Source organism: Cydia splendana, chromosome 1 (assembly GCF_910591565.1).
Source record: "Cydia splendana chromosome 1, ilCydSple1.2, whole genome shotgun sequence".
NCBI lineage: Eukaryota > Metazoa > Arthropoda > Insecta > Lepidoptera > Tortricidae > Cydia > Cydia splendana.
This window is the reverse complement of record NC_085960.1, coordinates 11850641-12094433: the sequence shown is the minus strand read 5'-3', so window position 1 is coordinate 12094433 and position 243793 is coordinate 11850641. Positions and strand designations below refer to the sequence as shown.

Below are 243793 nucleotides of genomic sequence, written 5' to 3'. Positions count from 1 at the left end.
TCTAACTCTAGAAGTTTTTGCTACAATAATTGTTTTTGGGTATTTAGGGGTTGGGTAAGGGTCGGCAACGCTTAAGTGGCTCCTGTGATGTTGCTTATGTCCATGGGCGACGATGACCGCTTCCCATCAGGCGGCTCGTCTGCTCGTTTGCTGACTATTACATAAAAAAATACAATATTTTAGACTTCGTAAGTATTTTACGTTGTACTCTCGCCATGTTGCTGATTTATTTTACTGGCAAGAACTGTTCTTTGAAGTCAACGTCATAACGTCATCAAAAGCTGAAATATATAAACAGATGGCGTTCAAATCGCGTATCTTGTAAGAAATGTGATGAAAAGTTTAATAGGGAATATTAGGCAAAGCTCTGCGTAGGTGGCACAACTAGCACATACAGTAAACAAACATCAATGACACATCATGCGTCACTACGTCAATCACATGGCCTACCGTGAAACACGACAATCGAAAGTTCGGTTTATGCCTCTCTATCACTCTTGCTTATTAAATTCGAGCGATAAAGAGGCAGATATAGCTGCACCAAACAAAGTCTGCAGCGGATTTGATAGCCCACGCAGTGTAAGTGTTATGTATACGTCATAATTTCATAGAAGTTTGACGTTTAAAATGACACTTGCACTGCGTGGCGTCAAAATCGCTGCAGACTTTTTACGGTCTGACTATAACTAAATTTCGATTTTCGCGTTTACCGGTAGGCCCTTGTTAACAAACCGCCTTGATGCATCAATGTCATATTTTATTGTCTGTGAAAACTTGTCAAAAAACAGTTTAAGGCACAGATGTATAAGTTAGTCTATGAATTTACTAGAGTCGGTAGTGCTGCACTCTGGCGGCAGAACATTGCAGTAATATCCCCTATTAAATGAGCAATTTATTTCAGAATAGACAGCAGGATTGAGTAGTGCGCCAGTGTCGTAAAATGATAATTGTTTTGTTCGTTGCATACACAAAGTGAGTTTGTACGAATTGTATTTTTTTTTCAGAATTAATACTAAATTTACAGTAAGTCTGAGTAAAAAAACCCTCGGTCCTTATCCTTAAGAGCGCTCTTACAAGAAAAGTCGAAATAATGCAAAATTGATGATACTAGTCGACGAAATTCAGGACTTTGCGCTCATTATTAGAAACAATGAGTACGTGTTCCAGTAAAAGCGTCTTCTTATCTTTATAAATATCGTTGTAAATATTAGAAAAAGGACTTATTAAATTAGTAATGATTTTTTTTCTGATGGTCGTTTCCGAAAAACCCCGTGAAGCACTGAATGGCGAGCTCTTATTTGGAAATGTTGAGAATTTTACTCTGCTAAACCTGGCTATTTTGTATTACTAATACCCTGTACTTTAGGCATATCAAACTATATTTTTCCTACATACCTTTGAGAAAGAGAAAATCAAAGTAAAACGAACTCGATTTTCTCTCCGAAACAAGTGTCAATTCCTACGAAAATCTACTTAATATCGAAGTCATTTTCATACTCAAGCAATCTGCAACGTTTGCTTATACTGTTGGTATACATTAGTGTTTATGAAATTCTACTATAATTTTTTGGCAATTTTTTGAAAACTACTCTATATTACCGATGACGCGCGCTGCGCCAGCTCAGTGCCGCGGCAGAGCTTGTAGAGGCAGGACGTGTGTCGGTCGGCTCCGCACATTTTCAACGGCGACGACGAGGTTTTTTATCATTGTGTGCGGCGGGCGCCGTGTAAAACGCTATACTGTGTGCGTGTAAACCGCAACGAGAGACTTTGATCCTAGCACCGTTTTTATAGTATTATAATTTATAATGGTACAGTTAGGGATTGCAATCCGGTCCGGCGGATCCGGTAATCCGGTCGGATCCGGCACTTTTTTGGAGCTACCGGATCCGGTTAAAATCACCGGATCCGGACCGGATCCGGGAAAATAGAAAAAAAGACCGCACACAGCACCCACTGTGCGTTTTAGGGGAGATAAAGGCGACGGATGGAAGAAAGAAGTTAAACAGAATAAAAAACGAATGAAAAAGTCAAGATTTAGTAAAATAAGAAGATATTTAATATGACGATGATTGAAAACAGAAGAGGATTTCCTCTTCTTTCATGTTGGTGGCACGATACGATGATTACTTAAATATGTACTTAGAAGTAAAAATTCAAGGATGGAGATGTCATGGAAGGCATTTATTTGTAACGACCGGTCTGGCCTAGTGGGTAGTGACCATTCAGTGACCCTACCTATGAAGCCGATGGTCCTGGGTTAGAATCCCGGTAAGGGCATTTGTGTGATGAACACAGATATTTGTTCCTGAGTCATGGGTGTTTTCTATATATATAAGCATGTATTCATTAATATACTATAGGTACGTATATATATCGTCGGCTAGTAGTATATACTACCTAGCTAGCTAGTACCCATAGTACAAGCTTTGCTTGGTTTGGGGCTACGAGTAGGTCGATCTGTATAACATTGTCCCCAAATATTTATTCATGAATTACTTATTTATTTGTGATTTAGGCTATAAAACTATTTTCACGGATAAAAATTAAAGCAAGATAATATTGGAGCGCATTTCATATAATTTTGGTTAAAAGTAAAATATCTTGTTACTGTAATGGAAGTCAGCGTTACAAATAATTCCACCAAAAAACAGTTTCGAAAACTTGTCCTTTCAAGGAGTTCCGATTCCCATCCCATAATTATCCCATTAACTTCAAATATTTGTTTTATCAATACATTTGTAACCTTTGTTTCTCATATAACGCATAAAACTTGAAAAATATGTCATTTCATTAACTTTAATAATTTTAATATCCTTATACCTAACCGGATCCGGTCCGGTCGGATCCGGCCGGATTGAGGCCAAAATCCGGCCGGATCCGTCCGGATTGAAAATCAATCCGGTTTGCAATCCCTAGGTACAGTTTAATAAACTACCGGACAGGATTAAAAATATTTGAAACGACCTGACATTCTATATGTATTTATTTGACTCAAGATAGTTTGACTCAGGGTCTGATGATGGAGCCGGAAGGTGGTCACCGGTATCAATCAACCATGCAACTAAACCACTTCGTGTTTAGGCTCGTTTTATTCATCTCAACAAGATCTTTGACACAAGATAGTACTCAGGGTCTGATGATGGAGCCGGAAGGTGGTCACCGGTACCAATCAACCATGCAACTAAACCACTTCGTGTTTGGGCTCGTTTGATTCGGCTCAACAAGATCTTTGACTTAAGATAGTACTCAGGGTCTGGTGATGGAGCCGGAAGGTGGTCACCAGTACCAATCAACAATGCAACTAAACCACTTCGTGTTTAGGCTCGTTTTATTCGTCTCAACAAGATCTTTGACTTAAGATAGTACTCAGGGTCTGATGATGGAGCCGGAAGGTGGTCACCGGTACCAATCAACCATGCAACTAAACCACTTCGTGTTTGGGCTCGTTTGATTCGTCTCAACAAGATCTTTGGCACAAGATAATACTCAGGGTCTGATGATGGAGCCGGAAGGTGGTCACCGGTACCAATCAACCATGCAACTAAACCACTTCGTGTTTAGGCTCGTTTGATTCGTCTCAACAAGATCTTTGACACAATATAGTACTCAGGGTCTGATGATGGAGCCGGCAGGTGGTCACCGGTACCAATCAACCATGCCACTAAACCACTTCGTGTTTAGGCTCGTTTTATTCGTTTCTATAAGATCTTTGACACAAGATAGTACTCAGGGTCTGATGTTGGAGCCGGAAGGTGGTCACGGGTACCAATCAACCATGCAACTAAACCACTTCGTGTTTAGGCTCGTTTGATTCGTCTCAACAAGATCTTTGACACAAGTTAGTACTCAGGGTCTGATGATGGAGCTGGACTGTGGCCACGGGTACCAGTCTACCATGTAACTGAACCACTTCGTGTTTGGGCTCGTTTGATTTGTCGCAACAAAATCTTTGACACAAGGTAGTACTGAGGGTCTGATGATGGATCCGGAAGGTGGTCACCGGTACCAATCAACCATGCAACTAAACCACTTCGTGTTTGGCTTCGTTCGATTCGTCGCAACAAGATCTTTGACACAAGTTAGTACTCAGGGTCTGATGATGGAGCTGGACTGTGGCCACGGGTACCAGTCTACCATGTAACTGAACCACTTCGTGTTTGGGCTCGTTTGATTCGTCGCAATAAGATGTTTGACACAAGATACTACTCAGGGTCTGATGATGGAGCTGATGATGATAGACAGGTACCCGTCGCCACCTTCGCGCTCCATCATCAGACCCTGAGTACTACCTTGTGTCAAAGATCTTGTTGAGATGAATAAAACGTGCCTAAACACGAAATGGTTTAGTTGCATGGTTGATTGGTACCGGTGACCACCTTCCGGCGCCAACATCAGACCTTGAGTACTATCTTGTGTCAAAGATCTTGTTGAAACGAATAAAACGAGCCTAAACACGAAGTGGTTTAGTTGCATGGTTGATTGGTACCGGTGACCACCTTCCAGCTCCATCATCAGACTCTGAGTATCACCTAGTGTCAAAGATCTTGTTGAGACGAATCAAACGATCCTAAACACGATGTGGTTTAGTTGCATGGTTGATTGGTAATGGTACCTTCCAGCTCCATCATCAGACCCTGAGTACTGTCTTGTGTCAAAGATCTTGTGGAGACGAATCAAACGAGCCCAAACACGAAGTTGTTTAGTTACATGATAGACTGGTACCCGTGGCCACCTTCCAGCTCCATCATCAGACCCTGTGTATCTTCGTCAAAGATCTTGTTGAGACGAATCAAACGAGCCTAATCATGTTACTACATGGTTGATTGGTATCCGTGACCACCTTAATCATCATCAGATCCTCAGTACCAGTTCGTTTTTAAACCCTCGTTGATACAAACTTTACAACCTATAGGTACCAAATGCAATGACGAAACATGTAAATAAGCGAGTAGGTACCTATAATTTCTTTCGAGTAATATACCTTCATAAGTACAAGTATGGGGCTATTCATAAATTACGTCGTTTCAAATGGGAGGAGAGGGGGGGGGGTCTGGACATCGGATGATGGTAACATGACGTAGGAGGAAATAGATTCATCCGAAGCTTGATTTTTGGATGATTTGAGGGGTGGGGGGGGGGTCAAAAATCGTCAAAAATAGATGACGTAATTTATGAACAGCCCCTATGTACATTTGCACTGCATTTAGTATTTTCGTACTTACCAAATAACAGTTTTAGAACTTTAAAAGGTAAGTACAGTTAGTGTTGTTATGGTTGATTTCAATATGCTTCGCGAAGGATCAAGAATGTTTAATCCATCATTGTAGTGCGAGTGTGGTAGAAGGGATCGGCGTACTGAGCTCGCACGGCCTGCCGCAGCGCGTAAAATACCTAAACTCGCTCAACGCCGAAATGTAATAGCGCTCTTAATCTCCAAGCTCATCCAAACATGAACCATGAACAAAATACGATTAATGTAGGCACGTTCTATGATTCGCCCCTTGAACTATTTATAGTTAACGATATCCAATTGAAATCAAGTGATTATGACTAGGCCAAATGTATTTATAACTGAGTGATTCGAGTATTATTTTGATGCTTCTTTAAAACACTGGTAATCGTAACATGAGGCATGTGAAGGATTCTGCCTTTCGGCTTTGCTCACACACACAAGTTTAAAGTTTAATAAGAATCTTTTTGGTGTAGATATTAGTTATGGTTCCTGCGTCATTAAATCGATGTTAATACAAATCAACAAAAGAAATTATTTGTTTGAACAATTTACTTACAATATCTTTAATGTAAAAGATCCTGCGGGATTAGTAAAATTAGAACAATTATAGTTGAATTATCGAGAAGATGGAATTGCATTTGTAGTGGTTGTATGCTGAACAGAGAACTGAGTGGTTGTGTTGTACAAGAAAATAGAAAATTCAAATATAGAATGCCTGTAAACAAACAATACTACTACATATGCAATTCCACGCTCTCGATGATTCAACTATACCAATCGTTGCAGGCGGGGAATAGGACAATATTTTTCCATTTGTTACCACAAGGTTGCTAAGGGACGGGGACACAGAGGAGTACACCACTTTCCATCACTAGAGCAGAAACGTATCACTTTCTGCACCCTTCATAGATCAACAATGACCTAATTTCAGAGCATGAGATATGAAAAAGTTACTGCAGCACTGTAATATTTCTTTGTAGGATGTATATATGCAACAAGTAGGCTAAGTAGGTTACAGAATTTTTTTACTAACTTTTATTTGGTAATATATTAAATATATAAATATATATTAAATATTTAACATTACCCCTTAGCCCCACTATATCTAGAATTCTAGTAAACCAAAGAAATATACACCGATCGACGATTATTTATATCATTATTGCACACGAAAATAGCCAGTTTTGATTAATGGCCGCGGGAATACGAAACTGGGCTATTTTCAATGCTAATGATATCGGAAGTTCTATTCTAAATGTATTTTAAACTCAAAGAGTTCAGAAAAAGAACGGAAGGGCTTCCAGATACTTATTTAATCGTTATGGATTTAAAACTTTTAGGAGGAGGTACAGTCAGCTAATTAGCGGATCAAACTACGCATCAAGAGTAAGCTTCAAGCCCGTTACGCGTCAAGACCATTATCTAACAGCTCGGAGTCTGTTCGGAAAGAGAACAGTCGTCGACCTATTGGGCCCCATTCATTCCACGACTCTTCTGTTTCCGAACTCTTGCCTCTAACAAAAAAAAGATATGTCTGTATGTATACCAATTAGACTGTGGCAAGTACTTTAATAGAGCACGAAATGTAGAGATTTATCTCTATGTATTTAGAAAAGTATTCCTAGGGTGTCAGATACTTTTGGCGCGTTATTTCGTCCTCTACTATTGATGCTGACTGTACCGGTCTCTCTTTTAGGTGTAAGTAGGTACCTAAAGACAGTAAACTACAAAATTCGGGCATGCATGGGGTACCGTAGAGTTTCGTATAATCATGTAAAAAGTTTATCGTTACCGGGTCCAAATCACCGTTTAAAACTGAAGTTAAAACACTGGTTCAAAAAAACGTGTGATCAGTGTCACGAAAAAACCCCACTAAAGTTCAACTGTGTGAAGTTAGCCGCAGATTGTTCGAAGAATGTTGATACCCGTGAAAAATACTTTGTATTTAGCAGTTTTATGTAAGGCTTACATTAGAAACATTTTGTTAATGGCAACTTATGTCAAACTAGGCGAAAATAGGTAGCGCAGGCAAAGATACGAAACTCTACGGTATATCTTTTTACCGAATATAATCTGTAATTATAGTACTGTCTACTGAAAATATAACAATAAATGGGCTTCTGTGAGTTTTCGCTGAATATAGTTATTCTATCATACCTTAAAAAAAATTGCAGCGTTTTTTTTGCGTCAAAAAGATTTTTCTTCTACTTTTTCTTAATCGGAATACGATACCGAATATGCCCTTGAACGGATCCCCACTATTTTTGTTACACCTTGTATAATCAACCTGAAAAACACAATATTGATACCTACATCATAAAATGTAATTTTCCTCATTTCCACGAAACCTTTCCATCTACCGCCTGGAGGTAAAATACGAGAAGTCTGGGCGGTGGTACGCTCTTATACCGGCGAAAACTGCGCAATGTCGTTACCGGAAAACACATAGGAATACCGACGAGGGGAGTCTGGGGCAACGTGATGAAAAAACCTTTTTCCAAGAATTAATTTCTTCGGCTTAGAAACCTGTTTTCTTCGTAAGATATTAGAGATAAAATGTATAGGTACACGCAATGCATATTGTATAAACATACACATAAAAATATATCACATAAAAAGGTACACTTTCAAATACCTACCTACTCGTAGGTAGGTATATTTTGTAATTTATCTCGTCAAAGGTAGAAAGATATATATACCAGTGAAATGAAATAAACGTATTTCATTTCATAAGCAAGCCTCGGAAAAACGCCCGTCATTTTGAAAACATAACCCTATTTCGTACAAAAGAGACTTCCTTAAACCAATGTCAAAGATTAAATAAATATGTATGCTCCAATGACATCCTTAGACTGTGAACGAACATTTTCGTGTCATAAATGGGTCATAAATGGATATGTTTTCAAAATGATGGGCGTTTTTCCGAGTCTTGTTTATAACGGATTCTATCGCGGATAGGTAATGAATTTAGAACACATTCCGATGTTTTGAACAATTTATAACTTTTCATGTTTTTATTGTTTATTAATTTTGATATCCCAGGTAGCGTTGCCTACGTTATACATGCTGCATGGCATTTTGTAGCGCGTAGCAGCATTATTCGTTTGTTTACCTAATTTCAAATATGAAATTGGTTAATTAAGAACAGGTAAGCTTAGAATTTTTTTACATTACTTTTGTAATTTACGAAGTCATGAGAAAATATTGTATATTCCTGTACCCACAAGTCCCGCGTATCCCCGCCTCCTCTTTGAGTTGTAATCACGACCGACGGACAGACGTCAAGTGACCGCCGGAGGCATATGGCTGACTCAAGTAGCTTCACTCCGGTTTTCTTGAAATAAACTGCGTTGGTATTCTTATAGATAATGTGATATCAATGGCGTATTATGTTTGAACCGATAAGTTCAGGAAGCTAGTCATTCCAAATAAATTTACCTGTAATACCGGTCTGAGAACCTAAACTCTATATCTATATTAGAGTTAGTTTTTAACCATAATGGAATATAGTTGAGTGATTACGCAATAGGTACCTACTCAGACTTTGTTACATTACGGTTGTAATTGTTTTGTAATGTAGTTTGTCTATTTTGCACAGTATTTTTAAACAGTTTTAATTCAATTTGTCCCGTTGGTGATAACATCCAGATGATTTGATGATGGAGACCGAACGTGGCGAGGTACCTAAATAATAATTCAATCTCGATATGTTTGGGATGACTGTTATGAAATAAAAACTTTTACAAAAAAAAAGAAAACCGACTTCAAAAAGGATGAAATAAAATATTATCCGTTTTCAAGTATATGCGTTACCAACTGATATGTTTGAAGTCGGTGCCAAGCCAAATTTGAAGCATACCATGATTTTAGGGTGACTCGATAAGAATATGGCTATATGTACGTTGGATTACCTACCTTACACCACACGACAGCAATGATCATACTTTCTGTAGATACCTAAGAACACACCGTCAAGCCACCTTGGCGCAGTCCGTACCATGTTTGTCGGTACATAGTATAAAACCAATGCGATTGCCGATATGTTTTTTAAAGAGCAATTTTTACAAATTTTCGAACAGTCCATAGTACTCTGGTGTGGGATTGGGACTGAGTTATTTCCCGCCTCTTATCCAGAAAACTTGATTTCAAAATATAAAACAATCCAAGGACCATCTACAGGGCTTTAACTTTTTACCTGCATGGCAAATTTCACCAGTTTACATGGCAGTTGTTTAGCCGAAAAGGTGACAAAGAGACAGAGAGAATTAAGGCATTGTTAAAAGCTTATGAGTGACGTGTGACGCACTGACGCATGAATGAAAAGCATAATAATGCGTATCACTAAATTCGAAATTATTCCTGTTACTACACAAACACAAAATCCATCCTCCGCCCAATGACCTTTTATTTATGTAGACGTGTGACGTTCATAGTTGACAAAACTAAAATTTGATCCAACGATTTTGACAACTTGACAGGTTGGCGTCACCCATACGACTAACTAAATATAGGTTCCGGAACCAATATTTAATGGCTCACGATCGTGCGCCTGGTACCATATCTACCTCAATTTACTTACATCTATGCCTCCGCCCCGCCACTGACCCAATCCCTCAACCCCCCAATCCCTCAACCCCCCGATCACTCAACCTCACAGCACATCAACCCCTGATCACGGAACCCCTCGACCCTGAACCACCAACCTTTCAACCGCCATTTCCCGACTCCTCAGTAGCCTTACCATAAGTCTTACACTGACATATTCGCTAGCGTGTGCGTAACTTACTTTCTATGCGTCGTGCTGGCATCCTATTAGTGCGAACGAGATGTATAGAAAGTAAGTTACGAAGACGTTAGCGAATATGTAGTAGTGTCAAACTCTTGGTAGGGCTACAGTTGTACTTCATCAAATTGGTGATTTTCGGGGGGAAATGCTTAAGTTACTATAGAAAACAACGATGTCGCCATACTCGTGACTTTAAAAATTGAGGAGCTCCCTCATTTCCTTATGAATTCCGTCATCAGATTAGAACCAACAATGTTATGAGAACACCTTAGAGGTAACTTCGTTCAAACGAAAAAAGAATTGCTCAAATCGGACCACGGGTTTCGGAGTAATCTACATTTATAAAATCATCATTATTAACATCAACAATCATCATCATCAGGTCCACTCTATCAAATTAGTGATTTTCAAGAGGAAATGCTTGATTTGCTTAAGACAATACCCAAATTACCATACATGTGCCTTTAACAATTGAGGAGTTCCCACAATTCTTCATGGATCCCATCATCGAACAGCACCAGATTGATGTGGGACCACCTTGGAAGTACCTTCTTTCGAACAAAAAAAGAATTGCTCAAGTCGGACCACGGGTCTCGGAGTAATCGCTGAACGTCCTACATTTTAAGAAATCGTCATGATTATCATCAAAACAATCATCATCATCAGGTCCACTTCATCAAATTGGTGCTTTTCGAGAGAAAATGCTCGAGTTGCTTAAGAAAACACCCAAATCACCATACATGTGCTTTGAAAAATTGAGGAGTTCCCTCAATTCCTCATGGATCCCATCATCAGAACAGCACCAGATTAACGTGGGACCACCTTGGAAGTACCTTCTTTCGAACAAAAAAATAATTACTCAAATCGACCCACGGGTCTCGGAGTAATCGGTGAACATACATAAAAAAAAACATAGCCACAACCGAATACAGAACCTCCTCCTTCTATGAAATTGAAGTCGGTTAATAAAAATACAGTCAGCGATAAAACCTTTTATCAAAATACTATAATTTGTCAATCAATCAATTATTTTATTGCAAGAACATCTTAATTAAATTACATAAGGTGATGAGTACATAACCGCTTAAAAGCAGTTATCTACTCGATAAAATCGATAAAATTACAAGTAAGTTTCATAAATTGTACAAATGTAAGCTACCGCTTTTTAAATGTCAATTGCAATTTGCAAGCTTAGAACATGTACCTAAACTTAGAAATGCTGACTGGGCACTGTACTATTTAATGGTCGCGCTTTTATTACTTACTCATCGATAAAGATAGCCGTTGTTACATTCCAATAAGTAGGTATAGTCAGTGGCGGATTTGCCCTAAGGCACAGTAGGCTATTATGGCAAGATATTTAGGGGCGGCATATGTAACAAGAAATTCGCTGATGATAACAAGAAATAACTCAAAATGTAGTCAATAAATCAGATGGGTGTTGAGAAAGGGGCGGCTACAGGGTCTGGGCCCTGGGGCCTAGGGCGGCAAAGACTGCAAATCCGCCACTGGCTATAGTACATGCAAGTGCACTATTTTTAAGTGCAAAAGTGACGATCCTCTGCGGTAAGCGATAAAACGTGATATTGAATTGTCGTCAACTCGCGCAGCGTCCTGAGTTATTTTAATGTACCTACGAGTGAATTGCAAAAAAATTGTACGTAATTAAGCGCAGTTAAGAAGCTGTGATTAGTAGGGTGGTTCACGTTTGTATGGGAAAAATCCAAACTCTAGCTAGAAGAAGCGGCACCCCCTCATTTTGTTACACTTATATATTATATTGACAAAATACGCCAAGTTTTATAATCTTATCTCAACTAACTACAAGGGGGTGCTCAGACACTTTGAATTTTTCAAAGTTGTATGAAATCCAAAAATCTCCTATAAGATAAGTCTACAGCATACGCTAACGCACTGTCATGCATCTAACTTAAATAGAAATGGCTTAACTGTGGTAACACAATGGAATCGATTAACTTTAGACTAATTACAGGTGCTTAACTATGTAAATTTTTTTCACATCACCTATTCGAAAAAGGGCTTTTTCTTCCCTGCTAGGAGGGATCAAAGTGGCACTAATCTTCCCTGCTAGGAGGGATCAAAGTTGTACTTTTCTGTTCTAGGACACATTTTTTTTTTTTTTCATTTTTTAAAATAATATTTTTTTAGCTTAAATAGTGTTTTGATACATGATAATTTCCTCATTTATTTATTTTTTATTTTCCTCATAGTTGATGTGAAAAGCAGTATGTGTCACACGGTATCAAAATTATTTCGTCTTGGGCGTTAACACTTGAATCCCTCATTACGCTCAGGATTCTACTTTATTGTAGAATCCATCGCTTCATTCAGGATTCAATGTACGCCCTTGACGGAAATATATCATTTTGATTCCTTGTAACACAAACTACTATTGCAATTCACTCGTACGTACTCTACGTTTTCGAGAAAAAAATATTTTACAATATTACCAGATTGTATAGTAGTTATGATTCTAGTGTAGGAAAACAGATTTCAGCCATGTTTAATAGACTCGTATTTTGGACAATATTAGAATATTCTAGTTAAAATATTCTAGTACACTAAAACTCTGATATCGTTTTGGTAACAATCTAATAGTAACAGAGTAAAATATGCATTTAGCATACAACACTTTACAATAATTGCGATGTTTACAATATTTATTAATTCGGTTCACCATCATCTAGTTTAACACACCAATAATAAAAGTGTGTATTACAAAATCTTTGTTTAGGGTCCACCTTATGTAATTCATTTATAGGTACTAGATTTTCTCGTACCTGTTAGCGGATTTTTAATAGCTATTACTTACTCGAAATTTCTTGATTACTATGAATATTTTTACACATAACTAGAGAACATACGTTCTCTGTTGTCTAACATACTCTTTTTAATGATAACAATAAAGAGTGGTTCCAGCAACAATAAAAATTGTTGGCATTACAATATTATTGCACACTAAACAAAATATTATTTGCCTGTAACGAAAAACTGTTCAGTCCACGATATGAGCTAACTGCGGCCCCCCGCACCCCTGCGCCGCCGCCCGCAGCGCCCAGAACATTCTGTCATTTTCACCGAAGTCCGGACAGAGTTCATTTCAAGTGTCGCCAATAATAAATGAATCAGGTTGCATTCCTGTTTAGATCACCGGTTTTAGCAAATAAAAGTGTCTGTGTGTAGTGAACAAAGGCGGACGAAGCGGATAGCGGTTTAATTGAAAATTTATACATATGTTGCTACTAGTGATAAGGTTATATTGGAGTGTTCTGTTTGTGTGTTGTGTTTGCTACCAAAATTATCTCTGTGTTATATTTGCCATACGCTCACTAAAATCGTGGCCGATAATTTATGTTATGTACTACTAAAATTAAAACGAATTTAAAAAAAAAAGTTTGTTTTTACTTTACTCATAGTAATTATTTAGGATTGAGATTTTTCTGTTTATGTTTCAGGCCACCACACCTATACCACAAACATCATTATTGCGGACTAAGCCAATGTAGGTACTTACTGCCAAGTTAAACAGAATAATGTTAAACACCTTAGGTAAGTCTTCGTCGCAACAAAAGCATGTTAAAGCGAAGACTCACCTAAGATATTTAACCTAACTCTGTTTCACTCGACAGTATATTACAATTTCAGTCCGCAATAATGATTTACTGAACACAAATATAAAACCCGTTAAACTCTACAATATATATAGTAAACAGAACATACTGTTTATTTCATGCCACAACAATTATATTTAACACAAACATAAATCTGGTATTCTCCAATACTACATATAGTAAACAGAAATTGTTGATTATTTCAGTCAGCTAAAATTATACTTAAAACTAATAAAAAATCTGGTGAACACTAATGAAATATCTGATAAACTCTACCCTGTCATATAATGATGGCTACAGATAGGTTTTGTATACTACACAAAATTTATTTTCGACGATACTAGGTATGTGGGTAATAGGAACTAGAAATGATGTTTTAAAGAACTAGAATTTTCTATTAATGTGTAAAAAAGTCTAGTTGTCACATATAATACAATAAAATCAAGTTAAATTTACAATATTCTGGTAAAGAACACTAGATTTTTTTCTCCGTGCAGTAAGAATATAAACATTTGCTTAGTGACGGCACCGATTAAGAGAAAAAATTTAGTATTTTTGATATTTCAATGGTGGGTACAAACAGGTATCAGACCTGTAAAATACTGAAAATAATTAACCAATTAAATCTTATTTCCAATCCTGGAAAGCTTGGTGCAATTTCTTTTAAAAAAACCCTCATTAATTAAACGTCAAACTTAAGCTCTAGTTATAACTCTTGTAAGGTGGTTCGCTTTCCATATAGTACGGCTACCACCAGTTTTGACATTGACATAACGCTCACGTTTACGTAACTTACTTTCTATGCATCTCGCTCGTACTCGCATATGCGAGCAATAGTGGAAGCGAGATGTACAGAAAGTAAATTACGTAGACGTGAGCGTTATGTCAATGTTAAAACTGATGGTAGAGGCTCAAGAAACAATTGCGTTATATTAAGTAATTACACACTATTACTCTACATATAAATATGTGCGCATCTATCTACTTTCGAATGTTTATTTGCGCTAAATTGATAGTAAAACTTTGTTTTATACAGAAATCACGTAAAAAACGTTATTTTGGTATTGCATTGATAAAAATTAAAACGGTTTTTTGCGTGATTTCTGTATAAAACAAAGTTTTACTATCAATTTAGCGCAAATAAACATTCGAAAGTAGATAGATGCGCACATATTTATGTAGTAATAGTGTGTAATTATTTAATATAACGTAATTGTTTATTGTATGGAAAGCGAACCACCTTAAGGTAAAATATTGCCAGTGTTTAGAAACTGATGTAAAATATTAATTTTACAGAATTTGTGGATTGGGTTTCATTATTGTTGCCACGTCCATTATAGAAATAGAAATAGAAATTTGGCTAACGCAAATTTGAAACTTTTATACTTATTGATTTTTTGCACGTCTGGTCCTTAAACACGATCTTACCACAATAAGAAACATTGTTATCATCTGCAGCACCAATTGAGTTCCGGGAACCTGCTCGGCGGGTTTTCTGTTCGTAGTCGCTTTCCTCTACAAAGCGGGACAACGATGGAATCGCGTACGAGCGTAGCGCTTTTAAAAATGGTGGCAGTGAATGTGTTAATATATTTTAAAAGCTTAACGTTTAAAGTTTGCATTTTATTATTAACAAATATCAATCCAATCCAAAACCTTAAGTTGTTCATGGTCCTAAATATTCCTAACAATATCGAACCCGCATCGTCCTCGAGGAACCCAACTATGCTACCCACGTATGTCCAGTCCAATGTAAGAAACGTTGTTTTAATTTAATAACGGGCACGCGCTCTCTTGAGAAATCCAGTGGAAAACAGAACAAATGAGATCCGCTGTGACAGCCCTCTGGGCCGCCGACTGCCCACCCCTTATAAAAGCAGCCGAGTTACCGCTGACCCGCAGAAGCACAGCCCTGCTGCCAGCTACTGGACGTTACTATGGTCCTGATTTGACGAAGTTCGAAAAACTGTAAGTATTTACTCATCCCTTTTTTCTGTTTTCGCCAACTGCCGGCCTAGCCAAGGTGACAATCGCTATCGCTACGACAACGAAACGCTTTGTGTCTCTCTATCACTCTTTCATATTAGTGCGACAGTGACAGTTGCGTTTCGATCGCTACGGAGTGTAAGCGATTGGCATGTTGGCTACACGGCCTGGTTCTAATTGAATGTCGATTTTTAAGAGCCCATCAACGTGCTCACTAGCACCACTGGTAAATAATTGTGATTATTTAAATTTAACGATAATTATTTAAAAAAGGGGGCCACAATGACCTACTGTATTTTATATACAAGTATCTTTTGAATAAATTATACATAGGCTGCCTTTTATATTTCGGGATTTGAATAAACTATTAGTGCTGCCATCTGCCAACTGAGGTTATAAACGTGAAGTTTAAACATTTTGGCGGCAATATGAAGAAAAAAAAAGTTATGACTCGACCGTGTTTTGTTTTTAATTGTCATTTGAAAAAATATCGCATCGGCTACCATGGAATTGACTCGCAAACATTTTTGAGCGATTATTTTTTTATAATTTTCGACAAGGCCTCAGTCAACAAAAGTGCATTGATGAAATTTTTTCGACTTTTGAAAATGAAGTACTATCAAGGACGAGTGTTTATCGTTGGTTTGAAGAGTTTGTTCGTGGCCGTAGTTCGCTTGTGGACCAGTTTCGCAAAGATCGTCCAAAATCAGTGGTTGTTCCGGAAAACATTGACTCTGTGTGTTAATTAATATTGCAAGACCGTCACGCGACTTATCGAGAGATTGAGGCGTCCTTGGGCATTAGTGGGACCAGCATACAAACAATATTGCATGAACATTTTGCAGTCAAGAAAGTTTGTTCGCAATGGATACCACATAGTTTGACCGGTGCTCAAAAACAGGCTCGCGTGGATTGATGCAAATACATGCTAAAAAATACAGCGGCGGGGCTTCGAAAGATGTGTATGATATTGTCACAAGTGACGAATCGTGGATCTGCTCGTATGAACCGGAAAACAAACAGCAGTCGACGGTATGGGTCCTTCAAGGTGAACCAAATCCAACAAAAGTGATTCGTGCACGAAGTACTGCAAAACAAATGGTTGCCTGTTTTTTGGAAAAACTGGGCATATTGCAACCGTTCCTTTAGAAAAACGTAGAACAGTTGATTCTGAATGGTATATAACCATTTGTTTGCCAGAGGTGATTGAAAAGGTCAGGGAAGCCAATCACCGCAGACGGATTATACTGCACCACGATAATGCGAGCCCCCACCAGTCGGCACAAACATCCCCCTTTTTCTCAAGGTCATAATATCTATTTAATGGGTCACCCGGTGTATAGTCCTAATTTGGCCCTCAATGAGTTGTTTTTGCTCCCGCACATCAAGGACAAACTGCGCGGTCAGTGTTTTTTGACACTAGTACGGTTACCATCAGTTTGTCACTGACATAAACGCCGTCGAGAACGTAATTTACTTTCTATATATCCCGTTTGCACTAATATGCGAGTGCGAGCGAGATGTATACAAAGTAAATTACGTTCTCGACGGCAGCGGTCGATGCGTTCAAAACGCACGTTTTACAGATGTCCTCCTTGGAGCGGTTGAACTGCTTTAAAAATTGCTTTAATCGAATGAAAAAATGCGTAGACCTCAAAGGAGAATATTTTTACAAACAATAAAGCCATTTTTGTTGTTAATAATTTAAAATCCCGACATATAAAAGGCAACCCTCCTCGTAATAGTTTTTACGTTGCTGGATTCGACAATATATGCGTCCAAACTCCAAAGTGAAAACGGGCGTTTTTGTTTTGAGTTCATAGACCGACGAATCCAACAACATAAAAACTAGTTTGATGTATTCAAAAGGTACTTAAATACAAAATACAGTACGTAGCGGCCCCCTTTATAAATATTAATCGTTAAATTTAAATAACCCTTCAAGTGGCGGCGCGGATTTGCGCAAAAGCAGTCACGTGGCGGGGCCCCGATGGGTGGTCAGCGCAGACTAAAAGAATTTTACAAAATCCTCGATTTAAGCTTTTCTATGTTTCAAAGTATGTATATTAAATCACATATCGTTATAATCAGCGTTAATTACGCTATTTGAATATAGCAATTAAATTGTTATAATCTTTATTATACATTTGGCCAGACCTAATCAAACTCCGGAAGAATGACAGTTTTCCAGTTTCCTTGTTAAAAATGAATACCACCATAAAACAAATTGATGTTTGGAGGTGATTGCTATCTAATTATCAAATTAAGACTTTAATTTTTAAGATTATATCATTAAAAGAGACCTAACATACAATTTATTTTACAAAACAACCTCTTAAAAATCAAGACTGAACTCGGACTAGGCGGTCGCTCCCGAATGAATGGTCCTCACCAACAAATTCTATACCAAAAGTATTTGTGTTTCTTACGGTATGCTAACCTTGTCTAACTCGCTACCTAATTTTGGGCGCTAGAAGAGCGTAACTATACTTAAATGCGTTCAATTTCACCTCTAAATACGGCAACACCTCATTAACCACTCCCTGGTGGCCGACAGTTTACTGGTTTTCGCAACGACCCGTGAGTGGTGGGCCGCCAGTTTACTACTTTTCGATCCGACCATTAACGGGTTGACCGCCACTTGAAGGGATAGTTACAATTATTTAGCAGTAGCGCTAGAGAGCACGTTGATGGGCTCTTAATAACATGCCTTACACAATATACGTAGGACCATCCTTTAAATAGAAAAAGAAGTTCTCCAAGAAAATTGTGGGATTTTCTAACAAACTACTACACGTACTTTCTCAATGATTTTGTGAAGAGAATACTCATGTTTTACAATTTCCAAAAAGCGGATAAATAAATCAACTAAAAGTGATTTATCAGGATTCAATCTTACTTACATCCCATCAGCGGATATGAATGTAAGAACATAGAATAGAAATTTACCTTTTATTTTTTGATGCTATTAGAAAATTTTATCGAAATTCGTTAAGATTTAGCTGCGGGTGAATTTAGTTAGTATACCTTATGTTTTTAACACACATAGGAACATATTTTAAACCTATTTTAAGGTTTAAAATTTTAAACATTTAATAAAACAATATGTTTTACAGTTGCATGAAAAATGCGGAAACGGCTGCAAATATTAGTCTTGATCGTCCTTATCCTGTCAAGTAATGCATTTGGCGGCGGGAATAAAACAAAAACAGCAAAAACTGCCCAGAAAACACATCTCAAGGAAAAAGCAACCGACCGCATTAAAAGATTTGCCGATAATGACGAAAACGATGAACAATTTTGGGCTAATAGGGGAAAGAGACAAGTCACTCATAAAGATTTAACTAAAGAGTATCAATATCAAGAAGTAAATAGACAGTTTCCAAATATAAAGAATAAACTGATGTATAATGAACCACCTTTTTGGGGTAACCGGGGCAGGCGTTCATCTGAAGAAAATTACAATGATTCCGATCTTGTTTCTGGTAATAATGATTACTACAGTTTTACAACAGAACAAAAGCTCAACGGGCATCCAAGTTTAAAAGACAGAAGGGAAACTACGCTTCCCTTTTGGGGTAATCGAGGGAGGCGGAATTCAGATGAAATACCAGTTGACAATGATGTTGGTCCATTTTGGAGTAGCAGGGGCAGACGACAAGAGGAAGAACCATTTTGGGGTACTAGAGGACGAAGAGAAAATAATTTACCATTCTGGGGTGACAGGGGAAGACGAGACAATGAGCCATTTTGGGGAAGCCGAGGTAGAAGGGAAGAAAATGAGCCGTTTTGGGGTAACCGCGGAAGAAGACAAGATGAAGAGCCTTTTTGGGGCAACAGAGGAAAAAAAGAAGATGAAGAACCATTTTGGGGAAATCGTGGTAAAAAAGAACTTGACACTACTGAACCTTTTTGGGGAAATAGAGGCAGGCAAAAGGAAAATCTTAAAGAATCTATAATGGAAGCTATCAATAAAGTTGAAAGTGATATAGACTATTTATCCAGGCTTAAAAAAGACACAACAAAATTCAATGGGCGTTTCTGGAAAAATAGAGGAAGGGATAGTCAGTTAAAGTATTTGTTTGATAGTAATCGAATGAAAAATCGGCATGGCGTTGAACGAATCCCTTTTGAGTTGACTGTGAAGCCATCAGTCTCCAGTACTCTATTCGACGATCGAATATATGCTGATCAACCAAGTTATATTTTAGTAGAAAGAAACAGTCGATCATCAGCTGAATCCCTAGATCCCTATTTTATATCCCGAGGCAAAAAGAAGTACTTTAAAACATCAAGGGGTAGACGCAACGCTATCGAAGAAATAGTGAAATCGGTACGAAATGATCCTTTTTATATAGCAAGAGGCAAGAAGGATTTTCAAGACATGAATTTAACACACCCAAAAACTCATGATGGGTTTTTAAAGGCTAAAGAACTTATCTGTGCGACTATTGAACTAACATTAATGAATAATGAAGGCAAAGATGTGAAAAGGGAAATAAATGAAGACAGAGACAGAAGAAACATTCTGAAGAAATTAGCAGCTCAGCTACAAAATGATCCGTATTTTGTTAGTAGAGGCAAGAAAAATGAAAGCAAAGAAAATGAAGTCGAAGAATTCATTAGTCAAATAGCTGCTATGTGTAACTAAAATATTTGAATATGTGTCTGGGCTCTTATTGACATAAGTGGTACCACACAAAAAAGAAAAAAAAATTAAGTGGAATGTAAAATAAATATATTAAGTTTCACAGAAATATACTTATATAATAAAGAAAAGTAATTATAGAAATTGAAGTGAGATAATGGTTTGAATAAAAATAATAATTAATTAATTATTTCATCCTGTCATCCTCACAAATAGTACCTACATTCAGAGGCCGGGAAATGGTAATTCGTGGATATCGACAAAGAAGACGAATCCACGAATTGCTAGTCCTGCTGAGGCATATATAGTGCTTTTCTCCAAACATGCGAGGAAATAAGGTAAAATAATCATTATTTAAGCCAAAGAGCATATAATCACTACGTTGTATTTTAAGCATCCATCATCACTCAAATCGAACCTTCACATCAAAATCACAATGTCCCTCTTATTTTTTTTTTTTTCAGTTAAAGGCACAACTGATAACACAAGGATTAAACAACTTCAATCAGGTTTCTAAAATTACTAACAGGGGGGCTATTCATAAATTACGTCATTTCAAATTAGAGACCCGGCCTGGACATCGGATGATGGTAGCATGACGTAGGAGGAAACGGGGTCATTTTATGCATGATTTTTGGATGATTTTAGGGGGGGGGGGGGGTCAAAAATCGATGACGTAATTTATGGACAGCCAACCAGGTCGAAAATGCAATATTAAAATTGTAATAATTTTTGCACAATAGCTAGAAATATGAAAATTGCTTCTAAAATGTGCAATTTTATTATTGATTGATGATGCGATTAGATGTCTCGCTCACACTCAGTAAGAGAAGAACCCGAACTCACGGCGCCGTAAATTCATAAACACATTGTTTTTTTTTTACTTTATATCCTGCAATCTGTACTCACGAAAGTTCACCTGACAGCTGGAACCTAAACGATTGCAGCGCCAGATGCTTAGATGACGCAGATGCGTTAAGCTTGTCTCATTTACCTTCATTGCTCATTGCTTTTGTTGAATTAACTATTATAGCCACGTCAAATTAAGCCGAAATTGGGCAATCTGCGGAAATAATTCGTGTAGTTTTGAAAATTGGTACAGGCATACCTTGTGGTGTCCAGATAAACATACTAAAAGTCCTCGAGGGTAGGGGGTGTGCTGAGGGTGTAGGGGGTGGTTGAAGGTACCTTTTTTCATATTTTTGCTCATATCTCGAATATCTGTACGAATAGCATTATAATTACTTTGGACAAAAATTTTAACATTAAATTTCCTACAAATTTGGTTATGTTTATTTTTACTCTGCGATCAATACTTTAGGAGCTCCAGGGTGTTAAAGTTAAATAAGAGATAAAAAATAGACGGTTTAAGAAAACGTCGTTTTTTCGTAATTGTTCATCATAAATAAAAATTTTAGTTTAGAATAAGCAAGCTAAGCAACCTGCTGATAAAATATAAAAAAAACCGGCCAAGAGCATGTCGGGCCATGCTCAGTGTAGGGTTCCGTAGTTACCCGTCCGTCAAAATAGACTATTTGCAAAAACTCAAAAACTGCTAGACCGATTAGGTTCGGTATATTTTTCCTTGAAAGTCTTTATTAAGCTTTACTTGTACGATTATTTTCATATTTTTTGGACCCATGGTTCAAATATTAGGGGAACTAAAGTGGAAAACACAACTTTTTTTCTTTCAGATCGATTATTTCCGAAAATTGATTAAGTTGATCAAAAAATGGTCCTTAAAGACCCTTATTCATTTTAAAAGACCTATCCAACAACACCCCACACTATAGGGTTAACGCGAAAGTTCTTCAAGAACCATTTTATGATCAACTCAATATTTTCGGAAATAATCGATCTGAAAGAAAAAAAGTTGTGTTTTACCCTTTCGTTCCCCTAACTTTTGAACCATGGGTCCAAAAAATATGAAAAAAATCATGAAAACATAGCTTCGTAAAGACTTTCAAGGAAAAATATAGCGAACCTAATCGGTGTAGCTGTTTTTGAGTTTTGGCAAATAGTCTATTTTGACAGACGGATAACTACGGAACCCTACACTGAGCATGGCCCGACATGCTCATGGCCTGTTTTTTTTATATTTTATCAGCAGGTCGCTTAGCTTGCTTACTCTAAACTAAAAATTTTATTTATGATGAACAATTACAAAAAAACGACGTTTTCTTAAATCGTCTATTTTTTTTCTCTTATTTAACTTTAACAGCTTGTAGCTCCTAAAGTATTGATCGTAAAGTAAAAATAAATATAACCAAATTTGTAGGAAATTTGATGTTAAAATTTTTGTCCAAAGTAATTATAATGCTATTCGTACAGATATTCGATATATGGGCAAAAATATGAAAAAAGGTACCTTCAACCCCTCCCCTACACCCTCAGCACACCCCCTACCCTCGAGGACTTTTAGTATGTTTATCTGGACACCACAAGGTATGCCTGTACCAATTTTCAAAACTACACGAATTATTTCCGCAGATTTTTCTAATTTGCTTAGGCTATTACTTCGATATTAAACTCGGGAAGATAATTAATTATAAGTAAATAAATAAATTTTACAAGAAATAAAAGACCGTATTAAGTGTGTTTTTTTATTACTGCAATATAATAATATGTGATACATCCAAACATCCTATTTTATTTAAATCTGCTCACAAAGTAGATCTGGTAAAGTCCAAAGATTTTGAGCAATCACCTCAAAACAATATCAATTCGTACTTTAAATGTTTTAGAATTCCATTTGCATGAAAACAATTAACGTTTCAAAATGGCCGGTTAACATAATGATGCAAACATTTCAGTTACTTACAACTGAATATCTACATTTAAGTAGGTAGGTACTCTAGATAACTATTTATTTCTTGGTTCATTATGGCCGCTTTTAAGGGACAATTATAACACTCGTCTGATATGGCTATTACCATGTAAATAACTCTAAAAGACCTTTTTAATAATTATTATAAAATGTCTATAATAAGGTACTTGGGTCATCATTTTAAAACGATGCACGATCATAACAATTCAGATTTTAAAAATAATACTGTTAAAAATGTTAAATTACCATTAAAATTTTCGATTATTTGGTAATCAAATTTTGTATACATTTTATGGCCGCGGGATGACAGTGACATTTAATGCCTTAACTAAACGTTAATAATCTCATAATACTACATTTACCCACGCTCACAGGCGCAACACATTTTTTAACGTTTATTTATTATATTATTTCATTAGATTAGCGTACATCAATCTAAATTATAAGCTGGAATAATAAGATTCATTCAAAAACATTTTTAACATCAGTAGGCTCCTTATTACGTGTCTTCAAGACTTTACGATAAATCACATTCGAAAACACTTGAAAACGTCAATTCCGAATTCTCCGTGACGCCATTTCGTGAGCGCACGGATTCAAGTCAACGCCTTCTTTTAGCAGGCCTTGAAAATAATTGTAAACCCTGTAGGCCTAGAAATTCGTTCAGACTCTCCACAGCAGGAGATGATTGGTCGAGTCTTCCCTGCCCGCATCTTCAGTCATGCTCGAACTCCTGAAGTCCTCATAACCGTCTCCTCCCGAAATGATTAAAGTTTCCTTGTTACTCTGTGTAGTCTCCGCCTGTTTGTGTAGTTTCTCCGCGTTGGCTGACCGCCTGGTCAAGGCTTTCGTCTTAAGGCTTGCCTGCGCGGGTTTCGCTGGTTGTTTCTGAGCTGCTGGATTCTCTACGATGGTCAGGAATCTCACATGGCCAGTGTGCCCGTAGGTTACACCTGTAATTAAAGAAATACGCTTTAGACCCAATTACAGTATTTAGTTAGAATAAAGTAGGTGGCTAGAGTCAGAGCAAGAAAAGTCTGCAGCGGATTTGATGGCCCACGCAGTGTACGTGTTATTTTAAACGTCAAACTTGTATGAAAAAATGACGTATAAATAACACTTACACTGCGTTGGCTATCAAATCCGCTGCAGACTTTTCTTGTTCCGACTCTATGAGGCTTTATAACGTTGGTAGGTAACTTTTAATATTCCCTTCTAAAATACGCAGGCCAAAGTGTAGGCGTAGGTATATTGACGACAATGACACTAATAAGATGAATCGTCGTAGTCCACAGTTGTTGTTAGTCGTCGGCACCGTGAACTGTCTCTGTGTCAGCAGCGCTGTCACCCATAGATAGGTTAAATACCAGAGAGTAATCATTAGACACTTGTACCTGTGAGCGTAGGCACAGTGAACTGTCCAGTGCGAGCGTTGGGCGAGTTGTGCAGCGGTGCAGTCAGCAGCACGCCGGCGCTGGTGCCCACCCATAGCGTATCTCTGTGTGCCAGCAACGCCGTAACTCGCAGACACGCCGCTTTGTGTTGCCGTATGATATCGTCGCAGCCTGCAAAATGTACGTAACAATGAATCAGTAGGATGTCTCTGTGTATACTGACCGCTCTTCAGAGCATCAGACTCGGAGGAAATTCTACGAGTACCGTCTGGCCTTGTCATACGTTTCTACAATCATGCACTTACTTTCGTTTAGCTTTTAAACAAATTACATTTCACGCAAATTAGTTTTTTACACCCAAATAAAACGGGGTGATTATGTAAATGTTCAAATGTAGAAAACAATTTGAGACTGACCTAGAAGCAATGGGGTTGGCAACTGTCAAAGGTTTGCATAGATGACGCCATCATATCTTGCCCCTTTTTCTACGAGATTTGGCTTAAAGGGCTGGCATCAGCGGGCTCAGCACGGTTCCATTTTTATCGACTATCACTATGCGCGTCCCTTTCGCACTTACATACTTGTTAGAACGTGACAGGCATGGTGACAAGGGATAAAAACGCGACCGTGCTAAGCCGCCTGGGCATAAAATTCCATTAAAAAAACAAAAGTTTGACACAATTCTAGGGATTGACAGGGCAAGCTATGCTGGCGCCATCTGTTAAATACTTAGACCGGCCAACCCCATTGTTTTGTATTTGAATTTGGAGCCCTTATATACTCAAATAGATTTTGGAATATGTACAAAATTTTGAACGCAGAGTCATAGGAGGTTAACTGACGTCATAGAGAAATATACGACTGACGTTGATTTATACTCGTTTTATCTGTAACGAGGAAACAATTACACTTTTATAATTTACTACACAAATGTTAAACGTAAAAGTCCGCCTGGGATTCCTCACCTTGCAGCATTTTGGTAACTTGTGGCGTGATGTTGATCTCAGCGAGCATCTCTCTGGTGGTGGCATTGTAACACCTGAGCTGGGCGGCGTTGTCCAGCGACAGCCAGATCGAGCCGCCCGCCACCGCCATGTGACTGATTGGCTTCGTTTCGGAACTTATTTGGAATGTTTCGTCGACCTGGAATGTTAGAAATTAATCATTGAAATCTTTACGACGTTAAAAGCCATTGGTTGGCGGGTACAGGCTCTTGTGGCGTGAGTGTTGGGGCTACAGCCCTGATGCTAGCCCACGGCTAGTTTGAGGATTAAAACACTCATTTGAATTGCTTTACACAAGTATGCAAGTTTCCTCACGATGTTTTGAATTTGGTAGGTCATATACAGAGCGTATATGACCAGTAAAGAGACTAAGGCCCACTTGCACCATTGCACTAACACGGGGTTAACCGGTTAAACCTGGAGTTACCATGGTTACCAGTACAATTTGAACTGAGTTAACGGTTTAACCGCATAACCCCGGGTTAGTGGGATGGTGCAAGTGGGCCTAAGGGGTTGATTTGTTGGGCGTAGTTAAGTACCTTACCTACAGTCAGCTTTACGGCTCTGCCACGACATCGAGCGACTTGCGACGGCGGCAGCGATAACCACAGGTTGGATAAAATACTATTATGCAACCGTTGTTTAAGAGAGGTCAAAAAAGGCGAGTGGCGTGAGTAACAATTTGAGGCGAAGCCGAAAATTGTTAATAAAGACGCCACGAGTATTTTTTGACTCAGTTAAACAACGTTGCATACAATACTTTTTCTACGACCAAGCACTTACTTTGAAATAAAATTGTGAATTTAACAAATATTTTTAATTCAAGAAGTAGCAAAAATGGAGGGTACGGGCGGGAAAAGAATGAATGAACGAATGAAATTTAAATAAAAACTGTCTATGGTTCACTTATTTGTCAGAGATGACATTTAAAATACGGTTGGCAACACTGTATTTCATTCAATATTTTTTATGTGGTCATTACACGAAGATCGTAAAATCGCCAAAAAGATACTGCGTGTATGCACAAATTCTTTTTTGGGGAATAGACTAAAGACTTGTTTTGACAACTATAAGGTAGGGTTTTAAAGGTGTGTGCACGACCCTTTAAATGACAAATAAAAGTACGGGAGTAGAAAAAATTTCATTCTGAAACTCCACCAAGAGCGCTATCTGTGTATGATTTTGATTATGTAATCTATTGCACAAAATTATATTATACTAAAATTTTCATAGTTTTTAAACTTCAAAAGACAACGATTTTTACTTGTCATCACATTATAAATACCCCAACGTTACCCCATTAACTTGTGAAAACTCAATTAAATTATTATTTGTATTTAAAAAAGAAAACTCAGGTGCAATAAACCTAACATGTACTTCTTCCTCGGCTTGTTAACTGATAGACGACATGATCTAAATGTGAGTACTGAGTAGGTACTTATTACTTTCAATCAAGAGATTTCCTAAAACGAACCTGCAACGATTGCGGGTTAATGATCTTGATGGACGAGTGCGTCGCGCACCACAGCTTGCCGCCGGACAGAAGCATGCTGGTCACCGACGTGTTGCCCGTGCCCACGGGGATCGTGGAGCGCTCGCTCCAGGAACCGTCTGGAAACCAGTAAGAATTTTTGGTAAAAAAACAGACTTATTTTTATAGAATAGACCGAGGGTGGACCTTGGGGAATACCATACATAGTTTCTACTATTTATCATTTCACTATCACAACAAGACTTTTGATGTTAGTCTAACGGTCGGTTGCACGTTGCACCAAACCGTCTGTCACCGTTAAAGCGTTCGCAAAAAAAAATTGTATGGGAAATTTCACAGACTTAAATATACCCTAGATGACGCAGTCGCAAATGCATCTACTTCGCGTGTCCGAAGCCCGACCAAGCGTCGAGGTCGGCCGTCGCTATTGACATTCCACGCGCGCCAGTTGTTGCAGCCGGTAGTCCGTAAAAAATTAAAAAATGCCTCGTTGCATGATAATTAACTGCAACAGCCCAAAAATTGCAAGCACCCAAGGGCAAGGACATATTTCCTATCACAGGTATAGTACATTATTGTCGAGGCTCGGAAGTAGCTACTTGCAGGCTGAGGATTCGTTTTAAACGGACGACCTTGGGAGTCCGTTTAATTGAATCCGAAGCCAGCAAGTTGCCTTCCAGCCGAGTCATATATAGTGCTTTTCTCAAAAATGGTGCAAGAAATATAAATATAATAGGAATATTTTACAAAAGCAACGTTCTTACGTATATATTTTCACAGAAAAAAGTAGAAACAATTGAAAAAATTAGCTTTGCCGCCTTTTTATTTTGTTAATAAAAAAATAGAAGTGTATTTTTCTGCCGAAAATACGTCAACCTATTTAAGACAGCTAAATAGTCGCGGTACTAATCATCTGTTTGGCTGTTTAATGGGCCTGTGCCTTCATTTGATATGGCCATTTCAACTTTTAAAAAGTTTGGAACTTGACAAATAATGGAATTTGTATGCAACATTGCAGTCCCAAAATTGAGACTGCAATGTTTTTAACTTTTTAATTTTTGACTGACCATAAACTAAGCGCTTCGAGACCTATTTTTTAAACGGCAAAGTCGACTTTGCCGTCCATTTTTGAGAAAAGTAATTTTAAAATGATATTATGCGTAAATTCATTTTAAATAATATTTTAAGTATTCCAAGTTGTGATTCCAATAATATACCTAAGTAACTATAGATTAACGTTACAAAACTGTATTTACTTTACATTGCGCGTTTGCTGTGAGCGATTGATCTGACGTTGTGAGTTAAGAGACGATGAATATCGGAACTAGCGAACCTGTCGCGCATCGCTTCGACTTCGTGGTACAGGCCGTTTATCATTCGTCTGTCAAATTTAGCGAGTAGTGTTGTTCGTTCTACCGATCGCTTCTAATAAATTTTTTTAATCGATATCGGACAGATGAATGACATTAACTATTATGAAAAAAAAAGAGTAGTTTTTGATTAAAAAAAAATTAATCCTAATTTTACACAACACCTTTAAAAACAATGGGTAATTTAAACATATACGATTACATGTTTATACGTTTAGTATCTTTATAAATTTCTATTGTGTTAAAAAAACTTTAATTATTTTTGTTTTGCACATGATCCAGTCATTGATTTTGAAAATACCAGTTTCATTGAAGGGAAAAGTCGGGAAGAAGATCATTCGTCTGTTTTTATCATTCGTCTGTTTTTATCTTTCGTCTGTTTTTATCATTCGTCTGTCTTTATCATTCGTCTCTCAGAAAATCGATGTCATTCATGACAATCGATTTGTGATTTTAGGCGTGGTTCGCGGGGGAGCGGGGAGTGAGCGAGCGAGACCGCAGATATAAAATCTATGAGTATGAGCAAGACAGTTGAAACGTAGCGGGGCAGAGAGGGGCATCGGTGTCTTTGAATCGGTTAGGATTTTCCATCACTAAATTGCGGCTGTGACGTCACAGTAGGTGGTAAAAAGTCGGCACAAATACAAATCGTGATATTTGCTTCATCTATGGTATATTTAAGTCTGTGGGAAATTTCATACTTCTTGCTGTTTGACGTTAATCAGTCTGTTAAATGTGGTTGGTGCAACTGGGCCTAAATCTACAAATAGTTTTACCTATATCTCTGCAATATACCACGAGGTCACCGTTGCCAAGGGCAACAAACACCTTTCCCTCCATGTACCTGAAATTGTTAACATTATTTTGATTAAAGCCCAAGAATGACAATGCCAATTATGACAGCTACACCAACAGTTCTAGAGATGTCGGTATGAAAAACCAATGCTTTAAAAATATGGAGTATCTCCAATATCAAAGACAAATTTAAACATGAAAGCAACCTAACTGAGGGGCATTTCAACAAAACACGAATTAATAGTTTAGGTTCCATAGTTAAATCATGGAATACACAGTTGTGCTGTAACTGGACTTCGTTTTTCTTGATGCGTTTTTTATTTAGGCAGTTGTAGACGTTGACGTAGACGCTGAGCCAGTAGACTGTTCTCTTTAAGGTACAGACAACATTGTCTGTGTTTTAAAGATATTTAAAGAACAAGAAGTACACTTACACTATAGAATGCACCCCCGAGTTGTGCTGTAGCTTCACTTTGTTTTTCTTGATCCGAATATTATCTAGGCAGTTGTATACGTGTATGCAGCCGTCCTCTGTGCCAAGCCACATAGTAGGCTGATTGGCGGTCGTGCCGCTGTCTTCTGAGGATTGGCGACTGGCGGGCGATGAAAGGGTACCTGGTTGAAGCAGCTAGTTGAATTACGTGCTTAAGATAAATAACTTAAATTAATTCGTGTAGGAAGTATAAAAAAATTTGTAGTAGCAGGTGGAACTGGAAATATTTCGAGAGTGCGGTGCAAAAGAGACTACCTAATTTGCTGACGCTATAGGACAGGTGTAAGATCGATTTGTTATTGCATCTTTACGATAATGGTGAAGTGAATTATTTTATTCTTCATTCTATTTATAACTATTGCATATTTTTAACAAGTAACAACGAATTACTAAAGCGGTAGGTACTACTTAATAGGGTACTGAAATTAAATAGTGTGCATGCAAAAGGTTTGGAAATATCATACCCAGAATGGAACGTCCTGAAACTGAGAGCCGATGTAGGAAGGTTAAAGGTTAGGTCAATATATCATACATTTATTACGGGCATGGTACTGGCAAATAAGGTAATACTTAATACAGGTAGGAATATAACCATTTTTGGACCAACATACGCTACTACGATAAAGTTGTGCATGTCAGTAATCTTTGTCTATCATCATATCAGAAAGAAACATCCACGCGAATAATCGAAAAAAAAGATGATTGCCTAAGTGCACTTGTATCGCAGTAGGTAGGTGATGAACAAGTAATACTTACCTACTAATATTATTACTTACTGATATTTTATACTAAACACAAGAGGGCAACAATTAAAAACATTAATTACAACAATACTGAGGTATTTATAAGTAGCATGGACAAAGGAGGAATTAGGCAAGGAGACTATTTGTGTTATTCAATTTGATAGGCTTTTTATAAATATATTGGTTGTTCAATTTAATTTAGATAACCCTAAAGTACGTTACCTACCACTTAACGCATTCACTTCCAGTGCGAGCTTTGCGCTATGTAGCGTTAGCGTGTTTCCGCTTTGTAGCGAAAAGCGCCTACGAACGGAAAATCGACCTAGCGGGTCGCTGTCAGTGAATGTGTTTTAATTGAGATGGTTGGTTAAATTGGATAAGTGGTTGTGCATTGGTTTTCTAGTTGAATATAACTTAGTTTATAATATGTATCTGTATAATTATTACTGGTTAAAGTGGTTAGTATACCTAGTAGGTACATATAAATCATCAACTTATTTTTATTACTTAATATACTCAAAGATCCTCAACTCACATGTCGTGATCCCCATAGCCTGCTTATCCACCGCTGGATTCGAGTTGGACTTCATCACAGGATGCACGGGCATATTCTGCCCCGTGTAGGGGGTGCTCAAACTCTTGCTATGGTTGGGGGTGAGCGTGGATCTGTGGTTGAGGGACGCCGTGAGGCTCCCATGCAGTCGGAGGCTGGCGGACTCCTGACTTCGCTCTGATAGGGCGTCTTGGTTCTCGCTGGTCGATGAACCGTCGTCGTCGTCTTCGCTTGATGATGAGCTTTAAACATTTTTTTTTTTAAACAGGTAGCAAAATGAGTACCTCTTAAGACATATAATGTTTGATAAAATAGATGACGCTTTTAGTTTAGATGACGAGTACTAAATTTTATTTATGTTTTATCCTTTTCGTACAAATACATAATAAAAAATTTCAGATTAAGTTAAGACAAACGATTAATAGCTAATTATTGAGTATTGGATTATGAATAACGCAGATAGTGTATGAGCTAAATAGACACCAAATTAGCGTCCGTGTTTGTACCTACCTAAGTAAAATCACATGCACATGTAAACTATCACTATTTTTAAGTCTTTGTTTTATATGAATGTATCCATGCAATACGTGTTTTTTTTTAATAATTTATGTTTAATGATATGGAATGGCATACCTACTATGTATGTAAATATGGCATGGGCATACCTGTCTAATCGTATGTTTTTGCAGCTGTCATCAGGGTCGGATATGCTAATGCCTGGCTTCACTGAACTCGTGCTGTTCAGGGAGCTCGAACTTCTAAAATAACAATTCGGAATTAAGTTTAATATGAGCAAATTGAATGCTACAGAAATAAAATCCCACCTAAATGAAAGCTACAGAAATAAAATCCAAAAAGGGGTTTAGAGTATATTTGGGATAATATCTGACTAAAATATATTTTTTTATTCGATGTGTCTTCGATTTTGGTCATAGTGTCAACTAGCAAAAATAGACTTAAGGTTAAATAATATTAGGCACAAAATCCATTCAAATGAGCAACATACTTACGGTACCAGCAACTGTCTGGTGCACAATAAGCACAGATGCAGGCGGTATACCGTATAAAACGCTCGCGTTGCATACGCCATTGCCAAGACGTTAGGTAACTTGTAACTTTGCAGAAAGCGTCAGCACGCATAAACTTGACTGAAGTTTAAATTAGGCACCAATTACATATATGAGAAAGATACTTACGGTAAACCTGCAAACAGTTAATTGCCCGACAAATTTAATGCAAGCGCAGGCATACTTACATGCCTTGAAAAAGTTTCGCGCACTGCACACGCCACTGTGACGTCACTTACGGCTTAGGCGAGATTGTCAGAATGCACAAACTTGTCTGAAGCTTAGCTTGGGCATGAGGTTACTTATATGAAAAAAATACTTACGGTATATCGACATTTTGTTGCCTGGTAAGCGCACAGGCGCGGATGGCATGCACGCGACGCATAAGATGCGCGCCATTGCATGACGTTGCTTATAATTTTGGCAATAGTGCCAACACGCTTAAAATTGAGTGTCGTGCTATCGGCCAATAGAAATTGAAACACTTACGGTATATCAACAGTATGTTGCCTGGTGAGCGCGGGCGCGGGCGGTATGCACGCGACGCACAAGATGCGCGCGTTACACACGCCGTTGCACGACGTCACTTGCGGTTTTGGAGTTAGCGTCAACACGCACACTTGCCCCACGTAGCCGTCGCTGTTGCATACCTGGAATCGAGAGGGAAAGAATATGAAATTTTAGACTAGACTCCTCTAAAGTGAAGGTGGCACTAACCAGAACGTAAACTGTGGCCTCTACCCCACTTACTCGTAGACATCAAGGCATTAAGTTTATGCATCTACGTATCTCACTTACACTAAACTATAGTACATTGTAGGAGAGGACGCAAAACCGCTAAAAGATGGACGAGTGCGTTTGAGGGCCGACACGTTAGTAGAGGCCCCCAAATAATACGAGTCCATCTTTAGCGTTTCCGGCCGAGGCATTATATAGTGCTTTTCACGACTACTGCGAGGAAATAAGAAAACATTTGCATAACTATAAGTACCAGCCCGCGATTTCTCTGGTAGCAAATTACTAGCCACTACCTGTGCTGTCTCTTGAATTTCGGTAGGCGTCAGCGTAACAATATCATTTTCTTCACTAGAAGAACTCATTTTTATAGCGAGCGTGACGTGTTTCTTGTATTTTTTAGTCAAACACTATTTACCAAGCTACAAAAGTAAAAAAGTCTTTAAGTGTGAACTGAATGGATAATTGTTAAAAAAAAAACGAACTGAATGGTTTTGACATTTCTTGTTTTTTAACAAGAAATTGGTCCTATAAATAAGCAAATTTTAGTTTTGAAGGAAAAAGTTGCGCCAAAAAAGACCTTTAATTGATTTTTATGTTTTAAATGATACTCATTGCTGTAACGAACCGTCACCAATGACAGATGATGATAACAATGAAACATTGTAGTAGTGGTGGTTCAGGTGCTACAGCTATTGCCTACTTTCCAGCTTGGTTTTAGACCATCTATTGCCACATTTCCGAACAGTGGCGTGAAAAATCATTAATCAACAGATGGCAGTAGTACAATAGCGCTAGCAGCTGCAGGCAAGCGGGGACGCATGGTATGGTCGCGTTCATAATTTCTTAATTATTTCTCTTGTATTTATTTTTCTTTGGTTTTGTTTGTTTTCTAAATGATTTTTTCTGAATATTTTTTTTGTACTTATTCTGTTTTCTTAATTGTTCCTTTTATGTATTTTTGTAATACTTTATTATGTATCTTTATGTGTTATCTGTCGTGGCATTCCCGAATGGGCCCTACGGAAGACCAGCGGCGCTGGCTTTATATTTAGCTAGCATTATGCTTAGTTGGGTCCATTTTGTGATGCAAACTAAACTTAATAATTTCTTCTTTTCTTGCTGTTATCTGTACATGTTCGTACATATTTTGTGATCGTCACGAATAAATATCTTATATCCTAAATATCTTTATCAATAGCTTACCCAAACGTCAGGTGCCTGCCCTTTAGGCGGTAGCGTAGGAGCAGCGCACGTGAACTGCAGCCCTGCGCGAGTTTTCCTGATCGGCACGGGGGACAGGAACTCTGGCGCAGTTCTCTCCTGACCATATACACCTGCAAATATATTACATTCAATAATAATTTACTTATACATACTTGAGCACATCTATAACTTTTGGATTCAGAAATGAAGGCGGGAAAAAAACTAGAAAAACTACAAGACATACAAATTAAATAAAAATGGAACGGTTATCAAAAAATCACATGAAGCTGAAATACACTAGAAAATTTAAAAAGAAACACGTAGGATGTTGAGGACGTAAACTAGGGAAGAAGTCTTACGTAACCCTAAAAAGCGAAACGTAAATTTTGAAAGTGATATACGAGTAAAGTATGTGTTAATATTTTAATCCGGTGATCTAAGGACAGGACTAACAATCAAGACTAGTTGTGCAAAATACGCCGTAGGTCAGTTACTCGTACACAGTACCGTTTGTTTCCGTTCGTAGTGAATGAACCGCGAATGAACTCATTTGCTTTCCGGTCAACATCCGGCTTATTGTGTTCGTTCACTTGTTTCCGTTCACCCTTTTAACTTATTTATAATTTGTACGCGGATATAAATTCGATATAATTAACGATAAAATTGTGATATAAAATATCTGACCTAATATACAGGATGTGGCCTGTGACAGGAGTGAATAATGAAAAGGTTGATTTGCTAAATAATCATAAATTATTAGGTAAGGTTAAATCGGGTAAATGTATATTTGGGTTAATTGCGTCTTTTTCGTATTTCTCGAATACGATTGATCGGAATGCCATCTACTTATGTTATGTTTTCCTTCCAAGTAGCTCAGGCTTATATCACTAAGTAGATGACGGGAGCTCTTGTAAATCACATTTTTTTTTTAAAAGAACTCAAACAGAAGCAATAACTAAATAGTTGCATTTATCTCGCTTTAGTTTCATTCAAATTTTTGTAACATGTTAATTTAATAAATAAGTGAAAACAAGTTACGGTTTTGTATTATTTTCCAAAACAAAAAAAATATTTTTATTTTTATTTACTAGCTAAAATCTATTTGAGCTACTTATTAATTTATTTTATTAAAACCGCTGTATATATCTTGTTTGTAAATAAATGATTTTTCAGCTTTTTACGACATTAAAGAATCTAAATCCGAAAAAAATGCAAACGATAAATCTTGTAAGGGGCTATTCATAAATTACGTCATTTCAAATTAGGGGGGGGGGGGTCTGGACATCGGATGACGGTAGCATGAAGTAGGAGGAAATGGGGTCAATTGAAGCATGATTTTTGGATGATTATAGGGGGGGGGGGGTCAAAAATCGATGACGTAATTTATGGACAGCCCCTAAGTATCTAAAAAAGTAACACGAATGTAGATGCTCAAATTGACGATTGTAACTTTTAAGTTTACTTCGAATCAAGATTTGATAGAATGAAAGAAAAAAAAATAGTCTTAATATGGTCACTGTGGATATTCTAAGATATATTTAATTATTCTCTACTGTTACACGTCACACCCCGTATATCTACGACTACATTACTTACTTCCAACAGACTTTATAGATAACCTAAGTGTCCGTCCTGGAAAAATGTAAAACGTTTCAAAACATCACACATTTGTCAAAAATATCATCACCACCAATCCTTTCGTCATCAGTCGACTAAAAAGAGACGAAACTTTTATAGACATTATAAAACATCCGACTTTTTTTAGGACAAATGCGGTCATGTGACACCAGACTTGAGACGAGAATTAATTTACTTACATAACTTTTGTTTGGTTTCGTTTATTAGTTCCTCCCAATTGCTTCTCTTCTCCGTCTTTGGAAATATTAAAGTAAGATTCTCTGGTCCATTCCTGAAATTTTACAATACCAATTAATAATGCGTCCAACGCAAAGTGTACCCCAGTAATTTGTTGCCAGTAAAAGGAGTTTTAATTTTGAAGATTTCTGTTTTTGATTCGGTATTATTAACAGTTACATTACAATCATTATTTATAAGACATCAAAAATAATAGGTTTTATTTTTATTTACTTTCCTCCTCTTCCTATAGCGGAATCGGAATAAAAATTGAAATGTATAAAATATTGGACGGTTTTTCATCCTATTTCGTTCGATTGTGCTTCCTATTCTATGTAGAAGACACATGCAAGATGTTAGCAATTTAATATGATTCAACTATATTAGTGTTGCGCGGTTTTTTAGGACTGGCTGATAAAATAAACTGGCTGATGAAATACATTAAGGTACTTACGAAGTATTTAAACTAATCTCCATATAACACAGTTGCGTATCACTATTTTGTCGCTCCGACAACTGCCTGTTCATCGTGTGAAGCATGTCTCTCACTATTTCCTCTAAGTGCGAGTGAGACATGTGCAACGCAGCCACGTGTTCAGATATTTGTGTCAGCGTCTTTACGTCTTCTGTTAGCGTTTCCACTTCGTGCATTACCCTTCGGAGATTTTCGTCCTTTGCTGAAAGTTTTGATGAAATATTTTTAATGAGTGAAATTCATATGACACATTTATGAATGAATGAAAATTTTTATTATTTATTTTAATTTATGTTAATATCTACTATTGATATAAAAATAGTTAACAATTCAATAATTAATTTATGATGTCTGTTTTGGTTCGGACAAGCAATAAGGAGATTAATGCAGGATTCACAAATCCTTTGACTTAAAAAAAATTGACTGCATCATTTTAATTTTTTTTTACTAAGTAATAGGTAGGTACTTATATAATGCAACAACATTCGAGGTTGGTATTTACTAAAACAAAACCAGTATTTTTAATAAACTATACCTAATGGTACTCACCTTTAACAATTTCGAGATCGGCTAATGGTATCCTCATCAAAAGTTTGTACTTATTACCTTCCATCTGACTTGCTATATTACTTTGGTATGTTCTGTAATAATAATTAAATAGGTTTGATCAAATCAAATCAAATTAAATAATATAACTCATAAGAACTAGTCTTGAAAACAATTAAACTTTTATGTACAGATGTAGTGCGTAATTTAATTAATGTAATTATTTTCCATCGTATTTTCACGGAAACGTACGAACACTACGAACGTGTCTTTCTATTTCAGTCAGACTCGGAACAAAAAGTACTGAGGTTGACTGATGTAGCATGGCAAATACGAACGTTTCCGAGAAAATACGATGGAAAACAATTATGCACGTACATCTGTATGTATAAACTTGTAATATTTTTTGATAAAACTTTTAAAATGATGTTTTGGGTAGAAAACTCAAAGCATTATTTGCTTATGGGTTCTAGCTTTTTTATTTAATTACTTAACAATATAATTATGTACTTAACAAAATTTACTCACGGAATGGGTTTTTTCATAGTCCCTGTCCGTCTCTTAACACTCGTTATTAACAGAGTATCATTGAAAAGGAACAGGGCTCTATCTTTAATGGTCCCTTGTGCAGACAACATTGAAACCGTCTCGTGCCTGAGAAACGTCCGTTCCGCTGCCGCCAGGTTATTGAGACCCTCGATCATCTGCTCTAGGTCCCTTAAAGTTTGTTGTTGTTGTTCTAACTCTAAACTTTCTCGTTCTGTGCAATTTATCAGTTCTAGCAATTCGTGGATTTCCTTTTGAGCCTCTAGTAGCAGTTTGTGGTCGGGGTGCGACTGATCTGTAACATTAAACACGCGTGATTTAACCTTCAATTGAAAACATATACTTACTCATAACCTTTTTTATTTTTAACATTGAAATATTATAAAGTTTTATAAATATCATACTATCCCAACCTTATCTGGAAGGTAGGAGTTATGTACTTTTATAATCATTAGGTTTTTGATAATTTAATCGAAATCTATCAAACTAGACATTATAGGTATGCCAAAAACATTTGAGCTTTTATTTATTTACAATAAAAACTAATATACTGACCTGTATGTTTGATCAACCTCTGTATCAGCAGCTTGTAGCTCGGGAACTTCTGCACAGGCTTGATCAGCAGATTGTCCAACGACCACTTCCCCTTATGGTCCCTCGCCATCGCGTCCAGGAACTTGGCGAACGCTGGCCGTGACGCTGCAGCAGTCTTTATCGTCTCTTTCGCCTTCTTTAGGTTGTTGATAAAGGACATGTACGTGTCCATGACAGCGGGTTTAGTGAACTGAAAGAAAAGTTTCATGTTAGTCTGTTCGGAAAGAGAAGAGTCGTGGAATGTATTAGGCCCCACCCATTTCACGCCTCTTCTCTTTCCGCACCTATGGTACTCTATGTGCTGCGACTGACGTAGTACATGCTTAAGACGAAACAGGAGCTGAGTTTTAAATATTTTAGGTAAATATACCCGTCTCGCTAACGGAAGCGGCACCTAAAAGTAGTACGATAAGGACAAGGCGAAAAATCCTGCGTAAAAATCTCAAAAATCGAGGTTTCGTACTCCTCTGTTTCCTCCTCCAAAACTTAACCAATCGTAACCAAATTGGGAAATCTAAATGATTATGAAATTGTCTGTGTCGGACCGTTTTGCTTTTTTGGCTAATTGATATCAGTTTTGAATGCCACGCCTCTCATTGCGGCATAGTCAATTAGGCCATTTTGGCCATTTTTGAAGGGCTCTAGCGCCTTAAAAAAATAAAAATATCAAAAAAAGCAAAACGGTCCGACACAGATATTGACAATATTAATCTGTGTTGAAAAAATCATTGCTCTAGCTTCAAAAACCACGGAGGTAAACGAGGAGTACGTTTGTATGGAGAAATGACCACTCCTGTTGGCTCTTAAGGTTGAATCACGCTAGACCGGGCCGGGGCCTAGGGTTGCCAGATCGAAAGGCGCTATTATCGGGAAACAATATAAATTTTTCGGGATTTTGGGACTTAAGTCGGGAAAAAAATACATTCAAATTAAAGTAATTGTATTAAAAACAACGATATTTTACATTATTGACACTACGTCAGCTCGCTCGCTCGACGACAGTTCGGAACTTGAAATTATTGTTTTATAACGTGAAGCTGTTTTTCGGGACAATTTTCACTTTATCGGGAATCGGGAACACATGCTAAAAATCGGGAGAATCCCGCCAAATCCCGACCATCTGGCAACCCTACCGGGGCCGGGCCGGAGCTTTCGGCGCGTCGTTTTTTGATCATCAGCCGTCATAGAAAATGACATGTCAGACGCCTCGGCCCGGGCACGGCCATTTCTGGCGTGAGTCATCCTTTACTTAGTGTATTTTGTAATGGTTGGTGCATTACAAATAGGGTTTCTGGTTTCTCGGCCTTTTTTATTTCTCGAGGCACGGGAATTCTCGACCAAAATTACTCGAGTTTCTCGAGTATCTCGAGAAATTTTGAAAGTTTCAAAAAACACCTTCTAATTTTCAATTGTTTGCTTTACTACAAATCAGACTCGTAGGTGTAGGTGAGATCAATCGATCGCTTGGACAGGTCTCCACGGAAGACCAGCGTCAAGATACCTGAAAGGTAACTTGTCATCAAGCTGAGGGGAGACCTATTCAGTGACGTTTATGTTTTAACTTATAAAAGTGTTGTATTAATTTTAAGCAATACTGTAAGCGTCCTGAATAAATTTATTTTCTTTCTTTCTTTCTTTCTTTCTTTCTTAATCAAACAAATGGAAAGTTTGTAGTTACCATAAATTGCACTTAATAATCGAAATTCAATAACAAAAAAACTAAAGGTGCATGCGTGCCGGCGATGTGATATGCTATAGTGTATTTCTTTAGGTATTTCACAAAATTTAAACAAATCACAATAAGGTATTTTATCATCAAGTTTTTCTAAGTAATATGAATACTTACATAGGTACTCAACGTAACAATGAAGCTGCTAATATTGTGCTATTTTGCTAATAAGAAAAGATTATCGGGATGATTTGATTTATCAATAGTAATTTAGTTTTGCAATATTTGTTATTACAAGGCCCTATAATTCGGATTTTTTTTTGTATTAGAAAAAAGATAAGCGATCTTGTCGTGTCTTTTTAATGAAAAACACTTTTGATAAATTAGTCACGGCAAATATGTAACATTAGCATAATATATACGATCATTTATGTTGTTTTGCTTTCATAAGTAAAAGTTACTAATTTTTTTAAGCGTTTTTCAATAAAAAGACTCGTCAAGATTGTTGACCTTTTTTCTAATACTAAAAATACACTAGATTATAGTCACACATTAGTCACATCACGTCTCTAAATGCGTGTTTTCTGGTTACTTATCACAAGAGATTTATTTCTCGAGTTCTCGAGGCATTGAGAATTTTTTTCCCGTCTCGACGAAGGACAAATTTCTCGAGATTTCTCGCCTCGAGAATTCTCGAGCAGAAACCCTAATTACAAACAAGTTTTTTTTTAGATGAAATATATTCTTAGCAAATATTCTGGAGACTAATTCATATAGGAACGAAAGAAAAGGGCGGTGTGACCGAGTCTAGTCCTGTAGCATGTTATGCCACTGTATCTTATTTTTCAACGATAATTGCCTTCATGTCACGATAACTTGTTGTTATCTAAACAGAAACCGAGAAATCATAGCCGTACATAGCCCATTGAATTAAAAATAAAAAATACAATCCTTTTCTGTATCAACCCTAACATTAATGTTATACGTGAAAAAGTCGTTGCGAATGGGTTGAGACACAATAAAGGAGTCGTTGCCTTGTCCCCAATAACAGGAACTTGTGTCAAGGCTGAAGTAGTACATTTTGTATTAGATTTACGGCGATGATGCTATTAGGAAGTAGAGGAAAGGGTAGGTTGTTGTTTTGTAGGTTATCTCAGCCGTGTAGCGGTCATTGACATTACCCCGATTTTTAAAAAGTAATTAGATGGGTATCTATGCGATTATTTGTCAGAATAATTATGTAAATCCTAAAATCTAACAGCAGCGGAGTCTTCTGACACTCTCCCTTTCTGGGGGTGCGAGGGGGCCATTTCAGGGCAGAGCCCTTTTTGGCTGCAGATGTGAATTTAACAGTTGAGATAAACCATTTTTAAACTGCGCGACCATCGAAGCACGCCTAAAGTAAACTTTTTGGGTTCGTTCACGCTAAATTTCCACGCCATATGCTCACGACATACTTGGCGCTCCCTTACTGCTAAGTCGGTGCAAACATAGCGTAGATGGACTCTAGACTTAAGCATACAAACATTGCGTCTTTAAGTTTGAATTGGAGGGCGCGCAAATTACAAATGGTTTATGTCTACGAAACTCTCATTTATAGACTGCGATATCTGCTCAATAACGGGCTAGTTTATGCTTGTCCATCGCTCTTATAAAATACAAACTTACCACTTCAAGAAAGACATCTCCAATCTTCTGCTGCAGGTCCCAAGTCTCAAGCCGCCGCCGGAGTTGCTCCAGAAAAACCTGGTGCACGTTGAGTATGCTCGGTACTTGGTAGAAGATCTCATCCACGAGGAACCCGTCCAGGAGCGTGGCATTCTCCGGGCTCTTGAGTGGTTGGAAATATTTCTGAAAATGAAAAATGTTTTATAGTCAAAGGAAAAAATGTCTGCAGTACATTTTAGTAGCTTTCCTAATAAACTACTATTTATAATTTTCCTAAAATACTATTTATTTTATGAAGAAAATTTAATCTTATTAGAAGGACATCCTGGGGCCTTACCATGATGTCCTTATTGCGATTCTGTTTAGGACCTAAACTGAATTGCTAAGAGACGGATTTATGCGACTTATATAGCTCCGTCCTTTAGTAATTCAGTTTAGGTCCTAAACAGAATCGCTATAAGAACATCATGGTAAGGCCCCTGGACTACATACATTATGAATTGAAATCCATGCCCTGGGCCCTAAAGTCGTGGGGGAAATATATAGCTTTTATAGGATAAGTCAATGGAATGATTAAAAAGAATTATGAACAACCTACTCATTAAATCGGTAACAAGTACTTAATACTCGTAACGTAACACTATACTGCGCCATCCGTTCCATCACATATAACAACCGGATGTGACATAAGCAAACTATAATTCTAGTTTACTGCACTTTACTGGGAGAAAATATGGTAAACAATTGAAGATAAGTTTTCGAATGTAACAAATTTTGAACCTGCCATACTCCCGTTATGGGACTATAAAGACAAACAAATCGGAACTAAAGATAAAAGCCGTAAATATCTATTAGCACTCCACTAAGCGTAAATAATATACCTATGCTTTAATTCAGATGTCTTACTCAGCAATAAATCATAACTTTTCCCCGAAGACAAGCTCGAAGCACTTCGCAACCATAACAAGATGTAAAGTGACCAAGTCGAGTTCGGAGACTGGGGCACGATGGACTCCGAGCGCAACTTGGACAGTTTGGCAACCCTACTCATAAAGAAAATTGAGTTCGTGAGGAAATGTTTACGAACTTGTTTTTCGGGATTAAGGGTGCTTATATTTTATGGATATGAGGTGGAATAGCTTTAAAGCTGTTTTAACTTTCGGGAGCTAGCTTAAGCGTTTTTCTTTTATTTTCTTCGATATTTTTATACCGATACTTTTGGTGTTAATTATTATTTTACTTAAAATAATCGGTGCAGTACATACAATAAACATCCGAATCTCATGTAGTCATTTAAAATTACCTATTATTTATTTTAGATCGTACTTTAGATATTATTAAACGAGCTTGTTTATTACTCATTTAATTAGATAATATTTTTTTTGCGTAAAACATAAGTAAAATGTTGCATTGGTATAATGTTTTTAAATTAAATCTACCAATAAAGAGTAAGCGGTACATCGACTAAAAGTCAGTAACACGTAAGTATTTAGCAATCAAGCTAAAGGAATTTGACTATATGTGTTTTGCATATAAAAACTCATCATACACTTGAGCAGTATTCAAGTTTGATAATCCAAATTCCGCACCGCAGGGTAAGCACGGTCACTAATTAGACTATATCTGTCGTCAATACAATATCAAAAAGATTTTCGTACCTACACGAGGTAATTGATCCTGTACAGATATGATGGTCGTTCTTGTCTACGTGACAGCGTGATAAAACGATGTCCGTCACTTTCTCTCCCGCGATGTTAAAAAGTAAGTTATTTTATCACGTGGATAAAACCATCCATAATACGCCGGCTGATGATCTACATAGATAGGCATATTTTCGTAATGAACAAGCATCAGGGTATTTAAACTATTCACGCGGCCATTTTGTCATGAAATTAAAAGCGAACGTGCCAGACGGGTGAGGGGTGGGAGATTCACTGTCGCCCTGTAGGGGGAAGTGGAAAATTTGCAAGGAAATCAGGGCTGGCGGCGGAAAATTGTGGAAATAGTGTAACTTGACGTGATGAAGAATGACATCTAGTTGACGATTCTAGGTGGAGTACTCATTTATTTTTATCACTATGCAAATGACTTTGATTAAAGTAGTGATGTTTGCAATGAATAAAGCTTCAGTTATAGATTCTGAATTAGGTTTCAACAAATAGAGCGAAAATTGTTTTACTCAAAATACTAATGATCAAAATTTAGGAAATTTTTCTTTAGAACGATCAATTACTAATTATAGAGGTCTCAAAAAATATTTTTTATCAAATCCGCGATATAACATAATATAACCATTCAATGTATTTATGTCTTACAACTATTTTTAAATGAATATGTATTTTTACATACGTACACGATTTCGTGACAAAAGCTATCTCTCTGACTCGATTCTTGGCTCATCTCATAAGAAATCTCGAAAACTAAACTGGATATCAAGACAATGCCTGTCGTCAACCTTAAGAGTTGAATATCCAATTTTATGCAGACAAACTGTAGACGACAGTAAAGTTATATATGTATAACCGTAAAGGCACTCAAAAAGTGCAAAGTTTCTAGCAAATAAGGGTTGCCATTATATTGAAAATTTATATAAATAGCAGGTTAATGAACTTATTATTGCAATTATACGGAGGCGTGCTGTATTCATAACAAACTGAATTTTATAAGATATACACTCGGTAACTAAACATTATTATTTTATGTACCATCACGCTCCGCGATTGTTGAGTCATTTAGGGTCCTAGCTAAATTGGTTGTTCAATACTTACGCTATAGAATTTATAATTTAGCAAGAACCCTAAATGGCATTAACAATCCGGTGAGTTATAGGCCTCTTTTTTGTTGATCTCTTAAACAGGCTCATCTCTTATGCAATAACCGTTTATTCTTCATAACATAAATAAACTAAGTCATAAATGTCATACTCGTAGGCCTATGGAATGGACTGATTAAACATTTTTGAAGAAACATCCTTTGGTCCAATCAGATAATTATTCCAAACAAAAGAAGTCTGGTAAAAATCTAGATTATTAAACCTAGTGTCTAAAAATATCTATTCCCAAGCTAACCCTAGATACAGATGAGTACCTAGAGTAATTAAAGTTGGGCTCTTGAGCAAGTTAGCGGCGAAGCAGTAAGACAGGAAAGGGTTCACACTTCAATTTAGGTTCATTGGCAAATGTCATTTCCCTTCTAAAAAGAGTAGGGCGAAAGGGTGCAAATCGCAAATTACTTTCATATAAGTTTCTGGCATGTGTGACACATTATCTTATCACATATCTAACCTATCTATCTAATACCTTTAAACGAGTAATTCTTGTTTATTTATATATATATTTCGGGGATCTCAGAAACGGCTCTAACGGTTTCGATGATTTGGCTATATGGGGGCTTTCGGGGGCGATAAGTCGATCTAGCTACGTCTTATCTCTGGGAAAACGCGCATTTTTGAGTTTTTGTATGTTTTCCGAGCAAGATTATTACGAGATATGCATGAGTGTTACTATTTGCCGAGAAAAACTAACAGTATTCTGAATAATGTTTATTGCAAATTTAGGCAGCTATATTAGGTTGTTTTGAATTTTTAGTTAAAGCAAGTAAGAATATGAATAGGCTGACTCCCGTAAATCGATTATAAAATATCGATCATAATTAATTAATTTCCTCACAGTAGCAGTGAAAAGCACTTTGTAATGACTCGGCGGAAAGTGCGATAGGCGGACGAGCTAGTTTCAGGACCGACCCGACAGGGGAGTGTACTATTGTTATTTTTAAAGGGATTAAAAACCCTACCATAAATTACCTAATGAATTTGGTGCGCTGAGTTTCATCAGTGTGTGGAAAGTAAAATTGTACCTAATACAGTCAGCAATGCTGACTCAGCAGCGATAGTATCCGATGAAACAACGCACCAAAAGTATCTGAAATATTTTCTCGTCTTTTCGTACAACAAAGTGTTTAGATACTTACTTATAACCTCTACATTTCGCGTTCAATAGTATGTATGTATGTATGTATGTATTTACTTTATTGTACATAGAAATAAAAACACGAGAAACACAGTTAAAGAGTCAATTAAATACAACAAAGGCGAACTTATCCCTGAATGGGATCTCTTCCAGTTAACCTTTGAGGAAATGAGTAGGACAGAAGTAACGATGAATGACAAACAAAAACAAAAGTGTACAATACTATGAAGTATTTGAACAAATTAAATTATTTTTCAGAAAATATTTTAATTTGTTTATTTTTATTTGTATTTTTGTGTTTGTTTGTTTGTGTGTTTGTTTAGGGGGCGCCACAAGCCTTCAGTAGGAAGTGCATATACTTGGAAAATTTGACTAATGTCGCTGTGGCCCGGTGGCCGAGTGGTTCAGGCACCTGCCGCGATAGCAGAGGACGCTGGTTCGATTCCAGCCTGGGGCACTGGAGGCCTTGGTCACTTTTTCTTAGTATATGACATTTATTTCAGTTTAAAAGTGTACAATCCCTAAAATAAATGAAATGCAAGTTTTGAATACACGTTACTCCAAATATACATAAATAGAAATATAACAATACACGAATACAATAGTATGTCAGAATCTAATTGTTTGACATATATACACATATCTATTTTTGTCAAGCTAATAAAATATCTAGATACTTTTGACCCGTAGTCTGATCTGCTACTTTTGATGCTGACTGTACCACCTGTACGCTAGACCGGGCCGGGGCCGGGCTGGAGCTTCCAGCGCTTCATTTTCTATGGAAAGCACCACGTGTCCGCCGATCATCCGGCCCGGTCTAGCTTGAATCATCCTTTACTTTCTAGGATGAGCTAGAAATAGAATGAGAGAGAAAAAACGAATGGCTATTATACTGTAGGTATATGTATAATATTTATACAAAAATATCAGACTGCAAAGAAAAAACACAATATACGGCGATACCAACCCTAATTTTCACCTTGTCGGCTCAAGGAGAAAGTTTGCACAGAAGCAGTAAACAACACGTACTCGTTTCCTCGAGCTTTATATTTCAGTGTGGTAGTCATTCGTGTGTGTTTTCAAAGGGACGCGTTCTTGTACACTTTGAACAGTAATTAAGTAGCAAATGTGACTTAAATTTTTTGGGAAGCAACGTTTGACTACACTTATATCGACCGTGATTACCTTTTGTAGGTATTGTTTTCGAGCTCCCGATATTTCGACGCAGTTATCATGCGTCTTGTTCACGGGTAAAGGTGACAGTTAATTTCCAACGACAGCAGTACTACCATTCATTTTACTATGGAAATTGACAATAACACCGACGCGTTTGTACTAAGTAGTGCAGCTGCGGTCAGAAATGGAATGTTACCCTAACTGAAAATAACGCAACGTTTAGCAACGTTTGATTGTTTGGGGACCTTAATTAGGTAGTAATTTAAAATCTTCTTTAATAAGTCGCTCTGCACGACCCCGCGTAACACTCTTTAGTAGAGTAATATTTTCATATTAAGTAGGCGTATGCTGTATGGATATGATCTAACAGTGTCAAAAGTGACGTATCTTCAACCAGAAACATCAGCATCACTTTTGACACTGACACATTGTGGTCGCACATTCGCTGCATAAATTGGCTATGTCAGTCATCTGAGAGTGCACCAGGAATTCTCAGTGGTAGAACCACTGGGTAGAACGCAGTCGCTGTGGCCGAAAACGACTAGGAGGAGATGATGATGAAGATGATAGCCATAAAAAAAACAAATCAAATTTATAACCTATTTTTACAAACTGAATACGCCTCCAGATATAATAATACAATTCCTGGAAATTTAAAGAAAAACCAATGCAATTAAGCTTGACACTAGTTAGAATTAGAAAGTTCTAAGAAAAAAGGAGTTACTTAAGTAGGTAGGTAAGTACGAAAACAAATACCACAAGCTGGCTTTTAATTTGTTTGCATGCATTCTGCGATAAATGTGTCAATTTATAATGATCGAATCTACTTATTTATATAAGCAGCTTACGATGTTACACCTGGCGAGAGCGAAGTGTAATATGACGTTTCAATTCGATTGCCCAGAAAATCGCAGAAGTTCTTATGAATTTTCGATATATTAATACAAAATTTGTACCTATCTTGTTATTAGTAAGCGTTTCACTAACTTGGATGAAAGTTTTGTAATTTGTGCAGACAGAGTGCACCTTCTGAACTACCGCACTGTGGCATGTATTCAACAAAGTAGTCCCAACACCGTAAAGTTCTGATGCACTTCAATTACTTACGCTAGGCTTCACTGTGCAAGTGTGCATTAAACTTCCTTGAAGAATCCTAATTAAATGTTAAAGTGTGTAAAGGTTCTAGAGTTTTTTATTATCCGTATTCTTTTTAATTACATAAATAATAATTTGAGAAATACATTTTTACTGCCATTAAAACTGCCGTACTGCCGTTGTGCTTCTCTTCCCTTCCCTTTTCTCTAGTCAGATCCGGTGATTTATAAGATTAACCAATATTCATTTTTATTTATTTTTGACTTTTATTTTTGTGTTTACAAAATTTTACGTTTAAATTACGTTCAACTTTTTCTTCGAGGTTCTAAAGAAAACAGACAATAAGGAAATAAAACTCGATAAAAATAAAAACCTTACAAGTGTACATTTTAAGTACATTCATGCTTTACTTGATCATATTTATCACAGGAATATTATTGGCATCATCATCATCATCATCATCATTGGCCACATCATCTGTTGTAGATGTTTGATGCGGCGCTTGTGTGTTTATGGGGTCCCGCATCGCCGTTGATGGCTATATAGTCCTATAGCAGCGCGACATTTCTTGCCACAACGATCGCACACAAAACGCGAGTCCGCAGGAGGTGGTAGAGAACGACGAAGGTTAATAACAGGACAGGAATAGCTAGAAAAAAGTCGAACAACAAAAGAGTCAACGATCCAAAATTCCAGGATCGCCAACCCTATAATCTCGCCACATGATCCAACCGCAAATATAATGAATTTGTCACTCGACAGTTAATTTAGAGCAGATGAACGGCCGAGCTGAGTTATTAACATAATTGCAATAAATTAAGGACGTGAGCGAGTTTGTGGAAGCGGCGCCAATGAGGAAAATTAGGGGAAAGGTAACGTTATAAAGGAGCTGTAGGAACAAAGGTTGACTTTTGCAGGATTAATGTATGAAGCTCTAAAAGATTTCGTGTAAAAATAATTAAGGTGCCATTGGAACAAAAGGTTTACTTTTACGGACCATTTAAAAGAAAAGATTTAAAAGATGAGTATGAAAAAGAGTTAAAAATTCAACAAGAATAGGTGACTGTCCTTTTGTTATTCAAAATTATACCAGCCTGTTGTATAATACAGTGCTGGAGGGCGAATTACGAGATTCTTTTCAGCTATTATTGGCCACTTTCAGAGTCTGTTTAGAACAACTTTTGTTCTTTTTGACATGAGATTGCTTTTAAATTACTTCTTCCGTACTTAAATAGCAGATCAAAAGGGATACATGAGGCAAAACTTTGTACAATATAATCAGTTAGGAAACATCTGACAAGAGTATTTTCGGGCATCCTCTGTGTAGGGTTATTACAAAAAAATACCTACCTACTATTTTGAATCCCGATTGGTTTGGATATAATAATTAATAAATAATATTTTTGTAGAAGGGGCTCGAGGACAATTGACTCAAATTAAAATGAAATGGCGTTTCTGTTCGCTCTGCCGTTCCTATTCATTTCGAATTTTGTACTTGCGCACCGTTTTGCTATCATCACGCTTAGCTTCAGTAAGATGATCAATTAATGCATACCCAGTTTGTTTTTCCCAACACAGTGATCCATATAAGCCATACCTTTTGCGGAAAAGATTGAAGCACTTTCAACCAAGCTCCGTACAAAAACAGAACAGACCAATGAAACGAACCTTCACAACACGATTATGAACCTTTTGAAACTGTGCATACACTTAATATCACCACGATTACCATAAGAGCGTATGTAAGTATCAGCTTCAGTAACATTCAGCTATTATCGGTTATCATGGGGCCTGGGTCAGTACCCTTATCAAACCTTCCTTAATTGCCCTCGGGCCACATCTTAATTAGTAACAGGCCCTCGAGATGATGAACAGTAATGGTATTAACATATTCACGACGGCTTTGTATCCTTTGGGAATTAAGAAAGGTGTGATATGAGGATTTTAGTTGAAAAGCCAAAAGAGGTGTCATGCATATTGCATGTGTCAGGATGGAATGAAAGGACATGATTGGAAATCTTTAAATCTGTCGAAAGAGCGGGCTTTATAATTACATTTTCGCCTTATTTTTGCTAAAAAGCTTAAAACACCTGCCACGTGTTACGTCTGGGCGGTTAAAGCAAGGCTTATGCGGTAAATGAGTAGAGACAGACGGCCCGCTTCGAACATTAAGATACGTCAGTTAATAGATTTAGAAACAATCTTAAAGTCCGAATCGGGCAGAGAGGCTTGTAAGGTATCTAGCGAAAATATGATGGAAATTTGATTCCAGGCACTTACATTGAAATCAATTTGGTATCATACGTATTTTACTTTTCTGGGCATTCCATATTAATAAGAAGGTAGGATATTGTATAAAATCATAAGACTCTAAACTCACCTTTACTAGAATCTCCAAGGCCTCAACGTAGGACTTCTCTGTGTCGTACAACTCGACGACGACGTGTGTCCGCGTGTCCTGAAACAACATTAAGCACATATATGAATATTACAACTTTGTTCTTAATTATTAACACCATAGAAAAAAATATACTACGACATGAAAAGTGATGCAAAATGTTGGACCCGCAAATTTCACAACGGGGTCGAAGTAACTAGGTTGTAAATTGCTAACCTACGTGTATTAAATAATAATCCTGTGACGGCTGTGACTAACGAATTGGATACTTCGATTATTCCGAAATGTATTCCTTAATATTTCTTAAACTATTTAGTACTGAGTCCAGGGTCGCGTTTTCTAAAAGGCGTGTAACCTGCAACAATATTTGGTAGGTTGCAAACAATTTAGCTTTGGAAAGTACGATACCGTTAATTAACTTGAAAGCTTTAACAGTGAAGTTACTCATTTACACAGCCTAAGCCAAACTCGTCACTAAAGAAACAAACCAAATTGGTAAGTTCATTGGCAGTCCCTTCTGCAAAGAGCCAACGCTGATAGTAAACCTCGAATGACTGCCAAACAAGTAGTCACCACGTACACCCACCGAGCCGCAAAATTCCATCGCCACTTTATGAATAAATTCTTTCATAATGTGCTTATGCAATTGTGCAGTTCGTTGTAAAATTGTTCTAAGTAGGCGCGATATATGTACATCTCCCTATATAAAAAAGTTCCGTCACATAGAAACTTATAGACAAAATGCAGCTTAAACCGATTTTTAATAAGGTAGGACCTTAAAATTTGAAGCATATTCTCCAAATGAAATGTAAAGCTTTCTTTATATCATGATATTATAAAATTCAATCCCTAGGTGAAAATTTTAGCGGCCTTTACACGCAAAATAGTAGTGGGAGAGGCCACCTTCTTAAATTAGTGAGCAATAATAGAAATTAGAGTGCCAAGAACATGCTCGTATATTCGTACCTTATTTCAAGAAATTGGTCGATCGATGTAGCGTGTCTAAGAATACTAACTTTTGTCCGTCTAGGTATTACAGAACTGGGTTCACCCTGGGTTCACCTATGAATAGCTGTGACCTAAATGTCTGAAATATTAAATCCTGGGCATCCAAATGTAGTAAATAGTCTTTATTATTTGAATTATTTCTAACTTTTTCAAGAACGGTGTAAAAAGGTCTTAGCCTCATTTTTTTTGTTTGACGATTTGGCACAGATTAAGTAATAGCAGTATTTGATAATTCATTTTTTGTTGCATCACATCGACGAAGAACTAACAAATATCGACGGGTCGAAACCACCTGAACAAAATATCAAAATCGATTAATTGTAACCATTCTACTCATAAATTCACAATATTGACTCCTAAACAAACCCCAAACAGAAGCTTGGCACAAATATTTATGTTCTAAATGAATTTTAGTTTTGTGTTATATTTTGTGCTAATAAACATTTCTTATTCTTATTTTGAAGATCCATTGTGCTTCCGTGGCACGTGGGAAAATCATGTTATGATGGGCTGCCGGTTATCAGCGACCTCGTGCCGGATCGATAACAACTCATTACGGCTACTGGCCGTATTAGCTTACGATGTATAATATTTATACGAGTATACAGGGTGATTCAGGAGACGTGAGCAGGACTAACACTGCGCATTTCGTAAATTATAAGCGACTGTTTCGTATCAGTATTAGTGAGGTTAACGTTAATTTTTTTTCGTTATTAATTTATTTACGACATGCATGGTCACCCTACAATTAGAATACTAAACTACCGATATTCTGTGTCAAATTGAATGTCATCACTGTCATCACGGTCTGGTTACTTTTGAAAACTCGTATCTCACTCAAGTTTGACAGTTTCTTTCTTCGTAATCAAAATGCTGTCATTACGGTTAAAGAGGTTTTATGTTTATTAATTAGGTCTTGTAGGGTGACTATGATTGTAGAGAATTAAATTTGCCCTCACCAAAAAGTTAAAAAAAAGGAAAAAGTATGTTTGTTTCACCTAAATACGACGGTGATCGATCAATTATCAGTTACTGAGTGTGCAGGATTAGTCCTGCTCACGTCTCATGAATCATCCTGTATACATATCTTTATAGGGTTTTTCTGTAAAAATAATGTTTATTTAAGATTTTTTTGGAAGATTCATGTCTAATACAGTTCAGAAGTTGCTAAGCGGGCGAAGTGTTCAAATTTACCTTGACACGCTCTTATCCTATTAAGTATTAACAATAAAGTCGCGTCTAGATCATTTTGATCACCTGGCCCGCTTAACAACTTCTGCTGCTGGCTATACAGGTGCGTGCGTTAAGAATAACAAATCAATAATAATATAATTTTACGCAATGAACAACCTCGTTTGTTCTAGAAACTTTTTCTCCTGTCCATAGCTATTCACCGCGGAAATATAACGAGCGTCATGTGCACCTTTGCACCGTGAGCAACTAGAAGTCATATTTTTGTTTAGTTGTAATGTTTTAGGATATTTTATGTGCTTTATTAGTTTTATTAAGCAATAAAAAGTCAACAAAATATAACGGTCAATAAATAAGCTACTAAACTAGTCCACTTACGTAATAATATTAATTACACTTTAGGAAATAATTGCGGGTAGCAGCGGGGATAAAGCTTTTATACCAAGGACGTAATTAATCGCAAGGAATTGACTAAACACAATATAAACACCACGCAGTATATTGATGTTTTACCAACGTCCGCCAACGTTGAACATATCTGTATAATTCGTACCTAATTATGCACTCGAGATGCCGAAGGTTCAAAGAACACAGTTTTCTAAAAACAGTAGCGCTTTTTTTTTCATTTATTAAAGTTCTAAACATTAAATGAATCGCAGAGTTTCATGTTTCTTAACTGCTAAGCCAAAAATGGCTTGTTTACAGCTAGAGTTCGGACTAAATTCGTATAGGTATGTTATAATATTGTACACATGTTACATTAAAGTTATTTTTTTATAAAATATACTCGTATTCATAATTACTAGATGATAACAGGTATTTTTTATATCTTTCGTTGATTCAGGATTGGTTAGGTATAAATCACAATACGGTTGCCAAAAATATCCGGTATCCTGGGCAGGTAGAGCCAAAAACCTGAACCTACGGGGCCTTATAAGATTATGACATGAGTCACACACGTATCAAGAAACTAGTTGGCTTTTTTATTACCGATTCAAAACAAGGTAAGTAGGTACTTGTAGTTGCTAATATGTTTGATGTATAGGTATCGCGTACCTACCTGTATAGGTTCCATTTCTTTTTATTATATAATAATAAACACCTACATGTCTCAATGATTTGTGTAAGATTTAAGGAGATAAATTACTGGTGTGAATATTAATTGTTGTGGACGAGTGACAATGGAACTGGGTCAAGTTTTGCCCAAATACATAAATGAGTATTGAAATAAAACGGATTATATCACGTATATTGAATAGGGATGATGATACTTGTTGAATTTTATAACAAAATCTAGTAAAATAGATGGCAAATGAGCAATTTATCACAATATTGTGGATATTAAAATAATATATGGAAATAATACAAAAATACAGCACCTGAAAGTTTCAAAATGTAAGTTTTTTTTTAACTTCTAAAAACGAAATAAGTAAAGATACCATTCGATTACTCACATTTTATCCAAAAAAGATCGTATGGCAATTATATACATAAACGCAATATTTCACCGACAATAACGCAATTTTCTTGTTTTGTTCATACTTCAAGATGGACTCTCAGTGACCTTGACGTCACGTTCACTTATCGTTTTGTTATAGTGGCAGCCGTACGACCCGAATTTCATAGAAACACTGCAAATCGATGTACAGGTTAGCCATTTGGCACACGCATACTAGACGTCAAAACAAAATTTTTGACCCGCAGTTCCTAAAAGAATTTGTGTGTGTGTGTGTGAGTGCCGAGTCATTTTATTTTTTGTATAGGAAAAAAAATTTTGGAAAGCGATTCTAAAAATATACCACATCATTACATTTCAGCCATTTTTTTTAAATTAAACCAAAAATAATTTTCAAAACATACCAAGTTTGGGCTCCTTCAGATACGATATGGCTGATTTTTTTTTTGTACAATATATCGCAAATGATACGTGATATCCTCATATTTAACCCTAATAAAGCAATTTTGAAAATAATTTCATTAAGTTTTTTTTTATATTTTTCAATTTTACTAAGTGATACAGTCCTACCTCAGTACCTATTTTACGAGACTTAATGGCACTGTAGTGCAGATATGGTGTATATTAATCATAAAATGATATGTAATATCCATATATCCAACGGGGAATACCTCTTTAACCCTTTTACTGCGCCTTTTCATCAGCTGGTATAGTTTTGTATGAAAAACTAAACAAACTATACCAACTGATGAAAAGGCGCAGTAAAAGGGTTAAAGAGGTATATGGATATTACGTATCAATTTATAATTCATATTTACCGTATCTGCAGTACAGTTCCATAAGTCTCGTAAAATAGGTACTGAGGTAGGACTGTATCACTTAGTAAAATTGAAAAATTAAAAAAAAAAAACTTAATGAAATTATTTTCAAAATTACTTTTTTGGAGGCCTTGGTCACTTTTTCTTAGTATATGACATTTATTTCAGTTTATAATTTATATAGTAGTGTTTCTACTTGATAAAAACAAATTAAAATATTTTCTGAAAAATAATTTAATTTGTTCAAATACTTCATAGTATTGATTGGCAGCGCCATCTCTCTCGCTAGCTCGGTATCATCATGAGAATGATCCAGATAGAAGGTTCGAACCATACTGTTCTACCTTAGAGATGGCCAGGGGGCGCCACAAGCCTTCAGTAGGAAGTGCATATGCTTGGAAAATTTGACTAATGTCGCTGTGGCCCGGTGGCCGAGTGGTTCAGGCACCTGCCGCGATAGCAGAGGACGCTGGTTCGATTCCAGCCTGGGGCACTGGAGGCCTTGGTCACTTTTTCTTAGTATATGACATTTATTTCAGTTTATAATTTATATAGTAGTGTTTCTACTTGATAAAAACAAATTAAAATATTTTCTGAAAAATAATTTAATTTGTTCAAATACTTCATAGTATTGATTGGCAGCGCCATCTCTCTCGCTAGCTCGGTATCATCATGAGAATGATCCAGATAGAAGGTTCGAACCATACTGTTCTACCTTAGAGATGGCCAGGGGGCGCCACAAGCCTTCAGTAGGAAGTGCATATGCTTGGAAAATTTGACTAATGTCGCTGTGGCCCGGTGGCCGAGTGGTTCAGGCACCTGCCGCGATAGCAGAGGACGCTGGTTCGATTCCAGCCTGGGGCACTGGAGGCCTTGGTCACTTTTTCTTAGTATATGACATTTATTTCAGTTTATAATTTATATAGTAGTGTTTCTACTTGATAAAAACAAATTAAAATATTTTCTGAAAAATAATTTAATTTGTTCAAATACTTCATAGTATTGATTGGCAGCGCCATCTCTCTCGCTAGCTCGGTATCATCATGAGAATGATCCAGATAGAAGGTTCGAACCATACTGTTCTACCTTAGAGATGGCCAGGGGGCGCCACAAGCCTTCAGTAGGAAGTGCATATGCTTGGAAAATTTGACTAATGTCGCTGTGGCCCGGTGGCCGAGTGGTTCAGGCACCTGCCGCGATAGCAGAGGACGCTGGTTCGATTCCAGCCTGGGGCACTGGAGGCCTTGGTCACTTTTTCTTAGTATATGACATTTATTTCAGTTTACTTTATTAGGGTTAGATATGAGGATATCACGTATCATTTGCGATATATTGTACAAAAAAAAATCAGCCATATCGTATCTGAAGGAGCCCAAACTAGGTATGTTTTGAAAATGATTTTTGGTTTAATTAAAAAAAAATGGCTGAAATGTAATGATGTGGTATATTTTTAGAATCGCCTCAAAAAGCCCTTTCATACAACATCACACACGATAGGTTTCTAAAAAAAAAAATATTTTTCCCATACAAAAAATAAAATGACTCGGCACTTACACACACATACAATTTTTTTTAGGAACTGCGGGTCAAAAATTTTGTTTTGACCTCTAGTATGCGTGTGCCAAACGGCTAACATGTACATCGATTTGCAGTATCTTAAAGTGCACAGGCTAGACTATTAGGGGCGTTTCGCGAGTGAAGTACGACTGTCGGACTTTGACTATAATTTCTGACTTTTGTATTGCTTTAAATGCAAAGGGTCCCGTATAGACATTTGATCCTAAAAACAAACCTGATTGATTGATACCATAAATGAAAACTTGTCATCTAGCCTATTCATCCCCGACGTTTCGAACCCTTTACGCGATATAACCCGTTTCAATAGTTTTATTTCATGAGTAGGTAACTATCGCGGTAACCGAAGACAATATTAAATGAGTATTATTTTAGCCAAAACGATTAGGGAGCACTCCGTCCTTGTAAAAAATAATGTTTCTTTTGCCACTTACGATGAAAAATACCTATTTATTTTAAATTAAATCATCATCAGCATCATCATATGGACCCGGGTATGTCCTTAAACTACGTCCAAGACCACCGGTGGACGGGCAGCAGCGTCCCTCAAATTCGGTGTACTCGACTGCGATCGCCAACCCGCCTGCCAAGCGTGGCGATTATGGCATTCACCCCCCATCATGATGAGCACAATAAAACCACGGTCCCGAGGTTCCGGCGACCCCCGGTGCTCTGGCTATGGTAGCGGTCAGGGCATTAGCGGGGTCAGGGGTGCTAAGAATCTCCGGCAAAGATCCGGCTACCCGCCCCGACGACGACTGGCCCTGGTAACACACAACATACGCACTATGAGGACTGGCGAAAAGATCTGCGAGCTGGAAGAGGAACTGAGCAGGTTACACTGGGACATTGTAGGGTTATGCGAAGTCCGTAGAGAGGGGGAGGACACGACAACTCTGAAGTCTGGTAACTTGCTCTACCACCGGGAGGGCGACCAACAGTCCCAAGGTGGTGTCGGGTTTCTCGTTCACAAGTCCCTCGTAAACAACATAATAACCATCGACAGTGTGTCGAGTAGGGTGGTATACCTAATACTCAGAATATCCAAAAGATATTCGCTGAAGGTCATTCAGGTATACGCACCGACCTCGTCACACTCCGATGATGAAGTAGAAGCTATGTATGAGGACGTAAGTAGGGCCATACATACTTCTAAAACCTACTTTACTGTTGTTATGGGGGACTTCAACGCAAAGTTGGGCAAGAGAAGCGGGGATGAGTTGAGAGTGGGGCAATTTGGGTATGGGCAACGGAACCCTAGGGGTCAGAGGCTGGCCGACTTTCTGGAGAGAGAGGAACTCTTCATGATGAACTCTTTCTTCCAGAAGCCGCCTCACAGGAAATGGACCTGGATGAGTCCTGACGGTTCCACGAGAAACGAGATAGACTTCATCATGACCGACAAGAAACGGATATTCAGTGATGTCTCTGTGATCAACAGGGTAAAGACCGGTAGTGATCACCGAATCGTAAGAGGCACACTGAATATCAATATTAAACTTGAAAGGTCCAGCCTGATGAAGTCTACGCTCCGACCTACTCGAGCCCATGTTCAAAACCCCGAAAGCTTTCAACTCGAGCTCTCTAACCGCTTTGCTTGCCTAGAGAACTTGGCTTCAGTGGACGAAATCAACGACGGGCTAGTGGAAACTGTCCACACAGTAGGGTCTAAGTTTTTTAGACCCCGCCGTAAAGATAGACCTCAGAAATTGACCGAGCAAACCTTAAACCTCATGGCTGAACAACGCTCGCTACAGTTGCAGTCTCCCGATGACGCGGAGTCATATAGGCAGCTCAATAGACGTATATCTAAGTCCTTGCGACATGATCTGCGTCTCTTTAATACTAACCGTATTAAAGAGACTATTGAGCGAAACCAAGGCTCCAAAGTGTTCGCAAAGGACAAGTCTATTGGGCAAAGCCAGCTGACAAAGCTGAAACGGGAAGATGGCAGCATAGCGTCGAGCAAAGCGGAGGTTTTAGGTGAGATCGAGAGGTTCTATGGACAGTTATACACTTCGATCGCAAAGCCCGTTGACAGCTTGGTAGGAGATCCAAGAGCCAAGCTGTCCCAACATTATACCGAAGATATCCCGGACATCAGTCTGTACGAGATTAGGATGGCCCTGAAGCAGCTTAAGAACAACAAGGCGCCGGGCAAAGACGGAATCACTTCAGAGCTTCTGAGAGCGGGTGGAACACCGGTACTTAAAAGTCCTCCAGAAGCTCTTTAATTCCGTCTTGTCCGAGGGCATAACGCCTGAAACATGGAATAGAGGCGAGGTGGTGCCGTTCTTCAAAAAAGGTGATAACAACCTATTGAAGAACTACAGACCCATCACGCTTCTGAGCCATGTCTATAAGCTGTTTTCAAGGGTCATCACGAACCGTCTCGAACACAGACTTGATGACTTCCAGCCTCCCGAACAAGCCGGTTTCCGAAAAGGCTATAGTACCATAGACTACATCCATACGCTGCGGCAAGTTATACAGAAGACCGAAGAGTATAACTTGCCATTATGCTTAGCGTTTGTGGACTATGAGAAAGCCTTCGATTCGGTGGAAACATGGGCGGTGCTTGAGTCTCTTCAGCGATGCCATATTGACTATCGGTACATCGAAGTGTTGAAGTGTTTGTATAGTAACGCCACCATGTCGGTCCGAGTACAGGAGCAGAGCACGAGGGCGATTCCATTGCGAAGAGGCGTAAGGCAGGGAGACGTTATTTCTCCGAAACTGTTTACTGCCGTAATGGAAGACGCCTTCAAGCTCCTGGAATGGGAAGGACTTGGCATCAACATCAACGGCGAATACATCACTCACCTTCGGTTTGCCGACGATATCGTAGTCATGGCAAAGTCGATGGAGGAACTCAGCATGATGCTCGATGACCTCAACCGAGTTTCACAACGGGTGGGCTTGAAAATGAACATGGACAAGACGAAACTTATGTCAAATGCCAATGTTGTGCCCATCCCAGTCTCTGTTGGGAACTCGGTACTCGAAGTTGTTGACTCGTACATCTACCTAGGACAAGTAGTCCAATTAGGTAGGTCCAACTTCGAGAAAGAGGTCAACCGCCGAATCCAACTCGGTTGGGCAGCGTTCGGGAAACTACGTAATGTCTTTTCGTCCGACATACCTCAGTGCCTCAAGACGAAAGTCTTTAATCAATGTGTGTTACCAGTGATGACTTACGGCTCCGAAACGTGGTCTTTCACTATCGGCCTCATCTCAAAACTCAAAGTCGCTCAACGAGCTATGGAGAGGGCTATGCTCGGAGTTTCTCTACGTGATCGAATCAGAAATGAGGAGATCCGTAGACGAACTAAAGTCACCGACATAGCCCACCGGATTAGCAAGCTGAAGTGGCAATGGGCAGGCCACATTGCACGCAGAGAAGATGGCCGATGGGGTCGAAAAGTGCTCGAGTGGAGACCACGGACTAGCAAGCGCAGCGTAGGACGCCCACCCACAAGATGAACAGACGATCTTGTTAAGGTCGCCGGAAGACGCTGGATGCGGGTCGCTTCCAACCGGCACGTATGGAGATCCAAGGGGGAGGCCTATGTTCAGCAGTGGACGTCTTATGGCTGAGATGATGATGATGATCATCATATGAACCAGAGGACGTCCACTGCTGGACGTAGGCCTCCCCCAAAGAGTGCCACAATGACCGGTCGTGCGCCACCCGCATCCAGCGGACTCCCGCGACCTTTACCAGGTCGTCAGTCCACCTTGTGGGGGGTCTACCCACGCTGCGCCTTCCGGTACGTGGTCGCCACTCGAGAACCTTTCCGCCCCAACGGCCATCGGTTCTACGGGCAATGTGCCTCGCCCACTGCCACTTAAGTTTAGCGATTCGGAGGGCTACATCGGTTACTTTGGTTCTGCTGCGGATGGCCTCATTTCTGATGCGATCACGCAGAGAGACTCCAAGCATAGCCCTCTCCATTGCCCTTTGGGTGACTTTGAGCCTTCTTATGAGGCACACAGTAAGCGGCCACGTTTCAGTTCCATATGTCATCACTGGCAACACACACTGGTCGAAGACTTTAGTCGCGGAATATTGGACAAAAAGATGTGCCGTAGCTTCCCAAACGCTGCCCAACCGAGTCGGATTCGTCGATTAACCTCTTTCTCGAAGTTGGACCTACCTAACTGGACAGTCTGTCCTAGGTATTAACATATAATCGTCTACAACTTCAAGTGTAAAGTCTCCGTTAAATTAAATACATTACTACAAAACCTACATATTTTAAACTTTTTGGTTTTTACAATTTGTAATGCTCGGATTCGGAATAATTGATGTCGGATGAAAAAAAAGCGTACTGCTTGACTGATGGTAAGCGGATTGCGTAGCTAATGAACGCTTGCAGCACCTGTGATACTACGTGCGTATACTGACTCTTCAAACATTTATGCTAGCCCTTTTTTAAAGAACCCATAAAATATTTGCTCAAGAAAACCCCGGCAAGGAGTTCATTCAACTTACGTTAAGCTTATTAGACCTGTTATCTGTCCCTTTCACTCATTATCGCCGTTCTTGTCACGAGAGTCTTAGATATAAGACATTGATATTTAAGAAACGGAAACCTGTCACTTTGTACGAAAATTCCCGTAGATTTTTCATTTTTAGGGTACGGACCCGATGGGTAAAAACGGGATCCCGAAGGGTAAAAACTAAAGGGGCCCACTGATTAACAGTCCGCCGGACGGTATCGGCCTGTCAGTTGTTCGGAACTGTCAAAATTTTGTTCTAACTGACAGGCCGATACCGTCCGGCAGACTGTTAATCAGTGGGCCCCTTTAGACTCCTCTGTCCATCTGTCTGTCTGTCCGTCAGAAATACTAAAAACAGAATAAAATCCCACACAACAAATGTGATTTTTCTGCCGTTTTTTGCGTAATGGTACGGAACCCTTCGTGCGCGAGTCCGACTCGCACTTGTCCGGTTTTTAGGGTTCCGTAGCCAAATGGCAAAAAACGGAACCCTAATGGATTCGTCATGTCTGTCTGTCTGTCTGTCTGTCTGTCTGTCTGTCTGTCTGTTTGTCCGTCCGTATGTCACAGCCACTTATTTCCGAAACTATAAGAACTATAGTTGAAACTTGGTAAATAGATGTATTCAGTGAACCGCATTAAGATTTTCACACAAAAATAGCATAAAATAGAAAAAAAAACCAATAAATTTTAGGGGTTCCCCATACTTAGAACTGAAACTCAAAATTTTTTTTTTCATCAAACCCATACGTGTGGGGTATCTATGGATAGGTCTTCAAAAATAATATTGAGGTTTCTTATATCATTTTTTTTCTAAACTGAATAGTTTGCGCGAGAGACACTTCCAAAGTGGTAAAATGTATGTCCCCCCCCCCGCCCCTGTAACTTCTATTACATTGTTGCATAATTTTAGTCCCACTTCAAAATATTCTTGATATTTTCAGTAGTCTCGGGAATATTCTAGAATAAATCTAGTGTATAGTAGAATGTTCTCGAATCTTTCACGTAGGGTATATTATAAGCGCGGGCTTGTTACAGGGATTTAGTTAAAATCGAAAAAATGGACCAACAACATCATCGAGTGATTTACTTATACGAACACCAATTGGGAACCAGTTCGAGGGAAACAGCAAATAAGATTAACACTGCTTTTGGCCCAAACACTACTACCGATCGCACAGTACAAAATTGGTTCCAGCGCTTTAATGAAGGAGACACAAGTCTTAAAGACATTCCTCATACTGGTCGCCCCGTCACGTTTGACGAAGAAGCATTGCGGCGCGAGCTTGAGTTGCATCCGGATTCCACCACCAGGGATTTAGAGAAAACTCTTAAATATCACTACAGTACCATAGATCGCCATCTGCAGTCGATGGGTTACCGTAAAGTTTTGTCAAGATGGACGCCTCATGCTTTGACCGATGCTCAACGTGTATTACGAGTCAACATTTGTGAAAGTCTGCTGTTGCGCCCCCAAAGAAAGAGCTTCCTGGAGTCGATCATCACTGGAGACGAGTCCTGGGTCTTGTACGAGAACGTTACACGAAAAGCCTTTTGGATGCCTTCCAATAAACGGCCACCAACACAGCCGAAAAGCAGTCCGCATGGCCAGAAACTTCTCCTGTCAGTTTTCTGGGATTCGCAAGGAATGTTGTTGTGGGAGTTACTGGACGACCATCAGTACGTCTACCATCAGTTTTGACATTGACATAACGCTCACGTCTACGTAACTTACTTTCTATGCATCTCGCTCGTACTCGCATATGCGAGCAATAGTGCAAGCGAGATGTACAGAAAGTAAATTACGTAAACGTGAGCGTTATGTCAATGTTAAAACTGATGGTAGAGGCTCAGACTATCAATGCCGAAGCCTACGTGAATCAACTACAGAAGCTGGCGAACGCTGTTAAAGAAAAAATGCCAAAACGTCTCGAAGTATCATTACTTCATGATAATGCAAGACCACATACGGCGAAAACGACCTGTAAATTTCTAGAGGAGCTCGGTTGGACAACAATACGTCACCCACCTTATAGCCCTGATCTAGCACCTTCCAACTATCATCTTTTTCGGGCTTAGAAACAGCATCTTCGTAAAAAGAAATTCGAAAATTCCGGCGACCTAAAAAATTACCTTGCCAACTTCTTTGTCTCTCAGCCTTTTTCATTCTGGGCTAAGGGTATTGAAACTTTGCCTAGCAGATGGTTACATGTTCTAGATAATGATGGTGATTATATTGTCGATTAATTGTTTCAATAAATAATTGTTACAAAAAAAATAGTTTTATTCCAAAGTGGGAAAAGAATTATGCAACAACCTAATAAAATAAGAGAATGATAACACAAAAAAAGAACAACGGGTTGCACTCCGGGAGTGCCGACAGAAGTGAAAACTCAGTGACTAGTCCAAAATGTCTGCACTTCTGCAGCACTATGTATAATTGACCCATCCTCCTTTCTATTGAAAAACTTTAGTTCCGAAATTGCTGGTCAGTGAACTTGTTTAAAATTCGAAATTCAAATATGTAGCGTTAATTGTTTAAAATTCGAATAGAAATTGTAAAGTTACCTTGCAAACCTCGCATATAAATATATTTGGTCATGATATTTTGAGTTTTATTCATCAGTACTAGAGTTCACTTTTATTAGCGATTTCATCAAGATGTAGCTTTATTGAATTATATTTGAGTGATATAAAGTTAGAATGTAACTGTGAGATCCTCGTATTTCAACCCGTACAAGATTAGAACCTTTTTCATGTAATGTCATTGAGTTTTTCTTTATTGATTTAAATGCCATATAAATGAGTGGCCATCTAAACGTTACGGTCACGTGATCGCTGTCTCGAGTTTATAATTTTTTCCCCACCTCAAAAAGTGCCCAGCGCCGCTAAAGAAGTTTTCACTTCAAAAATATATGATGTACATTACCATGCAAACCTCCACAGAAAATTGGTTTGAACGAGATCTAGTAAGTAGTTTTTATTTAATACGTCATAAATCGTAAACCGCAATTTTATTATGTTACTTGCTGCTACGGAACCCTTCATGGGCGAGTCCGACTCGCACTTGGCCGCTTTTTTCTTTCTTTATACTACACTAGAACATTTTGTACCCATACGAAATGGTAAAAGCTTGTGAAAAGGGCAAGTCACTAACTTACGCGTTGGTAAATCCGCAATGCGAGCCTCAACATTTCCGTAAGCCTACTGAAGGTCGCATGTCGCATGTTAACATAAGGGACACGATTCTACCGTAACCCGAAAACTAGGTGGGGGATTAACACTTATCTCAGGTTCTTCTTGGAAGAACGTATTTGGGTAAGCGAGACGCACTGAGAGTAATATTAAGATTGTATTTTTGTATCTAAATAAGTATGCGTCCCGGAGACTAGACATCTGTGCCGCAACCTTGACCCTTGTTGAAACGAAATACATATTTCAAAGATTCGGTCATTTTCGATTGTTTTGCCAGTGACTAACTCGCATGTATTTTTTGTTTAGGCACTGTAGCTAGTCTGTAGCGAGTCTGGAGAACAAATCTGTCAATCATTGTTAGAGGAATTAGGCGCCGATATGTTTACGGACAGGTTATTAACAAAACATTAGTGTGTAAGTGTGTGGTTATTTTCTCCTTAGTCGTCTGAGTAATTAGGTACAGTTTTAAATTATTTTACCTTTAAGTGCCTCTTAAGGGGCTACCCCACGCCAATGACCTTCGATCTGAATCCCTTAGTTTTCTAATGTTTTTTGTAGCTTATTATATTAACAGCAACGGCTTTAAGCAATATAGTATCCCATATTTACTTAATTGTCTTCGAGATATTTGGCATCAAAGTTGAACAATTTTAGGCTAAAAAACTGGTTTTCTGGCCATAACTTATGTGTTAATTAGTGTAATAAAAATTCCTTCTTCCATAACAGCAATATATTTCCTGATCACAATATTCCGTTACAGTTCAATCTCCAATCACCTCACTTCACAATCGTCCTCCCTTCACCTCTGCCCGTAACCGAATGCCCGTTAACCGCCATGCCAGTCGTCTTTTATTCTTTCTTCCAACTACCTTCTATTTACAAAGGTCAACTATCAATCACGTTACTTTTAAATTTATTAAATTATAGAGATTATTCAACAAGTAATTTTAATGAATCTTACACTCGCCCATCCTGACATTGTGCATGTCCTCATGCACAGTCATACTAATCGCGTCTGTCATCTAATCTTACACTCGGCATGTCAAATCATCGGGCATTCAGTAAGAAGGTTATTAATCCTTCATTACCCATTTAATACAATTTCTTTGTCTGTCTATATACATTTTTCTTATTATTTATTGAATTAATCTATATCTTCACATAATTATTTCAAATCCAATAAATCCATCGAAATATTTAAGTTTCTATTCAATAATTATACAACAATATACAATAATTTTTATGCATCAATACATATAAAGTACATTACTTAACATATTCGATTGCTATGTTTTTTTTTTTACTCATTATTTCTCGTTTTTTTTTTTTTAATCACTCTCATGACACAAACGTATCTCACAACATACCATTTTTTTAATCAAATTTTACGTGTAGCACATTATTTCTCTTGTTTTTTGATTCCATTCTAATTTTTTTGATGTGCTACTTACTGAATCACTCTCATGACACAAACGTGTCTCATCACAACATAACATTCTCTATTTCCGTCTTTTTTTTCGTCCAATAATCCAATAATCAATAATTTAATAATCCAATAATTTAATAATCCAATAATCCAATAATTTAATAATTTAATAATCCAATAATTTAATAATCCAATAATTTAATAATCCAATAATCCAATAATTTAATAATCCAATAATCCAATAATCCAATAATCCAATAATCCAATAATCCAATAATCCAATAATTTAATAATCCAATAATCCAATAATCCAATAATTTAATAATCCAATAATCCAATAATTTAATAATCCAATAATCCAATAATTTTAAAATCCAATAATTTTAAAATCCAATAATTTTAAAATCCAATAATTTTAAAATCCAATAATTTTAAAATCCAATAATTTTAAAATCCAATAATTTTAAAATCCAATAAATTCAAAATCCAATAAATTCAAAATCCAATAATTTTAAAATCCAATAAATTCAAAATCCAATAATTTTAAAATCCAATAATTTTAAAATCCAATAATCCAATAATCCAATAATCCAAAATCCAATAATCCAATAATCCAATAATGCAATAATCCAATAATGCAATAATCCAATAATCCAATAATCCAATAAACAAATAATCCAATCATCCAATCATCCAATAATCCAATAATCCAATAACCCAATAATCCATTAATCCAATAATCCATAATCCAATAATCCAATAATCCATAACCCAATAATCCAATAACCCAATAACCCAATAACCCAATAATCCAATAAGTCAATAATCCAATAAGTCAATAATCCAATAAGTCAATAATCCAATAACAAAACTCAATAATCCAATAAGTAAATAATCCAATAACTAAACTCAATAATCCAATAACTCAATAATCCAATAACTAAACTCAATAATCCAATAACTAAACTCAATAATCCAATAACTAAACTCAATAATCCAATAACTAAACTCAATAATCCAATAACTAAACTCAATAATCCAATAACTCAACTCAATAATCCAATAACTCAACTCAATAATCCAATAACTCAACTCAATAATCCAATAACTCAACACAATAAACCAATAACTCAACACAATAATCCAATAACTCAACACAATAATCCAATAACTCAACTAATTAATCCAATAACTCAACTAATTAATCCAATAACTCAACTCAATAAACCAATAACTCAACTCAATAATCCAATAACTCAACTCAATAATCCAATAACTCAACTCAATAATCCAATAACTCAACTCAAGAATTCAATAACTCAACTCAATAATCCAATAACTCAACTCAATAATCCAATAACTCAACTCAATAATCCAATAACTCAACTCAATAATCCAATAACTCAACTTGACAATCCAATAACTCAACTCGATAAACCAATAACTCAACTCGATAATCCAATAACTCAACTCAATAATCCAATAACTCAACTCAATAATCCAATAACTCAACTCAATAATCCAATAACTCAACTCAATAATCCAATAACTCAACTCAATAATCCAATAACTCAACTCAATAATCCAATAACTCAACTCAATAATCCAATAACTCAAATCAATAGTCCAATAATTCAACTCAATAATCCATTAAATCAACTCAATAATCCAATAAACTCTACTCAATAATCCAATACTCTACTCAATAATTAAATAAACTCATCTCAATAATCCAATAAACTCATCTCAATAATCCAATAAACTCATCTCAATAATACAATAAACTCATCTCAATAATCCAAAAAACTCATCTCAATAATCCAATAAACTCAACTCAATAATCCAATAAACTCAACTCGATAATCCAATAAACTCAACTCGATAATCCAATAAACTCAACTCGATAATCCAATAAACTCAACTCGATAATCCAATAAACTCAACTCGATAATCCAATAAACTCAACTCTATAATCCGATAACTCTATAATCCGATAACTCTATAATCCGATAACTCTATAATCCGATAACTCTATAATCCGATAACTCTATAATCCGATAACTCTATAATCCGATAACTCTATAATCCGATAACTCTATAATCCGATAACTCTATAATCCGATAACTCTATAATCCGATAACTCTATAATCCGATAACTCTATAATCCGATAACTCTATAATCCGATAACTCTATAATCCGATAACTCTATAATCCGATAACTCTATAATCCGATAACTCTATAATCCGATAACTCTATAATCCGATAACTCTATAATCCGATAACTCTATAATCCGATAACTCTATAATCCGATAACTCTATAATCCGATAACTCTATAATCCGATAAATCTATAATCCGATAACTCTATAATCCGATAACTCTATAATTCGATAACTATAATCCAATAACTCTATAACCCAATATTTCTATAATCCAATAACTCTATAATCCAATAACTATAATCCAATAACTCTATAATCCAATAACTCTATAATCCAATAATTCTATAATCCATTAACTCTATAATCCAATAACTCTATAATCCAATAACTCTATAATCCAATAACTCTATAATCCAATAACTCTATAATCCAATAACTCTATAACCCAATAACTCAATAATTCATTAACTGATTAATCCAGTAATCCAGTACCTGATCAATCCAGTAACTGATCACTCCAGTAACTGATCAATCCAGTTACTGACCAATCCAGTAACTGATCAATCCAGCAACCGATCAATCCAGCAACTGATCAATCCAGTAACTGATCAATCCAGTAACTGAACAATCCAGTGACCGATCAATCCAGTAACTCATTAATCCAGTAACTCACTAATCCAGTAACTCATTAATACGTAACTCATTAATACGTAACTCATTAATACGTAACTCATTAATACGTAACTCATTAATCCGTAACTCATCAATCCGTAACTCATTAATCCGTAACTCATTAATCCGTAACTCATTAATTAAAATAATCCAGCAATTTTATAATTCGATAATATTATACTTATCATCATATGTAGGTATTATCATCATATCGTTATATTACTTGCCACTTAAAGCGTCAGTTGCACCAACAACAATTGACGAATTGATCAACAGCAATCAGCAGAGCTTTGCTTGCTACAATAACCAAGCTAAAATATTTAAAATGCAACGAACTTCTTAAAACCAAGGATACTGAAAGCGAATCAATACACGGTTATAATGAATACTTTACTAGTGTAGGCCCAACCCTGGTTATTCAATCAACACCGGCCAAAATGATCCCGCCAACATTATAAGATTTATAAGATTGAAAAAAAATTCCCGTCGATTGAAATTATTCTAATAATAATTAGAAAATTGTAGATTTCCCGGATACGCGGAACTGTCCTGTCAGGCCGCACACATGTGTTAGGGTTAAAGAACAAGTCGGTAATTTTAAACAAACAACTTTACATATACTTGGATTAACTTTGTTTCTAATCTACATTAACGACTTGACTTTCTTGGATCTGACCAATGCAGACGTTGTGCTACGCAGATGACACGGCAATACTATTTCACGGTGCTTCCTGGGATGCAGTAAGCGCCTTCACAGAAAGCGGTCTAGCTTTGGTGACGAACTGGCTTCAATACAATTTGTAACTCTAAACGCAGACTAAACGAGATATGTGTGCGTGTATAAAACAGCTGCTTCCGCCTCGTGGTCTCTAAATGTGTCAAAAGTTTATTCATATATATTAGTTACCACTGGTACCTACCAGACGTCATGTAATTGTAAAACAATAGAAAAACTTCGTCTATAAAGTACTTAGGTGTTATTCTGGATGAGCAGACTGACAACCGACAGAGGAAGATGAGAAACTCAACTTTACAGCGTACATTCAAATCACAGTTAAATAGTGTCAGGAAATAACCTAACACTCATACCACAGCGCCAATCAACCTATATTGCCCTAGCTCAACCCATTATTACGTAGGTAAGTACTAATATCGGTGTATAGCGTATAGCGCTGATAGCGCATCGATCGTTATTGTTTTTTTTTTTTTTTTTTAAATATACTAAATTATGAACAAATACTGAAGAAACGTAACTTAGTCTTTCCTTTACCAGCGTTAACGTCACATTTTGCCAAAAGAGGAAACAACCAAGATCAAAACTTATAAATTAGGCTAACGAGCCCCATACAACTAACTTGAGCGAACTACAGGACACCACAGCATTGCCTGGACAACGATTCCACCCCCATAATCTGTGAACCCGTACCTCGAGACAACTTTCGTCTATACAAATAACTTTAAGGTACTGTACCAAAATATTCGCAGTTTAAGCAATAAACGACATCTATTAAAATCTACAACTGAAGACGACAAAGATATACAAGCCATCAGTTCCTGTTCTGTGCGGCTTCCACGTGAAAGCAATCCTGGCCGTGTGGTCCTTCCGTGTTGATCTTCGAAGCCACCTCTCTTTGCCTCGGCCGTGTCTGCCGCTGCTGCGGCTTCGCCGGTTGCGACTCCGTCTGTTGTTCCTCGGGGACTGGCGGCGGTTGCGACTTCGGCTTCGACGTTCTTGTCCATCATCAGATTTCGATTTTCGGTCACGCTCAGGAGTTTTCAAGCGCCGCCTGGATGTTTTTTTCCTCATGGTCCATAGTCTGGAACTCGAAAACAACACCAACAATGGAAGAGTTCTAAATCTTTGGATTGTTAATAGTAGACAAATATAAATTGTTCTTATTAAGCTAAATTCAACTGTTTTATTTATTTATTTAATTTACGTTACTGCTTCCGGGGTAGAATGCGGGACGTTTAAAACAGATCTTAAATCCAAAACAGATCCGTATCCCGGTACGGATCCGGAACACAGGCTTTTCGAAACGAGAAAATTCTAAAACTGGTACAGAAACGGAATCTAGAACAAATTCGGGATCCAGCACTGATCCGATACCAATCCGGCACGCATCCGGTTCAGATCCGGCACGAATCCGGCAAATGATATACATGCGGTATTAATCCGGCACAGATCCGGTACCAATCCGGCACGGATCCGGCACCAGTCCGGGACGGATCCGGTACGAATCCGGAACTCATCCGGCACAAATCAGGTATGCATCCGGCACGGTTCCAGTATCCGGCACGGACCCAAATCCAGGAACGCGAGATGGATCCGATATTCGAAACGGGATCCGGAATACGAAACGGGCCGCGTAGCCAAGATGCCAATCGCTTACGCTCCGTAGCGATCGGAACGCAACTGTCACTGTCGCGCTAATATGGAAGAGTGATATAGATACATAATGCTTTTCGTTGTCGAAGCGACAGCGATTGTAACTCCGGCTAGGTCGGCGGGTCGGTAACTACCAGTAAAAGTATCATTCCTACTTATTTACAGTCTGAGTAGTTTATAATTTCGAAAACACTTAACCCCGCTATATAATACTGACGTATTGATAAGTAATATATTGAAAATATGGTAAAAGTTGTAACCAAATAAGCGGTACATACATAGACTAAAAGAATCCGATCTACACCTGTAAATAATCATAAAGGTATCCGAACTATTCAAAATAAAACGGTGTTCCAAAGGTTTCACGCTACCCGCGATGTAATGAATGCTTTAATTATATTATGGATAGTCATTACAGCAAACACTAAAAAAACCTAACTGTTGGTCTTGAAGAGAAAACTTGCAGTATAATGCTCTCGAGTGAACGACTAGGCCGAAATGGGTTTACCCAATTATTTTGTTCTTGATAAAATTAACGGTGTCTTTGTTTCTAAGCGCCCGTTAAACATAAACTTCCTAACATAGGATATACGAAATGATAATTAATTTCAACTAAACAACAACCAATTATAAGTGTTACTAATATATGTATAGGTATATAATTATAATAATTTTACACCACTGTTACTATTGTAACAACTTAATTGGGCAATTAAGATTTAAATCAATCAGTTCTAATATTAATACCTACATAATATAATACATTCAGGAATACCATACTGACTTGTAGGTACTTACCACTTCTGATCTGTAATAAAAATTCCTTCTTCCATAACAGCAATATATTTCCTGATCACAATATTCCGTTACAGTTCAATCTCCAATCACCTCACTTCACAATCGTCCTCCCTTCACCTCTGCCCGTAACCGAATGCCCGTTAACCGCCATGCCAGTCGTCTTTTATTCTTTCTTCCAACTACCTTCTATTTACAAAGGTCAACTATCAATCACGTTACTTTTAAATTTATTAAATTATAGAGATTATTCAACAAGTAATTTTAATGAATCTTACATTAGTTTAAAATTAAAAACCTGGACACGTTTTTCGAGACGTCAAAGACGAACTCAAATATGTAGATTTCGTACATGTAAGATCCTTCACTGCAAACTAGATACGAAAAAAGTGTTTTTTTAGACAATGTTTAAAAAAAATCATAAAAAAATAAGTTTGTATTCACTTTTTTCAAAATCCGGTGGACAAAACCGGAGATAAAAGATTGAAAAACCGATAACCGTTTGTCTTATAATTCTATCTGTGCAAAAAAGGAGATACGATTCAAAACTTGTCAAAAATCGATGAAAACCTCAGGTAGCCCCTTAACGTAAATCCTAATAAACGTTTTATCTTCCATAGCTTTGTAGTTAATGATAATAATGATGCAATTGCGGTAATTTCATTATGCACGAGCGCGTCCTGAGAGATTCTTCACAAGTCATTAGGTGACTGAGAAACCCCCGGGATGATACACTTAATACATACATTCTGTACATATTACCTATAAACTTTATGTATGTCATAAGAGCCAAATGGTGCAATAAAAAATATCTAAAATCTTTATTTACACTCTTTGATATGCACAGACAAGCCAATGTATCACTTAAATATACAGTTCAATTCAAAGGTTGTCTCAAATAGGACTTACCCCGTTTAACCCGTGCTATTCAGGAGCGAGATTTGACCTACGAGAGTGACGCGTTACCTTAGAATTTCCGCTTCTTTCGGCGGGTGATTCTCTTGCGAGTGACTGATGGAAAGTTGTATTCCCTTGAATTAAAGCAGCTGTTGAGGAACTTTCAGGAGAATCAACCCGTTGAAAGATGAATGTAACGAGTCCCCAGAATGCAAAATGAAATCATTTGTTCATGGCATATAATACTATAAACAAAATACAATAAAAAATAAACAGAACATTACCCCTCATCATGGTGACCAATTGACCGACGCTGATCTTCCGTCGCAGCCATTTGTGACTTGTGACTGACGCACGCACTGCGGCACAAAATCAAATAATCATACAAGGTCATATTATCGCGACTCAAAGGAATGGACTAGACGGAAAATCTAGCTTGAATAAAAGCTCTTTGGTTTATCCCATGGTATAATAATATACTCCGCCTGGTACTCTCTTCCGAGATTCGCGAATGACCTAACTGACACAGGCCTACGTCATCATGCTGTTTACAGGTTCTCAAACTTTAAAATGTGGGAGAATTTTAACCAACGGTGAAAATTATTTTAACGGCATTAATTTTAAGTTATTCATGTAGAAACATAGTAAAATAAAACAAATCTAATGTATTAAATTAAACTTTATTTATCTATACAAGACAAACGTTTGAAAAACTAATTCACAGTTACACATTAATTACCAAGCTTACGACGTGAAAAGTTTGGAAAACACTGCGACTGCTGACACTGAGCGAGAAGGAAATAACAATTAACACGCGTTCGACAAGGATGACGGTCAGGGCATGAAGTTATCTAGATCCGAACTGTCAAATGTGACAGCGCTATCCTGTGTTGCCAGTAGTGTAAACAGAATTACCCGAACGTCTGAAATTTCTTTCGTGAATCGGAAGATATTGCTAACGAATATTTAAAAATGACGTGTTATTGTAAAATTTAAGATAAAATACATATAAATGAAAATTATAAAATTATAAAGAAATATTTTAACTTATTAACCATAGGTATAATGTACCCATGTAACATGTTATGTTGAAATAAAGTGGCAATGTTATTGTGACGTAGGCCTGTGTCACTCTGGGAAGAGAAAACAATGTTTTATTAGACCATGGTTTATCCTAAATTAAATATTTCTCTGTTATTTCCACGTCCCGGGTTATGGGTTTTGTTTACACGAATGGGTAACGATCGGGCCAAATGTTGGAACCATACTTTCCCGGACACGTAAATGCCTCAAGGGCGCTTTTATTTAAGGGACAACATTGATGACATAGCCGAAAGGAACGAATCCTTGCCTTCTGAATCATCTCGTTATATAAATGGGTTTATTAAAATAGATGGAAATATTACGATATAATAAATGTTGTTCATTTATTCCTGACTCATATACTTAAGTACTTAATATGTGCGGATATAAATATAATATTGTGCGTTCTTCAATTTTCATAGCAGCAATAGAAATATGGCTAGTGAACATTTCAAGTTTCTATCAATGACGGTTGATAAGAAAGCTCACTGAAAAACGATATTCTTCACCCGAAGTTTCACCTGAAGGACATTACAATCAAAACGTTGGTGTTTTATTTTTCACTTTTGAAAATATGAATAAGAATAAGAAATCGATGATTAAAGTTTTCCCTGATCAATATGATCATTCTACGACGTATTTCCCACAATACAAAAGTAATGCGCAACGGTTAGTCGATGAAAGATGTACTAAGAACGAGCAATGAACCCAATACACATTAGTAACTTTTCCGAAATCTTATTTCTCGTGACATATTTATACTGAAATCGACCTTATTTCAAATACGCAAGCTTTAAACTCTAAAGATTCGTGGGAAGGGAATAGGAGTTGTAACAAAACGCTCTTGTATAACTAAAGCATACTCGTATTTGATGCAGGCGTAATCCAAAAAGCACTTTATAACGGTGACGCAAAGTATTCATTTCAGGTGTGCAAATCATAATCATACGAGTACGTGAGTGTTGCTGGCAGATAGTGTATATTGTATATGTATTGTTTAGTTCGTATGGCGAAAGCTCTAGGTATTTTTGATTCAAGGGCATTGAGCAATGTTTTCAACCTTAACCGGGTTTTAAATTGACGGCTCGTTTTCTGGGTAGTGTCAGTTTTTGACTAAATATACTATATTAGGAGTTCTAAACAATATTCATATACGTCCCTACTTATCTATCTGTCAAAAGTGTATTTTTTTTTAACTCTATGTTTTTCAGTCATTTAATAATTGTAATGCCCCAATCAGTTGGCACTTACAACTGTTCTGAGTATTAAATATAAGACTCAAAAGGATAGGAAGGCCTAACTGATAACAAGGACTTAACTAACCGACGATCTCAAAGCCACAAAATACTTTTGAATGACATCAGCGCACGACCAGGTGTCATGGACTTATGAAGGCCCATGGAGAGATTGCAGAGACCTCTGAAGTGGGCGTGTTTCGATTGAAATAAATAAATAAATATTAGGGGACTCGTTACATTTTCACTCGGACTTATTTCTTTTAACTTGACACGTTCAGCATCCCAAATGGAGCATTCCATGAAATTGTCTACCGTTTGTCCCGTACAAATGCGAATTTTCTAAAGATTTGCAGGTATAAGAGTTTCCTTTTCTATGACAAATGGTCAAAAATATGCACAGAAAAATAATCGTCTGCTTTAAATGCCCAAAAAAAAGTCGCAACACAGGAAATAAACTACGTTTGTACGGGACAGCCCGTGGAATGCTCTAAATATCAAAATACCGACTAAAAATGCGGGAAGCGATAATCAATAAATCCGGTAATTTCCAGAGACATGACCAGTGTTCGGCAAACTTGGTGCCACACGGGGTTAATGACCTCAATCATTATGCTAATACGGATATGCCGTGGGAATTCCGGGATTCGTGTTGTATTACTTCCTTCTACAATGTTTCTAATAAGTTAATGAAATAAAATTATATTACAGTATAATAAATATAATAATGAACAGGGGTGAAGGTTTTACAATAGGTACCTAGGTAAACACTAAGCAAATAAACTTTAAATCACAACATGCGAACTTAATGGTCCGAGGAATATAAATCAACATATTTTCTACTAGAAATGAGTTCTCAACCAATTCCTTATCATTAAACTAGAAAAGAATAGAATTAACTAATAAAGCGACACTGTTTGCCGTCTCTTTCGTCCTAGTTTAGTTTAGACGCAAACAATAGAAAATCCAACTGTGATCTTCGACAAGCCAGGTGGTCGGGTAAATGGTTGTTTATTTCTTTAGATAAGTACATATATTACAATACTATATTTAACACGGGTGCAAAAAATAAGAAGTATGACTTATAATTTATACGGGAAATTGAAATAATACTCGGTTAAAGTGTATCAATGTTTTTAAATAATAATGATACAATTTATGCGTTTATTCAATGTTTAAACGTCTATTTATAAATAAATAACACTTAATATTTTAATACTCAAATTACTTTTTCGACCAAGATCGCGGCGTTTGTGTCATGTCCATATTAAGATTTCTAGTAGGAATCCCGCGGCGTGGCACCAAGTTTGCCGAACACTGGACATGACCGTTACCGACTTTACGAGTAAGTGCACCCTTGACCCGGTTACGAAGAATTTATGCTCACACGCATGTTTAAAATATGATTTCCTTTTTATCTGTATTCGTACGTACGTACGTAAAAAAAGGCTTACTCACCTTTTTTTTTCTTCAAACGACGTTGTATGTATTTATATTTCTTAGTCAGGCTTTTCAGCTCAACAGACTGTCAAATAATAGTACATTTAAAACATTTAGTAACTGGAGACGCCTTGGCTGTCATTATGGCTCTCCAAATAAGATCGTGTCAGATATTTTTGCGGGCGTCGTTGTGTAACATATTATTGCAGGTAACTGTTATTGTTATAGTTTAGTTACTTACATATTTCCTTTTCCAAAATGGTACCTAAATTTAATCCCAAAAAACAACGGACAACGCACTGTCGGGTTTTGTGTATTCAGGACATTATGATATATGTATGTTATTTTATGTTAAAAGGACCTCCCTTTTGGAGGAAAGCATTACATTTAATCATAGACGGCTTACTTGGGTACAATCTCTGCGCATTACTCACGGGTCGCATTTTCCTAAACCATCTTATGCTGCGTTTACATGAGCTTTACTACTTTTAATATTAATCATGAGCACTAATACTACTCGTAAGTAGGTAAACATAATATACCATAATTAGTACTTATTATCAGTGTAACAACTGCTAGTGCAAGGAAGCATCAAGGGGCAAGAGGCTAAGCTACAAGCAACTATTTGTGTCGTTTTCAAGCAAAAGGTACCACATTAGCGCTTGCCATAAGGACGCTCTGACAGGTTATTCGTATAAAGATACAAGCAAATGTTCTCCTGGTAAGCGACAATGTGGTATTTTTTGCTTGAAAACGTCACATTTACTGCTACCTACTTATACCTACTATGTCGCTTGTTGTGGTTTGAATTGGCTCATCAAATGTTACTAATTATAAAAGACATGTTACTATTGCCATTTTCTATAACCAGGGTGTGAACTGCTAATGGCGAAGTACCTAAATACCGAATGAGTAATAATCACATAGCAGCACACTAAGTGCGGCAAAAATCGAGTAGGTACCTACCTAAAGTAATATCAAATCTACTGATGTGATCGAAAAGTGGGCAGTACACATTCAACACTAAATAGTAGATTTTTTAACACCGTCATAGTTTAATGATGTGATGATACTCAGACATACTTATCTGGCGTAAACCTAGCATTAATGTAGGGATATCTGCTCATCAACATTGGGGTCGAGCGGAACTACCCAACTGTGTAGCCCGATAGGCCTATATAGCATATGATAGGCATATATATTCGGTCGGGACATAAATCCGGATGGCAGGAAAACCCTGCTGTACAGGTTACCTAAGCTTTACTCTTCTTCTACCTAGCGTTATCCCGGCCTTTGCCAGGCTCCGCTTTCCTAATTGCTTTCCTCCACTTTGCGCGATCCTGGGCGTCGTCTCGTGTGAGCCCGTTTACGCTCATATCTGCTTTCACAACATCGAGCCCTCGCTTTTTTGGTCTGCAAGGTTAAGGCATATGTTTCCTACGTAGTCAGCTGACCTGCGACAAACGTGGCCGAACCACCGGAGGCGACATTCTTGGAGCTTCTCTGCTACGTCAGCTTTACTATCGAACAAAAAGTGACAGTTTCACAAAAATTACTAAAGCTTAATTTTTTTGTTTTTTTTTTTATTATAATTAATTCATCACTTAACAAGTACATGCCGAGAAACGAAATCGCTGCTCACAGCAATTCGAACGCGAATCATACCAATGGCATTTGGGCGTCGCGTCGGCATAATAAAATATTGGCAATTTTTGGAGCGTGCTGGCGATAAGCGAACAAGACGGAAAAATCTATAAACAGATTTTCAACACCATATCCTGACTTTATTTAATGGATCGGATTCATAATTTATGGAATTCATTATCGCGGTTCTTTCTTCCACTCTGTAAATAAGAAATTGAAATGCAATTTTGACATTACATTGATAACCAAACAAAAAAGCTTTTAAGCTTATTTAATGTTTTATGTTTATTTAATTGTGTGGTAATAAAATTAAGTAATTAAAAAGGTGTTTAAGGATGAATAATAGTCTTTCAAGGCGCAATATCATGCGGAATGCGCAATATCAATTTAAGCGGAGTTCTGAGTACTTAAAAAGCATAAATTTGCTCCTGGAGGCCAAATTAAGAACGGATTTGTAATAGCAGCTGAACGACTGACGAGACAACTTCACATTTATGCAATCTGCCGTGTCACGCCTAACTCCGTTAACTCGAGTTACATGAGTTACGGATAACCAGTCTAAATCGTCTTAAAAACCATTAAAGATATATCTTCTAAAAGAACATTTTGAAAATCTTCATTATTTACTGAGAAAAGCATATGACTAACTCATGTAACTTCATTTTTTTGCCGATGGCGTCAGGCACGACTCAGTTAACTTGAGTTGCATGACTGACACGTCTGACACAACCAAAATATCACCATCGTTTCTTAAGTTGCCGGAGTTAGGCATGACTGGCCGAGCGCTTGGTTTATACGACAACAATATTTGTCAAGTAATACGTGTCACGTTTGATCACGCGTATGTCATGTAACTTGACTTACATGACTTCGTGTGACCACTATAGTATGGAAGAGTTGATCATGCGGAACCATTTAATTCGAATAAAATGAAAACTATTCAATTATGCGAAAAAAAAATTAAAGGGCCTATTCTGTGACCATATTTCCTACATGTAGAATAGAAAAAATAAAAAAAATACGATGAACCGTCAACGATAACAGCATTTGAATCTTTAAAACTTTAAACGTAATTATCTCGAAACTCAAGTTTTAAAGTTACATGAGATGCGCGTGACACGGCAGCAATAAGGCTAAGATAGTTAATGGAAACGTAGGAGATTAAGGCAAAGTGCGAAGCGTTAACGAATGATGTTATCGTAACTACGTTACATTGTAACTTTGAACCAGATGGTTAATTAGATAACCTAAGTATCGGAAGGATCCAAGAAAAATCATGGAATCGGTATTTGTGGAGATTATTGAGACAGGCCTTTGACCAGCTATGGACTTTTGCGACTAATTCACCGATTTTGCGCGTTGAAGAACATTATTGACAAAATACAAATACAGAAAATGTGTCACTTCCAAAGTTAATTAATAAGGTCGTTTACACATTATACCGGTGCTTCTATCGATGTCTTAAACTGTCCATTGAATCTAATTTTAATCAAAATCAGTAAGTATCTACAAAAGTATTAACCAACAAAAAACATTTCAAAATCATGTCTGTTTGTGCAGATGCGTCTTTTTAGCCCTGAACATACCTAAGTAAATTGGGAACCCTCATTTTCAGGAAACCGCAGTACATGCGCTGTCTATACAGATTTAAGTCTGTGTTAGCATTGTAAGTTGAAACAATGTTGGCGACAAAGCGGAACTCTTGTTTACGACGCCGTAATCGATCCTTTATGTTATTACAACTGTAAAATTCGCCGTCGTACTTACGATCCGAACGAGCTCGCCGTTATTAGAGTTGTTTTGGCATAATTGAATTATTTGTATTGTTCTACAATATGGTTGGAAGAACTTTTCTTCTTAAATTCACGCAAAGATAAATAATTATTTCGTGGAAGAGTATCTTTTAAGAATAGGTATTTATAGAGATTAATGTTGTACCCTTTAGCCATTTAGAAAATCTTTATTACAAATATATTATCAAATATATTACTAAGACAAAGTATTGTAGCACATAATTTTCTAACAGGACACACCAAATTGGCACACAGAGAGAGAGAGAGAGAGACAGCCTAATTAGAATGTACCTACCTGAACAAGGTGAATAAATTTTTAAGACCATGCAGATAATAAATATTTATTTACATTATTTAGGTACAGTCGACGTTATGTTTACATTTTTCGCCTTATCACAAAGGCGTTTGCAATATTTAATGCGGGTATAACCGGGACGGAGCAAAAGCAAGATTTATGAACAAACGTCAGCGGCATCGAAATAATATTAGGTATCTGCTATTTATTATTCGATGAGGAAAAGAAATACGCGTAGGGACTTTCACAAGATCGCATTTGCTCAGTGAATTATTTGCAAAATCAACCTTACTCTGTGCAAAATACCGACCCTTTTCCAATAAACTAAATGTCGAAATTGGTGAGCATCAATTTGCTTATGCCACATCATCTTTATTAGCCATCTCAATTACGCTTTCAGTACAATGCGGGCACGTGGACACGTGTATTTCTTTAATAACAATCTTAAACTGAGGGCCAACCAAGAAATAAAACGCAATCGATATCCAAAATACAGGAATACGGAAATTCACACACAAAATTCTTTTCATTGCTCTTGATTGTGTTTTATGTCCCGAAGGATTTTTACAATAATAATTTTCTCTCTCTACAGTCTACCTTTCAAGGTAATTTGAGATTTTTGAGAAGAAACGAACATTATTATTTTTACGAGTAAGCACTATACAATCTAATCTATGGTATTCATTGCTAGAAGACATTGGTTCCCAATCTATTTTTTTTTTCTTTTATCTATTTTTAATTTCGAAATACTAAAATGTTTAACTTCAGTCTCGGTAGCGACAAACGTCGCACCGGTTTCATACGTTCTTAGAAACATCTGGGATTTATAAACAGAGTTTAGTGCCACGAGTGCTGCGACATAAACATCTGTGCCCGTGACAATAAAAAGTTCTGTGATGACCTTGACACAGTGACCTATTTGGAGGTGACCGCCACCGCTGTCGGTATCTCCCCGAGCCAAATCTTGCGCGCACGCTACGAGCTTTAACGCTTTAAGAAGAAAGGCGATCTCCGAGCATTTTAAAATCTAGGTAAGGTAGACGCCCAAGCGCTCGTCAGTGTCTCATCTGTAAACCAGTACATGCAATCTTTAAACTTACGTCATTGGCAATAGAGGTGCCAACAGGGTGTTAACAATTGGGCGGATGTAGAGGACTAAATATGTAGAACGTTTACCTTATTTATTCAAATATATTGTGATCTACGCGTTTGTTTGGTAACTGGTGAAATAAGGATAATTAAATTAACTCACCATGCCAGTCTGGGCTTTTTTATAGTAATTAAGGGAGAGGGGGAAATGTAGACGAACTGAGTAACTGTGTTTGTTCAATTACTACTCTTAACCACAGACAAAACATCCTAGTCTATGCTCTTAACCAAAGAGTTCATGTACCATGAGGTAATTTCTATTGAGCAGATTAATATAACAGAGGACACAGAATCATTTTAAATGATACTTTAAAACTAGTAAGGGGAGACACCGAAACGGGAAGATTGCAGAAATTTGGGGCTAGAAACCTAAGTCCCTGCTGTGTTTCCTGGACGGCTCCGTGCTCTCGTTGTCCGAGTCCGACGCGTTGAAGGACGAGTTGATGGACCCTGAGCACTAGTAAATTGGTACGTAAGTGTTACAGGGAGGCATCACGTCGAACGTGGTTCGCGGTAGGCCCTCTGGGCTCGGGTCGCTCAGCCTCGACAGATTCCTGATGCCTTTTCAAGGAAGTCTACCAGGCAAAAATAGAAGTACACAATACTGACTGATACTCGAAGGTTAGCTGGAAGAGATCCCTTATAAGGATAAGTTCCTACTTCCATTACTGTAATTTATTTTTGTAAACCTGTGTTGTGTACAATAAACTGATTACTACTACTACTACTGACCTGTTTAGAGGTAACAGCTGGAGGGCAGCTCCCTGTGGTATTTCCTTGACCGCTCCGAGCTCTCATCATCCGAGTCCGACGCGTGGAAAGACGAGCTGATAGATCCTGGACTCGGGTCGCTCAGCCTCAGTTTTAAGCAGCCGCGTCTGGTCAGATTCCTGATGCCTTTTCAAGGAAGTCTAACAGGCAAAATATAAATTGAAGTACAAAATACTGACCTGTTTAGAGGTAACAGCTGGGGGCAGCTCCCTGTGGTCTTTCCTTGACCGCTCCGAGCTCTCATCATCCGAGTCCGAAGCGTGGAAAGACGAGCTGATAGACCCTGGACTCGGGTCGCTCAGCCTCAGTTTTAGGCAGTCGCGCCTCATTTTCACGTTTCTTCCGCTTTTGTCAACTTGCATGGTTTCACTTTTATACTCGAATCATATTTAGTACTTATTTGGTTAGGAATGTTATGACTAGGTTTTTGTACTTTGTTTTTATTTGGTTTTAGTTATCATAGCTGCTGGAGTAAGTGATTTTGTATTAGGTGTCATGGCATGGCCGGGCTTGTTTAGATAATATGCAATCAGTTTGAAATCGGTTTTTCGGTTCGGGACATGTTGCATTACGTTAACCTTGATTTTGAATCTTACAGAATTTTGCTTATTATGTTATATATTATTTCTTCAGCCGTAATATCAAAGCTATCACTTATTTTCATATTTAACTGTAACTAAGTAAATTAAACAACAGATTAGTATTTAGACTAGATATCCAAAATTTAGAATTTCCCAGAATTGATAACCTACCAAATTATAAATACAGTTCGTTGAGGCGTGGTTGAGGCGCTACTGTAATAACTTTCAATAAAATTTGTATGAAGTAACAGTAGTTCCTGTTTTGACCGCCAGCAGAGATAACTTTGTTGCATACTTGGAGCTGATCGATGCGATCCATTTAGAGATAACAGACGAAATATTGCTCAGTATATCTTAAGTTCAATGACCGGAGTTACGGCCGGGTTTGTAAGTACTGATTCAGCAAGTACCTAGTACAGTCAAATCTAAGTGACCTATTTGTCAAATACATACCCTTACGTGTACACTACCTTAATACTATAGTAATTAGGTGGTGTGCACATATAATAAGTTAATTTGGTCGCATATACCTATTGTGAAAAGTGCAGAAATTACAGATAATTGATTCGATATTAAATGGATATGAATCATATCGCATCCCTATCGCATTAATACATGAGTACGAAGTACGAGAAAGATGATTCAGAGCTGGAAGAAATCAATTTAATTCTCATGTCTTTATGGCAGTACAAAAGAGTAAAGTGCCGAGTAATTGTAAAATACTTTTTTGCAAAGAACCATTGTAACGTTGTGCGTGAAATCATAAACTAGTTATCTATAGTTACTTGCGTTCAATCATGATTAAACAGTAGAACTATTTTAATTCAATATTTTTTACATATCTAAGTATATACAGACTAAGGTACCTATGTCTGCAAATTGAGTACACAGGAACACTCTAGTAACTAGTTAATTAACTCATGAAATATATGCCGGCCTCTTAGCCTAGTCGGTAGTGACCCTGCCTACGAAGCAGGAGGTCCCGGGTTCGAATCCCGGTAAGGACATTTATTTGTGTGTTTATCACAAATATTTGTTCCAGAGTTATGGATGTTTTCTATGTATGTATTTATATGATTATATTATATATTATATATCGTCGTCTAGTACCCACGCCTCACACACAACACAAGCCTTATTGAGCTTACCGTGGGACTAGGTCGATTTGTGTAAAGTTTTCCTATAATATTTATTCATTTACTATTTATTTTTATTTATAAAATATATCCGCATAAAGAACTTATGTAGACAGTGAATGCGACGTACTTCCGGTCTTTAGCTTTACCAAGGACTTTGGTATCTATCTCGTTTAACTGAGGCGGTTTTTTATTAGCCGTGTAAGGCCCAATGCGTATTACAATGTACTTGCTATCTGTTTCAATCTAATTCAAACCTTTCAAAAACTACATAAGGTAGCATTTCTTTTGTTTCATTGTTTTCTAAAACAAACGAAAGTCACCCTAATCTTAGTAGCTACTTACCCCCTTATTCATAAACGTTTACTAAAGTTGACAAGACGATAATAATCGTTTGTCCCATTCCATCATACCGATACGTCGGAAAGGGACAAACGATTATTATCGGCTTGTCAACTTTAGTAAACGTTTATGAGTAAGGGAGTTAGTAGATTGTATAATTACAACTAGGTTCAAATTAAAAATAGGGAAACTTTGTATGGTGGGCCTTTCGAAGGTAGAAAATCACCGCGCAACTTCTTTACCAACCACCTAAGATAAGACCTCTCATAACACAAATTCTAAACTATCAGAAACAGAAAAAAAAAAGTTTAAGTTGTTCTTGACCCAGATATCGAATTTGTAATACTACAGTCTGATTATTAAAAGAGGACTTTCAATTGTGCTGACGCAGTAACGCACGAGCGAAGCCTACATTGACGTCACATTGATGTGTCATTACATCAGACATCACACTACAAAGTCCTTATAAACAGTCTGTAACTACGTAAAAGGTTTATATGGAAACTTGCACAAAACGACGCCCTCAAGGCCGGGAGCTCCTATTCCTTACCGCACAAGAGTGAGTAGAACGCCGGGAAAACTAGTGTATAATCACAAAATTAAATAAGTAGTACTTCGTATAATATATAATACCTCCTCCTCATCCTGGGAGACCGAGCTTTGCTCGGAAAACATATAAAAACTCAAAAATGCGCGTTTTCCCAGAGATAAGACCTAGGTAGATCGATTTATCGCCCCCGAAAACCCCCATATAGCAAATTTCATCGCAATCGTTACAGCCGTTTCCGAGATCCCCGAAATATTTATTATAAATATATAATAAATAAATATACCTACATATAAATAAATAAACAAGAATTGCTCGTTTAAAGTTATTAGATAGATAAGCCCCTAGTTCTTATTATTTGATATTTTACAGCCTGGATTAGAAATTTAAAAATGATTCTCTAAGTAGACCTGAAGCGCTCTTTCACAAGTTAATACAGGCAGTGTTGGCCGAAAGTTAATGCGAATTGAAAATGTTGGCCATTAACCATTATAAATTGAACCTTAAACCGTAACGGACGATTAACTTTCGGCCAACACTGAATACAGGTGTAAGGCCACGTTTCATGCGTCCCCCCCTAGCCTTACTGTAACACTGTTTCAGCAATGAATATCGAATTGACTAATAGTGAGAAATAAAGCTCTGTATTCAGTCTTTAAAAGGTGTTGATATTGAAATCACACGATCGCTCGAGTTTAATGGTGCGCGCGAAATGCACTGTGAGTCTTGCAGGCATCTCCCTCGCCGCACTTATTAATTGCGAGCCAGATGTATTGCGAATCTTTTCAATGTCATCAACAATAACAAAATAAGTTGATATTAAATTTAAACTTAGAATGGGCCTCATAGTCACGTTCTGATCATTCATACTGATCGCCTGAGGATTAGATTGGAGGATAGAGAGGCGGTTGGCGCTTACGCTATTATTAACGCCGCTCCAATATTATTGCGGCCGCCATAAGGTACCTTTTGCAGTGGAACGTCACATATCTTTACTATTTCATATCTAGTGAATCTCTAAATTCATTTCCCGAATCGCGCCGTCAGTAAGCAGTTGCAATAACAGCGAAGGAGTCACGGGCACTTGACAGGTAGCCGTGTACGTGACGACCGGTCCCTGACAATGGAGGGTGTACATTGACAGCACAGGGCCGCCTCCGGTTACGTCTATGGCTGGCTATGTTGGAGCGTAACGGAATCGTGGTTTAGATAATATGCATGTTTTGTTAGCATTTTCAGATAAACTAATAGTACATTGTACAACGAGGGGGTAAAATATTAGAAACGAGGGTGATAAATTTAAATCCCGATTTTGCAATGTTCTTACCCCCGGAGTTACACACAATGTTTTTCATCACACTTTCAAAGAAAAAACTAACTACTAACAAAGTTGCACTTTGCTATCAGTAATTCATATGTGAGGCAAAGTAATCAAATGCAAATTTTGAGTTGTTTTCTTATGTTTGCTGGGGGCCGATTTTTAGGGTTCCGTACCCAAAGGGTAAAACGGGACCCTATTACTAAGACTTCGCTGTCCGTCCGTCCGTCCGTCCGTCCGTCCGTCCGTCCGTCCGTCCGTCTGTCACCAGGCTGTATCTCACGAACCGTGATAGCTAGACAGTTGAAATTTTCACAGATGATGTATTTCTGTTGCCGCTATAACAACAAATACTAAAAACAGAATAAAATAAAGATTTAAATGGGGCTCCCATACAACAAACGTGATTTTTGACCAAAGTTAAGCAACGTCGGGAGTGGTCAGTACTTGGATGGGTGACCGTTTTTTTTGCTTTTTTTTTGTTTTTTTTTTGCATTATGGTACGGAACCCTTCGTGCGCGAGTCCGACTCGCACTTGCCCGGTTTTTTATTGAACTTCGAACGCTATTTCGTTCAATAATATCTCCACTACTAGGCATTTAAATTCTACTAATAGAATTGAAAACGAGTGGTCAATACCACTCGATTCTAAATTTCCATCGCTCGTATTTCAAAAATTAGCATTTCGCAGTTTTCCACCGATTTTCGAGTGACGAAATCGAGCGATCGAAATTCAAAACTCGCCCCCCTGGTAGAATAGGCCTGATGACAAATTTTGAAAACCCTTAAGATTTCACATAGATAATTGCATTTTATTATAGCTAGTTTAAACTTTGCGCGAAAACGCTTCGCATGCCATTTGTGACGTCATCATTTAGTTGATGGTAGGGTGGTAGATATTGTTTACATACTTACAGTTACGAATTTCCCTTGAATCCGAATGATATTGTTAATTCAGCAGCATATATTACGATTAGGGATGATAAATACATTACAAAAATTTATCACAATAACTCATTTTACACAAAAACTCTCACACGGTTGCAGTTTAAGATGAATTATTTAGATACATGTAAATTTTGAGTGAAAATCACCGAACGCCGGTTTTACTTTTTAATTTTTCATTTTTTCTAGTTACGACAGCCAACATGGCAATGATAGTTCCATTCAGCCAAATAATTAAAAAAGTTCGTTGTTGAAATATCGTATTATTTAGCATTTTATTTAAATAATAACAAATAGATATCTACTTTATATCGTGTAATAATATTTTTTGGACGTAATAAATGTTTAGTGGCGAAATAACATTTTTTTTGCACCTTTCGAACTCTTTGGTGCCCACGTATAGATTTCGGTCAATGAGGTTGTCTATGTTGCTCTAAGAAATATGTTATGGATTGATGACGTCACTGTTTAAAACGTTTCTGATTGGCGTTTCAGTAAAAATGGCCGATTGGAGAATTTTGCACTTTTATTTTATTGAATATATTAATAATCCTTCAGTTTATAGTGAGTTTGGGCCATTTTTTAGAATCATATTAACATATATGTTTCGTTGAAACCATTATTTCCATGATTCTTTGTTACTTGCAACAGGCCTATTGACTTTTAAATGATGACTTTGGATGATAAATATTTAATAACATTTATTTGAATTTGATTTGGTTTGATTTTGTTTGATATCTTACATTTAATATTTGCTTCGGGTTGGTGTGGTGAAAAATTTTGTTTAACCCTCGTGCTTTGAAACCCTCGCAACGCTCAAGATTCCATTTTTCGAACCGCTTACTCGGGTATCAATATTAGCACAACAAGCGGTTAAACAACAACAAAATAACCAAATACCTACAAATACATGTGTAAAACAAATAACCATTCTTGAATATCTTTAATGAGTCAAGTTAAAACGACAAAGTTGTAAAACGTGCCAAAGTCTACTGCTGATCAGAAATAAAAGGCGACGGAGGTAAAAAGGAGGACCAAAACAAACTCTGCTATGCAGAAAATAAGGATTATACGATAAGACGAGGAAGACGCTATCTACTAATCCAAATGATTGTTATTATCCCAAGTAATTGGCTTAAAAGGAAACTGGAAAAGACTCGTTCTAGGGAAATTTCCCCTTTTGTAACTGCTTTATTTGAAGTATTATTTGTAACTTCGCGCATGTCTCTCTTTAATGTCCATTAAACAAAATCAAAGCAGAATATAACATCAGGAAATTGTATATTAAGCCCTTCACAGTTACTAAAAAGGAAATAAACTCACTCTTTGCTGTCGCGCCACCGAACCGGTAAAAAGCTTCAGACTGTTAATATCGTACCTAATTTTTATTGTAGAGTTAGACCAAGAAAAGTCTGCAGCGATTTTGATAGCCCATGCAGTGCAAGTGTCATTTTAAACTTCAATCTTCTATGAAATATTTTAGATATGACATGTTTTAGTTTATGCCACATCTTTTTTTTGTTTCAATTATTTTCCGATTACGGTACGCAATTACGCATACAGTACATAATATTATATTTGTAAAATAATATTTTTCTGATTTCGATCAACATTGCTATTAGTTGAGTTGAGTGAACTTTAACGCTACGCTTATTGAAGCCAAAAATTTCACCCGCTCTACTATACAATATTCGCTAAAACTAGACCCAAATAGTGAAAAACTCATTATAGCAACAAGCAGAAACATGAAACACGTAGTTTCCGAGAATTCCTCATTACATCGTGGATCAATACGTCATTAGACAGCCAGTAAACAGGGTTATGGGAAATTGAGGTGTTCCGGTGTGCGGCACATGAATAATTGAATATGCACCCATGCATACATATCAATGTACGAACTGTGTTTATTGTAAAATAGTTTAATCCCTTGTTCTGATTGATGCTAAGATATTAAATATTAGCTCCTGGTTTCAAACTAACATATACGTATATATGTACATTCTATGACTTAATAAATATAGTTGGTCAAACCAATTTGTCAGTCAGTAAGAACTAGGAAAACTATACTCATCCTTTTCTTTTGGGTGCTAGTACCTAACTAGTGTAAGACAAAGATAGTATGATTCTCTCTGTCTATGGTTTAAATGAGACAGTCCTTTTACAAACTATAATTGTGAATTTAACGTGAAAAAGTAACATTAACAAAACAGTTTTAAGCGATTGCCTACTTGCTCTGAAGAGCAATAAAACCTTAGTTAGTATTATTGAATTTAACGTTTAATGAATATACCAAATATAAGTATCGTTGCTATTGGTTCCCGAATAAATAATAGATAAATTCATCATCATCATCATCATTTCAGCCTATATACGTCCCACTGCTGGGCACAGGCCTCCTCTCATGCGCGAGAGGGCTTGGGCTATAGTCCCCACGCAGTCTATGTAGTATAGATAAATTATTATTTTATAATTTACCATTTTATAGTTTGAGTTAATACAAAAATATATACTTAGTTTAAATCAAATTTATGGTGATTCTATCTTTAGAACTAAAAAATGTTTCAGTAATAGAAAAAACAATTGGAACCAACTTTCAAAACCGCTAGAGTTTTTCATTAAAGGTTTTTTCCGTTTATATTCCAACAGCGGCGAAAATTTTAAGTCAAAGTACTTACTCTAAGAATCTATGATCACAATAAATTCAGTCAGTCACTAAGATACCACAAAAAAGGTAAATGCTTTTTTAAGTCCTGTTCCTCATCTTTTTAAATTGTATACCTAACCTAGGTAGTTACATTATTACTGCTTTAGAAAAGCTTTTAGAATTCAAGTACCTATGTAAAAGTCTTAATAATAGAATAATACACGTTCCGGATCTTGGACTGTCAAATCAATATCGAATCAAGATGAAATTTTATGTTTGAATACCAAACGTACGAACTAAAACGAACGTTACCGCTATTTGCATCTCTGCGGCCGACAAAAGCGAACCTTACCGTTTGACAGTCGGACTGACAGGTAACGATCTTCAATGGCCAGTCCATCGATCAGCTGTCAGCGTGACAGAGGGTCCACCGGTAGGGCAGCGTGGCCCAGTTTACGATGGGCAATATGAAACTCGTATCCGATATTATTTTTACCACTCTTTGTAGTATAAATAAGTAGTATATTGAAGCGCTGGTGGCCTAGCGGTAAGAGCGTGCGACTTTAAATCCGGAGGTCGCGGGTTCAAACCCCGGCTTGTACCAATGAGTTTTTCGGAACTTGTGTACGAAATATCATTTGATATTTACCAGTGGCTTTTCGGTGAAGGAAAACATCGTGAGGAAACCGGAATAATCCCAATAATGCCTAGTTTACCCTCTGGGTTGGAGGGTCAGATGGCAGTCGCTTTCGTAAAAACTAGTGCATACGCCAATTCTCGAGATTAGTTGTCAAGCGGATCCCAGGCTCCCATGACCCGTGGCAAAATGCCGGGATAATGCGAGGAAAAAGAAGACTCTATGTAGTATAAAATGAAAAAAAAAACATAAGTATAGAAATAGCAACAAGGAATACTTAGTTTTAGATTTTTCTTTATCTTATGGTTATAACACCAAAAGCCGCTGTCGATCTTTTGCGCCAGTATTTTTACTGGTGGTATTAGCATCGTAAAAATCACCGTTTTATTCGATAAATAGCCAGTGTTATTATAACAACCATACTGGCCTCAGCGATTGATATATTCGATGAATAATATTATGCCACAGTTTTAAAGTAAACTCGAGCTGTGTTTAAAAAAAAAACATGGTACAATAACATTCTAGATCTTGCCTAAGGCCAGGCTCACCAGGCTGCACATATTTCATTTCACGAACTTTGCAGACGCAACACTTAACCCTTTGTTAGTCTCTTGAACATTATACTAATAGATAATTCTAATAAAATGTATCCAAACTAATCAATAATTTATTCAATTATTGTTTGCTAAAATCAAGTAGCTTTCTACCTAATACGAATAACGAAAATCAACATCAATCCAATCAACAATAATCGCATCAAACGGTAAATAGGTTAATAATATTAATTACAAATCATTTAATTAACAAAGCGGAGCCGCAATAATGCGAGACAGCTACAATTAATTACCAATGCATCAATCGCAGACGTCATTAATTAGTTTGTATCGAGCTCAATTTGACTAGTAAACAAATGTAATCTTTGTTTATACTACAGTAATTAATGACGTGCTACAAATGCAGTTAATATATATTACGCGTTTTCTCTAAAAACGGGTTTTTATTTTAACATATTTACTCTTAAAACTTGCTCGAACATCAAATTATTTTATTACCAATACATAACACTTAAACTTCAAGGTGACCTCGGTCCTCGACTATTATATCTTTGGATTCTTCGGAAATATCATTTGACAAAAAATAAAACAAACTTATCACATTTCCGATATTAACACATTCAATACCACTAAGTGCTACGGGTTACGCTCGTAGCGCGTAGCCACGGTTTCGTCGTATGTAGCGCGTAGTCGCTACGAACAGTGTACCCGACAGTCGGGTTCTTGGTGTTGAATGTGTTAATAAGCACACTTAGACAAAAGATAGGCTCCGCGAAGCATCTTTCAGTAATATCCACATAATTAACCAGTAACACAATACGTGCTTCACGAAAGGGGCTGAAGCTAGAGATTCGCAACAGGTATCGATATTTTTAGGTACCTACCTACTTTAAGCGGTATAGATACTTATAGATAGTCTAGATCATTTTTAGCTGGAAAAAGCAATGGCAGTTTTAATAACAAAACTTCCGTGAGACACAGACATATTAAAATACGTGAGTGACCCGTTTTTAATATATTTAATAAGCAATGGCAGTGTTCAGTAAGTATATCTTAGAGCATTTAGTAACTGGAGATGTCATCGCTGTCATTTTCTTTACGAAACAGTCTGCCGATTTTTGCGGGGAAGGGGACGTCAAATGTATTGCTATTTCTACATGATTTGTACGTAACGTACAAATAGCCATGTCAGTCCATACTAAAGTTTGGACAATTGTGCAAGTTTTTCGGCAGGGGGTAGGCTCTTAATGGCCACTCCAGTTATTAAATGCTCTAAGAAGTATATGTGATTCGGTCAACACTCACTGGTTTCCCCGATTTCATGCACTAAATTAAACCTGCTGTAGAATGACAAGCCAGTATAACGATCGCCAGTATCTGCCGTTTAAGTAGCAGTTGTTTAATGCCACATGAGGGTGACAGAGTTGGAGACAACTCATTAATTGCGATACTATTCGTATGTCGCTATAGCCATAAATCGCACAATAATTATACTTCGGTACAACTGCAGCAGAAGTTGCTAAGCGGGCGGGGTGTTCAAAATTACATTGACGCGCTCTTATTCTCTTAACAATAAAGTCGCGTCAAGTTCATTTTGAACACCTCGCCCGCTTAGCAACTATTGCTGCTGACTATACAATTGTATCGTTTTTTATCGTTTCTGGCCTTTAATAGGACAATTACCCTAAACTAAAAAAAGAAGTAATGTTCTATTCAGAATAGAACTTGATTGATTGGTTACACATAAGTGTAGATACTCCTACTTACTTAGATACTTTTGTTTCAAAATACACGAGGCTTCGAGCTATCGAGTATCGATACTTTAAAAAATTTGCCGATCCCTAAGCCTCCTCAATCTACCCACTTTGGGGGTAGGCGGGTGATGGCGGGGGGGGCCTTCATTTCGTTTACTGCTTACCGTAATGTACTAGATGCTTTAAAAAGCGTTTTTGAAAGGATCGAATCATCTCTCGTTCCCAACTGATAAATTGATAATGGTGATGGATTTTACTTAGCTCATCCTTTCACATTTATTATCTTTTAGCGTTTATGAATTTACCTTTTTTATGTTTGGATAGGGACTGTATAATGTAATACACTCTAAAGGTAAGATGTTTCTGAGAATTTTCATAAAAAAGGTGGCTTTATTGTTCTTGAGTGCGTTATTGTAAGGAGATGAAAGTTCTTGTTAAATATGATTAATTAATTTGTTTGTTATTGTTTTTCTTCCTTCCCAATATTTCGCAAAAGTGGCCATATCATGTCACTAGCTGTAATTGAAACAAGTTAAATTGAGTCCCAAATAACGCTCTTAGTAGGAACCGCAAGAGAAGGTACATAATTAATTAACTGTTTAGTTATTCATTACGTTGTAGTTAGAGTGGTATAATATACTTATTCGTACTAGATAGCTGTTAATCCTCTAGATCTCCAAAAACTGTCTTTATTTTACGTTATTTAAACTTTGTTGCACGATAAAAATAAGTACAAAATGTCGGACTTAATGCCATAAGGCATTCTCTACCAGTCAACCATAGGGCAAAACAGAAATTGTTGAATGTACCTGGGTGCAGTGAGAAAAATATTTCAGAAGACATAACAACTCTGCTTATAAGCAATTTTGGACGTTGACCACATTATTTACAATGTTATATTTGTACTGAATGGATTTCGTCTATAATTATCATAGGGTAATTACCAGTAACTGGCCACCTGGCCACTGGCCATCCTAAACTAAAAATGAATTCTATTCACCTATCGTGGTACCTAGATCACCCTAAACTAATAATTCATTTTTAGTTTAGGGTGGCCAGTTATTGGCCGGTGGCCAGTTACTGGCGAAGTAGCCCATACAGTTTATAACCTTGAAAAGGACATTGTAGAACAACGAATACTTAGGGACCATCAATAATAGGGCTTAATAAATTTTGTCTGAAGAAATGTAACTCAGAGATGTCACATTCTGGACAGAGCAGAGGAGTCACTACCAACTACACTATCGTTTTCCCAGACAAACAAACAATTAAACATTGCTTGTTCTGATAAAATATATCGGTACAGTCAGTTACAGAACATTAAAGTGCCGGTATTAGGCCCTAGAGAGCAGTAAAATCACGTTGTAGGATGCGAATGTAGGGAAGAATTTACTGCAAAAGGTTACAAACGATGCAATTCTGTTGTAAGTACTTCAATAAAAATCGAAGGAAAATCTCATTCTTCTTGCCGTGTTAGTTTTTTTATTGCCGATACCTACTCTAAAATAGAATAAATGGCTCATATACCTGTGTTGCGGTAAAGGCGAAGAGTCTTTAGCTCATATACTACCTGTGGTGAGGTAAAGGCGAAGAGGTTCCGGCAGAACTTATGCGATTGAGAGATACTACTGGGACAGGTATTGTAGTCCCAGCGCCGGTGGTCCCAATGCAACACTGCTCGTCTCATGAAATATCCATTCCATCTTACCCGAACGTACCCTACGTAACATAACGCTGTAAAATGTATTTATGTTTATATAGATAAACATGGCATGAAAAATAAAAAGTTATAGACTGTTTCAGATATAAAAAAATAATGTAAATGATAATACTAAAAATAAAATGTTCATGAATAAAATTAACTTAAAAATATTTCCAAAGAAGGAGTCTCGAAATGTTGCCCCCTATTAGGCAAGGTGCACATCATGGTGCCCTACTTCTTTGTGTTTTCAGGGCACCCAAAGGGTAAAAACAGGACCCTACTATTACTACGACTCCGCTGTCCGTCTGTCCGTCTGTCTGTCACCAGCCTGTATCTCGTGTACCGTGATAGCTAGGCAGTTGAAAATTTCACAGATGATGTAATTCTGTCACCGCTATAACAACAAATACTAAAAACAGAATATAATAAATATTTAAGTGGAGCATACAACAAACGTGATTTTTTTCCCGTTTTTTGCGTAATGGTACGGAACCCTTCGTGCGCGAGTTCGACTCGCACTTGGCCGGTTTTTTATAATATTGCTCTGCCGTTGGTATTTTTTTAATAATTTACGTAATGTAACACCCCTTGAGTGGTTTTAGGTCTGGATGTTACGGGGTCAGTGAGGTCGAACGGCTCACGTTAAAATGTAATCTCGTCGTCTCAAATGGGTTTAGCGGCGGCCGCTCCTGTGTCATTTTACTACCCTCACCTCGGCCTGACATCCGTGCTAATTCAGAACATATTATATCAATTCAGAAAAGGGTTTGGTTTGAAAATCACATACAGCGACTTTCTGCCGTATTCGAACTCCAAGATATTCACAAGAGACGACACGTGCTAGATCCATTCTAGATACGTTATAGTTTAGATATCAACTAGTTCTCTTTTGCAGCGCAATTCGGGCAACCAATGTCACTTTTACGTTAGATAGAGTAAGATATCTATTAGATGTGAATTGGATCTCTAAGTCATATCCTGTGGAAATCGTTCAAGAGCATCACCAGAATCGCGCAAATGTCAAATTTGACAGGTTAGATCTTAAACATATCGTTATCGTATCTTGGTGATGTCCAAAAGATATCTAATAGATGTCTATTTCAAAATCCGAATCGGGCCCTTTATGGGATTTTGATGGAAGAATATTTCTACATTGATATTTTGATGAATCTATGCATCCACTCGTACAAATAAAGGATGACTCACGCTAGATCGGGCCGAGCCCGGGATGAGGCGTCCGACATGTCATTTTCTATGACGGCTGATCGGTGATCACGTGGTGCATTCCATAGAAAACGAATCGCCGGAAGCTACGGCCCGGCCTCGGCCCGGTCTAGCGTGAGTCGATCATTTTTAACAAATTTTGCCACCCTCACCACCATGTATGAGCCTTTTGTACGTAAATCTATTGGATTGAGCTTCAAAGTCACCTTGAATTCACTGAAATCACTCATCATATTAAAATGCACATAGTTAAAACTACTATCCAAAATCGAATATAATGTGTACTATAGGTATTGTGTCTCGTGAATTTGGCTTTAATATAACTAGTTCATTACTAACATGTTTTAACTCTGCTCTCGGCCCGATTCGAACTTTAAGATGTGTCAATTAATAGATCTAGAAACGATATGGTTTAGATATGTCAGTGTCAAATGTGACGTTTCTTCAAACAAAAACGTCACTTTTGACACTGACACATCTAATCCATACGGTTTCTAGATCTATTAATTGACGTATCTTAAAGTTCGAATCGGGCAGTCTGTAACAACAGAAAAAGGAGTACCGCGACTATAAAAAAACCCTTTCAGTACAAACTTTACTAACCTACGTCAAGGTTCAGAATTAGAACGGCCGTGCCGATTAACTACCTTTTATTTCTAGAAGTGCGCGTTTCAAACCGGACATGTAACTGAAATTTGAAACTTAATTTAAGCGTGTTTAAGATGACAATGCAATGATTGGCATGCCACCTTCCAATATATACGTGACGAGAGATCGTAGCATCATTAGAGCGTAGCTATTAAACCGTAGGCGTCGTAGCGCCGTAGCATTAAAGCCGCAAGGTTGGGCTAAATTTACCCAGTCACATCTGCTACAATTTCTATAAAATAGTGAATCTATTGTTTTTAAGTACAAAGCAACAAGTAACATAATGACTTGCCGCCATTCTAGTCTTTATGGAGTTTAATTTATGGGCGGAATTCGAATGCTATCAGTATCAGTTGAGTACAGTGCACTTTTGTTTTAGACTTGGCTATTCGATCGTCTCGTGTTGCCAGAATTTGCAACGTTTGTATGTGTGTAAAAAAAGGACTAGTTAATGACTACAGAGCCAGTAGCAACTAGGGCTTCCAAATACCGGACTTCTTTCAATACCGGTATTAATACCGAAACTGTCTTCATCAATACCGGGATCCCGGGATCCCGGTATTGACTATGAATCGCTTAAATTTTATGAGTTTTATTTAAAAAAGGCTCACTGTAACACCAGATATGTATGTCCTTAGCTTAGGATATTAAACAATAATCGCCATCTGCAATAATTATCATTTCACCCTCCAGGTTGGCAATCATTTTATCCGCCTTGTTGACTTCACCAGTCACATTTTTAGTTCAACCTAATAAACCAGCCAATATATATTCAAATTTGCCACCAAAAATTCTTTTGCCATACTACAATTCATTTCTTTCTACTTTTTGATATAATTTTAAGAACTAATTATATTAATATCATATCCTGGGCATCAGAATTCATCACCAAATATTTATCTAACGCATATGCACAGATCTTGTTGCAATTAAATGATCTTCTTTAGTTAAATAGGCAAGTAATCTTCTTGATACAGCCGAATTTGATCATTTTAATGGATTTTAAACGTTATAATCGGCACTATTTCCTTGTTTTTGAAAATACCGGGATCCCGGTATTGCATAAAAAAATACCGGTATTGAAAAATGCGTTTAAAAAGACGGGATCCCGGTATTTCGGGATCCCGGGATCCCGGTATTGGAAGCCCTAGTAGCAACATAAAGCTTGTCAAAGGTATTTTTGTCAGCAACCGGGTGTGTTATTTTTTGTTTATTATTTAGTACCTACTACGGTGTAGGTACAAAACAATCAGTCACACTAGAGTTAGACCAAAAAAAGTCTGCAGCGATTTTGATAGCCCACGCAGTGCAAATGTTTTTTTAAACGTCAAACTTCTATGAAATTATGACGTATAAATAACACTTGCACTGCGTGGGCTATCAAAATCGATGCAGACTTTTCTTGGTCGAACTCTAGTTCCTTTGCAAATGTGCGTAGTCTTATCCAAATAAGACCTTTTTACTACTACTATACTATATTCTACTATTGTAGCTATTGCGTTGTACAACCTCTAAAATAAACTCACTATGCGGCTATCGGGCAGATTTAAATGAAACTAAACAATGCAATAGCAATGTAGGTAAATTCCACTCAGAAGTAGCTCAGCGCATAACATAATACTCATATAAATATGATAGTTTGTAACATCTCTCGCTTCACTACGTTATTATAATTCAGAATACTAAAATATTTATTCATTCGCTTCTAAATTTGGCCGCTCTTCCAAATATTAATAGGTATATCAATTAAGTAAGTACTCAATGAGTTTGGCTAATTATTTTTTCAGTACAGTTGTTATAACTTCACCTTTATTAAAAAACAACAAACAATTGTTGTTGAGACTGATTTGAACATCTTTTTTTGGTTCGTTTACTCACGCTCTTTAACAGTTTACCCAAAAACTTTTTTAAACAATAAGTATAAAACTTATTCCGATATTCTATATTGGAGTTCGTCACATATTTGGCGTGTAGAAAATTTCAGCCGTTCCGCCGTAAATGTCGGAATTTTGCACGCGATTTCTACATCTGAAAATCTGGAAAATTCGCACGCGATATTAGAATTTCAAATTTTATGTGCTCAATAATTTTATGGCTTTCTTTCATTCATTATTTTATTTTAGCCTTTATATGTTAATTTGTAGTATGCAACATTGTATGTATTAGTAATAGGTACGTTATGTAAAAAAGGAAATAGAAATCAAAGAGTATTAAAATCATTCGTTCCTTAAAATGAAATATTTTTAAGAGTGATTTTTCAGGAATTATGTAAACTTGTGGGTTTTAAGAATAAACAATTAAAATAATGTGATACAAGTTACCTGCCATAACAAAATATCTGTTTATATTAAAATGGCCCGAGACGATAAGGAAGTATTGTTTCAACGTATCTCAACTTCATTTAAAAATAAAATGGGGGTATTTTTTCAATTATTTTCATCGTGTGAAAGTAATCAGAATTTAGTCCAATTCCCGTTTCAATGTTTATCTTATGAAACAGTGTATTATCTGGCGGCAATAATACTCCATACTTTAAATACTCTCCAAGTAAACACTCAACGCAACCATTCTACCTACATCAAAAGTCAGAATTCGGCGAAAAGCATTATTAAACAACGAACAGATCCGGCAAATCTGACTTCCAGTTATGGCGAACCCATTGAAAAACAAACGTTCGGCATACCTAACAATTTTCAGCGTAAGATCCCGCCATGCCATACCGTAAAATACATATTAACACTATTTTTGTATCATTATTTGTAAACGCAACACCACAAATCACAAATAGACCTTCGTATTTATAAATCCATCACGCACTTTTAGAATCGAATTAAATTCAAATTTAGAACACGGCATTCAAATTGTGATTGTTTTTTTTTTATTTATGTAAAAAAGACGCGGCTATTCCTCGGTAGCGTCACGACGCCCACCGTGCACAGTGGCGCCGTGCGCGGCACTGACTGAAAACCAACGCTACGGGTTTTCGCTACAGGAACGTTCCACATGGATGTACAAAGTTAAAGGTTCGTGTCGCAACACCCTTATCACTTGTTAAGAAGATTGATTTTAGCTTGTTGCCGACTCTTGTTACAGAAGCGATGCTTCTGGATTTACAAAGTTACAGGTTCGTTTTCCCTCAGCCGTATTGTTTGGATATTATGGTTTGTTTTTGTTTGTTTTATGATATGTGGGTCGTCGTAAATAGCTGCCTATGGATTGATGTCCCTTTTGTTCGGGCAGTTCGAGTGGATTTCTTCATTAATAGGTTTTGATCGGCTCTGGTAATTACTAAATAGGAACTGTTGCTATTTAAGCAAATTTGGAGCTTTAATAAAATAGGTAATGTCTTCTATTAATATGTGAGACGAATTTATTTCAAAATAATATTAAACCATAAAAGTCAAATCTTTCGAAACATAATAAAAGACAAAAATTCAGTCTCTAAAGACTGATTTAAACGGCGTGCGAACTCGCATAATACGATTTTAGTTAGGTACATTGCGGACTGTTGGTTACGTCCAATTCAACCGCGGTATGAAACTCGCATGCGAGTTTTCGCATCGTCTAAATAGGGCTTTAGTATGCTTTGTTAATTAAATGATCGGAAAGGTAGGTCAAATCAGTTACTTTCTCGAAACATCAAAATAATTCGTAAATTATAAACTGGAATAGATGTCATATAATAAAGAACAAGACCGAAGTGATCCCATAAGTGTTCCGTGAACAAAGTTTTGTACGGAACACTAAAAAGTGACGGAGCCCTCCAGTGGTGAAGGCCGGATATGAACCGGCGTCTTTAGCTATTAAAATAATTCGATTAGTTCCCAAAGTTGCGTATAATTCGTAAACTTTATGTCATGCCTTACGGTAAAAAGTTTGAAGGCTCCTGAGAAAAATGGCTCATTTATTTCGTTAGTAATAATTTGAAATCTTTCAAACTGACAAGCAAGTGAACGTTTGTTTTGAGTATTTTCAATATCGGGTCGAGCTGTTGGGCCGTCACCCTCGAAATAAAATAACGATCAAAGCGAAAAACCATTCAATAAATGTGAGATTCTTAGGAATATCTACTATTTTTAAAAGCGGAGCAGTTTAAATGGCAATGTTAAAGACAGGCATTTCATAAAATTCCGCATGACAAGTGGTGCGAACGTGGGTGTAAGTAAAGATACTTATCTAGAAATCTGTTGAGAATTTCGAATATAACAACGTCAGTAAACTACGTCAGTGCTATCAAAATCGTTGCAGGCTTATCTTGGTCTAACACTGGAGCTTTTTCAATAGGGTATTTTCCTACTAGTCAAATCAGTTACTTTTTTAGAACTCTCAAAACGATTTGCTAATATGGAATATATATGAAACATTACATCGTGACGTCACGGTCAACTCACCTACTTTTTATATTTCTATCCGATTTATTAAATAGAACTTGTGTTTAAAAATAACTCCTATCTGTGTTTTTCTAATAATTATCTGGTGCTTTATTTCATGCATGGTGTACCGTGACGTCACGATGTAATGTTTCATATAAATCCCATATTAGCAAATCGTTTTGACAGTTCTAAAAAAGTAACTGATTTGACTAGTAGCAAAATACCCAATTACTTCCTGTAAACATTTAAAGGGCAGCATAATTTCGGCACCGTTACGATCACCGTCAGTCTGATGTCTTCAATGTACTTATGTATTGAACATCATTAGTGGCACGCTCAGTTTTGATGTGTACATATAAACTAGTGGCTTTATGAGCTGTAGACCTAGTAGCCGCTATTAGCCGAGGAAATAGAGGTTCCCCGCCATTTAAAAAAAACAACTGAATTGACAAAAAAATATTTATTCATCTATTGAAGTTGCAAACTTGAATGTAACCTGTAGGAGAACATTCGGACATACGAAAGCATTTTTACCCAAGCTGAAACGGAGACCTTCGTTTCACTCGGTCAATTATATGTTGCTACGGGCCACGCCGTAAAGACGCTGCGCATTAAAATCAATTTGTAATAAAATTACAATTGCCCACAAAAATTAATACTATTAGCCCACAGTTGGGTTTTTGGATCAGAGTTAATTAAATAACATTAGGCAAAATAAATATTATTACGTGCCTATCGCTAACCGGTTTCCGGGGATTAATCCTAAATGCAAAGTAAGCTTCATAATTAAAATATGTCCTGCAGTAAATCCACTTTTTACTAACTTTCTACAGTTTAAATTTACTGCGAAAACACACATAACACAATTGATGTTTGAATTATTTTTAAATAACATTAGGCAAAATAAATATTATTACGTGACTATCGCTAACCGGTTTCCGGGGATTAATCCTAAATGCAAAGTAAGCTTCATAATTAAAATATGTCCTGCAGTAAATCCACTTTTTACTAACTTTCTACAGTTTAAATTTACTGCGAAAACACACATAACACAATTGATGTTTGAAATATTGAACAATATAAGACCGCATGTGGACTGCTTGTACTTTCAAGTTACCTATATTCTTTTATTGAAGTGCTCATTAACGAATATTGAAAAATAGAACGAATATTTGAATTGTATTTACTATAATAACTAGTGGATTTATTACCTACTTAGTAATACTACTATATCTGTAAAACCTAAAGCGCATTTATATTGTAAAATAACCTCCTCCTTTTTTGAAGTTGGTTAAAAAACAGCGGCGTATAGGTAGGTAGGTATACATACCTACCTATATATTAGATTCCAAACATTTTGCCATACATTAATGAAATTAGGCGCTCGTATTTTGCACAAAATCAATATACTGCTTGTAATACTAGTGCTGTGATATTTTAATCTTTGAATACCTTGTCTAATACCGGCATTCAGAATAACGGTAAATAGGGCTCAAGACGAACTGAATTTAATATAATTAATACCCCATTTTGGATTTTGCCAAGAATAATTTGTTTCATGAGCAGATTATATTGAATCAACTCATTTAATTATCTTTTAATACCAGTAGTCATTTTATTTAATGGTAAACAAAGTTTAAGGACAGTTGAGTTTATTATTCGTTTTCATATCTCATGCTCTGAAAGTGGGTCCTTGTTGTTCTAAAAGGTGCACAGAAAGTGATACGTTTATGCTCTAGCGCAGAAAAGTGGTGTACTCCTCTGCGTCCCCGTCCCACGAACAATTGGGTGGAAACAAAATGGAAAAATAGTGTCTTTATTTCCTCGCCTGGAACAATTGGTAATTGTTTACTTTTACTAATCCCACGTTGATCCTTTTTTTATAAAAAATGATGTAAGTAAATTGTTAAAAACAAATTATTCTTGATTTCTTTTGTTGAATTCTATTTACTCGATTTCATAAGGCGGGAACCAAAAGGAATACACCAAAATTATTTTTTTAAATCTTACACTTGCGTAAATGAGCAAAGGCAGAATCTTATACAGCCACAGTTAAACGTTTGTACGATATTAAATTGGTTTTTAAAGTTATTTAGCACTATATTCATGAAAATAAAATAAAATACAAGATCGTAAATATTTCAATCTAAATTATTTTCGCTAGGGGTTATTAATCTTCACACATATAAAGTCTCCGATTGCAAGTAAGTCCTAAGGAAAAAAATCATGGCCGTAGGTCTATTATTTACTTCAATAACTGATTTTGCGAAATTGCCTTGTCTTGTTTGGTTTCCTCGCATTCGATATGAAAAGTAGAGTGTTTAACTCGGGTGAAAGGCACCATTTCCGTCTCGGAATATTGGCGTTCTCACTGCGTTCGAGCGCCAAACTACCTCGACAGAAGTGGGTGCCTTTCAACCCTTGGTTAACAATCTACTATTCCAGATTTCCCAAAGAAAACAATATATTTATAACCAAATTGTTCTAAATACCAGATTACTTAATTATTGTACTAAATCGGTGACTTCAATGTGAGACGTCATAAAAAAACTTATCTGAAGCTGGGCGGAACATGTCTCAAGACAAAGTGAACCACTTGGTGATTTGATTATTAATTAAAATAAGGTATTTTATATAAGACAGACCAATATCTGTGATTGATATAATAGGATACAGTTGTTGACCAAGTTAATACCAGTGGGTACCTAAATGTAGTACAGCTAGACCTAAATGTGGGGCTTCCCAAACTGGGCTTCGTTACGTCACTTAGTCTGATACCATTAAAACGCGAACCACTTAGTAAGTACAGTCAGCAGCGAAGTTAATAAGCAGATTAGGTGTTCAAAATGAACTGCTCACTTTCTTTTTAATTCAGATTATTTTTAACACACACGCTTAGCACAGATATATCTTGAACTTAATAAGGCTCTTTCTAAAAGTCAATGTCTACACGCACCGTGCTCATTCCATGGACGGATTGACGGTAAACTTCTTTTTCATTTCTCATGCTCTGAAAGGTCATTGTTTTCTAAAAGGTGTGCAGAAAATGATACGTTTCTGCACTACAGCATTTTGGAACCTTCCAAGTACGATTTAATTTTTTTTTTACGATAAGCAATTGAAATTTGGGCATAAAATGGGTTTGATATACAATTTCCATTCTGATATTTGACTCCCCATTCCATAAATAACGATACTTTTGCCTAAATTGTTAATTGAAAGTACCCTCAACAAATACTATAAAAAAACCGGACAAGTGCGAGTCGGACTCGCCCACCGAGGGTTCCGTACTTTTTAGTATTTGTTGTTATAGCGGCAACAGAAATACATCATCTGTGAAAACTTCAACTGCCTAGCTATCACGGTTCATGAGATACAGCCTGGTGACAGACGGACGGACGGACGCACGGACAGCGTAGTCTTATTAATAGGCTCCCGTTTTTATCCTTTGGGAACGGAACCCTAAAAATTATACTTAGTCATGTTTTAAAAAAAACACATGCATTTTTCTTTCCTCGTATTCGAAATGAAAAGTAGGCTCTCACTGCGTTCGAGCGCCAAACTACCTCGGCAGAAATGAGTGCCTTTCATCCCTTGGTTAACAATCTACTATTCATTAGCAGTAAGTCAAGCAATGTAACATTGTCTTCCAATGTTTATTTATTTAATCTCTCACAGGTATTTTTAGTCTGTAAACAACTGATCGTAAAATGTGACAGCGGCGTGTAACATCATTTGTTCTAGTTCACGTAATTATGAATATTCAAAGCCACCCGCCGCGAAGTGGGCCGTTATAAATAGACCTTTATCGAATGGCGTCAATACGTTGTAGATTCATTGTCTGTCATTTGATGAATTCCCAGGTGGAAGATACAAGTTATACGGGAAGTTCTGTAGAGTAGATAAAGAATGTTTTGCAACAATCTGACACTTTGTGAGTGTAACAGTGTAATATCATCTCCCTCGACTCTGGAGCAGCCGAACTAAGGAAGTCTTATAGACGACCACAACCATAATAACCATTCTGACCGAAGGGAGTAGTGTTTCGGAAGCTCCGGGCCAAATTGCCGAATCTGACACGAGACCAGACGATTCAACTGAGCCTCGCCATTTTGTCGCCTGAACAGTGTTTGGATTTTAAGTTTATAATGTGCATAGGTACATATATATTATGATCTGTAAGGTATTTGCAATATGGGTTATGATGTAGCCTGATGTTTTCAAATAAATAAATAACAGAGTAAATAGTATAGTATTGACTCTGTGTCTACTTAATATGTGTCCTATTCCTTGTAGCGGATAGTGCTGGGCCTAAAATACGGCGTTGCGTGAACAGGAGATTTCCTTTGGCATGATTGGTCCTTAGGAACCAAAGATGGATTTAAGAAGTAAACCCACCCAGATTTTTGATGCAGGTGGAGGGTGGGGGGATTTTAAGCGTCGGCGACCAACCACATTTGACAGACTGATCAACGTCAGCCGGCGCGCCCCGGCGCTTTACGATGAAACTTTCCATACATACATAAAAATTTAGCGAACTCTTTAACGATACGAACAGTTTGGTGCAACCGACCCTTAATCTCTTATGAATTACTTAATACAAATTACTTTGCTACGGCATTATGGACTTTGTTTAATTGGATCATCAGTATGCATGTCCTGAACTGCGTTGCCTCCTAAATAGGGTCCCTTCCTTCCGCAAGGTCAGAATATCTTAGATTATACAGGTGAAAATAATAATTTAGAGACAATTCACGGATCGAAACTCTAAAGGGGCCCACCGATTACCAGTCCGCCGGACGATATCAGCCTGTCAGTTGACCGCAAAAGGCCACACACTAAACAGTTCTCTGTCAGTTTTCGGCCTGACGACTTACACGAACCGATAGTGTGTGGCCGCCTGACGATTCCAGTCAGCGCCGACAGATATCCGCCGGACAGTCCGTGGCCTCGAGTCCAGTCAAACACACATCATGAGGTAGCCGGCCGGCGATCGACACACGGTACAGCATTAGTAAATTCTACTTTATTCCTAGTACTTAAGAGTTAATAGTCCCTAAAATAAGCATACGACTTTTTGTCTTCGAACATCACGGATCCAATACTTAATTTATGACGCTGATATTTGCTTGTAATTTCATACACAATTTTAAGGCCAGTAGACCTTATTAACCTTAAATACGGTAGGGCTTCTGTCAAATTGAAATAGAATCAGTAAAAAAAAAACAGATATGTACGTTAGTAAAATTCAACTTTAATTCTAGTATAGTTAGAGTTCATAGTTGGTTCATAGGCATCATTTTAATTTTAAGGCATGAATACAACAATGCGAAGGTTGCATAGTATCTAGTTTGTCAAGACTTTTCTTTATTTATCATGTTGTTACCTCGCAACTGTTGTTTACTGTCAGTCAAAAATAAATGTCATAGAGAGAATTATAACATAAACCTTATTTTTTTCTCTATTAATTTTAAATGTGACATGTTATTATAGTATTTGCATGGCTTATATATTTGAAAATACAGACTTGATTATTGATTGCTGGAAGAGTAAGTAACCGAGTAAAAAAGGAGCAAAGATTGAAAGATTCAAATAGGGAAATTAGCGTCCCAATATAACAACACTGGTTAAAATTTTAATAGTTCTCAAGACAACGCCGGGAGGTATACCTTCGATGGCGTTCACGGCAGCTAGCAGTGAAAATACTAGCTATTGTGCGTTTTGATTCCGCTATAAAGACACGTGGTAGAAACACTAGCGCAAGTATGGAGGTACCTGCTTAGACAAGAGATAAGACCTACGCTTGAAATTCTTCAGCTACAAGTGGGATCCGAATTATGACATCATTAATTCATTCCGTTTTAAGTTAAGAGAATATCTGGAGCAAACTGTGTTCGGAGTTACAGAGCGTGGCGTGGCGATATTACCTACCCGAAATTCTCGTAATATGTGACAATTATTACAAAAAAAGGATATGGAGTCACAAGCTGCAAGCGGTGGATTCAACATACTTTTACTTACACCGGCTGTTATTTAGGTACTATCTATGTATACCAAATTGAAAAAAATTAAAATACTTTACTGTTATGTTTTTGTTATATTCATTCTACTCTTTTAAACCTTTTCTACATAATATTAGGTCTACTTGGCCGTTACCCGAGTGTTTTTTTTGTTTGATACCTTGTAATAAATAATTTGGCCAAGCCCGAGATAGCTCGAGGCATTTAGTGTTCCGCTCGCATCGTTATATTTTACAGAGGTTGTTTGCCTGTTTTTAGGATTCCGTATTCAACTACCCTATAGGAACCCTTATAGTTTCACAACCCTTGTAGTTTTTACTATATATTTAATATATCATTAATTCTTCTTCGGCGGGAACGGACTCGATTAGATGCATAGCCTGCATCAAAAGTACGTCGCGGGGACGGTAATTTGTGTTTTGGGAAAGTATCCTATGAAACTCAGTGACACATTCATCCTCGATGTAATCATTTGCAAGTATATACGAAAAGCGAGCCATTGTATTCGACGACAACCTAGTGCGTAGGTGGCACCTTTGTGGCACATACAGTAAACAAACCACATTGACACATCACACGTCACGTCAATCACATGGCCTACCGCGAAACGAGAAAATCGAAATTTCGTTATCTAATCTCTCTATCACTCTTGCATATTCGAGCGATAAAGAGGCAGATAACTAAATTTCGATTATTATTTATTTATTATTTATGTCATATTTTATTGTCTGTGAAAACTTGTCAAAAACAGTTTAAGGCACAGTATGTATAAGTTAGTCTATGAATTTACTGAGTCGGTAGTGCTGCACTCTGGCGGCAGAACATTGCAGTAATATCCCCTTTTAACCAGGTTTCACTATAGTAGTCAAAAATATGTTTACATTTTTTGCCTTATTACAAAGGAATAAGGTCCAAAAGTGTAAACATTATCTTTGACGTCAACTGTCCATTTTGATGAAAAAATTAAACTAGTTGAAAAACATGAAACTGAAGGCTCTCGACTGACAGCAGATGACGGCCAACAGGCCACCGGCCGGCTATCTGATAATGTGTGTGTAAATTGGCCTGCAGGCCACGGACTGTCCGGCAGATATCTGTCGACGCTGACCGGAATCGACGAGCCGTAATTCGAATAGCCGTCAGTCCAAAATCTGAAGTAGAACTGTTAATGTGTGGCCTTTTGCGATCAACTGACAGGCTGATATCGTCCGGCGAACTGTCAATTTGTAGGGACCTGTCAAAATTATATCAGACTATTGCCGGCGGACGGCCGTACGGTGGGAAACTGACGACTCGTCTGTAGTCGCAGAGGTGGCAGCAGACAGCATAATCGCTTATGTTTGTGGACGTTATTGGTCTAGGACGGCAGGCCGCCCGATAAGGCCAGAGACTGCAGGCGGACTGGTAATCAGTGGGCCCCTTAAGCAAAGCTTGGACGTTTAATAAAAGGTACAACGGAGAACTAATGACATGAAACTAAGTTTACTGTAATAAAAGTAGTGAAATAAATGTAGGTACCTATTCCCACTTACCAGGATCGTACTCTATATAGAAAACAACCTTTTTTTATGTACTTATCTTTTAAGAATTTCTTACTACTTCTGCTATCTGTATTGTGGTGGTATGTTATGCTAAATGCAAGTGAAATGAGAACCAATACTGCCTACATTTAACAGGCAATATTCGATGGCTGACGAACTCAACGATTGGATGGACGTCAAACGGAAATTAGGCCTGGCGTTTCATCCGCACCGGCTCGCAGTGACATCAGTTATCTCTTTTTCATTATCTTCAATTTATAATACGTCGCGCTACCTCATCTCATGGACGGGAGGGATTTGGCTATATGTAGTCCCTAATTAGATTGGTTGGTGACTTTGAGTAAATTATAGAACACCCGTTACGTAGGACCCCTGTTAGAGATGAGCCATCCCGGGCTTTATTTCCTAATCTAAAGGTATGGCCAATATTCCCGCTACTTCTCCTGGATAAGTTGGAAATTGGACGCACCAAAATGAGCAATTTCTAAGCCACATGCTAATGTAATCAACTTTGCACGTCGGCATAAGGACACTATACTTATAACAAATGAATAAACAGAAACGCGAGGCATCATTTTTTAACTAACCCAAAAATGCGATGTTGTGTAATTTATGATTATGTCACCGTTTAGCTCTGCATTATATGTATTTGAGACCACAACAACAGATAGGTATTCTAAATTTACGGCATATATTCCTGTCAACATTTTGTCATTTTTAACAGTAGTGATGAAAATATAATTTATTAGTCGGTGATAACTTCAGCCAAGTGCTAATAGAGCACATGTGACGAAACTTTTTACAAACTTTTATTTGCCTTTTCCTGTCCCGATATCTGTCTGTATAATTAAATGTTGCAACTTTTGCAAAATAAATTTGACTTTATTTTTGTTTTTGGTTAAGCTGAAATTGAGCATACATGCAATATTGCTTCTAAGCTGCACCAAAAAACCTGTCACGTAATGATTAATATCTGGATCAGTGTTGGCCGAAAGTTAATCCAAATTGAAAATGCTGGCCATTAACCATTATAAATTGAATCGTAAACTGTAATCTTCCGTTACGGTTTAAGGTTCAATTTATAATGGTTAATGGCCAACATTTTCAATTCGCATTAACTTTCGGCCAACACTGATCTGGATTATAGCAGTTCTCCTTGTACCTATAATAACTATTTAGTAGTACCTAGTCTAAACAAAAAATGTACTTATTTAAATATAAATTATGTGTGTGAATATATGGTTATAATTTCACTTTTGTCTAAGAATTTTTATTTTCATTTAAAAAATTTGACCATTGTTTTTGGCTACAAATATAATGACCACCAAAAAATACTTTGGTACCCTAAATAAAAAAAACATGCTTACCAAAAAAAATTATTGAACACCAAATAAATAAGGCCTAAAATTACAAAAGTACCACCGTTTTAATTACGACTGCACTTCAAATTGTATTCGAATACCAAATATATTGAATGATCACCAAAAATCATTAATGATCACCAAATCGTGAAGACCAAATAAATGCGATATTGTCACCTAAATAAACCACTATGATTACCAAAAAATGTATACACATTACCAAAAAAGTAAAATGATGCCAAAATTATTAGCCCCTCCCGCTCAACCCCCCGTACCCCGCACCGCATACCTACCTAACCTAACCTACTTTTCTAGTAGCATACTGAAATGCTACTAGAAAAGTGGGTTAGGTTAAGTTTGAACTGCGACCCTTACAGAAAAGAAATGCTACTAGAAAAGTGGGTTAGGTTAGGTTTGAACTGCGACCCTTACAGAAAAGTAATGCTACTAGAAAAGTGGGTTAGGTTAGGTTTGAACTGCGACCCTTACAGAAAAGAAATGCTACTAGAAAAGTGGGTTAGGTCAGGTGTAAACTGTGACCCTTACAGAAACGAAATGCTACTAGAAAAGTGGGTTAGGTTAGGTTTGAACTGCAACCCATACAGAAACGAAATTCTACTAGAAAAGTGGGTTAGGTTAGGTTTGAACTGCAACCCATACAGAAACGAAATGCTACTAGAAAAGTGGGTTAGGTTAGGTTTGAACTGCAACCCATACAGAAACGAAATGCTACTAGAAAAGTGGGTTAGGTTAGGTTTGAACTGCGACCCTTACAGAAACAAAATGCTACTAGAAAAGTGGGTTAGGTTAGGTTTGAACTGCGACCCTTACAGAAAAGAAATGCTACTAGAAAAGTGGGTTAGATTAGGTTTGAACTGCAACCCATACAGAAAAGAAATGCTACTAGAAAAGTGGGTTAGGTTAGGTTTGAACTGCGACCCTTACAGAAACGAAATGTTACTAGAAAAGTGGGTTAGATTAGGTTAGAAAAAGGTGACGAAGTGGATTAATTAATTTAATAGGATAACGATATATCAAATATTTGCACATTTTTAATTAAAATGTGGTTACAATTTTGGTGGTCATTTACTACTTATTTTTGGGTTTACAATGATTATTTTGGAGTCATTTGCTTTAATAGGATAGCAAGATTTAAAAATTTGGTTACAATTTTACATTAAAATGGAGTTCTAATTTTGGTGGTCATTTACTATTTTTGGGTTTACAATGATTATTTTGGTGTCATTTTATTTAATAGGATAGCAAGATGTAAAAATTTGGTTATCATTTCACATTAAAATGGGGTTTGAAATTTGGTAATCATTTACAATTTTTGGGTTAATAATGATTAGTTTGGTGTCATTTCCTTTAATAGGATAGTAAAATGTAATAAAATTGGTAATCATTTCACATTAAAATGGTGTTATTATTTTGGTGATCGTTTATTATTTTAGGGTGGTAAAGTAGATTTTTTTGGTATTAAATTTTACTAAATCTGGTGATCAGTTAAATAGCAGCCATTGTTTTTTACCTGTGAGTACAACTCTATATCGGTACTTGGTCCATATAACCCTTAATAACATTAAAAACAATACGCAAACGCTTTACACACAATTGTCCCCACGCGTGAGTAAAAAGGAACCTCAAAAGCACTCAACTGTACCGGTAAATGAAACCGTCTCGAGCTTAACCGCTCGTTCATGACCCAAAAACGTTGGCAGGCGGTCAAACGATACAGTAAACACGCACTTTCAGAAGCACAAGGTTATAAAAGCCCTTTTGTTTGAATGTCGTGTTTGAGCGGATGTGATGTAAACAGGCATCATTATTGTGTCAATATTACGGAATATGACAGGCGAGGTCGGACGAGAGCTATCGCGGTTCTTTTTCAGTTAATATTTTCTGAACTCGTAAGTACCATTTGGGCTCAGGCTCACATAACTGTGGTTGATTTAATTCCCGTCTTTTTTCTATAGCTTCATTTTAATTTTCGGCTTGCCTAAAGATTTTTACCCTGTTAAATGCAATAACAATGTAACATGTCAAGATCTCAAAATTATTTACATTGTAAAACCAGGATCCCATACGCATGTACCCAACGCCCGATAAAGTCAAATAGATACAGTATCGGGGTGTTCATAGAAATAGCTTTTCTCCGCCTTGTCTAGGTATTCTTATACAAATAACTAGAGAATCCAAACGTACGTTGGTCTACCTACCTTAGGGGCCCTGCCCGCACTGGGATTCTAGTACGTGGTTACCACCCAAGAACCGTTTTTTTATTCGCCATCGGTCCTACGCCTAAAAGTAACCCACACATTGTCACAAGTCTAGCGACTCTCAATAGATCGTTGGCTCCTAATAAAACACTAAGATACTTACTAAAATGTCGAACCACTCTATAGGCTGACCGTAGTGACCGTAGGTATACAGCTAGCTCTTCGGTTAATCATACACTGTTTATAATTATTCGCGAGGATGACCTGCGCCTGTACGTGAGATCATCTCGCAAATCATTGCCTCATCAGTCAACGAACCGAAATGATACACTCGGACATTGTTTAAACTGCTCAGACCATGGCCACATTCAGGAATTTCGTGTACGTTGAGACTTGAAATTCTGCTCATAAATGATTCATCGGATTGTTTATAAGATAAGTTCATTTGTTATTGTATTTTAGTTAGAATTTTATTAGCATTCCAGAGTACAGTTCCGTTCAATTACGAATGTCACTTTAATACTCGAAATATAAAAATACATATATTTTTAATACGAGTATGTACCTTGAAAAAGTGCAAATTACTTTTAAAATTGGGAGCATTCGTCTGTCTTTTAAACACGCAGCCCACGCAGGGTATTTTGTATTTTAGATTTTATAAATTCTTCATTAATCCTGTCATCTTTTCTGAGAGGAAGGCCTTCAATCTCCACAGAATTTATACGATGCACACCAGACAACTTCATGATATATTATTATAGAAGTTACTAAAACGCTCTTAATTACTAACATGAGGGTAACATAAATATGTGTAAGTGTAAATAGCCGGATTGTAGCTAAATGTTGATATTGCAAAACACACATTAAAATCTACAAAAACGAGTGTAAAATTTGATGTGCATTCCTCTCGGAGGCATCCCTGCACAGAAGTTTTTACTTAACGGTAGCGAAGCGTCCTTAAAAAAGCCTTTTAAGGCAGAGGAAATATATTTTCTACAAAGATTTTGTACTTTATTTTGATGTGATTTAGAGGATAGGGTTAATATTTTCTGACTCCTTCATAAAGTTAAAGGTTTAAAACTCGAACCCCATCAGTTTGCCTTATTTGAGACAACAAAATATTTACGAGTATATCTCAAAGAAAAAGCTGGCACATTAGCTTTAATTTCTTCTAATAGGTCACAGAACACCGCCTCTAGAAACCTAATATTGGCCATTTTGTTCCCGACGCAAATCACCAAACTGTGAGGTGCGGGAGGGGTGCTCACGGCGTTGCGATTGGTCGTTTTAAACATGGCGCGCTGACACGTGTAAATGTAGGGATGGGACATGTTCATTACAGGTAGTGGGTACTGCTACCAGTGACATCGAAATTTATTGTGGTAAAATTGTTACCAATTTAGTATACTTAGAGTAAACTTACTTAATAAAATATTATACTTATTGATTAATTTAATATTTCATTAAGTAATTTAACAATGTACCTGAAATTTTTACTTAACATATTAGGGCATTTCTGTTTAAAGTACCCAGAACTTGAATTTTAAAGAAGTTAATTTTTATATTATTTCCACTCAGAATCGCAATCTCTTTCGATACGAGAAAAAAGTGTCGCCAAAATCTCATACAATTATTTTCTTTTGTCCGTTTTATTAAGGTCATAGAAGGTTGTATTGAAAACATATTCAAATGGACCAATAACATATGCCTATTACAAATCAACTCCGAGTTCTCTCGCACTTCTTTGAAGTTCATCATCAGGTCCATCTCGTGACATGAGACCTAACTGCTCACCTAGAGGATTCTAAAAAACCCATACAACATATGTCTATCACAAACCAACACCGAGTTCCCTCGCACTTCTTTGAAGTTCATCATCAGGTCCATCTCGTGACATGAGACCTAACTGCTTACCTAGAGGATTCTAAAAAACCCATACAACATATGTCTATCACAAACCAACACCGAGTTCCCTCGCACTTCTTTGGAGTTCATCATCAGGTCCATCTCGTGACATGAGACCTAACTGCTCACCTAGAGGATTCTAAATAACCCATACAACATATGTCTATCACAAACCAACACCGAGTTCCCTCGCACTTCTTTGAAGTTCATCATCAGGTCCATCTCGTGACATGAGACCTAACTGCTCACCTAGAGGATTCTAAATAACCCATACAACATATGTCTATCACAAACCAACACCGAGTTCCCTCGCACTTCTTTGAAGTTCATCATCAGGTAAATCTCGTGACATGAGACTTAACTGCTCACCTAGAGGATTCTAAAAAACCCATACAACATATGTCTATCACAAACCAACACCGAGTTCCCTCGAACTTCTTTGAAGTTCATCATCAGGTCCATCTCGTGACATGCGGCCTAACTGCTCCGCTGGCCTAGAGGATTCTAAAAAAACTTACACAACACGTTACCTATATATTATGTCTAAAATGGTAAAATACGGTATGACGAAGCACGAAGTTTCCGCAACTGAAAAATCATCATCGTCACATCACTAGTCGAAAGGGAAAGGGATAGCGGATTGCATTTTCAAGTTGACGAAAAGGGACGGACATACTTCGCCTCTGCTTACTGACCAGTATAAAATGAACCCCGCGGACAAGAAACATTATTCAATGACATAATGAATTTCGCTTTCCTGTGGGATGTTATTCCATCTGTTTTGTAAGTAGAAGTCTTAGATGACTTGCCACACCATTTTACGCTGCAATATCCCATGATTTCCCAATGAATTCAATAGTATACGATTTATTTTCTTAGACTCGTGCACACTGCTAACAGGTCGTAACCTTGGGCGCAACTGATCGGAGCGGCGCGCGAACAATCTTATATTTGACCTATACACCATACGGGCGGTGACCGCGAGTCGTCCTATAAGCTCGGTCTATAGGGGTTGGTCTGTGTAATAGGTATATGTCTGATGCCTTGTTCTGGTGTGCGGTCACGTGTGAAGTTGATAGATATTATACCTAAAGCATAATATTATTTTTTAACAAAAATCGTCTGTTGTAAAAATTATGAACCCAACTGATTAAAATACCTGAAACTAGATAATATTATCACATAACAAGGTTACGGCAAAGTCAAACAATAAAATTGCTATCCTCTCTAAACTACAAAATTAATTAGAGCGAATATTATACTAAACCCTCAATAAATTCATACAAATTCGTCCCAAATGACTCACTAAAAGAGTAGACAAACGTATTAGATTTTCATTCACGTATACATGTATATTGCGCAATTATCGCTATGAATTCCTTGGCATTGGCATAGGAATGGTCTAAAAGCGGACAGCCGCTTGTGGGAGCCGTCAAATGATAAATATTTGGAAATTAATCACTTTAATAATACACTAGCAATACTTGAATAAAAATTGTACACGGTAAACAATGTGTATTGCGTCAAAAACCTTGTTTAAAAACAACATAATGTTTTAAGGTCTTATTTCCGTCAAAAGCATAATATACTATTGACGGATACCTACACTTACTTACTCTGTTGTTTATATGATGCAGCAAACCCGAAAAATGTTAAGAAAAATAAATACTCCCTTCCCTCCCCACCCCTCCCAATCAACCTTTCTTCCGGCCGAGCTTACTATAGAGATATAGAAAAAAAACCAGATAGATAAATAGGTAAAATCCCTCTTTTTCGCTGTTGAAAAATGTTTATTCCACTAAACTTTGTGTTAACTACTTTTTCTTTCACGCAAAAACGGCCGAATGGATTTGAATGAAGTCATAGAAATTGGAATACCTTTTATCTCGGAATTCATCATATCAAGATAGAAGTTTATATCGCAATTGTGTAGTCGAGTTCTACGCGGACAAAGTCGCTGGCAAAAGTTAGCAGGACCGATGAAATAAAATAATGGTGTTTCCAAATACACACTTTAAATCAGTGTTGATAAGACTCGCAGACATTAAGACTCGCAATAAAAATAACTGGATCCAAACAGGCTGTCTATTTGCGATGCGAAGTGAACGGACGCCAGCTGATTCTGACTGATGACGTCCAGACAGCCATCTGAAAAAATGCCAGGAATGTCAGTTTGGTTGGCGAGAATAACTAAGTATTCCCGCGACTTTTCGACCCACTTTGTCCTTAGGTTTATTTCACCAGGCCTGTGTGATAGGCGCTTGTGATACACAGTGCTTATTGAGCTTCTAAATTTAAAACCATAATTTCGCGGACTACAAAATAATAAAAAATTACTATCCATGTGATTCCTTTATTAGGTTTATTGTATATAAAGGGGTCTTCAGATGATTTCGATTTATAAAATCACAGAAAATTGGTTAAATGATTTTTATACTTATTTATTAGTGTATGGTGGCATTGGTGGCACATGATGGTAGTAAAAGGTAAAGGTGATTTCAATTGTATTTCAAGCAACAACTAAACGCATGGTGTTTAGCAAAAATGTGTCAACCCACATTCATTTTGCAATAAAATGTCAACTTTAAGCGTCTATTTTTTGAGTTGCAAAATGAATGTGGGTTGACACATTTTTGCTAAACACCATCCAAACAAGAGTTCCCCACCAGGGCACCAATGAAACGCACCCACGTAAAGAGCGTACAAAAAGTCCAGGAGTAGAGGATTACAGCAGGGTCTTTAAATTTTGGAATAAAAATAACGTGTCTGATTCCTTTGTTTTCGTAACGAATATAACTACGCAAAAAGAGTTGGAAAACCGTAATTCCCTTATGAGTAGGTAAGTTAAAGCGAAATGTTAATTATTTTGGTTCTCAAAATAAGAATAAACGCAATAACAGTAGCCAACTAGGCTATCGCGTTTTGAAATCTCCCAATGTAGTTATATTTAATTTAAACTGCTCAGTGTAAAGGTAATTGGAAGTTTTCTGCTACATTGACGTCTAACATTGCAGCTCCTCATTGACGTGTAGACTAGTCGTAAGTTTAGGAATGTATAGAATCCGAGTTTATTTCAAATTAACGTTCACATAAAATGAAGTACGCCGTGTCATTATTTATGTGTGGCGCAGACGCATGCAGATCTGTCGGTCTAGCTTGAGTTGCGTTCTCGCGCGCGACTCCATACATCTAGCGCGTCTTCAAGTATCGACTCGCGGCCTCGCGCGCGAGAACGCAACTTATGCTAAACCGCCTGGCGTGATAGTCAAAACCCAATAATATGTGTATTTAGACTTAAAAAATACGATACAAATTTGAGTTTAATCCCAACGCGTCCCTCTTGTGCCACAATTTCATTAGTAAGCGCATTAAAAATAACTAATATTTTGGAAATCAGTATGTTTGCCACGATGCAATACAATGCGATACAATCCAAGTTTACTTGCTGGCTAAGTTTTTGTTACTCTTAAGAGCCCATCAACGTGCACACTAGCGCCACTGCTAAATAATAATCATCATCATCATATATTTAAGAGTAGGTATGACTATTGTCGGTGGAGCAATTTCCATGTTTGGCGGTCCTCTGCCTTCTCTTTGACAGCCTGATACGATACGACGTTGATCTTTTCCTTTATTTGATCCATGTACGCTCTCCTTGGTCCTTGGTCTTCCCTTCTTCCTGTTTGCTTCAACTTTCCCTTCTATGATGTTTTTGATAAATTCGTCATGTCGTATCAGGTGCCCAAGCATCTTTCCTCTTCTATTATCTATAGTTATTAACAAACTCCTCCTCTCTCCTACTATGCGTAAAACCTCTTCGTTGGTTTTCTTTTCAGTCCAACTGATCTTTGCCATTCGACGCCAGCACCACATCTCGAAAGCTTCCAGCCTCTTCCGATCACGTTGCGTCATTGTCCACGTTTCGCTTCCGTACAGTGCTATGCTCCAGAAGTACACTTTTATGAGCCTTTTGCGTATATTGCCTGATATCCTGGCTTTGAATAAGCACTTCTTTGTGTTAAAAGCTTTTTTAGCCATCGCTATTCTAGTAGTAATATCTTGTGTACATCTGGAGTCACTAGTAATTATGCTGCCTAAATATTTAAATGATTTTACCTGTTCTATTGCACTATTATTTAAGTTGATTGGTTTTTGTCTTTGCAGTTTTTTGGAGGTATGTTTTGAAGCTACTTATTTTCAGTCCGAACTCGTCAAAAACTGTATTCATTTCAGATAATAATTCTTCTAGCTGCCCTGACGTATGTGCCAGTGCAGCGATGTCGTCAGCAAATCTGATAAACTGTATGTTCTTTCCATTAAATTTAACTCCTCCTTTTCCAGACTCTACAAGTTTTCTGATGGCACACTCTATAAAAATGTTGAAAATAAGTGGCGAAAGTGGAAAGTGGCCTTACCCCTTGCTGGATTTTTGCTTTTCTTGTCTCTTCTCCTATTTCTATAGTAGCTTCTTGATTTTTATAAAGTTCAAAAATTACTCGACGGTCTTTATAATCTAGACCAGCTTTTTTTTAAATTCTAAACATTATTTTCCAATTTACTTTATCAAACGCCTTTTCTAAATCTATAAATGCTATATATGTATTTTGACTCAAGTCCATCCTTCTATCTATAACCATTCTTAACGCAAATATTGCTTCTCTTGTCCCTCTGTTTTGACGAAATCCATACTGATCGGCGCTTAAATATTCTTCTGTTCTGGATCTTATTTGGTTTTGTATAATTTTCAATAATATTTTACTGTTTACGTTTTTGTTTTGAGTTCATAGATCAACGAATCCAGCAACATAAAAACTAGTTTGATGTATTCAAAAGGTACTTAAATACAAAATACAGTACGTAGCGGCCTCCTTTTTTAAATATCTTTCGTTAAATTTAAATAATCACGATTATTTAGCAGTGGCGCTAGTGTGCACGTTGATGGGCTCTAACGCGACATCACGGGTTCTTATTTAGTAGTATTACACCAGTTCGCTCAAACGATAATCTCGATTGGAATTGGGAATGTTACCCCAGGATAATATAGATGCTCGCGTAATATGTATTCGGAAACACGTATTAGGTTATCGAAGGTCACGTTATACATACCAAATTAGCTGTAAAGTTTGTTTACTTATTTGTTGCTGACACATTTCCCTCCGCATCTGCGACGAGCATGTTGATTCAGTTAAAAAATCACACACACAACGATGATGCTTAACTCAATACCCAAGTTATGAAGATTGAAGAAGAGGGTACCTATTAGGGTTTGGAATCCGAATATTCGGATATTAAAAATATTCGAATATCCGCCAATAATAATATCCGAAAATATTCGGATAATCCAACTCAAAATACCCGAATAAACGGATATTTTAGATAACACTGAAATAACGTTTTTAACTATGTTTTAATACAAAGACGTTACCCCAACCAATTTTAAATGATTACTATAATAGCTAACATAATATTATCATTAAAACCGTACTTTTTACGTACGGTTTATAACTGGATTAACTGGTGCATAGTTGTAGGGAAATTGCCTAAAACTAGGAATAATCATCAAGAACTAAACTAAAAATTGTACCTGTGATATTTTTACTCTGCACGCGTTTCCATCTGATAAAGCGATCAAAGCATCTTATACGGTGTCTGTGAAACTAACATCTCACTGTTTTATGAGAGTTCTAATAGCACCCTTAAATGTGCTATAGTCCTAGGTGGTTTCTTTTTCATAGTTCTGCTGACTTACTTACGCAAAAAAAAATGAAAGTAAGACGCTAACTTCGCACTCTCACTCTAATATCTCAGCCGTTATCAAATCCACGCTTATTTTAGCGCTAGATTTACAAATTATATAACTTGGAATAATTATTGTGATTCATTTATAATTATCCGAAATTATCCAAAATATTAGGATAATACAATTTTTTTTATTCGAATTATCCGAATATGAAAATCGGACGGATAGGATATTGCAAACCCTAGTACCTATACTCACTGAGGTAGGTACCTCTTTTTTTAATTTTGGTATGCATGTTTGTATGTAAAATGAGTATATGTATTATTAAAGAGTGTTTAAAGTAAAATATAATACAATTATGAAAATTATATAATATAATATGGAGTCCCCATGTTTCCGACTAAAAACGCCACTTTAAACACTGTTAAATAATACATATAGGTATTCATTTATTGCATGAAAAGTATATGACATTATCACCTGAGATTTATAAAATACAATACTTATATTATAATAGCCAAGTACTCGTGATTGTATGTAATAGTATTGTATGTCCTAAGATACTGGAACACGCTGTGGGTACCTATAATTGAACAAACGTCTACCTTTATGTAAGCTACAGATTATTTTTTCATGATGTACATATTGTCTGTTGGTGATCCTAAATAAATAAATAAATAGTATACAGTCACATTCATCACAAGGGTTATATTGTTCGGTAGGTAGGGTACTTACGCATTCAATTTGTGTACGCAGGCAACTGTACAAGCAATCAATAACTGCACATTAATTATATGTAGGTACACTCGGCCCCATACGTTTTGGAAAACGCCTTGCACTAAAATTAAGCAAAAATGTTAACAGTAACCTTCCCAGCTGTAAAATATCACTCAAAGTGACACGCAATTTACAATTAAGGTTTTCGTGCGCGTAAAAAACGAGCCGAGTAATTCAATTTGCATTGGCGATGAAACATTGTCGCATTCTTGCTTTTATAATCGTCCTGAACGAGTTTATTTGACTGACCTTTATCTCAACCTTTATTTCGGTCAATGTAGTGTAGAAAATATTGGGTTGTAGCCGTTTCATTGTACATATAGCAATCATCGGAAAAAATGCATACCTTTAAGCCGCATACACTGATATAACGATTTTGATAGCATACGCAGTGCAAGTGTTATTTATACGTCATAATTTCATAGAAGTCTGACGTTAAAAATAACACTTGTACTGCGTGTGCTATCAAAATCGTTGCAGACTTATCTTGGAGTTCTTGGACAACTCTATCTACATAAAATAAGTATAATATTTAATAGTACATATTTAATTGTAGGTATGTGTTTTATAAAATTAATTAATAAGACCTTTTTTCATAGGATCATAAAGTGCCACTGTACTTTTGCAGCTGGGTGTATAGTTGAATTATCGAGAAGATGGAATTGCATTTGTAGTGGTTGTATGCTGATAGTACAGTCACCTGCAATAATATGTTACTCTTTGAAGGCCGCAGAAATATGTGACCGGCTCTTATGGCTCTACAAAGAAGATCGTGTCAGATATTTTTGCAGCCTTCGTTGTGTAACATATCATTGCAGGTGACTGTACAAGAAAATAGAAAATTCAAATATAGAATGCCTGTAAACAAACAATACTACTACATATGCAATTCCACGCTCTCGATGATACGACTATACTTACCTACGAGTCACACCTTTTTAGACACCTTTGTCTATGGTTGTTGTTTGTACGTTTTGCCTTTTTATAATAAAACCGCAAAGTGAATACTGTATGTTGAATTGATTTTAACGTTATTGAAAATCATTAAACGTTCTAATATTTATACAAGAATGACGCATCGCTATCTCCATAATAATAGGTATAACTGCTTGAGCGCGGGAATGGGCGGCGCTAAAATTGTGCTTTATATTCTCACATGGGCTGACTTAAAAATATAATTTCAGTGCAATGTTACTTCATATTAATGTAGGTACATTTTTTTCGACTTAAAATCTTCAGGAGAAATATTATTATTAATAATTAAAATTTGTGTCTCATAATATGTAGTTTAAATTTTTATATTTACCTAATCAATAACTTCTGAGGTCCTACTTAAATTAATTCATTATACGGTTTAATCTATATCTTTAAATATCAATAATAAAATTTCAAATCAGGTCAACGAGTTCCAAAAAAGGCTAATCGCCATGATAAAATTCGTACCTTATTAAGTAGCTAGTGTCAATCGTTTAGCTTGTTATCAAGAGGAAGGTTATTTCACTTATTTCATATCGAATCCAAATCAGCCGTGTTTCTATTACCTATTTGTAACAATTTTAACCATCGTGGTATCGTGGGCAGCATTTTAGCTGCCCACGACACAAGAAACGGAACTAAAGTTATACGACCATTGAATTAATGAACCAAATGATTGCTAAACAGAAATTAACGTATTCAAATATTGTAACTGTATTGTCGAGGCAATTAATATCGATTGATGTAGGTACTGCTAATGACCAGCTTTGTTAGTTGAAGTGTTTTGTTGTAAAAACGCTTAATCATTTATTCATTAGTCATCTGATGAGACCACCTGGACAGGTGGCCGGGAGTTTTGCATCTAATTTAATTTTACTTACAAGGCGCTGATAATCTAAGAAATTGTTGACTAAATAGTATAAATAGTTCAATCAGTACTTGGGCGAATCAACTTTTGGACCGAAACTTTTCATGTCTCTTGCGATGGCGTTACCAAAAATGTCTCTGGAGTTACCAAGATTCACGCTTCCAATTTGATATTTGTCTAAATTTAAGGTCTACCAAAAAGCAAATCGCCTGTTATATCGTAGGTATATCATGAAATGTACTTATATTATAAAGCGAAATTCTCGATTAAATTTTAAATACCTATTGTGAGCAGATTACTGTCGGTCTAAAAGTTGATTCGCTCACTTATGAATCGACTTAGATATAAAAAGAAATCTCACGCCAAAAATATATTAATAATAAAAAAAACAAATGTCTACTCAGTCAATATGATTCAATACAATCTTAAATTATAACAAATAGTTAAACCAATAATATAATTTGTTCAAATACTTCTAATAGAATAGTAAAACCAGTCAGCCAGAATTTAGAAAAAGATGCATTTAAAGATTATTTAAATAGCCGAGAACTGAAAAGTTCAAATTAGTGAAAAAATTGAGTGCCCCGTTGTTTAACGAAAATTTTTGGTAAGACAAGAAAATAGTAATATTTAAGCGGCAATTTATTGCTCTTTTTGCCGCCCTATTCATAGAAGTGTATCAGTGTGCGCCTGCCACTATCTTCTGGACATGGCTATAGCGTTCTCCGATGTTTTGTGGAATCCATTGTAGGCGCTCCCTTTGTTTTGTTTTTTTTTACATGCATTTCAGCTTCCGACCGTATTCGGGGATTAAAAGATGATGTTAATCGGCAGAGTAACACTTCGAATTATTTGAATGTTTTCACGCAATCGATAAAAGTACTTTTTTAATATCAAAGGGCTTAAATTGGGTGTGAAATAATTACCGTTTACATAAGTATTAATACAGAATACGGCAGACGAAATAATTAATCCGTTCGTTTTTTCACAGTTAACGGAAGAATATGAACAACATATTATTTTATTTTTTGCAACGCGGTATTCGCAACCGTGTAAGTTAAGCCCGCTTTTAAGAGGCAGTTCATCATAATACTAGTGTTAGGTACACGTAGGTAAATTACGTCATTTGCCTACGTGTAACCTTAATTATTTCGCTCTATGACATATCCTACGAGGATATACTAAAAGCACCAAAATTGTTTAATCCTTGTTTGCACAGGCCAACAATCCAATTTTTTTTTATTGCGCGGGGTTTTTCTATATCAAGATTCGTTGGCCAAACCCCTATCTACGCAAGTTGTTGCGTCAAAAGTGACGAGTATTTACATTCATGCTCTCATGTTGGCCAACATTTTTTTCTGAACACCTGCTTTGTGTTGCTTGTGTTTTGGCATTAAGATTAAGAAAAAAAAAGATCTTAGACAAAAAACTGATCTAAGTATGTATACAGAACTATTCTTTACTCGCGAGAATTAAGCATGAGTTTTCAATCGGACACTTCATAAAGTGCTTTGAAAATGCGATACTACTACTCCTGTGGAGGAAATTAATCGAATTTATGTAAACTGTCGTGCGTCATACTAACATTTAACTAATTTTAAGTAGGTAACCGTAACATTACATTAGTGATTAAAATGTATTAACCACATAGCCTAAATTACCTATATAGTGCCGAATATGTAATCTTCGCGCAATTAAACGATATAATCCTACTCTAAACCGTAAGTTGTTTTTGAGAGGGTTTTCAGTAGGTACAAGGTTTACAAACGGCAGTCAAGTCATCGAAATGCCTCTCTGTTTAGCAATTTCATAGTGGCAGTCCCATTAATCAATCAATCATTTATATTGCAAACTTGCTTTGATTTATTGCTAATTATGCTATTTTATTGTGTAGAGAACATATTATTATAATAACAACATCAAACATAAAAATTCTAGGTATCTAATATTTCCTCATTCCAAGTGAACGAAAAAGCCGTGACTACACAAATCACAATTTTTTTCATAAAATATTGTATTTAAACGTACGTAACCTATACATGGTAGTTATACTAGGTATTATTTAGACTGACCCTTTATCGTACAAAGATACATAGTAAAAGTTACTCAGAAAAGCTAAGTAGGAACAACGCCGAAGTTATCCTCTAGAGGAGGAGAGAAGCAAGTTAGAATGTGATAAATGAGCAACATATTCAACAAGGTATCACAAAAACAAAACTATTAAGTACACTAAAAAGGAAAACGGAACTGAAAACACATACGGCGAAAGAGGTGGAAAAATATGAAGCAACTATACCTACAATAGAAACGAATAAATTAATCGCAGTCAGATAAATAACCACCCTAGATTAGACATGAATTTTTTTTTTGTTACGCATGATTATAAAATTAAAAATCTCACGGTTGGGGACTTATTTCTTCTTTTGCTTTAATACGTTTTCGTGCTCATAATGGGACTTTTTAACTAAATTATGTTAAAGAGTTCGCCATGTTGCAATAACCCTACTACTGAAGCGGCAAAGCCAAGGTTCTGTTTTGATTCGACCACATACAAACTTACAACTCGGACTCAATTTTATTGCATTAGCTGAAAATACTTCCTATCCGTTGACAAATCAAAATAAACCTAAATTAAACCCTATTCTGAGCGTATCAAGATTGGTTATCTCTTAACGTCCACGCGACTTGCATTTGATTATAGGCGTAAAAACTGCCAAGATCGCCGTATCTTCCTCTAAAGTTTTAAAAAGACGTATGTCCAATAAGAGTCCTGTCGCTTACAACGTTTCACAAGGGACGATAGTTGGCAGTGTGCCAGACCAGAGACGTTTCCGCCGAGGTTCGAAGATATGGACGATTATAAAAGTATTGATGATAGTTTGAAGATGGTTGAGCTTCTCATTTCAATAGTTATTTAGTACCATGACAACCTTAGCCGATTATTACAGATAAATTATGTGCCTCGTTTATCTAACTATGGAATACTGATATGAAATGTAAACAAAAATGAAAATAGGATCGAACGTCAAGTTGACTCGAGTGTACCTAGTGTTACCTACACTACACTACCTATACCTAGAGTCACAAACAGGATATTTCTAAATACAACAGGAGCATCTCTTCAAATGCGCGAGTGTGAAAAGGATTGCCACAAAATATCAGTTTTACTGACTCACGAAAATAGATCCATACCTATAATTTTTCATGTGTACCTACGGCACGCGACACAAATCTCGGACATAAGTTAATCGAATTCAAAACTCTTTGTGTATTCAAGGTCATATACATACATTTGTTTCAGATTTATTGTAAAGCGACAGGTCGGTTTCTGTATTTGTTTAAGTAGGTAGGTGATAATAAGTAAAATATTTAATCAATATTGTTAACTCATTGTTGCTTAAATTTTTACTGATAAAGTAGTTCGATTATACTGAACTTCAAATGAATGTTATTTCATTTCCTTAAACTCACAATTAATATGAAATCTGAAACAATAACATTCTAGCAGTGCATTTTATACGGTAGGTACCTAACTGCACCTTAACAAAACTATATCAATTAACGTTTCTCAGTATCGGTAAATTTCCATTTAATTACGAAAGAAAGTTGCCAATATAGCCCGCAAATTAGGCCATAAATCTCGGCTAACATCGCCAAGGTGTTGCCACTGCCTTCTACGGCTTGCCATGGTACCGTTTGTAAGGGCATATGTTCTTTAAAAAGTTGTGTAAATACGCCCTTATACGTTAACGTACGAGAAATTACGGTGAGTGATACGTGGATTTATATATGCTCGCTGTTACTTCGATTTACGATATTTCTTGTATGTCTCCTCAAGCTTGAGTCTCTTTTCTATAATGTTTTGGAATGTAGGTAACCTGTATTTTAGTGGGATTGAATTCCTATTTAAAATAGGTATAGTTTTTTTACCGACTTCAATACGAGTATATCCGATTATTTTTAAACGAAACCTGTTTTGATGTAAGTATACCTACTTAATGCACTGCGCGAATATTAAAGCATGCTTGACGAACATGTAGGCTTGACAATTGCGATTGATCATTTACCACAGAAGCCATTGTCAAGCACCGTTACGTGATAGAACGCACTTTACCTAATACAGAAACAAACTTTATACTTTAGCGTTTGCGTCAAATTTTATAGTTTTGTTTTTTTGCAGACTTGTTTATGATGTTGGCTCATGACAAATTAAAACCAATAAAATTGATCATGATCACTCAGAGGGCCGATTTTTGAATTTCGAGCGTTCGATTTCGTCACTCGAAAATCGGTGGAAAACAGCGAAATGATAATTTTTGAATGCGAGCGATAGAAATTGGGAATCGAGTGGTATTGACCACTCATTTTCAATTCTATTAGTAAAATTTAAATGCCGGGTACTGGAGATATTATTGAACGAAATACACGAAATCGAGCGGTCGACATTCAGAAATCGGCCCCCAGATTAACTATCTTACTCGACAGAGGCCAGAAGATCTCTTAGCTGGAATTTGCATAAGGGTGAATTGCAAAATAGTACATTGTTAAGGAGCTTTAATTGTGTCACTACAATTAAGCAGTTTTTAAGTTACACGCATGAATGTGTGTTGGCGTATGCTATAAACTCATGTGTGCATGAATGAAATACAATACAATACAATTTACATAGTTAATTTTCGTAAAACAATGGAAACAATTAAATTAAAACTATTTACAGATCCTTAACTATGTACAATTTTTTTGCAATTCACCGATCAATCGCACTTCAGGGTTCTCAATCAAGTAATTCACGTACTTCTACGTTGATATGTCGTAGGCCGATCGTACGATGAGGCAGATCGTAATGTTCCTGTGTAATGTTTTGACGATAGTCACATCAAACCAATATATAAGGTAGGATAGGTTCGTTAGGTTGCTTCAGATGCCCGAAGGGCAAACTGCCCAGAAATAGGAGCCCCGCGTAGCGGGGCTCCGTCGACTCAGGGAACGAGTCAAAGATTTTCACGTTTCACGATATGCCTAGGAATTTCACGATATGCCTGATCCTACGATCGGCCGCCGACAGATAGACCACATGTGCTTGCCAAGCATGCTGCAGTGTCTGCGCGCCATTTTATATACGTGTACCAGTGTACTTATTTTGTAATAGCTGACAGAAATTAAAATATCACCAAATTATCGATTTATTTTTTCTACCCAGCACAACATTACGCATTTAGCGAAACTACCATTAAATTCGCAAATAACTAGGTTCAAACATGTTATTACCGTCTTCAACATTGACAGTTGAGGATTTATTGCCCTGTCAAAGCAGCGCAGTAATTTATTTTTGTCAAATTACCCTAAAAGAACCACCGGGCTGGCAAATCCGAAATTCGTTTTTAAACGGGGTATAATTACGGTTAAAAGGACGGTTAAGGTATCGGGCGATTAAATGTTCTGATTACCCCTTCCTGTCTTTATTAAGATTATTTTCTCAAACATGCAATGAAATATTGATGTTATGTTGGCTGCGAAGTATGACGTTTCAGGTGCGGCTAGGACAAAAGGTCGTTAATGGAATTTCATACACATCTTGCAGGCCTAGGCCGGCAAAGTCCTCTTTTTTAATTTTCATTTCACAGATATTTGTGACACAGCATCGTGGCATTCATCCATAAAAAAAACTAGAGGCAGTATTTGCTTTATGGTTCGTAATGACACTGCCACTACGCCTATAAAAAAAAAAAAAAAACAAAAAACAATGTTTGCTATAATTTGCAGTTTTATTTGTATAAAATCAACATGAACTTAATAAATAATACATTCAATAATTTTATAATTTTAAATTATAAATTTAACTACACAAATAAAACATTTAAAATATTTTATCTAAACGTTAGCGGTAAAAAGGTCTACTCAAACACGCGTAGCTATATTTTTTAAATTGTTATGGAGGCAAAGTTGAAAAATATTCATTCTGTTTTATTGGATTTATGGTGCGTTGTTCATTTTTTGACTTTAATATGAGTTCCGACGAAATAATGAAATTAATATTAATTGTAATCGTAGGTGTTGGAATTGGCAGCGTAAGCAGAATTGATTTTAATAACGCTGCCTCTGCCGCCAAGTCAAAGACGAAGTATGTATATGGTTGCTTATGGCAATTTTATTATTTGAGAAACTATGAAAAATGGCTTACAGTTTATTAGAAACAGTTTTGTGGCATATTTTAAATGAATGTAACTACAAACTCGTCAACACTCTGGAAATTATACTTATTTACTCCATGCATAAAGCAACGATGTATGTGAAACATGATATCAACATGAAAGACTATGTAAACTTATGTGACGAAAACGACAGTCAGACGGATACAAGGCGAAAAAATCAAAGATACATGAAAATATACGGGTAGTAAAAATACACGACTCGTGTAAAACATACGCGTGATAATGATATAGGTACGTGTTGGTTATATTTTGGGTGTAGTTTACTTTTAGTTTTTTCTATAAATAAAACTTGGGTTTCGTGGATTTTTTATTTTATTTATTTCATTGCATGTTTGAGAAAAGCACTATACATACCTCGGCGGGAAATGGGGTTGCCCGCGCTCAGACCTATCCGGCCGAGCGAAGCGAGTGTAGTAATGTACTATTATTTTATGTATATATCTTTACTCATTAACTCATTAGTACCTAACTTGGATAGCTACGTATAAAAATCCTTACGAATCAATATTAAGGATGACTCACGCTAGACCGGGCCATGCCCGGGCCGAGGCGTCGGAAGCTCCGGAAGCTCCGGCCCTGCCCCGGCGAGGGTAAGTAAGTGTAAACGAGGGTTGTTGCATGTAAATACTAAAAAAACACTTATCTGAAATAAAACCTGAACATTTGTCAAGACACAGAATTATTTGAATAAATGAGCGTTACTGAATAGGCACCATGTTAGGTAGTTATTGGAAGGTATGATTATATTCAATATAATCATTCCTTACCCATTTAATATTACTTCACAAAAAAGTCGTCAAATATTTTCACCCATAACATTTAAAATAAATCATTTAACACCCAAAGGGAAACTTGGCAAGAAAAAAGCTGTCAGAACTAATTTAACGCGAAATTAAATAAACCCACCGTTAGCCGCTGTCATAAATTCAATCGGAAACACCTAATTCCCTCTGTGTTTTCTAGGCCCGATGACACCCGCGATTACTTAAGTGGCGCCTGGTCTAAAATAGACCGAGCGACGCTTTAGACCGGTAATCGATTCATTTACTTATTTAAAAAAATACGCTGTTGATGTAATTTTGAGAGTAATAAATATTTTAGACTTGTTTTTAGCATCAAAGCGCTCTAAAAATATATGCCTTAAAATGATTCTTTTACTCATCTACAAAGCCAAAAGTTTCAAATAGTTATGTTATGGTTTTAACAGTTTACGTATAGAATTTATGTTTGTATTCTTATTAAGTACCTATGTTGAATGAACCGTAACGTTGAAACTGCTGAATGAAAATGAAATAGTTTCGTTTTAATGGGCTGATATATTCTTTATTACGAAGGCGAAATACAAGTGTAAGACTAAGTAACAACATACGGTCTTATCGCTAAAAAACGATCTCTTCCAGACAACCTTTGGGAAGCAGGATCTGTCTAAAATTTTCCTATAATACTTATATATTTTATTCTATGAAAAATGGTGCTCTGGATAAATCCGGATTCAGCCTAATTTTTTTAACATTATGCTAGTATTATTTACCCACTACAAAACGGGCTTATTAACTGTCATAAAACAGTAAGTAAGTAAGTTTGTTTTTTTTTAAGAAGTACCACGGTTTTAAAAGTGGCCCAGGCGACCGTACCACGGAAACGATTGACAAGAAAAGGTCCAGTCACCCATTTATTACCTTTTATTAATAGCAAGTATAGGCACTAAGAGATTCACCTAATTAACTTGGGCAGATGATTGAGCAGATCGCCAATAAATAGTTATTCAAGCTTTATAAGAAATATACCAAGACAAAAGAAGGTTGGTAAGGCAAAACAACAGGGCTAATTTGGGCCATTGATACTTTTACCAACAATACATTCGTGCAGGGGTAATATTTTCCTCAGTCTCTCTCATGGCTCCTCTTCACGTTGGGCCAACGCCAACGCCAACGAGGGACGCATTTATGCGTTAGAGGGAGCAAGTGATATTGCTATCTCATTCTACCGCATGGCTGCGTCCCTCGTTGGCGTTGGAGTTGGCCCAACGTGAAGAGGAGCCTTCATATGACTCACTATAAACTAGGTCGCTGTGAAGCTGGCGTACCTATTATATCTACAGTGCTTTGATACTATCAAAGAGAATTTGAATAAGAGGAATATTGTCAAAGTAAATTATGTATTCAGTATATTTACTGCCATCTTTCGACACAAATGATTAAAACTTTTAGAACGCCATTAGAGTTTGATCCTTTTTTCACTGATACCTATGTGTTTAATTTGTTAAATATCAAAAAGTTTCACCATCTACTCGACAGTAGGCCAAAGGTATGGCGCCATCCCTCGAAAAGATGGCACCATACCTTTGGCGTATCCTCGAGTAGATGGCGGTATTTTTGACATTTAATAGCTCGGTACACGTCAAAGGCCGTCGGACCACTGTAATTTTTTACACTGTGGTGTTGTTGTGAGTACAAACGAACGGAGTGCCCAGGAGAAAATCTTTTCATGTTGAAATAAGGTTCAGGCGGTTATTCTGTGTCGCTCACGATACACAGTTTGTACGTTGTTTACAAGCCCTTTTAACTTCGGTTCGGTACAAGATTCAAGCGAAAAGCTTGCTGGAACTAGGATTTGTTGGTTAAACATCTAACCGTAAAACGTTGAAACCAAATTGTAAAGTTACCTTGCAGACCTCGCATCTAAATATATTTGGTCATGATATTTTGAGTTTTATTCACCAGTACTAGAGTTCACTTTTATTAGCGATTTCATCAAGATGTAGCTTTATTGAATTATATTTGAGTGATATAAAGTTAGAATGTAACTGTGAGATCCTCGTAAGTATTTCAACCCGTACAAGATTAGAACCTTTATCATGTAATGTCATTGATTTAAATGCCATCTAAATGAGTGGCCATCTAAACGTTACGGTCACGTGATCGCGTTACGCTGTCTCGAGTTTATCATTTTTTCCCCACCTCAAAAAGTGCCCAGCGCCGCTAAAGAAATTTTCACTTCAAAAAAGAAAACTGAAACTGAAAGATATTTGATATTTCAGTAAGGAGAATGGCGTAATAAAACTAATAATGAAGAGGCCTTTACTGAGCAGTGAGTGAATGAATAGGTACCGGCTGAATAGATAAAACATTTTTTTGTTGATATTTGTGATTTATATTTATAAATACAAATCGTAAATGTGAACGCAACTGGAATGAGAAGTCGTTCTCTCGTACCCTGCTGTCACGGGCACTGAAGATGTAGTGGCGTTGATCGATCTATGGGTCGCGGTGGATGACAAGGCAAAACTGATGGCTGGTGATGCAGGTTAACATTTAAAAAATAGTATCAGTAACAAGATCTTGGAATAAAATGGTCTATAAGTATAGCTGATTACCTAGATGTGCTAATGTTTAATGGAACTGTTTGCAATTTCACGGTCTGATTTATTTATGTATGACCTATATATATCCAGCCCCAAAAATACAAACCTTTGTCACAGATTATATAATAGTTCTTACGAACAGATACTTATCTCTCAAAGAAAACGCAAATACCTACCGTTTTGATACCTACGCAATAATACAATGGAATGACCTTCGACGCGCCGCTCCCCGCACCGCGCGCACCGGCACAACGCTAGGGTTGCTGACACTTAGAAATGATAAATAAATACCTACTTAAACAGCGGAGTGAAATAAAAGGAAAGCTATAGTGCGTCAAGCAAATCTTGTCAGTAGCAATGTAAAGCAAACTAAAGTAGGGCAACACTCAAAGAGCAGTATTGCGCTAAGAAAAGCAGCAATGTACGTCGAACCAAAACGAATATGATTTTTTTTTCCGCTGAGCGCGCCCTACGTACGTCAATTCAAATTGTCACTTGCGGCTTATTGAAAATTTTAGAAATTGTTATTTAATATGGACGGACAATTTAAAACCCATGTTAGTCAAAATGATTAACAAATTTGAAGATATCAAATTACAATTAGAAACGGACTATGCCATTAAACCATTCTGAGAGAACTCAAAATCACCAAACGACTCACAACAATCTGCCAGGAGAGGGCTCTTAGATTCTTTGGGCACATACTGCGGTCGCCACACCACAGCCTCGAACGTGACATCATACCGGGGCAAGTTGAAGGCAAGCGCGCTAGAGGAAGAGCCCCTGCAAGATTGTCGGATTCCATAAAACAAGCATGTGGTTCCATGCAGAGGGCAGCCCAAATAGCCCTTGTTCGCGATAAATGGAGGGACATAGTTATTGGTCACGATCCTCAGTCATGAGGGAACGACAAAGAAGAAGAGATGCCATTAAACTAGAATGTATGAATAAAATCATTGCTTCAGCAGGTAGATGTCCTACTGAATTTTAATATTTTATTAGATTTCTCAGTTGGAATTCAATTTTAATCATAGCAAAATGGAAATTGTGGAATATTTGATACTTACAATATAATATGCTACTTGTTAATGTAAATTAGTGTACTTTGCTGGATCAATATCACATACCTACCTGTGTAATATTTTGATTGGTATATATTGTACAATATACATAATAAAAATAAAACAAATGATATTTGGGTGCTTATTTAATTTAAATGTAAGAGAAGATAAGGGTCACTTTAACCTACCTACACTTTAATTCAGGGCATTCATTGAAAAAATATGAAGTTACCAAGGTTACCTGGTCACTTCAACCAAGCATCATAATACTCTGTAGTCATCTATTGCATCTTAAGCATAAAACAGATTTGTTACAAAATGTGTAATTTAAGTTTCCAAACATAAGGAGTTAACTCCTTTTATCTTCCCTATATAACTTTAATTAACTTACAATAAACATTTCTTGGGTAAACTAAATATTTTTAGTTTAGTTTAACAATAATTTGTCAAATTTAACCCTTGGTACCTATTTTATTTCATGGTCTAAGAAATACTATTCTTCTATTCAATTTATAATTTGTAGGGTTCTGTGGCAGGCATAAAAAAGATTCTTTATGTAGTTTGGCCCAAGACTGACTGTCTAAAGACAGAGGGAATCATACTCTTTTTCTTATGCTAAAGCTATGAGTATAATTTTCTTGGATCTGACTAACTGGCTAGTTGTGTTTGCCCGGCTAAAGTTTAGGAAATATGTTTGAGAAATATAACACAATTATAATATTGTATAATAAAAATAAAAAATACTGTTAGGAAATTTTATTAACTTGTACATTAGGCTATTCAAGACTTGTCATTTTGGAAATGTGAAAATACTTTTCTAAAATGATACCTACACTGCGTCTAGTGCTCCATATGAATGCTGACTACATTATTTTCTTTTATTGAACAAACAGGTATGTAAAGCGACTTAAAACTTCTTTTAAAAAGATACATAGGTACAGTCAGCAGCAAAAGTTACTAAGCGGGCCAGGTATTCAAAATTACCTTGACACACTCTTATTCTCTTAATAATAAAGTCGCGTCAAGATCATTTTGAACACCTGGCCCGCTTAGTAACTTTTGCTGCTGACTGTACCTGTTTCAGCAAGTATAAACTAGGATTTCCCATAGGTATATATGTGCAGTAGCTGAGAGCATGAAACAAATTAGCCTAAATAATATACTTTCTTAATGACTAACATAAGGACAACTTATACAAGAATAATCTATTCCATCAATATTTAAGCTCTCAATATTTTTGTTACATTTTTAAATAATAAATTTATTTTTCGTCTTGGTTGAGCTGTACACGTATATAAACCGCCGTAGGTAAGTATTGTCTGACTGAACTTCTGAAGAGAAACTACCTACTACGAACGCCTCATATTGAGCGAGATTTAATCCTGCAACAAACATATGTAAGGATTAGGTAATGTTGCGAAAGAACGGCGATATAATCAAAGTTCTTAATACTGTTTTAAAAGTTTACCTTTGTAAATTATGTAGTCGAATCAGTCGCTGAAAATAGTAAGATATGTGGGCCTATGGACGGTTTCCAGGACACAATGTGTGGTCTTATTGGATAGATTTAGGCATACGTTTTAATTTTATTGCCTTTTAACCCTAAAACAAAAAAAACTGCACATAATCTTAAAAGTTCCCAAGTTCTTCCCATGTTCTTCCAGTACTTGTCATAACCTAAAATTTTTGTAATGTTTACTATGAACGAGTATGATTATACATTGCAGGCTTAGCTTTGCTTAAGGTAATGCACAATCTTATAAAATATCAGAAAATATCACAGGTCACAGCAGAAATATCTCTTGAAATAAAAACGATTCAGAATGTCAACAAACAAGTTGGCCACAGATAAAACACAGACGACACGCGATTTTGGAATTATTCGAACACAGTGTTGCTAGCCCGCGATTTTTCAAATTTGCCGCCTTTTTCTACTGACAAGATTTGCTTGACGCAGTATAAATCTTCAATTATAATAGGTACCTAATATTCCGTTTATGCGTTAGTGTTTGCGAAATACTCATTTTAAAAGGTCATATGTCCCTGCAGTAACCGCAGTGTTTACGCCGTTTTATAAACCGCGAAATGATCCCAGCAAGAATTAGTTTTAAAACTTCGTGTAGTTTTAAACCTGTTAGAGATTTACGTTACATAATAGAGAAAACATCAATACAGGTTTTATAAGACAAACAGGGCATAAGTTTAGTACTTAATACCTACATTGAAATAGCAGTAAGTACCTACTTTCGTTAAAATAAACATGACAGTACCAAAATAACTTAAAAGTTAGCTACCTACTTGTTTCAAATCTTCGAGCAACACCGGCTTCCGACACATCGGAAGGGAGGGGCCCAAGCGATATCTCACCGTACAAATCTTTCTGCCATTTTTCGCGGTGGGGAAAGGTGCACACAGACGCACTTCTCACACACTTACATACAAAATCCAATCTGTAATGACGACACAAATAGATAGAAAATGACACACGTCAAAGACAAATCTTGCAAACCTCGATCTCTTTTTGTGTACGGACGAGTGACAAGTGTCACAACACGCACACTAACACATTTTCGTTGAAGTATGTTATTGTATTCTGAGAGATGAGAAGTCGGATTTGTCGCTCGACCGATCCGCAATTTGTACTGAGCGAGCAAAATCGATAAATCCAACAATTACATGAGACTAAAATATAATAATTGTGTTTGAATGTCATTAAACGTATGATATGTAAAAAAATATTACATGTGAAATGTAACACTTTCTTTTTGTAAATTTGATGTCCCCGACCTCTTTTTATAACAAATAACCGAGCAAACAGGCATTTTTGTGCAGCAGTGTTAACGCGCGCGTCTGGACTCGGTCTAGTGAAAAATCCAAGTGCAACTAGTTTTATTACCCGCGCTAGATTAGATTGACGCGCTAATCTTGTACCTCGGCAGAGGGGAAATAGTGCGAATGCCGCCTCCCTTCCGTGTTGCTCGAAGTTTCAAATAGATACTTAGATAGGCAAGTATATAACTATAAATGTGTCATTAGAAACATTACATCTTTAAAGAAATTTCGTAGCTTTTAACAGTTTTAACTATCGTAAAAATAACGGTAGGTTTACTTACTTTTCCTCATTTGTCGGAAGAGCAAAATACGATAATTTATTATTTGATTTGGTATTTTTGCAGCCATAAACACTACAAGCTGTGTAATTTTTTTTTTCGTTGCGATGACATTTCCTTCGTATGAATGATCTCACAGGCATATTCGAGCGCCCGTGCGTACGTTAGCGCGTGCATGGTCTAATAAAACATGGTCTTCCATTCCCAGAGTGACACGGGCCTACGTCACAATAACATTGCCACTTTATTTCAACATAACATGTTACATGGGTACATTATACCTATGGTTAATAACTTAAAATATTTCTTTATAATTTTATAATTTTCATTTATATGTATTTTAGCTTAAATTTTACAATAACACGTCATTTTTAATTACTCGTTAGCAATATCTTCCGATTCACGAAAGAAATTTCAGACTTTCGGGTAATTCTGTTTATACTACTGGCAACACAGGATAGGGCTGTGCACATTTGACAATTCGGATCTAGATAACTTCATGCCCTGACCGTCATCCTTGTCGAACGCGTGTTAATTGTTATTTCCTTCTCGCTCAGTGTCAGCAGTCGCAGTGTTTTCCAAACTTTTCACGTCGTAAGCTTGGTAATTAATGTGTAACTGTGAATTAGTTTTTTAAACGTTTGTCTTGTATAGATAAATAAAGTTTAATTTAATACATTAGATTTGTTTTATTTTACTATGTTTCTACATGAATAACTTAAAATTAATGCCGTTAAAATAATTTTCACCGTTGGTTAAAATTCTCCCACATTTCAAAGTTTGAGAACCTGTAAACAGCATGATGACGTAGGCGCGTGTCAGTTAGGTCATACGCGAATCTCGGAATGGAGTACCAGGCGGAGTATATTATTATACCATGATACCTACGAATCCGCTCGCGTTCACGGTAGACAAGCAAGCCAGTTGGTTGCCCCACGCGCTCATGGTATAATAATATACTCCGCCTGGTACTCCATTCCGAGATTCGCGTATGACCTAACTGACACGCGCCTACGTCATCATGCTGTTTACAGGTTCTCAAACTTTGAAATGTGGGAGAATTTTAACCAACGGTGAAAATTATTTTAACGGCATTAATTTTAAGTTATTCATGTAGAAACATAGTAAAATAAAACAAATCTAATGTATTAAATTAAACTTTATTTATCTATACAAGACAAACGTTTAAAAAACTAATTCACAGTTACACATTAATTACCAAGCTTACGACGTGAAAAGTTTGGAAAACACTGCGACTGCTGACACTGAGCGAGAAGGAAATAACAATTAACACGCGTTCGACAAGGATGACGGTCAGGGCATGAAGTTATCTAGATCCGAATTGTCAAATGTGCACAGCGCTATCCTGTGTTGCCAGTAGTATAAACAGAATTACCCGAAAGTCTGAAATTTCTTTCGTGAATCGGAAGATATTGCTAACGAGTAATTAAAAATGACGTGTTATTGTAAAATTTAAGCTAAAATACATATAAATGAAAATTATAAAATTATAAAGAAATATTTTAAGTTATTAACCATAGGTATAATGTACCCATGTAACATGTTATGTTGAAATAAAGTGGCAATGTTATTGTGACGTAGGCCCGTGTCACTCTGGGAATGGAAGACCATGTTTTATTAGACCATGGTAGGTATTAATCCGAGCTCGCGCGGCGAGTTCCATAGGCCTGCCTTTGTTCTTGGTGTGAAAGCGCTCTGTATAATAATTTATTCATTTACCTGCATAACAGATTTGTTATTTTATTATGTACCCTCCAGTAGAATATTAGGTATTTCGGGAATGAAAATGGATCAATCCACATCATCGGTTTAAACCTACACACGAATAGGTACAAGTCCGTCAGCCAAAACCAACAGTGAACTAGAATAGTTAAAACTGGAAAAACTCACTTCCTACCGCGAACAACGTTTTCGAGGAAACTTTATTGTGGAAGCGATGGCGGAAATAAACAACTTTTTTTAGTTCGTAGTGCCACAAGCAGTGGGTTTAATTACCTAAAACTAAAATAATTAAAAATAACTGATTCATGTTTAGTGTGCATGCTTTACCATAAAGAAGGCAGGTACATTCTTATACGCCCCTTTTCTTAAACGTGAATAACAAAACGGCTTTAGCTAATATACATAATGTAACAACGCTATATTTATTCATCGTAAAAAATGGCGTACGCGCACAAAAATAGACGCATCAATTCTACATAGTGACAGTCCCAGAGTGTTTATTGCAGGGGCTATATAAAGCTGGTGTCTTGACCTAGTGACTCATCAGTTTGATGAAAGGAATATTATCGGAGATCACTATCGACGGGCCAGAAAGCGACCGTGGCGTATTATGATTTTATAATATTAGGTTATGAATCTGGTCTGGATTTATTATGGATATGATCCGTTACTTAGTATCAAAAGTGACATTGACTCTTAATCTCTGAGTAATAACAGATTATGAATTTGATCTGGATTTATTATGGATATGATATTTGTCAAATTTTGATTAAGAGTACCTACGATAAATTTTGAATAAAGTTGGCTACGGCTCTAGGTACCTAGATATGCCCAGGCTTAGGTCAAGTAACTGTACAGACCCCTGCGTGCAAACTTCACACCCGCAAAATGCTTACCAATTAAGTAATAAGTTGCTAATACTTATTGCTGCATGACACAATCAAGTTGCTCCAAGTTTGATGGAGACACTCATATTATAAACACGTACTTTGGTTTCGGCATCATAAAGTCACAACCTTCTAAGATTGATATGATCCGTACGAAATTTTTCTCTCTTACATTTTTTTTCTTTAATATGCTGTAATAAGAGAAGGATCAAGCGGATGTCAACACATAATACAAAATGTATGAGCATGACGTGTGACGGAGCCTTGTAGACAGGTACATCTACAACTCAATATAGAAAACAAACGCAAATTTGTAGGGAGACTACCCTTTGATTTACTTATCTCTGGCACATCTAAATACAGCGGATAGTTTTGTAATTGTCGCATATTGACACGACCGTGAACACTGCAATTTATCGACGCACGAATTCACATCTTTGAACCGCAGCGTATTACATCGGAGGCAAAAAATGGATTGAAACTCGAGTCTTATTAAGCCCAGCATTAGGTCTAAAATAAATATACGCTATCGGATGACTTCTATTTCTGATTATGGGCGACGTAACCGCCAAAAGAATAATCGTCGTAGGCGACACTCTCAAGTTTTGAAAATACAGTTCTCGTGCTGTTATTTAAAAATGTTAAAATGTGAGATATCAAAAAAATCTAAAGAAATATAATACAAATCACGTCATTAACCATCGACTATCGCTCTCTGCTGATTATTAAATAGGGCTCTCTTCCGAGTAAGCCGAATCACATGACGTTCGTAAAATATTATTATATCATACGGTCGGAGGTACAAAAGGCAATATTTCAAGGAAGAAAAAACTAAATTGACGCGCCCCGATTCTTATGACATATCGTTACAAAAGTATATGTCATCTAGTAATACAATCTTAAATGTAATAATTTCTGTCTCTCGGTACCAAGTTGGCACTGGTCATTCTACGAGTAAAAATTAGCAATGCCAACCCACCCTACATCCTATTTAGTACCTAGACAGAGAATGCGCTATTTGTTATATTAAAATGTTAATTTTTGTATCCTAAGTTATTTAGTTATTTTTACACGATTTGGTGTACCTACTTATTATATAGAGTGCCCAGTAATTAATGGATAACCTTCTAACCACCAACAGGGCACCTTAGGCTGGTCTAGAAAATGGTTATATATATATTATGCCAAACAAAGGTTTGACTTTATACGATTTTTAATGATGATAGCGAAAAAAAGCGATAACAGATCTATTGCATTTTTTTACGTATAAAGCAAAGACATATGTAACTAAGTATAAGATGAATAAAGTCTAAGAAAAAAACGTGCCTCGGAAATCAAGAAAAAGTCATTCTCGGATAGATGGCGCACACACCTTTGGCCTATGGTCGGCTAGACGGCGTTGACGACACCGTTTTATATTTAACAATTTCAACACATAGGTATCAGTGAATGAACATGGGTCAAAATGATATAAAAATAATATTGGTATAAAGTCACTTTTTCACGTTCCTTTTTTAAAAGACAGCTCTATGTATTGATTCTATTATTGAATAATTTGCGTAATATAATGCGACACAAATGTCATAAAAATATTCGCAATGTCTGACCAACGCTTATTTTGCAGATTGTGTCATCATCATCATCTCAGCCATAAGACGTCCACTGCTGAACATAGGCCTCCCCCTTGGACCTCCATACGTGCCGGTTGGAAGCGACCCGCATCCAGCGCCTTCCGGCGACCTTAACAAGATCGTCTGTCCATCTTGTGGGTGGACGTCCTACGCTGCGCTTGCTAGTCCGTGATCTCCACTCGAGCACTTTTCGACCCCATCGGCCATCTTCTCTGCGTGCAATGTGGCCTGCCCATTGCCACTTCAGCTTGCTAATCCGGTGGGCTATGTCGGTGACTTTCGTTCGTCTACGGATCTCCTCATTTCTGATTCGATCACGTAGAGAAACTCCGAGCATAGCCCTCTCCATAGCTCGTTGAGCGACTTTGAGTTTTGAGATGAGGCCGATAGTGAAAGACCACGTTTCGGAGCCGTAAGTCATCACTGGTAACACACATTTATTAAAGACTTTCGTCTTGAGGCACTGAGGTATGTCGGACGAAAAGACATTACGTAGTTTCCCGAACGCTGCCCAACCGAGTTGGATTCGGCGGTTGACCTCTTTCTCGAAGTTGGACCTACCTAATTGGACTACTTGTCCTAGGTAGATGTACGAGTCAACAACTTCGAGTAGGTACCGAGTTCCCAACAGAGACTGGGATGGGCACAACATTGGCATTTGACATAAGTTTCGTCTTGTCCATGTTCATTTTCAAGCCCACCCGTTGTGAAACTCGGTTGAGGCATCGAGCATCATGCTGAGTTCCTCCATCGACTTTGCCATGACTACGATATCGTCGGCAAACCGAAGGTGAGTGATGTATTCGCCGTTGATGTTGATGCCAAGTCCTTCCCATTCCAGGAGCTTGAAGGCGTCTTCCATTACGGCAGTAAACAGTTTCGGAGAGATAACGTCTCCCTGCCTTACGCCTCTTCGCAATGGAATCGCCCTCGTGCTCTGCTCCTGTACTCGGACCGACATGGTGGCGTTACTATACAAACACTTCAACACTTCGATGTACCGATAGTCAATATGGCATCGCTGAAGAGACTCAAGCACCGCCCATGTTTCCACCGAATCGAAGGCTTTCTCATAGTCCACAAACGCTAAGCATAATGGCAAGTTATACTCTTCGGTCTTCTGTATAACTTGCCGCAGCGTATGGATGTGGTCTATGGTACTATAGCCTTTTCGGAAACCGGCTTGTTCGGGAGGCTGGAAGTCATCAAGTCTGTCTTCGAGACGGTTCGTGATGACCCTTGAAAACAGCTTATAGACATGGCTCAGAAGCGTGATGGGTCTGTAGTTCTTCAATAGGTTGTTATCACCTTTTTTGAAGAACAGCACCACCTCGCCTCTATTCCATGTTTCAGGCGTTATGCCCTCGGACAAGACGGAATTAAAGAGCTTCTGGAGGACTTTAAGTACCGGTGTTCCACCCGCTCTCAGAAGCTCTGAAGTGATTCCGTCTTTGCCCGGCGCCTTGTTGTTCTTAAGCTGCTTCAGGGCCATGCTAATCTCGTACAGACTGATGTCCGGGATATCTTCGGTATAATGTCGGGACAGCTTTGGCTCTTGGATCTCCTACCAAGCTGTCAACGGGCTTTGCGATCGAAGTGTATAACTGTCCATAGAACCTCTCGATCTCACCTAAAACCTCCGCTTTGCTCGACGCTATGCTGCCATCTTCCCGTTTCAGCTTTGTCAGCTGGCTTTGCCCAATAGACTTGTCCTTTGCGAACACTTTGGAGCCTTGGTTTCGCTCAATAGTCTCTTTAATACGGTTAGTATTAAAGAGACGCAGATCATGTCGCAAGGACTTAGATATACGTCTATTGAGCTGCCTATATGACTCCGCGTCATCGGGAGACTGCAACTGTAGCGAGCGTCGTTCAGCCATGAGGTTTAAGGTTTGCTCGGTCAATTTCTGAGGTCTATCTTTACGGCGGGGTCTAAAAAAACTTAGACCCTACTGTGTGGACAGTTTCCACTAGCCCGTCGTTGATTTCGTCCACTGAAGCCAAGTTCTCTAGGCAAGCAAAGCGGTTAGAGAGCTCGAGTTGAAAGCTTTCGGGGTTTTGAACATGGGCTCGAGTAGGTCGGAGCGTAGACTTCATCAGGCTGGACCTTTCAAGTTTAATATTGATATTCAGTGTGCCTCTTACGATTCGGTGATCACTACCGGTCTTTACCCTGTTGATCACAGAGACATCACTGAATATCCGTTTCTTGTCGGTCATGATGAAGTCTATCTCGTTTCTCGTGGAACCGTCAGGACTCATCCAGGTCCATTTCCTGTGAGGCGGCTTCTGGAAGAAAGAATTCATCATGAAGAGTTTCTCTCTCTCCAGAAAGTCGGCCAGCCTCTGACCCCTAGGGTTCCGTTGGCCATACCCAAATTGCCCCAATCTCAACTCATCCCCGCTTCTCTTGCCCAACTTTGCGTTGAAGTCCCCCATAACAACAGTAAAGTAGGTTTTAGAAGTATGTATTTACGTCCTCATACATAGCTTCTACTTCATCATCGGAGTGTGACGAGGTCGGTGCGTATACCTGAATGACCTTCAGCGAATATCTTTTGGATATTCCTACTTACGTCCTCATACATAGCTTCTACTTCATCATCGGAGTGTGACGAGGTCGGTGCGTATACCTGAATGATCTTCAGCGAATATCTTTTGGATATTCTGAGTATTACGTATACACCCTGCTCGACACACTGTCGCAGATTATGTAATAATTTAAAAAACTTGTAGAACAGTTTTTAAATATTGGCAACAATACAAGATAATATTCATTGGACACTGTTTGTCTATTGATAAAATGCTTATAGATGTCTGTTCATTCCAAACAGAATGTTTCGTGTCCAATACACAACACTTAACAGTCAAAACATTGTTGAGTTGCACAGAATCAATCTCCTAAATTTACGAGTTTTGAGGAATTTCGATCGAAACGTGACGAGTGCAAGATTATATTTTGGCACAACACAAGCAACCGAATATAATCGTTGTTGCTACGTTATCTCAAATCTGTTTAATAATGAAAATCTGTCCATTATGTAAACATATGTAACGTAATCTGCTTATTACTTGAAAATAAACTAGTAAAAAGACCGTTTATCTTATTTCTCATCGGCTGAAGTTAACGGGATGATTTTAAAATTATGTTCTAACAATGAGTAATTACTACTTAAAATAACTAGTAAATAATACTAACATTTACGAGTATTGTACCTACTATCCCCCTTATTCATAAACGCGCTACAAACCTCAATTAGCTAATAATCGTTTGTCCTTATCTGTCATTTTGACTTATGTATTTGTAAGAAAGAGATAAAACATAATTTAACTAAATCAGGCCCGTAAAGTTTTATGAATAAGGGGGTAAATGTGTATGCTTAATGCTTTCGCCTTACAGTTATTTTTTTTAAACCATTCGACAAATGTTTAGGAGTACACCTTATTAAATAGAGTACCTAGACATGAGAATGCCAAATTTAATTATTAAATCTATAGGTGACCCTTATAATATTAACAATCATCTCAGTAAAACACAATATGTTCATTTAAGTCATTTTGATTATTTTGAAGTTACGAGTAATTTTTTTCTCATTTTCTTGTAAGTTTGAAAATAGGGAGCTCACTGAAGTCACGAAGTGAACGAAAGTGTAAAAATAATGGTCGGTTTGTTATTCCAAACTTTCCATATTCTGGGATCATCATTTATGACAGTTGATTTACGGTAATATGCGTCATATTCGCAAAACATACTTCCGTGAATACCTAATTAAATTAAAAATAACCCAAGATCACCGCCAATTAAAAAGCACTTAGGATTCCTCGACATCAAAAAAGTTAACAGTATAAATCTCATTTTTACAACTACATGAATCCTAAGTTCAGTGTCAGTGTTATTAATACAGTTGCCCTTAAGATTTTTAATGCTTCTGGAACAGCTGCGCGTGACTCACACGACATTGGACCGAGAAAACGGAAAATCCAAGAAAAACAGCGCACAAAACGGCGTAAGGACACGTCGGCGCTTACGCCTATATTAATTTTTGCGAAAAATATTCAACGTATTAATGTAACCGATCCTGAATATGATCGCGAAAATCAAAACTTAACTACTTATTTAATTTTCACACCTCGAAACTGAAAGTAGTTATGTCTATGTAGTTTATAAATTTAAATATACTTTGGCAATAATACAAGATCGTTTGTTTTAGGCTATTCTCTGCCGGGATAAACATCATAACAATATCCTCAGCTCCCGCTTTGTTATTCCTTGAGCTTATATCGGGGTCAATCGGTACAATGTAAGGTAATAAAAACAATGCAGTGTACTCACGTTGTGTTGATGCATGGTCAGGATGACGTTGTCGAAGGTGGCCGTGTTGGACAGGGCTTCAGAACTTCCCCGAAGCAACTCGGCCAAGAGGTCAGCTCCTGGCCTCACTCCAGCCAGCTTGGAAGGCGATGAAGTAGCTCTCACGTGCGTTGGCCCTTTAGGCCGTGTACCAACGGTCGGTGCTGCTCCAACACTTATCTTTCGACCAGCAGTAACAGTAGCATCGGAGAAACTACGCCGGCCGACTTCAACAGACCGTGTTGACGGAGGCTCCAAATTTCTGCCATAAGGCCCTTTTGAAAAGTGTGGTCGCTTGGCCTCGACATCAGAATTGTCGGAAGGGCTGAAAGGAGACGGCGAAGCTGTTCTATCTCGCGAGCATGAATCGCTCTCGGCTTCGGATGGAGAGTCACCTCGTGACGTGACTCCGTATTTACGTCTCATTCTAAAAGAATCATCGTCTCGTTCGTCTGAACTTTGTTGTGAAAATCTTGCCCTTCTTGTTCGTAGGTCTTCAGTTCTAGGCCACATATGTACGGGAGCCTCGCAAGGACTCGGGGGACCATTAGCACAAGAATCGTCAGATTTATCTCCCAGTAAGGATGAAGTTCGTGTCTCAGCCGATAATCGCATCTCCTGAAGAGAGGCGTCGCTGTTCTCACGCTTACAACCATTTACTGGCGGAGATTCTTCTCCCCCATCATCGCTAGCTGTCGTGATGTAAATTCCTTTCCTTCTTTTCTTATCGTGTAACGGCCGACGTCTTTCTCTAATACCTATTGGAGCTGGCGAATTAGTATTCTTTACCGCTTCTAACAAATGAGCAACTTTTTCACTCGTGATGGTCTCATCTTCTTTATCTTTGTCCAAAGAACCATCAGAAGCACCATCCGACCGAGGGGACTCATCCGGCGGTAACTCTTTTGACCACTGTTTCACTATACACTCATACACTGGCACTGGTAAAGTACTCGCGATTTTGTTAGCGGGCTCTTCCCATCGATCGATGAGAAAGGCTTCACATTCACAGTCCACATTAACACATGCGTTGGGCGGAGGATCCGGGAGTGGTGGGAAAGCGAAAGGTTGGGCTGGTTCGAGGGGAGATGTTCCTTCACTGTGAGCCTGAGCACTGTCGGCTTGCGAGCCGTCACTTTCTTCACGTAGTTCATGTAGAACGCGTGGCGCCATCAACACGGGCAGACTGCCACCAGCGACGGTCGGGCCTTCCTCCCGCACAGGAGGCACACGACGCGGTAACGGGTGTGTTAATGAACGCGTCGCGAGCTGCTTATGAGGTGCATCGGGTGGAGGCGACCGAGGTGCCGGTGAGGCATGCGCCAATAGACCTTCATCCGATCCCACGGCTGAATCAACAGACGCAACCGACCCCCCCTCGGTTACAGTTTCTTCCGTCGCAAGACTAGTCGACTCATCGTTCCGCGTGCACGACGAGCCAGCACGTTCCACCCCTGTTTTTTCGCTCTTATTACCAAAATCGAAGATCGAAGGCAACCGGTTGGTAGCACGGTAGTACTTCTCTTGAGTACAATCACCGTGAGAAAATGAAGCACTGCGATATGGTATAGTTTTTTGCGCATACGAGCCGACAATCAATCGGGACTCAACACGCGGTAGGGTAATTTTCTCCGTATCAAAAATGTCATTTTCGTAGCGGTCGACGGAGACACCGCGAGTAGGGCTATGACGGTGCCGTGAGCGGGGAGGTGGTACTGGAGGTAAGACAGGTGCAGAGTGTGGTGGAGGCGGAGGAGGTGGTGGCGGCGCTGCTTGAGGAGATACTGGAGGAGTACTGTTGCCACGCGGCAATAACCGCTTCGTGAGATCTTGGAGGCGCTGATGACGCGAGGGCCGCTCGTCGCGCGCGCCGCGACCCATGCGGGGCCTTAAGCGCTCCAGCGTGCGGCGGTCCGGCTTGGCGCGGCCGAGGCAAGCCGCCACCGCCTCCTCGGAGCAGCAGCGGCAGGGGCAGACCCGCGGCGGCGGCGCTCGGCGGACCGCGTACCGCACCGCTCCCAGCGTCACGTACGGAGACCTGCGCACACGATCCTATATTTAGAGAAGACAGTGGCAGTGCGCGCGGCTCGCCGAAGAGCTTGGCGGCGAGTGCGACGGATTTAGAGCGGGCAAACGTCCCCCGCTACTTGCCGACGAATTCCGGGAGGATTCCCCGCGACCCACTCCAATACGGTTCAAGAGTTATATTGGAACAGATGATTCGAATCCAAATTAAATTTAATCAAAGTTTGCTTTTGACAGCGTGAACTCATTAAGATCCAAGTGTTGGTTTATATGAATATAGTCAATATTGGATAGCTGTTTACGTTCAAGAGCAAACATTTGAGCGTTCCTAAGGACAGCAGGTGGCAGTCAGACAGACGGAAGACGATGGCTAAAAATAGAGGAACACTGGCGATTTAGCGACAGCGCGACCTCGTAACAATGTTTACAATTTCACTGAAACTTTGCAGAGCTAGTACATGCCAATACTGTACGCGTAACAGCCGTATTTTTATCAGCGTAGACATGACTGTTGTGTTGTAAGCGACAAATTTCAATAACAAAACTATAGTAATCGACAATGCGATTTTATACATTGGCATAAGACGTACCTTCTATACAAACTTCTCTTCTTTTACATATATAGCGATTACATATACATCGCTTAGAATGTTTTCTTCCATGTATAAGACTTCTACACCCCTAGAATACTTATATTTGAATGTTTCTTTCTAACTGTATTAATAAGAAAAGAGACAGGTAGGTAGTCATACCACACAGCCGCATATGATCTAATGGTCTAGGGCTGCTACTGCTGCTAGACAAATAGGTAACTAAATATTAAGAGCGCTATTACATTTCGGCGTTGAGCGAGTTTAGGTATTTTACGCGCTGCGGCAGGCCGTGCGAGCTCAGTATGCCGATCCCTTCTACCACACTCGCACTACAATGATGGATTAAACATTCTTGATCCTTCGCGAAGCATATTGAAATCAACCATAACAACACTAACTGTACTTAACTTTTAAAGTTCTAGAACTGTTATTTGGTATAGTACGAAAATACTAAATGCAGTGCAAATGTACATAGGGGCTGTTCATAAATTACGTCATCTATTTTTGACGATTTTTGACCCCCCCCCCCCCCCCCCCCCCCCCGCCCCTCAAATCATCCAAAAAACAAGCTTCGGATGAATCTGTTTCCTCCTACGTCATGTTACCATCATCCGATGTCCAGACCCCCCCCACTCTTCCCATTTGAAACGACGTAATTTATGAATAGCCCCATACTCGTACTTATGAAGGTATATTACTCGAAAGAAATTATAGGTACCTACTCGCTTATTTACATATTTCGTCATTGCATTTGGTACCTATAGGTTGTAAAGTTTGTATCAACGAGGGTTTAAAAACGAACTGGTACTGAGGATCTGATGATGATTAAGGTGGTCACGGATACCAATCAACCATGTAGTAACATGATTAGGCTCGTTTGATTCGTCTCAACAAGATCTTTGACACTGAAGATACACAGGGTCTGATGATGGAGCTGGAAGGTGGCCACGGGTACCAGTCTATCATGTAACTAAACAACTTCGTGTTTGGGCTCGTTTGATTCGTCTCTACAAGATCTTTGACACAAGACAGTACTCAGGGTCTGATGATGGAGCTGGAAGGTACCATTACCAATCAACCATGCAACTAAACCACATCGTGTTTAGGATCGTTTGATTCGTCTTAACAAGATCTTTGACACTAGGTGATACTCAGAGTCTGATGATGGAGCTGGAAGGTGGTCACCGGTACCAATCAACCATGCAACTAAACCACTTCGTGTTTAGGCTCGTTTTATTCGTTTCAACAAGATCTTTGACACAAGATAGTACTCAGGGTCTGATGTTGGAGCCGGAAGGTGGTCACCGGTACCAATCAACCATGCAACTAAACCACTTCGTGTTTAGGCACGTTTTATTCATCTCAACAAGATCTTTGACACAAGGTAGTACTCAGGGTCTGATGATGGAGCGCGAAGGTGGCGACGGGTACCTGTCTATCATCATCAGCTCCATCATCAGACCCTGAGTAGTATCTTGTGTCAAACATCTTATTGCGACGAATCAAACGAGCCCAAACACGAAGTGGTTCAGTTACATGGTAGACTGGTACCCGTGGCCACAGTCCAGCTCCATCATCAGACCCTGAGTACTAACTTGTGTCAAAGATCTTGTTGCGACGAATCGAACGAAGCCAAACACGAAGTGGTTTAGTTGCATGGTTGATTGGTACCGGTGACCACCTTCCGGATCCATCATCAGACCCTCAGTACTACCTTGTGTCAAAGATCTTGTTGCGACAAATCAAACGAGCCCAAACACGAAGTGGTTCAGTTACATGATAGACTGGTACCCGTGGCCACAGTCCAGCTCCATCATCAGACCCTGAGTACTAACTTGTGTCAAAGATCTTGTTGCGACGAATCGAACGAAGCCAAACACGAATTGGTTTAGTTGCATGGTTGATTGGTACCGGTGACCACCTTCCAGCTCCATCATCAGACTCTGAGTATCACCTAGTGTCAAAGATCTTGTTGAGACGAATCAAACGATCCTAAACACGATGTGGTTTAGTTGCATGGTTGATTGGTAATGGTACCTTCCAGCTCCATCATCAGACCCTGAGTACTATCTTGAGTCAAATAAATACATATAGAATGTCAGGTCGTTTCAAATATTTTTAATCCTGTCCGGTAGTTTATTAAACTGTACCATTATAAATTATAATACTATAAAAACAGTGCTAGGATCAAAGTCTCTCGTTGCGGTTTACACGCACACAGTATAGCGTTTTACACGGCGCCCGCCGCACACAATGATAAAAAACCTCGTCGTCGCCGTTGAAAATGTGCGGAGCCGACCGACACATGTCCTGCCTCTACAAGCTCTGCCGCGGCACTGAGCTGGCGCAGCGCGCGTCATCGGTAATATAGAGTAGTTTTCAAAAAATTGCCAAAAAATTATAGTAGAATTTCATAAACACTAATGTATACCAACAGTATAAGCAAACGTTGCAGATTGCTTGAGTATGAAAATGACTTCGATATTAAGTAGATTTTCGTAGGAATTGACACTTGTTTCGGAGAGAAAATCGAGTTCGTTTTACTTTGATTTTCTCTTTCTCAAAGGTATGTAGGAAAAATATAGTTTGATATGCCTAAAGTACAGGGTATTAGTAATACAAAATAGCCAGGTTTAGCAGAGTAAAATTCTCAACATTTCCAAATAAGAGCTCGCCATTCAGTGCTTCACGGGGTTTTTCGGAAACGACCATCAGAAAAAAAATCATTACTAATTTAATAAGTCCTTTTTCTAATATTTACAACGATATTTATAAAGATAAGAAGACGCTTTTACTGGAACAAGTACTCATTGTTTCTAATAATGAGCGCAAAGTCCTGAATTTCGTCGACTAGTATCATCAATTTTGCATTATTTCGACTTTTCTTGTAAGAGCGCTCTTAAGGACTATTATGCAATACGGTTCCTAGGGGAGGTGAGGTCGCAGCATTGGCGCCTTTATACTAAGAAGAGTAAGAAGGGACTAGGATTGCTAGTTGACAAATAATCAAAAAAATTAGAAGGCTTTGTGAGCTTACAGGTGGCTATGCGTGTTGGCGCCAAACTCGCCCGATTTATGCGACTGGCGTGTTGACGCCATCTACGTCAGATCATAATACAGGTTGAACAAAATATACGTTGACAAAATATTTTTACTGCTGCATATTGTTGATAACATTCGTCGTTTGTGTATCAAAGCTAAAGGAGGATATTTTTATGATATAGGAAGCAAACGAGCAGACAAATCGCCTGATGGTAAGCAATTACCGTCGCCCAATAGACCCGCAACACCGGAGGGGTTGGAAGTGCGTTGCCGGCCATTGAGATGGGAGTACGCTCTCTATTTCTCGAATATACCTATGCAAGAGATATAAAGAGGTAGCGGGTCTAGTCAAGGTGACAACTGCTATCGCTACGACTGCAAAACGCTTTGTGTCTCTCTATCACTCTTCCATAGTGCGACAGTGACAGTTACGTTTCGATCGCTCCGGAGTGTAAGCGATGAATATTGGCTACACGGCCACCGGCCAGGTAACAATTTTCGATTTTTCAATGTTAGCCCTCAGATAAAAACGAGAAGTATATCTTACAGGGGGCCTGGCGTGCTGGCGCCGGGCTCGCGCGCCATCTTGCGGCTGGCGCGCGGAGCACGCCATCTACGTCACGTCACACCGCGCATGGCGCGTCAACGCCGCGTCTGTAAACAAGCGAATACAGATATTAGAGATTACATTTTTAAACATGCATAGTATAGATAAAAAATATACGACAGGCGTCGGCAAACCGCGGCTCTTGGGTACAATTGGCGCATGCAATGCATACATTGGCAATGTGGCTTTTCTGATTCCATACCAACAAAAATTCAATGGCAGATCAACTAACATCCGTGGAATTCTCTTTGAAATTCCAGAATCTGGTGATTATTGCTCTGGTTGGCTCTTATTCCTAAAAGTTTACCGACCCCTGGCCTAAGGTGTCACTCTGCCAACCGTATAAAAGTCGAAAAAGTATCGTCAACTAAATGTCAAAACTTGCAAAAATAACATATATTTTCAGTAACGAGGCAAAACTTTGATAGGTAAAATATTTGTTTCAACAAACGACATTTTTTGACGAAATATAATTTTAATGCGATGACAGGATATAAAAGATATATTCCTTCTTATTCCCTGGTGTCATCGCATTAAAATTATACGCGGCGTGATTACTGTCGTGAGGCAAATATATTAAAAGTTTAACCGACTAAGAATACCTAATGATAACATATCGAATCGCACGACATATAAAGACGCAAGTTGTCTGAGAAAAGCCATAACTACTGCCATCTACCGAGAATTGCGAACACTTGTTACGTTCAGCTGTAATGCTTGGGCGGTGTTTGGGCGGGTGGATATTAGCTAGTGCGGGTGGTAGCGGGAGGTAACGGATAGATGTCACTATTTTCAATAGGTATGTTTTACAATAAAGGAAGGGCCAGTTGCCCCAATCACATCTTGACAGACTGATCAACATCACTCAGCATCAGTGAACTCTCTTACTAGAGTAAGACCAAGAAAAGTCTGCAGCGATTTTGATAGCTCACGCAGTGCAAGTGTTATTTTAAACGTCAAACTTCTATGAAATTATGACGTATAAACAACACTTGCACTGCGTGGGCTATCAAAATCGCTGCAGACTTTTATTGGTCTAACTCTACTAAAACTACTCGTACAAAACAATTTAGCGATCGTTTTTATAGAAGACATACGATTGGTGCAACCGACTCCATGTAAAGTATAATCAGTACTAAATAAATAAAATGTTGTATTAATTAAGTTATTCCCAATTCAAGTAGGTAGGTAAGTCATGTTCGGGCAATTTTTCTCCATAGGTAAATGGGATGTTTCAAAATAAGAGTGAATTAAAGTTTCACGGAGTTTATACCTAAGTGTCTATAGGTTACTAAAACCGTTAAACACCCGGCAGGCTGTAAGTACGTTCCTTTGCCACTAACATGATAAAAAATATGTAAACACCAACCCCTTATTCATAAACGCGCTACAAACCTCAATTAGCTAATTAATAATCGTTTGTCTTTATCTGTCATGTTGACTTATGTATTTGTAAGAAAAGGGTAAAACATAATTTAACTAAATCAGGCCCGTAAAGTTTTATGAATAAGGGGGTAAGAATATTTTGCCAGTCTCATAAAAATCTCCACCCAATTAAAGTAATATATAAATCCGGTGAGCCGACTTGTACGCAATAAACAAGGATGTTCATAAAATTAAGGAAACACTCATTTTAACAATCTTAACGTGGCCTAAGGATCTTCCTTGATGTAAGTTTGCGCAGTAAATGTATGAAGCGAGGTAATTACTGCGTCAACTCAACGCGGAAATTATTTTAACCCTTTGTGCGCGTCCAAATATGGATGAGCCTTCAATAATAAAACAAAAATAGTACGTTTCCAATAATATAAATCATAGCACTTAAATATAAATATAAACCATGTATAAAAATCTATATCCACCTACTGTAACCTGACCTGGGCTGCCTCCGACGCAAAGGTGCCCATTACGCTCGCTGTGTTGCAGCGTTAGCTTGCTATGGACAGTCTTTGCATTAGGAATCATAGTAACACCAAATAATTAAAAGTAGTTGGTCCTGCGAATTTTGGCATTCAGGGCCACTTCCACCATTCACTAACCCGGGATTAACAGGTTAAACCTGGAGTTACCATGGTTACCAGTAAATTTGACACTGGGTTAACGGTTTAACCGGTTAACCCCGGGTTAATGGGATGGTGCAAGTAGCACTGTCACAAAATACCGCCTTTTCGAATTACTAAGGTAAAATAGTAGGTACTGGATAAGATAGAGTATATAAATTAATATATTATATTATTATACAGAGCCCACTGTGTCCCACTGCTGGGCAAAGGGATATAAATGCATCAGTTAAAAAACAAGAAACTTTTTCCAGATCTTTCACTGTTTCTCGTATTTTATTAACCTGTACCTAATCCACCCATTGTTTAGTACCTGGATTAAACACGTATTTATGCTTGAAACGTGAATTCTTTGTTACGGTTTTGGGTGTTTTGGTAGGATTACGAAAGTTGTTTGGTATTAGAAAGTTTATTACAACTTAAAAACGGGGCATTGAAATAGAAATTATTCTAGTAATCCACGTATGGTTATTTTTTTCTATTTTTTTGCAGCATATACCAGAATAAAAAATCTTTACACAAACTGTTACTTATTTTATTGTCTACAGGAGTGAATTTTGTTTTAAAATTTGTGCATATCCCACTTAGTATCTGGAAAAAAGTAAGTATTATTGATTTGAACTTTTATTGTTAGATCTCAGTGATCTCACATAGAATTTGTCAATTTGACAGGTTGGTGCGTTGCACAATATGGATACGAATCGAATGAAGCGTGTGGCTTGTGGCGGATCGGCCGCAACACAAGGCCACGTCTCTGGTTACTTTACAATATCAATAATGTACCAGTAGTTGACACTATTAAGTCAGCTATCATTACATGAAATCTTCGATATTCATGTCTCCTGACAATGGTGTCAAGCTGTCAACATTATCGTAGGGCTGGGATATTAGACCCTTAAAAATATTATCGTTATTTATTTAAATTATGGAAATATAATCGAAAAATTGTTTTGAGGCAACATTACTTGCAATATTGTTAAAGTATCCGAAGATCACGTTTAGAGTTCTCACTCTCTCACCATAGAGTTGAAGGCGAAGTACCGCACTTTTTTTTCAAAATTTTAATTTAACAATTTTGTAGATATTTGCAGCAGGGCTCGGAACCGGTTTTTTTTGAAAAACCCGAAATAGCCCAATATTTTTAATTATTGTATGCTCTTGACGTAAGATTTATAACTTCGTATTATTAGATTTTCCCATTAAAAAATGAAATAATAAACTAAAAAACGAAAAATACCGGTATTTTTTGTATGAAGAAAAAAACTGGTTCCGAGCCTTGATTTGCAGTCAATCTTATTACAGCACTGGTTGGAATAATGGTCACTAAACAGTCTAACGAACAGACAGACATGTCGAAGCTGCTTACAAGGGCCAAGGAAACCCAGAAAATCAATAATAATAATTGAAAAGTATGCATATTGATACATCTATAGATAACTGCTGCGGTAAGAGGTCAACAACATTTTTATGTCTCTGCGTTTGAAGATGGTTTGACGATTGATTTACAGGCGCGCTTATTTTTGGCTGCGAGCATATAAATTAGAAGTTTAGAACAACTGGCTTAGTAAAAATATAAAAGGCGAATTCTTAACTAAGTACTTACTAAAGTGTCATTCTATGGAACTTGCTAACTATGTAAACAAAAGTCACTAGTAAATTCATCATTCAGAGACAATTTCAATATGACGGTTTGTTTACATAGTTAGCAAGTTCCATAGAATGACACTTTACATCAAGTAGCATTGTTTCTTACAGGATTAGCAGATATGTACGTTTCAATACTGTTCAAGTCGGAAAAAAGAAAACTTTTATTTTTTCATTTCGTCAGATTTCGGTAAAGTTTGTTGAACAGGTAGAGTTTCCCTATTCAGTATAATATAAGTGCAATTTCATCGTATTGTCTAAAAAGTCTTTTCCTGAGTAACGTAAACGTATGAAATTTTTGTAAACCGACGGAAAATTACATACATTGTTTTCTCCCAAATTGGGATTTCGTGTTTATTTCGTCTAGACTGAAGAGCTTTATAAACCTACCATTTTTTTATCTGAGAAAAAAACGACACCAATTAATAATCGCCCAGACACGAGATCATATGGTATAAAGATATATTTATACCAATATTAATACTAAGTAAATAGGTACTGATACTATTAACGCTGTAACTTATTATTTGGATAGTTTACTAAGAACTGCGCACGCGTTGTTCGTGAAACACGATCGCTGACGTCAGCAGGGATCGTGTTTCAGCTGGAGTGATAATCCAAACACCTACCTACCACTCGCCTCTCCAACTAACCAGTACAAGCCTGCAATAGAGACCCGAAATATCGGAGATCATACGTATGTTGGTTCCTCAGAACCGAGAACTCTGTAAGCATTGGGAAGAAGTCTTGAGTTAGACTGATAATTGGAAGCTTATGGCCTGGCATGGCGCTTTGCATTATACCTAATGTTTCTTATTTGTTTGCCATTTTAGCATTTGAATAGAACCAATAATAGTTATGTACTCGTATTATTAAATGTAATTGATATGATCTGTATATACTATAAATCTGAACTAGGTATTTTATTATCAAGCAGATAGGTAGTACCTACGTCAGCAAACGATACTACGTTTATTAAATTATAGGTAAAATGAAAATGCTATGCATCTCCCTAACAAACTAAGCATAAAAAATGAAAAATGGAAAGCTGTTCTTGCCCAAAGCGGTGAATTTTTCCATATCTCCTTTTGATTTATAAATTTGATAAGTACAAATTTCTGGTAGAAATATTTATAACAAAAAATGACTATATGAATAGACCTCCTGTTAGGACCAAGTACCTACTCGATAAATTATTTTTCAGTTGTATTTATGGCTCGTAGTTTGGAATGGTTTTACGTAGTTTTACAAAAAAATAGTTAGTCAAAAGTCCTCCCTGTCGCAAAACCGCATAGCTACAATATGAATGATTCATAATTTGTGGCCATGCAATTTTGCAGCTCGCTGTATAATTGCTATGGGACGGGATGATCATTTATGTACTGGAGTTTGGCAATTAAGGATGACTCACGTTAGACCGAGCCGTGTCCGGGCTGGAGCTGCCGGCGCTTACTTTTCTATGACATGACAGGCGATCATGTAATGCTTTCCATAGAAAACGATGCACCGGAAGCTCCGGCCCGGACACGGCCCGGTCTAACGTGAGTCATCCTTTAACAAAACTTCACCATCTCGTCCGTGTGATTTGCTAGTCTTTGGTATTTCCCTAAATACATTTTTATTTATAAATGCCGTTGCGAAAGTCGCCGGTGCTATACGCTTACTGAAGCTCCGTAGATACAGTAAGGTAAACAAACATTTTCAATCGTTACTGTGAAATTAACCGTACCATTTTCTTTCGTCATTTACTTACTAACAGTCTCTTGTGAGCTAGTTGCATATCTTTATTTTATTTTTTCGTTACCGTAAAACCTCCCAACTATACTTAGTCCAATACTGCAACTATGGTCCACAGATTCAAAAGGAAATTAAATGTCCTTTGTGCCACCAATGTGCCTTTTTTAGGGTTCCGTACCCAAAGGGTAAAAAACGGGACCCTATTACTAAGACTCCGCTGTCCGTCCGTCCGTCCGTCCGTCTGTCACCAGGCTGTATCCCATGAACCGTGATAGTCAGATAGTTGAAATTTTCACAGATGATGTATTTCTGTTGCCGCTATAACAACAAATAGTAGTTAATTTTTTTATAATTATAACATTAAGTAGGTAGCTGATATTTAAATTCTTTTATTAAAAAATAATTTGGCGCATTTTACATGAAAATATTTAGTAGTAGTAGTAAAATACTTTATTGTACAAAAAGAAACATAAAACATGAAAGAACACACATCATTAGTACAAAGGCGAACTTATCCCTTTCAGTAAATATTTTTGGTGGGATACAAGTTATTTACTTAAAAGGAGAATTCGACACACCTGTATAAGTGTATACCCACCCAGTGACCATTTCAAGGGTCAATGTACTATTTTAAAAATAATGTGCCTAATTTAGAGTACTCGTTTCAAATTTAGACTACTATATTAGTTTTATAATGCAAAAAATTGCAACTGTCTCATAAAGTTTAATACCCGGAAAATTAGAATTGGCACGTAGCCACCACATACTCTCACTGGGTACAGTCAGTGTAAGATGTATCTACTTTATAACAAGTAAGGGACAATATTTTGATAGCTAGGTATTTCTCTGTAATTATAATTATAATAATATCGGTCAATTAATAACGCCCCTAGCCTAGATGGCAGTGTCCCTGCCCACGAAGCAGCTCCGGGTTCGAATCCTAGTAAGGGCATTTCTGTGTATGTTCTACATACAGGAACTTACCTATATGAGTGAATTGCAAAAAAATTGTACATAGTTAAGCACCTGTAATTAGTCTAAAGTTAATTGATTTCATTGTTAAGTTAAGCCATTTCTATTTAAGTTAGATGCATTAAAGTGTGTTAGCGTATGCTAAAGACTTATATGTGTACGAATTAAGTACAATAAATACAATTTACATAGGGGTCATCCATTAATTACGTCACACGCATTTCTAGGTTTTTTGGCCCCTCCCCCCCTCCTTGTCACACTTGGTCACATTTGGCAAACCCCTTCCCCCTGGTGTGACGTCACATTTCTTCAACGAAATCGGCAAATATTTATTTAATATTTTATCAAAATATTTTTGACAAAAGAAATATTAGTAATTTTATAACCCAAAACTGATTTAAGAAATAAAATTAAACGAATAAAAACGATTATCGTTTCAAAAACTTTTTATTTAACTGTATAGCGAATAAAATAATTTAAATTAAATTTCGGTTACTGATGAAGTTAAAGTGACGTCACAAAGTTTGTGACTCCCCCCTGCCCCTTGTCACAACATGTCACATTTTCTTGACCCCTCCCTCCCCCTAAACGTGTGATGTAATTAATGGATGACCCCATAGTTAATTTTCGTAACACAAATGAATCAATTAAGTTAAGACTAATCACAGCTTCTTAACTGCGCTTAATTACCTACGTACAATTTTTTTCCAATTCACTCATATAACTTTTTGTTAAGTTATTAGAGATAGACATGGATACTTTTGACGCGAAGTCTGATCTGTTACTTTTGATACTGACTGTACACGCCGATCTAAGAAAGTTTTCTACAATTTATAGCTAATATATTATGACGTCACCGTATAGCCGTGTGCAACATGACTAGTCCTAGCACATATCCAATAAAATTTACGTCTAACTCTATTTCTAGCCAGTTTAAAAAAACGGAACGCGACCACACATCGCCAGCAGGTGACATCGGCGCAAACATTAAATCTACAGGCGAATTGGAAAACTATAAGTTTCAGTTTACGATAATGTGGATTTCACCGTGGATGTAGTGAGGGGAATGTTTTTCATTAGGTATTCATTTCTACGTAGCTATTTCATTAGCGCGCCATGGAGCTTAAACGGTTGGACGGATTTTTACGTATGAGGTAGCAAGTTGATACCCCAGTATAAAATAAATCAACATTCGTCGTGAAATACTATATGAAAAAATAAAGGGTAGTTATCTCCCGCACGAGTACTGTCGCGGTGCGTTTGTGTTACGGCTCGGCCACGACATTGCGCGACTGGCGACGGCGGCGGCGGCAACCATAGGATAGGATGGAGCGAGACACAACGATCGAACTTTTCGTTCCCACCTATGGTTGCCGCCGCCGCCGCCGCCAGTCGCGCAATGTTGTGGCCGAGCCGTTAAGCTTTCAGGTAAAGAGAGATATGAAGCTATCCTAAAATTGGTATATTATTGGTGATTCTCAACCACAACTCACTCAAATTCTTAAGTAGCAAACTATAAAAGAACGATATATAATATAAAAAGAACGATAGTTATTATTGGCTTCCAAGTCATGTCGTAGTCAACTATATGCGAATGTATTTAAATTAGGGCTCGCGGTCGTGTCCGGGTTTCGTGTACACGTGTTCGGTACCCGTTTCCGAACTACACGTACACGGTTTTCTGACCCGTTCTACACGTGTAGTCGTGCACACGTGTAATTAAGATCCGTGTATCCGGGTACCCGTGTACCCGTGTACACGGCGAAACGGACCTTAAATACACGCGGGCCTAACCCGTCCTTGGCGTGTAGCGGAGATTGTAGTAATGTATATATAGATGTTCAATGTGATTGATATGTGTTGTACCAATTTAATTTATTTTTCACCTCAGCAGCTCGAACAAGGGTGCTTTGCTAACAGTGAGCAAAATGCGATTTTGTTAAAGGAAAATATAACATATTCCGTTCGTGGTAGTTTCAGTCAGAGAGAGATGGGCAAAATTCATTTGAATGACGAATTACGAATGAGAATTACCAAATCATTCGCGAATGACGAATAATTTTTTCGAATGATCATTCGTGTTCAATTCATTCGCGAATAATTTATTCGGCGAATAAAATAGCCCACGAATAAATTATTTGCGAATAATATTGTCGAATAGTTAGCTTACAAAATAACTATTTAGCTGTTTTATATCCCAATAGTAAAAAGAAAATGTTTTCTATCGGTTTATCTGGTTGGTTGATTTGAGGTGTGGAAACTGGGAATACGCCTCATGTATTGGCGGTCACGTGGGGCGAGAACAACTGGAAATACACCAATAATTCCCGTAGTATTCCCGTTTGTCCCCTTCGGGAACATGTGGGAAAAGACAAACAATCTTTCCCATTTGTCCCCACTTCATTGAAGCAGGGACAAATAGGAACACACCATTAACGGGTGTATTCTTATTGTTCCCCGCCGGGAACAGATGGGAATAGGCGCTGCATATAAAACATTTCCATTTGTCCCTCATGTATGGCGTAGGTCACGTGGATAGGGGACAAATGGGATTACATCAATAATGCACCCATTATAACCAATAATGGGTGTATGCCCATTTGTCCCCGCGGGGAACATATAGGAAAAGAAGCCGCATATAAATATTTCCCATTTGTTCCCACCTTATTTTTGTATGGACAAAAGGGAACACACCATTTTCGGATGTATTCCCATTTGTCCCCGCCGGGTACAGAAGTGATAGGATTTGCATATAAATATTTCCCATCTGTACCCTCCTTATTGGTGTTGGGACAAATGGGAACACACCATTTTCGGAAAAATTCCTATTTGTCCACGCCGCGAGAGACATTTGGGAAAAGACGCTGCATAGAAATCTTTTGTATCGGCACCAAATGGGAACACCAATATCGGGGACATATGGGAACACCAAAACACATATAAAACATTCCCATTTGTCCCCGCCTCATGTATGGCGTAGGTCACGTGAATCGGGGACAAATGGGAATACACCAATAATGCACCCATCATTACCAATAATGGGTGAATTCCCATTTGTCTCCGCGGGGAACATATGTGAAGACCCTGCATAAAAATATTTTCCATTTTTCCCCACCTTATTGGGGTGGGGATAATTGGGAACACAATTTTCGGATGTATTCCCATTTGTCTACGTCGGAAACTGATGGAATAGGTGCTGCATATAAATCGTACCCATTTGTCTCCGCCTCGGGGACAAATGGGAACACCAATATCGGGGACAAATGGGAACACCAAAACTCATATACAACATGCCCATTTGTCCCCGCCTCATGTATGGTGTAGGTCACGTGAATCGGGGACAAATGGGAATACACAAATAATGCACCCATCATTACCAATAATGGTCGAATTCCCATTTGTCTCCGCGGGGAACATATGTGAAGACCCTGCATAAAAATATTTTCCATTTTTCCCCACCTTATTGGGGTGGGGATAATTGGGAACACAATTTTCGGATGTATTCCCATTTGTCTACGTCGGGAACTGATGGAATAGGTGCTGCATATAAATCGTACCCATTTGTCTCCGCCTCACGTATGGCGGCGGTCACGTAGGGCAGGAACAAATAGGAATACACCAATAAGATGTAACGTGTAAGATGTCCCCTAATATTTATTTATATTTATTTATAATAAAGAGTGTATTCCCATTTGTTCCCGCGAGAAACTTATGGGGAAAGACGCTGCATAGAAATCTTTTGAGGTGGGGACAAATGGCAACGCCAATATCGGGGACAAATGGGAACACCAAAATTCATATAAACATTCCCATTTGTCCCCGCCTCGTGCATGGCGTAGGTCACGTGAATTGGAGACAAATGGGAATACACCAATAATGCGCCCATTATTGGTGTATTCCCATATTACTAATAATTACCAATAATGGGTGAATTCCCATTTATCTCCGCGGGGAACATATGGGTAGACCCTACATAATAATTTTACACATATATCGGATGTATTCTCACTTGTCCCGGCCGGGAACAAATGGGAATAGGCGCTGCATATAAACAATTCCCATTTGTCCCCACCATGGATGGCGACGGTCAGTTGGGGCATTTCCCAAAATTTTCCTTGGCTCTAAAATACGCTGCAGTTGCATACCTATTCAGATTTGCCATCTGAGTGTGTATTACAAAAATCCTTCGTGTAATTTATTCGAATAATTCATTTCTTATTCGAAATTCTAAACGAATGGTTTATTCGCGAATAATTTATTCGCGAATATTAATCTCACCATAATTATTTAGATTAAAAATGATTCGAATAATGCCCAACTCTGGTTTCAGTAAGCATAACTATTTACTTTTGTATTAAATAATCATTTAGGTTTATATAACACTTTAAACTCTCGCGTTTTGTACACATAATTACACAAACGGGTCTACCGCGATATAATTTCACTGTTTTTACCTTTAATTCCGACGTTTCAGCTGAGTTGCACCAGCTGTGGTCAAGGAAAGACTGACGTCCCAACAAATGGTAACATGGTGGTGGTGGTATTTAGGTTTACTTTAATTATCAAAAAACTACATCAATGAAGAAACTGAAATACCAACAATGAAGTCAACGGTTACTGAGATATTGTTAATTTAAATCTTATGATTATTGAAACAAATTGTACTTACCTACCTATTATTGACATTACAAATCAATCCAGTAAAACTGCAAAGTAGGTAATCGAATCTTCCTAACCTTCCACATATTCAATCGTATGTCTTCATAGCACGAATCTCCGCTACACGAGAGTGAAGGGTCGAACCGGCGGGTAAATAAGATCCGTTATTTCGTGTATCCGTGTACCCGTGTACACGGGTACCCGTGTAAACGTTTCCGAATCCGGGCGGGTTCGTGTAGTTCGGGTTCTTAAGCCCGGCGGGCTTAAGAACACGGGTACCCGTGTCAGCGTGTAACACGTGTATCGGGAGCTCTAATTTAAATCCATTGTCTGGCTATGGGTGTCCGAAAGCATGCGCGTGCGACTGTGCGTCGGAGAAGTATTTTTGTTTTCACGCTTTTGTTCTGTCGTATTTCGGGACGATAAGCGCTCTACACCATATTTATACAGCTAGGTCACTTTTATTACAAAAGCAATGCTTTTTTTTAATTATAACAAACTTATTATTTTTTTTAAGTACATATAGTGGAGCTAATATCAGGTGAGCTTTTCGGCCCGAGCTGGGGCCTATTTCTCGTACGTTACAAGTCTTGTAATACAAGTGTGTATCTATGGTAACGCTTGTATTTCAATATTTTTTACAAGTTTCCGTTTCACGTAAATGTATAATTGTTACAAGAGCGGGGATAAAAGAGTTTTCACAAGTGTTGTTGTTTCACAAGTTGACAAACACTAGTAGATATTATATACTAAAATAGTAATTTCGTTTCTCAAAAGCTGTACTTTATACTTGTTGCTTGTGACTTATCACGAAATAATGAGGAGTCTCTATAAACTGCTAATATGCGTTTTTGGTAAAAATCGATTAATAAATAAATGAAATATTGCATTTTTAAGATCTCAAACGTGTAAGTTTTGAATGCACTTCGTTAAAATCAGTAATATTATTAAAATTTAGCTTTTATTCTCCAAAAAAAAACAGTAAACTCATTCCTATGAAATTATTATAATTGGGAAAGAACCAGTAAATGACCAATAACATAATAATTTTGTAACGAATTCACCCGTATTATAAAAAAATAATTGGCCAAGCACGAAGTCAAGACTACGGTGTTCAGAGCACCGTACCACACATCCCTAGGTGGTTTTAAGTTTGGATACTAATACTAATTTATCCCATACATTTTATTCACGAGGAAATAAGTAATGTCTGGGAGCTCTGGGACCTTGCAGTTTGGACTGTTATTAAAGGCCTCTGGGCTAGTATAGGTAATGTAGAAGTTATAAAGCTTCTACCTTAGATATATTTTTAGAGATTAAAGATTTTATTTACCACCTTGTCGGGTTGATTGATTTATATATCCATACCAAATTACAGCTTTCCAACACTAACAATCAACCTCATCTTGGAGGTGAAATGAGGAAAAATCGTAAGAGTCCCATTTCGGCCAACCGAAGTCAAGAACGTTTGTATAATATAGGCTTACCGTTTATCTAAAACGTTTGGTGAAGGCACATTTCTAGTAGAAACAAATTATTATGAATTTCTCTGTAATTTGTACAAACCATGTCGTAAACTGACATTCCGCTAAACTGTTGTTTTTACATCTTGCTAGCATCCATAACATATTGAAGTGTATATTCTTCCACTTGTCGGAACATTTTCAATATTATTGATTCTTTCAAACACGAAAATAGTTGACAATATACGTCAGAGTTGACAAGCAACTTCGAGCATGAAAAACGAAATCCGTCAAAAATACTAGGTATACATGTCGCAGTCGGATCGTATAATCCGCCGTATTACATTACGGCTAGCTGTTTTCAAAAACAGGGGCGTTTTGAAATGCGGCGGTTTAACGATTAGCCGGATTGAATGCGGCTGAATGAGAATCCGCCGGAATGTATTCGGCGCCATACGTTCTTCAACACGGCTAGCCGTAATGTAATACAGCGAGTCATTAGCCGCCGCTTTGACAGTTTTTAGTTCCCATTTTTAACACCCGTGGCGCTGCCTGACAAACGCTGGGGTGTCCATCAAATCTGGAGTTCGTCGGACTGTTTCTTTTCAAAAAACATTTCTTTCGCAACTTAACTAGACGGAGCCCCGCTTCGCGGGGCTCCTATTTCTGAGCGGTTTGCCCTTCGGGCATCTGAAGCTACCTAACGAACCTAACCTACCTACCTATTGATTTAGTGAGACGTCCGTGAAAACATTACACTTTGGGGAAAAAAGCGTAGGTAGGTAAGAAGGTTAGGTTCGTTAGGTAGCTTCAGATGCCCGAAGGGCAAACCGCCCAGAAATAGGAGCCCCGCTTGCGGGGCTCCGTCTATTTAAGTTGCGAAGGAAATGTTTTGGAAAATAAACACATGTAGTGCGGTGGGACCATGGTAAAAATAAATTAAATTGCAAACATTGTCAAACTCCGGTTACGTAGGCGACCGAAAGAACTGGTCACTCTACAATCTAAAATAGTAGTACGATGCGGCTAAACGTTGGCCGCCTTATTGAAGAACGTATCGCAATGACAATCCGGCTAATCGTCGAACCGCCGCATTTCAAAACGCCCCTGTTTTTGATAACGGCTAGCCGTAATGTAATACGGCGGATTATACGATCTGACTACGACATACATACAACCTCATGATAATCTTTGATATAGTCGCAATTGTTGTATTTTAAAGTTGTAGACTGGGCAGGCACGACTTAAAAAGGAATAATATTTCAATTAAGTCTGTGATTCGGCATTTCTCGTATTTGAGGTTTAGGCTTGTTTCTGACGCAAAATGTAATTAACGTAAAGTATTAATCAATTTACTCATGTTTCATATATATAAGTCACAGAAATAAGTAATAATAAATGTCTAAGTTTTAGTACAAGTAGGGTAATTGCATCAGTTTGCCGTCCGGTACCTGTTTCCGTCCACTTGGTGGAGTTGCTACAAAGAATTGCGTATAATTTGAATATAAACCTACCTTGCCGCATAATTTTGGACTTAAGATCAGTTTTTAAAAGAAAAAATATTTCAGTAGAACTGGGATTCATGAGTACCAAATCTTAACTGACATTTTTGTCACTGGCTGTAAGATTGACGAAATATAAAGTTAGCAGATATCACAAACAAGTTTGATCAAGATCGGCTTACTTTATATTTCATCAACTTTACCATTGTTTCCAAAAACTGTGAATTTTAACTGTCATATACTATACAGGTCTTCCAAAATTATTTTTTCGTAACAGAAGGTATCTGGTTGCTGCTCTCACCGATCCGTTTAAAAATATACATACTGTATACATTTAATACATAAATGTAATGGTACTTAATGAAAAGGAATATTGTTTCGGCGAATCAGATACTCTCAGTAAAATCTATAGGTAGATGAGGCCATAGCTGTTAATAAATATTAAATGACTTTATTATCTCTATACGCTTTACTAACTCTATGTGCTCTATTGTGAAAAACAAAACACACCGACAGTGAAGAACGGAATTTTTAATTTAAATTTTTACAGATAAACTCCAATAATAAATATGATTCTTACTGAGCACACTGCGATAGTCCATTGGTTGGAAAGCCCGTTCGAAATTTAAACTTATTTGCATTATAACAAGGTTGTATTTTGCAGATCTTTTTCTCTCTCATACTTATAGTAGGCTATTCAGAAAAAAATGAAATATCCCACAAAAGTAAGTAAGTAGAATTAAACTTTGTATCAAAGACATAAGTCATAAATTTCGATGCCAAAGTTTTAAGTAAGGATCTTTCTCGCTAAAACTACTTCCTAATATGAAATGACCAGTGTAAGCATCAGTTAGCTAGCCCTAAGCAACCAAAGATCAGGCTGCAGTTTAAAAACTAATAAAGATAGAGTTAACCTGATAATTTTCCCGCCGTCTCCATGCTTGTTTTAGTTGGATATTGACGGGTCAGCTGCCTGTTAGCTATAGTTTTCGCGAAAATCGCCAGGACAGAGGTGAAAAATTTTGTATGAAAACTTGCAACTTTAAATGCATTTTTTTATCGAAACTACTGCACTCTAAAATGAAGTCAAAATCAGTCCATCGACTAAATTTTTTGCAAGCTTTCTAATGGTACCTCACACGATTCTTACAATTGAAAATAAAATCAGCCTACCCCTCTCAACCCCCTAAATTTCCCCCTAAAATCAGAAATAAGCAGTTTTGACTTATTCACAGTGTTAGTGATGGTACTTGCCATAACTATTCCAAATTTCAGGTACCCACATCAAACGGTCTTTGAGAAAAACGCATTTAACCGATTTGCAAGACCGAAGTGATCCCATAAGAGCACCGTGAACAAAGTTTTGTACGGTGCTCTAAAAACTGACCCACCCTGAAGCTTGTAAACATAGAGTGACTGACGAAACTGAGTTTGATTTTACACTTGTAATTGATAATTTTGAGAAACGCTTTTCATTACTACTTGTATTATTATACGCTTGTATATTCCGAAAACACAAGTCAGCCATTTTATTTTCCTCTTATTAAGATTATGATGCATAACAGTGACATTGACATCAAGATAACATTTATAATGGCCATTGCATTTCCTTTTTGCATAGTAAACAAACCTATTTTCTAACTTTAGACAGCCGCCTTGTAGCACTTGTAGTAATCATTCCTACGAGAAACAGAATTAAAACACACTTGTACAATGAAATTTTAAATGTAAGCTTGTAGACTTGTGAACTTGTAACGTACGAGAAATAGGCCCCAGGTCGAGTAACCTCAACATATAAACGTCAAAGCAATAATGCTGTAACCCGCAATACCATTGTAGTGCGGGTTACAGTATTATTGCTTTCCAGCGACTTAAGTACTTATCTCTATTAGGTTAAAATAGTAATCGGTATTTTTAATTTAACTTTGTTTCGGACTTACAAATTTTCTTGTTATGTCATATAAAACTTAATTATCATCATATCGTCGATATCGTATGTGAATTTTTCAAATGGTTACACGTGATCTCCACCCTAAGAGCATTTAATAACTGAAGTGGCCATTAAGAGCTTACCCCTCTGCCGAAAAACTTGCACAATTGTGCAAACTTTTGTATGGACTGACATGGCTATTTGTACGTTACGTACAAATCATGTAGAAATAGCAATACATTTGACGTCCCCTCCCCCGCAAAAATCGGCATACTGTTTCGTAAAGAAAATTACAGCGATGACATCTCCAGTTACTAAATCTCGACCACATCGTCGCGCATCGCGCATCGCAAATGTTACCCAACTGTGTTACATAACTTACTTAGAATTAAATCAAACAAATGAACTATCCATTTCAGTAATTTCTAATCCCTTAGCCAAACTCGGCACCCGTGGGCGAAGCAATAGGTAAGTACCTACTCTTCTTTCAAACTAGACTAAGCTGCTTATCCAACTAATTTTCACGAGCTCGTATTCAAACTAATTGTGTCACAGTAAAATCGACTTCAGACTGGGCATTTTAAGATTTCATTTAAGATAAAATCAATTAACCAAAAGTAAAATTGCGAAAATAAGCTGTTCTTCAGTCTCATAATCACCAACAAGCGGTTTTAACTCCAAATGGATCATAAACTATTATGAATACAGATTAAATCTGGTGCCAACGTTAGTAGTCAATTCACGTATAGTGTAGTGTAGTACGAATACGATACAAGGGCGAAAAGTAGGAATAGCCTTGGCCTTATAGGGCGTTTTCTAAAATAAATATCGAAAACCTGATTCTCACAGATCCTGGTGTTTTTGGGTTCTTTCAACTCAATCACTAGCATATTCAATTCTGATGATAAAATAAAATGTCCCAAAATTTTTATGAAAATTGTACGTTCCACTACGTCACACACAAGTGAAAATTTTTTTCGTACTAAAACGAGCGTAATGGAATGGACATTTTGGGACATCTTTTTTAATGATGGGATGGAGAATGCTGTCGATTCTGAGTAGAATGAGCCCAAGAACGTCCAGATTTGAAAGAATTAGGTTTTCAATATTTATTTATTTATTTATTTATTTATTTAAACTTTATTGCACAAAATACAAATAAAATGTACAAATGGCGGACTTAATGCCTAAAGGCATTCTCTACCAGTCAACCATAGGGCTAAACAGAGATGTAATAAAAATGGTGCAAGAAGAAGAGTAAGAGAATTCAATTAGGAACTATTGCAAACAACTGAAAAACATAATAAACTACATATACAATACACAGATAAAAATAATATAATATAGATATTTATTTTAGTAAACGCCCTATAACGCTCGACGCTTACGCTGTTATAGTAACGAAAACGACTCTCTAATACTAAATATACTCGTACCTACTAATACAGGTGCTACGCGGCGTAAGTTTCATTCATTCATTCATAATATTTGTGCAATTAAGGGGCTACCCGAGGTTTTCATCGATTTCTGGCAAGTTTTGAATCGTATCTCCTTTTTTTACACTACAGATAGAATTATAAGACAAACGGTTATCGGTTCTTCAATCTTTTATCTCCGTTTTTATCTACCGGATTTTGAAAGAAATGAATACTTATTTTTTTATGAATTTTATAAACATTTACAACAAAAACTGTTTTTCGTACGTAAGTTTGCTGTGAAGGATCTGACATGTACGAAATCTACATATTTGGGTTCGTCTTTGACGTTTCAAAAAACGTGTCTTAACACCATTTGGGTTTTAATTTTAAACTAATTAACACAAAAGTGGCCATGTGTTATGGCCAGAAAACCAGTTTTTTAGCCGAAAATTGTTCAACTTTGAGGCCAAATATCTCGAAGACAATGAACTTTGAAGTAAATATGGGATACTATTGCTGGTGCCACTTGCCGAAGGAAAGCCCATGATCGGGAACTTTGGAGGTGCTTGGGGGAGGCCTATGCTGGAAAGCAAGACAATCTTGACTCCGACGTCTGACAGCGGAAATATTGTAATATTTTTTTTATTTTTAGGTAAGAGAGAAATAAGATGTTTATATGTATTATATTTTGTAACACTAGTTTATAAATTTGTTAAATAGGCTTAAATTTAAATTGAAATGGGATACTATATTGCTTAAAGCCGTTGCTGTTAATACGATAAGCTACAAAAAACATTAGAAAACTAAGGGATTCAGATCGAAGGTCATTGGCGTCGGGGAGCCCCTTAATTATAGGTATTTGCAAAGTTCGACCTAAGCCGTACCTATTTGATACAGACGATTTTTTATTACTATTCTCGATCTGCGCAGATCCATGCACTTCGATTAAAGTACACCAGCACAGATACCACTATTCGTAATACCTATGTACTGACAAAGTTTCTGTCGCAGCCACCGTCAGACGGTGACCGTTGACAAATTGCCAGCGATAATGAATGGTGTGGTCAATAGTCTTCTCACCTTTGCGCTATTTATACTTTCGGTGTATGTGTTGTATCGTGTAACACTCCTGACGGAGCATTCCACGGGCTGTCCCGTACAAACTCATTTTATTTCATACACTACAACTTTTTCTTTAGCGTTTAAAGCCGACGGTTATTTTTCTGTGCATATTTCTGACCTATCCTGACATATCTTCAGAAAATTCGCGTTTGTACGGGACAAACGGTAGACAATTACTATTCGAAGAGCATTTTCATATAGTTCGATACGATATCGGATGTCGGATACGACAATGAAGCGGAAATAATAAAGTGCCTTTTTCATATTAATTTATTAATTTTATATTTGGTATTGTTCAAAAGAAAGCGTAAGCGAAACGCTGAAATAGAGGTAAAGTGACTTTACGATATAGAACACTTCTTAGCAGCTGTTTTCCTTCTAGGGTTTTCCGATATCCTATAACAGATCGAACAATATGAAACCCCTAGTGTTGTTAAGTTTTTATGAAAACTGAAATAGGCTAGTTTAATTAGTTTAATAGTTTTTACAATTTTATTAAACCAGCCGGCGTATTATGGATGCTTTATCCGCGTTTAACCACGTGATAAAATAACTGTCACCTTTTAACACCCCGCGGGATAGAAAGTGACTGATACCGTTTTATCACGCTGTCACGTAGACAAGAATGACCATCATATCCGTGCAGCACGAGTAGATATAGAACACAAAACAGAAAAGTACATAATTATAACATTAATAACCCTGTAACTATCCCGATATTAAGCATCGATAATGTATAAGACATGTATTGACCATTAGCCTTTCGGTTAAGGAAAACATCTAAAGAAAATCTGCATAGTCCCAATAAATACCAGTTTCCCCTCTGTATTGAATGAGCAGAAGTCGGATGTTGCCTTACATGCCAAATTTTGCGGTTAACACACCAAGTAGACCCGGGATCCGTTAATATGGGGCTAACGCGAATTGTAGTTTTTACACTTTAATCAAGACTTGGTTGGAACCACAACCTTAAAAGGTTAAAGTTGGCTCGACAGAATAAAAAACACTTAAACATGTATAATTTTAAAAAGTGTTCGATCGTAACTGGTTACGTATAAGAAAATAGTTTTTGATCGCACCCGGTTTCGTACAAGACCGAAAAAGTTTTTGATCGCAACTGGTCACGAAGCTCGGTTGCGTACGCGGCCGAAGGCAACCACAGCAGTATAATTTTAGTATAAAATAGCAAGTGATTTAGCCGAGGGATCTTAACAGAAGTAAGTAATTATATTTTCAGAGTAACTGAAATAAAAGGTATAAATTCGCGCCACGGACATATCTTTTGTCTCCTTCTAAAATTGCCTGGCTTTACGCCTCTTAAGAAGCTACCGGAAAAGCGCCAAGATGAAATGACCAACTTGACAACCACACTAATCCATTCATAGTCATAGTAAGGCACAGTGGGCAGCGCGTGGGCAGGGTTGTCAAAAACACTATTAATCTTACCGTTGTCCCGCGACAAACTATCGCTCACCATGATAAATGACTACAATAAATAATAGTAATATTTAAAGGTGTTTGGATAATTGGGATTTTAAGAGAAAACCTGCGATGATTTAAGTACGTGTCAACCCTAATCCTTTGACAAAAAAGACAACTATACATATATAATCTCAAAAACGATTTTTTTTTTTAATTCAATCATTATAGTAAGTTTGAAATCATAATTTGCAAATACTGTAAAAAGTGGAAAATAAACTGAATGCGTTAATAGGTACCTAATAACCAGTTGTTGGATACCTTGATGATCGGAGACAATGACAAAGAGCTAAAGGCTCAAATGTTCGTCACGCAAAGTTCTCACGGTAATAAGTCCTGTTATCTGCATTTCTATCGATTATCTAAATCGTGTTCACACTTAGTTCTATAGAAACCGGTTCTAACTCAGAAGCGCCGATCTTTAATTGAATTTCAAGTGTAGAAATAAAATTTATACCGTCCGTATGTTTATTGGTTTCATTTTGTTTATTGCCGTTTGAAAATGTTAGACAAATTGTCAGGTTGATAGAGACTTTAATTGATCTTCCGAAATAGATAGGTACTTACCTACTTTAATTTGTAGGTAAGTATAGTAACGGCACCAACCATTAAACATATAAGAGAAAATTTGAAGTAAGTATTTATTTATTTTATTTTATTATTTCAAATAAAAAATTGTTGATATTTCAATGATATCCTTTCCGCGTTAAAAATTGATTGTACTGTTCTTTCTCTGTAATCTTCTTATATGTATATTTTCGACGTGTTTAATGAATGAAAGATAGATAGATTTAAGATGCATTTATTTCAACATAATTAACAAATTAGACCTAAGCATGTTTTTTTCTCCTATTTCTCCTATCATGGACAATATGGCACCTTTTACCTTTTAGAACAGACCGAAATTAATGAAACGTCAAACTTAAGCAGCTCTTGTTTATGGTAACAGGTTGACAGTGTTTAAAAACTGTTGATAAATACTAATTTTATAGAATTTGTGGTTTGTACGTTTCATTATTGGTGCCACTCCATTATAGGGGTGCTTACCATATGTATTTTGAACTCCATTTGATTCCATGATTCCACTGCAGACAGTTTTTTTTTTTTGGGTAATGAAAATACAGTTATTTTTCTAAGTAAACGTATACTTATGTATTTTTAAATCGAGTTTAGAGTACACAAAGGAAAATTATATAGGTACTTCATTTTTTTAGCTACAAATATTTTAACAGCCAAATCAAATAAAGGAAGTGACAATATTTCATTACTCTATCTAAGTAGCTCGAGGCGCCGCCGAATGAAGCCCATAGTGTATCTTTAAGAGATGTAATCGATAATTTATTCAACACTATAGCTTCAAGCTACCGATTTATCATCGAAATCCAGTCATTACCCGACTGACATTCTTATTAGCGATGCTAATGTTTTAATCCACGAATTTGGGGGGTCTCGTATTGATTTAGAAATTAAATAAATTAAAACATTGTTTTTTTATAATCCTATTGGAATGCAAATTATGATTTATAGCTGAATTAATTAAGTTATTAAATCTGTTGGGATGAGGATTTGTTTTCCAGTTATGTCTCGGAGCGGAACAGGATTTCTTTGTTGGCTTGATTGGAATTGGTGTTGATGGCGTTTTTATAGTGTCGAAGAATTTGATGTCTTAATTTAAAAGAATTCGAAGTATATTTTTTGACTAACCAGTTCTCCTACTGGCACCACTGTGTAAAGTAGGTACATAATAAAGTACTCGAATTAGAAAAAATATATATTCCCGTGGGGTGACACTAAGCTTACGCGTTAAAAATAGATAATCTAATCCAAGTTATCCAAGTAGTAAATTTTAATAATAGTTTAGGTACCTATAGTGTTCGGTAACATTTGTCGTTTTGTATTCGATGCACATTTTATATGCAAATTTATGTCTCCTGCTTTCACTGACTTTAAAATAAACTGCCAACATGATCGAAATGCAAATATGTAATAGTAACAAAACGTTCTTACTGAATAATCTATTTTATATTCATTATAAATGTTATCGCTCAACAAAGATGGATCGTAAGTCTTCAAAACTTCAAAGCGTTATTAGCGTTTCAAACGGTAGCTGACTGGCATATATAATGTGACCGAGATTTACGAGTAAACCACTAACGGGGGACTTTAGTGCTTAAAGCACTTTATAATACCACAAAGTTTACTTTACAAGCTAGGCTCATACCTACCTTTAATAACAATATCTGGGAGACCGAGCTTTGCTCGGAAAACATATAAAACCTCAAAAATACGCGTTTTCCCACCGTGTTCCCAGTGATGAAACCTAGCTAGATCGATTTATCGCCCCCGAAAACCCCCATATAGCAAATTTCATCGAAATCGTTAGAACCGTTTCTCGTATGTATATATAAATAAATAAATAAGAATTGCTCGTTTAAAGGTATTAGCTGGCACTATGGCTATGACTATGACTGACTCAAAATCATTGTGCTCAAAATGGACTAAATTTCAAGCAAAAATATATATCGACGCCCGAAAGCAAACACGTAGTAACCCACACAAGGTCAAAAAATGTTTTATTGCATTTTTGGAATCTCCGAATTTTTCTGCGCCGATAGGTCTAATCCACGTGCCAATACGATGAAAAATGAGGAAAATAGGAACACAAATTTTCTCGTTTTTCTTGAAATTTACTTAGCAAACACGCAGTAAATAGCAAAAAAAAACTCAATAATTTAAATCGATGTATTTACAGCACTTTGGAAACCATACATTTTCTAGTTTTGTCATTTACAACCTCCGTTGTTCTGAAGCAAATGTAGGTTACTACTTGTTTGCCGCTCATGAATGTGAATGCCTTGCAGTTACGCTATTTGGCGGGAAATAATGTTTAGTCCAGTAGTGGTTTAACACAAATTCACATACTATTAAAATTTGAGAGACATGTCTTTAACTACGTTTACAAGGATCAAGTAAAACTACCACTTAATAATTACTTCACTGTTGTAGGGCGTAAGGTTTAAACTCCTGTGCCTTATTTCGTTTTAATGCGGCTATCGCGGCCATTACTTGAACGTTTGCGCCGTCGCTCAGGGCGCTTCGGGGGGTGAAAGTGAGTCGACGTGTTTGTAATTAAGTAAAATATTACGGGGATTTTGGATAAAGTGATTGTTTTTATCTAAGAAAAGCAAGTTTTTTTTTTCAATTGTAAGCATGTAAAATTGCTATATGTACGGTGTGTGTATCGATTTTATGGTTTTATGGTACTTAAACAAAATTTGGTCTTATCGTATCTGGTGAAAGTTTGTTTTGTCTAAAGTCGACTTTTATTTTATTTTATTTTAATCAAACGTTATACTTCGGTTAGATTATGATCTCCCATTACGTTATGTCTTTTCCAAAGTGGACTTCTTATTTTTTAGTTGGTTTTACAATAACATTATAATATTTAATTATGTTCTTGAATATTAAAGGTTATGTGTTTTGTTTGGGCTTAAGAATGCTCATATTGATTTTAATAGTTCAAATCATCATAACAAATGTTTTATTTTCGTTTATAAATCCCGGAAATATCTTCACATTTTATAAGTATACATTTGAAATGTCGTGCAATTTACTTTAAGATGCCATTAAAGTCATTTTTAAGGGTGTGGTAAAATTTTTGGCAATACTTTTAATGCATTATAAATTGCTTACAAAAAGAAAACAAATACTGTTACAACATTTTGTTCACCCAAAGTTTATAAACCACAACGTTTAAGACTTTATTACGGATATCTTTTGTCACAATCAGGTGGGTTACTACGTGTTTGCTGTCCATACAAAATTTAAGGAAATGCTATCCCATACATTTGGTACTGGCGTTTACTACGAGTTTGCGCACTGTGTAAAAAATATCAAAACGTAGTAACCCACAGAATCTGGACATGTTAATCAAAACTTTTAAACTTGCGGTTAAATTTATTTAAATGAAATTGAAGTCCAAAAAATTTTGAATATTGCATCCAATTTTGAGTAAGTTATGTTCATAAACAAGATAGTTATGATTTTTTTTCAAAACTCGAAAAGTTTTTCGTCTCTGGTGAACAATTTGGTTTTTGTGGGTTACTACGTGTTTGCTTTCAGGCGTCGATATTAAGTAACAAATAAATAAAGGTGACATTCGGATCCAGCAGTATCGTTGCAACAGTAACGCTGCTGCAGTCGTAATTCTTATGTCACCCTCCAGGAATAAAATTGATTTATTGAATTACATTGAGTAATGTTAAATAACGTTAAAAAATTGTTTGGCCGCATAAGTCTTTTCCGTTGTTTCCCCTACGCAAGTTTAATGTTAAAAAAAGGTGTCGGTATTCAACAAAAAAAAAATTATTTGAACTATTTATATTCACATTGTGTTTTGATAAAATAGATCCAATGTAAAAGAAAGATCCAGAGTAAAATAGAACAGTTTCTAATTGTTCCAGAAGGGGAAATAAAATATATAAAAAAAATCCACCTAGTTGCTCATGGGGTGGAGACACAGAGAAATACCTACGCCATTTTTCAACCCCAGCGTCGAAACGTATCACATTCAGCCAGCTTCATAGATAAACTATGACCCACTTTCAGAGCATGAGAAATGAAAAATACTTGTCGCATTTCTATAAACACATATGATATTTCTAATCCTTTTAAATATTTTTTCACATCACGAATTAACAAATAACTGTCCATAATAAAATATGGACTGCGTTTTAACTCGATCCTAAAATCACATATCTAACAACAATGACGCGTCATAAAATACCAATAAAAATATAACTGTCTCCCTCGCTCTTACGTGAAGGACTACTTAACCGTACGTTTCGTTTTTTGTCGACACAGCCTTTAGAGTTAAATGAACTTGCGCCGGAGTGACCTTTGTGAGTCGAGTGCTTGAAGTTGAAATATACCAGTCCCTGACTTAGGCATCTTGTGTCGGGCACTATTATCACAACATGCAGTTCTAGGACATAAAGAGGGGATTAAGTTTGTTTACCTATCTGGATCGTGACATTATTAAAACTTTTTTATTGGGTGCCAGAATTGCAGAAAGCATACACCCAAGTTTTTTTTTTTATTTATGACAATTTTATAATATAAGAACTATCAGTGCCCAAATCAGCGAAAGTTGTCGAATTGATACATTAAGTTCAGAGTATTTTGTGGAGCTAAAATAGGTCCAGGCAGAAGTTGTTTCTTTCACGCGTGACCCATCTGATTTATATAATGAATTAGCAATAGTCCACGATATTTATAAAGCGAATATATTAGATGTTGTAGATCAGTTACTACTACTGTAGTCTGTAGTTTTCCTTATTATAGTTCTGGAACCTGAATGTAGCTGTGCGCTCCATTCGCAATTTCTGTCAATTTGCGTCAGTTCAAACTGCAAAGTAGGCTGAATGATAATTGTAAAAGGATATATTGCGTAATAGGTCTGAAAATTCTCACACTTTATTTCCAAAGTTCATTACCTGCTCCACTCTTAATTGTTGTTACTTACAGATAAATTAACAAATATACCTCATAACTGACACTTAATTACATACGTAATTAGGTATGTACTCATCCTGCCTTGTGTTTCCATATTTCATTAAAAAAAAATATTGATCAACTATTGTGGTAGGACTCGATTATTATTAAGACAATGAAATACTACTAAATCTTCTTAATTCAATATTTGACCGAGTGTCTTTATAATTAAGGCGTTTCATTGATTTATAATAGTCTTGACTCTGTAATTACGAAGTTGGTCGACAATTTTGTTTAAGCTTCGATCGGCATGGGTGGCATTCATAAATGAGGTTCTTGACATTTGTGATACGAAATTAAGAGGAGGTCTGAATAGCACAGTTAGCGAGCCTTGACGCAACTCACGCGAACTCCTTATACCAAGTCGTATCGATCTATATCTCTTACTTACTTACTACTTAGTTGGTTGGCGCGATGACCCAAAATGAGTCTTGGCCTCCAACACAAGAGCACGCCACTTTGATCGGTCCAGATCTAGTATCCCGCCAGCTTTCGCCGACGCCGAGCTCACGGAGATCTGCCTCCACTCTAATCTGCCCAACGGAATTTAGGATGACCAACAGGACGGCGTTCAGTTGGTCGACCCAAGTAGGCCTTTTTTTGGATCTAAATAATTACAGCAAGATGTGCTAGCCGCGCTATTTATACCTAGCCTTAAGAAGTGATAAGCCATGCAAGAAATCCTTAATACTAGTTATCAGTGTCTTACAAAACAATACAGCCTATTTTCCAGTTATGGCGATAAGACTTGGGTCATTTTATTTAAAGTTGTCCCCTACACTTTTTTTCAAAATTGGGATTTTTTATGTTATTTCTACTCCGAATCACGAGCTCTTTTGATCCTATTGGAGAAAAAAAGTGTCCCAAGATTTCCATACATTTTTCGATCTTTCCATTCCGAAACCGCCATACAAAGTCTATGAAAAAATGGTAACGGAATGGGGAAAAAACCTTGGGACACTTTTTTTCTCCTATTAGGATAGAAAGAGCTCGTGATTCTGAATAGAAATAACATATAAATTCACAAATTAAATAAAAAGTGTAGGGGACAACTTTAAATAAAATGGCCTACTTACTTCAAACCGGAGGAAAAAATAGGTCTTGTTGAGATTTGTTTGCTTTTCCCATAATGTATATATAATTAATAGGCTAAGCCCAACTAAAACTTATATTTTACTGAAATAAATCATTTGTAAAATTAAACGAAAATGAAGAAATGTTGATGACGATGCAAATGTGCAGTGCCACTGCCACCAAATTATTAAAAAAAACTTAGAAACTTAAGTTACCTAAGTCTACACTAAGGTGCAATACAATACAAATACTCTTTATTGCACACCTCATTACAGAAAACAATACAAACAAATAATACAGGAAGAAGAGGTTAAACAATACAAACAAATAATACAGGAAGAAGAGGTTAAACAAATAATACAGGAAGAAGAGGTTAAACAATACAAACAAATAATACAGGAAGAAGAGGTTAAACAATACAAACAAATAATACAGGAAGAAGAGGTTAAACAATACAAACAAATAATACAGGAAGAAGAGGTTAAACAATACAAACAAATAATACAGGAAGAAGAGGTTAAACAACAGGCGGCATGTCATGTACCGATGTAGGATATCTTTGACGCCGTCTATAGCGAAAACGGTTTTCAATTCGTAAGGTATTAATTGTTTATCCCAACAAAAACCTAAATGTGAAATGAGAGCCAAGTTCAATATTAAGAATATGTGTCGTGGTGACTTGCCGACAAAAGGATTGAGATCTATATGGGTGCCAAGTTCTTGTGTAGAAATTCCTGAAATACTAAAGGAAATCCTTTAGTATTTCAGGAATTTCTACACAAAAAATGTCTTGACTAGTTTTTACCAACAAACCAAATTTTAGAAAAGTAAGTAACGTCTGTGGTAACGAAGACAAATATAATAGCCTATTCGTAAAAACTACTATACCTTTAAGGTTATACTAAAACGTTTACAAACTGCTGTCGCCTACAATGACTAATACGTGTCCATCTGTTTCACTTGTCTATAATGAGTACCATCCTATATCGCTAGAGGTTAAAAAAAAGGATCGGCACCACAAAAGAGCGTACAATCGAACCAGTTCCAATTCAATCGAATACATTAGTTCCGAATGATGAATCGAATCGGCGATAACATCTAGTCGATGATTTGTACGAGCCGGGAATTGTTTCTAATCATTATTGTTCTATAAATAAAACATGGCGTAGTTATAAAACATGTAAACATATCGATTGAAATTTATTATAAACTGGTAAAATATTGATGAGATGCAGTACATTACGTTGACGTAGATTTTTAATGAACCCGAGGTAGGTACACTGGTACATACTATATATATTTACAGAATATTATAAATATTATTTTTGTTGTTAGGAGTGAACAAAAGAAATACACCAATTTATTTACACAACTCGGTTTTAACAAATGTATGTTAGTAGTGTTAGTACTTAGTAGGTACATTCACTTCACTTTGCATAGGTATATTTTTTTCACACAAGACGACTTAAAAAAACGGTATGATAGTTTTTGAGGGCCCCGCCGAGTCGAGATACTATCGGCTCGATTCACTAGATACGATATAGTAAAGATATGTGACGTTCCACGGCAAAAGGTACCTTATGGTGGCTGGCGCCGCGATTCTGGAAATGAAATAGAGATTCACTAGATATAAAATAGTAAAAATAAATCTTCACTATATCGTATCAAGTTAATCTCTAATTCATTTCCCGAATCGCGCCGTATAATCAGTCCGTCACTTGTGGTCGGTGCAACCAGTGCATATAGTACTATATAAATCGTAATCGTAATCGTAAACTCGTACGTAGCATATCAAAAAGACCCGAAACACAGCGTTTATTTTTTTAGACACGCAACCGCGGAAGCTTCCCGCCACAACATAAAGAAACATAATTTTAAATACGAAATACTGTAAATAAATTTCCAACAAGTTGATCTATGGCCTGAGATGGTGCCATTAAGCTTTCTTGTAACCATTACCATAATAAGTCGAGGAAGAATGTCATATGGACAGTCTAATATTTATTAACATATGTCGTTTTGGTGGGATTAATGCGTGCAGACCGGTACGTTTTGATAAATGCCACCGTTTATTGGTTATAATGATTTAGAACTTCATTTATGTGACACTTGTTAAGTGACCAACTTAAGTTGGCCCGTAGTTTCAGAATCAACGCCGAAAGCATAAAGCAGATTGCTTAAGAGATCTGCAAAATGCAATATGCATCCCATTGAAAGTGAAATCGTAATTCATAAGTACTCAGATTCCATTACGATTTCATAAATTGAAAAATATATGGTGCTATTCCAAGTAGTAAAAATCCTGAATCGCGCTATCAGTTTTTTTCTTGAGATAACTATTCCATGTTTTGATAGTCAACTACAGGGCTACGGTTCTCCTGGATATTCGGGCCACACTGGCATATTTTCCATAGGGGATATTAAGAGGTACAGAGGACAAATGCAAGCAGGTGGGTAGAATACACCCTACGTCTTCAGCAAAACCGAGAAACTTACCCCTACATGACTAGTAAATTGGTCAAAATCATATTATTTACTAGCCACATCATTTAGGGCTCATTTAGACGATGCGAGAACTCGCATGCGCGTTTCATTACATTGCAGTTTTTGAACGGTCGGTTTAATTGGACATAACCATTTAACTAAAATCGCATGCGAGTTCGCGCGCCGTCTAAATCAGCCCTAAGGGCGATTGTGCACTACAATGAATTTTACTGTCCGGCAGTCCGAGTTTTCATGGTCCATGAAAAAAATCACAGATTTCGTGCCTCACACGACTATCGAGCACATTGGAAATGAATTTACGGAATTCGAAAAAATATTGTCGCTGAGCGACGAGAAAGTCTGGATAAGGAAAAACTTAAAAAATAAAACTACAACGTTGAATGATAATTATTTTATTCTTAGATTAACATAAGTATCCTGGACATAACGCATGTGAACAAACAAATTGCAAAATTTCCACACGCGTATCCAAGTTTGAATAATTGTCGCCGTGGCGCATAAGTATAGGTACATACTTCATTTTTCGATTAATAAGCAGGATATATTAATGTTCAAAGTACAAGAAAATTATTACACGACAAATTCGTAGTCAACTCGAGAAGTGGTAGCCACATCGCCGTTATCGTCACTCGAGTCTTGATCGGCAGCGGCCCATTTGCTGCAAGATATGAAATTTTCTTGACAGCAGTTTGACGCGACGAGAGATGACCATAACAGCGTTTGTCTATGTTGCACCAAACCTGAGTTCCAATAGGTACTACCAGGGTTCAGCATCAGCTATCTTGGGTAAATGCTCTACCATGTGATCATCATGACGAATCGGATGTCCAAAATAGCGCGTGCCTATGTTGCAACAAACCTGAGTTCCTTTAGGTATAGCCAGGGTTCAGCATCAGCTCTATCTTGGATACTACTCTCCTAAGTGCTCATCGAGACGAGTCCGATGACCAAAACAGCGTGTGCTTATGTTGTATTAAACCCGAGCTCCACTAGGTACTGCCAGGGTTCAGCATCAGCTATCTGCTAGCAGCCGCCAGCAACATGCTGAGGTGAGACCATTTCGTGGCACTTTCTCTTTTTTATGTTTCTCTGTATAAGTTTTTATTTTGTGTTTGTGCTCACGAATAAAATTATTTCTATTTCTATCTCTACCTCTACCTCTACCTCTACCTCTACCTCTACCTCTACCTCTATCTCTATTTCTATTTCCACCACCACAAGAATGCATAGATTGTCGAATAGTGAACACGTTATCTACGCCCGTCTCAAACAGGATAGATAGAGTTAGACCAAGAAAAATCTGCAGCGATTTTGATAGCCCACGCAGTGCAAGTGTTATTCTGCCGTCATAATCCCGATAATTCTCAACAAACACCGATAACGAACTCTGCGAAACATGAAGTCATAAATGTCATGTGAAAAATGTCGTTCTGACTTTTTGACTATTTTAAGGTTAGGCTACAGGGCAAACCCTTAACCCGATCGTCTTTGTTTTAGGCTCAAATTGTAGCTGACTAAATTGTCCAGAGCCGTTTTTCTCAAATTTTTGATATCATTCTTCGTTTCCAAATTATCGTGCCCCAAAATCAAAAATTCGGAAAAAAAATAATTTTTCACCTCAGCAGTTCGAACAAGGGTACTTTGCTTCTTAAAAACAGTGAGCAAAATGCGATTTTGCTCACTGAGTCATTTTGTCTCACTCAGTGAGCAAAATCGCATTTTGCTCACTGAGTTGTCTCATTCAGTGAGCAAAATGCGATTTTGCTCACTGAGACAAAATGACATTCAAGTGACCTTTATAGTCAAATGTCATTTCAACATGCGGGGTCTAATACAAGATACTTGGGTTCTATCTATTATCTCTGTCCCTCTAGGTATATTCTCACTGCTTAGGGTGAAAAATTTTGTGTACTACACGAGATCAAAGTTATTTACATCTCGTGCGCTTTTGAATCCCTTACTACGCTCAAGATTCTAAATTAGATTCACTCGCTACGCTCGTGAATCTATTATAGAATCTTTCGCTTGCACGGGACTCAAAATAAGCACTCGAAGAAATATCAAACTTTGATCTCTTGTTGTACAAATAACTATTATTTTCACTATTTCGACCATAACTTTTTTTGTTTTTGACTTTCTCGAATAATTATTTTTGCACCATACAGCTCTCGTGATTTTGCGTCTTTTGAGCCTTTTTTTAATATCATATCTTCACAACTTTCCGAGATATAAGGGGATCGCACTTTTTCGTGAAATCGGACCCTATACTGGAGCGAACAAAAAGACATTTCCAATGTCAAAACGGATGATTGGCTTGTGCACTTGTCTGTCTTTTTACTCGCCGGTGCGGCGCAGTGGCATGAAACACACACCCCCCCCTTGCCCGCCCCCGCCCGGCCAAGTCATGAATAATACTAATACCGGAAAAAACTGTCCGGAATGGGGAAAAGTAAAATGTCGGACGGTAAAATTACGTCTAGTGCACAAGCTAATATACATTTAATGGCGTGCCATATCGGACCGTAAAAACTCGGACTGACGGACGGGAAAATTCATTGTAGTGCACAATCGCCCTAAGGATGATGCTCGAAAGTGGGTCATAACCCGCCAAGGTTCTTTTAATGCCTTGCGGGGTCCATAGCCGTCATACCTACTTGTCTACTGGTGTGTTGTGTGTGGGCTGTTGGTACGTAATACAGTAAAATTATACATTTAGCGTTTGCGTCAAATCCGGTAGTTCTGATTTTTTGCAGACTTATTTATGATGTTGGTCCAATGAATAATCCAAGTTGGTGACCTCGAGCGCCGAACGCAACTTTGTCAAAAATCGAAAAACCTGCGAAAATTTCGGTTTATGTTTAATTTTGGGCGATTCTAACCCTAAAGGACTAGGTTTTGATAGTACATTCCTTAGACTTTTTTAAAGAAGACTAAATTTGCTACAATACGAGATTAGAACTGTCTCTGTAGATTGAATAGTTTTCGAGATAAAGGCTTTCATTCATTCATTCATTCAATTCTTTATTGCAGATAACAGATGATCCATATTAAATTAAAATAATTAAAATTACGTACACAATAATAAAACAATACATTATTAAAAATGATTAAAATAATAAAATTAAAAATTAAAAATTAAAGTCAAAATTTAGATTTTTTTTAAATTGAGCTCGTAAGCTAAGGGAGTGCAGTGAGTATGCACTTTTGACTCAGGCAATGCCGCTTGGCACGATTGTTCTTAAGGTCAAACAAAGCTGATTTGGCGCGGTAGCCACGATATCGTACCGTGCCTACCCCCCCAAAAAGGGAGGGGAAAGGGTCGGATCCCCAGGTCCAATCTAAGCTATATTTCTTCCTGCTCTTAGCAACTAGGGCAAGTTATATATGATTTTCATATAATTTAGGGCTTCCTTATTCTATAAAGTATCACTTCAAAGCAGGCATTCCTAAATTTTTTTGTAAAAATATGAAGCGGATTGAGTGACGATTTCCATAGAAAAGTAATTATGGCCAACGTCAAAAGTTAAAAACCGGGCAAGTGCGAGTCGGACTCGCGCACGAAGGGTTCCGTACCATAATGCAAAAAAAAAAACAAAAAAAAAAAAGCAAAAAAAAAAACGGTCACCCATCCAAGTACTGACCACTCCCGACGTTGCTTAACTTTGGTCAAAAATCACGTTTGTTGTATGGGAGCCCCATTTAAATCTTTATTTTATTCTGTTTTTAGTATTTGTTGTTATAGCGGCAACAGAAATACATCATCTGTGAAAATTTCAACTGTCTAGCTATCACGGTTCGTGAGATACAGCCTGGTGACAGACGGACGGACGGACGGACGGACGGACGGACGGACGGACGGACGGACGGACGGACGGACGGACGGACGGACGGACGGACGGACGGACGGACGGACAGCGAAGTCTTAGTAATAGGGTCCCGTTTTACCCTTTGGGTACGGAACCCTAAAAATCTTAAAAAAAAACACTTAACTAGGCATTTTAAAAGTATGAATATAATGTTTTCATCCCTAAATTATATGAAAATGATATATAACGTGCCCTAGCTCCTAAGAGTAGGAAGAAATATAGCAAAGATTGGACCTGGGGATCCGACCTTTCCCCTCCCTTTTTGGGGGGTATGCACGGTACGATCTCATAGCTACTGGGCCAAATCAGCTTTGTTTGACCTTAGGAACAACCGTGCCAAGCGGCATCGCCTGAGTCAAAAGTGCATACTCACTGCACTCACTTAGCTTACGAGCTCAATTTCAAAAAAATCTAAATTTTGAAAGCCTTTATCTCGGAAACTGTTCAATCTACAGAGACAGTTCTAATCTCGTATTGTAGCAAATTTAGTCTTCTTTAAAAACGTCTAAGGAAGGTACTATCAAAAACTAGTCCTTTAGGGTTAGAATCGCCCAAAACTAAATAAAAACCGAAATTTTCGCAGGTTTTTCGATTTTTGACAAAGTTGCGTTCGGCGCTCAAAGTCACAAACTTGGATTATTAATTAGGCCAACATCATAAATAAGTCTGCAAAAAATCAGAACTACCGGATTTGACGCAGAAGAGCCACGTTACAAAATTATACAATTTCACTGGATACTGGAGGTTGGTACTGAATGTAATGGCCCGTACACTGTGGCACAAGTTTGTCGATATAAGGTACGAATAGTTACAAGGTACATTATTCAACGTTTACTGACGCGGTTAAACCTTAGATTTACCTAACAACCTCGATAAAAGTCCAAAAAACATTTCGACCGTTTACCGAAACGCGTTGGTAAATTTTAGGTTTTAGCGGTAAATCCTAGGTTTCACCATTCTTCGGGGTTTTACGGTGTCATAATGACAATTATACTTATAACTTTGCAAATTTTCACCTTTCACAACATTTCTACTCTCGTTATTAATTTCGGTTCATACATAAGTAGATTTACAGTCATGATTCATACGAGTATTTACCGTTGACGTAATTTATGTTTGACACGCGTTAATTTATATTTTGATGTCCTCGTGTTTTATTTATGATCGTTTTTGTATAGTTTTTTTTCTATGAGAGTTGACATTTTTTATTATCAATTTTCTAGTGTTAATTTATAACATGTAAGAATGTTATGGATGTGTTTGACCAATTAAAAAGCCTTAATGGGTGCTGGACACCATATTTATGGTTGTAAACGAGGTTATTTAATATATTCGGTAGAACCAGATTTGCATTTACATGTATGGCTTGGCTAGTTATTTATGTTTATTGAAGAACCTACAAAGTAGTGAGGATTCGGCTCTACTCAGAATCACGAGCTCTTTCGATCCTGATAAGGTGGTGGTACTGGTGCTCGACGCAGTCCCAGTCCATGTCATCTTGAAACGTAAGTCTTTGTCAATAGAGGCGACAGCAGGGTGTCATCTGTTGGGCATTAGCATGTCGAGCACTAGTACCACCACCTTAAGAAAAAAAAGTATACCAAGATTTATAATTCCATTCTGTTGTTTTTTTTTCATAGACTTTGTATTAATTTGTATGACGATATGACGGTAACGGCAAAGAGAATTAAGTTTATCTTTGGTAGCGGAATGAAAGGAACGAAATATGTATGGAAGTTTTAGGACCCTCTAATTCTTCTATTAGGATCGCAAGAGCTCGTGACTGAGTAGAAATAAAATAAAAAACCAAAAATGTGAATAAAAGTGTAGTGTACAACTTTAAAGTAAAATGGTTCACGTACTTTAAGAGACTAACAAGGACTTTAATTCAAAATGCATTAATGACACTTTATATGTAGTTTTGAATACCGTCGGTACGTAGTTATTCCCGTTCCGTCCATTAGAGAGGCGGGGATTGGGGCGCCGCCGTCTCCATTTCAACTACCCATAATAAATATTCCGGTACCTTTACCCACTCACGGCTACCCTATACATAAACACGTCGTCATAAATAGGAAATATAACGTTGCGTATTACCTTAAATTGGAAATCCACGTTAATACCAACGGCCCACAAACGGATGGGCGATATAAAAGCCAGTGTTGATTAGCGCTGGCAAAAAATTAAACAAACCACCGGTTAACGAGGCTCTTAACGCGACGACAAGATTGATAACCCTGCTGCCAGAATAAAACTGTTTTACGCCTATCGCAGAGTTTTTTATACAAATGTCTATGGGGAAAACTTATAAATGCGAAATATAACTCTGTCTGTTACCTCTTCACGCATAAATAGCTGAACCAATTTAGATGAAATTTGGTATGGAGATAGTTTGAGACCCGAGGAAGGACATTTCGCATGTATAATATATAGGGACAGTGATAATTGATATTACTTATTACGTTCAATCCATGCGTGACAGCTCATGAATCCACCTATAAATATAAGTGATCCTGCAACCTATCACTGTCACTATGTTGTTTGTAAAAATGTATTAAACTAACACTAACTATTGGATAAGACATGTTACATACTTTTATACGTGTTATATTAGTAACCCATTTTAGCCCTGAATCGCGTCCCAGATCCGTCTTGTCTTTATAGGCTTTACATACAAGCAACACATTGCAGTTGCATACCATCCACGCCCAAAAATAATGCCCCGAAAACATGTTACGTAGAATATTGTCCAGTGACATTTCATTTTTCCAACTCCAAACTGCATCAAGTCTATTCCCAGGCGATTGTAAACTTGAACGTAGTACGAGTTCCACAGAGTCTATAATTAAATGATCCCTTAGTTTGCCTTGCTGCTGTATGGTGTTAAACGAGTGATTTGCGGAGTATGCGCGCGAGTTGCCAAGACCCTGTACGCGGGTGACACGGCAAAATTGCGTGTCAATCGGCGTTAATAAGCGATTGATATTGTCTCGGCATCTGGTTTATGTAAGATTATCTTTATTAAAAATAACAAAAAGATGTAGGTACATAAATCGCACGAAGAGCGCCAAACATTATAGTAGTAGGGCTTACGGCGATATTTACATCGAAAGCTGCATTTTTGGCAGAAAGCAAGCCGCTTTGCCCAGTGATACTAGGGACCAATCTGAATGATTTCATCCGAGGAAACACAAATTTCATTCACTAGAATTCAAGATGGCGGACCTTTTTCAAAATGGCGGCTGCAATATTTAAAAAAATTATAGACACAAAACAGCTGCACCGATTTTAGTGATTGATATATCGATCAATTCGTATTGACACTTGTAATCGAATAAAAAATATGGCATTTAAGAAATTAAAGATGGCGGCCGAATATTAAGAAAATAGTGTTTTTTTTCTTTAATTTTTTTCCTTCTAATGAAAATAACAACTAAATATTCTATAACATGATCACATATTCTTTCATTTAAATGAAACCTGATAATATTATCTGCAAAATAAAAAAATAATCTTAACAATCCGGTGAGTAGTTTTTGAATTATACTCATTTCAAAAAGCGCGTAACTGCCGTTCGAAACGGCCCGCTCGCGCGGCTCGCGTCAAAACTGAGAACTTTGATGATTTAAAGGTAAAAAAAGAACTGAAAACATATTTACTTTATTTATTGAGCTATAAATAAATAAATAAATTGTATTTCTGCTTATTATTTGTGACCATCACGGGAAAAGGTATAGCGCCTGGCGCTTACGTCGCTTAGCACCGCAATAGTATTGGAGCGGCGTTAATAATAGCGTAAGCGCCATCCGCCCTAAGGTACCTCTATACCAGTGGGTTCAAATTTATTCCTCTCTATCATCTTTGCCCGATGTGGTTGAACTAAAAGAAAAGAAAATTCATATGAAATCAGATCAAAATATACCTAATATAATTAAATTAAATATATAGAGATGAACTTTGGATGAACTACGCCAAACTGGAGCCCCTCCAATACTATTTCAATGTGTGTAGTATTGAAATACATAGTAATGGAGGGTGGGACAGTTTGGCGTGGTTTATCTATAAGTACCTTTTGTTTTTGCAAGTGCTGCATTGCACTGTGCAGGGTAGACCCACCCTCCGACACGTGCAGCGCATTGTTTCGCAGCCTTTTTTACAGCCGCAATGGTCCAGGTATGATAATTCACGCCACATCGCCCTAGCATCAGACCATTGCGATTCCCAACTGCCATTAGATGACTTCCAACCCCAAGAGGATGGCAATGGCACAGAGGCATCATCAAGAATAAGGGCATATCACCCCATAAGTGGCCTGCTTGATATGTGAGACGGAGCGCGTGTTTGTGTAATGCTGCCGATGTTGGTGGGATGCTGGTTACCAATTTATTTTTAGTAGCAAATAGCTCCTTGCGTACCAAGTTGTCCGACGAATGTGATATTTGTGGGTCATATAAGTAGCAGGTGAACTTTTCCTGCACAGCCATGATTTCTTCAGGAAGGCTTTGTAATGGCTGCGATATTTCTTTCAAAGTTGGTGTAACTTCAGGGTGTAACAACCACGTTTTGAAGCAAGACTTCTTTCCTTTTGTATGGAAGTAAGAAGTAGTGTCACACCCTGTAGAGGCGTTCACGCCACGAAGAGCGGTTGATCTGTCAGGACCCAAAGTATTTGCTATTTATGAACATCGATATAACGGCGTTTATTTGCAGTCCCAGTTAGTAGCCATAACTCTTGCAGGCCACTATCAATTGAAGATTGATGATATGATATGATATCAATAACACCAAAACATCTGTATCGGAAGATCTAATCAAAATACGCCTAATTCCCTGTTCTGCCTGATCTTTTGCGTGAAGTACGATGCGGCCATCAGCTTCTTCCGCATGTGTTCCTATTCATAAGATCTCTACAGGGTGTGACACTACTTCTTACTTCCATACAAAAGGAAATAAGTCTTGCTTCAAAACGTGGTTGTCACACCCTGAAGTTACACCAGCTTTGAAACAAATATCGCAGCCATTACAAAGCCTTCCTGAAGAAATCATGGCTATGCCGGAAAAGTTCACCTGCTACTTGCTACTACGCAAGGAGCTATTTGCTACTAAAAAGAAATTGGTAACCAGCATCCCACCAACATCGGGGAGCATTACATAAACACGCGCTCCGTCTCACATATCAAGCAGGCCAGTTATGGGGTGATATGCCCTTATTCTTGATGATGCCTCTGTGCCATTGCCATCCTCTTGGGGTTGGAAGTCATCTAATGGCAGTTGGGAACCGCAATGGTCTGATGCCAGGGAGATGGCGTGAATTATCATACCTGGACCATTGCGGCTGTAAAAAAGGCTTCGAAACAATGCGCTGCACGTGTCGGAGAGTGGGTCTACCCTGTACAGTGCAATGCAGCACTTGCAAAGGCAACTGCAAAAACGAAAAGTAACTTATAGATAAACCACGCCAAACTGTCCCGCCCCTCCATTACTATTTCAATACTACACACATTGAAATAGTAATGGAAGTTAGTTTGGCGTAGTTCATCTCTATATATTTAATTTAATTATATTAGGTATATTTTGTTCTGATTTCATATGAATTTTCTTTTCTTTCAGTTCATCCACATCGGACGAAGATGATAAAGAGGAATAAATTTGAACCCACGGGTATAGGTACCTTAGGGCGGATGGCGCTTACGCTATTATTAACGCCGCTCCAATACTATTGCGGTGCTAAGCGACGTAAGCGCCAGCCGCCATAACTTTTCCCGTGATGGTCACAAATAATAAGCAGAAACACAATTTATTTATTTATTTATAGCTCAATAAATAAAGTAAATATGTTTTCAGTTCTTTTTTTACCTTTAAATCATCAAAATTCTCAGTTTTGACGCGAGCCGCGCGAGCGGGCCGTTTCGGACGGCACTTACGCGCTTTTTGAAATGCGTATAGTTCAAAAACTACTCAACGGATTGTTAAGATTATTTTTTTATTTTGCAGATAATATTATCAGGTTTCATTTAAATGAAAGAATATGTGATAATATTATAGAATATTTAGTTGTTATTTTCATTAGAAGGAAAAAAATTAAAGAAAAAAAACACAATTTTCTTAATATTCGGCCGCCATCTTTAATTTCTTAAACGCCATATTTTTTATTCGATTACAAGTGTCAATACGAATTGATCGATATATCAATCATTAAAATCGGTGCAGCCGTTTTGTGTCTATAATTTTTTTAAATATTGGAGCCGCCATTTTGGAAAAGGTCCGCCATCTTGAATTCTAGTGAATGAAATTTGTGTTTCCTCGGATGAAATCATTCAGATTGGTCCCTAGTATCACTGGGCAAAGCGGCTTGCTTTCTGCCAAAAATGCAGTTTCTTTTCGCTAAGCTCTATCACTATTATAATATATCATCGTTATCGTAAAAGCTTGATGTTTTCGCCTAAAAAATTTTGGAACTGCTGTGGGATCTATCGAAAACTGCATAAATCATAAGTTTCTTCCAACTAATACAAAAGTATCATCCACTAATTTAGTAAGATACAATGATGAAGTTGGTGTAATGGCAAATTTCGAGGTAAAGGATGACTCACGTCACGTTAAATAGACCGGGCCGTGTCCGGGCCGGAGCTTCCGGCGCATCGTTTTCTATGGAAGCATCACGTGATCGCCTGCCATGTCATAGAAAAGTAAGCTCCGGAAGCTCCGGCCCGGACACGGCCCGGTCTAACGTGAGTCATCCTTAAGTCATATTCACATGCGATCACATAGAATGGTTCAGGCGGAGTATGTCACTTTCTTAGGACGTCACATTCTGAGGACGTCACATTCTGAGTTCGTCACTTTCTGAGTACGTCACTTTCTGAGAACGCCACTTTCTGAGGACGTCACATTCTGAGTTCGTCACTTTCTGAGTACGTCACTTTCTGAGAACGCCACTTTCTGAGGAAGTCACTTTCTGAGTTCGTCACTTTCTGAGTACGTCACTTTCTGAGAACGCCACTTTCTGAGTACGTCACTTTCTGAGGACGTCACTTTCTGAGAACGCCACTTTCTGAGGACGTCACTTTCTGAGTACGTCGCGTTTTTTAGCATAGGTACGATTTAACAGTATAATATACCTGCACGAAAAATGTATACTGCCAGCAACCAGATTAGCTGTTCGACATACGGTCGATTTTATATCCTACATACCTACCAATACCAATCTCTGTTTGCCTTACGCCTGACTGGTAGAGAATTCCATTTGGCAAAACGTCCTATGTTTCGTGCAATAAAGTGAAAATAGAGCAATAAATAATAAAAAACAATCTAATTATGTTTAAATCGTTATTTAATTCAGAATACTTAGAAACTACAAGCACCAAAACATTTAGCCACAGATTGGAGTTAGGCCGGCAACAGCTTCGATTCAATACACATAAATGTTTCGCACAGTAGGAACCATAATTTTATCATTCGCCGCTGTGAGTAGCTGGTGAAGGTATCATGGCAAGCTCGCTGACACCAGTAGAAGAAGTCCTCAATTCAATTATAGAATATGTATGTTAGCCGGTTTTTCGTAGTTTTCGAGTTATGAATTTTTGAACTTTTAACTTTTGTTAAGAAATTCCGGGGCGAACCAATTAATTTATTTAAAAAAACTATTGAAAAAATCAGCATCCTCACTTGGCTACGAGTTGGAAAAAAAAGAGAAAAGTCAAAGTTTTACGTTCAAGCAGGTCAAGTTTAGATTTTACGACGATTCAATGACTTTTGGTTATTTTAGAAACTGCTAGGGTAGGGTGTGTAAACAGGTTTTCGATCAGGTCAAGTGTCCGTCTTACATCTTACGAATCTTACGGTCACGTGACCGGTCGAGAGTTTAACATTTTTTCCCCATCACAAAAAGTACAAAGCGCCGCTAAAGAAGATTTCACTTAAAAATTTTGTACATCGAGGTTTGTACCACCCTGTATAGAGTATAGTTAATACCACCATAACTAGTAGGTAAATATTTAAATTCATATTAAAATATGTGACTTTTAAGTACTGTATAATTAATACAAATTAAATTTAAAATTTTTGTTTAATTTATTTTTTTATAATAAAGTAAATTTTAATTAAAGCTAGAGATAAAATAAAAAAACACAAACTATAAAAAATATACGTACCTACAAAAAAATATGTGACTGTTATTATTACCACTCTGTATAATTTCAGCCAGAAGTAGTAAATGACGGTGTGACGTTCTGCTTTCAAATTCTGATTCTATTTTATTTAGATTATGACAAAAAGTCAAATCGCAATATAGTCATCAACCAAATATTAAGCATAACGTCATTAAATTAGGGCTTGTTTTACATTGAGACAATAGGTATCGCTAACTTTTTGCGAGTGAGTAAGAAAGCAGAACAGCAGTATCACCTTCGCGTGTTACCGCCGATACCCGATGTAAGTATCTTTCTAAAACCCGAAGGTCATTCTGAGAGTTAACGGACTGTAGATAATATGTTGCGCTAGCTTCGACCCGCGACTTCATCTGCTTGGAAACATGATGATGATGATGATATCGTACCTATGCTAAAAAACGTGACGTACTCAGAAAGTGACGTCCTCAAAAAGTGGCGTTCTCAGAAAGTGACGTCCTCAAAAAGTGACGTACTCAGAAAGTGGCGTTCTCAGAAAGTGACGTCCTCAAAAAGTGACGTACTCAGAAAGTGGCGTTCTCAGAAAGTGACGTACTCAGAAAGTGACGTTCACAGAAAGTGGCGTTCTCATAAAGTGACGTACTCAGAAAGTGACGAACTCAGAATGTGACGTCCTCAGAATGTGACGTCCTAAGAAAGTGACATACTCCGCCTGAACCCATAGAATAGACTGTCTAACAGCTACGAGGAACGGCGGTTGTGTTGTGTAGTGTTTTACAAATTAAGACTGCGAAAAATTGGATAATTATTTCTTAGTTTTAATTAAAGTTTAATTGTTGTAAATGAATTATTTACCATCACCTGTAAACATTAACACAAATTTCCAATAAAGAAACGTTATTCTACAACTAACCAATCAAACACAATAGACGAATCTGATGAGTTGATGACCGTAATCATATTCTAAAACTGACACATCCGAAATGGCTTGAAAATAGACATCCTACAACCTAATGTTTCTGTTAGGTACGAGTAGGGTAATTCGCCAGTAACTGGCCACTTTTAGTAACTGGCCGCCCTAAACTAAAAATTAATTCTATTCATCTACAAAAAGAATTCATTTTAGTATAAGGTGGCCAGTTATTGAAAACTGGCCAGTTATTGAAACCTTATAGGAAAATGAATTCTGTTTACAGGTGAATAGAATTCATTTTTAGTTTAGGGCGGCCAGTTACTAAAAGTGGCCAGTTACTGGCGAATTACCCTATTAAGTTACAAAACAAAATGAACAATAAATAAAAGTCAAAACAAACGCAGGTTAATTACAGCCGCTTAATGTGAAGAAAGGCTCGTATTAATAAAAGACAATGCATGCTAATAGCCTAATAGTAACGCATTATAAAATATGTGCCAGTCATTGAATTCTATTCACTCAGTGCCGACTTTTTCAGAGTAGGCGAGATGTGTAGGTACCTACATTCATTTATTTACATTTACTTATGAGATGAACCTCCTTCCACAAAGTGGGCAGTGACAGTGTAATTATTTCAAAAGGGTGAAAGATTTTCACACTTAAGAGGAATTACATAAATTTTTCGCGTAGCTATACAAATTTATACATGCGCGTAGATAGATTGTTTATTTTCCGCAAATGCAAAATGTCAAGATTTATAAATTTATATCTATTAATTCTTCCAGATTACATACATGAAATTCACTAGAAGCTGTATATGAACCACCAAGTACAATTATCAACAAATGCTATTATCCCTGTGATAATTGCTCTATTCACATTCAGGTTGACCAACAAGGGGTGAAAGAACAAGCTTCATAATTATGTTGTCAATTACAAGAGTAATTATTAACAATTATCGTAATTCTGATGACAAGGAATGGCAGACAGGCTGGCGGTATTTCTAATGAAGAATGAGTTTTGTTTGTTTAAGGATTCTTGCAATGCAACATACTAAAAGGACGGAAATGTATTATTAGCAGGGTATAAAAAATTCCCAAGCTGTACCTGCGGGACCCTACACTTTAATTTTAGAATGGTATGTACCTACTTTTAAACGGCTGTACCTACAGTTAATACAATTTCCATCCGTAGTATAGGTACTAGAACGATGCGTATGTTTGTGTCTTGCTTGTCAGAAAAGAATAAATAAGTGTTAAGGACATGGTGAACATCTTGCAGCCATCCTGCACCATGGCTCCACAAATGCACCGATGTACCACGCAAACCTTCGAACCGAAGTTATCCAGCAGTGTGCCTAACTGCATGGGGGCAGGCGTGGCTCACTCCGCGATTTCGTCGCGTCCATGGTATAATAATATACTCCGCCTGGTACTCTCTTCCGACCACGTGACTCACACAAGCCTACGTCATCATGCGACAGCGCTATATAATAATATGCAATAGCGCTATATAAAGTGGCAGTGTTATTGTGACGTAGGCTTGTGTCACTCTGGGAAGAGAAGACCATGTTTTATTAGACTATGGTCGCATCGGTACAATTACATGCGGCCACACCAATTTTGGTGTCTAGCAGTAGTAGTTGCCACGCACCGCTATGGAACGGACGCCTGCGGGCGAGGCATGGTTCCATTTTCATCGCCTGTCGCTATGCCCGTCACTTTCGCACTTATATACTTCTTAGAACGTGGGGGAAGGTGTTTAAAGTAATATTTTTGTAAGAATTTATTAACAAACATAATTCCTACTTCTTAAAACATATTGCAAATAACAAAATTTAAATGTGTCGCTGTTAGATGGCTGATAAGTAGGTACAACGTCATCATCACAGTCATCATTGTCTTAATGTACTGTAGGTACCTATTTGTTATTTGGTTCAAGGACACTTCTAGCACGCTAGATGTGTTTGTTATCAGTGAATAGATATGCTTAACTGCCTTCTTGCTAGTTTAGATGAAACATCTTATTTATGAAGGAGTACCAGTGGCGCATATGGCGTTTTTATTAATGCAATGTTGTGTTCAATGTCAACAAACGCATTCCTAGTGCAGGAAATGTAGACTTTGCAGATTCTTCAACTGGTACCGTAAGCGAGATAAGGCTGGAACAATTTTAATATTTATTAAATATTTAAAGTCAATAAATTTTATCAAGAAGGCAACGAAGACAGACGTATTTTACGATTTTTACGCATATTTTGTCGTGTTTTTATTGCCGAAGTGACATATTTCATCAGTAAATTTTTAATGCTTTTAGGGTTCCGTACCCAAAGGGTAAAAACGGGACCCTATTACTAAGACTCCACTGTCCGTCTGTCTGTCTGTCTGTCCGTCTGTCTGTCTGTCTGTCTGTCCGTCTGTCTGCCTGTCTGTCTGTCACCAGGCTGTAACTCATGAACCGTGATAGCTATTGAAATTTTCACAGATGATGTATTTCTGTTGCCGCTATAACAACAAATACTAAAAATAGAATAAAATAAATATTTAAATGGGGCTCCCATACAATAAACGTGATTTTTTTGCCGTTTTATTGCGTAATGGTACGGAACCCTTTGTGCGCGAGTCCTCGCACTTGGCCGGTTTTTTTATATTTTAGTAGTCTAACTAGTAATACCTATGTAACTAATATGTATAAGGAGTCGTGAACACAACCAATGAATGTCTAGACGCAAACAATCACACATTGTTATTATCTCGCATGCACGGACGCCGCTCACGAAGTTGGTAAACAAACAGCATTCTTCACGCGGGAAATGTTGACATTGCAAATTATTTTCTGACTAGGTCATTCCTTTCTTATAATACTCGTATTTTAATTAACTCGTATTTAAAATACAGACGTGGCTCAATTTAAATTCGCTGCAGGCCAAAGTTCAACACAAGGTATTGTATACATTTTAGTTGTAACTTTGTTTTGAACCGCTTTACGTCAACGATTTATTTGGGATAACTTCAACAACGGGGTAATTTACTTACCACAATTATGTATCTTGCTATTATGTATCTACTACGCTAGAACCACTTCATACTTGGCAATACTTGGGTACGCTTCTGAAAAGCTTATGAAGGTATCTTACTTACTGTTTAGTAGTTATTAGCGATTTTCTAAATTAACCCGCTTTCAAAGTCACCCCAAAGCACCGCGCGCTCTACTCAAATACAACATACAAGTAAATAGAAAGTATGAATATTGAATAGTATTGCTATAGCATAGCGTATGGTCTCTAAGAGTAACTGTAGGTAGGGAAATAAAGATTACTCACAAAAAGTAACCGCAAATTACTAACTCTTATCTCTATTAGGAGTTATTGACTCGTCAAGCCCGCCCACAGGCTCAAAAAATATGTGCAAAATCAATGTTTGCGAATTGTATTTGCCTCGGCCCATACGGGCATGCAGAATTTCGCACGACCATAAACACGGCTTTAGTGCCGCGGTAATTAATGACACCCTGTATATGAACACGTACGGTACTTACCATGTGACAACAAATGGGGCTTAAGGGATTATACATCTACACACACGCACATTTCTTGATAGATATACATACAGAGTAATCTACATTCTTCAACAAACAGTAACATTGATTTACGTTTTTCAAGTACTGTCACCACACGGGATTGTTACGCCATTGAGGGTTCTTGCTAAATTGTAAATTCTATAGCGTAAGTATTGAACAACCAATTTAGCTAAGACCCTAAATGGCGCAACAATATGGAACAGTCAACTGTAAAAATATGGGTGTAAGCTAACTTATTCAAAAATATGTCCCATAGTTCTTAATTCGCAGAAATAAGAGCACAAGATATAGTGGAGCAGTATAAGTCGGATGAAACTACAAGCCTTAAAATAAATTTGTTATGTTTTAGTTACAGTTATATTTATTTTTTTCTGTATGTATTGTTAATTTAATTACCTCCTTATTAGTTTTAAGTTAGTGATAACTGATAAGTTAGATCCCCACCGAAAATCAGCGCTGCGGCTTACCGTCGCAGCATTACGCTGAGTGGGGGACCTATTTAACGTCTATGTGTCTATATAAAATTTGTAATTTAACGGGTTGGTTGACGTAAATAAATGTATTTTCTTTCTTTCTTTCTTAAAAAAGAAAACAGCTAGTACTCTGGGGACAATCAATTAAAGAAACAGATTGCGCTAATTGGAACCAAATGGATCTAAGGCGATATCAATAATAATACATCCATGTGTCGCACCTGAATTCTCAGTATCACGTCAGACTCACACATGAAAAAAACGTAACCATATCTCTGCCATGGCCATGTCCCATCCATTCCGATCCATCAAAATGCAAGATGTTTATCTTAAATGATTGTAATAGCTTATAATTTATTCTGTAAGTTCAGCAAAAAAGCCCCCGACCTGGTACATGGAACTAATGACTGTTTTTGCGCACCATACCTTGTCCACGTAAACTTCTAATCTACATACCTACATATTTAATATATCTGTTAGCAGAGTTGAAAAAAAGTAGAACTGGCCATTTTAACTATTTGTCACATTCCAATAATATTGCTGTGTATCTGTTTACCTTTGCCGAAGCTAACGACCTTAATTTAAAAATGTCACACACAATATCTTCGCAGGATATTATTGTGGGGTTATTTACTTACTCCTAGTTTCATTGTGAAATTTTTAATGATGATGATAAACATGATGAAATCTGACGGGGCTTCCTGAAAGGATTTCCATTTGGCTATATCCTAGATCAGCCATACTCTAAGTGTGTTCCGCGCCCTAGTTCCGCGACACCCCTGCAGGGGTTCCGCAAGAATTTAGAACACTATGCTTTAGTCGGCTCGAAAAATTTTACTATGCCGCCACCGCCGATACCTACTATTGTTTTATTGTAGGGTTCCATCTCAAGTATTTCGCTTTCCAAAAGCGTTCCGTCAAAAAAAAAGATTGAGAACCGCTGTCCTAGATTCTACTCGGCAACCTCAAATATGTTATTATTTTAGCAGTCTATGTAGGTATTTATGTATGTTATAAGTAGATAAACATCCCATCAAAAACATTACATGTAAAAAGGTGCAAGTCCCGCAACGCTTCTACTACAGAAAAGTTTTGAGATGTAATGTGAAACCAAGTCGGTTATTTTAATCAGTGCCAGGGGGTGTTAAAACCGTATCAATAAGATATCTTTAATTTGTAATCCATATAATGACTTGGCCATCGCACGGCTGCATAATGACATAAGAGATCATCGTCACCTCTTAAAAATAATTCTAATTGAACATAACGCTAGCGCTAATTGCAGTTTGAGCATTACACATATTATTATATACGAGTACGGTACGAGTAAAGCATTATGTGCGATTGCCAAGTCATTATATGTATTACAAATTAAAGATATCTTATTGATACGGTTTTAACACCCCCTGGCACTGATTAAAATAACCGACTTCGTTTCACATTACATCTCAAAACTTTTTTGTAGTAGAAGCGTTGCGAGACTTGCACCTTTTTACATGTAATGTTTTTGATGGGATCTCATCTATTTTTGTAGACAGTCCTTCTTTTCGGGTACTCATACCCATACTATGTATACACATATCATAACTAAACACATCTTCATTCATACTCACATCGTACATCGTAGTGTACCTTTACTTTACCTACTATTTGTAGGAACTGCAACAGTAACTTTGTAATAGCATATATTTATATGGGATTACAAACTTACTTATGCAGTTCTTAGAGCTTTAAAACGTGACTAATATTGCAATATTTTTAGGTTTTCTATGGCTTGATAAGCTGAAAACTACTTATGTTTAAAATTTGGAGCTTGTGGGTATTTAGAATTATGATGATCGTGAGTGAGTGTGTCAGTGTCGAAAATAAGGAACTTTGACGTACAATAATTCTTAAACTACAAGTTCAAATTGAATGTTTTTGAGAATATATCTTAAGCATGTTAAGCCCTATATATTACTGAAAATTTGCTCGACTTGGCGGGGGCACTGCCGTGCCCCCAGATATGTGGGTGTTTGTGGTATGTTGTGTGTTCCACTGTATCGTCAAAACTAGTAAAACGTTTTTGGTTACTGAGGTGTCACGTGTCCAATGTCAATCGTTTCATATTATAACCGACATTGAAAGAGGCGGAGGTTCTTTAAGTAGTCGGGTTTCAAGTGTGTGTAAAACTCGCATCATATAAACAACCAACTGAACATTGGACTCGATAACAATGCATTAAACCGTTGCGAGGTGTTTAGATGAACAGCAAAGTTATCTTATCTCACGTAGGTATTTAATTACGTGCTTCGCTCTGCACTCGAGGTTCTTTAGACGCATGCCATGCGTTTTACGCATAGAAGGTAGGATCGTATAGAAGTGGTATACGCGTGCCTCCGTAAGGGACAAAACATACGTAAATGCGACACTGTGATTGGTCGAATTTATTTGCCGTATGCCCACCATTATCCATACAAAAAAATGGTGGGGTACAAAAAATATGTGAGACTGTGATAAGGACAAACAATAATAGCGCTTTCTCTGCTACTCCTACTGAAAAATACGTAAGACTATCCCGTTCTGTCAGTTATCCCCACCACTCGTGCCCAATCCAGTTTAATACTAGATTCATGGTTTTACGCTTCAACAAAGTCAATAGTAATATATATGTATTAGGTAGTGTCGGTTTTCCGTATAGGAATCTACAATTTTACACATGATCTTAGGTTTCCCTGCCTTATGAATGACGTGTGACGATCATGAGTTCAACAATGGGAGATGGGAGTGCACACATGTATTGGAGTTAAGTAAATTTAAATTTTTCGGTTGTTAGCTACAGATACATTTTTGAGTATACAAAGCCATATTTAACATATTTATATTTATATATGGCTTTTCGGAAATAAACTTGGACAAAAATTTTGTACAATGGGTCAAACAAACTAACTCCATTTTAATGATCTTGAGTGTAATTAAAATCTAGCAGGTATCGTACTAAATAGAGCTCGGTAACACCAATAAGTAACTGCCGACAAGGTATAGTTTTAATAAAAAGATTTTAACTAAGTTCGTGCCTTGTCTGCTTCTTCCTAACTCTACACGTAAATTTATCAGCCGTTGCTGTCGATATGCGACTATTGACAGTAATTATTTTGACAGTTCTGAGGCAGTATTCCAATCGCTCAAGAGTTGGAGAGCGGCTCAAATTACGTTTACGTCTCTCTATCTTACAAGCAATGGGAATTGCAATCGACCTTAGAAAACTGGTCGCATCTATTAGGACTCCCTCTTACCTTAGGCCTGCAAGCGAGACGTAATATCACATCAATATAAAACATGATCAGATTTTAAAGTTCGAATACCGCTCCTGGACATTTTCTTAGTATTGAAGGCGACGTACTCGCTCAATGATAAAACGATTGCTCTGTTACCCAGATTTTTTACGCCTTTATTTAATATGTTTTTAGTTTTCCTTTTTACCGGCATTACCTTTCTTGCTATCATATTATTATAATATAATTATATATCATATTTAAAGCAAACTTTGACCCTTTTCCCGGGTGTTCGTCTGCACTAAAATTTGTCATGGCACTCATGGCCATAGTTAGATACTATTCAATTATTCATGTGTAACGTGTAACTGACATAATAAAAATAATTTAGCCTATATACGTCCCACTGCTGGGCACAGGCCTCCTCTCAAGCACGAGAGGGTTTGGGCTATAGTCTCCACGCTCGCTGGCCCAATGCGGGTTGGGGACTTCACATACACCTTTGCATTTTTTCGCGGATGTATGCAGGTTTCCTCACGATGTTTTCCTTCACCGAAAAGCTAGTGGTAAATATGAAATGATATTCCGTACATAAGTTCCGAAAAACTCATTGGTACGAGCCAGGATTTGAACCCACGACCTCCGGATTACTCGGATCAGATCAGTCAGATCCACTCGGCCACCGCCGCTTCTTAAAGTTTTTTAATTTAATATGTATGTAGGTATGTACCGACGTCAAAACAGTTTTTGTTTAAATAGTATTTGAGCATATAATTTATATTTAGGTAACGTAGTGTACTAGTACTTTAAAAAAACACAAATCAAAATATTTAAATTATTCCGAAAGTTATCTGCAACATGACACCACAGACATCATTCCATGCAAAAAATTAACTATTAATTATTGATTTATTGCAGTAATAAAGACATAAACTTGGTATTAAATGGGAGGATGTTATAGTAGTTTTTTTGGTGTCATAAATTAATACACTTTTGCTGTCTGTCATTTTAAATGTTTAATACACCGAAATGTCGTTACGAAAAGTGGTTTTCACTCATCTTTCACTACATAAAAACATTGATTAATATTTAACATATAAAATAATGCCCAGAATAAGCAACGCAACCGACGCTCTTCGATAAATGGAGTTTTCATAAAATAAACTAGGTAGTAGGTACAGTCAGTAGCAGAAGTTGCTAGGCGGGCGAGGTGTTCAAAATTACATTGACACGCTCTTATTCTCTTAACAATAAAGTCGCGTCAAGATCATTTTGAACACCTCGCCCGCTTAGCAACTTCTGCTGCTGACTGTACTATTAAGGATAATAATTAGACACCGACGAGGACCATTAGGTTTCTCAGAATTCGGATAGTTTCTGTATTTATTTTGCTTTACGAAAACGTCTCGCTTTGCCTCATGGTTGGAATTCATCACAATAATTCTAATCTTAATTATTATTATTTGGAGCCTTACGTGTCCCACTGCTGGGCAAAGGCCTCCCTCCAATTTCTCCACTGATCTCTTTCCAATCTTAATTAGCCCGGAGAATATTCCCTTCATGTTATCGGCAAAAAAACGCGTAAGTACCTTATGATATCGATCATCCTTGCATTTAATCAATAATCCTGAGTAGGTTTAAAAAATGTTCAACCATCTGTAAGTGGTCCGGGAGGGTATAAATCTTTCATGAATTTATTTATAAGCTCGATGTTATGTGCATCGTAAATCGTTTAGAGTTTTGTTTTCAAGAAAAACGAATTTATGGCCGTATGATCGTTGTAGCATAGTCAATAAATACTTATATTATAGCTATAGTTTGGTAAGACATTTTCAGCCAGTAGAAAAAGGATGGGATGGATGGATTTTTCTACTGGCAAAGTGGGTTTGTCATAGTATATATTTTTTATCTCCTACGCAATTTAATGTTTCTAGGAACTTCCCACTCTAATGGGGGTAAAAAGTAGGTACCTATACCTAGAGTTCGCCTAAGCTATCTTGACACCGACTTGAACAGAACAAATCGAAGGAATGTCATACAATTAGACATTAAATATGATATTGTCACACTTTGTCATTGCAAATGCCGTGCCAAGTTTGGTCCGAGTCTATTCTATTGTATTAACCCAGGTGTACCTATGTCGTGTGACGAACGCTAGCACGATGAGAATTTTGACATTTCAGTATCAATTTCAGCTCTCATGAATTCACCTAGGAATGATCTGTGTGCTAGATTGTATTTAAATCCGTTTAGCATTTTTTGCTTTATTGAGAGTTAGGTAATACCCTCTTGTTGCGTATAATAAGTATAATAACTTGATATCTTGACCGATTTTAAGTCATCTATTTGCAAGTTTTATTTTTTAGAACGATTTTTCTACTCTATACAGCACAAACGAGGTTTCACCGCACGATTTTTGAAAGGTTTCACTAAAATATAGTTTAAAATTTACCATCATAATAAAGCTAAAGAAGAGGACTTATCGCACACTGCGCGGGCCTATGTCAATGTATTATCAATTTATCACGTAACTAATGCTGATTGTAAAACAATAAAATGGTCACGGCTAGAATGAAATTCCTAGAACATGGAGTCTAATTCTCGCAATGCATCATTTCAAGAATGTATACTCCATAGAGTAAGTAGGTGCCCACCTAAATGGTTAATCTGGTTTTTAACGGCCTCCTAATAGCCTAGTCGGTAGTGACCCTGCCTACGAAGCAGGAGGTCGCGGGTTCGAATCCTGGTAAGGGCATTTATTTGTGTGTTCATCGCGAATATTTTTCCTGAGTTATGGATGTTTTCTATGTATATAAGTATTTATATATATGTGTATATTATATATATCGTCGTCTAGTACCCACAACACAAGCCTTATTGAGCTTAATGTGTGACTAGGTCGATCTGTGTAAAATTGTCCTAATATTTAAAAAAAATCTTTGTTTAAAGCGTCATCTCCCATCGTCACGATATCGTATCGGCGGAAAAGTTACCTCTGCCTCTCAGCGTCGCGATATTGTTTGAATTGGATGAAGCAATTTCATTAAATGAAAATTAATAAAAAACGTCTGGGAGCTAAGGCGGGTGGCGCGTCCAACTCGGTGAAATTTATGATCAAGCGGGCCGCATGCTTCTTTGCCACCGACGGAGTATTAAAAAAGTTAGTTAGAAGTTTTGAAAGTGTGATAAACTATGATTTTCGAACCACGTCGGAGGCAATACACGGGCCTGGTAAGTAATTAACTAAGTACCGAATAGCCTATGGATACAGTTCCGAGGGTGCCCACTGCTCTGCTCAAGAAAGGACGTTACTTTCTTCTTCCATCGGCGACTGTACATTGAAGGTAATTTATTTATGTAGGTACATATTTGAACCTTTTAATAGTGACAATTAATATGAAAGCCGCTAGGGATCTCATACTATTGTCACTGTGACATGGTACGTATAGTCGTGTGTCTACACTACATAAAAATGCCAAATACGGCTTTCTCTGAACCAAAGGTGGTCCTTTGGCAGAATAAATATTTGCGTTTCGAGTCGAGAAGAAGAATTTAAAAAATATAATAGTCACATTTTTATATGGGCCCTTTAAATCCATCTTTGGGTCCAATGGCAGGGCCGTCTTAAACTATGCTGAGGCCCTTGGGCACATAAGAATTTGGGGCCCTTTTGGAAAGCAAAGAAAGCGAATTAAACTAATTTTTTCTACTATGATCTTCTATTTATTATGGGTAATCAAATATGTATACTGTTACTGTCTGTCCTTCGGGGCCCCCTGAGGATGGGGGCCCTGGGCACGGTAAAGACGGGACTGTCCAATGGGTCCTAAAGACCAATCCTGCCACAGGAAATCTTTGGTTCACGAAATGCCGTATTTCATGAGCTACAAGTACGACTAGAAATGGTAGGTACTCAAACCACTGAGGTACAAGAATCTTAACGTTGATCCCCTGCATAAAGAACTTCATGAGTGTACAAACGAACTAGAGACCTATACGTACGGCTACCACGACTGACACTGACAGACCTATTCGCTAACGTCTGCGTAACTTACTTTAGTTTAGACATCTCGCTCGCACTAATATGCCTGTACGAGCGAGATGCATAGAAAGTAAGTTACGCACATGCTAGCGAATATGTCAGTGTCAAGCTCGTGGTAAGGGTAACTCTAACTAGGTACCTAAGAGGTGTAAGTAAAGGTACCTTTGTGATGTGATGTTTATTCAATCTCATGAACAAAAAAGCTGTAAAAATCGGTAAGTATATTAAATCTTGAAATGAACCTAAAATGCCCCAAGTTCCTAAAAACCTCAACCCAGTTTTTTATCAATCTATATCAAATTGGTTATCTAAATTTACTACATAACAGTACTAACAGTGCTGCTGATAGCCAGATAAGAGAATGAAAGTGTGCAAACTCTTTCACTTCGGTGCCAACCGAAGAAAATACCTATTTGCCAATGCGAAAACATTGTTGTAAGTATAAAACTTATACAGAACATGACTTACGCTCTCTCCAACGAGTGCTCTTTATAAGATGTATATCACATAACATAACATAAAGTAGGTACTTATGCTAAAGCACCCTCTATACGTAATTTGAGCCTCTAATAATAATTTGCAAGACTATAAAGAAAGCGTAAACGCTTAAAACACTTACCACTTTCATGACAAGATAAACGAAATGACAATGAACTTCACTTGCCGAACTAATTGGTACCGGACACCACACTATACCGGTACCGATACCAATTTCACTAACACAACACAAGATGCAAAAGTTGATGCAAAAACTGCACAAAAAAACACGGCTTCCTTCCCAGAGTTAGCGAACACTTGGACGGTCCTTTTGACGTTTGAAACTGGCTAGATGAGAGCTATTTTCATAGATGTTAAAAAGTTTAAAAGAAGAAAAAGCTGCGCTTGAGTTTGCGTGAAACGACGGGACGTCGGCTGCGGCAGCGCTCGCACAGGCCCATCTAAAACTGATCCAACCGGTGTGAAGTTGCGCAGGCGATCGTGACCGGCCGCGATCAAGCGAGATATCGTAGCTCACTTCGTGTTGGTTGTCTTTTTGCTCTGGAGTTGAAGGGATTATACCCACCTACCCACGGATGTTGGAAATCCGATCCCAATATTACTAGGAATGATACTCGTAGGCGTCAAATCTTACTTGATTCTAATAACAGTCTAATAAGACGGTAACTTGCGGTCACCTCTGCCATTTCGCGTCAATTTATAGGTAAAAAATATGAGTGCATATACAACTTACTCAAAAATATGTCCCATAGCTCTTATCTTATGTCAGCGAATTAAGAACTATGGGACATATTTTTGAGTAAGTTATATGCGCCCATATTTTTACACTTGACTGTACATTAAGTATGATAAATTATTTTCACCACACTGCAGCTCGGAAAGGCTTACTTTGCATTTAAAAAACTAACAGCAAAGTTGCATTTATTCACATGTGAGGCAAAGTAATCAAATGCAAATTTTGAGTGGTTTTCTTATGTTTGCTGGTAGAATTGACTTTTAAATGATGATTTTGGATGATAGATATTTATTAACATTCATTTGGATTTTATTTAGATTGATTTTGTTTGATATTATATTTAATATTTGTTTAGGGTTGGTGTGGTGAAAACGGTGAAAAATTTTGTGTTTCACTCGGGGGCAAAGTTGTTGTTTAACCCTCGTGCTTTGAAACCCTCGCAACGCTCAAGATTCCATTTGTAGAACCACTCGCTACGCTCGTGGTTCAATTTTGGAATCTTTCGCTTGCTCGGGTATCAATATTAGCACGAGCGGTTAAACAACAACTTTGCCCCCTTGTAAAACAAAATAATTACAATATATCTTTCAGAGATACCTACAACCTTGACTAACGAAATATACTTACGCCCAGAAATAATGTAGGGTCATACGGCCAAAACCGTCTATCGACAATTCTGTGTTTTTTTTTTATTGTTTAAACCTGCACGGCAAAAGAAGCTTTTGACTGCTGCTTAATTTGAGCAATCTCTGCATATCGATGAAGCCAACAATAATGTAACTTTCCTACTGATGTTTACTCGTGTACGAAATTTCCCACAGCCGTTTTTAGCTACACTTTCCTACAATATAATTTTATACCAAATATGTGGTATTATCTATGAAAAGGGACCTTATTGTCGATGGCGCTTACGACACTAACATCGATGAGCACAAAACGTAGTAGTTTAAAATTGGGGATTCTGGCCCATTTTAGTTATTTTGATTTCCAATTTAGCAATTAAGTTTCTTTGATTACTGGAACATTCAATGTTGCTGTCTATCCAATGCGGAGGTCAATTTATGTTATGTGACGCTGATGAACTTATCAGTCATCGGGTTTAAAGGTCCCTTTGTAGTTTTTTATAAATAACTTGTAAACGGTGACCCGTAGCAAAAATGTTCTGATACATAAGTAATCTGCGTAAAATTGTCTACATTAAATACTCTATACACTTTTTCGCTAGGATCAGTATTTAAAAAAATATTTAAGGTAAAAAGTTAAATATGATCAATTGTTAATATTTTTTGTAAATAACTCGTAAACGGTGGCCTGTACCAAAAAATGTTCTGATACATAAGTAATCTACTTAAAATCTACTCACACCAGAGGATGCTGAAGACCGGACGCTTAGCTAAAACGCTAGGTTGAAGGAGAAGAAGATTGATCCTAGCGAAAAAGTGTATTGAATATTTAAGGCGCTCTTATACTCGAGTTTTACGTTTTCAAGGGGGTGAAGCAGACGAGTGGTAGAACGGGCAGGCGGGCGCCCCGCGCGGCGCACCACACTATTCCCGCGCAGCACGTCTACGTCCTTATTCTGACGACACCGGTATTCTGAATCGTCAGTTCCGGGATTTTTAGTTCGGCAATTAATATTGAAAAAGATTTATTAGTAAATTCGAATTTTTATGAGTACTTAATGAAATTAAAAACCGGACAAGCGCGAGTCGGACTCGCCCACTGAGCCCACCGAGGGTTCCGTACTTTTTAGTATTTGTTGTTATAGCGGCAACAGAAATACATCATCTGTGAAAATTTCAACTGTCTAGCTATCACGGTTCGTGAGATACAGCCTGCTGACAGATGGACGGACGAACGGACGGACAGCGGAGTCTTACTAATAGGGTTCCGTTTTACCCTTTGGGTAGGGAACCCTAAAAATGGTAGGTAAGACGGTGAGGTCGGTGAGTGTACCTAAATAATTATTAATTATATGTATACAATATGAGTGTATACTTGACTGATCATGTTTTTGTAAAAATCGATTTCGACTGGCAAAACATATAATTTTTTGGCAACCGGGTTTTTTAACCTAATTAGACCCCGCTGAATCCGAAATTGCCGGTTGATTGATCGAATTCTTGACTGGAAGTGAGATAGTTGATATTAAAGGTCCCTTTTTTTTAGTTTTTCGTAAATAACTCTTAAACGGTGGCGCATAGCAAAAATTTTCTTAAACATAAGTAATCTGCATAAAATTGCCTACAAGAAAGATTCCGTACAATTTTTCGCTAGGATCAATATTCAAAGAGATATTAAGGCGGGAAAGTTAATTATAATCACTTTTTGAAGGTCTCTTTTTTTAGTTTTTCATAAATAACTCGTAAACGGTGGCCAATATAAAAAAAATTGTTAAACGTTAATAAGCGACACAACATTTTCAATAAAAAAAGATTTAGTACATTTTTAGCAGGGATCAATATTTAAAAAGATAATAAAGAGGGAAAGTTAATTATAATAAATTCTAAGGTTCCTTGTTTTTATTTTTTCGTTAATAATTTGAAAAGTATGACTCATAGCAAAAACAAATTTTACACAAATAATAAACATAAAATTTCCTACAAGAAACATGTAGAACACTTTTCGCTAGGATCAATATTTAAAAAGACAAAGCATCCGGTAAGTCAATTATAATCAATTTTAAAGTCCCTTTTTAGTTTTTTGTAAATAACTCGTAAACGGTGTCCCATAGCACAATAGGTTTTTATGAATAAATAATCTCCATAAAATTTTCTGCAAAAAACATCTGAACACTTTTCTCTAGGATCAATATTTAAAACGATATTAAAGGAAGAAAGTTAATCACAATCAGTTCACAGGTCGCTTTTTTTTCGTAAATAACTCGTAAACGGTTGCAACGGGGGCAGTTGCAAAAAATATTATACATAAATATTGAACATAAAATTATCCACAAAAAAGGTTTTGTACACTTTTTCGCTACGATCAATATTTAATGAGGTATTAAAGGGGGTAAGTTAATTATAATCAATTTCCAGGTCCCTATTTTAAGTTTTTCGTAAATGACTCGTAAACGGTGGCCCATAGCAAAATAGGTTCTTAATGTTAACTAACCCCCCTTGGGTAAAAAGTGGCCTCCATGTTTAAAATTCATTTGTTTACGTAAGATGTCCGTCTTTGGGTCACGAATTTACATGTGTGTACCAAATTTCAACTTAATTGGTCCAGTACTTTTGAAGAAAATGGGCTGTGACAGACGGACAGACAGACAGACAGTCGCACGAGTGATCCTATAAGGGTTCCGTTTTTTCCTTTTGAGGTACGGGACCCTAAAAACTAAAAAAAGTGACATGTGAATTGATTGTAATGAACTTTCTTCCTTTAATATCGTTTTAAATATTGATCCTAGAAAAAAGTGTTCAGATGTTTTTTGCAGGAAATTTTATGTAGATTATTTATTCATAAAACCTATTTTGCTATGGGACACCGTTTACGAGTTATTTACAAAAAACTAAAAAGGGACTTTAAAATTGATTGTAATTAACTTACCGGCTGCTTTGTCTTTTTAAATATTGATCCTAGCGAAAAGTGTTCTACATGTTTCTTGTAGGAAATTTTATGTTTATTATTTATGTGTGATCAACAGGGTAAAGACCGGTAGTGATCACCGAATCGTAAGAGGCACACTGAATATCAATATTAAACTTGAAAGGTCCAGCCTGATGAAGTCTACGCTCCGACCTACTCGAGCCCATGTTCAAAACCCCGAAAGCTTTCAACTCGAGCTCTCTAACCGCTTTGCTTGCCTAGAGAACTTGGCTTCAGTGGACGAAATAATCAACGACGGGCTAGTGGAAACTGTCCACACAGTAGGGTCTAAGTTTTTTAGACCCCGCCGTAAAGATAGACCTCAGAAATTGACCGAGCAAACCTTAAACCTCATGGCTGAACGACGCTCGCTACAGTTGCAGTCTCCCGATGACGCGGAGTCATATAGGCAGCAGTCAATAGACGTATATCTAAGTCCTTGCGACATGATCTGCGTCTCTTTAATACTAACCGTATTAAAGAGACTATTGAGCGAAACCAAGGCTCCAAAGTGTTCGCAAAGGACAAAGCAACGCAAGCAAAGCAAGGGTCTATTGGGCAAAGCCAGCTGACAAAGCTGAAACGGGAAGATGGCAGCATAGCGTCGAGCAAAGCGGAGGTTTTAGGTGAGATCGAGAGGTTCTATGGACAGTTATACACTTCGATCGCAAAGCCCGTTGACAGCTTGGTAGGAGATCCAAGAACCAAGCTGTCCCGACATTATACCGAAGATATCCCGGACATCAGTCTGTACGAGATTAGGATGGCCCTGAAGCAGCTTAAGAACAACAAGGCGCCGGGCAAAGACGAAATCACTTCAGAGCTTCTGAGAGCGGGTGGAACACCGGTACTTAAAGTCCTCCAGAAGCTCTTTAATTCCGCCTTGTCCGAGGGCATAACGCCTGAAACATGGAATAGAGGCGAGGTGGTGCTGTTCTTCAAAAAAGGTGATAACAACCTATTGAAGAACTACAGACCCATCACGATTCTGAGCCATGTCTATAAGCTGTTTTCAAGGGTCATCACGAACCGTCTCGAACACAGACTTGATGACTTCCAGCCTCCCGAACAAGCCGGTTTCCGAAAAGGCTATAGTACCATAGACCACATCCATACGCTGCGGCAAGTTATACAGAAGACCGAAGAGTATAACTTGCCATTATGCTTAGCGTTTGTGGACTATGAGAAAGCCTTCGATTCGGTGGAAACATGGGCGGTGCTTGAGTCTCTTCAGCGATGCCATATTGACTATCGGTACATCGAAGTGTTGAAGTGTTTGTATAATAACGCCACCATGTCGGTACGAGTACAGGAGCAGAGCACGAGGGCGATTCCATTGCAAAGAGGCGTAAGGCAGGGAGACGTTATCTCTCCGAAACTGTTTACTGCCGTAATGGAAGACGCCTTCAAGCTCCTGGAATGGGAAGGACTTGGCATCAACATAAACGGCGAATACATCACTCACCTTCGGTTTGCCGACGATATCGTAGTCATGGCAAAGTCGATGGAGGAACTCAGCATGATGCTCGATGACCTCAACTGAGTTTCACAACGGGTGGGCTTGAAAATGAACATGGACAAGACGAAACTTATGTCAAATGCCAATGTTGTGCCCATCCCAGTCTCTGTTGGGAACTCGGTACTCGAAGTTGTTGACTCGTACATCTACCTAGGACAAGTAGTCCAATTAGGTAGGTCCAACTTCGAGAAAGAGGTCAACCGCCGAATCCAACTCGGTTGGGCAGCGTTCGGGAAACTACGTAATGTCTTTTCGTCCGACATACCTCAGTGCCTCAAGACGAAAGTCTTTAATCAATGTGTTAAACCAGTGATGACTTACGGCTCCGAAATGTGGTCTTTCACTATCGGCCTCATCTCAAAACTCAAAGTCGCTCAACGAGCTATGGAGAGGGCTATGCTCGGAGTTTCTCTACGTGATCGAATCAGAAATGAGGAGATCCGTAGACGAACTAAAGTCACCGACATAGCCCACCGGATTAGCAAGCTGAAGTGGCAATGGGCAGGCCACATTGCACGCAGAGAAGATGGCCGATGGGGTCGAAATGTGCTCGAGTAGAGACCACGGACTAGCAAGCGCAGCGTAGGACGTCCACCCACAAGATGGACAGACGATCTTGTTAAGGTCGCCGGAAGACGCTGGATGCGGGTCGCTTCCAACCGGCACGTATGGAGGTCCAAGGGGGAGGCCTATGTTCAGCAGTGGACGTCTTATGGCTGAGATGATGATGATGATGATGATTTATGTGTAAGATTTGTTTTTGCTATGAGTCATACTTTTCAAATTATTAACGAAAAAATAAAAACAAGGAACCTTAGAATTTATTATAATTAACTTTCCCTCTTTATTATCTTTTTAAATATTGATCCCTGCTAAAAATGTAATGAATCTTTTTTATTGAAAATTTTGTGTAGATTATTAGTTCATTTTTTTTTATATTGCCCACCGTTTACGAGTTGTTTACGAAAAACTAAAAAAAGGGACCTTTAATATCACATATCTCACTTCCAGTCAAGAATTCGTGAGTGTCAAGATGGCGGGTGTACATCAATAAATGGAGCTGCGGTATACGTCAGGAGTTAGTGCTAGCAATGTGCCAAATGTGCGCCAAAATTGGAGCAATGTGCTCTTTAAACTCCAGAGATATTTAAGAAATAGATGACGCCCGCCATCCTGACGTCAGGTTGGCGGGCGCATTTCCAGTTCCAGCTAATGGCTGCCTAAAGTACTGCCTAAGGTTAGTGCTCGCAATGTGCTTCCACATGTATGAAGCACAATGAAATTCAGAGAGCGGTTAACGAGTAATATGGAATTGAATAAAAATATTTATAGACGCCTGCTTATTTTAAATAGCGATATCACATCTTCATTGCAGGCAGTTCAGGCGCACACAAAACATGCAGGCGCTTTACACAAAAAGTGATTAATAACATGATACTGGATACTAAACGCGTCTTAAGCCGAATTATTTATTTTATTTTATTAATAGAGTCATGTTACTTATTGAACTTGCGAGAAACACGCAAAAAACTCGTTTAGGTACCGTAAAATCGAACACTCGGTAAAATATTTATATTACTCTACGACCAACTATGTATTACACACATTAAGTGTTACTATTGCTTGAAGCTAGAACATTTTCTAAAAAAAATGTGTCTACGTTAACCCATTCAAGGCCAGCGACTCTGCGTATGTGGGTCATGCTCAAACAGTCCCACAGGGCCAGTAACTCCCATGGGTCGTTCTACCGTTTCGTGCCGATTTGCCACTTTTTTGGGGATTTTTTTTATTTTGAAGTTACAGTGTAGATTTTGATATTGTGAATGTGTATACGTATTGTGTATATTATTTTAAGAAAGGCACCTATATACTAGTTATACTTTTGGAAAACAAATAAGGAATGTAATGAAGGCACAGATGGAAATGAAAAACCAAAGGATGGTAATGAAACACGAATAGAAGGAAATGAAATTAGATTAAATTGTATAAATTAACTTTATTGGTCAAAATCAAAGTGATAATATTTTAAACGATGGAACCATAAATATCTTGGCTTTTAAAAAGTATATCTACCCTGTTGACCTGCTTAATATAATAATCTACTTTTTAAAAATACTTTTTACGATGTTTCAGTATTCGTCTTCGGTCTCATTATTTGTCAGAACTAGAAACATGTATAATAATGAGATTTGTAATCTACAAAACTGCTTACATAAATGAAATTAAAAAAGAAATTGTTATAAAAAACAATCGTTACTCGTATTTATGATAAAATATATTATTCGGGAAAGAACTGAGGCAAAAATTTAAACTATCCAGTATCGATGTAGGTAATGTGACTTAGCCGTCTTTGTAAAGGGCAGATGCTGTTTGTTTAAATAATGAAGTGGGCCAGAATATTACATTTCGGACACGACCATGATAAGCCGTTTCAAAGGGAATGGCGGGCCGAGGTAAAGCTGCAGGGCAGCAGAGCTTGGAGATGAACAAATAGTGGTGTATTAAAAAGCAAACTAGCGGACCGCAAACACGATATTGATCTCTAAAGCCGTTGGAGGTCGAAGAGCGTACTCTACGAAACACCAAAACCCTGTGCAAGAGCCCAAAGGCCGAGTACGCCCCAATAATCAAAATACTTATTATAAATAACAAACTCCATAGGGTTGTAGACTCAACAAGTCGCACTTTCGAGGATAACTGCAAAGGTCAAGCCGCAGGAGGGTCCGAGATCACATTGGTTAAATTTCAAGCTCTCTTGTCTCGCAGTTAGGCCTTCTATGGAAGCGCAACGTGATCAGATGGACTGGGCCTTCAGCGTTTATGCGGACCCCGGCCTTTGGCCTCACTTAGCCAAGTTCTGCTCTCTTGCAGATTGATATTTGGCCTTGTGCAGAAATGTGCCCCTGTCTGAAGCTCCCCCGGGCCTTCGGCCTTGCTTTTTAATACATTCGGCCATTCATAACCATGATCATATTTATTTACAGAAAAAGGGTTATTGGTTCTTGTTTGAGGTCAGCTCTATTGAAGCTCAGTCTTTGACCTCGCACGATTGCGCCCGCTGCCAATAGTTAAAATAAATTTTAACACCTTTTGTGGAGCCCGGCTTTTGGCATCGCTTGCAATTGGGCATTGGAACAGTTTAAGGTCTACTCTCCTGCGAAAGCTCGGTTTCAGCCTCGCAGGAAAGCGCGCCACAATCGGACGCTCCGAGCTGCCTGCTCTTTCTTTGCGGATCTCGCAGAAAGGGGTGGGAATGGTGTTGGACCATTGTTTGAGTGAAATATTGTTACAATAGTAATTACTGGCAATGTAACCCATTTCTCACAAGCAATAAAGATTATGATTATGATTATGATTATGATTATGATTATGATTATGATTATGATTATGATTATGATTATGATTATTCTCTTTATTCATTTCACATCTTAAGTTAGGTTATTTATAATATGAATATAAAAGTAAAATATAAAAACACTTACAAAACAATAAAAATTAATATAAACACATTATAAAAAACCTAACCTAGGGTGCCGCCAGCAGCGGGGCAGGGCCCAAGCTACCGGTGGTCAGGGCCGCAGAGAGAGGAACCGGCGGACTATCCGCGCCGTGTCCAAGATCACCGCCTTCTGCATCTGACCCTTGATCCAACCACCTAGCGAGAGTCTCTCAAGATGTTGGTCGAGACTCTTCGCTATTAGACCGTTCACTGAAACGACTATCGGGACAATGATCGTCGAATCAACATCCCACATGGCGGTTATCTCGTGAGCCAAGTCTAGGTACTTACTGGACTTGTCCTTCTCGGCTTTCACGAGATTCTCATCATGGGGGATGGTGATGTCAACGAGCACGGCCCGACGTTGCGATCGATCTATTATCACGATGTCAGGCTTATTGGCTACAATAGTTCTGTCAGTGATGATAGATCGATCCCAATAGAGCGTGGCACGACCATTCTCGAGAACAGGCGCAGGTAAGTACTTGTAGTACGGTACTTCGCGGTCCACAAGGCCGTATAGAAGAGCAAGTTGCTGGTGAATAATCCTGGCTACGAGATTATGTCTGTGCAAGTACTCGCCGTTAGCAAGATGAGAACAACCAGAAATGATATGCCTGAGTGACTCTCCGGGACGGCGGCATGCCCGACAAATGTCGACCGTACCGTCCTTCAGGATATATTTCCGATAGTTGTTCGTCATCATCACTTCGTCCGCAATTGCACAGGCAAAACCCTCGGTTTCTCCGAAGAGGTCCCCGAATCGTAACCAGTTCACCGACGCGAGCAGGTCCACGTCGGGTCCCGTGAGGGCCTTGTAGAACCGCCCGTGTAGCACCTTACTCTCCCATGCCGCCTTGCGATCCGCAGTACTTAGTACCACAGGTTTGCGCCAGTTCTCGTTTGCCAAGGAGAGCGGCGTTAGGTTCCTGTCTACTGCCACCACATCACGATGCATCCCACACTCGTTGTTAAGGAAATAATTCCTGAGATTGTACACCTCGCGGTTGTGGAGATCCTTGGCATTTAGGAAGCCTCGGCCTCCACACTTCCGTGGGATGTACAATCTCATAACTGACGAGCGTGGGTGTAGCATGCGATGTGTGGTGAGCAGTGATCGGACCCTCCGATCCAGGGCGTCCAGCTCGGTCTGAGTCCACCTTAGTATGCCAAAGGAGTATGTGAGTAGGGGCATTACCCAGGCGTTGAAGGCGCGCACTTTGTTGCCTCCTGACAAAAGACTGTTAAGGACTTTTGTGAGCCGACTGAAAAAGCGCTCCTTCACCGACCGTCTAATACCCTCGTCCTCAATACCCAACGACTGTGACATACCAAGGTATTTATAGGTTTCTGATTCAGAGATAGATCTGAAAGACATTGTCTCAGAGAGTTGTAAATTTCTTGAATTTACAACCCTCCCCCGCTGTACATGCATAACCGCACATTTATCGACACCAAATTCCATGTTGATGGCACTACTGAAGACTTCGGTGGTTTTCAGTAGCTCCAACAAGTCTTGGCTATTTGGTGCAAATAATTTGAGGTCATCCATGTACAGGAGGTGAGAAATGACTTCACCCTCTCTCTGAAGCCGGCAACCTAGTCCCAAATCCTTCAGCAGGGTGCTGAGGGGATTCAGAGTTAGGCAGAACCACAGGGGACTCAGACTGTCGCCCTGAAAGATTCCTCGCTCAATCCTTATAAAATCCTGCGGGCCAAGGCGGTCATCCCCGCCTCCTGGTTGACGAAGGACTGTGGTCCACTGCCCCATACACGTGCTTAGGAAGGCTCTCAAAGCTGCATCAACTTTATACAACTCTAAGACCCTCCCCAACCATGAATGAGGCACCGAATCATAGGCCTTCTTGTAGTCAATCCAAGCGGCTGAGAGGGCCCCCTTGTTCCGCCGGATTTGTTGGCAGATGGTCATGTCTATGAGGAGGAGCTCTTTAGTACCACGGGACCCAACCCTACATCCATTTTGAGCGGAAGCCAGAATATTGTTTGCAACAATGTGCGCGTTGATTTTTGCTCTCAAGATGGATGTAAGGAGCTTGTATAGTGTAGGCAAGCATGTGATGGGTCTGTAGTTCTTCGCTTCCGTGGTACTACCGGACTTATAGAGCAGGAAGGTGACACCAGTTGTTAAGGAAGGTGGGAGAGAACCAAGCTCGAGGGCTTGTTGAAATTGTGCTGCCAAGCGCGAGTGCGAGCATCGGAACCACTTTAGCCAGAAGTTGTGCAATCCATCCGGCCCAGGACTTTTCCAGTTCTTGATATGTAAAGGAAACGCACGTACGGATCGGATCAAGGGCCACGACTGACGTATATTTGAATTCAGAAAACTAACTACTACAGATACCATAGATGAGTATAAAATACATAGAACCTATTTGGTATTTAAGCACAATACCCCCACTAATACCAAATACTATAAATACCCTTTTGACCAATAAATCTAAATAAACATTTAACACAAACCTAACTTCTTCATCAAATAATTATGTTTATTGCCAGATAAACTTTTGGTCAGAATGTCTGCTGGCATCTCTGTCGTTTCTAAATATTTAAGATTAACTATCTTATCATTAATACAGTCACGACAGAAAAAATGTCTCATTTCAATATGTTTGGTGCGCTTGCTAAAAACATTATTATATGACAACTTAATTGCACCCTGGTTGTCATTAAATATATCAACAGTATAAATTCTATTTGTAATTTCATTTAACAAATTACGCATATATATAGCCTCCCTACAGGCTTCGGTGATTCCCATCAGCTCAGCTTCGGTAGAGCTCAAAGCGACAGTCTTCTGTTTTTTAGTTTCCCAAGAAACCGCACCCCCCGACATGGTAAAACACATACCAGTGTAAGAACGCCTATCTGCCGAATTGTTGCCCCAATCAGCATCTACAAAGCCAACTAGCTGGGAATTACCTGTCTTACAATACTTAAGACCTACATGTCTAGTCTTCTTGAGATACCTCAACACTCTTTTAGCATAAGTCCAAGTCTCATTATTAAAGCAGTTATTGAATTGGCTCAAGTAACCTACTGCAAAAGCTATATCTGGCCTTGTGAGCACAGCAAGATACATAAGGCTGCCAACGAGCTGTTGATAAGGTATCTTTTTGTCACAATCACCTTTAGTACCGCTAATATCTAACTTAGGCTCTAAAGGACTGTCAGCAGTCTTGCAATCAGTCATCTGAAAACGGTCTAACAGTTGGTTAATGTAATTTTCTTGACTAAGTGCAATGACCCCATTAGTCTTGTCTACACTTACAGTCATACCTAGACATTGCCTAACTTCCCCTAAGTCCTTAATCTTAAATCTGGAAGCTAAAGCACTTTTCAAGTTGTCAGTTTCAACACTGTCATTCGAAAATATAAAGAAATCATCGACATACAAAGCAATGATCGTTTTTAATTCACCCTTATTCTTTGAGTAAAGACATGGTTCCAGTTTTGACCTCCTATAACCCATCTCAATAAGACTCTGGTCCACCTTCTTGTACCAGGCTCTTGAGGACTGCTTTAGCCCATATATGGCTCTCTTTAGCTTTAACACTTTATTGCTCTGCATGTTAGGAAAACCTTCTGGTTGATGCATGTAAAGCGTTTCCTCAAGATCCCCATTCAAGAACGCTGTGACAACGTCAAGATGAGTTATGTCAAAACCAAGCTGAGCAGACAAAGCAAATAACATTCGCAAAGTTGTATGCCTAACTACTGGCGAAAAAGTATCAGTATAGTCCATACCTTGTTTCTGCATGAAGCCCTTAGCTACCAACCTCGCACGAAAACGAACATTGTTGTCACTGTCATATTTCTTCTTCAGGACCCACTTGCATCTTACCACTGTGCCACTCTTTGGGATATCAACTAGCTCCCATGCTTTATTTTGCTCGAAACACTGGAGCTCTTCATCAACAGCCTTGAGCCACTGGTCCTTCTCTGGTCCACTTAAGGCTTCCTTCAGTGTCAAGCCACTGGCGTCATCTAGGACATCTGCCACCTGGCATTTATTCGCAACACCATAATATTCTGGAGCTTTCCTTATCCGAGTAGACTTTCTCAGTTGATTAGTGGTTTCATCCGTGTCCTCATTTTCACTACTTGGAACGTATGAGTCATCTTCAGGCTCTGTTACTGTCTTATCTGTGAAATACTCATCTTCTGTCGATGAACTAGGTTCCCCCACTGAAACTGAACTCTCATCTGAGACAACATCCTCCACCACCTTTTCAGGTTCTGGTAGTTCAGTAACTGGTAATACAACATCAGTCATCTCATCTTCCATTATGACTACATCTCTACTTGTTGTAATACGCTTAGTTTCAGGGTCATACACTCGGTAACCTTTGATTCCGTCAGGGTATCCCACTAGGATATGCTTGACTGCCTTCCGATCCCACTTTAACCGCTTTTCTTTAGCTACATGTACCATCACAGGACTGCCAAATACTCTTAAATGACTGACATCGGGCTTGTCACCTGTCCACATTTCATATGGTGTCTTGTTATTAAGTCCTGCTGCTATAATGCGGTTTTGCAAGTATACAGCTGTGTGAGTACTTTCAGCCCAGAACTCCTTTCCTAGCTTAGCCTCGAATAGCATACATTTAGCTTTCTCCACAACCGAACGGTTCCTTCGCTCACAGAATCCGTTGCTCTCAGGTGTGTAAGCATTTGTTTTCTGATGAATAATGCCATGTTTTTTAAGGAATAGGTCAAACTCACGGTTACAAAACTCTTTGCCTTGATCACTTCGAATTGCTTTGATAGTTTTGCTAGTCTGGTTTTCTGCCATCATCTTGAATTCCTTAAATTTATCTAAAGCTTCACTTTTGTGCCTCAGGAAGTACACAAAGGTCATCCGGCTGTAATCATCCACAAATAATAGGAAAAATCTGGAACCACCCATTGACATCTGTTCCATAGGGCCACATATATCCATATGTACTAACTGTAGTACCTCCTCACTCCTTGTACCCTTGTGATTAAATGGAAGCCGACTCTGCTTGCCTTCACAACAAACTGTACATGAGGCTTTACTTATCTGCGATTTATCATCAAGTTTCAAACCGATAACCGCGTCAGGCATCTTATTTAAATAATTGTTGCATATATGAGATAATCTTTTATGCCATGTGTTCCTGGAAACCATTACTGGAGCTGCAAATGCACTATCTGGCATTATCAATCTGTAGACTCCATTCTGTAATACTGCCTCTGCCACTACCTCACCATTTATGTTGACAATTCTGCAGCCAGTCTTGGAAAACAAAACTTCGTTGCCGTTCTTTATAAGTTGGCTGACTGACAACAAGTTTGTGGCCAGCTCGGGAACACACTCTACGTTTTTAACAGTTACATCGAACTCAAATGCATCCGTTTTTGTCACTAAATCGCAGTCGCCGGTGCATAAAACTGTCATCTTCTGATTATTTGCAACAATAATCTCCTTGTCGCCATGATAAACAATGTTTTTCAACCAATCTTTGTTTGTAAATAGATGTCCGCTAGCCCCCGAGTCCACATAAATATCATTTTTACTGAAAGTACCGCTCAAGAATACAGCACTAAACGCATGCGTTTGCTTTCGCGTGGTTTTCTTATCACTCGCGGCATTTTTTTCATTGTAAGTGCACTGATTCTTGTAATGGCCGAGATTGTGACATCTGTGACAGCGAATGTGGGACTTGGAGCCGCCATCTTTCTTTACTGCGCCGCTTCCGCTTGACATAGACTGCGCATTATTTTTATTTTTAGGTTGCCACTTCTGCGCACTAGCGAGCGCGCCGGAAACTTCAGAATTTTCGAAATTTGAACCTGTTTCCATGTCTAGCAATTTTGTCTTGATGACATCGGTTGAAATTGTTATCCCGGAATGCTCAATAGCCATTATCATAGGAGAGTATTTTTCTGTTAATCCTGCTAATAATAAGCATCCTATCCACTCATCACTGATAGCGAATCCGGTACCATTTAGTTTCTGTCCGATCTCGACTATCTGAGTCACATAAGAAGTCATGGAACTGCTGCTTTCTAGGCGAATTGATATTAAATGACGTAGAAGACTAATCCGTCTCGCAAATCCTTTATCATCAAATAAGGCCTTCAGCTTATCCCAGAGTTCTTTAGACGTTTTCACACTTTTTATATGTATGAACAACGCCGAGTCAATGGTCATGATTAACTTGGCTTTTGTTTTTGCATCATCAGCGTCTTCTACTTTCTTGGTTGCTTCTGGTATAATGCAATGCCGCATCCCCTCCAACACAAGAAAATTTTCCGCAGCAAAAGTCCATTCCCCATAGTTCTCGCGCCCCTTTAACTTCGGTACATTCACTAAGTAATTCGCGGAACCCATTATCGACCACTGCTAAACTGCTCCGATAATACACTGGCACCACTACACCACTTATTCCCGATTTATTTCACGAAATAACAGCCCATAACCTGATATGTAAAGGAAACGCACGTACGGATCGGATCAAGGGCCACGACTGACGTATATTTGAATTCAGAAAACTAACTACTACAGATACCATAGATGAGTATAAAATACATAGAACCTATTTGGTATTTAAGCACAATAGTTCTGGGCCGTGCGGATGGCACAACTCACGTCATCGGGGCTGATGGTGACTGCCCCCATAGGTTCGATGGACTCGCACTCATGCTCGACAACACTCATCCAACTCCCCTCGGTGTGTCCGACAGGCACCGACCAGATGCTACGCCAGAAGTCAGTCATGGCAGTAGCATCCGGCGGCCGCGTGTCGGGCGTAAGAAGGTTGGTTTCCTCCCACTTTCGGTACACCTTCCTTTGGTCACTTTGAAAAAGGCGATTCTGCTGGAATCGATCCACACGCTCTCTGTAGCGGCGAATAAGGTTTGCCCATGCATAGACTTTCTGCTTTAGAAAGTCGATGCGCTCTGTGACATTGGCCATGTAGTCGCGGGGCCTGATATCCGTCCCCGCGAACGCCTGGTTCACAAAGCGCTTTACTCGGGGGCGATTGTTGCCCCCCCTGAAGCAGATCAGCTTTGCGATGAGAGTCCTAAACGAGCTGATACGTCGCTCGATCCGCGCTTGCCATGCAGGGACACCTCCGACGATCCTAGGTGCACGTTCAGCGTCCGGAAACTTGACGCGAGCAACACGGCACGCCGCGATGGCTCCGCAGTACATGATCGAGTGCGTATCATCTAAATCTTTACTAGTCCGTAAATATGGCTCTAGTAAAGCGTTTAGGGCTCCCATTAGCGCTAGATTGCGTCTATTCATAGGCAGACGTGGTAATCGTGGCCTAGAGTTGGTTGTGGCGCGATACTGCGTAATCGCCTCTTCCAAAGTCCTCCTCAGTTGCTCATTAGCAGTCGTACTCACATTCTGACTCGCGAAGTCCCCCTCGTCGGTACAGAAATCAACCCGTGGCGCCGCCGGTGCCAGGTCGGGTGCGGGCACCGGATCCGGCGACGTGGCGGGTAGATCTCGCACCGAGGTGGAGTCCGCGCGAGCAGAGAGAGCCTCCTGGCGAAGCCGATCAAGTGTCGCGTCATCCAAGCGCTTTAGCCGCTGAATGACGCGCACCTGATCCGATAATCGCTGCTCCGACACGGTGATGGTGGGTTCAAGAGCCTGAAACAGAGGCAGTATTCTTGAACGATAGGCGGATAGCTGTGTTCCCCCCTCTGTAGCCCCATAATAGGCGCGCATGACATTCTCGTTCATGGTTCGAGTCCATCGCATGCGTCGCACTATACCACCGGTAGCGGGAGCCGTGGGCGGGGCAGGATGTCCCGCAGGCCCCAAGCGTGCCGGCAGCGGTGGCCGCCCTCGTCGCGCAGGTGGTCGTGGCGGCGGCGGCGGCGGCCCGCCCTCGTCACTGAACCCGTCTGTGTCAGGCGGCGTTGCGAACTCGTCGCCTGACGACGATGTGGACGAGGAACTGGACGGGGCGGGCGGGGGTGGTGGTCGTGCGTTGTTAGTCGACTCCGCTGCACGTCTTTGACTCCTCGTAATCATTGTTTTCATACGTTATATATACGTTTTACCGTAATATTGTGTTGACCGTTTTGTCAAACAAATGTCATGTCCGTGGCGTGTGTATAAAATTTGAGTTACACGTATTATACTCCGATATTTTATGTTTCCACATATTCAGCCAGGTCGAAGGTTCATTTGATGGCAAAATACACAATAGTTTTAACAATAAAAACGTATAAATATATAATTATAACAAATAAAATTTACGAGACGTCTGTCATTGTCAGAGCGGTTTTTTTTTTTTGATTATGATTATGATTATGATTATAATTATGATTATGATTATGATTATGATTATGATTATGATTATGATTATGATTATGATTATGATTATGATTATGATTATGATTATGATTATGATTATGATTATGATTATGACTATGATTATGATTATGATTATGATTATGATTATGATTATGATTATGATTATGATAATGATAATGATAATGATTATGATTATGATTATGATTATGATTATGATTATGATTATGATTATGATAATGATAATGATAATGATAATGATAATGATAATGATAATGATAATGATAATGATAATGATAATGATAATGATTATGATAATGATTATGATTATGATTATGATTATGATTATGATTATGATTATGATTATGATTATGATTATGATTATGATTATGATTATGATTATGATTATGATTATGATTATGATTATGATTATGATTATGATTATGATTATGATTATGATTATGATTATGATTATGATTATGATTATGTTTATGATTATGATTATGATTATGATTATGATTATGATTATGATTATGATTATGATTATGATTATGATTATGATTATGATTATGATTATGATTATGATTATGATTATGATTATTCTCTTTATTTATTTTTCGTCTTAAGTTAGGGTTTTTATAATATGAATATAAAAGTAAAATATAAAAACACTTACAAAACGATAAAAAAAAAACATATAAACACATTATAAAAAACCTAACCTAGGGTACCGCCAGCAGCGGGGCAAGGCCCAAGCTACCGGTGGTCAGGGCTGCAGAGAGAGGAACCGGCGGACTATCCGCGCCGTGTCCAAGATCACCGCCTTCTGCATCTGACCCTTGATCCAACCACCTAGCGAGAGTCTCTCAAGATGTTGGTCGAGACTCTTCGCTATTAGACCGTTCACTGAAACGACTATCGGGACAATGATCGTCGAATCAACATCCCACATGGCGGTTATCTCGTGAGCCAAGTCTAGGTACTTACTGGACTTGTCCTTCTCGGCCTTCACGAGATTCTCATCATGGGGGATGGTGATGTCAACGAGCACGGCCCGACGTTGCGATCGATCTATTATCACAATGTCAGGCTTATTGGCTACAATAGTCCTGTCTGTGATGATAGATCGATCCCAATAGAGCGTGGCATGACCATTCTCGAGAACAGGCGCAGGTAAGTACTTGTAGTACGGTACTTCGCGGTCCACAAGGCCATATAGAAGAGCAAGTTGCTGGTGAATAATTCTGGCTACGAGATTATGTCTGTGCAAGTACTCGCCGTTAGCAAGATGAGAACAACCGGAAATGATATGCCTGAGTGACTCTCCGGGACGGCGGCATGCCCGACAAATGTCGACCGTACCGTCCTTCAGGATATATTTCCGATAGTTGTTCGTCATCATCACTTCGTCCGCAATTGCACAGGCAAAACCCTCGGTTTCTCCGAAGAGGTCCCCGAATCGTAACCAGTTCACCGACGCGAGCAGGTCCACATCGGGTCCCGTGAGGGCCTTGTAGAACCGCCCGTGTAGCACCTTACTCTCCCATGCCGCCCTGCGATCCGCAGTACTTAGTACCACAGGTTTGCGCCAGTTCTCGTTTGCCAAGGAGAGCGGCGTGAGGTTCCTGTCTACTGCCACCACATCACGATGCATCCCACACTCGTTGTTAAGGAAATAATTCCTGAGATTGTACACCTCGCGGTTGTGGAGATCCTTGGCGTTTAGGAAGCCTCGGCCTCCACACTTCCGTGGGATGTACAATCTCATAACTGACGAGCGTGGGTGTAGCATGCGATGTGTGGTGAGCAGTGACCGGACCCTCCGATCCAGGGCGTCCAGCTCGGTCTGAGTCCACCTTAGTATGCCAAAGGAGTATGTGAGTAGGGGCATTACCCAGGCGTTGAAGGCGCGCACTTTGTTGCCTCCTGACAAAAGACTGTTAAGGACTTTTGTGAGCCGACTGAAAAAGCGCTCCTTCACCGACCGTCTAATACCCTCGTCCTCAATACCCAACGACTGTGACATACCAAGGTATTTATAGGTTTCTGATTCAGAGATAGATCTGAAAGACATTGTCTCAGAGAGTTGTAAATTTGTTGAATTTACAACCTTCCCCCGCTGTACATGCATAACCGCACATTTATCGACACCAAACTCCATGTGGATGGCACTACTGAAGACGTCCGTGGTTTTCAGTAGCTCCAACAAGTCTTGGCTATTTGGTGCAAATAATTTGAGGTCATCCATGTACAGAAGGTGAGAAATGACTACACCCTCTCTCCGAAGCCGGCAACCTAGTCCCAAATCCTTCAGCAGGGTGCTGAGGGGATTCAAAGCTAGGCAGAACCACAGGGGACTCAGACTGTCGCCCTGAAAGATTCCTCGCTTAATCCTTATAAAATCCTGCGGGCCAGGGCGGTCATCTCCGCCTCCTGGTTGACGAAGGACTGTGGTCCACTGTCTCATACACGCGCTTAGGAAGGCTCTCAAAGCTGCATCAACTTTATACAGCTCTAAGACCCTCCCCAACCATGAGTGAGGCACCGAATCATAGGCCTTCTTGTAGTCAATCCAAGCGGCTGAGAGGGCCCCCTTGTTCCGCCGGATTTGTTGGCAAATGGTCATGTCTATGAGGAGGAGCTCTTTAGTACCACGGGACCCAACCCGACATCCATTTTGAGCGGAAGCCAGAATATTGTTTGCGATAATGTGCGCATTGATTTTTGCTCTCAAAATGGATGTAAGGAGCTTGTAGAGTGTAGGCAAGCATGTAATGGGTCTGTAGTTCTTCGCTTCCGTGGTACTACCGGACTTATAGAGCAGAAAGGTGACACCAGTTGTTAAGGAAGGTGGGAGAGAACCAAGCTCGAGGGCTTGTTGAAATTGTGCTGCCAAGCGCGAGTGCGAGCATCGGAACCACTTTAGCCAGAAGTTGTGCAATCCATCCGGCCCAGGACTTTTCCAGTTCTGGGCCGTGCGGATGGCACAACTGACGTCATCGGGGCTGATGGTGACTGCCCCCATAGGTTCGATGGACTCGCACTCACGTTCGACAACACTCATCCAACCCCCCTCGGTGTGTCCGACAGGCACCGACCAGATGCTACGCCAGAAGTCGGTCATGGCAGTAACATCCGGCGGCTGCGTGTCGGGCGTACGAAGGTTGGTTTCCTCCCACTTTCGGTACACCTTCCTTTGGTCACTTTGAAAAAGGCGATTCTGCTGAAATCGATCCACACGCTCTCTGTAGCGGCGAATACGGTTTGCCCATGCATAGACTTTCTGCTTTAGAAAGTCGATGCGCTCTGTGACATTGGCCATGTAGTCGCGGGGCCTGATATCCGTCCCCGCGAACGCCTGGTTCACAAAGCGCATTACTCGGGGGCGATTGTTGCCCTCCCTGAAGCAGATCAGCTTTGCGATGAGAGTCCTAAACGAGCTGATACGTCGCTCGATCCGCACTTGCCATGCAGGGACACCTCCGGCGGTCCTAGGTGCACGTTCAGCGTCCGGGAACTTGACGCGAGCAACACGGCACGCCGCGATGGCTCCGCAGTACATGATCGAGTGCGTATCATCTAAATCTTTACTAGTCCGCAGATGTGGGTCTAGTAAAGCGTTTAGGGCTCCCATGAGCGCTAGATTGCGTCTATTCATAGGCAGACGTGGTAATCGGGGCCTAGAGTTGGTTGTGGCGCGATACTGCGTAATCGCCTCTTCCAAAGTCCTCCTCAGTTGCTCATTAGCAGTTGTACTCACATTCTGACTCGCGAAGTCCCCCTCGTCGGTACAGAAATCAACCCGTGGCGCCGCCGGTGCCAGGTCGGGTGCGGGCACCGGATCCGGCGACGTGGCGGGCAGATCCCGCACCGAGGTGGAGTCCGCGCGAGCAGAGAGAGCCTCCTGGCGAAGCCGATCAAGTGTCGCGTCATCCAAGCGCTTTAGCCGCTGAATGACGCGCACCTGATCCGATAATCGCTGCTCCGACACGGTGATGGTAGGTTCAAGAGCCTGAAACAGAGGCAGTATTCTCGAACGATAGGCGGATAGCTGTGTTCCCCCCTCTGTAGCCCCATAATAGGCGCGCATGACATTCTCGTTCATGTCTCGAGTCCATCTCATGCGTCGCACTATACCACCGGCAGCGGGAGCCGTGGGCGGGGCAGGATGTCCCGCAGGCCCCAAGCGTGCCGGCAGCGGTGGCCGCCCTCGTCGCGCAGGTGGTCGTGGCGGCGGCGGCGGCGGCCCGCCCTCGTCACTGGATCCGTCTGTGTCAGGCGCCGTTGCGAACTCGTCGCCTGACGACGATGTGGACGAGGAACTGGACGGGGCGGGCGGGGGTGGTGGTCGTGCGTTGTTGGTCGACTCCGCTGCACGTCTTTGACTCCTCGTAATCATTCTTTGCATACGTTATTACTGTTTTGCCGTAATGTTGTGTTGACCGTTTTGTCAAACAAATGTCAATGTAAGTGGTGTGTGTATGGGATTTGAGTCACACGTATTGTAGTCAATTTTTATGTTTCCACATAGCCAGGTCAAAGGTACATTAGATGGCAAAATACACAACAGTTTTAACAATAAAAACGTGTAAAAATATAATTATAGCAAATAAAATTTACGAGACGTCTGTCATTGTCAGAGCGGTTTTTTTTTTTTTGATTATGATTATGATTATGATTATGATTATGATTATGATTATGATTATGATTATGATTATGATTATGATTATGATTATGATTATGATTATGATTATGATTATGATTATGATTATGATCATGATTATGATTATAATTATAAACCTAGAATGTTCACAGCATTTGTGTTCATATTTGATCTGTCTCAAACATCCACTTGTAGGTATATGTGGAGGCTCTACATCTCCTACATCCATTGATGCATTGACTAATTTGTTATGAACCACTATTGAAGCATTGTGTGTCAATTCATGCGCAATCTCGTTTCTTTGTACTGGCGTCAATTTAATTTTCTTTTCCTGATTATGGGCAAATGTGGGATCAAAATCCATAATAATACCCTCACATCATAGAGAGAACGTACTTTTTAATTTTGTCACACGAAAGGCTCCATTTCTAGTCTAAAAAATTGCCACTCATGCCAAATCTAAACGCGCCTTTATTCACGAATAACTGTGATTGCTACGTGTTTTTACTACCTTAGTCTACCGCAATACGTCAACGAAGGAGGTTTCGCGCTCTTGATTTACGAGTAATTTTGGTTCTCCTCACCGGAAAGGCACTTTGTCACGGTTAGTACACATTATTATCCATTAAGTAATTTGGTGCTATCAATTGTAAAAAAATCACCTTGTTAATAATGTGTTAGCATTTTGGTATATCTTCATTACTTTTACTTGATGACATTCTAGCCTTAAAGACGATAAAGATAATAAAAAAAACCGTCGAAAGTTCATTCCACTCCAATTCAACCCTCTCCATTCCTTCCAATATTTTCGGGTGAAGGAAATTAACCAGTTTGGAAGGAAATTAACAATAATTTTGTATGAAAGATGTGATACCTTTTTATGTTTTTAGCCCACAGCCCAAGAGGTTTATGCACACATCATACTCATTTCAGCCTATATACGTCCCACTGCTGGGCACAGGCCTCCTCTCATGCGCGAGAGGGCTTGGGCTATAGTCCCCACGCTAGCCCAATGCGGATTGGGGACTTCACATACATCTTTGAATTTCTTCGCAGATGTATGCAGGTTTCCTCACGATGTTTTCCTTCACCGAAAAGCTAGTGGTAAATATCAAATGATATTTCGTACATAAGTTCCGAAAAACTCATTGGTACGAGCCAGGATTTAAACCCGCGACCTCCGGATTGAAAGTCGGACGTCATATCCACTCGGCCACCACCGCTCCTCATATGCACACATACGCTCTCAAATAATAACTCGTGTTTTAAAACGTATGTATGTCCAATTCTTTCGATTTCGTTAGACCGTTTGACAGAGTTTCAGGGTATAGGTTACTTACCTATACCCGACACTATGCCATGGGAATCCTGTTGGTTGTGGATATTGCATATAAATAAGCAGATAGGCGCGTAAGTAGTTTTTTTTAATGGCAAATATTGTAAATATATCGGATAGATACATCATATTTCCAACATTTTATAAATGCGGAACATTTTGACCCTATTGAAACTTATCTAACGCCTGTTAATGTAAAATTTATGCTATTTAAAATACTGAACACTTTTGATAGTCCTTGAATAAAGCTCAAGGGCGAGCCCTCCGATGGCAGATAATTATGAGGAGGGTCTCACAAAAATCTGCTCCCGGGAGCCTCTTCCTGTGCTAAGTTAAAAAAACGAGTTGGCCGTATCAGGGAAATTTCTTGAAACTTTGTAACCGTCCAGAGGACAAGGTTTAAAAAAATCTAGAAAGTTCATGAAACAATGGTCCAACACCATCTAGAACTAAAGAGGAACGTCCCATTCCCACCCCTTTCTGCGAGTTCCGCAAAGAAAGAGCAGGCAGCTCGGAGCGTCCGATTGTGGCGCGCTTTCCTGCGAGGCTGAAACCGAGCTTTCGCAGGAGAGTAGACCTTAAACTATTCCAATGCCCAATTGCAAGCGATGCCGAAAGCCGGGCTCCACAAAAAGTGTTAAAAATTTCTTTTAACTATTGGCAGCGGGCGCAATCGTGCGAGGTCAAAGACTGAGCTTCAATGGAGCTGACCTCAAACAAGAACCAAAAACCCTTTTTCTGCAAATAAATATGATTATCATTATGAATAGCCGAATGTATTAAAAAGCAAGGCCGAAGGCCCGGGGGAGCTTCAGACAGGGGCACATTTCTGTACAAGGCCAAATATCAATCTGCAAGAGAGCAGAACTTGCCTAAGTGAGGCCAAAGGCCGGGGTCCGCATAAAAGCTGAAGGCCCAGTATGTCTGATCACGTTGCGCTTTCATAGAAGGCCTAACTGCGAGACAAGAGAGCTTGAAATTTAACCAATGTGATCTCGGACCCTCCTGCGGCTTGGCCATTGCATTTTTCTTGAAAGTGCGACTAGTTGAGTCTACAACCCTATGGAGTTTGATATTTATAATAAGTATTTTGATTATTGGAGCGTACTCGGTCTTTGGCCTCTATCTACACAGGGTTTTGGTGTTCCGTAGAGTACGCTCTTCGACCTCCAACGGCTTTAGAGCTCAATATCGTGTTTGCGGTCCGCTAGTTTGCTTTTTAATACACCACTATTTGTTCATCTCCAAGCTCTGCTGTCCTGCAGCTATGCCTCGGCCCGCCATCCCCTTTGAAACGGCTTATCATGGTCGTGTCTTAATGAAATATTCTGGCCCATTTCATTATTTAAAAAAACAGCATCTGCCCTTTACAAAGACGGCTAAGTCACATTACCTACATCAATACTGGATAGTTTAACATTTTGCCTCAGTTCTTTCCCGGATAATATATTTTATCATAAATAACGATTTTTTTTTATAACAATTTCTTTTTTAATTTCATTTATGTAAGCAGTTTTTTTAGATTACATATCTCATTATTATACATATGTTTCTAGTTCTGACAAATAATGAGACCGAAGACGAATACTGAAACATCGTAAAAAGTATTGTTAAAAAGTAGATTATTATATTAAACAGGTCAACAGGGTAGATATACTTTTTAAAAGCCAAGATATTTATGGTTCCATCGTTTAAAATATTATCACTTTGATTTTGACCTATAAAGTTAATTTATATAATTTAATCTAATTTCATTTCCTTCTATTCGTGTTTCATTACCATCCCTTGGTTTTTCATTTCCATCTGTGCCTTCATTACATTCCTTATTTGTTTTCCAAAAGTATAACTAGTATATAGGTGCCTTTCTTAAAATAATATACACAATACGTATACACATTCACAATATCAAAATCTACACTGTATCTTCAAAATAAAAAAAATCCCCTTAAAAACTGGGCAAGTGCGAGTCGGACTCGCGCACGAAGGGTTCTGTACCATAATGCAAAAAACGGCAAAAAAAAAACGGTCACCCATCCAAGTACTGACCTTGCCCGACGTTGCTTAACTTCGGTCAAAAGTCACGTTTGTTGTATGGGAGCCCCACTTAAATCTTTATTTTATTCTATTTTTAGTATTTGTTGTTATAGCGGCAACAGAAATACATCAACTGTGAAAATTTCAACTGTCTAGCTATCACGGTTCGTGAGATACAGCCTGGTGACAGACGGACGGACGGACGGACAGACGGACGGACGGACGGACAGCGGAGTCTTAGTAATAGGGTCCCGTTTTACCCTTTGAGTACGGAACCCTAAAATGTGTATGGAATAAAAGTGGCAAATCGGCACGAAACGGTAGAACGACCCATGCGAGTTACTGGCCCTGTGGGACTGTTTGAGCATGACCCACATACGCAGAGTCGCTGGCCTTGAATGGGTTAACGTAGACACATTTTTTTTAGAAAATGTTCTAGCTTCAAGCAATAGTAACACTTAATGTGTGTAATACATAGTTGGTCGTAGAGTAATATAAATATTTTACCGAGTGTTCGTTTTTACGGTACCTAAACGAGTTTTTTGCGTGTTTCTCGCAAGTTCAATAAGTAACATGACTCTATTAATAATATAAAATAAATAATACGTCTTAAGACGCGTTTAGTATCCAGTATCATGTTATTAATCACTTTTTGTGTAAAGCGCCTGCATGTTTTGTGTGGGCCTGAACTGCCTGCAATGAAGATGTGATATCGCTATTTAAAATAAGCAGGCGTCTATATATATTTTTATTCAATTCCATATTACTCGTTAACCGCTCTCTGAATTTCATTGTGCTTCATACATGTGGAAGCACATTGCGAGCACTAACCTTAGGCAGTACTTTAGGCAGCCATTAGCTGGAACTGGAAATGCGCCCGCCAACCTGACGTCAGGATGGCGGGCGTCATCTATTTCTTAAATGTGACGTCCCACGGTCAAAGGTACCTTATGGCGGGTATGGAGTTATGCATAACCCAGTAATCTACAATAAATAACCTATCGATAACACAAAAGATCAACCTTCTAGGTTGCGTAGTTACAGAGATATGATTTTTTGAAAATAATGTTGTGAAATGAGCAACTTTACGATAGAGAAGTTTTAAGTTTAGCCGCCTAAAAAACTATGTTCCTGAAGTAAGTTACATAGTTGACTACAAATAATAATGCCTTATATATCTGAGATTAAAAAAATATTGCGACTTGTTCTGTAATGCAAATAGAAACTTTTGATATCGACTGATTTATGTGTATACTAACCAATCTCTTGAAAATAAAGTTTTATTTCATTTTCACGATTGATTGCAATGAGCTCTCAAGATTTAAATTTTATCTATTAGAAAACGACACTGACAGACAGTTTAAGCAAAAAACAATACCGATTTAGAGGTGAAAATGTATTTTCTGACTTTTTCATATAAAATCACAAAATTGAATATTTTTACTTTTAATGTGACACACAATCAATTTTTCTGAGCACATATGAAAGAAATTCTGTCATTCAAATGAAATAAACCCTAAAACCCCAACTAAATACTATATTTAACCCCTTATGCCACTTTAAACTTACATAACAATAACAGTATTTGCTCCATACATTTACGAAAAGGTACCTTATGGAAATAAATCTAATAATACATCACTACAAAATATCAATCATATTATAGTTTATCTTTTATGAATAGAAAATATTAATTTACATTAAACTGCCCCCAATTTAATTAGTTCTTCGTCATAATAATCTTAAAAAAGACCAATAATTTGTATGTAATGAAAAGGTACCTTGTGGTCAAGTTACATGATGAGGCATGATGATGATGGAACAGTTAGGATAAACAAATAATATTTTGGGGTTAAGATGGTATAAATCGTCTATTTCTTATCAATAATATATTTCGGTTGCTATTGAAGATAAGCGGCATTGAGGTTCAATGACCTCAGATATTCCATAAGGTAATGCGTCGGGTATTGGCATTTTTCAGCAAACCAATGGCTGATTTACTGCATGCGACCAAACCAAATGAAGATTATTCTAGTTAAGAAAGACTTGACGAGAGTAACTTTGGTATAATAGCAGTCTACTTGGATTTGTGATGTCGGTCTATGTACGGTTATAATATTTGCGAGGCGCCCCAACCAGAACTGAAATTATCAAATTAGTTTTGCAGAATGCTAATACAGTTCTCTACCAAACTTCTTTTCCCGTATTGACTATAGTTTTTTTGGGAATTTTCAATCTTTTTTCCATAAGGTACCTTTTCTACTAAACTCTGAGACGACATTACTAGGCTTATAACTAACTTATAACAAAAATAAAAACAGGTAAACAAACGTTACGCATTAAGGTTTCAGATCACACAATAAAAAAAAATTGAGCATTTTTTCACCTCTTTACAAAACATTTAATATCTCCGAAACTAGAAACCCTCATAAGGTACCTTTTCCCGTGGAACGTCACAAATATCTCTGGAGTTTAAAGAGCACATTGCTCCAATTTTGGCGCACATTTGGCACATTGCTAGCACTAACTCCTGACGTATACCGCAGCTCCATTTGTTGATGTACACCCGCCATCCTGACACTCACAAGAATTCGATCAAGCAACCGGCAAATTCGGATTCAGCGGGGTCTAATTAGGTTAAAACCCGGTTGCCAAAAAGTAATATGTTTTGCCAGTTGAAATCGATTTTTACAAAAATGTGACCAGTCTAAATTATTCAATTTGATTAATTTTATAGCCTTTTAAAATATGTTTACACAATTTATCAATCGTGACTGAATTCCGGATTGGTTAGATGGGTGTGTGCCTTTGCTGCCCAACTTGTTATAAAATGACAATATGACGGACGAATGTCTGAAATGTCACCGTATTTAAGAATTATTTTGCTTTTCTTCGTAAGTATGTTGAAAAACATTGTGTGTATAACATATTTGCATATTTATACTGTGATTACCCATTTTATGAAACGTCCGCTAAACTAGCACAGGTCCGACGCTGACAGTGGTCACGGGCATACTGGCGTGAGGAAGAGGCGCAAGGTATTGCCGCGTAGGGTGTAATTTAGTAGGCAAAATGTTGAATTCATCAAATGATGAATGAAAAAATTAACGTATCGATAAAAGGACAAGCAATAATGAAGATTTACTTAAAAGCCATCGACTGAAGTAAGTTTCATATACATTTTCGTCCTAGTACTTCTAACATAAGGAAATAAAGACAGTGTTAGGCATGTTTTCAACTTAAGATTATATCGAGAAAATAATGAGCCGTCGTGTTTCTGACAAGCAATAACGTAGTTCAAGGACTGAAGTTATACATACTAGAAAATAATGCATGAAATCCTTGTAAAAGTCTGTAAATATGGTGGTGGTAATCAAAGAAACTTAATTGCTAAATTGGAAATCAAAATAACTAAAATGGGCCAGAATCACCAATTTTAAACTACTACGTTTAGTGCTCATCGATGTTAGTATCGTAAGCGCCATCGACAATAAGGTCCCTTTTCATAGATAATACCACATATGTATTATTAAAGCCGAAACACGAATGAGTTACTGTCAAATTATTTACTGGAAACTGAAACATCTAGTGCTAAGCTCTTGTTACTCAATCTGTACGGTTACCATCAGTTTGTCACTGACATAAACGCCGTCGAGAACGTAATTTACTTTCTATACATCTCGCTCGCACTCGCATATTAGTGCAAACGGGATGTATAGAAAGTAAATTACGTTCTCGACGGCGTTTATGTCAGTGACAAACTGATGGTAACCGTACTGTGATCGGTACAGTAGCTACTAAAGTAGTTAATTACTACGTAGACGTCGTAGAATAATGGTACCAAGCAAGGCAATCTTTATCACTACAGTGATAGAGATTTCCGAACACACAAACACACAAACAGAGGCGGTGGGACATAATACATAATACAATTAAAGTCCCCACCGCCTCTGTTTGTGTGTTTGTATGTTCGCGATAAACTCAAAAACGACTGAACGGATTTCAATGCGGTTTTCACCTATCAATAGAGTGATCCTTGAGAAAAGTTTAAGTGTATAATTTGTTAAGGTTTTGTGTAGCCCGTACGAAGCCGGGGCGGGTCGCTAGTATTGACTAAATCCCGATCTTAAACTACAAAGCAGTTACGAAACAAGCCTGTCGTGAAATTGACGCATTCATCATCTGCGGCCACCAATCACCGTCACAATTTAATTAAGCCCGGGATACTAAATAACGCTTGCCTTAATATAGCATTCGGTATTTAACAAAGCATAGGTATTTATTATAGTAAGTTTACTAAAACTAGAAAGGGAAATAAGGTCAATGTGGCTAATTCCGTCATAGGGGCTATTGGCTATTCCGTCCACGAGCGTATATTTCTTTGATTATCAATCGTAGGAAAAAAACCATTTGATTTTGATTGCAGAAACTAAGAGTAACATTCCACATCTGACCGCAGCTGCACTACTAGTACGAACGCGCCGGTGTTATTGTCAATTTCCATAGTAAAATTAATGGTAGTGCTGCTGTCATTGGAAATGGACTGTCACCTTTAAATTAAAGCAGTCGCTGCTTTGTCGACGAAATTGTCAATGTTGTTCGTTGTTCGAGATAAACGCTAGTGGACGGAATAGACCCTATGACGGAATTAGTCACACTGACCTTACCTAGTTTCCACGCATAATTTTAGATTTGGCTCTTTCAATAATAATTACATAACTTTATTTTTAATTTTTCAATATTTAGCACCAATGATCCTAGCCTCTGCCCGCGACTTTGCTCATCCGCGTACAAATCGTAACGCGTAGGTATATTTAATATTTTGTGTTTTTTTAGCTTCAAATTCCTCAGGTTTCGTGTCTAATTGATGTGGTTCTAATGACCTAAAAATCTAGACTCATTGACACTTGACACCAACTTATTATATTACTTATTGCATCGTCATATTAAATGTTTATAAAACTAAACTACATGCAATATAAAATTTAAAATAATCTTATAAATAAACTTATAAATAAACTAATGTTTATATGTATAGGTGGATTTTTTAAATGGGGCACTGAAGGCAGCTGATCAGATATAGATATACGATGATAAATAGCTACATTCTACAACAGTAGCTTGTCCTAAAATCAACCCCTTCAGACAGTAGTAAATAATGCAACATTGATACTTTTATCAACATTTTCGATAAGTGTTTGATTATCTTTGCATTTGCGGTGAATGTTTGATAACACTGCAATATAACAATGTCAATATCTGATAGCACGATAGCGAATAACCATGGAAAACTCTTATGCCTCTTACATTCGCATCAAATTGAACCCTTTAATGTATCAGCCACGGAATATATTATTGGAGGGCTAGGGAGACTATGATACGAGGTTGTGGAAATGTCTTTTGGATAACAATGGGTTTTTGAACTAAGAAAGTTGAAGGTGAAGATGCTATGACCAATATCAACATGAATATAGGATAGACACCAGTACCCGTACCACGAGTCACTGACAGTGTCAAGACTCGCTCGCACTAATGCGACAGCCCAACTAACATTAGGCGCTAAATTTAAGGGTTAGAAGAGATTTATATAAGCGCCTATTTACTCTTTAGGTGTTGTTAGTGCTCTAAAAATAGGAGTTATAGCCGGCTATAACCCCGTTTTAACCCCGGATTGGGCACAAATTTTATCACCATAAGATTTATAACAGTGCTACAGTAGGGTTAGCGGATAAAAAAAGAGACATAAGAGGGGTATAGTGGAGGTACAATAGTGTTAATTAATTCTTTAGGAGCTAGATGGGTTGCATATAGGTGACTACAAACTGTTGTAGTAAGAGAGCGCTAAAGTAGTGTGGTAATAGCGTTGATTAAGTACTTAGGATTTAAAAGGGTGCCAAATAAGCGAATACTAACTATTTGAGTAGTAGTGTAGGGCCATATAGATGATACTTTCAGCTTTAGATGGTATATTAGCATTGAAAGTCAATATTTGACACACTCAACCCATACAACCATTTCCAGTCGCCGTTACGACGCGGTGTTGACACATCTTGTGTCGACACCGTCTGTTTCGGTCACAATTCCAGTCGCAGAGTCGTCGCCGTGTCGACACAGTTACCAGAAATGGGGAAGGGTCGACACATGACACAAAGTGACATAAAGTGTGGTCGCCGTGTGCACACATTGTTTCGGGTTTGCGACTACTTTATGCCAAAATCATTCGTTCATTCGTTCATTTTGTTCCTGTCAAATGGAAACTGTCAGATGGAAAAATACTTAAATAAAAATAAGTGACATTAATACGCCATCTCTAAAACGGATTACAAGACGTAATTATATATTGTTTGCATTTATATTACAATAGGACTTAAATTATTATGGGGAATTAAACTGCTCGAGTGATTTGATAAACTAAGTGTAATATAATCAACGCGCCACCACATTGTTTTAGTTTAGCCGGAAATGAAATTGTTTACTTCTCAGTGCCTGTGTTCATAACTATATTATTTGAAGCATTTTTAGTACTTCGATGCGTATACTATACTTAAATAACAGAAATAACGCTTTATATACTACGAAACTTGTTAATTATGATGTATAAATATGGTTTAAGGCTGAGAAATATTGCAGTCACAAAGTAGTTGCAATGTTTCGACTTTGTGTCGACTCTGTGTTGACACATGACACGCGCTGTCAAAAGTAATAACAAAGTTACTGGTATGTTACTGGATTTGCAAAATGGCTCCTTGTGTTGATTTGTTTTCAGATATTCTCAAAGTGTAAAAATTCCGTGGTCAGAGATGGGCATTAATCGATTAACTGTTTATTCGACTAATTAATGGAATAAAAAAAGTTAATTCTCAAATTTTAATCGCGATTAGTTTAGTCGACCTAACATAGATTGAAATTGAATTAATCTGAATATTAATCGAATAAATTATCGATTAAATCTCGATTGAAAGTTGACAGGGGGCCATTTTTGTACGTAAAAATAATAGAAATGTCTTGCATGCACGTTTCGTTTTATACGTTTTAGGGGGTCCCAATTTTGAAAATGATGACCATTTTGGAATCCAAAATGGCGGCCATGCACTATGCCATAAAAGTCGTCATGGGTGTCGTTTTATAGGTTTTAGGGGGCGCAGATTTCGAAAATGATGACCATTTTGGATTCCAAGATGGCGACCATGCACTATGTCATAAAAGTCGTCATGGATGTCGTTTTATAGGTTTTAGGGGGCCCCGATTTAGAAAATGATGACCATTTTGAAATCCAAAATGGCGGCCATGCACTATGCCATAAAAGTCGTCATGGGTGTCGTTTTATAGGTTTTAGGGGGCGCAGATTTCGAAAATGATGAACATTTTGGATTCCAAGATGGCGGCCATGCACTATGTCATAAAAGTCGTCATGGATGTCGTTTTATAGGTTTTAGGGGGCGCAGATTTCGAAAATGATGACCATTTTGAAATCCAAAATGGCGGCCATGCACTATGTCATAAAAGTCGTCATGGGTGTCGTTTTATAGGTTTTGGGGGGCGCAGATTTAGAAAATGATAACCATTTTGGATTCCACTTTTATGACAAAATACGTAGCCGCCATCTTGGATTATAAAATGATCATCGTTTTCGAATTCTGCACTCCCTAAAACCTATAAATCGACATCCGTGACGACGCAAGTTATCTTTATTTTCAGATCTAACAAATTGCTACAGAATACAAAGGGCAAAAAAGAAGCGAGGAGGTAATGAAACAAGCAAAAATACAGATGATTCCTCGACGCAATTGGGTGATTCTTAAATTGTGTCCAGATTTTTTTTGTCATAAAAGTTTTTATTTTTCACATATTACTCTCACAAGTTCCGTGACATTTCGACCTTGTAATTTTTTAAGTAAATGTTTTTGTTTATCTATGAGGATCTCACTAGAATAGTATAATCAAGGTATGTTTATATTTGATGAATGAAATAGTAACGCAAAAAAAAAATATATTTGTGTCTTATATTCCTGCCGAAGACTTTTATTTTACCTTTTCCTTCTACACAAGTTTGGCCAAGTAATAAGAATTTAGGGCTCTCAATTTTATTTTGAATTCTACAACAGTAAAGCTACGAGGCCATGTTTGGTATCGTTTTCGTATAAATTCGCAGTACCAAATTTAGTTAAGGTATCACATTGACACCATTCCGAAGTAAAAACATATAAACTTATTAAAATACTTTCTTTTACCTCTTCACGCTTAAACTGCTGAACAGTTTTAATTTAAATTTGGTACACATATATTTTGAGTCCCGAGACAGGATATAATAAGTTATCTCAAAAATCGTCCTTTAAAGGTGTGAAATGAGGTGTAGGGGGGAATTCAGAATTGACTTCTTGAAGTTAATACTGTTTAAGTTTAGGTTTGAAGTCATGTTTTTTCATCATTTTTAACTAAATCAAAGATGTAGACCATCCCAAATTTCATATAAATCGGTTCAGCGGTTATTGATTTCCCGTACAAATTTCCACGCCACTTTTCACACCTTCAAAAGATGATTTTGGTTATAAGATCTATCCTATGTCCTGTTCCGGGACGCAAACTATTTCTATACCAAATTTCAACGAAATCGGTTCAGCGGTTAAGCGTCAAGAAGAGTTTCAAAAAACCGGCCAAGTGCGAGTCGGACTCGCGTATTAAGGGTTCCGTACATTAAGTCCGACTCGCGCTTGACTGCACATTTCTAATAGGTTTTCCTGTCGTCTATAGGTAAAGAACTATTTTGTGTATTCAGACGGACATACATACAGACGCACAAGTGATCCTATAAGGGTTCCGTTTTTTTCCTTTTGAGGTACGGAACCCTAAAAAGATTTATTTTTATTTTGTGGAATGGTGTCAATGTGATATCTTAAATGGATTCAGCACCCCAGATTTATACGAAAACGATACCAAACACGGCCTAGCACCTTCACTGATATAGATATATCAAGATAAAATTGAGAGCCCTAAATAAACTTTCCAGAGCGGATATCTCAAAAACTATTCAACATATCGAAAAAATTGACTGAATAAACTTGTAACAAATTAAATTAACTTTCATTTTGTATAAGTGGCCATGTCGCTGAGATGCATAGTTTCCGAGATATAATCGAAAAACGGGAAAATGGGATCTTCAAAGCCCCCTCTCTCCCCCCCGCTCAAGGGCTACGGCCGGGGACTTTTGATATGTTCACCTCCTAACTTGTCAAACCGAGTTACGGAGTCAAAAATTGTGTTCCGAGCATTTCCCTCTACAACTTTTAGAGCATTCGTTGCCTGACCTAAGTAGCTTATTGAATTTCTTTAAAAACTTTTCTGTAAAAGGTTGACGGGTGTTGGGTGTTTATATGGTTTCGGTCGATTATTATCATTTGCATTGCCCATTAGTTTGACAAACCTTGGTTTTCAAGAGGTATTTTATATTGACATTTGCTGTCACAAATTTGCTGTCAGATTTAGTCGCAAACCGCACGCAAAGTGCACACAAATGTGTCGACACCTTGTTACGGAAAAGTGTAGACACGGCGACGACACTTTGTTTCGAAACAATTCTAGACACATTGTGTGGACTCTGTTACGACACATCTGACATTTAGTTACCACTTTGTGATTCTGCGACTGGAATGGTTATATGGGAAGAAGGTAATTGCACATTTTTTCTTAGCCTTATCTGCTTTGGTTGCAGATGTTTCCATTTTGTATTATTATTCGTAAGCTTGCTCTGTGACAGCTTGAAGTGAAATGTAATGGCGGATAAAGCAAATAATTATTTTAGTTCACTGATGCAGGAGTTATTGCGGATTTATGATGGCGAAATTAATTACACTGTCAAAAACTATATGTATTACTAACAAAATTTTAATGGGCCTCTGATCCTTTGCATATTTATCTGAATATAATATTTTTTTATTTGTGGTCCACCGTATTTAATTTTCGAAAAATTACTCAATATACGTGAAGTCCGGTTTTAAATATAACAATACTAACATTAGGTCAATATTAATAATAATAATAATAATAATCTTTATTCACTTAAAACCTAACATAGTACAGAGTATCAATATTATGCTAGATACAGAAAGCTTATAATTAGGTTTGTGACAGTTTCACCAAGGTCGAGCCTCTGTCTCCCGAACTAGGTCAGAGCCTGTGACTCGGGAGTCAGCGATTCCTCCGCTAAAGGTTACATAGTAGTGGTAGCAAAAATAAAAGCTATTTCAACAAAAGTTGCACGATACAATCTACAATATTTATAAGAAAAAAAAAAAAGAATACAATATTTCAGTTGTAATATGTAACAATAAGAGAAGTTCAATCTACTTTGTTTTAATTAACTTTAATACAATTTATATTGAGAAGTTACATGTGTGTATAGGGGTGTCTAAGGTACAATTATTTTAGGCAGCTTAAAAGTGTTTCAGTCTCCTGGTAAGTTTGTGTTTGGAGCCAGGTTAATAACTTAGATTTGCAATCGTAACGGTTTAATCTATAGAAGTCTAGCCGTTTGTTGATTTTATTATACAGTCTGGCGCTCATTGCTACGAACTGGCGACTCGCAAAGACTGTCCGCTGGCGTTCTGCTGGACAGACAGTTTGTTTATGTCGTTTTTTAAGAGCTGTCATAGATACAGGAAGATATCGATGTCTGCGTAGGATGGCACGGAGAATGTAGAGTTGCCTAACAGACAGAACTTTACATTCGGCATATAGTTTGGCTGTTGCGTACCTGTAAGGTTTTGATGTTGCAACCTTCAGTACTGCTCTCTGAGCGCGCTCCAGCTTGAGCATTGTTGTTTTACCAGCGGCTCCCCATAACGGGATACAGTACGTGACAAGGGACTGACAGAGGGACGTATACGCCATCATTATAATACTATGACTAGCCGAGCAACGAAGTTGTTTGAAAACGTACATCAGTTTCCTGACACGGGAAGTCAGGGAGTCTATGTGGGTATGCCAATCTAATTTTTGGTCAAGGGATACGCCGAGGTATTTTATGCTTGGGACTTGGGTAAGGGAAACGCAAAGACAGTTAGGCGAGGGTGACTGACAAACATGACATTTTATGGCAAACGATGGTACAGGCAGTGACGGGCTAGTAATTGCGAATGGAATGAATTTGGTTTTGTCTAAGTTAAGTGTCAGCAGATTAGCTTTTAGCCATTGCATTACAATTTTAAGGCCATTTTCTGCATGCATTTTCGTCTCAGCCCAATCGGAGCCATGGAATAGTAAGGCCGTATCATCGGCATAGGCAATGATTCTACAGTTTTCTAGGGACAGTTGGCACAGTTGGTTTACATAAATCTGGAACAGCGTGGGCCCCAAAATGCTGCCCTGAGGTACTCCGTAGTCTATTGTTTCTTCGTTACTTATGAAATTATTAAGCTTTATGGATTGGGTGCGGTTAGATAGGATAAAAGTATCGATTTTTATGAAGTATTTACGTTCTAATTAATAGTTTTTGTTTTGCTTATTGATTCATCGGTCATCTTAACATGGCGCTATAGGCTTAGGTTCTAAGTAAGACTCTAATAACAGTATAAGATGTACTAAGGTATTGAATAACGCTCGTCTGCGACTACATGATCGATAATGGTGACTCATAACTTCTCTTTTCGACTGTAAGTGATACAAGAGAGTTAAGTAGCGATTATGATACACGGAGCTATAAAAGACTTTTTATCGCCTGTTTAGAACTTTAAGTGAAAATTGCAGCTGCTTATTACTCATATAGATATTAAGGTGGTAGAATTTACTTTGAGCTATAACACTAGCGGCTTAAGATGCATTATAGCGGCCAAAACGGCTACTGTGGATCTTAAAGATATATATGGACCTCTTAAAGACCTTGATGTCACCAGAGCCTGTAAGCTTAGAATATGTAGCTATTCTACAGCCGTTCTATGTCTTTAGGTGATAAAATAAGTGCTAAGTGTCGCTTAATTGTTTGTTGGGAGTTATCTCGCAACAGTAACGCGGCTGTAGTTGGCATACGAATGTCAAATTTCGGGTCCGTCTCGTCTTGTGTCATATGCTCATATGAGGTAAATACATGATCCTTTTCGTTTATTTTAATTTATAGTGCTCCGTACAAAACTTTATTCATTAACTATCATTAATAAGTCCATAGGCCATGATCAGCCGTCATAGAAAATGACATGTCGGACGCCTCGGCCCGGGCACGGCCCGGTATAGGGTAAGTCATCCTTAAGCTTGAGCCCCAATGTTCCATTGTAATCGTTAAGCCGACCACTGACTAACAGTCCGCCGGACGATATCGGCCGGTCAGTTGTTCGGAACTGTCAAATTTTTGTTCTAACTGACAGGCCGATATCGTCCGGCGGCCTATTAGTCAGTGGTCGGCATTAGACTAAGTTTTTTTATGACAATTTAAAATATTTTATCCATTCCAACAATTACGATCGCATAAAATATTATGGTTTTTATTATGAGTTATGATACTTATGATTATAACTCCCATATTTTTAAATATCTCAGGGATATTATGTTCTGACCCACATCTCCGTTGCAGTCCATTTCCATGACAAATCGGACACCTACCGCGAATATGCAAGATGACAGTCAACGGAATTACACAAAAAATAAAATCGCCTAACTGTATCAAACAGGCGCGAAGAAAATACCATCACTAATTACTATCCCTCAAGCAAGAGTCAAGACATAATCATTCAGTTAGGTATCAGAGCTTCAGTGTGAGTTGCTGGTAGTGCTGGGTTCGATTCCATAAATATGAGACGACTGAGAAGTTTGTTTCTTAGTTATAAATATAGTACCTACAGTCAACTGACCTCCTTTGCACACTTATTTTAATCAGGAGCTAAGATCAGCATTTATTTAGTACCGTTGACTGTACATAGAAGATTTGCTTAGTTTGGTGCTAGGTTGATCGGAGAGAGATCATCTTCGCATATATATGTACTTATCTTATGTTGTAATGATTACCGAGTTGTGATTCCGGCTGATTATTTATAACCATCGTAAATCTTTCCCGTCTATTACCGGTTAGATTACCGACTATCGAATTCGATAATTAACTGAATGAGCAAAAGGTAAAAATAACATAGCATAATCGTAAAGTCTCATTAAGTTGTAACTGTACCAAAGTCGACATTGAGCGGAAGTGATAATCGAATACCAGTCAATAATTCAGTGACAAAACTGTTTCTGTACCAGTTCAGTTATCCTGATTGGATTCGGTCCAATCTGTTATTGCTTTTTACGTGGCTGGCGCTCGACCGTATTTTACATAACTCCGGTCTTTATCTCTCTTCCTAGGAAACAAAAGATTAGGCGTTGAGGTTGGCGCCATTACGCATAACAGCCGTTATGATAGGGGAGCCCAAGAGGGGATTTTTGTGTTTACTCGAGCGCGTCAGATTAAGATATGAATGATATCTTGCTACCCCGTGTAGTCTACCTTTACCCCTTTTAGCCATCTATGTTGAGCCCTTGGTTGGTTTCAACAAATTGTTAAGCAGATTGTGGATTTGGTCATATTAGTCCAAATTAACGCTATAATTGTGATTAGTGTCCGACCGAAACATGTTTTTTTGCCGAAACCGAAACCGAAACCGAATGTTCGGCTTTGGCTCTAGTTTCGGCCGAAACCGAAACCGAAACCGAACCTTTTGTAGACTTGTTAAAATCGTTGAAAAAATGTTATAAAACCGCTTTTACACACATATTATGGGGCTGTCAACACCCAATGTCCTTGAAATTGATGTTACTTGAGCAGTTTTTTAAGAAATTTACTAGAGTTAGACCAAGATAATTCTGCAACGATTTTGATAACACACGCAGTGCAAGTGTTATTTTAAATGTCAAAACTTCTATGAAATTATGACGTAATAACATTTGCACTAGTTGCACGGCGTATTCTATTGATTCACCAGTCAAATCAACATGTAGATACAGGGTCAACCAAAAACGCGAGCGCAGCGAGCGCGAATTTTTTGTTGACAATATCGCAAGGCCGGGTACCGACCTTCACCTGGGCCTAAACGTCCGAAGTGCCCCATTGAGGCGAACTTTCATGCGAAGTCAAAGCAGTGCTTCAGGCTTCAGGATAAGTAGTTGAGCACAGACTCCAACCAATGTCCATTGTATTAAAAGCGAGATATTTCTATGAGCGCTGGTGGCCTAGCGGTAAGAGCGTGCGACTTTCAATCCGAAGGTCGCAGGTACAAACCCCGGCTCGTTGAGTTCTTCGGAACTTATATACGAAATATCATTTGATATTTACTATTTGCTTTTCGGTGAAGGAAAAACATAGTGAGGAAGCC

The 243793-nt window shown here is 37.8% G+C and overlaps 2 protein-coding genes across 4 annotated transcripts; one reads left to right on the top strand and one right to left on the bottom strand.

Moving 5' to 3' along the window:
• The first annotated feature begins 15333 nt into the window (after positions 1–15333).
• On the top strand, positions 15334–20325 carry LOC134795308 (uncharacterized). The gene is made up of 2 exons (XM_063767127.1): positions 15334–15622; positions 18757–20325. The coding sequence occupies exon 2, from the start codon at positions 18768–18770 to the stop codon at positions 20289–20291; it is 1524 nt and encodes a 507-aa protein (XP_063623197.1). The 5' UTR covers positions 15334–15622; positions 18757–18767; the 3' UTR covers positions 20292–20325.
• Positions 20326–23333: 3008 nt separating this feature from the next.
• Positions 23334–204230, bottom strand: LOC134794781 (rho guanine nucleotide exchange factor 17). 3 transcript variants are annotated; one of them, XM_063766571.1, is made up of 21 exons: positions 203887–204228; positions 149834–149940; positions 143609–145664; positions 49939–50016; positions 41320–41502; positions 37944–38172; positions 37371–37683; positions 36846–36937; positions 36276–36498; positions 35785–35876; positions 33968–34098; positions 32516–32676; positions 31625–31717; positions 30942–31201; positions 30128–30148; positions 29605–29785; positions 29152–29219; positions 26988–27124; positions 25475–25652; positions 24510–24680; positions 23334–24068 (listed from the first exon to the last, which is right to left on the bottom strand). In XM_063766571.1, the coding sequence occupies exons 2-21, from the start codon at positions 149869–149871 to the stop codon at positions 23779–23781; spliced, it is 4995 nt and encodes a 1664-aa protein (XP_063622641.1). In that variant the 5' UTR covers positions 149872–149940; positions 203887–204228; the 3' UTR covers positions 23334–23778. The 3 variants fall into 3 exon arrangements, with proteins under 3 accessions (XP_063622641.1, XP_063622657.1, XP_063622647.1); XM_063766587.1 differs by lacking the exon at positions 31625–31717 and having other exon boundaries at positions 203887–204230; XM_063766577.1 differs by lacking the exon at positions 30128–30148 and having other exon boundaries at positions 203887–204227.
• Positions 204231–243793: the final 39563 nt, after the last annotated feature.

Coding starts and splice junctions, on each gene's coding strand:
- LOC134794781 (XM_063766571.1), bottom strand. CDS start 149,871: ATGGCGCGCGAGCCCGGCGCCAGCACGCCAGGCCCCCT. Junction 32,677..33,967: donor GGCAGGCACCTGACGTTTGG/GTAAGCTATTGA, acceptor TCTCGATTCCAG/GTATGCAACAGCGACGGCTA. Junction 29,220..29,604: donor TCGGGGGTGCATTCTATAGT/GTAAGTGTACTT, acceptor TAACAATTTCAG/GTACATGGAGGGAAAGGTGT.
- LOC134795308 (XM_063767127.1), top strand. CDS start 18,768: ATGCGGAAACGGCTGCAAATATTAGTCTTGATCGTCCTTATCCTGTCA.